Source organism: Pezoporus flaviventris, unplaced genomic scaffold (genome assembly GCF_033815535.1).
Source record: "Pezoporus flaviventris isolate CSIRO_AGI_PZ_B2104156 unplaced genomic scaffold, CSIRO_AGI_Pfla_v1 ptg000002l, whole genome shotgun sequence".
Classification (NCBI taxonomy): Eukaryota; Metazoa; Chordata; class Aves; order Psittaciformes; family Psittacidae; genus Pezoporus; species Pezoporus flaviventris.
The window spans coordinates 59,160,044-59,448,401 of NW_026892550.1; the positions used below are offsets into that span (position 1 = coordinate 59,160,044).

General features: G+C 42.4%; 1 protein-coding gene and 3 long non-coding RNA genes across 5 annotated transcripts; 2 read left to right on the forward strand and 2 right to left on the reverse strand.

Annotated features, from left to right (window-relative positions):
- Window positions 1–2,375: 2,375 nt before the first annotated feature.
- Window positions 2,376–234,020, forward strand: LOC133275556 (uncharacterized). 2 transcript variants are annotated; one of them, XR_009745597.1, is made up of 3 exons: window positions 2,376–2,440; window positions 101,944–101,997; window positions 233,898–234,020. It is a non-coding gene; the product is annotated as an uncharacterized LOC133275556 (long non-coding RNA). The 2 variants fall into 2 exon arrangements; XR_009745596.1 differs by lacking the exon at window positions 233,898–234,020 and adding an exon at window positions 207,259–207,965.
- Window positions 234,021–234,428: 408 nt separating this feature from the next.
- LOC133275566 (uncharacterized) lies at window positions 234,429–238,796 on the forward strand. The gene is made up of 2 exons (XR_009745598.1): window positions 234,429–234,583; window positions 238,474–238,796. It is a non-coding gene; the product is annotated as an uncharacterized LOC133275566 (long non-coding RNA).
- Window positions 238,797–274,751: 35,955 nt separating this feature from the next.
- On the reverse strand, window positions 274,752–277,737 carry NKX6-1 (NK6 homeobox 1). The gene is made up of 3 exons (XM_061465602.1): window positions 277,131–277,737; window positions 276,305–276,477; window positions 274,752–275,333 (listed from the first exon to the last, which is right to left on the reverse strand). Exons 1-3 carry the CDS (start codon window positions 277,735–277,737, stop codon window positions 275,082–275,084), a joined length of 1,032 nt encoding a protein of 343 aa, XP_061321586.1. The 3' UTR covers window positions 274,752–275,081.
- Window positions 277,738–281,796: 4,059 nt separating this feature from the next.
- Window positions 281,797–282,531, reverse strand: LOC133275573 (uncharacterized). The gene is made up of 2 exons (XR_009745599.1): window positions 282,365–282,531; window positions 281,797–282,011 (listed from the first exon to the last, which is right to left on the reverse strand). It is a non-coding gene; the product is annotated as an uncharacterized LOC133275573 (long non-coding RNA).
- Between the last annotated feature and the right edge of the window lie 5,827 nt (window positions 282,532–288,358).

Below are 288,358 nucleotides of genomic sequence, written 5' to 3' on the forward strand. Positions count from 1 at the left end.
ACTACAGAAAACTGCTGTAATTATTTATGAGGAATTCTGCATTTAGCCCCAGAATTCAGGGTGGTATTCTCTGTGTATTAGGAGGTGACACATCTTCCTTCACCATAGTAAGCAGTGTCTGAGATGTAATTCCTATTTTCCCAGTATTTTCATACAGACTTATGAGGAGAGTCACTGGAAGTCTTTCCCTGCCTCACTGCAGCCGTCTAAACTCTACAAAGACGTGATTCAGGCACAACTAAAGCCTTTCTAGGTAAGTGATGAAACAAGCCAGAAACCATTCACACAACAACCATGCATGTTTTCCATATGTTCAGTAATCTGTGCCATAATCTGTACCTTGTTTTCACAAATCTAAGCAATGCCCTGCAACAGGAATAGTACACATAGAAACACAGGTTATTGCAATTTGAGACACATGAGTACATGTACAAATGAGATCAAACAGGTGTGATCTGAGCTGCTCTGAAGCCTGAAAAATCCTCAGGGTCAGAGGACCTGAAAAATATCTTGAAATCTTATCTCCCTACTCCCTGTTTATAACAGTGGGTCTATATGTGGCTCTTCCTACATGCCTTGTATTGCTTGTTCCATTAGAGCAGCACAGTTGCAGTAACATTATAAACCAGATATTGTTCAGGTATATGAAAAGAGCTAGTTGGTACATGACGAGGTGAGCTGTCAGCTTACAACTGATGTGGCTATGAGATAGATACAGCACAAGTATATATATGCGTGGGGTAAATATAGCTGACTGCTTTCAGTGATTGTGGTGGAACAATTTTAAACACATTGGAGAGGTAAAAAATATTTTTTTTTCTGATAATAAGAAAAGCAGGTTCAAAAAGGAACTGGAGACTGTGGCTTCAACTGGATGAGGGCTTTCAAACTCGGGTGGCCACTGTCAGTGCCAGTTACTGTATCAAAATATCTTTGTTCGGCTTGTTTTAAAGAAGTCCTCCTTGATACACAAGACTAATAAGTCTAGAGAACAGGAGAGTGAACACCAAAACGCTGGCTTTTTGGTCCAGCAGGCTCCAAATATCTCCTTCCATTCTGCAACACACACTTTAGTGTGCTGAATGATCTTGCTGTAAAGCCATAGCCTTTTGGTCTCAGCGCCAAACTTCAAGCTCAAGGCTTCTGGGAGCCCTGCCTTAGCTATATAAGCCTAACAGCTGTTCACATTAGCAAAGCAGGTTTAAATTTATGCTTGAAAAAAATAGCTGTTCATAAAAAAGAATATGGAACAATGACAACCATGGGAAAAAGGTAATAATTTAAGTCATGAAAAATTAATCAGGCAGTGATACATTATTTTTTTAAGCAAAATGTGTTGCAGTAAGAAGAAAAAAAAAAAGGCTGTGGCTTTAATTAATTCTGCTTAGCATTAATAGAATAAGGTCAGGCACACCAAAAACTGTTGAATAAAGCAAAAACGTATGAAAGATATATTCTCTGATGTTACTCAAAATGAAGAAGGGTTATCTTGTGGTCAATACAGCACCATTATTTTTAAGTTAGAGGTACGACTGCTGAAAATATACAGTGGCCATAACAATTTACCTAACTGGTTAGTGAAAAAGGGTTCACATAAAAAGCATGGTATGAAATAATACTCCCATTTAGATGATCACAGTTTACAGCAATTTCTAGCTCTGAAACAATCCCAATTTTGTTCAGCCCAAACTAGGGAGCCTCCCCAGCATGAATGAACCACACCGTGATTTGAAGTCACAACAAAATGACTAGAATATATGTTTTGGAATAATTTCTTGCTAAAAGCCCATATACCAAGAAATGGCTCTTGGCCCAGCCATTTTGTGGGTCCACAAAAGCAGAAGCTCTTTGGCAACAACCGTAAACATGTTATAGTCAGAAACAACCTTACACAGTTTTTCTTATGGCACTGTATGGGGCCTATGGAAACAGCAGCTTCCTGAAAAAGGAAAATGCTTTTAAAAACATGCAAAATCCATGTAAGAAACAAATGGGTTCCCAGACGCTTCAAGTTCCGACTATCTTCCGTGTTTGCTCCTGAGCCTGGACTCTCCATAGCATACTTGTAATTGGAAAGGATTCGTCTCCACAAAATTTAGATGCCTGCACGTCTCATAGATGTCCAGGTATCTTTTGAATCAATGAAGAAACGCTTCTAAAGGGTGATTTGTCTAACACCTTTTAAGTGACTGACTTTAATGTCTCCCCTCCCCCCTCCTCAGCCAGTCACTAGTAGCAGGGAACTCACTCAAAGGCCAACTGAGAATAATTTGATCATTAGTGTCTGAGCAGAGCTCTTTCAGGCCCTGAGGACACCTGGAGCTTTAATTGCCCTGAGCCAGCTAACCTGCCCTTTCTCTCACGCCCATGGTCTTGGGACTTCTATATAAGCTCAAGATAATAGGTTTAACTCTTTTCTGATGCATCTTGTGTTCTTTAGGTGAGTGTCTTTTTAGTGAAGGCTTTTTTTTAGGATTTCTGGACTGTGGCTGGTCTTAGTTGCTGTTACCAGCCTGCTCTGCTCTCTTCTTTTGAGTGCTGTCGTCTTCTCTGGCCTCCTGAATTGCCTGACCCTGTGGTGTGTGCAGCTTTGCTCCGGCTGCCCTAACAGATATTGCAAAATATGTTGCTAATGTAATTTTATGTTGTGTTTGTTACGTTAATAAGAGTTTAAGATATTTAGAATCTCATAGGCCATATTTGGCTTTGCTGAATTTCTAGAGCTTTTATGGTTTATTTAGGCTTGAGAAGAAGACAAGTGTAAATAGTGTTCAAAACATCTGTTTGAAGAATTCTTATACAAAGATCATGCAGCTACAGCTTTAGTTCAAGTGTCTCTGATAGTTAATATATAACTAGATTGCACTTTTTCAGTCATGCAGAGCAATGCTGGGACACTCATCCTATTGTGAAGTTGCTGTACGTTCCTTAGACCTGTCAGTGCAATACCTTTTCTTTACTGAAACTAACAGAGCTTCAGGTGGAGATACAGATTGCATTTATTTGTCGGTGAAGCAGACTAATGTTTTTGCTCATGTGATACTTTTAAACAGTTTCTAAATGGCATTATCATGCTCTGTGTGGTAATTGAAAAGCTTCTTATTGCCTCAATTCAGTTTGACCCAGGAAAGCCCATATATTTCATCACACCAGCACAGAGTCTTCAGGCTCCATGAGAGCCATGAGGATGATCCCCTTTGTTTGTACAGTGTGTCATCTCCCAAGGAAGCTCCACTTCTTGGGAAGGCTAGCTAGAAAATGTCATTGATTGTCTTCATTAGGTTTAATTTCCAGCTGTTTGTGACTGTCGTAAGGGTCTGTTGCTTCGTCTAACTTTGGTTAATAAAATGTGAGGAAGGCCCTAACACAGCACAAAGGTTATGTCTTTGGCAAAATTAACTGAAAACAGGAGCACCTGAATGTACACAGGGACATGCAGCCTGGGAAATGTGCTGGCCACAAGCTCTGTGTGCCCTCACCCCCCCAGAATCTACCTAGTTTCTCTGTATTTAAGGCTTTGTCCTTAGATGTGCCAGTGTTTATGTTACCTGCTGCTCAGCCAGTGAGGGCAATGACCAAGGTTTCCTTAGACTGAAATACTTGGTGAAAGCTGTGTGCTAATAAGCACTACTCATTCTGAAGGCGTTTATCTTAAAGCATCCTGCACAGATTGCTTGCCTATTTCATAAAGGAAACATTTTCAGTGTTTTTCTATGATCTTACCTGTTTGATCAGGTTATGGTTATTTACCTTGTAAATAAAATATAATAGCAATGGTCTGCTTATTGATTTGTAGGTGCACCTTTATATTTTGTGTATTTGAATATCATAAGAGGCATTTCTAAGAACGGATGCATGCACCTATGATGCAAATGGGTAAATAGGCCTGTGCATCAACTGCCTTGGCCATGAAGGCCATTCAAGCTACTGAAAGGGCAGTCAGTTTTGGTATTACAAGAAAGTGAAAGCCACCCACTCCGTTAAGTAAATAATCTTCCTGATGGGAGAATGCCTGGGTGTTATTTTGTTTGTGTGCTTTGGGTAGGGTGATGTTGTTTTTGTTTGTTTGGGTTTTTTTACTCCTTTGACCTTTTCCTCCTGCTTAGAAAGATCATAAATAGTTATGCAGAGAAATTATATCTCTGATTTTGTTGGTTACACTTCTGGCTATTTTGGATGAGTTTAGTACAGTATAAGGTGGGAGCTCTTCATAGTTCAGCTACAATTTCAAATTTGGTTTTGAAGTAATTTTTATTTTTATTTTTTTTTAAGTCCAGATGTTGCCAAGTGTTGGTGTCCCATTGCAGATTTTCTAATGCTAGGTGTTTCCTTGATGCTGGAGTAAAAAAGTGGATTTGAAGAGCAATGGTAAACTCAGATTTCACTTTTCAGAAAATAAGCGTGCGATTTTTAAGGAAAGCTTCCAAGTTAAGTAATTGCTGGGTTTTGGTTGTTATGTTTGATTTTGGTTTGATATTTGGGTTTTTGTGGGTTTTTTTGTGTGGTTTTTTTTTTTTTTTGTTTGGGTTGGGGTTTTTTGTTTTCTCTAGGGCTTGAAAAATAAGAGCAAGGACATAAACTGTTTTTCTACTATTTTAACCCCTCATGCTTCTTTTTGTATAGACATTTGGGTTTGAATATTGCAGTTGAGCAATATTGAGAGCAATTTGAGACTAAATTATTAACATTCATCTTTGAGTGACTCACTGGGAATCAAGTGGCTTAACTCCTGTGGAATGGCTTGTGAACCATTTTTACAGCACAGCTCACCTCCTCTTCAAATTCACTGCTTGGGTTTTTTTTATTAACTTATGCTTGTGTAGAGTCTTTGATTAGGGAATGGACCTGAAGTGTCTGAGTATTGACTGGAGCATCTTAAACCCATATTGTTTTGCTCTTTAAGTGGGGGCTGTATTAAACCAGTTTCTTGGGTAGCTGAGTTAGTGTTTAATACTGCCATGACCCTTCTTCTAACATAGATGTACAGAAAGATAGCTACCTGTGGAGGTGCTGACCCCTCTAATAATCTATTGTGAAAACAGGTATTATCCTCCCTTCTAAGAAGCAGAGGAGATAAGGAGGTAGTGGAACTCAGTGCAATCCCTTTGCTCCAAAGGAAGGTGGAAAGGCCAAGGAAGCTTTAAGTAAGTTGTATAAATTGACTAAACCCAGCAGAGTAAGAAGCTGCTTTGATTTACAGATTAATTTCTTCTAAGAGTTTTGGGGGTTATCTCAAACTTACAATGGGTTTTCACTTCCCTGTGTTTGTTGCATATTTCTGCCCATTTTTGAGGCTTACGCATCTGTATTATCTTCTGGCTCACAGACGTCCTGGCTCTTTCTCCTTTTTTCCTTTGCTTTATCAGTATGCTTTTCCATTGCCACTGCCTCAGGTAGATGAAAGCTACATGAACTTTGCTTCTAATATTTCTGCCTTTGAAAATCCATTAATCCTGGCATACCTTTCCAAAGCAGGTGTTTCTCTCCCAGCCTTCTCTCAGTAAGAAGCTGATAAGTGAGATGACAAATTGAGGACTAACCAACTTATTTTTTTATTTCAGACAGCTGGAAATGAGCCTGGTGCTCATCAATATTTTTATTTACAATATCAGCTGCATCATCTTTGAATATATTTATATTCAAAAAGCAGAAGACTGTTTCCTGGACAGTGCTTATAGGTTTTGATTCTATAATGCTACAGGTGAACTCAACAAAACCTAATAGCTCCTCCCACTGGTGAGGAGATCCTACCCTATGAACATTTACACAATGAACAGAAAGCAGCACTGTGTTTGTAACTATGCTCTGCTTCTGCTTCTTAAAGCAATAGTGAAAAAACTTGTCCCAAATGCTAAAATTAATTTTAATGAGCTCTACCTAGTGAGGCCCTTATCTCATTCCATAGTAAATAGGTTGCCGTTGGCTATGTGATTAGGTGTGCTCTCAATGATATTCAGTGTGATTTCCCACCCCCCACCCATCAATTTAATTCATTCACTGAATCCACAATTCAGTATTTCTGATGTCAGACTTAATTCCCATAGAGGCCATTGTGGCCTCAAAAGCATTGAACTGTGGCCTTCCTGAATGAATCAGGCAGGAGAAATGGGGATAATAATCAAGAAGGAAAGTGTGTATTTATACTCAAATCATCGTAATTGATAATAGCTGAAAGGCAAATGCAGAAAAAATATGTAAGGGTTTTAATGAGGATTTGGAGTAGCAGTTCTCTAACCACGCTGCAGGAGTATTTTAATGAGGATTTGGAGTAGCAGTTCTCTAACCATGCTGCAGGAGTAATTACTCATCAGAGCTAGAACTTGGGGATTATGGTAACATGGTTTTGTGAAAATGAACAGAGCTCTCTAAAAAAACCCAACCCACCTCTCTAATCAGTGTTTCCCTTTGACAGCAGGTGCTTTAGCCCTGCCAGGGCATTTTTACTATGAAGTCAGTTCAGCATCAATGATCTAAATGATGCATAGTATTTCATGGCTAGCTCTGTGGTTTAAATGTTATGACTGATCGGGGCAGAAGAAATGCCTTTTCATTCCACTGTGATAGTACAGGAAAGTCTCATGTTGTGTGGAAAGAAACGACCTTCTTTTTATACCCTTTCCTCTTCACCACACATCTAAAGTTTTTCCCCCTACTGTTAACACAGTTTAGTCTAAACAATAAGCACCATAGGCAGGCTGTACAAAGATCAGTCCAGTTCCCATGTTTATTAGCCTGAGAGATCTGGGCTTTCCTTGGAGAGAAAGGGAGGCATCAGCAGCCTTCAACCTTCAGGAGTCTGCCTACTCTAACAAATATCCCAGTGATGGTATCGAGCTGTGTGGTTTCAAAAACTTTGTCTTTCTTCTCGGACTAGCTGAAAGGAGCAGACGGCAGAAATTCTTCTTTTTGTATAAACTAGGTCTCAAACCAGGCTAAAGCTTGGGCTTTAGACTGTGGGTTATTGTGCCCTGGGGGCATGCAGAAGGAATGTGGCCAAACATTTAAGTATACAAGAAGTGTTATGAACATCCATGATAAGTGAGAACTGGTCTGTGTGCTCTTGAGGAACACTGAGTCTAAATAGAAGGGAAAAATTTGAGTTGCTTATTTGGCACAAATATTCCTGTATGATATGTTAATTGAGAACCTGTCTATTGGTGATGTAGCACATCACTTCCTTGACTGTGTAGATACGCTGATCTGGCTGGTGTAGGGTCAGTCTATGATAAAGGCCAGTAGAGCAATTGGATTACCATGGGATTGATATATTTATTTTTTTTTCATCTTTTATTTCTATAACTTCTCATAGGAATGCACATGGTAGAACATTTTTTATGTGTGGGGCCTACAGTAAGAGGGGTGTTTGTTTGAATTAGTCAAAGCAGGAAAGATTCATGTTTAAAATCAAACATCTGGGTATGACCAAGATGACATTTCCTAACAGAAGATTCAGTGTTAAAGGTATATATTTATAAATACTGAGGAGAATGGGACATGTGTAGATCTAGCTCTATTGGATATTTATGAAGTGTCATGGTTTTATTTGGACAGAGGTTTGGTGATTATCAACACTAGAGCCATTTATTAAGTTTGAAAGTAAATCAATAACAAATTGGAATTCTATTTATTTTGTGATCACTTTCCTGCACCTAACATGCCAATAAGGTGTAGCAGAACACCTGCAGGACTATCACAGATACCAGATATGAGACACACATGCACACTTTCCACAGTTGCTTTCATGAAATAGACTGCTAAAATAAGGAATTTTCAGGGGAGAATGAGCAGGAGACTCCCAACAGAAAGGAAAATATCAGTGCAAGACGCAGGGCTCAGCTGATGGATGCCAGTGGAAATGGAAGCTCTGTGGTAAGGTACTTGTGTGGTCTGCTTAATAATCCTGTTTTAAATGCCTTGAAGCTTTTGCAAGTGCTGGGAATGACATTTGCTTCTTATTGTTTTGTTATTTTTGAAAGCTGCTAAATATGCAGAGTGCTACCCCAAACCAAGAACAGCATTCTGCTCTTGAATTGCTGTCAATGATCATCATAGTACTAAAGAGACCACATCAGAAAATAATGACACCAAAAATTGAAACCTGTCTGTTCTTACTGGCAAGTTATGCCAGTTACGCTTTTGGTGTACAGGCGGAACAAGGAAAGTGATTTGAGAAGATGGGCCTCTGAAGGCAGCTCTTGCTTGGGTATGTTGTGCTTCTTTGAGGATGGCTTGTCCCCAGGTAGTATGTGTAAATTTTGTGGGAGATTAATACTGTTGTGCTCGGTATAGATATATCTTTCCATTCTTTTAATTTTGCACAGTATCACCATGATGCTGTGGCAGGCAAGACTTGACATTGTGATTCCCCTGGAGATGGGAGTAGAGAAGAAAACTCAGTACTGTAACTTGATGCTACAGCAGGCAGTGAGAACTGCCTTTAGGGCTAATGCCATGGTGTTTACTTACTTTTCTCGGTGCTCAGGGAGGCAGAATCTTTACCTGAATGGAAAAAATGGCTGGGGGGAGAGTTTGTTAGGAAAGCAAACTAACAACCTATTACCAGTGGATTTGTCTTTTGTGGTTGAGGTGCTGGTAAACTCTCTCATGCCCAAGAACTGATCTGATGGTTATATACGTCTTAAGCTGTGAAGTTTGTTTGGCAAGAGGATGGTGTCAGTCATGTAAGCAGTGTGCTCAGGTAGCCTTAGTCTTGCCTGGTGAGGACTCTGTAGTTAGGCATTGTATGAAAGCACACTTCCGTCTGTAACTGTGTCGCCTTAATAAGCGTTGGCTGGTGGGCAGCAGGGTGACAGGCTCTGACTTTACTTGAAGAATGAGTTGATGCTTCTCAGCCAACAATTGCAAAGGCTTTAATGGGAACGTTGGCTCATTGGGAAATACGTGACTAAGTGCACTGCCATAAGAGCTGTGATGAGGTGCTCTGTTAGGCCCACCTTTTTGCAAACCAGAGTTGTATTTGTTAAAGGAGGAATGGGTAAAGGGTTTCCTTCTCTGCCAAAGTTCCCATGTTGGAAGAGTACAGCACGTAGTGAAATATGAAAATACAAATAGCTCAGAGCCAACAAAGCATTTAGTTGAAAAGGAATTAAAAATAAATATTCTCCTGTAGAGCAAGCAGGATATGTCCTGGACCTGTCTTTCCTGTGACCTACAGGATTTTAAGAGAAGAGCTTCAGAATTTTATTGGCATTGCCACTATTAGACGAACTTTTCTTTCCCTTCTCCCCAGACTGGGGTCAGCTTTAAAGAGAGCATTAAGTGAATGGCTAATGGAATTAAGGGTATAATAATAGAAGGATATAGTGAGACAATTGTATTAACAAGAAATAAATCATGTTGAGTGTAAGGTAAGTGTTTTTTAATTGATTGATGGGAAGGATGCTCCATAGGTTTTTTCGAGGACTAACAGCCGCTTGCCTTCCCATCTTCAGTAAAAAGCCAAAAGGGAAAAAGAGATAAGAAAATTATGCAGTGGGGAGATAAATTATTCAGAGAAGATGGCCATTTTGTGCTGACATCACTAATGTGAAAAAGCATTAAATCTTTGACACTAGCTGCATTCCTCAGAGGTTGTGGTGGCTGGAAGGAGGTATTAGAGATTACAGCTAGAACACTACTTCAACTTCCCTGGATGCTTTAAGTGGCTTTCCAAGGTGATCTAGCAAGTAAAGACTCAGCAAGGACTGTAGGTACTCTGACTTTTTATTTATTTATTTACATTTTTCCAGCCACTTCATCTCTAGTGAGCACAGCCTTGGTGTTCTATGTAATATGGTCTGGAGATACAGGTGGTTTACTCAGTGGTTTATAGAATTGCAAAATGGAGAGGACCTTAAGATCATCTAGTTCCAACCCCTGCCATGGGCAGGGACACCTCACACTAAACCACCTCACCCAAGGCTTTGTCCAGCCTGACCTTGAATACTGCCAGGGAGGGAGCATTCACCACTTCTCTGGGCAACCTGTTCCAGTGTCTCACCACCCTCACAGTAAAGAGCTTTTTCCTTGTATCTAACCTAAACTTCTCCTGTTTCAGTTTTAACCCGTTACCCCTTGTCCTATCACTACAGTCCCTAATGAAGAGTCCCTCCCCAGCATCCCTATAGGCCCCCTTCAGATGCTGGAAGGCTGCTATGAGGTCTCCATGCAGCCTTCTCTTCTCCAGGCTGAACAGCCCCAACTTTCTCAGCCTATCTTCATACAGGAGGTGCTCCAGTCCCCTGATCATCCTTGTGGCCCTCCCCTGGACTTGTTCCAACAGTTCCATGTCCTTTTTATATTGAGGACACCAGAAAAATGAAAGCATATGAAAGCTGTTGGCAATTTTAAGTGTGGAGCTTAAATCTTGTGTGTACATAACTGCACTGAAAAAAGGGAAATGGGCATGTTAAGTGTAAAGTGAAGCTTTTGGGGCCAAATCTTCACACTCTGTAAATCATCTGATTTTACAAATGGAAGCATGGTGCCAAGTTTGCACTTTTTCAGGAACTGCTTTTTTTTCAGTCAGGAGGAACAAGAATTAGGTCCTAAGCTGATGTGATACAACTGAAATAAAAACTTTGTGAAAAGGCAGTTAAGGGTGGCTACCAGATGTCTATAGGGTATGTGAGGGAAAGGAGAGAGGTTGAGAGCTAATTTCATAGGCTTTTTTCTTTCTTTTTTTTTTTTTTTTTTAGTTGAGAACTTTTAAGCACTGCAATTAAAGGGCCTTACATTGTCAGTAATTCAGTAGGACCTTCTTTGTGATGCAGGACCTTAAATCTGACCCTATTTGGTTCCTCAGGACTTTAATCAGCTCTCTCCCCAACAATTCCCCCACCTATCCTGCCTCTGTGTTGCAGCTGGCAGTCTGCACTAGCAGAGATGTCTGTGTGAAAGCCTGTCTCTGCTGGTGGGCAGCATGGAGAGACCACTTCAGCAGCCTCATTGCTTCTGTGTTGTGCTCTCATACTTTTCCATCAGAGAGGCTGTAGTGGCAGAGAAGGCTACTGCATACAGCAGTACTCACTTCATTAGAAAGAAAGAATTTCATAGACTTTGAGAAAGATTTTTGAAGTCTTAATGCTGTGGAAACCATAGGAAACTTCAGTGCATATGTCAGTGAATTTAGGTTCACTGTATTTTTCACACAGAAGTTTAAGAAGGTGTGGTGATGCACTGAACTGCTCAGAGATGGTCACCATCAAATAGAGTAACTCCTGGCTTCTTTCACCACTTAGAACACAGGTCTCAAGTACAACCCCTTAGTGAGTGTCAGTAATTTGAGTAAATGTGTCCCTTAGAGTTCAAAACTCTGGATCAGTCTCACTGGGCAACTTGAATGTAGCTGTGGTGTTGCTGTTTGGAACTGACCTGAATTACATGTGAACACACACTGTTTTCAAGTGAAGCAACAAACTTGTGTAGACTGTTGTTTGTACAGCTCTCTAATAAAGCAAATAAAAAATGTTACCAAACACCTTGATAAAATGCAATCAAAATCAAACTGAGAACTCTAAATATCTTTTTAATTTTTTTTTGGAAGGCAGTATCTTGTTCTACAGGTAATTTTCCAGCAATAGACACAAAACTTGCTAAGTAAGCAGCTTTGGATATTGCTGTTGTCCCTGAAAAGAAGGATCAGCTGTGCTGTTGCTGTCCTGCAGCGTTGGAACTCCCTAAATGCTTGTCTTTGCATTAGTGGTGTTCTGTGGTCAGCCTGTCATTGACTTGTCAGTAGCCAATCACACCAATTTTGGACCATACTGTGGTGTCATTTGCTGTAAATTAACTTACTTTTGCCATTAACTACAGACAGTATGCGGTCAATTCAATTTTGTCCATTAAAGACAATAACCTTATCCAAGCTCTTTGATGCTATTCTTAGTTCACCCCTTGGGACTACTCTACTTACATCTCCAGAGGTACTGGTAAATTTACATTATCATTCCTTGTCTAATATTCATGATTTGTTGGCTTTGCTTTAATACATGGGCAGTTAAGTCTATATGCAATGATTCTTGCACAAAGTAATCTCAGAGATGTGAAAGTTCTGGGTGGAGAAAGCAAAATGCAGTGGAAATGAAATTGCGGGGATATATTCTCTTGCCTAAGAGAAGACTTAAGCTGTATGTACAGAGTAGCAAATGTGTGAAGATAGCCTGGGACATCTGTCTACCAATGTGCTGCGGAGTATTTTCTATCCATCTGAAGGATAAATGCCCCAAAGCCTAGCCTGCTATAGAAAGAGGATATGATTGCGTATAGAAATTTGTCTAGTTTGGAAAGAGTCATCTTTGTTTCCTTGCTTGCAGGCTGGCAAAGATGACTACTTTTATCACAAAATATTGTGGGGCTTCCTGGGTTGTTTGACACATTCTTAGAATATCCCACAAGCTGTATATGTATTTAGGTGCTCTACTAATGGGGATTATACTGCAAATAACTTTGTAAACACCTTGTTTAAAGGATACTTATTATAACAATAAAAAATCAAGATTCATGTGGTTTGTGACTCTTCTATGGTTTCATCAGATATGGGAGAATCTTCCAACCTGTTTACTTTGGTTTCTTTTATATGCAAAGATGGCTGACAGGAAGAAGGAAATGAGGAAACTGAAATTTTTTTGTGTCCTGTCCATCTTTACTCATCTAGACTCAGGTTCTCCTATAAATCATCATACCCAAGTTCCCTACAAGATGTTTCCTCTCTCTCCTCTGACATGATGAAAAAAGGCGTGTTATTGCTTGGGTAGAACTAGAGATTGAGTGTTACTATCTTTGTGATTGTCCATGATTTACCTTGAATAGCCAAGTGTTTGGTTTTGGTTTTACGAAGCAATGTCAGTGCCTTTTGTATATTAGCTGTTGATAGCATGTATACATAGTAGGTACTTTCAGAAGTCATGTTTTCCACTAGTGATTTAGAGAAGTAGAAACTGTATTGAATAGTACATAACTTCTTGTGGTAATATGTTCACTTTTTCTTCTGCTTGTCCAGTTCAATGAAGAAATGGGTTTGGCTCAGACCTCTTTGTAACAGTATCACAGTATGCTAGAGATTGGAAGGGACCTCAAAAGATCATCTAGTCCAATCCCCCTGCCGGAGCAGGAACACCTAGATAATGTTACACAGGAATGTGTCCAGGTGGGTTTTGAATGTCTCCAGGGAAGGAGACTCCACAACCTCCCTGGGCAGCCTGTTCCAGTGTTCCGTCACCCTCACCGAGAAGAAGTTTCTTCTCAAGTTTAAGTGGAACCTCTTGTGTTCCAGTTTGTACCCATTACCCCTTGTCCTATCATTGTTTGCCACTGAGTAGAGCCTGGCTCCATCCTCGTGACACTCCCCCTTTATATATTTATATACACTAATAAGGTCACCCCTCAGTCTCCTCTTCTCTAAACTATAGAGACCCAGCTCCCTCAGTGTTTCGTCATAAGGGAGATGCTCCACTCCCTTAATTATCTTCGTTGCCCTGCGCTGGACTCTCTCCAGCAGCTCCCTGTCCTTCTTGAACTGAGGGGCCCAGAACTGGACGCAATATTCCAGATGCAGTCTCACCACGGCAGAGTAGAGGGGAAGGAGGACCTCTCTCGACCTACTAACCACCCCCCTTCTAATACACCCCAGGATGCCATTGGCCTTCTTGTCCACAAGGGCACAGTGTTGGCTCATGGTCATCCTGTCGTCCACTAGGACCCCCAGGTCCCTCTCCCCTACACTGCTCTCTAACAAGTCGTTCCCCAACCTATGCTGGAACCTGGAGTTGTTCCTGCCCAGATGCAGGACTCTACACTTTCCCTTGTTATATTTCATCAAGTTATTCCCTGCCCAACTCTCCAGCCTGTCCAGGTCTCGCTGAATGGCAGCACAGCCTTCTGGCGTGTCAGCCACTCCTCCCAGCTTAGCGTCATCAGCAAACTTGCTGATAGTACACTCAATTCCCTCATCTAAATCATTGATGAATATATTAAATAATACTGGTCCCAGTACTGACCCTTGAGGCACTCTGCTAGTTACAGGCCTACAACTAGACTCGGCCCCATAGTCTACAACTCTCTGGCTTCTCTCCTTCAGCCAGTTCGCAGTCCACCTCACTACCTGATCATCCAGACCACACTTCCTCAATTTAGCTGTGAGGATGCTGTGGGAGACTGTGTCAAATGCTTTGCTGAAGTCAAGGTAGACCACATCCACCGCTCTGCCATCATCCATCCACCGTGTTATTTCCTCATAAAAGGCTAAGAGATTGGTCAAGCATGATTTCCCCTTGGTGAAGCCATGTTGACTGCCCCTCATAACCCTCTTATCCTTGATATGCCTTAAGATGGCACCAAGGATAAGGTGTTCCATCACTTTCCCAGGGATGGAGGTGAGGCTGACCGGTCTATAGTTACCTGGGTCCTCCTTCTTGCCCTTTTTGAAGACTGGAGTGACATTTGCTTTCCTCCAGTCCTCAGGCACCTCTCCCGTTTCCCAAGACTTGGTAAAGATGATGGAGAGTGGTCTAGCAATGACTTCCGCCAGTTCCCTCAGCACCCGCGGGTGCATCCCATCTGGACCCATGGATTTATGGATGTCCAGATTGCTCAACTGGTCTCTAACCCATTCCTCATCGACTAAGGCAAACCGCTCCGTCGACCTGACTTCATCTAAGGTCTCAGGGGTACAGGGCTCTTCAGGACTGCCTGCAGCAGAGTAGACAGAGACAAAGAAGGCATTCAGTAACTCTGCCATCTCTGTAGCTTCTGTCACCAGGGCACCCATCCCATTCATCAGTGGGCCTACATTGCCTCTGGTGTTAGTTTTATCTGCCATGTATTTGAAAAAGCTCTTTTTGCTGTCCTTGACCCTTCTCGCCAGGTTTAATTCTAAGGAGGCCTTAGTCATCCTAGCTGCCTTCCTACATCCTCTAGCAACAGCCTTATATTCCTCCCAAGTGGCCAGCCCCTCCTTCCATGACCTGTAAACTCTCCTCTTCCACTTGAGCATACCCAGCAATTCCCAATTTAGCCACGCAGGTCTCCTGGCCCTCTTCCTTGACTTCCTACGTGTTGGGATGCTCCGATCTTGAGCTCGGAAAAAGCAATCCTTGAATGTCAACCAACTATCTTGGGCCCCTTTACCTTCAAACAGCCTTGCCCATGGGATTTCCCCTAGCAATTGCTTGAAAAGGCCAAAGTTTGCCCTGCCAAAGTCCAGGGTTGCAATTCTACTTACTATTCTACTGGTCCTACCATACAAGATCCTGAACTCCACCATCTCGTGGTCGCTGCAACCAAGGCAGCCCTCAACCCTTACTGCTTCAACCAGATCCTCCTTGTTAGTGAGGATGAGATCCAGCAGCGCTCCTCTCCTGGTTGGCTCATCCACCATTTGCAGGGGGAAGTTATCATCCATACGCTGGAGGAACCTCCTGGACTGCGGCTGGGTTGCCGAGTGGTCCTTCCAGCAAACATCAGGGAAGTTAAAATCCCCCACGACGACCACAGCCTGTGACTGTGAGGCCGCTCTCAGCTTCCTGTAGAAGGCCTCGTCAACTTTCTCACCCTGATCTGGTGGTCTGTAACAGACACCTACAACAGTATCCCCCCTGCCAGCCTGCCCCTTAATTCTTACCCATAGACTCTCAACTCACGCGTCTTCTGTCCCTGGACAGAACTCGGTGCATTGTAGTTGCTCCCGCACATAAAGAGCAACCCCACCACCCCTCCTGGCTGGCCTGTCTTTCCTGAAAAGGACATAGCCCTCCATGACTATATTCCAGTCAGGTGAGCTGTCCCACCATGTCTCTGTAATTGCCACCAGATCATAGTCTCCTGACTTAACACAGATTTCCAACTCCTCCTGCTTATTTCCCATGCTGCGCGCATTGGTGTACAGACATTCCAGGGAGCGAGCTGAGCACACCGATTTCACCCTAGATGTGAAAAACAATGTTAGTTTTTCCTTTATAAGACCTTATTATTTAAAAGCTGGATCAAACACTGGCTTGCTTAACGAAAAAAAACAATTAAATGGAAGGCACTTGTGATTTTGTAGTCTGGCCTCTAAAAGGGAGGAAGATGCATGCAAGTTAATATGGAAGTAGCATCTGTGCAGGATGCTATTCTGTTCCTCCAAGAGCACACGTGTGCTGCTCTGTATGTGGTGTAGAAACACTGTGGAATACTTGCTGGTTTTTGGTTGTTTGTGTAGAATTAAAAAATGACATGAAGTATTATGCATTGGTAGTGCTGTACAGTTTTGGACAGACTGAACAGAAAGATCCTGTTTTCCAGTTGGGAGGTCTCAGCACACAGGGGAGTGGAGGAAAGCACCATAGTGCTGGAGAATATGGTAGAGTCTGAGCTATCAATCTCTGAAAAACAGGAAAGCAAAACTGATTTATGTGACGCCTTGGCCAACACAAGGAACAGAGGCTGCATGTTAATCGAGAAACTTAAACAGGCAAGAGACGATTGGAAAAATATCTCCATTTCTTTGGGTTAATGCAGTATGTTAGCCTTTCACCCCTTGAGACAGTAGGATCAATTCAGGTTTGGGTCACAAGTGGAAATGAGGTTAGTGAGCTCAGGCTAATCTCCAGTGGACATTTGTCTACATTATGAAGTCATTGTGTGATATGGTAGGAACGGCCAGCAGTGATTTCAGGGAGGCTGGGGCAGTTGAGACAGCCTCAGCAGTTGTACTTGGAAATAGACATTATCTTTGTTCTGTTCAAAGCTGATTCTTCCCAGGTATTTTGTCTTATTGCTTATTTATTGTCAAAAAAACCCTGAACAAACACATGAACTTGCAGTAAGGTCCACTGTAGTGCTGCCCAAAACAAAGCTTCTCTTGAAATTATGCTGTGGCTGAAATCTGACCAGTATGCACTCTAAATGCTTAAGCAAGTACTGGTGGAAAGTAATACTGGCTTTCAAAATACTATGACTTCTACCACTAATAGTAACTTCAAAGCATGGGGCTTGTGACAAATAGAAATGTGAATGCTATCTCCAGGGAACCAGTACCTAAGGTATAAAACTGTCGTGCCGATAGAGAAGTCATAATGTTGGGGCTTGGCCATGTCATGGTGGTTAAAGGGCATTGTCCTGAAGTGCATCAGCCTCTGAGACCACTGTTACCATTTGTGGAGCTGAAGAAGAAGAGTGGACGGGGCAAAATTATGATGTGAGATCAAGTTTTCATGAAGTGTTGTGGTGTATGTGTGAGATCATTTGAATGGGTGACACTTTTGAGTGATTAGGATGGACAAAAGAAGAGGCTGTGGGAGATAAGAGGGTAAATAATAACTTTGAATTTTTAAGCAGAGGAAGTAGAGATGTAAATGTTGCACAAATGAGCAAGGGGTGGATCATAAGATTAGTAGATGACAATCTTTGATAGGCTCCAAAGGGGTTTGTTGTTCATGTTGATGGGTCTGAGATGGAAAATAAATACCTCAATTTTGCATTCTAGCAATTGCCAATTTTGGGTGGAAGTTGTGGGCACCTAAATTACAGTGATGAGTTATTAGCTTGCTCAGTCTCCTGGCATGGCTTTTTCATACTTAAATGTTTAAAGCAAAGTGATCTCAATGTTGTTGGCTCTCTTGCTCTTGGTTTGAAAGTGAACAAGTGCAAAGTCAAAACAAAAGGGGGAGGGAAGAAAAAGAATGTCAACGTTGTGCAGAGCTGAAGCTGTTTAAATGTCTGTGGCTGTAATCTGCTCAATTACTAAGCTTAAAATTCACTCATTCCTTCAATTAGCTACAGGAATTGCTTCTTGCATCTTGCTTCAAAACCCACCTGCTGCTATTGCATCTTTCCTGGGGTCTTTTTGTTTGTTAACGACTTTGCAAAACTTTAGAAATAAGTTGTCCTCCCAGCCTGAAGAGCCATGGTGTCTTGAAAATGTGTTTGCTGCTGTGTTAAATTGTGTACTTCCTGCCCTTTTAATTTCTGCTGTGCTAAATTGTGTAGTTCCTGCCCTTTTAATTCCTCCTGCATGAGGACTGAAGTGGGAGTGCAGTGGGCAGCCCAGCAGCAGGACAGGATTGGACAGTGCGTGGCTGTTTTTGTGCTAATGGCCTAAAGATTGTAGACCGTACCACCAGCCCACAGTTGGGTCTCGTAGTCACGTAGCTCGCTCACCGTGGGCTGACTTTGTAGGCATAATTGCCATATGCAGCTGGCCAGCAGCTGCCTGGCCCCTAGGTGGGACATAAAAATTAGTCTCAAAGTAGTTTCCCTGCAGTCTTTTCCACACAATTTGCAATGGTTTTAGGTTTTCTTTTCCCCTTAATTTGAGAAACTTCCATTTTCTTTCAGATTGGTAACAGTGATTACCTCTGAGTGTAGAGCAAAGACTGGATCCCCTGTGCTAAACACTTAAGTGCCTGGAGCTTATTTGCAGAGTATTACCCCACTGGGGGCATGTGGCTCTTCTTGCTGGCAGGAGCCATGTATTTGGTCAGTGTTTCGGAGCCCTGGCTTTGCAACTTGACAGTGCTTGGGATTATTAGCGTAATTGCAGAGTGTGGTCTGCATCAGGATTTATTTGCTTGATATCTGGGCATCCTGATGAGGAAGATATGCAGATTGCAGGTTTAGGAGGAAGAGCTACAATTCATCACACTCTTTTCAAATAGTGAGTGGGATAGAAGTAATGGAGATCTTGGAACTGGGGCATGCTGTTGGCTCCTGTAGGGTGTTCAAAGCCCCTCTGTTTTGGGAAAATACAGAAAGCCACTGCTTATTTCCACCATCCTTTGCTGTCTTCTCAGTGTGATATCAGCATATATTCAATCAGCTGACACTCACAAGCCTTAATTCAGGCATTAGTGAGACAAGTGTCTATAAACACCGGTTTAAAAGTGGTTATGGAGATTCGCTTAGCTTAATCCAGTACCTAGAATGAGTGTGAATGACAAGGCTCATGTGTCGAAACTGGTGAGGCTATCTGACAGAAAACAATTAGTGGAGAGGATTGATGTAATTTAAATAAATTGTTGTTACTGATGTGCATATACAGGCTTTTGAGTGGATAAAATGAGATAAAAGCGACTGATCTTGGGGAGAAAACTCTGCTTCTCAAGAATTCTATATACTGCAATAATGGTAACTAATTTTCTAAATGATAGGTCATGGAGGTCATGAAAATTGTTGGTTGGTGAATGACTTCCAGTGAGTGCTTGTGCAAGATGTTTACTTGAAGGCTCTAAATCTTATTCCCTGGTTGCTCGTTCAACTAAATACAGAGTAACCACTCCTGGTCCAGGAAATGACTAATCCAAGTACTAACAGAAGTTGAGAGACTATTCCAGGGAGAAGCTCCAGTATACTTTTGATTTTTTCATGCTATTCCCCAAACATCATCTATGGACTACTATGGAGACAGGGTCCTGGGCTTGGCAGACCTGGATTGGATGCAATAAGGCTGTTCTTACAGTCCCAGCGTATGTGCTACTTATATACTGCTCAGAGAAGGCTTCATTGAGCAAAGCCTGCCAGGTAGCTCCCATGAGGTCTTCTGTAATTCACTGTGGCTTTCGGTGATGTGGGCTGTCGTCTGCTGGCTGGAGTTCTTGCAGGCCATTTTCCCATAGTCATTCTGTATACCCACACCAAAAGGATCAGGGGAACATCAAGAGCTTTGAATTCTGCCTTGGAAAGACAGGAGGCATTGTCTCCTGTGGTCTGGGGTGTCCAGCTAGAGCAAGTTTGGGGTGGGGTATGAATTGAAGATTGCCATTGAGTACCCCTGTTACCCTTCCACATGCAAAGGCAGCAATGACAGTGTGATCCCTAAATCTTAAAAGTAAATGCTAGGGTCAGACACTCCCTGCTTAAAACAGTAGTGTTTGGAAACTGAGCATGTGTCCAGGATATTCAATTATGCTGCAAGTCTTAGGGTTATTTTGTGTGCCTTCTTCCCGATGTAACATTCAGAAATTTGCACTGAAGATGTTGAGACTACAAAATAGCTTGAGTTTGTACATTACAAATAGCATGAGTTGGATCATAATGACATGTCTAACGGCCCTTTTGGTTTTCTCAGAGAAGGAAGGTTTTGCATTGGAAAGGAGCAGTGCTATTAATTGCATGGTTTGCTGCTCAAACTTAGAGCAAGCTTTCATCTAGACAGCTGAGATAGATAAGTCTACCACACATTTATCTCTTTTTCACATATATAGAGCCAAGAGCAAGAAACAAAAAACACTTTTAAAAGTGTTTTAACTGTGAAGGGCTATATTATCAGTGAATCATACGTTATGAAAAAATATGGATTGGAAAGTAACATCGCTGAGCTGAAAGGAAAGGGCACCCTGCTGGGAGGGAGCTAGCAATGGTACATCACAGGTGTAATAACCAAATGGAAACATTTAAATGGTCTCTTAAATGGTATGTGGTCTCTCAAGCTGTCAGCAGAACTTTGTCCTTGCTGCCTTCTTCCCTTGAGTCACGTTGTGTTGTGGACTTGTGTGAAGGTGCTATTCTTTGTCCAAAGAGTTTCAGGTGCCATTTCCTGTAGTGGGAGGTAAGCTATCCATGCATGAAAGACTGCCCTCCAAGTGATGGCTGCAATTAAATGCCCTGGAGTCTGCAGCTGGATGCTAGGTCAGTGAGTGCTGCTGCATTACTGGGGACCCATGGGCATGTTCTGGGCTGTGTGTGTCAGTTCTGACATCCGGGAGTTGTCTGCTTTTTGCTGCAGCTCTTGCATGCCCTTGGATGACTCCATTTACTGCTTGGTTTACTTTCTCTGCCTATAAAGTGGAAGTGATAATGTGTATTTGATCCTGTTTTCTTACAGAAACATATATTTCAGAATCCGCTTGTGTAGGTGAGGGCTGTGTAATTAAAAGATGAGATGAAAAAAAGATCTGTATAAAGTTACTGAACTGCCAAGCTAAAATTCCCGAGGAGAACTTTTGTCTTTACACTTGGATGCTCACCCAAAGCAAACCTTTACAGCTTTACCTGTAATTTAATGGAAGTTCAATTCAGACTTTGTCCTAATAGTATTTGGATACCAGAAAGAAAATGAGAAACTCCTAGTCTAGTTATACAATTATTGCAGCCTGGGTTCTGCTGATATTCTTTCATAGGTTGGTGATGTTTTACCTGAAATACTGGGATGATGGTCACAGACTCGCTGGTAATACAAATTTTCTACGTTGGAGGCCAGCAGATGAAAATCCAGGTACCAAGTTTTCAGTGTATTGAGGGAGCTTCTAGTAGACTTTCAGTAAAACTGATGCACTGCAGAAAGTGGGAACAATAATTTTGGGGTTCTGTTTTTTTTTCTTAAATTTTTACAGGGCCCTGTGGAGCCTGGCCTCCTTGAAGCAAAACAAATAACAATCAACCTGTTGAGACTCTAGAGCTAAAATGACCACAAATTTTGTTGCTGTGAAAGCTGCCAACTTAAAGCTTTAAAATACTTCAGAGAAAACAAGATAATCAAAACTTGTTTAAAGAGTCATTCAAACCCAATGGGAAAGGCTTGACCAGATCAGCTGAAAGTTGATAATTGTCTCCATTGCATTGCTGAGTTAGGAAAGGGCCAATACAAAGCTTAAGTCTTGTCTTTGCCTCCTGTTGCAGTCGTATTCTGGAGCTGCTGGGGAGAAGTACGTCTGTTTTTCCCTACTGTAGTCTTTACTTTTATGTAGACTGATCTACTTTTGGGAAAATAATACACTCGGCTCCCTGCTGATGCCATTGAAAGCTGCTTTGTGCAAATGGTTGTGGGCTTTTGCCTGTCTGATCCTCCCACGTGAGTAGCTGCTGCACAGCGCCAAGAGATAAGGCACTTGGTTCAGCGGAAGGGGACGTTATGAATTGCTTTCCCAAGTCAAGCAGATCAGGCAAGTGGGCACTGTGGCTTCTCTCCCAAGCAGTGGCTGGCTTGACTTGTGCATGTTTATGCCATAAAAGTCAGATGCTTTCATATCACCTGCTTCTATGTCATTACCTCGGCATTTGTTTGAATATGTAAATAAGTTTTCTGGTAATTATTGTAAGGGATTCCTGAGTTAGAAGAACTGGGTGCTGCTAATATGAAGTAGTCATAAGTGAGCAAGAAACATGAGTTGCCCCAGCATTGTTTTTTGAGTTTCTCTGTGAACCAGTGTAGATGTCCTGAATGAAAACAGGAGGAAAACAGATCTCTGTGTTATAGAGATGCAACACCTAAATTTGCGGTATCTTGAGTAAACTTTTTTTGGTCAGTGCCTCTCCCCAACAGGCTTCACTCTTCCCCTTGCACTCGTGGCAGCCCCATGCTCCCGTGACAATCATCCACCCCCAGCTATTATAAGCAGTACAAACAAATGACAAACCTCTGGGTGCAGGAAAGTAACAAGAGGCTGATCAGTAGCTTTAGTTATCTTTCCTTCGTGTTTATTGCAGTCTGCTGCAGTTATTTTAAAGGCACCGACATTGATCGACAGCTTCTATTAAGGTCTATCCAAGGCAGCTGGATTGAACAGATACATTAAATAAAGTAGTTATTGCTTTTCATTGCCTTTCCGTAAAATATCACTGCTAAATAGCTTCTGCCATCAGATGCAGTTAGGTACATGGTTTTAATTTGAGGGACTGCTTTATAACACTGCACAATTGACACTGGTCTTTGTTTCCACTACAATAATGATTGTGTACATCCTGGAGAATTGATGAGCTGTCTTCTGAGGGGGGGAGAGAGAAGCCATGGCAGGGGGGCAGCTGCCTTTGTTGCTCTTGCTCTTGCTCTTTTTTATACTTGCCATGCTTGTCAGTTGTTTGCAGCACAGACAGAAATAATGTCAAGCAGGGCCCCTTATCTCAGGATGTTGTAATGTAGCTGCTGTAAGCCCTTGCCTGGAGACGAGATAAGAGCAACCTTACAAGCTTGTGGGGGAGTGAGGAGGGGGGACAGCAGTACCATCACTGGGACAACAATGGCAGAGCTGTCACTTGCATATTATGACTCTTTCTGGTGCCAAGGAAAGATATGTATGCTGAGTGGTGAATAACAAGCACGAAAATAAAAGTCCAGAATGTTCATCTAATAATGATGTATTTGTAACAGGATTATACTGCCCAATGATATTCTTTCTTTATCTCCTCACTAAATGGTGGGGCAGCTGTGTGCTTTGGCAAGGCATGATGTCCTTTCTTTTGTGTGCTGCATATTAATCCTGTATTGAAGTAATTAAATGTGTGCTTAATGGCAATGAGCTGGCAGAATGAACGTACAATTGAATTAGCAGTTATGATGGGGACCATGCTACAAGATGAACTAAATGCAATTACTGTAGGCATTTTTCTCCAAGTCGAATCTGGCTACATGACATGACTTAATTACAGGTTGTTAGACACACTGTCTGATCTCATAAGGGTGCATGTGGAGGCACAGCTTCGGCTCTGTCATGTAACACATGCACGGGCACCCATGTACTAAGAGATTTAGCCTGGCAAAAACATCAGTGTGGATTCTTGACATTGCTGCAGGCAGCTCTCAGTTGTGGTGGGAAACACAGGTTTAAAACCAGGCAAAAACAAAAAAGGAAGGCCGGTGCTCTGCTGCTGGGGATCTGGTGGGGTCTTTGACCGGTTCTGTGTTATCTGGTGAACACTACCCTTTTTAGGGGATAGCCACTCTTCCTAGAGGAGAAGGTGGACAAAGAGCGGGTAGTAGAGTCTTCTGTGGCATCAAATATGTGTCTCTTCTCTCAGCATATGTGTCCCTAGTCAAACTCTGCTCTCAGCAGGATTCCAGATCAACTTGTCTGACCCCAGCTGGACATCTCTAGCAGGATCAGAGTTGGAGAGTTGGTTTTTGAAAACATTTTGGAAACAAAAAGGAAAAAAGCAAAAACATGTGGAGTTTTTAATTTGCAATACGAAGTTCTACAGCATGACCTACAGTTGCATCAGAACAAAGGTAGTGCTGTAATTTAGGATGTAGTAAATCACTGAGATTTCTGACACTAGGGGGACTGCAACTACAGTATTGCAAGTATGGATTTGACAGCTCTTTAGGGATCTAAAATGTCAAATCCTGGGTTCCCAGAGGTGTTTTGTCACTGATTCAAAATTGAATTAAGCTTTAGCTGTCATCAAGAAAAGATCTGGTCTGTTTTGAGAACTACTGAGTTGGGATCATTGTTAGCAGCACATAGACATCTCCACTGTCAGGGTCTGTCATATGTTACTGACACACAAGAGACAAAAAGACTCCTTGGGCCATGCTCCTCTGTGCTCTCAAGTGCAATGTGGCTGTTGTAGTCAGTGTTTGAGGAAAGCAGGATCTGAGGTATGGACTTTCAGTGAAGGTCCTGGGACTGAAATGTATTGTGGCCACTCAGGCCTCAGTCTGGAGACAGCACAAACCTTGCCTTACATCAGCAAGAGCTCTGCTGTCAGGTCAGTGCATCCCAGAGCTTACCAAGTCTCACCTGTCAGTCTTGTGGCCCTTCTAGGTGGCTGCAAGCCCTTCAGGGTGTCTCTGAGTTCCTGTGGAAAGGTGCAGGTGATCAGCGCTGCATTTGCGTGCTCCACTCTTTCGTATTGCTTGTGCCTTGTATTAATTTCTAAATCTGACACAGCACTACAGGGTCTGTATGGTGACAATTGGTGCTGGGCTCCCAAGTTGTATTTTATAGCCTTCATTCTCTTTGGGGCCATAAATGAAACCCTTTCAGCCCTAATGACCACAATGACTTTCCTCGATCATGTTATTGCTACTTTGGCACATTTATTGCTTTCACACGCACTAATGGATGAGTTTGGATATGTTAACAATTTATATATCATTTGATCCTAAAAAAGAGCCCCCTCCCACCAACCAAACTAACTTAGCCCTGAGGATTGAGTAGCTTTTAAGGAGTATAAATGAATTTAATGCTTTAGAAAGAGCTTCTGTAAATTATGAACATGACACCTATTACATTAAGCTGCATTAAGCATTAATACATCTTCATTACTGGCAGGTTGCCCAAACCTCCAAGGTTGAAAAAGCTGCCTGAAATGCCCAATGTGGTAGTCACCTAAACTGAGATTAATGACCTCTTTTTGGGAAGGTGGAACACCCTGAATCTCAGCCTGCTGCATTTGCCCATGAAGAAACATCTCCAAAATACCTGTTGCAAGGTGCCTTTTTTTGTACTTTCATTGGCCTATCTGCATTGAAGTATCAGGCTCTTAGGTAAAAAGGTGTGGTAAATCTTGTCGAAGTTGCTGCGGATAGAGAAACTAGTTTTGCTAACCTTTCTAAGCCACTGGTAGTGGATTGCTTGGCAGACTTTTCTCACCACTGGCCAAAAATTAATTCACTGAACATGTAATAGTAATTTTTTATTGTAAAACCTTTTTGAGCTGTAGGCATCAAAGGCTGGAATTGCTGAATTGTTGTTTCCAATGGTTGTGGAGGAAGAAAGTCTAAAAAATAATCACAGTACATTAATGAAAGCCTGCTCTACATGGTCAAAGAAAGAAATAAAAGTGATTTTACTGTCTTAAAAAGCAATATCCATTAGACTCAGATTTGGCTAAAAGTGGACTGAAAGGCTCTTATTTCAACAAGATGTACAGGCTCAGGGGAAAAAACAAGCTAAATGCTTCTGACATTGTAATTGATTTTATGTGGTACATTTATGAGACTTTCAACTCATGTTCCATATGGGATTTATCACTGAGGTGTTATTGCAACTTCTGAGACAGTTATGTTGTCATTCTTGAAGGAACAATTTGGTGGTTCCTCTGTTCCCAGAACAAGCACTGACTTGTCTCAAAGTTTACACCTTGTGAGGGAAGAATACTTAAACTAGAGACTGTTTTGGCTTTGGTTTTGTTTTGCTTTTCCACAGCTGGGAATACGTAGCCTTTGTCGGGAATCTGGGTTCCACAGGATGCTGTAATGAGTCTCATGTTGGCAGAGAGAAGGGTAATCCACTGTCTCGGAGAGGCTGTAATATCCTGCAATCCAAGCATAAAGCAATGTGGTCACTATATGAGATGGAGTTTTAATGTATATTGTTCATGGTGTTGAAATATATGAAGCAATAAATTGCTTTTCTGGATGATATAGTGCTGAAGCAAGGTTGAAGACTTAGGTAACTGCACATGGTTTACTGCAAATACACTACCTTTACAGTGGTAAATGTATAACGTATTAAAAAGCAGAGGAGGAAAAACAAGCAAACCTGAAAGATTTTTAATCAAAGCAATATTCCCAAGGTTTAAAGTCAAGATCTCGGTAGTTGAGAAATACCATATTTAAGGTAACCCAGCCTTCTAAATCATGTACTCTGTGAATGTGTGTGTGTATCTGTGTGCTCCCATTTTGTTACGGGTTTCAATTATATCAAAGCATGTTTGCTTCTTCCAGATACTACCAGCTTCAGTGCACAGCATGAGCCGCACACAAAGTGTGAAACAACTCTACAATATTTCTTCCTGTAGTGATGGCTCATTGCCAGGGGTTATGTAAACTCTGCAATAAATACGCATTCAATAATTTCCTGAAGTTGTTCTTTGTGGCAACTGTCACTGCTGTAGACAAATATTAATGAATTTATCTTTATTGGTTTCCTGTGAATGGCCAACTAACATGCTTACATCACTGAGTATAATTCACCAGAAGTCAGTGAGAAAGTTCGAGTGCTTCAAGTTAAGCATGTGCTTAAATCTCTATGGGATCAGGGCCTCAAATGATTTTACTGGATTAGTGGCAATGTGAAAATGAAAATAAATACAAATTACATCAGTGTGACTTCTTTGAAACTGTGAAGCTTACTAGTGTGTCCTGAAAAGCACATTAAGACGAAATAATTAGACATGCAGAATTTAGACATGCACTTAAGTCTAACTGGAGCTGTGCTTTGCTAATCTGTGGCTTGCTTGTTTGGGATTTTGTTGTTTGCAAGCAAATACAACAGGTGGTAATGTTGTCTGTTGTCTTAACTGAAAGTTAATTTGAAAGGGCATTGGGTTTTAGGGAGATTATCTTGGTTCTGTTGGTGTCCGTGGCAAAACTCTTCTATTGAGAAGTATGTCCAGGAGGATGACCCGAAAATGATATACTGTAAAAAGCTCTCTTCCTGCTGTAAGGTGACTTCAGGAATGCTCTGTGCCTTTTGTCACCCTCTAAGAAGCTTGGTGCTTCTCAAGAATGTACATGCTCACTCCAGTATCTCATCTTGTGCAGATTGTCCAACTTCTTTTGTGTTTTTCAATAGAACAAATGACATCTTTCAAATTCTTACAGAAGCTTCTTTCATAAACAGTTAATTATTTGCCTTACCCTTCTCATAAGTTAAACATCATCTAGTAGAACTCACGTTTGTTTTATTGATCACTTTAAGATGTACAAGGAATGAATATGGTCTTGAGCCTTTTTGGCTGTTGTAAAATCCTGTCCAAATGCTGGCTCTAACTATAGGTCACTACTGAAATTATGCAAAAAAAAAAAAAATTCAACTACTAACTTCAAAGGAATTGAAGAAAAATAAAGATGTTATGGTTTGTTACAGGAGTTAATGCTTCCTATTAGGCATAGGGAGAGAAAACATGAATGTACTTTAAAGCATGTGAGCTGCTCATTTCTAGGTATTCCAGGCTATTGTAAAGAGCACAGCCAATTACTCTGCTTCGCAGGAAAACCTGGTGAATGTACAATTAGCTCCCTACCTTAGTAGGTGTACACAGAAGGTTTTGCAGGTTTCAAGGCCTGAAATCCTTTCTTGGGGAGCAGGTATGAAATGGATATCTGCTTGTAATACTTTAAGCATGTAGCAAAATGTGTGTGTATTATATTTCTATATATACATACACTCTGAGAGTAGCATGGATTGGGATGCTAAACTGAGTGACACTGTACCTTCTGTATAAACACGCAAGTGCTATAGTTAGCTTAAGTTTCTACTTGTCAGAGATTCAAAGTGGTGTTGCATAAAAGAATTTCATATATGTGAATGTACATATTTTCGAAACTATATAATTATCACATACTTACCAAACAAACTATTGCATTTCATTGACATAAAGTGCAAAAGGTGCATAGTAGTTGGGAATTCTAAAACCAGGAAGTTATCCATGTTTAAGGAATTCTGTTTTCTCTCTCAACTAAGTAACAGAGAAGAAATTAATTATGCATCTTAGCTGTTGTCTATAAGCCAAACACCTGAATGCATTTTACTGTGTATCTAGAATAAATGAAGAGTGACCTTGGGCCCTTTGAGTGAGCTTACATTCTTAACCAAGCGTAGATGAAGACATCTGAAAATGTTGGCTCGTGTTGTTGCAGCTTCAGCCTTAACCACTGGGATACCAAATAGATTGAAACCAAGTCATAGTTAAAACTGTATTATCTGGTTATTTTAATGCTACTAGAGCACATGTTTGCTGGGGCAGGGGCCAGCTTGGTGTCTCTTTCACAGCTTGAACTGGATATTGTTTTTCTGTTGAGTGAGTAAAGTAGTGAAATGCTCTGAGATTATAAGTAACAAGTGTTTAACCCCAGTGTGGTCTGTGTTTCATGTACCTGGTTGCTCCTTCATTATGCAAAGGTAACATAAACATCAGATGTGAGATTAGTTTAATGCAGAGAGCTGCTTGTAAGTCACAGGGGACTCTGCTGATTACAGTGCATTTCTTAATGACCTGCTCAGTGTGTGCCCTATTCAAAGCACAGGGCAGGAACTAATCTGATTGTCAATTTGAGTGCTGTTTGGTTGGAAATAGACTGAGAATTGGATGGAAGGTGCAGGAATGAACATTTTGCGTAACTGTTTGGGGATTTTTTTGCTGATAATGCCCAAGACACCTCTTCTTCAAGGTGACACTTGCTCAAAATGAACTAGCAAAGAAAGGAGTACTCTTCAGGACCAGTTGACTTTAAATTTACATGTTATAAATGTTCTTACAATACAAAAGATTGCTGGGTACATGTATCTGTCTGTGGTCAGCTAGAGAAATACAGACATTCTATAGGTGAATGTGCTTCAAGTGAGACCTCCATCTGAGGGCATTTACTCCATCAGTTCCCTTTCCCTTCCAGGTTTGGGGAGTGGGATAAGTCTGGTGCAGAGCTGTGTGTGTAGGATGATTCTGCAGGTGTGAGCCCTGAGAGAATGTATTAGGGAATATGAAATGGTTATAGGCAGTGCTCCACTGTGCTATGCGGATGTTTTAAAAAGTCTGTTGTGTTTAATCATTTCCAGTGCTTTCCAACAGGAAGGAAGATTTGAAGTAAGGAAGTTCTGCAAAGTCAGCTTCTAGATTTATAGCTGCATTTTAATGGTTTATCAGACTCTAGGGACAGAGACACATGTTCTCTCAAATCCCAGTAGATACTGGAGGCTTTTGTGTTTGTGCCTGACTGATCTTACCTAGAATCACCCAGCTCAGGTACGTGCGATCTTCTTGCTGTTCTCATTAGACAATTTGTTGTCATGATTGCTGTGAGCTTTCTGGAAGATACATCTGCTGAAAGTTTTTAATGAGACTAAAATTGCTTTTACAAATGAGCACTCAATATGCCATTAAAATTTTTCTCTCACTGAAAGATGTCATACTTGAGAGGCTGCTGTAACCACAGGGAAAAATGGCTCAAGCACCAGCCAATGAAGTCAGTAAATCAAAATAAATAAATGGAAATGCCAGGGCCTATGAGCATGTACTTGCTGCAGTTTAGAGCAATTACTGTTACCTGAAGGAGGGAAATCCATCGTGTAGAAGCAGCCCTACCTGTGGTGGAAAACCTACTCAGATCAGCACGGTTCCAGTGACGGCCCCTTGGGAGGAGGCATTGCCTTGAAGTGCACAACTTGAAAGCTGAGCTTGACTGTTTTTCCAAGGACTCTGGCCACTTCTTGGCTTGCTGTTTTTGCACAGGCAACTCTCTCCCTCTAGAAAGTGATGATTCCAACTTCAGTTTAGGAGGGATGTAGTTTTCTTTTGGATCATTCAGAGCAGATATCTTGTGATACTGCTCATTTGCAGTGGGTGTTTGCATATAGACATAATCAGTATATGCATGTGTACTTGGTGTAGGGTACCCATACTCTGTGATGGTGGAGATTTTAAACACTGTTGTGAATTAAAGTAGGATTCCTCCATGCACTTCCTTGTTTGGAATAATTGGTAGTATGTAATTCAGCCCAATTTCCCCAGAAAAAAAATCAGTTGACCCTCACATTCCTAAAAGCTGAACTAAAAATTTGGAGGCTCACATCAAAGCTCTGTAAATAAAGTGAGTAACACTTTGGACGCTTCTGCTGACGAGTGGGGGAGGGGGAAATTCCCTCTATGAAGAACACCCAAGTATTTAAAAAGAAATGGTTGGGTTTAAATATCTCACTGTTTTTCTTCTCTGGGACACCATGCTGAGGATTTTATTTTCCTTTGCAATGCTTATGCTGCTGAGCCCTTTTCTCAGAGGTAGGCTGACGTTAGCACACTGAAGCAGCTAGCAGGTTCACCAGAGCAAGTTTATTTGTAGTGTGGCCTGAGTTACGTTTGAGGGTGCCATTACGATTCAGAAGGCTCCACGAGGTTTGAATATCAATGGGCACTTCAAAGGACTATAGCTGTGAATGAGCAGACATGCTCCCTTGCAAGCCCCAGAATGGAAAGGGAGAGGGATGGGTTCAAAGGTAGGAAATGGGTAGCATTTGTCCAAGGACACTGACAGAAAAGTAGGCACCCCAGGTCTTCATAAACGTGATGGAGTCTCTCTGAGGTCTGTAGACTGTGATGACTGTACAGAAACTACTCATGACAGCAGCCAGCCTGCTCTCCCTCCTTCACTGTCCTTTGTGTTCCTTTAGTGCTTTAGATAGGAATTGAGGTGAAAGAAACGCATTTTCTTTTCCCCTGCAGAGATATTTTTTTTTTCCTGAGAGAACTATAAATGGAAACCATGTAATTTACCTCAGATTTTCTCAGGTATCATTTTAGATTTTGGGATTCTTTCCTAAGCCACTCAAAGCTCCTTCTTTTGCTTGGTCTAGGCAAAACTTAAACTTGAGGTATCTCTTTTTTCTTAATATTATATTTTAGCTATGAGTAGAATCATAGAATCATAGAATAGTTAGGGTTGGAAAGGACCTTAAGTTCATCTAGTTCCAACCCCCCTGCCATGGACAGGGACACCTCACACTAAACCATATCACCCAAGGCTTCGTCTAACCTGGTCTTGAGCACTGCCAGGGATGGAGCATTCACAACCTCCCTGGGCAACCTATTCCAGTGCCTCACCACCCTAACAGGAAAGAATTTCCTCCTTATATCCAATCTAAACTTCCCCTTTTAAGTTTTAACCCATTACCTTTTGTCCTGTCACTACAGTCTCTAATGAAGAGTCCCTCCCCAGCATCCCTATAGCCCCCCTTCAGATACTGGAAGGCTGCTCTGAGGTCTCCACGCAGCCTTCTCTTCTCCAGGCTGAACAGCCCCAACTTTCTCAGCCTGTCTTCATACGGGAGGTGCTCCAGTCCCCTGATCATCCTCGTGGCCCTTCTCTGGACTTCTTCCAACAGTTCCACGTCCTTTTTTTGTTGAGGACACCAGAACTGCACACAATACTCCAAGTGAGGTCTCACAAGAGCAGAGTAGAGGGGCAGGATCACCTCCTTTGACCTGCTGGTCACGCTCCTTTTGATGCAGCCCAGCATACGGTTGGCTTTCTGGGCTGTGAGCGCACACTGAAGCCGGCTCAAGTTCAGTTTCTCATCGACCAACACCCCCAAGTCCTTCTCCGCAGGGCTGCTCTGAATCTCTTCTCTGCCCAACCTGTAGCTGTGCCTGGGATTGCTCTGACCCAGGTGAAGGACCTTGCACTTGGCATGGTTAAACTTCATGAGGTTGGCATCAGCCCACCTCACAAGTGTGTCGAGGTCCCTCTGGATGGCATTCCTTCCCTCCAGGGTATCAACCGAACCACACAGCTTGGTGTCATCAGCAAACTTGCTGAGGGCGCACTCAATCCCACTGTCCATGTCACCGACAAAGATGTTGAACAAGACTGGTCCCAGCACTGATCCCTGAGGGACGCCACTCGTTACTGGTCCCCAGCCGGACATTTTGCCATTGACCACAACTCTTTGTGTGTGGTCACCCTAAGTGACTTAACCAAGGCCATTCAAGCAAATGGTGGCAGGAGCAGGAAACTGATGGCAAAGCAACATGATTTCATGCAGTGGTAATGATCTAGATCAAACATGACGTTGATACCTTTTAACTAAACTAATTCTGCTCAGGCAGCTTGTTTTGATGTGGTTTTGTTTGTTTTTTTTTAATCTTTTTTTAGTGGGATTTTATGCCTCACCTTTTGCTCTGGAAATAATGCTGTATTTGAATTCATATTATAAACTTTATGATGTAAGAGAAATCACTTTGTATGTCCATATGGCAAGACATTGGCAAAACTTACTTATGAATTGGGTTCAGACCAGAACAGTCTTTCTGGGTATGTCTGTTCTGTGTTGTGAGGTAGGCAGAATACTGTAACATCCACTGCTACGACCATTTAGGAAATGGTCATGTTTTGCATGAGTGGTTAAAAAAATGATTGCCTCTTTTTCTTGTCATGATGTAGACATTTTTTGTGTAGAAGTGACATGGTAGACACTATCACAGACTTTCTGGCCTAACAAGCACCTGAGTTAAATATGCTTAGGCTTTGGAGAACCTCAGCAGTATAAGCACATAGCAGTGTTTTAACGATAACCCTTGCAACTTCCAGACCTTGACTGCATGGATGGAATGTGCTGTCAGTTTGGACTGGCTGCATCACTCGGAAGTGCAGGGCTCTGGATGCATTACCCATGCAGATCTTGCCAAATGAGTTCTAATAATAGCATCATATATGCTAAGTTTGAAGATCTTTCAATGATTTCATGCAAGGTAGGCAGTGCGCTGATTTAGTTCGTTGGTAAAGCACCTTCCACCAGGGAAGCTTTCTTCCCTTCATCTTTATAAATATAATTAAATTGAACTTGAACATTTAAGCAGTTGGTTTACAGAAATCAGCACATAGTTTTGAGCACTGCTAGTCCATCTGCTTATGAAATGTTAGATTAAGTATGATACTAGACTATGTGTACAGAATAGTATTTAGAGTATGTGTACAGAATAATATTCAGTGAAGCTTTTAACTTATGTTCAAAGATCTATCAATAAAATACACCACGCATCTGTATTTCCTGCTTTGTGAAGTCAGTAGCTGAGGGATTCTTTCTTTGACCAAACAAACCATAAAGCTGGTTAAGATGATCCAAATGGCTGTTTAAGATTCAGTGTTAAACTTTGAAAACTGGTTTTGCATTAACCACAGTAGAAAAGGGTCTTAAAGGTGCCTGATCAAAAGGTATTTACAGGCTGTGTTTGCTTCCAAATCCTTGTCATAATTTTTTCTAAACTCTTCCAAGGTGGAGGTGACTATATGCTTTACATCTGAACCTGAACTGCTGGGGACAGGTTCCGAGTTCACCGACCTGTTATAGGCCTTTTCAGTAGCCAGGAATGACATCCTAATAAACCATGTTAACTAGGCTGATTTGAGGAGGGAAAGCATAATTTGATTTCAGCTAGACAAATGTGTTCTAATTTTAGCTTGGTTTATGCTAGTGGAAGGCTGCCTAGTATGTTTATTTCTGTATGTAATCGTTTTGGGGACCTTTTATTTCTAATCATTCAGATCTAGCCTGAGACTTTTCTCCTTTAGGGCTAGCGTATTGCACTTGTTTTATTCACAGAGAAGCTCTTCCTTTAGACCAAAGGCCCTATTTCATGTTGATATTCTTAATCAGTTTACCTTCAAAATTGTTGGAGCATACTTTTGTGTTCTAACCTTTGAATATTTAATCTGACCTTATTTGATTTGGAGGAAATATCTTTGTTAGCCATTGTTTGCTCAAGACGATGGTAATATAGGCACTTTGCTAGTGCTAAGTATTTGCTTTGCTAGTATTTGTTTTTTATTACATCAGATTAAGGTGCAAAGCACATTACTCCTGGATAGCAGCCTATGTAATACACATTGCTTTGGTTCCAGTGATTCTGTGTGGGAATCATGGCTAGTTTGAGAAGCTCAGGAACAGTTGCTTGTCCTGGTCATGTTCACACTGCTCAGCAGGTTGCATAAGAGGCTGAAAACATGAGCAGCACTTGGGGTTTGGACTTGCTCTGTTCCAAAATCTGAGGAACACCCAGGGGAGGCTGTGCCCTGCATCAAACCTGGTGGGGAAATAAATATTCAGAGGACAGAGAAGTAGATACCAGTGATGGGTAGGAGAAAGCTGGTGGTAAAAGCAGTTATCATGGCTGTTGAAAAGAGGCTACAGACATGGAGTGTTCCTCCAGTCTCCAAGGTCAGTACAGGTTTTTTGCCCCCCCCCCCCCCCCAGTTTACAGGGAACTGCCAAAAATCTGTGCAGAATCTGTCCATTTCTTTGCAGTGGAGGTACAGGAAAGATCTTAACATGGAGCGGATATCTGCAGCCCATTTGGTGGTGCCAAGACATGTGAGTCAGTCTGAACAGGTGCTTTGTCACCTACAAGTTTGATCCTGTCTAGCACGGCTGTCCCTGGCCTGTGTGAGGGCTGAGACCCTCTCAGCATGCCTAAGCATGAAGCAGGAGTCCTTGACTTCAAAGACTTCACTCTGCACATGGTTTGCTGATGGTATATTAGTGATTCAGCTCTTGTACCAGCCTAATGACATAGTATTGCCATTTTGTGAACTCCACTGTGCAGACAGGAGCTTATTAGTTTCTGCAAGGATTTACTTTTTTCCCAGACCCATCACTTGTTTTATAAAGCTATCACGTACCATTTAAATACTTATTGCTGTTCTACACTAGTCTTATAGTACTTTTTGCTGTGATATATTGCAAAATGGGCTGTGTTAAATCCAGGGCAATAGTGATTCAATATCAATCATTATTATAATTTTTTGGTTCAATGATATTTTGGTGAGGTCTGACTAAGATAAAAGGAATGAGTCTTTTAGGGATAGACTGTCATTTTTCATTATTTACTTTATTCTTAGAATATTCTCACAGGGTTTTTTTCAATCACTTGCATTAATTAGAATGGGAAAGCAAATCAAGTCATAAAATTTTTCTGTTACGGTGTATTTTCTATGGCATGGTTTTACTGCTCTCAGGTGGTTCAGGTTTCTCCTTTTGCTCTAAATACACTTTTTGCTCACATGCATTATGAGTATGCATCCTAGATTTGCTTGTAACATATATAGTGACAAGCGATTGGGGTTTTTTGAGGTCCAAAAGCATTCTCAACCTGTAGAATGGCACTCATGTTGTATATGTGGCTAAAGCAAGCAAACAATGAAACCCAAAGTCCTTCTGGAGCTGGTATTCCATTGTGGCACTTATGTTGTCTGACTGATTTTTGGGGGGGGGGGGGGCAGGGGTGAGGCTGGATGTGGAAGGTAAGGGTGGATTTTCATAGTTCACTGTGATGCAGGTAGGATCAAAATTGGGTTCCCCTTGTCTTGAAATGCTGCTGTGGGCACTGGTGGAAGTTGGATCATGTGTGTGATAAAAAGGGGGACCTCCTCTCCCTCATACTAATTTCCTTCAGCTGCTTTGGTTGGGGGCAGCAGCAGGACCAGACCCAAGTGGTCAGTGTTAGCCCTGGAAGTTATTGCTCTGTGGTACTAACAGTGTGAGAGTGAACAGCAGGCACACTGTGAGCTTAGAGGAGCTTGCTGGACTGAATGTGAAGCTTAAGTGAATACGTCACTGCCACATTTTGGTTTGGACATACAGTCTACATATCCTTATGTCTCAGAGAAGCAAGTCCAGCAGAAAACAAGGCTTGTGAATATCCAATGGGGCAAGACATGTTTAGTGCTAGTGGCTAAGCAGCCATTCCAGCATTTTGTGCCAGAAATTACTGGAAAGTCCTTTCCCTCAAGCCATGTCAGCAGAGGGGCTGCATAGTGTGCACAAGCCATGTAAGTAACTGCTATCCCAGAAATACTGGGGGGGAGGAAAAAAGGAGGAGAACACTGCAAAGTGATCATTATTCAATATTATCAGTGAACACTTCTTTAACTTAGTTATAACTTTTGCATAATTAAGTCACTGAGAATTAAATGCCAATTTTTTATTAGAGAAGCGTGTACAAGTTTGGCAGACACGTTTTTTGCCAAAGTAGTGATTAGAGAGTGAGCCCTTCCAAACAAGAATAAGGTATTGTGTAAGGGTGTGCAAAAAGAGGCAGCTCAAGGTCTGAGGAGCTCATCTGCAGTAATAGAGGGGAATAAGTGAGCAGATGTAGAATAGAAAATCAGGTTATAAGAACTTGCTTGAATTGTATAATTAGGTGGCAAATAATAACACAACTGTGTGACACTGTCACACGTGACAGCTGCTGATGTTCAGCTGGAGATGTTCTGAGAGTTTTGAAAGCTTTGCCTTTTCTCTTGAGTCATGTGATAAAAAGAAACAAAATCCTCTTTCAAATGAAGCTGGTAAAATTCCTTTTGACTTGAATAAAGTCAGGAATCAATTCTGGGAGCTGAATATACAATAGAGCTAAAAGTAGGAAAGATGCCTATTCTAAAATACATTGAGGTACTTATTATTTTTTTTCTAAGTCTTTTATTAAAAAAATCTTTGAGAATTCCTTCACAAACAACAAACCAGTTGATGAGGTATTTTTCTTACCATAAGCTTACCTTTCTAGTTTCAAAAAATGGCTGAAACATCTATATGGGTTCAATGCCAAGAATAGTAATAGGGAAAAAAACCTTACAGTGTATTTATATGTTCACGTCATTCATTTGCGTAAACGGTTGTAGAAGCTGCTTTGATTTATATGGCCAGCAGATGTTGGAACTTAAAGCACCTGCTAAGAAAAGTAGATTCTTTACAGCCATGGCCTAGCCTGTCTCCATAAGCTTTTATTTTTCCCCTGGCCTCCTTGCTGTGGCTCAGCGGTATCTGTGCTATTAGTTCATCTGTGCAGGCAGCGTCTGTGGTGGGTCTTGGATGCTCTGTTCTCTGTATCTGCCAGGCCTGCTTTGATAATGCAGCCAAGCCACTGCTGGTTGAAATGTGAAAAATGCCAGAAGCTTCTTTTTCTGTGTGTACAAAATCAGCCCAGGAGGCCTGTGACATGAAGAAAGCATAACTCGTTCTACTATACTGCTTAAGAAAAACAGCAAAAACCAAAATAAATAAAGGAGGCTTACTAGCAACACCTAGGCGCAGCGCTGCAGCTTAAAAGCAGGAGCTGGTATTGTGAGAACTTGATATCATTGCCCTAGCTGGACAAAAAAAAAAGTCCTATTAAGAAACTATGGAAGAACTAAGTTAATCCTAATCAAACTATTTGCCCTACTGTTTTTCTTGCATCCACCAGTGTTCCTGGAAATGTATTGCCTGCTATTTCTGGGGGCTGATGTTCCAGCAGCACTGCCCAGAATTTCAGTCAAATTGCACTGTTTCAGCTCCTATGTATTTGGACACAGTGCAGTAAAGTTAATCTATTCTTTATAGCTGGTTTTCTCCCATCATCTATTGATCTTGCCTGTGCCATCCCTGACTTTCAAAATAGTTGTACAGCAGATGTGGAGCAAGCAGGCCAGAATTTCAAGTCTGATGTTAGGCATCAGTGAGCTCAGTGTTTCTGCAGATGATGGGAAATCTGCCTGTAGTGGACTTTGTCTCTTTTTTAGTTTAACTCTGCTGTATATGAATGGGCAATTTGTGCCTAGTCAATAGATGACCTGCTGTTGGGGAATTCACAGGATAGGATAGAGGGTGAGGCCGGTGTGGAAAATACCCTCTGATGCTGGAAACAGTTGAAAATCTCAGATATCTGCTCCAAGGCTCACACAGAAGGGAGATGTCCTCTTCCTTAAGTGAAGAACAGACTGTACTCCTTGAAAGGAAAAGGCAAACACTACAGGCATGGCACTCCTGCAGACAGGCTGATGGAGCTGGCCATCATGGCTGTGAGATGAGATTAGTTGGTTTAGGTGCATTAGGGTAGTTGAGTAACAGGTGATTCTTGGACCAACAGTGAAATGTTTGCAATGACTGTTGCAAATCCTTCCTTGGATAACTCAATGAAGAAGCATGTGCTTACTGATCTTCGGTGTGCAGTGAAAAGCTGTGCCTCACTGGGGTCCTTAGACTGTATAAAATACTATAACTTAAGTGTGTGTAGAGGATGTACCTGAAATATGAAAATGAGGCTTGCTTACCTCAAAATCACATCACAGTTCACAAATCCACCAATGAAGGTTTTTAATTCCATTATAAATCTCTAAATAATCTTTAGTTCAAAGTTATTCCTGCTATAACAGTTTTCATAATGCTATGAATATTCTGCCAAGCGCAGAAGCTTGAGTGTTAAAGGAATACATCATACCAATTAGTTAATGATATAGTTTTGTCTAGCCAAGTACTGTTAAAAAAAACTTGGCAAGCACTAAAGGAAGTGACATAGTTTGGCATCTTCACTGATACTGCATGATCCTTGATCTCATTTAATTGAAGTAGTAACTGATCTTAACTACAGTATTTCTTTTAGCTCCCAATGACTTTTGTGATACCTGCCTGCAGAGTCAGTCCTCTGCCATGACTGTTTATTGCTTGCTCTTCATTTCTCAGTCTTGACTTCTACCTGAACCTGTGTTACTGAAGTCAATACCTTGGCCTTTACCTCAACAGGTACAGAACTAGCCCCTAGCATAGTAGATACCCTCTGTAAATCTTACTCTGCCCTGCTGTTACAAAAGAGAGGATGAGTCTAAGACATACACCAGGGATGGAGCAGTTAGAGATTACTCAGCCAACACAGCTCTCCAGCTATTTGTATCAACAGTAGCTCTTTCACCTAGTCTGAAACAAAGTCCCTTCCAGTTGAGAGGACAGGTTCCTCTTAGCCTTCGCCTTGATCTGACATGCTTTACTATTGTTACCTCTCATCTTCTCTAGACAGCCTGCAAGTTAGGACTGAGGATTGCTGGTGTAAGTTTGTCAGAACATAACTTTGTCATTTCTCCTGCTGTCTGGACTGCCAGACAGGTAGAAGCAATAAAGACAGGTTGTATGCTACAGGGTGGAAATTACAACAGGGTATTTTTATTGTTCAATAGGCAGGCACTATATTCTGGCAGTAGCCAGCTCTTCAGAAGGTGTTCATTGGCTTTGTTGCATCTCATGCACTAAAGCACTCTCCTTTGAACACTGACCAAACCTGATTCTTAGAGCTAGAGCATTCAATCTTGTGTTTGGCATTAAATTGCAGCTTTATTCTGATAAATGTCAGAGGATAGTCTGATATGTTATAACAAACTCTTACCAATGAGTTGGGATAGACTGTCTGCAGAGAGTTTCCAAGCGTGCTGAACGATTTTAAAGCAAATGGAAGAAGTTAGATCTGTGGTGTGTAAATTAAGTTAAATGAAAAGTCGTCTTAATCAGATGTGACAGTCATTTATGCTGCTATGGTTTATTAGCAATAAACTAATATAAGCTATCCATAGCTGATGAGATTGGCATATCATTCCTCATTGAAGTCACTCCTAATTTAAAGCAAAAGTCTCTACTCCTTGAATGAAAGTCTTTCTAACACAAAGTGAGGAAGTTTCTGGGTTTAGGATTGCATATAGAAATAGGCCTGTTTGTGAATGACAAACTTGGCTTGAAAAGATAGCCTCAGGAATGTGAAAAAAAGCAGCAGTGACTTCTGCATCAGCACAGCTCAAAACTGGTGTTCTGATCTATTGTCTCAGTTGGCAGAGGGAACTAACATACAGAGAGCATCTGAGTCACCTTGTCTGGCACAGAATGCATACCCACGGCTGAGGACAGAAGTTCAGAAGACTGAAATGTATGGGATCCAATGAAGATAACGGAAAAGAGTTGTGTCCCCTCTGTGGAGAGATGGCCCTATTGACAAGCCCTGTTTTGTTTTGCCCAGATGGCTACTAAAACAGAACACAAAAGTAACCAGGGAAACTTAACTCAGAGAGGCTCTGGCATCCTGGTGGAGTCTTAGAAATATCCTATGGCCTCTTTCTGCTTGAAAGGAAGAGAAGACACAGTGCTTGATGAATACAGGACAACTTATCTTTAGGAGAAATGATTAGTTATACTTAAAATTATAAGGTTGGAAATTCAAATCTTATCCCTTAGAAAAAAATGAGGAAAGGTGAGGGGTGATCAGACTTGAAACAGTAAGATGATTTTAATCATGTATATACAATACAGCTCTAGGACAAAATGCTGAGGAAGAAGGTTTAAGATATTATTTAACTTCTTTAATGATCTTGAAAGGTAGTAGGCAGTACATTAATGAACTGATAATAAATTAGGAGGATCTTTGGATAGACAAATGAAAAAAAAGGGGCATTGATTTCTTAATACAGAAAGAATAGCAAAATGATTTTCAAGCAATTGCCACTGAAGACAGCTGTAAATGCCAGAAATCTCTAATGTTAAAGAAGTACTTGTGTAAAACAGTGGGTGTTCTGGCTATGTGATTTTTGAAGCTAAAAGTTTTGCTCGGGCTTGTTCTTCTAGCAAGTGACAGAAGCAGCTCTTTAATAAATATTTAAATTTTGGTAGTTTATCCTCAATAATAGATTTTCCAAAGCTATTTAAATTTAAAACAATGGAATTCTAGTATGATATGTAAGTATGTTTCAAAAATGTTATTAAAAAGTTAGCTGTCCTTTTTTCCCATTCACACGTATATTTTCCCCTACAGCTGGGCCATCAAACTAAGGGAAAAAATATCAATGACTGCTCAGAATTGTGCCCACTCTCCTCTGGTGGCAACTGAATAATATTGGGGCACCATTACACAAGGTAGTCTATAATTCCCCTTTTCCCCCCAAACAATAACAAAAAATATACCTTGAAATTAGATGGTTAGCAGCATAACCCTCTTGGCCAGACTAGTCACAAGAGATGGTCCTTGAACTAGGGTAGTTTGTGTAAAGTTGAATCATAGAAGAAGAACGTGAACAGAATCACCCCAGCTTCTGAGTGCATGCTGTGCCTTGGAGAAATTGCATGGTTTGTTTCTGGCTGCTTAGGTTGAGAGTGGTGTTATTCTGGATCGTGTTTCATATTAGAATAAAACTGTCCAAGCAGGGTAAATAGGAGAGGCTTCCAGTGTGAAGCTCTTGATGATCCTGGAGAGCCAAATGTTGCTTAATGCTGGTCCTTCTCCCTCACCCTGCAGACTCTGGCTTTCCACTCACTGAGATGCCAGGTACAAAACCAAACTGTTGGCCCATAACCTAGGCAAATATTCTGATGTTCTTACTGAAGCATGGGCAAAAGGTTCCCAGGAGAAGCTGTGTGTCTTAGAGGCCTCAGCTGCAGCTGTGATTTCTGGAGATAACATTTGACTAGATGAAAGCTGCTGCTCAGCATGGCTTGTGCAGCCACAGTACCATCCTCAGCTCTCTATGTTCATAGCTCCCCTTTATTGAGCTGGAGTAAGGAGTCTTTCATAGCAAGATGCAGTGTGCAAGCCTTGCTCAACCTGAGCAACCTCCCTGGCCCCCAGGGGCTCCCTGGTCCTACTTTGTCCCCTTATGCTGTTCAGGGGCCTGAGGGCACTCACTTATGCCTCCCAGCAGTGCTGCACCGACAGCTCCCTGCAAGTGCTGCTGCTTGTGTAGAAACCCCTGTGGTGCTGCTGATAGACATGTATAAGGGACTTTCTCAAGAAACAAAGCTATTGTTGGTAATGTGGCCCTCTTTGGGAGCACTCAGATGCCAAAATACTGGAGCTGCCTCTTGGGCTTGTGCTGGGAGTTCACAGGCAGATACTGGAAAATATTATTCCTGTTAAGCCAAGACATATCTTTACTATGGAGCACATAGAACCTTCCTGTTTTATGCTGCAAAAATACATACTACTGAAATTAAGGTGACTAGATGAGCCTGCTTTCAGGGGGAAAAGAGAAGGCAAAGACCTGCTCCAGGTGCTGGTCAGAGGCCCTGTTGGAGATATTCTCTACATCCTTGCTGAGTATTGCTGGGATACAATAAGGAAAAAATGTTGTGGGGAGCTCCTTGGGTAAAAACTATTGTTATTGCTTTGGACTAACTTACTAGTTAAGTGTTTAGTTTTGATTTTTTTTTAACCTAGGACTGTGTGCTTGTTTAGGTGATTTAGATGCAGTAACTTTAGTTTAGTGAAATATTTGATGTCCTGAAAAAGGGACGTTTTTTTAGAATGAAAACAAAACTTTGTCCTTTATTTGCTGGTAACTAAGTATCAAGCTTTTTTCTTGTTGTACAACATAAATTGCTTTATACAGAATTAATATTATCTGCTGGGATTTTAGGTATGTGCATGTAAACTTACTGTAAAAGTATATTTATGAAGATAAGAAACTTTGTCAGTTAAACACCAAATACAAGACAGTGGGTATATATGCTGATATCTGTGATGAGTGAGTGTTTAGAAGACTGAACCAGGACTGGTAGCCAGGAGTTGGTGCATCTAAATCTCATCTTCCATGTTCATTTCCACTAGGGCAAATAAATATAAGGCAAAGAATGGCAGTGTTACACTCACTTTTCCCAAGTTGCCCAGCAGTGAAAGAGGATTGCTTCTCACTGGTGTTTGTTAGTTGGTCCCAGGGAAGTTATGACCCTGTAATTGTTCTGTAAGTCTTTCACAGTGGAGACTTCAGATTTTGTATCATGTCCTGTTGATATCCCTTGAGCATAAACATATACCCGTTAACAACATATATATATACATAGTAGCTGTAATGCAGGATACTTAGTCCATTGATATTGATGCTGAAAGCTGCAAATGTCAAGAGAAAACATAGCTCAAGACCACTGCTACCGGCGTCTAATTAGACACTGCTGGCATCCTCACCTACTAGGTCAGGTCTTCAGTGAAAGATTTGGTTCTGAGTGCTTGTGCCTATGAAACTCATTTTTTTTTTTTTTTTTAAACCAGGCTTAATACTCTCCATTCTGAATAAATAGGTTAAATGTGCTGTGTTAATTTGAGAGAGAATGTAGCAGTAAGAAGCAATCATGTACAATTGGAAAGAAATATTTACGGTCAGTTTAGCAGGATCAGCTATCAGATGACCTCTGACACCCACCATCATCTACTAAAGAGCTAATTAGCTGTAAAAGTAGATGACAAGTCAATTGCATCAGCACAAAGGATGAATTTGTCTTTTTGGGTTTTGCTGATAATAGTCTGCTGGATAAAGATAGGCAGAGAGCCACCTGTGTGTGCAAAGCAAACTTTCCTAAAGGAAGGTTTAAAGAAGATGCAGCTGTAAACAGCAGCATAAAGGCAAGGTAAAGATACAGGATGAAGGGGTGCTTGTGGTGAAATTGATGGAAGGGATCATAGCTACAATGACTTAACGAAGCAAAGGAGAAAATTCAGCCTACGCACACTAGATTTAGCCCTGTGCCAATTCAGATTGTCCTGATTTTTAAAAAGCTGCACTCTTCATTGCAGCTCCTGAGGATGCTGTTGGCTATGTTCAGTGGCATGTTTACCAGGGAATGAAGTAAAGGCAGCTTTCTCAGATGCTTGAACACCTGCTTCTCAGCACACAGTCTTGTGCTTTCAAATGCCTGCTTATTTTTGTGCACCAATTTCCAGTGGAACTGGTTCCAGGTTCATGCCTCAACATTAACTTTTCAATTTCTGTGTTTTGTAGCCTTGACCATTTAAGGTTTCCTTTACATTGGCATAAATTGGGATTAATTGTTTGTTCTATAGCTTTGAAACTTGCTCCAGATAACTGGAGAGAATGCTTGCAAACTGAAACCCTGTTTTGCCTTCTCAGCTTTGTCTGTTCTTTGACATGTTTCTAACTGCTGCAAGCATATGCAGGGTAGTGGTGATGCAATATAGCAGCAACTTGTCTGTCATGGGAGTTTTGGTGGAGCTAAAGCTAGAGGAGTTGAGACCTTTCCAGCAGCTTTGAGCAAATCTTATGTGAAGGGTGCTGCAGGGAGCTGTTTGGTCCACTTTCTGGACCATACTCGTCCTTTTTTTTTACTTTTGTGTTCCTCTATTTCCTACAAAAATTCTGTGATTTAGTCAGTTCTCTTTGGTCAGTCCTGTACCATGCTGTTCTCTGCATAGCTGCATAACACAACACACTGGTGCCTTTAACCAGTAACAAGTCAGGGTTACCCCTTCCCTCTTGCTGCTTCTCAAATGCTGGGTGTCACTGTGAACATGGTTTATGGCATAAAGCCATTTTATGACTGCCTCCACTAAAAGTGTACTCTAGGGGCTTAAAAAAAATAGCAGTTACTTTAAAAAAAAATACACGGAGGGGAAAAATGGGAGCAACTGCACTTTCTGGAATATAAAATGGGCTCTGTGGAGTATAGTAAAACTAGCTAACAAACCTGATTCCCATTTTTTGAGTAGCAGAATTAACTGTATTGACTATAAGACCAATTAATTTGTAGAAATAAAAAAGATAGTGTTTACTTAGTCTCTTTTGAAGGGAACCTGCAGGGAGTTATGCTCACATGCAGAATACAGTTGGTGGGTTATCCCATTCTGGACCTGGCAAATGCTGTATCCCTGTTAGCCAGTACATAAGGGATGGCTGCCACTATAATTTTTGCAGAGAAGACAACCGTGTAAGTGGCAGGCAGTCACTGAGTGTCTGGGGCACCAGCCCTAACCCAGGCCAGGTTGTTCTCAATTGTCCTCTGTTGTTGAAACACTCTGACAGCTGTTACTATTGCGGCAGCTCTTTTGTCTTCATTACATGAGTAAAAAGACAATTTGGACCAATTTCTAAGATTCATAACTGAGCACAAATCCCCACCAAAGCTGAGGGGAATTTATCTGATTGTTCCACAAAACTAGCTCAATTTGCACACTGTGGCTCTAGGGGAAGTCCCAAAACCCCTGAAAGCCCATATGCTAGGATGCGTTAGCTCCACTGAACTTGGCAACTTCTACCGCACTGCAGACTCCAGTTAACTAGAGTACCTTTCAAAAGACTTCCCGCCTAGCCTTTGTGTCCCTGTTCTCTCATAGCTGAGCTACTTTGGGCATGACATTAGCCTGTTGTAATTGCACACCCACAACATACTTATAAGCAGTGAGGATGGCAAGAAGGCCTACTTGGTAAAGGAGCAGTTTAAAATGTAAAGCTCCAAGTCTGGTTTCCATTGGTACTGCTTATTTGCTGTGGGACCTTCTCTGATCCTCAATTCCACAACCTGCAGAAGGAAGATAATTACACTTGGAATTTATTGGGGCAACCAGTTAACAAGCTAGTTACTAGATAGCTACTTCCATTCGTGATGTTGAGATTTATTTTGGTTGAAGTAATGTCCTCATCACTTTCTGCTTCCCTTATTCATTCCCTGCCTTCTCCTGTTTTCTCTTCACCAGATGCACGTTAATACATTTGTTGGAAAGGGAGTCTCTCCTCCAAATGAAAAGCCAAGTGGTTCTGGCTGAGGGACAGATCAGTTTTGGACAAAATGAGATGCTGTTGCAAAATAACTGCATTGCTTTCTGGTAAAGCAATCCTAAGCTTTTCATATAGGCTTTGACAAGTAACTGTTGTCAGCAGCATGTTGTGTGTTGACAGTACTATACTGATAAGTAGTGCATAGCTTGAGGGCTCAAAAAACCATACAAAATTTCTGTTTCTACCTATTTGCACTGTGATGAAGGGTGTAAGCTGTTTCTGAGATTTTTCCTCTACCATGTGTCCTAATGATCCAGGTGATAAATTCAAGGTGTCAATTTGAAAAGGGAGGATGAATCTCCTACCTATGCACATGCTGAATGGCAGAATCCCTGAGGCATTCAGCCAGAGGCTCACAGGGAAGGAGTGGTGTGGCAGAAAGTAGTATTCTGATACTGTGCTATGTACGTTTAATTTTTTGGCAAAAATGCTTCAACAATAATAAGAAATGCATATGAAATCAAACTGCAGTCCAGAGCAGAGTGCATTTTTATGAATATGAATAATGCAAGTTTAGAGTTTTTTAGTTTTAAGTCATTTAAGAGTGTGGGGCACAATAAAGATCGTCTATTGAAGTCTGCAGTACTCAAACATTTGTGTTGCTTTTCATACTTTTAATAGAAATCTTTAAAAAAAAACCTTTTAAAATTATTTGTAAAAAAGGAAAACATTTTCTTTTGCTGTTGTCCCCTTATATTTTATTCAGACTCTATCATGCCCACCTTTGTTGTGCATGAACACTTGGCTACTGCTGCGCTACAGCAAACCAGCATGAAATGATATAAAAGGCTATCACATTAGTGAGAAAGCATGATTGGAGATTTTGAAGGGCTGTATAGGTCAGGGAGAGCACCTTGAAGGTAATGTGAAATTTGACCGGCAACTGGTGGATGGTGGAGACAGAAGGGGAATTACTTGCTCACTCCATTTGGTGCCAGTCAGAATCCCAGCAGCACCATTTGGTACCAGCTGCAGTCTGTTAATTGTGTGTTCAGGGATACTGGCAAAAAGAGCATTACAGTGGTTCAGATTGAATGAAACAAAAGCAAGATCAAACACCTCTGTTTCTGAAAGGGCAGTTACTGGCACAGTTGGGTAGTGTTTCTGAAGTAAAACATGATGCATTGCTCAATGGAGAGAGTCAGCTGCATGTGTTCAATTCCAGGTGCAAGGAAAAGGCTGTCTCCTAAATTACTAAGGGAATAAATTGCAGTGATGCTTTCAAAATGCATAAATGAAAGAGATCAAAGGTGAGCTATGCAGATGACTTTTGCAATATTTATTTTTTAATTTTAATTAAAGAACACTTTAGATACTTAGCCCAGGCTTTGGCATGGCAAGAAGGCAGCCTAGTTGGATAAGGGTGTAATTTGGTTATAAGTCAATGGTATGAACATAATGTAACAGGTGATCGTTCAGTTTTATTTGGGAATTGAAGTAAAAACAGGTACCTAGGAAAAGTGACAAGAGTTTATCTACATCTCAGTAGTGGCCAAATGGAGAACAAATAAGTAGAACAGATCTGGACCTTTCTTATACAGGATAATGTGTTAGAGAAGTGCAAGAGGCCCAGTTCAGCTGCTTTAAGCGTCTTACCTTCCCATGTAAGGTATTCATGCACTGGGAACATGGAGTTTGAGTCTAAGGTTCTCTAAAGTAAGTGAGTTTCAGGAAGCAGTGTGTGAAGAAGGCACACAGATCTTAAATGACTTAAGTACAGCATATAATATCAAAATAACAGGAGGATGATAAGCGATGAGTTATATCTGCACCTTCCCATCCTGCTCATCGGAAAGGATGCAAGATAGTTGGATGCATTGTATATCATACATCGACAAAGCTCATGCACTTGGCTGAACACTCTGTGCCTTCCTGGAATGCTTTGCCTTTCAAATCTGCAAGCAAATAGCTGACTCTGCATTGCAGTGTTTGCTCTACCTGTCCTCATCAGGTCTGTACAAGCTGAAGGAAAGATGTTGACGGAAGTAATCGATGGAGTAAAGAATGATGAACCAACAAAAAGAATCTGGCTGAAAGGCCATGATGGAGATCACAACAGTCATGACAGTATCATAATTATCATTTTTGGGGATGGTAAATTAAAGTGTTAGCACAAAAATAGCAGGATCAATAATTTAAACCTTGGCAAGTGTAAGGTTATAGGAGAAAAGGCCAAGAGCAGTAACACTTGTGCAAAAAGAACACTTTTCCTAGTCTAGTTTACCAGCATAGTAAGTTGTGTTACAGTCCAAGGCTTGTTTGCAGACTCCTTCAAATAATGATAACATCCTAAAGAATATGAGGGCATGGGGGAGAGAATGCTTTTATATGTAGTGATTAGAGAGTCAGGTTTCTCCTGGGCTGTGTGTATTAGCTGCTTGTGTGACCTCAAGCACGAGACAGTTTACTTCCTAATAACTCCTTTTTCAACAACAACAACAACAACGAAATTGTGCCTTTGCATTTGTATTTTGAGAGTGCTTTGCTATACTTTCATGGAAGGCAACTGCAGATGTTTATGCACAGCTTTCAGCCTTGCATTAGAATGATGAGAGTTAGTGCTAACTGTAGCTTCAGATCTTGATTCACAAGTTTTCCTAATGCTAATATTTGCAATGCCTGGAGTTTAGAGCAAGTATATGACTGAAGGTTTACAAGACTTGTGTAACCATGCAGGACAGTGCCATCATGGATAAGCAAATTAGCTCTATTTAAATCTCTGACAATAGTCCTGTGCACAGAGGCTGAGTTTTAATTTGCATGAGTTGAAAGCTCTGCTTCCATTTGTGAGAAAGTGAAAGACTGAAAAAGAAGAGTGGGGGAAAGAAGCCCAGAATTGAACAGGAAGGGAGGAAAAGAAATACAAGTACTGGAGGTGAAAGAGGAGTATAAAGAAAAAGATGGGAAAGGACATGCATTAACTTTCTTAGGTGCTTTGAGGAGCTGTATTTGTTAGCATAAAATCGGAGTGGTTGAGGCTGGCAGGCACCTCCAGAAATAGCCACTCCAATGTCTGCTTGAGCAGAGTCAGAGCGAACAGCTTGTCCAAGAACATGTCCAGTTGGGTTTTCAGCTAGTGGGGTCTTTACAACTTCTCTGGACAAGGTGTTGCACTGTTCAGCCACCCCTGTGCTTACAAAGAGTTTAGTTCTCTTAAAAAGAAGTTTGCTTCTATTTCATTAGTATCAGTTGCCTCTTTTCCTGTCAATGGGTACCACTCAGAGCAGCCTGGTTCCCTCTGCTTTACACCCTTTCCTGATGCTGAACAGTCCCAGCTCTCAGAATCTCTGTGTGAGCAGTTCCTTCGTCACCCTTGTGAGACTTTGCTGGACTCACTGCAGTAAGTCAATGTTTGTCTTGTACTGAGAGCCCAGCACTGGACCTGACATTCAAGAGACCTCTCACAGGGTCATGTCTCTTGACCTGTTGGCAGCTATCTTCCTGATGCAGCGGTTTTCAGTGACTAATCTTTGTAAAAGATCACCTCTTTAAAAGAAATTTTAAAACTGAAAGAAATATTTGTGAGCATGCCAACAGAGATTCCCAAGAGCACTGTTTGATCTTGAAAATGCAGTCACCAATATCTTGGTTCCTTAGGGGGTACAGGCCCACTGCCCATATTATTTGATGTCTGTATGATTTAAATGGGATTTCTGAAGGAAGTGTTTATATTGTATCTAAATGTTAAGTTGCACTTTTAAATATTTTTCTCATATTTAGGTTTTTTTCCAGTTTGTGTATTACATTGTTCAGAGCAATTGTACTACCGCAGCTCCCTGCACATTCGAAGCTCTGTAGGTGCTCTGACAGTGGAAAGAGAAATGCTGCTTAGTCCTAAACCTAAAATTTTAGTAGTTGGGCATGTTTTGGCCACAGCCTTAATTTGTCATCATTCATAATCAGGAAAGCTAATTTTTAAGAGCAGTTATTTCATGGCTGCCTGTGATCAAATCTTACAGTTGTTCTGTCCCTGCGGCAGACTTCACATGATCATTGTTACTGACTCTTCTTCTGAAAAGATTATAGTTGAATCTTATACAAAAATAGTAGTGTTCTGAGTGAGTAAATCAAAACTGATTTCTGTTGTTGCTAGTTTGTTGTGTCTGAGGTCATCTTTCCCTAACATTTCTGTGACCAAATAACTTGCGAAGAGCTGGGGAGAATGAACTTCAAAAATATCTCATTGGTTTTACAGAAGGATTGGATTTGAAGTCCTTCATGTTCATGTATGTATGAGAAAAAACATTGGATAAACTAACACAAAGACTAATTATAAATATATTAAAGGAGAAATCATTATAATAATAAAAAAATAAAAGCCTAAACTTGTTCTGAGGAATTACAGTTGTTAGTAAGCCTGTATTTGCTATGAAAGGAACATGAACTTTCTTACCTGATTCTGTATTTTAACTGCCTCTTACTTTAGGATCTTATATAACTTAGATTTTTCTGTACTCTTCTGCTGTGCCTGAGTTAAATTCGCCATACCCAATGCTGAGTAGTGCCATGTGACATGCACCAATAGCTTTTTCAGATGCATTTTGCTTTAATTACCATGTGTCAAGTATTTCCAACCAGCTTTTAGTCTTCAGGAAAAATTAAACATCTCCATAAAGTGGTTTAAAAATTATCCCAAACTGGACTAAATGTAAACCATGAATATATTAATGAAAGCCTCAATCTGTTCATGAATACTTCGTGAGCAACAAAAAGCAGAATTAATCAAGTCAATTACCTGCTTTGTGGTTTTTCACTTCACAGTAGGGAATGTAACAGCATTTGGCCCTCTAAATTCTGGTAGTAACACAAACTTGATTTTCAGTTCTCTTCAATATGTCAATTTCTTACAACTTTTACTTGAGCACAGGGTTTTCTACCTCAGCGGGTTATACAGTACAAACAATCGGGCAGTGTTTGTGTTGGAAAAGGCAGCCTGACCAGTCAGTCAGAAGTTGTATTTGCCTGCTCCTTCTGAATGCAAAGCCTGACTCTGTAGCATGTGTCCTGCCCATAATTCATGCTGAGGTTGTCAATCAGTAAGCTAAAATGTCTACAGGTATCCGTGTCGATGTGTATAAGATAATACTGCTTTTCATATTCTAGCAAAGGAATTACTCCAGTAATGGCACCATTCCCAGTGTCCCCGTGAGCTTGCCTAGGAGTAAAGTGTAGCTCCTGAATATGGGTCAGCAAAGGACATTGCTGTAACTAGTGTCCTTGATGGAATCTGGTATGTGCTGAATTTGCAAAAACTGTGAGTTCAGTGTCATCCGTTTTCAGTATTTCCCGAACAATTGATTTATTTCACATTATTAATGAACTTTGCAGCAGTTCCACTTGTCAGGCCTACTCTGCAGGGGTCAATAATGAGAGGAAACCTGATGTTAGTGGATCCAGCTTAAGTGATTCTGTCATGCTAACGATTCAATATATCAGGACAAATGTCAGCTCTTTCCAATATGTTAATTCCTCTGATCCTATTTGCATAAACTACAGTCAATGAAATACAAGTTCCCCCTCTAGGATAGTTAATGGAGATGTGTAAAGGATTTTTTATTTTTCTTTTTCTGGCTTTCTAAAAAGGCTGAGGAGAATGGGACCTCATTCCTGAGCTCCATGTGTAACCTGGATGCAAAGATCTGGCTTGACTTGAACACAGGTTCTTCAAGGAGTAGGTTTATCTGCCTGATGAGGTGATAGTAGAGATTAGGACTGGACATCTACTGTATCTGAATTTTTTTAGTTCTTGTAAGGGATTGCTTGTGAACCAAGCAAGCAGAGTGCTTGATTTCTGACTTCCTGGAATAGGGGATTAATTCTTCAGGTCAGTGCGCATGTGAGACTCTTTTCCCGACCTTTCTGGTGAAAATGTTGCCAAATTCTGTATCTTCAGAAAATGAAACTTCTCAACAGAGTACCCTAGGTAGCTCTGCACTAACAAGCTTTCAGAGAGTGCACTTCTGGCTCTCCAGTGTCTTGTCTGAGTTCTCAGTTGCTTAAGCTGAAAGTTTTTCTGCATTTAGTAAAATGAAATGCTTACCTGTGGCTTGTACCGAGTTCCTCAACATAGCTGTAGTGGGGGTCCTGTGGATTACATTTGAGTTTACCACAGTGATGACCTTGTTTTCTCCTTATAGTGCTGGGTTTTGGACACCAACTTGTCTTTAGGATTAATAAAAGCATAATTTATGAACAGTAGTAGTACAAAAAAAATATCCCTAGATGTTTGTGGAATAGGTGTTACTTGTTGCCATGTATTTCTTATGGCCCACGTACAGCCTTCCTCTGTATCTGAAGATAAAACAGCAGTTTAGTAACTTAAACACTTGTTTCCATAAGCAACTTCAAGGCCTGTATTTGAAACAAGTTTTTGCTGAGGTTCTCTGTGACAACTTTCCTTCTACCAAGATTAAATTAAGAATGAGGGATTTTGTATGGTACTTCCTCTCTTCCCTGAATTTTTGAGATGATGCTTCAGTGTTTAGCAACAGCAATAAAAGCCTGGAATACTAATGGTTGTAAACACCATGAGAGGAAACAGTCTTTCCCACAGTGTTAAAGTTTCTCAGGGCAAAAAAAAAAAGATAAGTAGCTACTGCTTTGTTTTCTTCTACTTCCTCTGTGTATGAAATCACTTTGATAGATCTGCAGGAAGAGATTTAGTTGCAGATGGCAGAGGTCAGTGTATTGTGTATTCAATGTAGTCAATAATAAAGTCAGGACTTATGCTAACTGAATGTTAATAAGGAATCACAAGGACCTTGGAAAGTCATTATGTCTGGTCATTTGCTTCACAATATTCCTCCAAACAGGCCCTGGAGGCCAATGCAAGGGGATTTAAAATAAAAAATAATAATTAAAAAAAAATAAATCTGGAGGAATAAGGGAAAGCAGAATGGCTAAATACAGAACTCTTGTGTAATGTGCAGCAGACCATTGTAAAGACAATTTCAGGGTACGGTTCTTACACAGTGAAGGAAACCATATTAATTCATGAAATGACTTCAGCACTGAGCCTCCTCCTACTCCCCCTTTCCCCCTCAAAGGCTGCTGTTCTATTGGCCTAGGGGAGCACGATGAAGGTATGAATTTTTCCTGTAAGAGCAGACAGCTATGGTTGTAAAGTAGAAATAACATAAACTATATTCATTCATCAAGATTACACATGAAATGGACACAAACCAGAAATGGGTTAATTCATGTAGCTCTAAATATATGGGGGAAAATTTTTGTTTGTTGGGATTTTCGTGTCTGAATAATTCAGGATTTGTCCTAGGACCTCTATTTTTGTGTTGGGCTCAAGGAAAAACCTTTAGGCTAGGGCATGACTCAAGCCCAAGGAAGTCTTTCCTTCCTACAAACCAAATATTTATTATCCCTTACATTAAGTCATCATTACTTTGCTCCCCCACCTTGAAATGACCAAAAGTGGAACAAAGACTTCAAGTCCTAAATTAAATCATTTAATCTTACCTAGACAAAGCTATTTTTGGAGGAGTAATGTCACTGTACTTAATATAGCATTTTAGTGTTGCTCCTTGCCTATATTTCCTGAGGCTGCTAATGAAGGAATTACCTTTCATGGCATTATCAATGTAGTCTGTGAGCACTCGGTGTGTGTTTCTGCCCTGTGACATGTGGTTGCCCCAGTTCTTGCTAGTTGTGCAGTTGAAGCTCCGGCCTTTATCACTTTAGTGAGCAATGACCAGTTCTGCTACTTGGCTATGCGTGATACTGTCTCTGTGCCCCTGAGCTGGCCTCCACTACTTAATTTATTGCAAATGCCCATAAAATGCATGTAGAAGGCAGATAGGTCTGTCATAAATCTCAAGGAATTAGCTTCATGCTCTTATTGTTTGCAGGCTGGATCTGACGGATTAACGCCTGTGTGTTCATTATAATTTGGTCCAAGGGTAGGAGTTCAGTAGACAAAATTGCTGGGTTTGCAGCAGCTTTCCAGTATATTTACAGTGGAAAGGACCAGTGAGAATGTTAATACTGGATTGAATTCCATTACTGGACAAGTTTCAAACTGTTGGCATAAGGCAGTCTAATTTCCAGCAATTTTGCAGTAACAAGGAAGCTCAGCTTTTGTACAGACAGTCAGTGTAGGACCTAAAGCTTCAGTTGACATGGGGTTAGGAAAATTAATAGTCTCATTTATAAATACACTCTAGTCAATGAAGCAATATCCACAGTTTAGATGATGAAGCTTGAATACCAGAGAAATGCAGGCTGGTGAGTGACAGGGACTCTGTTGGGATTCATTCATTTTCCTTGTCACGTACAGTCAAGATTTGGGTAGAAGTCTTTGCTGCCACCTTGTCCTCCTGAGCCATGTGTGACTTGCATGCTTTAAAAATATTGCTTGTCACTGAAAATATTAGGATCTGCAAATCATAGTATTTCATTTATTTGAGGCACGTAACTTCCTTATTTAGTTCAATTTTGCATAGAAGCTGAGTATGATTCAGGCTAATTTTGCCAAACCCATCCTCTTGTAGATGTGAAACCAGGTAGTGATTTAACTCATTATCCTGAAGACAGTGTGAATGTTCAGCCTTTCCTCTTAATAAACTGGGTGGTTTTAGAATTTGAATAAGAAAAGAATTGTAAAACATCTCCCGAGGACTCATCTTGTCAGTGCTCATCAGAGCAGACATTAAGTATAATATATGGAGCAGTTTTTATTTAATCTATACCGCCTGCCTTAATCTTCACTGGAGCAATGCCGGTGCATCGCAACTTAGTCTCAAATGATATTCTTGTTATACTGAAAAATCCTTTAGGACCTGGCCTACATGTGATCTAGAGACAACACTGAGTTGACATTGAATCCTTTGCCACCACTTGCTAGATCTTTGAGGACCGTGTCCAAAGTATCCAAACAAAATGAGCTTAGTATTTTGGTGTGCTCTGGAGCCTTGATCCAGCAAAATGCTTAGTGCCCTCAGCTTGCATACAATTTCCTTGGAGGAGAGAGCATGGAGGCTCTGGGTTGAAAAAAACTTATGTTTTCAATGACACAGTCTTCATTAAGCTCTTGCACACAAATCGTGGATTGCATTGTGTGTGAAGGGCTGTGAGGGATGGAAGCTTTCATGAGCATTCCCATCCTTTTCTTGCTTTTTGCTCAGTGATCCTTCATTTGTTAAGGAATTATGAGGTTTCAGAGTTCCAATATGTAAAACTATGTGCATTTTTAACAAATTCAGAAGCATAGAGATTAACAGCCTTTTGCAGCTTAACGTCAGGCTAAATGATATATACATATTGATAAAATAAGAATGAAGTACAGGCTTCTACTCTACAATCAAGGTATGAAAAGGATATTTAGCATTTGCCACATGCTAATACTTATAATGAAAGTATGATGATTCTGTTTCAGATACCTTCTATCTTGGAATAATATATTGGTATACTGGAAAACTTTTCTGGATGCTTTTCCTCTTTGTATCTGTTTCCCCATAAGATTTTGGATGACAACATATTTCAGCTTTGGAGATGGACTTAAATCAGTGTAATTTCATTGATTGCTTTGATTTTTTGAAAGGATCAGATTTTGAAGCAAATATCTAGCTTTGCATCTACCCTAACTTAACACAGAGAGCCTTATGGCACTTGGTAAAGGAGAACTCAAATAGCCCTGTAAACATTTTGAAAACATAGCTGATGAAAACTGAGCCATCACCATCTCTTAAGTAAACTCCGGTTGTCAAAGAATTCTTTTACACTGGGAATTTTCCCCTTCCATGCAAATTGAACCAATTGTGTAACCTTTGTTCTATTCCATCAAGAAAACCACTGGACTGAAACACTGCAGGACTGTAGTGATAGGACAAGAGGTAACGGGTTAAAACTTAAACAGGGGAAGTTTAGATTGGATATAAGGAAGAAATTCTTTCCTGTTAGGGTGGTGAGGCACTGGAATAGGTTGCCCAGGGAGGTTGTGAATGCTCCATCCCTGGCAGTGTTCAAGACCAGGTTGGACGAGGCCTTTGGTGATATGATTTAGCGTAAGGTGTCCCTGCCCACGGCAAGGGGGTTGAAACTAGATGATCTTAAGGTCCTTTCCACCCCTAATTATTCTATGATTCTATGTGAGAGGCCGCTACTGGACATCTCACTTCTAAATTGTGAGCGGACTGAACTGTCTATGACTGTGGGCCTATGCAACCTTGGGCAGTCTTCCTTCCACATCTCACATGTGGGAACTCAGTCTTCTCTTCCTAAAATGTGGATTTTATCTAGTACACTGACTATATGTATGTCAGTGACACATTTTCATGCCATCCTGGTTAAAATAAATTTGTTTCAAATATTAATGCTCTTCCTCTACCAGTTAATAGTCAGTGGGAATTAAATAGGCCTTCCTCACAGGATGCAGCTTCTTACCAAATGGAGGCATGAATTGTGGTAGACTTCATGAGGAGGCAAATGGAGCCCCAAAAGCTGCACAAGTGTCCCAATGTGGCATGATATTCATAAGCAACAATTTGTGTATCAACACTCCCTGCACAAGGTTGAAGAGCAAGTTTCAGTAATAGTCCTTTTAAAAACATTTGGAAAATGCTGCTACCTCATGCCTATTGATTTCCTTATTGAAATCAATATTCATATAATGAGGTCTGACGCATTTCTGACCTGTGTAAATGCAGTGAATTCTCGAGGTGGGGAGTGAGGGAGAGAGAAAATTCTAGTGATGGAAACTTAAGGATCTTTCTTAAACCTGCATAAGAGGCAGGCACTTGAAGGATGCCTCTCATAAGGCAGAGCATGCTTCTGTATACTTAATTTTGACCTTGATTACTTAGGCATTTTTAGATATGAGATAGGGTCTTTGTTTATGCAATCACCTAGCAATAAAATATGTCAAGGTCATATTTACTTTGCAATTCCTGAATGGTACAGAACTGAATAAACCCTTGAATGATACAGTTGGTCACCGTCTCCTCTGCTGAAAAAGTCAAAATGAGGACAGTGAACCTAAGAGCCCAAGTCCACCTTGCCCTAGAGGTATGAAGAGAACCTGGATATAGGGTGCAAAGCTGCACCAGGTAAACTTGCTAAATGTCTAGTTCAGAATATAGCAGCCTGGCTCATTTAAGAATGTGTCATTAACCCAATCTCCTGTTTTGAAGGAGGTGGTGTTAGTAGTCCTTGGCCTCATTGCTAAGAATGTTAAGTTCAATAGTAGTGTGAGTTTGTCATGCTTCAGTTTCTAGCAACTATTTTTTTGTTTTGATTAAAAGGTGAAAATTCACCCAGAAACTATGTTCTCTTGTCATGGTTTAAGTCCAGTCAGTAACTCAAAGCCATGTAGCCGCTCGCTCAGTCTTCCCCCTTAATTCACCCCCTGCTCCCGGAGATATGGGGAAGGAGAATCGAAAGAATGTAACTCCCACAGGCTGAGATAGGAACAGTCCAGTAACTAAGGTATAACACAAACCACTACTGCTACCACCAATAATAATAATGATAAGGGAAATAACAAGGGAAGAGAATACAACCACTCACCACCAGCTGACTGATACCCAGCCTGACCCAAGCAGTGATCTAACCCTTCCAGGTAACTGCCCCCAGTTTATATAGTGGGCATGATGTGCTGTGGTATGGAATATCTCTTTGGTTAGTTTGGGTCAGGTGTCCTGTCTCTGCTTCCTTCCGACTTCCACTCCTCCCTGGCAGAACATGAGACTCAGAAAGTCCTTGGTCAGAGTAAACATTACTGAGCAGCAACTAAAAACATCAGTGTTGTCAGTGCTGTTCCCAGGCTGAAAGTCAAAACCACAGCACTGCACCAGCTACTAAGGAGAAAAATGACTGCTACTGCTGAACCCAGGACATTCAGATTACTCCTTGTCCCATCCTACAGTGTTGCTAATTCCTCTTAGTCTGAAATCACTTGTATATGTTGAAAAGCATAATTCTTAAAATAGTTTAGGGAGTATCTGTTTTGAACTCAAATGGCTGAATGTATCTGCAAAGAATAGGAAGATAAGTGTTTGCATTATGCATCTGTAGATTCCTTCTGTCCTGCTTCTGGGAATGTTTGCACTACTAAGTTCTCCAATAGACAAATATTCCAGGAGTGCATCTAAAATGTAGCATTTAGTTAGGGAGTGGATGATGCAAAAACCTTGATCTGTAGGGTTGTTGTGGTTTAAACCCAGTCAGGCAACTTGTTCACTCACTCCCAGTGAGTGGTGCCGAGCTGACAGCAATCGAGGGCCCCCCCCCCCCCCCCCCCCCCCCGTGCTCTCCCCTTCCCCGCTCATGGAGGAACGGGGGAGGAGGATCGAAACGGTGCAACTCCTGCGGGTTGAGACAAGAACAGTCCAACAACCAATGTACAACACAAATCACCACCACTACTATCAACTACAACAATGATAAGAAAAAATAACAAGGGAAGAGAATACAATACCACTGGCCAAGAAACGAGTCAGACCCAGAAGCCCGTGTCCTTCCAGGTAACTCCCCAGTTACCCCCCACCCCGGGCATGACGTGCTGTGGTATGGGAATACCTCCTTGGCTAGCCTGGGTCAGGCGCCCCGTCTCTGCTCCTCACAGCTTCCCCTCCTCCCTGGCAGACCCATGAGCCTCACAAAGTCCTTGGTCAGGGTAAACATCAGTTAGCAACAACCAAAAACATCGGTACCACCAACACTGTTCCCAGCTGGAAGTCAAAACACAGCACTGCACCAGCTACCATGAAGGAGAAACATGACTGCTACTGCTGAACCCAGGACAAGGGCACATATGGATAGTCAGGAGACCCGAGCATCACACAAATGAACGAAATCAATAGCTCCTTTAAAGCCTCATTCTTATGGGAAGTTACAATAGGATAGAAGTACAAGGTGGCCAACCACGCAGTTGCATGTCACTGGTGAAAGGCAGCATGGCTACAAAGCTCAGAGGAAGGTTGCTAATGTTTTTTTCTATTTGGCATTGGTCTTTGGTGGCTTGCTCAATTTTTCATCAGTGACTTTGTCAGAACAGAATCAACATGAGAGCTGGGGTATCACAAGGCAGAAGGAGGTCCTGAAGATTGGAATGAAAATAAAATAATTAAAAAATATAGCTTTACAACAGCACTACATGCACATAGTGCCTTGTATATAAATTACATCTAAAATAAGGTGAGTAAAATATGATTTGTGGTGGCTGAAGAAAAGGGGAATGAATGATAGAATGTCTTTGGGCTAACAAAACTGAGATGGCTGTAGGAACGGTAAATGTTGTTCTAGCCGAGATAGATGTCAATTTGTGGAGGGATGAGGTGATGCTGTTGTACTAGGCATTGGGAGGAGCATGGTACTGTTCAAATGTAGTGCAAAAAAGATGAACTCTCAGTAAATTAAATGCAGAAAAAGAGACAAGGGAATAATTAAAGGACTGATCTGACTATCATCCTGGAACTGGAAGAGCATGGCTTGCTTAGCCTAGCAGTATTCTGAGGTGATATCATTATTTCCTGTAAATCTATCAGGAGAGTAAATTTCTGAAAGAGAGTCAGCACAAACTCATGGATATAAGCTGTGAACCAATTTCAGCTGGAAACCACGAGACTTTTTCTTTCTGCTATTGCCCATTGGGATAATGAAGGCATTTCTCCTTTCAGCTCCTTATGGCTCTTATCTAGAGGTAGGATGGAGCTTGACTGATGTATGAAAGATATGTGTGGCAGGGTTAGCTGAACTGCTGGATCTAAACTCCATGGCCCAATTGCAATCTCAAAGGCATGTGCAGAAAATACTTTAAACTATTAAACTGTTTAAGGGCCATTTACTGTGTGGTCAGCTCTCGTCTTCAGCTCTTTTGATGAGGAAGAGCTCTGTCCTAATTGAAAAACTAGTCTGGCTCAGAAAAGGGCTTTGAAAGCAGTTAGAGAAACATGGTCATCACATGGAAGACAGTTAAAACTAGTGGTAATGTAAATTGGAAGATAAGAACGGTAGAAAGTTGGCATGGAAGCAAAAAGGTGAAAAGAGTATGTGTGGCTCACATGGTTAAGATTAGTAAACATGTCTTTTTAATTGCCTTAGGAATAAAAGATATCTCAGAAATAGTATTACTCTGTTGGTGAACAGAGCATAAAACTGGAGATTAGAAAGCAGAGCTTATCAAGGAAAGTATCTATTCTGCATTTGCAGTGAAGTTCAGATGGTCATCTTGTAATGTTGATCTGGCTTTCTGTTCCAGCAGTGTAAGGGCTGTCAAGCAGCAAAATTAAGGTGGATGGCTTCTTCAGTGGATGGAGTGAAGGGTGTCAAAGCTCTACTAATTTGCTTTTCAAGAAATGTACAAGAATTGACTGAGGATTTGTTTTGATAATTATCTCAAAATATATACTTAAATTGTGCTTGGTATTTGCCAGAGAATCTGAATGGAGAAACTGTGATGATGTAAAACTAACACAGCACTCGTATTGCTTGGAGCACTGTTAAGATTAGGTCTTGGAGTGTATTTCTGAGCAGCTGCTAAATAATGAGTGAGTTGCTATTGGGATCCTCTGGGAGCTGATTCTTGTCTACAAGACGTTGGTAACACTGCTAGTGCCTTGGCAGAAAAGAACAAAGCCATTGTAGGTAAAATTTTCAGCAGTGGACAGAAACAAATACTTGGATCACAGGGGAGGAAGCTGCTATGTGTAACTGAACAGATGGGACTATGGGAGAAAATAGCTGTAATAGCAATTTACCAAAATGGTGTTGGAAACTTTTTTCACTCGTATTGCTTAAAATCAACAGTTTTCCTCCAGTTAAGCATGCTTCAGTCAGCACTTATGTCTGTTGCCTTTGGGAAACATATAAATAGTGTCTCAGAAATCATCTAATGTGGGTTCAGCTTTTCTGTCATGTGCATGTTCTCCAAATGCTTGAATATCCTATGGTGTGAGGAACAAATCTAAGGGTTGATGTTGACCTGCTGTTAAGAATTAGTTATTTGGCTTCCTAGAGGAGTGGAAGAGATGTTCAGGCTTTTGACTTGCATAACTATGATGCTATAGATTTGTAAAGAAAAAAGGCTTCGAAACTCTTTCATAATGATTCTAGCTAAAGGCAAAGTTTCCTGCACTGACAAAGACAAGGCAATTTCTGTTCTATTAATGTCACTGTGTGAGTAGCATTGAAAATAATGAATTCTTTCTATGTTATTGCGATGTTTGTCTGACCTGGCCCTGTATGGTACTACAAAGGCACTTTTTGGTGTCATAGAAGGCAACTGAAGTAATGCATCTCAGTCCGAAACCTGGCTGAGACTAAGCTAGTTGGTTTCCAGACAGTTTCTGCAGAGCTTTGGGAATCAAAAACAATTCCAAAAGCTAGGGTTTACTAAGTTTAAATTCCACAACTTAAGCAGGGAGGAAAATAATCCAAGCTTTGGTAAAGGGAAAAGAAATTCAAATCAACAGAGGACTAGTGACATGGTGGGGATCGGTATCTTTTAAACAAAAGGCAGCCAACAGCCACCTGGTATGGCCTTTCTTTTATTTCCTATACAATTATATTTCCTTTAATATAAAGAATTCTCTTGCATAAAGTTTGGAGTTGTGGTTTTGATTTTCTGCCTTTTGGTTTGTTCTCCGTGAACAGGGTTGGTTGCAGAGCAAAATATTTTTTGCTCTCCTCAGAGCGAGGTTGGGTGCAGCTTGCAGGGACCTGTTCCCTGCAGTTACCTCGGAAACGGGGCCATACAGTTGGACTAATACTGTTGCATGAGCATTAATTAAAAAGCCAGCAAAATACGTCTTGTTTTCAAAAAGCTGCAAATGCTAAACATGGGGTCAATCATTTCATTTCAGAAATTAGTGACAGAATTCACCACAATGCCCTTAGGTATTTTTTAACAGCTTGTGAACGTAGGTATAGGTGTTTAATCCCAGAATCCATTTAAAAGGGCTTAAATCCATACATATGTACAAATGATGAATTAAGTGGATCAATTTTGCCTTATGTGTATTCATCACCATACTGTTCATTAGCTGAACAAAGAAAATAGCTTCAAGATTTCAGATCAAGAGTCTATCAAGGTTTGGCAAGCTGAACAACTTATGCAGAAGCTTGGCCTCCTGGGACATGAATGCTCCGGAGTGACCTTGAAAGTGTGATTTTTGCAGGATAGAATGGGTAGGAGCATCATGGCTGTAGGGCTGTGCAAGTAAGTAGAGGGACCTAGTTTTGTTAGCTGAACTGTGAAATCAGAAATCTCTGAGGCTGACCCTAGGGTAAAAATGCCCTTACTGAAACAGTCAACTGTGGGAAATGTTAAATATTGCCTATGGCCCTCAAATATTTAATTTTAGTTAACTTCTTTAAATATTAATGATTTTGAAGCAAAGCATCATTTCGGCATGGAAAACAAACTATCCAAGAGTCTAGTTGTTTTCAAGGAGAGAAAATGCATCAAAACTATATACCCTTTCCAACACATTTTGCCAATATTAAGTTTTACTTAGCTGTGACACATGATAGGAAATTTTAAACGTATTTCTACACATAAGTTGCAACCTGCTTGTCATGGTTTAAACCCGGTTGGGCAACTCGTTCACTCACTCCCCCCCTTTCTTTCTCTCCCCCTACTCCCAGAGGGATGGAGAGGAGAACAGAAAAGAATGCAACTGCCACGGGTTGAGATAAGAACAGTTTAGTAACTAAGGTATAACACAAATCACTACTGCTACCACCAATAATAACAAAGGAAGAGAATACAAAACTTCACCACCAGCTGTCTGATAACTCGCCCCCCCCCCCCCCCCCCCCAGCCCGACCAAGCACTGACCAATACCTCCTCCAGCCCTGCAGTCCACCAGCCCTTTCAGGTAACTCGCAGTTACATCCCTGGGCATGACATGCTGTGGTATGGAATACCTCTTTGGCTAGCTTGGGTCAGGTGTCCTGTTTCTGCTTCCTCCCGGCTTCCCCTCCTCCCTGGCAGAGCACGAGGCTCACAAAGTCCTTGGCCAAACCAAAACATCATTGTTATCAGCTCTGTTCCCAGGCTGGAAGTCAAAAACACAGCACTGCACCAGCTACCAAGAAGGAGAAAAATGACTGCTACTGCTGAACCCAGGACACCGCTTCAGGAAAATAAGGTGAAAACTACATTATACTTGAATGTTTGAGTGAAGGACCAGTGACCAGCTCTTGCAGAGAATCCCTAACTTTCTCATGTGCACCTACCTACAGCTGTAGTATAGCAGGTTTGGCTTATGAATAGGCAACAAGGGATGATTTTCCTGAATGCTGAGTTTAGCAGAGTGTGCAGATGAAATAAGAATTACATTACCATATAAAGCTTCATTCAAGTACAACTAAATTTCAGCGTTGTTCAGTGCTCGCCAAGGAACTTGGTTAATATGCCACATACCATTGCCTTTCATTTCTGGTTGACTATAAATTGCTCTGTGGCTTTGTCTAGTACCATTCAATATAGACTACACTAAAAGTCTTATGAGAAATCATTCAGCTGGCACCATGAATTAGAATACAGCTGAATGACCAATTATTTTTATTAGAGGAGTAATAATGCCCACAAAGTTCTTGAATCCAGATTTTTCTGGTACTACAGTAACAGCAAAATTCCTGCTTTCAGACTGGGTTGTGTAAGCTTGCTGAGGGCAGCATGGTGAGGGGAAACAACAGAAAAAGGCATTGAAAGGAAAAATTACTGTTGCTCTTGTGTTGATGGGAGTGGTACCTAAGGGTGCCACAGTGTAGGATGGACTTTCATCCTGATCACGCTTAGCTCTTGCCTTGCTTCTTGACCTTTCTCTTCAACTCTGTATTGTGTTTTATACAGATGTGAAATGTGGAAAGGCTGTAGGGGAACTTTTAATGATCTGTAGCTGAAAAAGGCTGCTTAACTGGAAATCCTTGTACTCATTAAAACTCATCTGATGTTTCCTAGGCAGCAAGACAGAGTGGAAACCCTTTGACTGTGTCTGAGAAATTTAACTTGAATATGCATTGATGTGAAGTTTGGAAAACTTCTTACTGGTATTTTCAGGATTGTTTTCAGAACTAAATGATAGAAGTAGACTGTTTCAGTTATCTACACCTATTAAGCTAACAGAAGGTTTTTCTGTGAAGCTGGTAAAAACCACCAGCACTATTGCTCCAAAGAGTGCTGCTACCAGGAGGCATTTGACTTGACACACCAACGTCTATACTCGGTAACTCTACTGCAACACAACCAATGTCTCTCCATTTCATTGTGTAATTCATCCCACCATCATCGTAAGTCTGAACTACACTTGTAACCTCAGCTCCCAATATGCTGAATTGGCGATAAAATCAAAGTGGGGGGAGAAATATTTTTTACAAAGAACAGACATTACTCCCTTTTGACAAGAGACAAATGTTTCATTCAAATGCTGCATTTCGCATATTGGAAACAGTAATGAATTCTTGTGCACCTTTCTCCCTAGTTCACAATGTCAGCCCCAGGCGTAGAGGCACTTCAGGCTTTCCTTACAAAATTAAATCTAATGTTACACCCTCCAGTGGAATGATGCATAAATCAAGTGTTTGATTTGCATGGACTCTAGTGAACAGCCCCATTCTGTGCAAATATAAACCCGGTGTTGAATATTATGTCAGGGACAGAAACAAAGCAATCTAGGGTTTCCAATGAGAGTCTGGTACCAAGTGTAATTCAGGCTGGTATTATGTTGCTCTCATGTCAAGGCTGTTATTAAAATTCTTAGGTTTTCTCTCCTTTTTTTTCATCTTGAAAGAAAATGTTTTTCCTGACCTTCTTGTATTTTGGCAAACCAGTATACACCAGTGTTATTTATACACTGAGGGAGCTGAGTGGGAGTCAGTGGAGGCTTTCGGTTTTCTGTCACATAAGCAGTGAGGCTAGCAGGAGAGAGAAAGGTAGTGAAACAAGGTGAAGCAAATATGATAATGGAATAAAAATGCAAATGGAAAGAAAAAGATTAGGTAGCTTTGTACCCTATTTGAAAATAGGCTGCCTTCGTGAGCATTCAGAGCCTGGACCAGGTCAGCAAAATTAAGGGACTAGAACACAATAAATATATTCTGTTTAGCCATGCAAATGCTTTTGTGTTCAACACAATACAAATGCCCCTGCAGGGCTTTCTTGTGGAGCAAGGCTGTTAGGTACTGTGCTGAAAGATGCGTTACATCATATAGATGATGTTCTTAAGTCTTTCAGAGTGGTGGTTGTTTTAGTCCAGTGAATTGTGAATACTATTCCTCACAAACACTGCTGAAACATTGATCCCTCTGTGAGCCTGAAGTTTGCTGGTGAGATGTTGAGTTTCTGTCTAACCAATAAAGTCTCTCCAGAGTACTTGTGCATCAACTTTATTGGGATGGAACTTGTTTCTGCTTAAATAAGTCAGGGTCTCATGCATTCACTTTGCCCTCTTGCCCCCAGCTTCAGCTGATTTTCTCAGCAGATGCAGCCTGGGATACCCTACAGAAATTCATTGCATGGGTACTGGTTTGTTCTTAGCAAGGATCTGCCTTCTAGACTTGCAGAACTCTAGTGTTATGATAATGAAAGTGCAACCATAATACCAGGTTACTAATATAATTTCAGTTTTAACAGTAGACATATAGTTCTTAGGAACTTAATCTTTAATTTAATTTTGCTTTAATTTCCAGTCAGCACACAGTTTTCTTGGATCAATCACAAACTACCAAGAAAGCAAACATGAATTTTTCAAATTCCTTTTCACTTAAGGAGGTAATCTGCTGAATCTGCTTCTTAACAATAACCAGGACCTGCTTGGGGCTGTGGTGGTCAATGGCAGTGTTGGCAGCAGTGACATGAATTGGTAGAGTTTAAGATCCAAAGGGGAGTGAGTTAGGCTAACAGTAGGATGAAGCTCTGGTTACAAGAGTGTAAGCTTTGGCTTGCCAAGGATCTGCTTGACAGAATCCCAGTGGAGGCTGCTCTGTAGAACACATGAGTCTTGGAAAAAGCTGTATGACTTTCAAGGACAGTATTCTCAAAGCACAGTCAACTTTGATCCTGGTGTGCAAGCAAGTCAGCAGCCAAGAAGGGAGATCCAGCAGGCTGATATGAGGTCTGTATGCTAAACTCTGTGGTCAGAACTGGCTCTGGAAACCTTGGGCACTTGAACTCCTCCCCAGCCTTATCTATCTTATGTGATACATCTCATGTATTTAGAACCCCCTTTTCTTGTGTCATTATGGTGCTAAATGACAATCTTCACTTACAGCACCCAAGCTCATATTCTGTGGCTGTTATCAGCTTGTTCTTCATAGAATCCTTCACACACACACACACACACAAATCTAGTTTGTCTATTCATATGGATCATACCTTTTGATCTGAAAATTGTGTTGTATGAAATGCACTTTATTGAGAGTTTGTCTGCTGGAAAGAATTGGTACAGAAGAGCATGAGTAGCACGAAGTATTGAGAAGGGGCATGTAAGGTCAGATTTCACTAGCCGGCCTGAAATCTCCTATCAATTATCACTGATGAAATCCCTTGTAAAGACAAAGAGTTCTGTTGGCGAAGGGGACTTAGACTCACTAGTGAAAAAGCGTATTTATGGCTAGCTGAGTGTTTTAGAAGATACTGGGTTCCTAAGGGATTTTAGAGGGCTGTTGGAAACTATGCCATCATGCTGATCATCTGTGAGCATACCTTCTTTCAGTGCTTAAATAATATTTGCTTTTATGGTAAAATGCACAGGACATTTGTGAGGATAGTCTTTCACCCCCATACAACTGCAACTGACTTTGAAGTCTGATTGCTTTGAAATAAAGACTGTCAAACTGAGTTACGCTAACCTAAGACATTAACATTAGAGTAAGAAGAGAACAAGATCCACCCCAGAATATGGCACATACCTAGCATTATAAAATGACAACAGGCTATTCAGACTTGATAACACACTAAAGAGTGAATTTCCAATTTGCTTGAAGCTTTTTGCCTTATTTTTCCCAGTTTGTACAATGGATAACATTTCTATAATGTGCATGACGTTTTCATACTCCCACATGGTGCATTCAATTCACTGTCTCCAAAGCCCTTCATTGGGCTGTTACTATACAGGTGTAAAGTACTGCTACTGTTAGCTACCTACGCTTTCCTTTGGTTAGCATTTTCACTGTGAAATGTACTGAAAACATTCTAAAAGGTCAGGGCTTCCACAGTATGACCTTGATGCAGCAACTCACTGATTTAATTATGCTCTGCTGTTGTTTATGGAAGTCAATAGGACTTACTCATTTTCCTGTATTAAGTACAAGTTAAGTGTTTTGATGGATTGGAATGTTTTTAATTGTGTATTTTCAGTTACCTACCAAAGTGCTTTGCTGAGTTGGAGCCTAGGCAATTTACTGTTTTGCATGTCATTATCTATGATGGAACTTGGAAAGCTAACTAGATGTTCTCGAGCAGGTGGGTGATATCAGCTGCTTATTCTCTTCCTCTTCAGATTTTTTTACAAGCATTTTAACTGCAAGTTCTTAGCTTACTGAAGTAGTTTCTGTAGTTCACAGAGATTGCATCTGCAAAAAGGATGTGATCTGAGCAATGAGGAATAAGATGAGGGCATAGGTTAATCTTTGGATAAATAGATGATTCATGATATGAAAAGGTTTAAGATCTCAAGTGCCAGAACTTACGGAAAATAAGAGCTGTTCTGTTGCTTTATGTTGGTGAGAATGTTACATTGCAATGGGGTTTTGTTTTGATTAAGGGGATGTTTTTCTTGCTACCACTGTACAAACAATGCTAGGCAAAGTAGAGCTCGATAACTGACTGTCATCTTGTTTTATTTTACAATTGAGAGTGGCATTGGTATGATAATATATGTAGTGAACTGTCTTCATGTCTCTTGCCTGTCAGAAAGAGTTGTACTATACTGGCTTCCTTGAACTCCAAGTTGATGATTGGGTTAGACTGATGAAAATCTGTGCTTTTTTGGCCCAGCTATCATGGCTCCAAGGTGAGGATGGGGGAATATTTCAGGCAAGGCGTTTTCATGCTTTAACATGCAAGGGAAGTGAGTTTTTAGCTCTTGGCACCTTCCTACATAATCATGTCCATAGACTCTTCATCTGTGAAATACACAGATAACTGTCACATTTAATCCGTTACCCCACTACCCCCAGTGGGATGGGGAGGTGATTAGGATAAGGATAAGAAGAGCTTAATAACTGAAATAAAGTAAAATATAATAATACTACTAGTAGTAATAATTGTAATGAAAACAGAGTGAACAGAGAGAAATAAAATCCAAGCAACACAATTGCTCACCACCCTCTAACCAATGCCCAGGTTGTCCTCAAGCAGCAATGAGCCCCTCCTGGCCAGCTCCCCTCAGTTTAATACTGAACATGATGCTCTGTGGTATGGAATACCCCTTTGACTAGTTTGGGTTAAATATATCATCTAGTTAATAACTGTGATACCTGAACATAACTAGCTCTGTAATGTGCTCTCAGAGACTGACAAATTTACCTGTTTTGGTAGTCTTGTATGCAGTCATGAGCACTGTGCTTATTTTGAGTTGTATGAAGTACTTCTGTTGTGGCTATTGAGGGTGTATCGCCACAGCAATGGTCATACTGGAAAATCATTATCAAACGCTTAGAAATTCTTCCAGAAGCTGGCCATGTGTATACTTTTCCAGTTTCCTCTTATAGCTCACATCTCTCTCCTGTGCTGGGTTTTTGCTACTGTTTCAGAAGGTAAGAGTTTGGCATCTGAACTTTGACAGAAGATCATCTGTGGCACCCTTTTGTAAGGGCCAACAAGAGAACTCTTCCTTAACAGATTAAACATTTTTGTTTTGAGGAAATCAAGGCTTTGATATGGGATTTTGCGCTTAGAAATCAGGACCATGTCAGATTTCTGTTGTCACTATTGATGAAAGGAAGATGTGAAAGGTGACCTGTGTCTGGATTGAACCCTAAATAAATAACGGGGATGTGGAAATCTGTTCAAAGTGGGGGAAAATTTCAGCTTAAAATAATGTAGAAAAAACTCTGGGTTTATCCACTCTACTTAGTAATGTAATATCATAAAGTAGCAAAAGATCTCATTCTTAATCCAAATGGGAGAATTCAGTTTACTTCAAAAAAAAATCTTGAAAGGCCTGGCTTGCTTTCGAATTTTCTCATATGAATGATGTTGTAGTTTAGGGATGTCATCTTCAGTAGTTTGGAGTTGGGAGTCACAGAATACCAGTTTGGAAGGTACCTCAAGGATCACCTGGTCCAACCTTTCTAGGCAAAGCATGACCTAGACAAGATGTCCCAGCACTCTGCCCAGACAGATCTTTAATGTGTCAAACACTGAGGAATCCACCACTTCCCTGGGGAAACTATTCCAAGGGCTGACTGGTCTCATAATGAAAATACTTGTACCTAGTTGGAATCTCCCCAGGAGTAATTTGTAACCTTGGTCTTTTCCACATGATTCCTTGTAAAAAGGGAGTCTCCATCTTCTTTGTAGACAGCCTATTAATACTGGAGATCTAAAAACCTCAAAAATTTAAAAATCCCCCCCCATCAGCTTTAGCACACAGGATCTAAGAGATCTATGAAAGTGTACGTGCTGGCGCAGCTGCCTGAATTGTGACCCTGTAACCAAGCTTCTTCTTGCAGAGTATAATCCCTCCAGTTTTTTGAAGTGGTCTTTAACATGCTGAATTAGTCCTGCTTTTTAGAGCTTAGAAAGAACATGGCTTAGCCTAAGTAATGATTTTTGCCTCAGCAGTTTTGTTACTAAATTCTTAAGTAAAACAACTGTAAGCTTATTCAATGAAACAAGCACAAAATGTAACTACCCAGCTAGCTCTATGCTTTTTGTATTCAGTCATGAAGACTAATGAATTGGAGACAATTGCTGTGGTAAAATTCTAATGTAGATATTGCTGTCCTTGCTAATGGGAGAAAAATATGGTGTACCACTGGCCTAAAGGCTCCAGCTGTGATTCTTTTGTAACTTGGAGTGCATTAAAAAAGCTTCAGTCAGCAAGATAATTTTTTATGACCTTTATAAACTGTTTTAGCCTGGAACAGGGGAACATCTCTTTAAGATTAAACGTTTAAATTCTTTTGGCTCAGGATTACTAAGCATCTTGAGGTCTCCTTTGTTTTAGAAGAAATCTCCAAAATCTATAAGGAAATCCTGTTTGTTACAATTATTGTCAAAGGAATGATAGCCTAACATGGAACTCTAAGCTTTTTAAAAGTTCTCATCACTACAGTACTAGTCTCACAGAGGAGAGCTACTTTCTCTTAATGTAGGACTTCTCAGAGTGTGTGTGGTCACCAGGTGCTGTTCCTTACACTTGCAGACACTTGGAGGAGCAAATTGACTTGTCACCAGAGTCATTATTTTGTCCTGCCACAGCTGCTGCCTTGGCCACAGAAATTGAAGAAAAGGACATACTTCTGTAAAAGTGCACAAGTGTAAATCACTCTGCTGCTTTGAGAAATTGCACTGGAACCAAAGTCATAGCACATCAAATTAAGCAGGTGAAAAAATGTGGCTAAGATTTTAGGTGTGCTACCTGGCTGTTACAGCTCAGATCACTTCTATCGCTTTATGTTCACAGTTGGTTTTATGCATATCTGCATTTCCTTAGTTGTATCAGAGGATGGATTATGTCTCTAACTGTATTCCTGGAACAGCCTACTACATTTTGGTGAAGCTAGTTGCCTAGGTATAAGAAGCTGTTCGCTCCTTGGTGTGTGGGTTAGTTGGGGTTTTTAAACTCAGCTATTTCCATCTTGTTTTGGTATTTCATGCTCAAAATTACAAAAATAAAATGATAGTAGTAGAATATTAGTGAATTAGGTACCAAGTATTCTGTGTTGTCCCTATTTAGGGGATAAATTCAGCTGAAGATTCTCTGTCCAGAGCTGGATGCTGCAATCCTCCAAGTACTTCTCCAGATCTGACAGAATGAGTTTTGTAACTTGAAGTAGTATCTTTAATCAATCAACGGCTACAAGTGGGGAAAAGTAACAGTGATGGGGAGAAGGTGCCTTTTCCTTGTCTGATCAGAATCTGAGATACAGATGAGTACATTAAAGTCTAATATATTTTCTCCCAACTAGATAAGTTAGTCTAATGAGATGTTATTCCACCTGCAAACCTTGTCTTGCCTTATTCCTTACACTGACGATTAAAGTGGGCTTGTTTAAACAAAAATGTTCCTGTTTTTTTTGCTGTCAGGCTAGGTAAGATGAATTCACTTGTTCTTCCTGGTGGCTAGAATGATGAGCAGCTATCCTGGATAGTATTCAATGGGATCGTAGACAAATAGTTCAGGATTTTTCTTTTAACTTACCTGTATTAACTTGTAGGTGTCTAAGGTTGACATTTTGTTATCAATTGCTACAAAGTCAAAATTTGTGTATTTAATCATCTATTAGAAAGTGTTGTGGTTAAAATACTGACTTCAAGGTCAGTAATATAAATATATAAATAGTAACCCATGGTTGCTATATAATTAATTCATTCATAGTTTAAAATTGATATCCTCATTTGATCATGTACCAAAATGAAAAACCTATTTCAGAATGCAGAAAAGAGCACACAGGTTTTGCACAGCACTATCAACAAATAATCACACTTTTTTTGTGGGAATAAGGTTGGGTAGGGAAGCTTCTTCTGCTTTTAATTTACATACAAGAAGTATCTCTAAATATAATTGATCTAACCAGGCATTACTGCTGCTTATAGTTTCCAGGAGTGTTCTTTCTTTAGAAAACTGAAGACTGACTAGAAATGTATGGCTGCATCATTTTGTGCACAAATCTGTACCTTCTGCATGCTGCTGAACAATACAAAACGTGTTATTGATCATATACATGATTAGATGGAGGTTAGTGAAGGGGATACCCTCTGTAAATTTCCTTTGATCCTGCTAAATGTTGTTACCAGTGTGCTACAGGAAATAAGTGAGTGTAATGATTTTAGAGTGGTGATATTGTTGGCTATATCAAAGATGAAACACTGCCTGTGTTCCCTTAGCAGACTTTACAGTAGTGCCACCATGAAAGATCTGAAGATCATTATTTACTGGAAATAAAAGAACAAGGCAGAAATCGATTACTACGACACTAGATATATGTCTCCATTGCACTCTATATACATCTCCTATTTGTTCTAACTTCATGGAAGGGTATTTAATACATAATGGAAAGAGGCTTTTGCTTTTGATTTATTTTTCGTTTATTATTTTTGGCATTCCTTGGAGAAATTCTGGAAATCAATACTTGGATGTAAGTGTGCCTGGATGTAGGTAGTGGGAGGCAGTGGCTATTGATGTATTTGTGCATTTTTGCACTGACATGTATGGGGCATATGCAGTGCTCTGTTCTTGCAGTAGAATGTGCTCAGCCTATGAGGGAAGGAAAGTCATATTTTTTCCATTATATGTTTATATACAATGATCCAAGAGCATGGGAAAATTTGGACAGCTAACTTAAAGCTTGGAAATCAGTCCCACCAAACTATTCAGTTGAATCTGTAAATGTTTGTTGCATAGGATCAACTAGCTGGTGCATGGGAAGGCACAGATCAACGGCAGTGATGTGAGATGTCACAACTCAGAGGGGCACAAGAAATACTCAAAAAGCACAACACGAAATGAGCTTTGGAAGCTTGTTACTCCTTTTCTTTTTCTTTTTCTTCTTGATGGTCTCATTTATAGAAGGGCTTGTTAGAACCCCGCTTGCCTGTGTATAGTCTGCACAACCTATGATCTTGAATAGCGTTCAAGACTCTTGGGGGAGCTATTGCTTCCCTCCTGCCGAGAAGACTCGCTGTTGTGTACCTGCAAAACCAGTGACTAGACTAGTGTGTCAAGAGCTAGTCTGATAATAGTGCCGTGCCTGCTCACGGTGTGGCAAGGTGGAAAGAAGGGAAAGCTTTCTTGATGTCTTCCCTCTCCCCCAGTTTAAAAGAAAAAGGAATTTGAATATTGTTAGCTCATATTATGATAACTGAATATAATCTGTGGATGACTTGTAACTGTTCAAGTTGTCAAGGATGGCTAGTTATATGAAACAGCAGTGGGCTTCACTCAAGAAATATCTACTTTTCCAATTTAAGGGAAACTTGGAAACTCTGGGCTTGAATGGCAATGTAAAGCATTAAAATTCTTTCCCTGCTACACAGACTGGTTTGTGTCATGGGGGGTGGAAAATAATGCTGCTTCCCAGGCTGAAATGTTTATTCCTTTTTGGTTTTATTTATTAATATGAGCCAGGAGATTGCTAACAGCAGTAGTTTGGTGTTTTTCCTGTTAAGCCCTGACCAGTGATAGCTCAGATTCTTGGTATTCTCTGTGGTTGTGCAGTTCTGAAAACACCACTTCCTAAAACATCTATCAATAACAATTTCTGGCTGATGTATACAGCTTTATGTAAAAGAGTCAGCATCAGCTGAAGTCTAACAGTGTGTCTCCACCAGGGCTTTCTGGAGCAGCAAGGTCAATATCCTCAGTTAAGTTTATGAGGATGCCACGAAACCCTCTAAATGCAGTGGCATTCTCTCCAACCTTTCTTGTAGCCCATCAATTACAGACTAAAAGGTCAGTCTTGCTGTAGGAAAAGTCTGTCTTCAGTAAAGACTTTTTTTCTATTTTTCCTGTTGGAGGGGTGGGGGAAGGTGTTTATTTTGGCAGGATCTGTCCTTTTATAGTAAACCTTGCCAAAAAAGCCTAAAGAGAATCCTTCTTGCTATTCTGCACTTCTTGCTATTCTATTTCTGAATCCTCAGTGGTAATTTGGGGTATTTGGAAGCTTGCGATTGTCTGCTTCAAGTAGCGAAACAGCCAGTGCTGATGCACAATCTGTACTGAGCTGGCAAGGAATAAATGGAGCTCTAAAAGTAGATGCCACATTACATTGTTAACAACTTTCTGCTTTGCTATCAGCCCTTCTAAAATAGTTCTAACCTTCCCTGAACAACTACATGAGATTATGAAGCCAACTGTGAAGGGAATACCTGTCATATATCTGCTTTGATGTTCTCCATGCTCCTCGAGTATGGAAAGCTTCTCATATTTGGTTGTTTGAACACAAGCAAAGGAATAACCCTTGTTGGCTTGACATTTCTCTACTCCAACCTTAGCTAGGCAAGAGGTTTCAGCAGTACTGCATGTTTTAACCTCTTTGCAGCAGGGCTTTTAGGAAATCATTTCATTAATGGTCCATTATTTCAGAAGTTGTCAGCACTGGTGTAACTCCATTCGCCCCAGTGTTCTGACTGCAGGTAGGAACAGTTTGGCCATCACTGAGCAGTTCTGAATGCAGCTCTCTGATGTTTTATTGAAAAACTGTTGCGAAATGCATATGCCTTCATGTTTATTCATAAAGTACTTGCAAAGTTCAGCAAATTATAAAGGAAGTGGAAGAAGAAGAATAAATACAAATAAATTTGAAAAATACAGTGGAAGTGAGTAAATACCTTTACCAAAAATGTGGGTAATGGAAAGCTAGCAACTCTGGTATCCCCTTTTAAAAAAAAAGGCAATTTCTAACCATGTGTATTCTAAGTGGAAGCTTTCTGGCCACAGTCAGGTCTTACCCTGGGGAAAAACTGGAGTAATCCTCTATATTAGGCTGGATGTGAGTGCAAGCAATGTTCCTTGCGAACTAAATGTTTTTATCCTGTACAACAGCTGTGACTGTACTGTGACAATTTACCTCCCATACATAGAGAATTCTGAGCCCAGTCTTCCATCCTGTGCTCAAGGTAGTTGTGAGATAGTGATGTGAGTAATGAGAAGGTCAAGATGGATCAAGTGCATATTTTTATCTTGGTTTTGAGGCTGTACCTTTATAGTCCACCAGCTGCCAGTGGGTTGCTGATGTTGGGCTATAGCTAAGGATTTCATTTGAGTAGCTTAAAAGGACAAGGGAAATGCACTGAAGGAAGGGTTTTATACAAACGGAATGTATCTTGATGGTAATTTTGTATGAGATCTTGTTCTGTGTTAGGTTAAGTGGAAGCTGCTGCTTCTTAATGGCTTGCCAGCCTCGTGATTCCACGAATGGATATATTACAACTTACTACTCTGAGAACAACTGCCCCATTAGCTTTGCTTCACAGTTCCTCTACTCAGGGAAACCTGGCATCAAACATGATGCCAAAAGCAATCAGAGCTATTTCCAGGGAAGGCATAAGACTGCAGTCTCCTCCATCTGTGCCTTCCAGGAAACCTGCCGGAGCACAGCCAGACCTCTGCCCTTGGCACTTGTGCTGTTGCAGCAGCCTTCCTGTCTCAAGTAGTTTGCTTTTTTGCAGAAATAAGACACAGGTAATTGGATTCCAAACAATCCCATTCTTGAGGTGTCAGTAAGGACCAGATTTTAGCAGTTAATTATCAAATAGTTAGGAGGTGTTGGTAAAGATGTTGGATTAGGAGGTGTAGGATGGAGCTGTTGGCCCAGCCAGCAGATGGGAAGTGGAAGAACTGGGAGAGAAGCTCCCATTTTCTTTCAGAGGGATCTCTGAAAAGAGGCTTGTGAATTACTATACACTACCTGTCAGCTGTACTAACTACTACTAATCTAAATAATTGATATATCCAATTTTTCAGAAGTCAGAATTCATTTTCTAATCACATGAGGCAGTAAATGAGCATTGCATGTATTTCTCAATATTTTCCATTTGCAAGCTGCAGGCAAAAATAGTTGCTTATGCCTAAGCTTGTTTACTTTTGTAGACTTGGAGAGGACTACATCAATCTATTGCTGTAAGTTAAGGCAGTGGGTCTTCTATGGTGAAACTCCAGCCCTTAATTTCCATTCATACATCCACCTGAGGTTCTGTCAGTGTACTCTCAGGAAGTGGCACCCCTTGAGGGGGTTATGTAGCCCATCCAAGAACTTTGTCACTGACTAAGTCATCATAGAATGGTTTGGGTTGGAAAGGACCTTAAAGCTCACCCAGTTCCAATCCACTGCCATGGGTAGGGATGCCTTGCACTAGACCAGGTCGCTCAAAGACCCCTCCAGCCTGGCCTTGAAAACTGTCAGGGATAGGGCAGCCACAGCTTCAAGTCCTCCTTTGTGTTGAACTTTTACCTGTAATGAATGACTTGACTGAGATGAGCAATGCTAAATCCTGCATCTTGGATCAAAAAACAGTGGACTGTGACAGCATGGAACCCAGTGGCTTCAGCAGGTCCTTTACTAGTATCACTCTACTTCTGCACAGACCTCAGTGCGCACAGATGTCTTTAAGCACACTTGTTAAATTATAGTGAGGATGTAGTTTTAAAACACAATAGGAAAAATGGGCAGTAAGCCCCACAATTTGAGGTGTAGACAAGTGGCGACCCATTTTCAGTATAGGGATGTTTGTGAGAGGCGTGAATAGCAATTTGCTTCCTCTGATATGGTCTCAAACTGAGCCAAGACATCTGCTTTGAAGAGCAACTAAGGTACAATTTTCCCCCAGTAGCTCTGGCAAGCAAGAAAAAGTGCTGCAGTAGCAGCCCCTTAATCCTGTCACTGCTTAAAGATGGCAGGATTTGCTTGAGGACAATTTGTTGAGAAAGGATTCCTGACCTGGAAACACAGTATAAATGAAGGTACCTCTTTTCTGGTGCTTTCTGCTCACAGGCATCCAGTTACTGTGATACTATGATCATAATTCAAAGCCTTTTCTAAATAAATTATAAATAAATCCAGGGAAGAGTTAAATGTGGTATATATTAGATTTCAGTGATGAAGCCTCTGATTAATATAATGAAAAGCTTGGTTTAATTGCATTACCTTCCATTAGCTCCCCTCTTTCTTTTTTATAATTGTTTCTAAGGCTCTGTGTACCTCATGCCTGCTGGGACTTTCATCCCACATTTATTCAAATGAGATTTCTGCTTTCAAAACTGCACCTTTCATCAATCTCCTATTAATTAGCCAAATGCTGCATCATATTATACATTGATGCATTCAGTCGAGTGTGTGCCATAATGAGAGGTGAGCCCATGGTCTGTCCAGACTTCTCTCAGGAGCTGGTCATTGGTATTCCAGGATAAGTCATTTTACTGTAATTTGAAATTGGTCTGCCGTCCCATTAGGAATCTGCCCGATCAATACCAAGTGAATTAGAGTTTCAGTGATCTGATTAACTCCCCATTATTTTCTACCCTGGCTGATTTAGAATGCATGATGAGACAATATTCCAGTTTCTTTGCTTTATCCCAGTTTAAATGAAATATAGACATCTGAGGAAGCAGTGGCTGTGCATTTGATTTGGCTGTGCTGTAATAAAGTCAAACACTGTAAGTGTCTGCCTTGCCGTGACAGCCAGGAGAAAGGGCTACCATGCCCCACAGAGGGGAGTCTGGAGGGAAAAGCGCTGCTTCTCTGCACTGCTTATCCGTTCTGTGCCTTGGTTGAGCAGAGTTGACTAAGTGCTGCTTAGCCCAGTGCACATTAAGTTAGTAGATGGCCATGTTCGGTTGATACGCTGGAGGGAAGGAATGCCATCCAGAGGGACCTTGACACACTTGTGAGGGGGGCTGATGCCAACCTTATGAAGTTTAACCATGCCAAGTGTAAGGTCCTTCACCTGGGTCAAAGCAATCCCAGGCACAGCTACAGGCTGGGCAGAGAAGAGATTCAGAGCAGCCATGTGGAGAAGGACTTGGGGGTGCTGGTTGATGAGGAAATGAACATGAGCCGGCTTCAGTGTGCGCTCGCAGCCCAGAGAGCCAACCGTATGCTGGGCTGCATCAAAAGGAGCGTGACCAGCAGGTCAAAGGAAGTGATCCTGCCCCTCTACTCTGCTCTCGTGAGACCTCACCTGGAGTATTGTGTGCAGTTCTGGTGTCCTCAGCATCAAAAGGACATGGAACTGTTGGAACAAGTCCAGAGGAGGGCCACGAGGATGATCAGGGGACTGGAGCCCCTCCTGTATGAAGAAAGGCTGAGAAAGTTGGGGCTGTTCAGCCTGGAGAAGAGAAGGCTGCGTGGAGACCTCATAGCAGCCTTCCAGTATCTGAAGGGGGCCTATAAGCATGCTGGGGAGGGACTCTTCATTAGGGACTGTAGTGACAGGACAAGTGGTAATGGGTTAAAACTATACAGGGGAAGTTTAGACTGGATATAAGGAAGAAGTTCTTTCCTGTTAGGGTCATGAGGCACTGGAATGGGTTGCCCAGGGAGGTTGTGAATGCAGCCTTCCAGTATCTGAAGGGGGCCTATAAGCATGCTGGGGAGGGACTCTTCATTAGGGACTGTAGTGACAGGACAAGTGGTAATGGGTTAAAACTATACAGGGGAAGTTTAGACTGGATATAAGGAAGAAGTTCTTTCCTGTTAGGGTCATAAGGCACTGGAATGGGTTGCCCAGGGAGGCTGTGAATGCTCCATCCCTGGCAGTGTTCAAGGCCAGGTTGGACAGAGCCTTGGGTGACATGGTTTAGTGTGAGGTGTCCCTGCCCATGGCAGGGGGGTTGGAACTAGATGATCTTAAGATCCTTTCCAGCCCTAACTGTTCTATGATTCTGTATCATTGGTCCTGTGCAAGCAATGAGCTGTATGCAGGCTTGTGCTTCTCTGATTAAGTAACCCAAGGTTCAGAGCGGGAAAACACTTGTGCAGACCCCATTTGGTTTCAGTCTGAAACAGAGCCAAGGCTTAGGTGTGCAACAGAAATGGGAGGTATGCTCTGAATTAATCTACATTAAGGGATTTCTGCCATCATGAAAGAGGGAAGATAGGAAATCTCATCAAATCTTGTTAGGTCATAAGTACTTCATCTCTGGGACATGGATGATTGTTTTGTATTGGCAGCTTGTAGATACTATCCCTGAATGGAGCTTCCATTTGCTATTTTATTGCAAGTATAAAACAACAGGAAATGGGACCAGAAAAAATGGCTGTGAGTCATGTGAGTCTGGAAGGTAGTTTTTAAGGAAAAAGATTGCTGGCTTTAATTCATCTGCTAATTTTGAAGTGATGTCAATAGGTCCTACTTATAATCTCTTTTCTTTATTCTTAAATTTACACTTCCAAGATAAAAAGGCTTACTGTTTTTACTGCCAAATTCCTTGGCAGTGCATAGTAATATTAGCCTGGGGAAATGATGGGAAAAGAGCAATCCCGGTTTGCTGCAAATAGCCGTACATCCTGATAACCCTAATGCCAACTCTGCCTCAGTGTTCGCTGGTTGTGGAAAAGAAATAAGATAGAACAGATTGCCTGTGTGATAGCCAGAGATGTTTCAACAAGGTATTCCTATGTTAAGACCTTGCTCCTAAAAAAATCAAGCCTCGCCAGCTTACATGCATGAAAGACAAAAATGGCGAGGTTTCTAATCATGGCTAGATACTCAAAAAAAGGAATTGGACCTAAAGCAGAAGTTGCTCTATTTTAAAATCTATGGTCTTACTGTACCAGTAGACCAGAATTACAAAAATAATTAAAAAATCGGCAAATGATTTAGAGAAAGCTGCAGATACATTTATTCTAGGAGACAAAATCATGTTTGTATTCCCCTTCAAGCTGTTATAGAGTCCTAGCCCGTTTAATGCATTTCAGGACATAAAATGAGCAGCACTGCATGTTTTCTGTGCTAATAGGCAAAAAATGGGTCATAATCTGCTTAATATGTGCAATGAGTATATTAATATTAATTTTATCTTTTACAAATTGATATAGATTTGCTGAGTAGTACAGGTGTAATACATAAATGCATACATAAAAGTTTAATGCGGGCATACTCTTGTGCCTCCTGCCAGTATACATATTGACATAATTTTAGTGTTTCTTCATTGCTGCTTCATAGACAGCTTATAGTTGATGGGTTTTTTTGAGGGGTTGAGTAGTTGTGTGGGTATGTGTTTTTTTCCCAAATGAGAAAATAAAATAGGAGAGTTGCAAACGCCCACAGTTTGAGTCATCTCTGGGCATGGAACCTGGAAACTCAAGGTTAGGCCTCTGTTAACGCTCTTCAGAGGTCCTGGGGCAGAACACCACTGATGGGATGATAAATCTTTGTACACAACCCACTAGAGGGTGACAAAGCCTAATGTTAGGAACATGGAGGTGACATGCTCCCCTGGGCATTGGGGGTCCAGAGCTTTTGGCATCCTTCTTGCCCGCCTGGGGTGCACCTCCTTGTCCACCTGCCAGGCTTAAAATGCCCATGTCTAATGGTATAAACTATCCCTGCCTGAGAAAAAAGAGCTGGGTCTTCAGATCATGGGTAATAGTCATCTCATGAGTCTCCTCATAGCATCGTGAGATGGAAGAAACAATTCACACTTTATTTGTGCTAAAAGTCATGCGAAAAGTACTGTAGCAGGTGTAGGACAGCTGACCCCATCCCAGTACTGTGTGCAAGGGCTGAGAGCTGTGCATTCTGTAGTGAGTTTGCCAGCAGATGACGCAAGGAGGTGTGGAGAGGTGGTCATATGCTAACTTGGAGAGCCAGTGGCCAACTGGTCTATTCCAAACCCTCTAAAGCTGGTGGAAAGGTGAGCTGTTGACTTGGATAAGAATTTGGTCATGACCACAGCAGAAAGCCATATCACAGTGAGGCCCAGAAAACCTAGCTGGCCTTTGGGCTGGAAAGAGGCCCTACAATGAGCGTTGGTTGTAGCACTCTCAAGCATGTTGCCTTTGCAGAAAATGCTGTTTAAAAGCATACGTGACAGCTCCATGGGAGACATCTTGCCATGCAAAATGCCTCTTAAATTAGAAAACTACCTATTTAGTTAATCATTACCATTTCTGTGCAAGTACTGAGACTAAATCCATGATTTCCAGCCTGTGCCTGGTGCTTAGATTTGGAAATGCTAAAGTCTGCTGAACTGGTCCCATTCAGACACCTCATGTGGGCTTCCACATGTGAATGGAAGGATACTGTTTTTCTGGTGGTGAAACTGGGAACGTGAGGTCTTATCAAGATCTGAGGTGGAAGGAAGCACCATGGAAACCTGGTAACTACCCAGGAACAAGGGGCTGAAATAAAGCCTCACCTGACTTACATTGAAAGCACCAGTAGGCTGTTAGGTGCCTTCCTCAGACATCCTTTGTTGCTTGCTTATGCACTAGGTTTGCAGAGAGCAGCTGTGCCCACCCTATAGCTGTTCACTGAATACATACTTGGTTGAATATTTTGCATCTCACTTTTGTGCTGAGGTTTTTTTAGTGCTTTCAATGTCATTTAGTGGGATTGGGGTGGTTGATGCAGATAAAAATAAGAAATTTCCGGAAAAAAATGTCGCACGCTCTCGGCTCTGCGCTCCTTAATGTTCAAGTGCTATAGACCAATTCAGTATCTCTTGGAGACTGAGGAAAGAACAAGAGAAGAAAAGAAGTGTTGGTGAGGACTCATATAAAATGCGCTACACTAACAATAAAATAATATTATAATCTGAAAGGAAAGTGTTTCGTGAAATTACATCTCAATAGGACTAATCATCTTTGGAACCATGCAAATTGTGAAATCCTAAATGAAAACTTTGTAGGATTTGAAATAAGTTTGTGATGGATTTCAGGCATAATTTACTGTGTCAATGTTTTATTATTATTTCTGAGAAACCCATATAGAACTCTATTAATTAAAACTCAGGCTGACACTTTGGCTCCATAAGATTTAGGAATTAGTGTGATTTTATCTCATTAGTGCATTTATTGCAGTGTTCGTCCTTTTAATTAAGCATTAAGTCCCTCCAAGGTGAGTTTTATCATCCCATAATGCATCTGGGCTTTCACTACTTGTCTAAATACGCATTAGGAGATGACAGCCACTTTGGAGAAACCTTAATTGTGTTACCACTGAAGTCTGATTCTTTCATTTCTCTGTTTTGGATGATAGATTTTAATTTCTTTACAGCCTGCTGCAAGTATGCAGGAAACATACTATGATGGCAATTGTGGTTAATGCTAATTTTGCCCTATGTGGTTCATGGCCAGGTTGGACAGGGCGTTGAGCAACCTGGTCTAGTTGAAGGTTTCCCTGCCCATGTCAGCGGGTTTCGAAATAGATGATCTTAAGGGTCTTTCCATCCCAAACTGTTTTATGATCCTATATAGAATACAGAAATGCTGAATTCAAAGGACTTGAGAAGGACCTGAGCCAAAGCCCAAAGAGGTCTTTCCACTGGTCGTAGTGGCCTTTGGAAGTGATCCAGGGTGTGGAGCTGCCCTGAGCACTGCTGGTCCTGCTTGGTAACTGTCTCAGGGACAAGGTACACACAGTAGAACGGTGCTGTCATACCTTGTATCTCACTTGGGCTTTGTAGCAGCAAGTGTGACCGGTTGTGGACTCCATCTGACAGAGTCAGCTTAGCTTGAAAATGGCTACTGTGCCTCTACTTGGGTGTGGGTCAAGAAGACCATAATGTTCAGATGTACTGAGATCTCCAGACCTCTGCTTCTTATGTAATATATCGAGGGCTGGAGCCCAGGCTTCTGTGGCGCCAGTCAGTCACCATTTTCATGGAAATGAGGGTGTGTCTTGTATGTATATACATACATATGTGTCATATATGCATACATATGTGTGTATATAATCTATGTATATAAAAGACCATTTTTTGTCCCAAAGAATTTGCAATGTTAGGATTTGAATGACACCGACTGAATACACGGAAGTGGTGTGTAGTGACTTGAAGTGTACTATAATGAAACTATCCCTGCAGATATTCTCAGCTGTGAATACAATCCTGTTTAAATAGTAGGTTTTGCAGCGTATTTGTGGCAGGAGCAGAAGTGGTATCACCAGCCTATTTCAATAGTCCTTTTTGTTGTCAGATGGCAATTTAACAATATGTTGTGATTATTTTGCCTTGATACTGACAACTTGGTGATTCTCTAGAAACGCTCATTAAAGGAGTCATGTTATTAAAAATAATAATAAAAAATATCCCATTTCTTGTTTCCATTGTACTTCATTATTGCAACTTCTTAATTCCTGCACTCCTTTATTTCTTGAAATAAAAAAAAATACATTTTGCATGGATGTCAGCCTTACAGATCCAAACCCTCCAGGTCAAATAGAGATCCTTGTGATTTATTGTCATGACTGTTGTTGCTATTAGTATTAAGATGTGAATTATTTGGGGTTTTTTGGTAAATGCATCATGACTGTAAGATTTTTTGCAGTAAACAGAAAAGGCTGAAAAGGGGCAATTTGTTGATACAAGTCAGACTAACCACTCAAAAATGAGGCAAAATTATTACTATTTTCCTGAGCTCTATTACTTCTGACTTAGAGACAATTGTGTGTGATTTAATAAAACTGAACATGTGGAAAATTCTCAGCAAAAAGAGCTTCAGGCTTCTTAACTATTACTAATGAAGCTTGGATATTCCTTTGTACTTCAATCTAAAAATAACCAAAACCACAACCTACAAACCATCGCTAATTTGCATTTTTCTTAACCCTTTAGCCAACACCAGTGAAAACTGAACTTGGGCATTCAAGTGTTAACAGTGTCAAAGTAGTGTGTCTTCTATGTGCAGAGTTAAATTAAGTGTATATAATTTTCATATAAAACCCCCTTACTTTCCTTTTGTGGCTGTCTGACCCTGAAGAACTTAACACCCTTATCTGCTTTCCATTGGATTTTATGTAATAATTCTGCCATTGCTTTGAAGGAGTTTTTGACTGTTTGGTCTAGAAACATCCCTTCAAATCTGAAGATGTAAAAAGAAGAAAACTAAAATCACAGTTAGTTATGATGTGTAAAATTTCCTTATAAGAAAAGTACTTTTTCCACGGTCAGGTAAATTGCACAAAAAAGGATTGTGCCTCTTGGAACTGTTCTCTCCGAGCAGGTTCATGTTTTACTAAAGCCTTCTCAGGCCGGTCAACATGTGTGCTGCTGAAGACCAACAATGACCCATCCAAGAGTTGAACCTGTTATGCATCTCCAGACTCCCCTTAGGAGTCCAGGAGGCAGTGCACAGGCATCCATGCAAAGGTCCTTATCTTGAGGAAGACCTTTCAGCTGAGCTTCAGTAACCAAGGCCAGGTGCTGAGAAGAAACATGGCTGGCCCAAGGAACAGATTTTTTTTTTTTTTTTTTCCCATTCCTGAAATTCTGAAAACACAAGAGTGAGCTACGGAAAACATCTGAAAGGAGGGACCATGGTGTCAGGTTTGTATATCAGCCAGGATGGACAAGCAGGAAGTCTGTGGAGCAGCCTGTTCTCATATCTGTACCACTCCGCTTGATGTGAACAAATATCACCTTCACTATTCTGCATAGCTTGTGCCTGGTTTCTGTTCAAAAAACTGAATTAAAAAATCACCAGTGTGATCCTGACACTCTTCTCATTTTCTTCTGAACATCTACAACCTGTACTTCCAGCACAGTTGGAAAGGCTTGAACTGGTGTTGGTGAGCCAAATCTGGGAACCATGGTTAGTTGTAGATGAGCAGTTTTAGTGGCATGAAGTTATAAGTGACTCAGTTGAAGAACTTCAGTGGTATTTGGGTGCCTGGTGTTGCAAACTGAAAGACACAGCCGGATGTGTTGACTTATTGATTTGGAGAAAACTCCATGAACAAACTTGCCAACAAAGTTTTCCAGTTGACAAGCAGGTATTCTTTATTGCAGTGTCAGGAGACATGGGGGATAGCTCCTCCTAACGTGTGTCCCTGTGTTGCTACACAAGCCATCCTTATAAAGCCACTGGGCATACATATATATTCATGAGGCTACGTATGGATTACATCATTTTCCAGAAAGTTCCCCACATGCGTACAAAAATGTAGTGGTGGTCTCTGAGAGTCGTTTACTTCTTCTAACAATCTTCATCACTTCTGGCAGCCTTTGAAGCACGCGCAGTAGATGTATATACCAGCTTAATTGGTTCGTTAACACCACAGACGTAACAATCCTCCTGTCCTTCTACTTTTCAGTTAGTATAACTGCACCCCATTCTGGACACCTGCTATTCCCAGATACTCCTTATCCTTGCGTCCTGTTCTTCTAGCCTGTTTTTCTTATGCTCATTTTGTAATAAAGTCATAAGGGCCTAAAACTATGTCAACTACAATGGTTTATCTTGTACAAGAATTCTCAGTATGTTCTCTAGCTGTACTCATTTTTTTTTTTCTGTGAATCAGGCACCTCAGTAATTTTCTATTGGTACTGTTACAAAGTCATCAAACTTAACATTACTTAAAACTGATTCTAAAGGTTTATATATTTCATTTTGTGATTTTGTGCCGCCCTTGTCTCATTATATCTTAAATTACTACTCTTGATTTACATGTCATCTGAGTTTTGGGTTCAATTTTGCCTTTTTTTGACTGCTGTACTGTATGTGAGGGTGCTGATTCCCATTGCCTGGTTCTTTTACTGGTCCTGACACTTTGACCCAATTTAGCCAGGAATTCTGCTGCTCTTCTATGCAGGTGTAAATCAAAACACACTCTCCTGAAGTAAGTTGAACTGTGCTTGCATAAAAGTGCCCTGAGAAGACACTGAGGTGTGTATTGCAATGCATGTTAAGCAATACGGGGCATTTGGGATTTAGTGCTACCAAATCCATTTCCCTAAATTTCAGTTTTCTCCTGTGTAGGCAATCCTAGTGCTGTCCTCTGCAAGAGTGATAGGATTACTCTGTACGATTTCAGTGAAGCTGTAGTGGAGGTCCAGGTATAGGGACTTGCCCCTTCCTATATAAAGAGATTATCAATTCTGAATATAATCTGAGGAAAAGTTATCTTGCCCTGCTTCAGTAATGAAATGTCACCTATTTTTCCAACAAATTACAAGAAAAGGTTTTTTATTGTATGAAAAATCCAGCCTACCACTCTGCAGCAGGGGGCAGGAATCACCTTTTGATCCCAAATATGGATGCTCAAGTTTGTAAATTTAATAATAAAAAAAAAAAGATAAAAAAACCCTGTGGCAGTACTTATACCTGAAGCAATAAACTCTGATTAGATCTCACTATTTTTTGTGTTGGAATCTCTTTGGCTTTCACAGAGGTGAGAGCTTTGGACGAGATAATAGCTTCAGACAAATGCTAGAGCTTATGAAGTTTAAAGACCCATTCAAATCTCACATTGTTTAGGAAATTAAAATAATCAAGTAAGTTTTCTGTCACTGTCACCTTTGTACCTAACTGTCTATGCCCCTCTATCTTTCATTCTCTCATAATGGAGGATATATCTATACTTGTTCCGTTGTGCTGCCTGAATGTCTGCATGCCACAAATATCTTCCTCAGCACATCTTTATTAACCTATAAAATAGCCAAGAGTCCAAACCAAATAATTGAACACCATCAAAACATCTTCGATGTTTCTGGCATTTGTGTCTTATTGTTGTCACAATTGAGTAAAATGAATGTTTAAGTGCATCAACATTCTCCCCTCATGTATGCTTGCCATGCACTTTATCTTAGTGCAAGTAATTAAACAAGGAGGCAAGATTAAGGTGAAATGGGGAGGATTGTGTGCCACTTAACCTAGCTGTTACCTGTATTTCCAGGTAGGCTTCATGAGCTTTACTTGATACTAAAACGCAAATAATTGAGAAAAGATGGCTAATTGAACCTCGAAGCCAAAACTTGGGTTAGCAGCTTTTACCCAGTCATTGCCATTGGTGAAGGATCACCTGTAGAGCTCACACATCATCTTCTCCATAAGAAGCTCCTCAATATAAATAAGGGTGAAAGAAACAGAGCTTAAAAATTCTGTGGCTTTTTTTTTTTTTTTTTAAGGCAGTGAATGGTTCCCTGTTTGGTTTGAAATTTGAGAGAAGATGCATCATAGCTAATACTTTTGCAGTGAATTTTCTTGGATTTTAGTTGGGATTTGGAAAACAAGAAACATTCCTCCTGCTTGCATCTTCTTGCTGTGCCTCTTAGGTGAAGTTGATGAATTTGTGGAATACCAGTGAAATTTTTCTTATTTCTGTGCTATTAAAAAGAAGAATCGGCAGGTGTGGGAATCCCTTAAGTCATGGGCTCATGTATAGCAAAGCCTCTTCCTGGATGAAAGACTTCCTTATGTTGAGCTGAATGTTTAAAGCTTTGGGTTCTTCTGTAGAGCATTGCTTCCAAGCACTTATTTCCACTGCAGCTGGGGAAGCTGCTTGTGCAGAAGAGTGAGTTCTTTATTTTGCCTGAGAAAAATCAAAATATGTATTTTTACCTAGTACATTTCCTCTGATATTCCCCTATCTCTCTATATCTGTTAAACATAACTTGCTGTATCTCCCTTCTCTTTCAAGACAACAAACTTTGTGTCCATTTAAATGATAGGATGAAGGTGTTCAAAATCAAGCCTGTGAAAGGCTGTGCCCTGCCAAACACTGTGCAAAACTTCTAGATATTTAAAGATGTGCATTTTATGTCCTTGCAGAATTTTTACAGTGTGAAGGTCTGCCTTCAGTAAACTTGTATGTTCCAAATCATAGATGTAACCTGAATGCTAGGCCATGTCATGTTGAGTTGCTGGTAGCAGTGGGGTGCTGAAAAGGCTGTACATGACTGTAATAGCAATTCACTGAGCCTTAAAACTGGTGCAATTGGAAACAACTCTAAAGCTTACATTTTTCCTAACTCACAAATATCTACTTTTTTTTTAACAGAAGTAGAAATCTAACTTGGCAAACTGATGTTCTGGATTTTAATTTCTTTTTATTCCTTAAAAATGGAATACATAAATCTTAGTTATTGTGCTGGCCACTGCTTGGGCAAGGTATAGTCTTGCAACAGCTCTGAGTATTGTTTGTCCAGCTGGAGCTAGGTAGCATTAAGTCATACAGCTGTAAGTGGCAAATCCCCTCATCTACAGTGCTTGAAGTAGAAGTTTCAGAGATATAAAGGGGATATATGCGTGAGAGAGGATTGTCCTCATGCAGCTTTAGAAGAGGTCTATTTACAGCAGGAAGGGTGGTGCCTTAAAAGGGAGGTGAGCATTACACGATCTTGTTTTACAGACAGCATCAACTCAGTAGGGGGGAAAGTGTATTACTGTATAAGTGCAAAAAATAATCACAGAACAAGAAATGCTTGCCTGGGAGGATAACATAATATAAAGCGAGTCTGGAAGTCACTCATAAAGGACAGGATATTAAAGCTGGGGTAGGGGAGGGGCAGGCTATTAATCTATGTGTCTGTGATGTCAAAGACACATGCCAAATGGTTCTTCTGCAATTTGGACAACTTCCAGCAGAGGTGTTCACCAGTCAAAGTGCAGAGCCTGGCCCATCTTCTACCCAATTCTCTGGTTTCTGGGGAAGGAGCAGTAAATATTTCACAAGAGAGTGTGACTGGAGTAAAGAGTTGAACTGGAGCAGTTCAGGAACCGTAGGGGTGACAAATCCTCCTGTTCATGAGACAACTGTGCTCTAAAAGACTGATTATAGGAGAAGCCCGTATCTAAGACACAATTGCATGACAGTCTTCACGCAAATTCTTTTTCTCCAAACCTGATGCTGTCAGTCTCTGAGTGGGAGAGGCAGAGTCCTTCATTGCTTTGTGCCATCAGGCTGGCTGGCTGAGCAGAGGTGTCAGCTTCTGCTTGCATTTTATCATGCTTGAAAAGAGAAGCAAGTAAAGAAACAGCCTTTGCCAGTGATTACCTTCTACCTCCCCACCCCCCCTCTTTGCACACACTGCTTGGTACCACAGAGCGTATCACAGTGTGGAGGCTGAATGCAATTCCTGAACTATTTTCTCTTCCCTCCTGACAAGTTTCTTTAATGTTTTTGTGGGTGTAAGAACAGCTTGGTATTTGTATTAGGGCAGCAAACAGTTCATCAGTGGGGTGGAAATTTACTGTGCCAGTTGTTAAACATACATATGAAGTAAGATGGATTCCTGCTTACAGCTTACAGGGGCAGGCAGGGCTATGATTACAGTAGAATTGCTGTTGGCCTTTAAGGACACCTGTGAATGATTTGGACCAGTCACCGTGGAGATCTGTGCTGGAATCAAAGGGTGTTTTTAGCTTTGCTGACTCCTTGTCTATCTCAGATGACAGGAGGCTGAGATGTCAGGCAGACAAAATTCCTGTCCCCATGAATGGGCACTTTGCAAGTAGTGAGAGACGGCAAGGATCTTGCTCATTGCTGTTACCCATCTTTCCTATTTTATTTGCTTTTTTCCTTGGATTGTTAGTTCTCAGACATTTTGCATTTGTCTTTAAACTTGACAGAGACAGAGAAAACTCTACAAACATTTACTATCAAAATGTTAAGTATAACAGTTTATCTCAGAAATCAGCAAAGATGCATCTCATTACAGGTGTTACAAATAATCATGGTCCTGTTAAGTGTATAGTGTAACCAAGTTGCTATTGTCTTCATCTACATCTTTCTAAAGCTATATAGAATTACCTCATCCTGAATATCTCAGAGATTGTTTGTAGGCAGAATTCATGGCAAACATTGGTTATTCTCTCATAAACCTGAGGGAAATCTTTCCAGATTCTCAGGTCATGTCAATCAACTTTGCTTGCTTGAAGTTAATGATGCAACAACACTGGGAGTCAGGTGAGAATCTGAATTATTGTGCTGGAACCTGATCTATGCTCTGTGCCTGCCTCTGGGTTAGATGAGAGTGAGAGCTTTCATTTCACCTCTGAAGAAGCATAAGAGATGTCTTTGTCCTTCCAGAGACAGAGACTGCCAAATTTGCTTTTGCAAGTTCTGAATGAAAAGGTATCAGAAAGGGGGAGGATGGGCTCCTGCACAAAGTGGCTTTTTGTTGTATTTTTGCTTGTTCAGACTCCTGTTAGATGGAGAAAGTGAAGCCCATGTGAATTCGCTTAAGTTAACTGATGTGGCCTGGAGACAGCAAGGATGTAGCTGCAGCATCTTACTGCTCACCCTAGTGTATCTGGTCTCCAAATAAGCTGAAGGATGTGTCTATGGCATACTGCTGTTTAGATACTTGCACAGCTGGGACTTGTGCTTCGCTTCCCTCCCCTTCCTATTAGGGATCATATAAAAAGATCCTTTGTAAAGCAAGTTTGTAAATAATTTAATAGCAGATATAAAAAGCTCTTTTTTTCTTTTTAAACTGTAAATCTGTCTGTATGAAAAATATTCCTAGCAAAGTTCACACAGAGAAGGCTTAAAGTTGTTACTAGGCGTATAAATTGACTGCTTTCTCATTTATATGCAGGCGAATTTCTTTAATTTATTAATCTGATTAGCATAGAAAATTACGGCACTTATTGTCACCGAGAAGTCTCACTGAAGGAAGGTTTTATAAAGCTATAACTGAGTGGAAATATAAAAAAAAAAATACATGAGTGGTTTTAATTCTTTTCCCTTTCAAAAATATTTTACTTTAGAAGCAAAAAGATTTCAAAAAATACACTGATTGCAAGAATCTAACTTTCTTAGATTGCTTCACCCATACGTATTTTGTTTTCTTCTATTTAATTCAGGGCAGAGGAAAGAGATTATTGAACTGAAGTTTTAAAGTTCACAAGGGGAAAAAATAGCTTAGAGAAACTGTTCTGTGGTAACGTAGGAAGACACTTAATTAACTGGGGCTTCATTTAAAACTGTAGTGTAAATCTTTTAAAAATTAATCAAAGTCTCTGCTGAATTATCTCTTAGCCAAGTTTTACAGTCAAAAGGATCTTAAATCAGTAAGACCTGTCACTGGGAGAGCTGTGGTAGGTTTTTTCACATTCTCTGCAAGCTCATCTGGTCTTGGACTTGAAAGTCTTCCTTGGGTCCATTTGCTCTAGCAACAGCTGGCTTTTTGAAGCAGCACATTCGCAGTTCACAATTAAACAGTATTCCAGCGAATTTGAGCTCAGGCAGATGAAGAACATCAATGACAGTGAGTTTCCTCCCTCCCACCCTTTGCTTGTTCAGTTTTAAAAAACCTTTATTTTACTTTAATCGCTCTTTAGAGACACGGTTGCTGGAATTCTCTCTTCATCGTGGTTTCCAGCTGAGAAATTGTTCTCCCTTCTTGCTGAGGCAAAAGGAGAGAGTGTCAGCCCACACACGCTGCAGATGTGAAAGGGGGTAAACAGGGGGAAGCAATGACAGTTAAAGAGCATATGGTCAAAAATAAATCTGTACAGTAGTGCCAATCCATATTAATCACAGCATTAAGAATAATAGCATATCTGTATAAGTAGCATGCTAAATGTCCTATTACATTTACTAGTCTTCATATATCTGTATCTGTGTGTTTATCAGGGTGTCTTATATGATATACTATATGAAGTGAGGGAGGATTTATAGTACATTTTGTGTAAAGAATCTGATAAAAAACTGCAGAAAAAGGCACGATGAAACATTAACATCTGGAAAGACGTATGCCACTGGAATAACACACACCAAATATGTGGATGAATGTATGAAAGAGCAATAGAACTGAAGCATTATCTTAGCAGAACTGCAATGTGCCAAGCTTTTTACATATGGTTAAAAAATGTAGTCTCTAAGTTTTCATCTGAAGTTTAGCACTGTGAGGAGGCTTCACGCTGTATCACTGTTAACGTGTTACTTTGAGATCTTGGGGGGTTGTTAGTAGAAATAACTTCATATGTTTTTGAGATAGGTCTGTTTTGCTCTGAACATGTGTGTGACTTAGAGGGATGGAGGAACAGGCTGAACTAAACTAGGAAAATTTTTCAGTGTGCATGAGGTTTTATCAACCAAACCAACACTTTTAATAGGTCTGCTTATAATACTTGTATTCTGCTAGGAGCATGTAGGAAGGGGACAGGTGACCAGCCCTACCTTTGTGGCTGCGTCTATATTGAGTACATAGTCTGGATAGTGAACTTGTACTCTGTGTGCAGGCACGAAGGTAAACTGGGGGTATGTATTTTTTATAGCACTGTCCAAGCCTTAGGCTTGAAAAAGCCTTTCTAGAATGGCTGCTCTCCCATAATCTGTAATGGTGCAGATCTAAATCAATTATCTGTTACAAAAAATAATCCATTGTGATTCTCTGCTGTAAAAATTAAGCACTTGAGTTCTTCAACTGTGGTAAAATATAAGGGATTTTTCTGTCGGTACTTCCTTGAAGCTGTGAAGTTGCTGTTACCTGGGTTTCACTGCAAGGACATGGAAATGGATGACTTCCCCTAGGGAAGGATAGTGACCCGTGGTGAGCATGGGTATGAGGGATACTGGGTTGGGAGCAGCAGAACACCAGGCAGAGCTCTGTGTTGCAGCTATCATATGCTGTTGGATGTTACTGAGCCTCAGGTCTGAACCCAAGGAAAACACTGCTTTAGAGGAGTTCTGTCAGGCTATCAGCTTTTCTCTGCAATTCGAAGGATTTTTTTGAAGGATGCAAAGGTTTCCATCACTCCATTAATAGTGGTTTCAGAGGAAGGACCATCACAAGTCTTCGGCTAAGCCATAAAAGCAGGTGCTCTGCATTAACTCTGGAACCCACTGGTGCACACCTAAGTCAGATACCTGCCCTTATTAATACATTGCTGAATTACATCTGTATACTTGTCTCTGCCAGCAAAGCACTGGAGCACGTGTTTAAATCATTGTTGAAAGTACTTAACCATAGTTAACTAGAAAATTATAATATTTCTTCCCTTGTACAGTGTTTTACGATGAGTTAATTTTCCCAAAGAATATGAATATATCTTTAATAAGTGTCAGAGACACTGTTCCATATAGTGGTATTGGGGGTTCCTGTTATTTTGTTTTCTGTTCTTAATGTAAGAATGACAGAGGTGAGCATTAGAGCCATTTGAAGGGGGAAATATGAATGTACACCATGAATAATAGGCTGGGTTTTCTTCATCTGGGACTTATTTTCTGTCTTCATCACCTGGTGCTCAGAGTTCCCAAGCATGCCTCTGAATTTCTTATTTGCAGAAATAACATTATCTGGAAAGAAATATGATGCATATGCAAAATATTATCCGAAGTGCAGTGTGTCCTTGTGACTGTCACAGGCAATAGTAGCACCCCGTTAATAAGCTTGTATCCATGTAGCAGTACATGCCAGAGCTCCTTTGCACAGAATAGGAATGGGACTGCTTCAGAAGCAGTGAGGACACTAGTAAGGTGCCTGCTGGAGACACACTTCATCCAACAGAAAGGATAATAGAATTGCTTTTTTAAAATCAGCTCCTAAAATAGAGAACTTTATGACTTGATATTTCAATAGATATGGAATTATTTACCAGCCTTGCATGCAATTCACTCAATCTCACAAATCCATCACACAAAGAATGCTATGCCTCTGCCTGTGTTTGTCTCAGCCCCATCACCAATTGCTGTGTTTTCCCTCTACCCTTATTAAGTAGCTACAGCAAGCGAGGATAAGAAATGAAAATCTCTCCTGCTCAAAGCATGTTCAGTTGAGTGTCTTAGGTGGTGTGTGGTCTTGTGCCAGATTTTTGAGTACAAAGAGGATGCAAGTTTCTTTGAACTGAAAACCTTATCTTTCAAACTTTTTCAGGTAAAAGCACTTACAGGAAACTTTTTAGATAGTCTGACAGCCACTTCTGTTGTTCTTGTCAGTGTCAAAATGCTCCTGTAAACCTAGTAACTGAGAATGAATGTGCTGCATGGCTGGAGCTGTGTTGTGATTGTTGACAGGTTTGAGTACAAACAGAATGGCTAACATGGACTGAGCTGCTCAAGCATTACAAAGCTCCTCAAAATGGAAAGCAGTCATTAACACCACTGAAGCTTTCTTAGGTGGTCAGTAACTTTCTGCTGGTCAGCATCTCATTATTCACACCAAGTCTTCTGTTCTTTCTGATTTCCTCCCAAGCACATGATATATTTGCAGCAGCCCTCCTAGATTTACTGTTTTGCATCTGAACGAGGCAGCAGCTGCTGATGCTGTGATGATGCATGCAATCTAAGGCTGCCAGGTTTTTATTCTTGTCTATGGAGGTTTTCTTTGGCTGCTACTGGGAAGCTTATTGGGCATGGTCAGTGTTTTAGGATGGGCTAGAGACATGGTTAAAATACAGTTAACGGACTGCCTAGGTACTCAAAGACATGCAAATGATTTAAATGTCCTAAACAAGAGCATGATGTGAATAGGAGGAATTTTTTCCAGATGACAGACCTCATAAAAGTGTTTTTGATAAGTTGCTTTTTTTGTGTGCATGATAGTTTTTGAACAAGTGTTCTTTTAAGATTAGAGTGCCAGTTTATGCATTTGAACAGTATAGACGCCACAGCCAAAAAGATGGCTTTGGTGGATGCCTTGATTTTTGTGTCAGACTGCATAGAATTTGGCCCTGGGGAAGAATATATTATTTTGTTAGAGCGGATTGAATTAAAACCTGGTTTTTCTTTCATGTTCTCTTCTTGTTACACCTTTATGTACTGAATTTTGCTGCTGAGTGTGCAGTTCAGCTTGGTTATGCTCTCTCTGTCCAAGCTGGGCAATAGCTGCCTTGCTATGAAGGCAGTCCTTCTTGTTGCAGCTCCTATCCCCAGGCTGAACTCTGCCTCAGCAGGGAGGAAATGACACCAAGAGTATCCCTTCCTTCAGTGTTTGTGAGACTGGGAGATTCCTGCAGTGGAGAGCATTAGCTAGAGCTGAACAAATGAATCTGGGGCTTCATCTCCAAGGGTCCCTCAAATAGAGTTTATTTGTGGTGATGGTTGGGTTCTTTTAATGAAGCTGGAAAAGGACTTTAAATGCTGGAGAGGCTAACAGGATAAGAGAGAAAGATGCAAAAGTTCTGTGATAATTTTCACTTAAATTACAAATATTTTTCTTCTACAAAAACAGTTGATACACAAATGGTAATGGAAGTACATGTTTAAATCACTAAAAAGGTCACTTGTAGCCGGAGCATTGATCTGTCTGCTTGTTTCTGTAGACACAGGTGGAATAACCTCCAAGTTTTATTTAGCTGCTGTTCTGTGTTCCTGTCTACAGCCTTAAGCAATATCCAGAGCTGTTTTGACTGCTTGGTATCCTTTGTTTGTTCACATCAGCTGATAGTCTTTGTTTGTCTTCATTTCTGATAGTCTTCATTTCTTCATTTTTGATAGTCTTCATTTCTCATCAGTCTTTCTCATGCTGAATGTAGCTCTTGAACTATCCTACCCCTGGTAGGATAACTAACCCAGCTGGTTAGTTTGCAGCTCATGCTGCATGTCATCATGGACAGAGAGTCAAAAAAGGTTGTAAATGCACAGATTGTGAACAGTGAAATTAAAAAAAAAAAGTAAAAAAAATTTGACCCCATGTTTGTGTATTGACTCCACTACAGGAGAGGAGGAAGCTGGTCCTGGTTGCTTTTCACTCTGCTGTATGCTTTAGCATACGTGTCAAGATGCTCATTAAGAATTCTGGGCCACTTCAGAATGTTAACGCATTAACATGCAAAGGTGCAGATATCTGCCTTGTTTTTATAATGCTATTCTATTTATATAGTGCTAGCACTTGAAGGGTATGAGAGACTCCATTACCAGCTACAGCAACATCCTAAGTAAAACTGCCAAGTTACTGTGGAAGTAATCTGGCAGCTTGCATGAGTTCAGGTTCGGATCTCTCTCCTAACCAGCTGTTGAGTCCACCTCAAATGTCTCTATGTGTGCTGCAGCATCTCATGTATCCTCGTGCTCTCATTGACAGTTCACCATTGAAACCTCCTCCTCCTCCCATTGCAGTGGAGTCCCCCAAGGCCCTGCAACTGTTTTGAGATAGCAAATGGGCTTCCTCTCATCTCCCCAGCTTTATCTCCAGTAGCATCACTTGCTTTGTGTGAGATTTGGGTGCTTTTACTTAACACGTGCCTATACAAGAGTAAAGGCATCTTTAAGCCTGATGTACCAATACGGGTAATGGGGAAAAAGTTTTCCTTCACCTCTTGGGTTGACTGAATTGATGGGTGGATATGGGGACTTAAAATTTGCATATTGCTGCTCAAAGGTGCCTTATGAGTGTCTCATGGGTGTCTCATGGGCCCATAAGGATCTCTATTAGCCATGCAGAAGAGGTGAAAACTCTGCCTGCCCAATTCCTACTAAAATCAATGGGAAGGCACATAGTGCTTTTAAATGGCTCAGTCTTCAGCTGAAGAAAGTGCCTCTGAAGGTGAATGGCTTGTTAACCTGTATGAATCCTGTGTTTCTTCCTCAGAAAGCCCCAAATGCCTATGTTATTTGAGGAGTCATGTCCAATGAACAGGATACATACTAATGTGGCCTCTTCCTTAGGATTGGAGTAGAAATCTCTATTTCTGATACTGGCACTTTGAAATAAAAAGTTCATGTTCAGCATGAACAGCTGAAGTAGAAGGACTGAACAGGATCTTGACTTACAAGATCCTGTTTCAAGAAGAGATGGTACTTGTTTGTGTGGGTAGATCCAGTAGCAGTGCTTTGACCATTCATACTTTCCACCCATGATTCTATTGTCAGTTAAAGGTTTGGAAATTACAAGACAGTCCTCTGCAATTGCACTAGACAGTAGTGCAGAGGGATTTAGAGGACATGGATGTCACAGACCCCCGCAGTTTTAATTTTGAGCTTAGACATGTAAGCACTAGTTTTGAATTTTAGTGTGGAAGTCTGGAATAAAATAATTCTGTAAAATAATAATGCTAACAGACACAGTACCTCACTGTGATCAGTGTAACGAGATATCACTTTGCCGCTTAAAATACTTCTTGTGTTGTGTGGTTTCTTAGAGATGCAATTAAGGGGAGGAACTTTTAAGCTATGCCAAGTCAGTCATCAGGCAGATTTGCTGCAAAGGAAAATGTACTGCTTGAATGTAGTATAAGCATGAGAAATACGAGACCTTGTCTTTGTACCTAAGCACATCCCAAGGTAGTGGAGGAGAAAATAAAAATGGAATAATACGCTAACATTGTTCTGTACAACACACCCTGTGCTTAGAAAGGCTTCATCAGCTTATCTGTTCATTAGCATGCATTTAAATCTGTCTTGCTTCATTTTTTGAGGGGTGTTGCTTTGCAAATACAAGGGTCTTGTAATGAGGACAAGTATTATTTGTTTCCTAGGGTCTACAGGTGATTCAGACTCTTCTGAGGTGCAGCAAAATACTTCTTCTGAAACAGCTGGCCTTCACATTAAATGGTCCACTCCCCTGTACTGTAAAGAAGCTAGGTGTCAGCCTCACTTGAGGCAGGAGTAACCTTTTGTTGCATAAATCCCTGCTTGAAGTTAATCCCGTATTTGAATGCATTGCTGTAATGCTTGCTGAAGTTGGTGATGCCTGGATAAGACCAACAAAGAATTGTCAGTACAGAAGGAAAATGAAATGATGGTTCTGGTTGTAGTGTTAGAAGTGGTGTATTAGTTCCAGTGCTAATTGTGGGGAAGAAAAATAAATCAAATGCTCTATAATGGGCTATATTAAAAAATAAAATAAAAAAAAAAGAAAAAAACCACATACAAACCCCAAAAACATCACCAACCCCAACAAAAAAAAAAAAAACAACAAATCATGGCAGGGTTCATGGGTATCTATATTTCAGAAGGACTAATTGAAGCACAGAAAAGGTAAACAATCTACCATTACCTTGTGAATCAAAACAATTTGACATGCAACCCAGAAGCCTGCCTTTAAGCTCTTTTACTAGAGGGGTAAGACAGCTTTCTCTGAAGGAAGGTGTCTGGCTTCTTGCTTGGAATGAAATTAAATTAGCATGGCAGTATGTGCTTTGTACATCTGCTGTGTAATATGCTTTGCAAAATGCAGACATTCAGAGCAGGGATGCAGATGCTCCACTACTTGCAGAAGTTAATGACAATTATCCTAGTCTTTGATAGCAAACGAAGTTGTGAGGCTCTCATTTCCACAATTCATCATGCCACCGAAGGCTTGCTGAGTGATCCTTCATGACAGGCTGGTGAGAAAAATATACAAACTCATATGCTGGTGTTGCAAATCAATTCTGCAGCAAAGTGGAAATAACTCTTGTGCCAATAAGCAGAGAGGCCTATGAAAAAATACCCGTTTTCTGAATTTTCAACTTGCAGATAGCAAGAGAAGCCATCAATCATGTTAGAGAGCTTCTATTCCAGCAATGTTGCTCTTAAAGACACACCAGATGAAGTCAGACAAGACCAGAATATGCAAAGCCCCCTTCCTTTTTTTTTCCTTCATTCCTTTCTAGAGGGTTGAGAATGAGAAAGGACCTTTTTTTCTTTTTCTACTTGTTTTAAAGCAAACCTGTAGCATTGTAAAAGCATGTATATTGGTGAAGTTTACTGTCAACTTGACTAATTAATTGCTTCACAAATGGCTATTAATCATACATTAATGAGATACTTTTTGCTTTGGCAAATAGAGATTCTGTGGCAATTCGCTCTCCTTGGTACCCCAAGCAGGCTAAAAGCATGCAAAACTCATCTTACTGCGCCATGGTGTGTTTGAAACTGCTCAGCAGCTGAACAGAAGCAAATAGCTGGGACATTTTAACTGTCCATATTTCACTGTGTAAATTCAGAAGCACTTAATCATTCCTTCAAGGCTTCTTTTGTTCCTTTTCATTCTGCCTTGTTACATGTGTTTGAAGCATACTCTGGGCCGCAAGAAAAAGGCTGCCGTGCCTCCTGTTACGAATGTGCTCAGATAAACATGTGCTGCCTGTTGTCTTGCAAAAATGATCATCATCTTGTGTGTAGGAAATAAAAATTGAAACCTAGTAGGTGTGCTTTCAGTATCCCTTGAAATCCACCTGTGTTGTTAATGCCCACAGTGAACAAAAGGAAAAGGGCATCATGCATTGGGATGCTGTTTCATTTTCTCATTGGCAGACTGTTTGCAAGATTGACATCTTGGATAAATTTACCTTTTCCTCTTTAATATGAAATAAGTCAGTTTGCACCACTGAAAGCAATCAATTTGTTATTTTCTGAAAAAAAAACTGAGCAGTAGTGACTTGATCAAGATATCATGAGGCCCAAACCTGAAGTTATTCACAAACAGGCAGTGGAAAACTCCACTCTACTCCTTCACATGCCTTGATGTGTGGCACTGCAAGCATAATATCTACTAGTTACTCAGGTTTAACTAGAGTAGGAACTGATGGGTGGCTTCTTCAATTACTCCTACTTAGAGACAGAAAGGTTTGGCGGGCTGAAAGCACACACTGTAATACGCCTACACTTCCGAGCTCTTAACAAGATTCAAAACTATCTGCAATCTGGCCAAATGATCACAAACTGATAGCTGTGGAATTGCATTTTTAGAAGCCACTGATAGTCGATGAACAATGTGAAAGCCAAAGAGGAGCTCTGTATTTCCAGTGGCTTTTACTGCTGGCACTTCATACGTCCTTCTCTGGTTAGTTCAACAGGCAAGTTCAAATACGTCAGGAAATAGACTAATATCAAATACAGCTGTCAGATGAAACTCACTGTCCAATTGATGAAATTTTAATTTACTTTGCTCTTGTCCTTTCCAAATGGTTACCTTTCAGTTTCCCTCATGCCAGGTTTCTGTAGATGTTCATTTTCTGAGAAAAATGTATTTGTTCTCTAAAGGGTACCGCAGTGTGTTTTCTTTTGGCAACAGGCTGATGAAAACAATAAATTATTCAACCTAAGAATATCTAAAATGATGACTCACTGCTGGTTCCTATTTTTTAGACCTTGTTTTCATTAGCTTCTACATTAATAGTCCAAATGTGCAGTTGTATTGAAATGTCCTATGAAATTGCCCTTCTCTCCTCAAATTGGGAAGCCCCAAGCCTCTAGTAACTGTTGTGAGGTGGTGTTCCTCATTCTGTGAAATAAAATATGGTCTGGATTTGACAAGAAAGATTAATCTGTAACCACTGGTTGCCACCCCGCCCCCTCCCCACTCCAAAACAAAAAAGCACTGCTGCTATACAGCCACAGCAAGGGTAGGAGTTGTTATTAAAGAAAGCATCAAAATGACCTTCCCCCAACTATTGAGCTTTCTCTGCTTCACCTCTTTCATAATGAAAGCAAAGAAATAAGTTCAGAGGACACATGCACCAAGTACACTCTTGAGTAATTTTAGCTTTCTCATTCATAGGGGAAAACTAACATTTCAGGTTATCACCATCAAAATAAATCTGTTTTCACCTTGCATAAACTAGGCAGCGTAAAATATTGCTTCTTTGTGTGCTGAAATCGAATACTGTGGTAGATGAAAACAGATTCTTTGTACTGATGAAAGTCTTCTGAGCTGTGCAGGTGAGTTAAAGCCTCTGAGCACTATTGACAGGAGAAACCTTCATGCCTTTGAGTAAACCCATTTATTTCAAAATGACCTTTGAAAAAGAGATGGTAAATATGGTAAATGCCCATTTGATATGCAAATTCTGGGTTTGTTACTGCATGGGATATGGCCAACAAGTAAACTCATAGTATGTGGCCAGCATGTTAAAAATATTTTGGCTGCATGCGCTTTAATTCATTTTGGGGTGTCTAACACAGGACAGCTCCTGAACCAGACAGCCACATGGTGGGGACCATTGCCAGGGCCAATAGGATCCTGGTGGTAGAAGGCTCCCATCTACTCTTAGGTCTTCGTGTATATTTTAACTTATAGAATGGTTTGGGTTGGAAGGGACCTTAGATCATCTACTTCCAACTCCCTGCCATGGGCAGGGACACCTCCCACTAGACCAGGTTGCTCAAAGCTCCATCCATCCTGGCCTTGAACACTGCCAGGGATGGGGCAGCCACAGCTTCTCTGGGCAACCTGTTCCAGCTCCTCACCACCCTCAAGGGAATCACAGAAGGTTACCCGAACATGAAAGCACGTGGTCGTTTTGCCGTTTTTATTTTTTAAGTCATTCTGACTGACTTATCACTTTCAAAACTTGTTTCATGCAGCTCCTCTACTGTAGCAGAGAAGCAATACACCTTACGTTTTTCTGAGCAGTGCTTTGCTTAAATATTTTTTTCATCTACTTAGCAATATTTCTAATGCTTAAAAAAACAGCTAATGTTTATGTTATGTCTTAATAATTACTTTATCTCAGACTATGATAAACGCAATTTGGGTTCATCTGTTCTGCCTTAAAGAGATCTGGAATATTCTGTGGTGCGCCCCCCTGAAGATCTGTATTTGCTAAAGGTATGCTACAAGCTAATGCAGACATCCATTTCATATGTTCAGGAGAGTACTTAAAGTGGTTAGCTATTCCTTCATGGAGAGCAGCGAAGAGGGCTAAACATCCATGAGCTTTCATGTTTGGGTTGTCTTCTCTGCTTGTTAACAGAAAATACGTAGGTGATGTTTCCCAAATTCATCCTTAGCATCTCCCACGGTTGCGGAGTTTACACAAAGACAGCAGATTCTCCCATGTTTATTCTTTTTTGTGCTGCAGATTATTCCTAGGAGTCCTGTTATACACTCTTTTTATCTGGGCCGTGTGTTTCTTATTTCTCCTCAGCAACAATTGTGTTCTTTTCTAACACAGCTAAACATGGAAACATTTCCATATTTTTGGTGGGTCCTGGGAATTTTCCTTTCAGGTTTGAGAAAACAACAAGCTGACAAGCTGCTTCTTGGCATGACACAGCATGTGTTAATCTGTGTCGTTTCCAGGCTGCTTTGTTCATAGTTAATTTGTTAAATTCTTTTCGAGAACAGACATGTTCCCCACTGAGCAATCGGCACAGCTGCAGGGAGAGCCAGTGGCCAAACAGAGCCCACTGTGCGCTGTGTATTCAGAGCTGGAATGTGAAGTCAGACTCAGGGCAGCGTCCTCAGAAGAACACACAACTACTTTGGGGTCGCTTTTGTACCCAGGACTGACGGTAACACCAGCCACTGCCCCCAGAGTTATGTGCTGCCTCAATCATTACCCTGTAAAAGGGAGGAAACAACAGTGCTTTTAATCACCTTTTTTCTTCTCATGCTTTTTAACAGTTTGGCTCATGCTGCATATGGCACTGTGCGGTTTCTCTGATATACTAGATTAGCAATGTACTCCCTAAAAAAATAAGTAAAAAATTGCTGGTGAAGAGAGATCAAATAGTGTTACTTAGCCAAAAAAAAAAAGGGGGGGGGGGGGTTGGAAGGAGAGAAATTGAGTCATAGCTCTAACTTAACCTTGGTGTTCACAAAAAAAACCATATTCCTATAGGGTATCCCTTAGTATCCTAAGATCCCTCAAAATATTAAGAAAAACCCTGCAGATCCTAGTTGTTATTCCTAGAAGCTTCAGTTGATCTTTCTCAATTTTGTGAGGCTCTGAATTTTAACTCTTCTGTCCCTGAAAATCAGGTCCCAGAATACCCAGGCTGCATATCAGCCACTTGTGTAAATGCTGGGGGAAGCAAAAGAGATTAAACCTTTTGTGTTTATCCCTGGTTTTATGGGAGGCCTTTCAAAGGCCATTGATACGAAAATGCCACTTGACAAAGAACACTTCACAATTTGTGCATCCCCACACATTTCTGTGAAAGATTAGAAGGAGCATGCTGCTGAAAATTCCTTTACAAGTAAAGTATGTCATCCAATCTACTTCTGTGACTCTCATTAATCTTGTGTTGTATTCAGATGTCTATTTATGCATAAGAAATTGCAATTTTTTTTCTTTGTTCTCTGTTTCAGAAGTCCTGTTGCAAGAATCTGAAGCATCTTTTGGTCCAGCTGTTGAAGCTCTAAGTTAGTCTGCAAGGTAAGGAGTTGCCCTCTTTACCCTGGTGGGTGCTCTTTAGTGTGATCACTATCCAATGCAGTGCTGGAGTTTAGGGAAGAACCTTTTCCTAAACTTCTATTGATTGTGTTAGTAGTAGTCTCTGTGATTCAGAGCTAAATGTGGACTGTGCTGTTTCAGCGTTGTTATGGGTAAGATTCATAGCATGTTCAGGAAGATCATGGGCTGACCTGCAGGACACTTTTTTGTTTAAACTTTATCACACTGCATGAACACATTGCCTGCAAGTTGTGAAGAGGGTTCTGCCAATAGAAAAAGGTTGACAAAGTCCAAAGCGTGTAGAGATGGGTTTGCTTCATGGAAGTAAATAAATGGTTGAATGAGTAAGGAAGGAGGTGCAGGTCAAGTTGTCTGGAGGGTTTGGTTCCTACTTTTCTCCATCATGAGGCAGAATTTTGGAAGCACTCAGCTCCCAACAGTTCACATGGAGGGTAAGGATTGCCCTTGAGAGCAAAACTTTCTTTTAAAGCTCCATGTCCTCTTAAGTTAGACGTGGGAGAGTTTTTGATATTAGTACTGTCTTGTCTCCTTTGGGTAGACAATGCAAAGAAGAATGACTGCCTCGGACACATACATGCCCCTTTCTCTACCCTTCTGCAATTTGCTTGAGTGCTGTATGGGCAGCTGGGTTTTTACTGCATGGTGATAAGAACCTGATTCACTGCTGCCTTCCTGAAGTTATTTCATACAGGCAGTGCTTGTTAACCAAGAATCATTTCAGGACCCAGGGTTGAGAGTGTGAACAGATCTCTTGGATTGCCCATTCCATGCTTGGTTCCCACAAACCCTGTGTGGTAGCCCTTCATAACTGGGTGCCTGTCAGTGATGGGGACTCATTGCTGCTTGCAGGCAGTCAAAAACTGTGAGATGACTTTTGAAGTGCAAGTGATGTACCAGCCTAAAACACCATTGTAATTGAATGGTCGGTGTTTGCTTTAATTTATCACATGAGGCATTGTCTTCTCTGTAAGTAGAAATGAGATTGTCAGCTACATGCTAAACACTGATCTGAACTACAACTTGATGTTTCCTCGAACCAGATTGCCATGATTTTTATTTGGCTTATCAACGCTAGAATTGTAGCTCAGTGTACTTATTAATTTCAACAGCAACCATTTTAAGGCACTTTATCTCACCTTCTCCTTTTGGGAAAAAACAGCCAACTTGTGCTATACTGTGTCCCACTCAGCCTCAGTGGGCCTCCAAGTCTTCCTTTTGAGTAGGAAAGGCTTTCTGGAAGATGGCATTTAAAGATCAGAATGACAAAGCTCATTTGTCATTTAGCTCCCAGTGTGGCCACAAGGAGCTTGATGGGCGGAAAAGCAGGTAGCAGGTTTGTACTCCTCTTTAAGGGTAGTGTGTTCATCTTCACAGTCCGTGTCCATTGAGAACCCATATTTGTATGGAGTATGGTGAATGTTAGAGCAGCTACTGACTTGGAGGAGGAAGGGATGCAGCCTGCCTGTCTTACAGCAGGTCCTCCAGCATGAAATCATTCAATCTTATTGCAGAATTTTGCTATTTAAAGCCTGCCCAGTGATGCTAGTAACTTAGAGACACATGTTTCTTGGCTCAAGCATTTCTGGTAAGCTATTTGCATCTTCTGCAAGCTAAAAATAAAAGCCCGTCTCCCTTAGTGGAGACAGAATTGAGCAAACAGCTGTCAGCCTGTACTGTAGCCACACCTGTGTTCCTGAGAAAACCAGAGAGAAATAAGTCTACACTCATTCAATAATAACTACAATAATGCACTGAGATTACCTGGGCAATTTTTTCTTTTTCTTTTTTTTTTTTACCCTTGCTCCTGGCTGGGGGGAGAAGGGGGAGTTTGTTATAAAAGGTCAAACACATAACTTTGCAGCCTTCAGCCATCTCTATTCTTTTCTTTCGCAATTCTTCTCTCTGATTAAACTTCCAGATAAGTCTAGGCACTGTTGCCCAGCCCTTCACATTTAATGATTTTATGCATCACTTGCTCTTGGCACTGCTCACAGGCCTGCCATCTCCACTGCAGCCTGTGATCTTCTCCTCTAAATGTTTGACATCCACCAGCATTTCTCTTTTGTTCCAAGATGCATTTTTTTCTCTATAGGGAAAATGATGGCAGACAACCCTGAGACAAATTACCTAATACCCAAGGATTTTCTTTCTCAGCTCTGCTAATGGAAAGAAATTCTTCCCATCCTATTCAACTTTTTCTTATAAAAAGGCAGAGGAAAAAAAAACCCTACAATTTGTCCTAGATCCAGATCCCTTCCCTGCCCTACAGCTGAATCTGTTTCAAAGGATAGAAAAATGAACGTGCAGCCTTCATTAGAGATACTACATGGGGTGCAAGCTAGTTAGGCCAAAGAGAATTTCTGTTTTGGTGGTGGCTGTTGTTGTTTGGGTTTGATGGTGGTTGTTCGGTTGTTTTTCCTCCTTGTAAATCAGAATATGCACTTTCTATCCAGTTTTTCAGTGGGTTTTATCAGAGATGAGTAGACTCAAGAGTGGAGTGAGGATGGCAAAGAACGAATAACTGTTTATGATGTCACCTGAGGAAAATGATCCAACACTAAGATAACCAAGGTGGATGTGGCTTATAAAAGGAAGAAAAAAAATTACATTTACCTTCTGAATACATCTCTGTTGAATTCTGTGGATGTAAAATGATAAATGTATCAAAGTGTTTAGGCAAAGTAAGTCAAGGACCACTGGCAGCTTTTAAATACAATATAGTAGACCCCAGCTGAGGAAGCTGTTAAGACATGGTTGGTTGATGCCCATGTGTGTAAAATAATTCAATACTTCTGTTTTCTTTGCTCCTTCCTTAACATTGTGCTGTTGGCTGCTGTGGAAGACAGGGTACTGGACTAAACGAGACTTGGGGTCTGATGCAGTATGTCTACTCTTATAATCTAACTAGAAGAAATTGTCTTTTGTGTGCCCAGAAGCAGAAATGAGGATTTGCTATATAAAATTGCAATTCCAATATGCAGTGGAGATGATGAAATGTTTGCTTACTGAATTTGACCTGTAAGAAATTCAAATGGCATTTGGCAACAAGGCAGTTTATAAGAAGTGCAGCAAGTCTAACAGATGTTGTCTCATGTCTTCTGAAAATGTTTAAGATGGACCATAGTTCTGCTTGGACATGCTAAAGCACTAGATATAGTAAAGGATTCAGCAGGTTAAATGGAGCAAAGTGAATTATGTCAAATGATGGCTTTGCATGTTTGATACAAAAGCCATCACCTGGGTACTCCTTGAGGACTTTAATCGAAGGATCAGATGCTCACAAGACATCTTCCTTGTCCCTCATCCACAGTAGTTGGACTTTAGGGTTCCAGTTAACTTATTCCATGTGCTTTTGAGTCAGCAATGGGGTGGACACATCTGACTTATGCACAAAGGTACTGTTACTGCTAATGCCACAATAACCAAAAATGCATGCTGGACAAGGAGGAATCCACAATGTGTGTAAGATGCTTTCAAACTCATCCAGTTTCTTCGACCTGTCATACGTGTGTGCGTATATATATGTATGTATATGAATAACATAGAAGGAAATGCAGACAGGTATTTGTACATCACATGAGGAGCCTTTTAAATCACTGAGGGTCATAATTTACCTATCATGCTTTGTGTTTACCTCTCTTTGTGATGTTTATGTCACCTGTACTACTCGTGTGACCTTAGGCATGTAAATTAAAAAGAATACACTGCAGTAATACTTTATTGTTAAAGAAGACTTTCTAGGGTCGATTATGTGCCGTAGGCCTTCCCTAGGCACGTTCTGGTGGCTGCTGGAGAGACAGAATATGAATGAATGCTGAGTTACCTTTGGGGAATGTGCTGTAATGAGTAAAGACAAACAAACTGTGTATTGCCTGGGTAATGAAATGTTGGTTTCTCCATTGAAGAGATTATATTTGAAAACCACTATCACCTTAATTGCCTGCATACCAGAACTTGCCTTCAGGGTCACACTTAGGGCTTCTAACAGCCAATGATATCATGAACATGCAAATCTCATATTCGCTGTTTTGGATAGCTGTGATGTCTTTTACTGCAGCAACAGCAGTTGAACCATGGCAAATAAAGAAAGAGAGAACTGACCTTGAAGTTTTTAAAATAGTGTTTAAAGTGCATGGAAATGTGCTTTATGGAATAAAGGCTAGGGATTCTACAGTTGAGGTCTTAAATAATTGCTATGGTGATGTGATGTGATATGATATGATATGCATTGAAAGAGATTTCTGTGACTTGGAAATAATTAACATTTACTAAATAATATTGGAATGAAGAGTGTGACTTTCAGAGGGCACCAGTTCAACAACATTGTGCACTCTGTCTTCTCTATGGAGTTTGTACTAGCAATTGCTATAGTAGTTCATTGTCCTTTGTAATATAATCTCTTTCTGGCTCTGTGGGGATTACAGCAGCTATGAGTATAGAAGTATCCCATTCATAGATGCTGTGAACTCGACTGGTTGCTTTCTGAAATTTACAACAGCAAAGAGCATAGAAATAGCTTCTTCAGTACCACCCCCAACTCATTTTGTCTATGTTAAAAAACAAGAAAACTTTGTTCTGATCTCTGAAATGTGATATTTTTTATGGGGCTATAAACTTTGTGAGGGCCAGCAGCCTGAGTTTCTGGTATCATAACTTCCACATTAGTGTTGTAAGCAATAAGGGGAATGTTGAGCTACCTAAAGACTGAATGGGGTCTCCAGAATTAAGCTGGATGGTGAGAAAATAATGAGTGTTAAAAACTTCCTCTCCAGGGCTGTTATGAAGTTTCTAGCTATTGCATGTCAGATCGTTAGCCCCTCTGCCTCACTAGTAACCTTCTATTTAATTTGCATTGCCAGGTTTATACATGCAAGCTATTATTAGCAGCACAGAAAGTAAGCCCAGGCATTAAAAGTATGTTACATGAAGTCACTTTAACTAAATGAACATTCAAAGTTTTATTCCATCGCTCGTCATGCAAGGTTGTTTAAGTCAACTTAGTTCGTATGTTTATGTTTCATTTGACAAAATTTACATAGCTTGACTTCTTTATTTTATTTTTTTTTCCTAGAATGGAGATTTTAATCTAAGGACTTCCTTAATACAGCCTTAACCAGGGGTTTGTTGTTTTTTTTCTACTGTAAAAAAAAAAAACCCTCAGTTTTATTTATTGTGCAAGGGCTACTGAGAACCATCTGCTTTGGAGACCCCAACTTCTAGGCCATGGATAGTATTTAAAATGGTTTCAAAGAGTTTCCAAATCTTGCTGTGGCACCTTTAGAAATACATGTTTAACTTCTGCCAAGGCTTGGGGATTCATTTTTCTTTTTCCTCCCTAAGAGAGGGTCACTTTTTCTTGGAACAGATCCCATCTCCCAGATGTGTATTGAAGGCATATTTAAACATTCAGCTTTGGGCTGTGGACCAGCTTTTTGTAATTCCCCATTGTGCTTGGATAAGGGTCCATGTAACCAGAATTGTGGAATTTCTACATACAGATTTTGCCTTTGTGATTATAGATCAGATTATCAAATTCAAAAGGATTAAAGTCGTTTTACTTGGCCCTTTGCCAAGTAAGTTAATTAGCTGATTTTCTTGAGACCATGAACTGTTGCAGAACTATACTACCCAGTTGTTAAGTTTCCAGTCTGGTAAATTAATCTCTCCATTTTAATTTCCCATTGCATTTTCACTAATGATATATGTGAATCTTTTTTCCATCATAGGAAAAAAGAAAAGTAATAATTTTGTTTTCCAGTCACTGGGATCTATACCGTTTACTGTAGCTGTAAAATTTCAAATCAATTTTGTGTAAACAGGACATGGTCTTTGAACAGGTCAGGCCTTCTGACAAAAAGAAACATATTGTGACTTTTTGCAAAACTTACCTGTACAGTCATGCATCGCTATTTAAGAAATAGAGAGTTTTAAACCTTGCCTTGAACTCAAGTTTCATGTCTCTTACTCCCTGAAGAGCTTTATTCTAATAAATGGGAATTCTAGTACAGTGATGATTCATTGAAAAGTGGGTAAAAGATGGATTTGACGTATGGGAGAAGGTAAAAACTGTTCTGTTTAATATTGGAATTTTTAGCCTGGCTAAATTGCAGGTAACACTGACAAAATTTACTGACCAGTATTCACTAAAATTGGCGTAGTGTTTTCTGCAATGGCCCTTGCAATATTTGTAGGCAGGATTTTTTATTTTTAAATACGTGACAGCGGTTCACCTATACTTTGAAGATATTTTCGCCCGTGATAACTGTATCATAGACATTATTTTGTTGAGGGTAAGTCTCACTGTTGTGCTCAATCTTCTGACCTCTCATGTACTATGAAGAACAGCAGAAACTGTAATTAGCCTTTTAGCCTAGCTAGAAATACCACTCGTTAAAAGAAGGCGCGTTTCTTCATTCACTGGACTTTTGACTAGTTTTCATTGACACAGAAGACTTAAAGAGTATCATGTGTATACTTTCCAGTATGTAATCTTAACTTGCACTTAAACATGTTGCTGCTTAAATAAAGTACAGTATGGCTGATAAAAGGGCTCTGTACTGTACTTCCTTCTACTGCTCTTAAAGGTAGTTACACCAAATGCCTTGTAAAAAGTGATTTGTAATGCTTTCTACTCAGGTGGCAAACTACCAGACTCAGAAAAGGCATCATTTTTACAGTCCAGGCTGCAGGAAATAAGTCTCCATTGATTATTTTTTTGTTATTTTATTTTTTTTTTCTCTTTGGAGTTTGGGAATACTTTAAGCAATGTGTGAAATGCTCACACTACTGAAGTGAAAAATTTTACTGAAGTTAGGACTAATACCGTCTGGTTTTAGCAGAAGCACAGTGCAACATGGTATCTCATACTGAAAACCTAACTCAATCTGACCTTCCTTTTATTGGTTTTGTAAGCCACATGATACTGTTCATCTTTTGTAAATGGAGAAACTGAAGTCCTAAAATTCAGTTTCTCAATTAAATTCTCAGTGAAAATAGATTTTAAGTTAATATTTCATTTTGAGAGAAGGTGTAAAACCTGGTAAAACAGAGTAAATCCTTGTACTTTGCAACAACATTTCATAAGAAACATCAAAAGCAGATATTTACCCCACTAAAAATAAGTCTGCCCCAAAAATATCAGAGCTGATTATTTCACTTGCTGAGGTGCACAGTTGTGTGGCATTCACTATTTCGGTTACTTTGCATCCTGACTCGTGCAAAGATGGCCCAGAATGAAATGAGCAGAGAAGCTCTTCTCTTTTTCTTCTTCATTGTTCCCCACTGAATGAAGCTTGAGCAAGAAATAAAGTTTTTTCCCAGAGGTGGTAAGAATGGTGATTTTTTTCAATGTGCTCTGCAATGTAGAAGAAATTATGCAGGAAAACAGAGGCTTTTGTCTTCAGTAGATCATGTGAAAATATTTACTGGAGACAATAATGTTACCCAGGGGAAGCTGACAACAACTTGAACATGAAAGTAGCAATCAGGAGATCCCGGACTATCACGTTATGCTGACAACATGAAAGCCTCACTCATGCTCTTTGAGAGAACTAGATTTTTGAACTGAACGCAGTCATTAGAAGGCTTCCTCTGACCTTGTCCATTTCTAACCAGACTGAACTGCTTGCTAACACTGGTAATTTAATTGCCAGTGGCAAATGAGCATGCCTCTTTAAACAGGCCAGTGTGTATATCTAAATATCAAAGCAAGACTGGCAGAGAGGGATTATCAGTTATTAGTTGGGGTAATAGAGTTAATTACGTGTACTTGGATCCTTATGGCCACAGCAACTGTGTCAGTAAGTATGGTAAAAGATGCTACTTCTCTCCAGAAGCATTTCCTTTCTGGGTCGGTCATCCACTTCAGTTTGCCTGTCTTACCTGCTTCTTGGTCCTAGCAGGTGGTGGTTAGTGCAGCAGCAGCCACTACTTACTGGTCTTTTCTGAAGCAAGATCAGCAGCATAGTCTTCAGGTCTGGACAATACACATAGGCTGAGCTAGTCCGTTACAGTTTCTGTAACTCTCGAATGTGGGATTCTGTGGCTGAGCATAATCCCTCTTTACATTTATCTGAAGGACACCTTATATCTTGTTTTCATTGGTTTTGTCAGGAGACCTAATGCTGAATGGATTGTCAATTCAGATTAGGAAACTAGGCTAGATGCTAGATTATTATATTAACCCATTTTTCTTGTGATAACCTCATGATTAGTGCTAAAAACTTGAGCTGGGCAGATAGTTTTGGGTAATAAAATAATTTTCTTTTGTGAAGAACAGACTTTATTTTCTTCTGACATGAATGTAAAAAATGGTCTGAGGCTTAAGTTTCAGAATTTGCTTAGAGTTATTAAAAAAACAAAAACCAAAAACTATCACCACAACAGCCTCCAAAACACACACACACACACTTCCACAAGCACACACACAAACCAACAAAAACAAACAAACAAACAAAAAAAATCACCAAATAAACAAAAACTGAATTTTATTCTCTTTGTCCTGAAAACACTTTTTGGAGCCAAATCCAGTTTTCAAGCTTTGCAAATCTTACAGCATGTAAATCAGAGCACACATAAAAGTCAAGCAGGACTTAAAAATTTGGTGTGGGTTTGGATTTTAAAACTGCCTAGATTGGGATTAACTAAATCTGGGGGCTGGATTAGAACCTTCTCTGCCTATTCACACATGAATTGTAAATTTAATCAAAAGCATTTCCTCACTTGAGGAAAAAGGCCTCATTATCCAACATGTGTTAAAAATGCCTTTTGATAGATAGCCCTTTGCCTTTAGCAGCTTCCATCCAACAACTGTTATTCCTCCTTCACTACTGCTACAGCAGATTGGAGGTAAACTGCTGTCTCCACTGCCTTTCCCAGTACAAACACTGCAAAGAGCAAGTAGAAACCAGCATCATAAAAACATGTTCCTCGTCCATGAGCTAAAATCATGTGAGCAAGATTGCATGATGGTTTTACTCAAGTATGGACAAAGATGAGAGGTGGGGGGACTTCTCATGGTCACTTTGTCACTTAAAATGGAAAATGATTACCACAAAAATAGTATTTTCACTGACAGTATGGGCTAATTAGTTTCCCATGGAGAAGATGTTGGTAGCAAGGGGCTTTACACAGGGAGCTTTTGTCATTTTATGGGTGCTCATCTGTCAACTGTCAGGTTGTTTCAAAAGAACTCTGGTCATAATGTTTTCCCTTTGCACCTTTCCCATCATGGTGGCCCAGATTTGCCTGAATAACCATTAGTCGTCTTGTTTGCCCAGTCTGGGCATTTACAATTAGTCAGGAGGTAGCAATGTTGCTGTGGCTGCACAGCATGGGGGATTTGTCGGGAGAGCGTCTAGCATGTTATCATGACTTTGATGCAGAAGATGGACTTACAGGACACATGTTTTACTTTTTCAGACAAGGTAGGTTTAGCAAATTTAATGGGATTTCCCTAGGTGGTAAAAGTAGGGGAAGGTCTGAACTTGGTTCTTGTGTTGGAGAATGTCCTTTGAATATGTTGAATAAAGATGTACCACATTTTTATTAGTCTTTCCCACATCACACGTTGTGGCATCTTTCCTAAGGCACAATTATTCTTTAGCTGTGACATTGAAATTAATACAAAGAAACATTAAATTTCCAAAGCTGGATGCCTCGAAGGATGCAGGTGCCTAGACGGTGACAGGTATAAAACCGCTTATTTATTCTCCTAGAGATGGCCTCACTTATAAAGTGGTGAAGAAAAGGATTTAGGCTAAAATCTGAGGAAGTTTGATGTCTTGGAAGTAACAGCTGATGGTTTGCCATACCCCCTGCTTTTCCTTCCAGCTGCTGGCGCTGTGGCAGCTGCTGAGTGCAAAATGTTGTTACAGTGCAGAGAAGGGAGAGTTTTACAATGGAGTATTTACCCATTTTCAAGATTGTACCATGGTTGCTTGCCGGAGCCTCACTTCCTGGCAAGACTGGTTTTGTTTGCTTTTAGAACAAAAGAGTTTTACTATTTTTCTGCTTTTTCATGTGTAGTGTCATTTTAAATGTAGTAGATGGGGCAAGAACTGCACTAGAAATAATTTGGTTGTACTCAATACCTGATGCATGAGACTGTCATGATGAACCTTTTGAACTTTAACCTTTTCTGGAAAAGAAGCAGGGAAGTGATTGAGATGAGTCTTGGATAAGGAATCTGGGCTTCAAGTATTTCTATGAGTATTCACTGACAATTGCAACAAAAATGGTAAAAATGTAACTTGAAAATCTATGTGGAGGAACGGGGGGAAACCTAAACCAAGATTGTTTGTCCTAAACAGCAGTAATATTAATGGCTTTCTTTAGCAAGGCAAGTAGTTTTATAGTTTGGACTACTCACTTATATAGCCCTCTAGTATTTTGTTTTGGTTCAGTAAATGTGTTGGCTGTACAGAGATCCCAAATTGGCAAACACGAGTTTGTAAGCCTTTTCTGGGTGTGACTAAAGAAATGTAAAAACTGAAGGCCAGAGATCTCTAGCTCTTTTCAATTTCTACTTGTGTTGCTCAGTGACACTTAAGAGTAGCTGCAAATGCTCCCTTGATGGAGTCGGATTGCTTCTTTATTAATTCCATTCATAAATACACACTGGGTGTCCAGTGGAGCACTTAAAACCCTGATAATCAAAAGCTTATTGTGTGTTTGAGAAGCTTGAAAGGGAAACTGAAGTAAATACCAAGGGAGAATAGAATAAAGTTAGAGTTTTTATTTAGAAGCCAGCAGGAGATTGTCTAAAGTATAATGTTATGCACAAGTTTTACCATCAAGGCTGTGATGGGGGGGGTAAAATATATGTGCAATTACAGTAGTGAAATTAGTGTGCCATGCATAATTAATCCTGCACTCTGCAGATGGCAGAATCCCAGTGCAGCATTAAAAGCTATGTGATGGCCTCTGTGCATGATTCATAAAGGAATTGTACCTTTATATCAAGTCCATATTTAGCTTTGACCCACGCAAGTAGCACAAGGAAAATTCATGTGAAAGTAATAAAAATGAAGAGTATTTCTTTCTTCAGTTGTGCCTTTCTCTAAAGCAAAGTATTGACTTTGAAAAACATTTTCTGTAAGAATTTAGCTACTAGTGTGCTATATTATTACATTTGTCGGTGAGTGTGTATGGAAAATGGCAAGGTAGGGTTTGCACTCCGCTAAAATTGGATTGGTTGAATTAATCTGATTATGTCTATCCAAGCTGTGCTGCTGCCTCTTGCTATAGGGCAGAGTTATGAGGATATAAAGAGCAGAGGCTGTTCCTTCCAGAGTTGCTAATTGACCGGATTCCCTGTGCCTTCTGTTAAGCATCTTCAGTTCTCATCAGCTGAAGATTTGTGATAACTTTCAGCCTATAGCTTTGAAGCAGTAAATTTGCTCTTGAATTCCTATTACTTCTACTTAACTGTGTGTGGACTTTTACCTAGGTGAAGGGTGTATCCTGAGGCTTGGGACCAGTGCAGTGCTTTTTGAGTCTTCTCTTAAATCTTAGACCTAGCAAGCAGAAAGGAAATAGTTGTGAGATGGTAGGCATGATGGAACATTGTAGTCCATGCATTTGTGGTATAGATGAGTGCATCCTGTAAAGAAAATGGTCTGATTTTTCAGCACCTCCTGTTATTTTATGGAACCATTTCCACGATGGCATGGCAGCAGAGGATCTCACATGAGGAGCCATGAGAATTGCGGAGAACTGGAAATAAATACTTCTCAGAGATAAACAATAACATTGATCTTGGCAGAGCATAACACAGAATTTCTCCTAAGGCCCCCTGTCAGGTCCTTTGAAACCTTGAGGCCTAAGCAGGTCCCTTTCTGGGCAGAACTGCTTGGTAGCTTTTCTTCGGAGAAATACAAAACTATACTTGCCTTTTTTTTGATAACTGTGAATGATGGCAACGTGAGTGCTTTCTATTCTCCTCTCATTAAAATCACAAAGAAATACAAAGAACTGAAACTCCCAGGACACTAGTGTAATAATAATAAGTTTGACTTTTCAGAGGGATTGCATGTAGGAATAAAGCAAGGAGGATGCTACTCCTAGCATATCCATAAGAGATTCAGAGGTTGTCTGTGTCATGTAAGAAGTCTCAGTAACAGGAAAAACAAACCACCACCACAACATAAGCAAACTAAATTATGTGTGAGGGAGGAGGTAGTAGGGTAGCAAAATCAATGGTTTAACCATGAAATCTTATTGCAGGTAATGTAGGACTGTGTTAAAGGGTAAAGTTTCCTATTTTATTCTGCAGTTAATTTTTGGAACACTGAAGAATGTTTTCACTTTTTGGAACACTGAAGAATGTTTTCACCTTTGTAGTTCATGAAAGGTGTGTGATCTCACTCTGTCTTCTGCATACAGAGAAATAGTTCTTAAAAACTGCTCCTGGCCAGAGCAGGAGAAATGGGCACAGCAGCTGTCCTCGCTTGTGTAAACAGTGTTTCCGTCCCAGTTTTCACTGCAATGCAGTGTTGGGATACACTAGCACTAGGCAAATATTCTGCCCCCCCCCCCCCCAATTGAAGAACGTGGCTTTTGAACTGCTGGTGACAAGCAGAAAAGATCCAGAGGCTACTAGCAGGATAGAAACAAAACTTGGTTTTGATGCTGTTCTAGGAGGGGTCCACAAAATACAAGTTAAATGAAACCAGTGGAATTCTAGTGTGGATGAACAGACTTAGAAAAAGAGACCTAAAGAGTTGCTTTCTTCCTGATGCTTTCTCTACCAAGATGAATGCAAACTCCTTGATGTGGTGCTCTGTGAAACCACCAGTCTCGACAAGGGTTGCCTGGGCTGTAGCGCACTAAGCACATCTGGAGCCCCCATTCATTACAGCACCAACAGATGGTGATTGTGGCTCATGTCTGATGCACCAAAGCAGAAAGACATGGATGTGTGCCGAGATATAGGCAGCTTTTACTGGATGCTTCCTTTCTGCTACTAATCTTGTCTTGTGTGTATTGAGGGTTGTTGTTTTACATGTTGGTTAGTTTTAAAATGATCTTCAGTATTTTTCAGTATCTGCAGACAAGTGCATAGCAGCTGAACTGTTTGGCTGGGGCTCCCCTTTGCAGAATATGGCAGAACTTTTTCATGACATACGAGTTTTTAAATAAGAAACAGGGAGAGGCAGCAAATCACTTGGGTTCAGACAACGGAAGGGGGAAAAAAATCCCACCTAAACAATAGATATTTAAGTAGAAAGTGTTCCAGCTCCTTCTGACAAAGAGCCTCCAGAGGATTACAATGCAGTCAATGTTGCTTTAATTAAATTTAATGCTGTGTGAAATGCACTCTGAGAAACTTTGATGAATGACTGGGGCAATTCATGTGGCTCACTAAAGGGCATCCAGCCCTTGCAGGGGTGTCAAGCCACGATGAATTGGTTAGTACAGGCATGTTTATAGACTGCCTAAGGAACCTTGTATCTGTGTGGTAATGTCAGAGATAATGTTATGATTCTCTGGACCTTGGGGGGCTTTGGTGACATGGTTAATGAGATAGCCCAGGGAGTGTCCCAGTAGGTTACTTGCAGACCTCCCACATCAAAAGGAGCAGCTTTGCCCCTTCAGAGCCTGCCGTCCTCTAGATCTCTCAGCTGGCCCTTGCTTTCCATAGGTCCACTTTTTTTCTACCTCCCCCTCCTTTTCTGGTTCTTAGTCAACATTAACTTTGGCTGCTGAAATTCAAAAGTTGTTAGTTTTTAATTTGGTTTCTCTTTGACCTGCCTACACAATGGCTTTCAAAGATTTTTATAGGAACAGCAACCACCACGGTTACCTTCTTCCCAGAGCCTCAAAACAACAACAGCAAAGCTTAAGTTGAGGAGGCAAATGAGGGGTGGGAAAAACTTTACACTCTCTCTGTTCCCTCTCTCCCCATCCCAAAAAAAAAAGGGGAATGTTTCTCTCATGCAGAGTTTGGTTACAAAGCAAGGGGCTATGATAGTACAAGTGGGTCTTTTATCTGCTACACCCAAAGAAGTGAAGGGGGAGTAAAAAAGGCACCCCAAAAAACAGTGGGTCAATTGATAAATGAAAGTTTGTTGTTCAAGTTTGATTTAAAGGGTTGATTATAGGCCTGTGAATAAAGTTGTTTAACAATTTCTCTTTGTAGGGGGAAAAACTAACTGCACATTCGGTTTAAAGAGAGGTTAGATGGCAAGTAAACATTCTTGTAATAATACAGCAAACTTTGCAAAATTCCTGGGTCAGGAAGTAGATGTTCAGTATATTACATCACTGAAGGAGGCATGCATCAAAGTTAATACAAGACTACCTGAAATGATGCTTTTAAAATATAAAACCCCTGAAGTTTTTGCTGTACTTCTGAAATGCTATAAGAAAGAAAAAGGAGGAGGGCTGATGATGGATCACAGATTGATAAACTCTGTATTTCAGATCTGATGACTCTTGCAAGTGTTCTTCTTTGGATAACTCTATATGGTTAAGGCTTGTGATCTTGGGCAGAAAAATAAATACTTCTGAGAAACCAAGATGGGATCTTCTGAAATGGCATAAGTAGCACGCTAAATGATCTTGCCTGTGAATGTTCTAAACCTCATTGTCCCTAAAAGGGTCTGAACCCGATAGTTTTTAAGATTTGCGTCATGAACTTTGAGCATTCATCTTATTCCATTCAATGTCAGAATTAAAGTATTTCTTCGTTACAAATGATACTGAAGAAATGATAAACATAAATGTGAGGTTTTTTTCAATGTATACATACACTTATGCTGAGTCAAATATTCTTGGTCCCACTAGTATTTTATTTCGAATCCCTTTGTGAAGCATATCTCCCACTCAGAGCTTAAAAAGAACTTAAACCAAAATAAAAACCCAATCCTATCGAGCTGAATCATCTCTGGCCATGACACTGAAATAACCAGGAGCATTCATCTGCTTTCTGCAAACCTTATTTGTGTTCAACAGTTTTGCTGGTTGTAGCTTCCCATAAGGATGGGGGGGGGGGGGGGGGGGGGGAAGGTGGTGGTGATGATTTGTGTAGTTAACAATCATCATAGCAGGTACTAAGCCTCTTGATGGTTTGTGTGTTTAGGGTCCTAATCATTCATTATGTTCATTAAATATTTAGCTGTTTCTTAAATGCTGTTGAAGCCACAGCAAGAGGTGATATCACCAGCAGGCCATCCCCAGAAGCCTGTAGTATTGTGGTTATGACTGGCCTTGTTTGTTTTAAGCACCTGAGATGGAAAATTTATTCCAGAAGGTTGGGTATTTTTCTTCTGGTGAGTAAAAGAAACATCTATTTTCCTAAGCACCAAGCCAGCGCCACCCTTCTGATGACATGCTGTAATGGTCAAACTGTCTATACTGAGTCTTTTGCCCTCTTTCTTCTGCAAGCAGGGCAGCTCTCTGGGTGTTGCTGTCACATTGGAGGGGGGATTAAAATAATTTTAGGGGTTGAAAGCTGGTTATATTGAGAAAGTAAAAATAAATTAATCTTCTACAAAGCTGTTTCTGTCTAAAGCGCACAGGACCAAGACTGAATAATTAGAATGAAGATTTTTTTGTGATTGTTGTAAAGAGCTGGTGTAGCCTAGAAAGGGCTGTATCAGGTTTCCTCTTGTTATAGCACTGGGAGATGCTGCTCACCCTTGCCTGGCTAGCTGGAACGGCCTGCTGCCCCAAGGGAAGGCAGACAGTGGACAGAGCCAGGCCAGCCCCTTCCTTCTTTCTATCTCTGTTATCTGAATTGGTTATCCAGGTAGAAGCACTTAAATGGCATTTATTTAATAAGTTACTTGCTGCTGGCTTATATTGCTATAATGAAGTTGTAACTAGATCAGGGAGGAAGCAAATGCCAGGTTTGGTTTGGTAACTTGTCTTGCAGGGAAGAGGGGAAAAAAAGGCAGAATAAGCTGAGTGGTTTCCAAAACTCTAATCTATTTTTAAATAGGTCTCTCTGAAACTGTAGCAGCAACAACAATCTTTGCTGTAGTTAATGGGCTGTCAGTGTATCCTTTATTTGAATGACTGTTTTCTGAATCAGAAGTTAAAGACATCGTGCCATTGTCACTGAGTCAATGGCAGTAAGTTTAACAAAGGACCTTGAAGCCACTGTGCACAGCAGCCTGTGATGTCTTCAAAGTAACAGCAAGGTCAGGGAAAGGCAAACACAGCTAACAGTGTCTCAGTCTCACTGATGTGGCCCTGCAGGGTGTTTATGGCAACCAAGTCTTGAGCATAAATCTCGACTCCCCAGTGCGTCATGCATGACCCCAGAGCAGAGTTTTTCTGTTGCTTATTACCTTCAAAGGGTAGAATAGTGCAACAATTCATAAATGTGGTTGTAGGACAGAGTTGTTGCAGGAGTGTGACTTGAAGAGACAAGACTACATACGGTTCTAGTGGTGTACTGTTGTGAAGTTCTGACTGCTGCCACCAGTGTGCGATGTGGTCAACAGAATGTTCGGAGGAAAGTTCCAGTGCAGGAAGGATTCCTCCTTGGGCAGTCAGAGCCCAGATCTCTCACCAGCTCCTATGGATATTCCACAGGGCCTTGAGGCCCAACTGCCTTTGTTGGCTGTAGGAGAGCAGCATGGCTTTTGACTCCTTGATGACATTGAACTGAGTTGAAATAGGGAGGTGCCACGAGATTACAGGAAAGCTTCTGTGATGAGCTACCAACCTGATTGAGAACTTGGAATCTGCTTGCCCTCTCTGGTATATCATGTCCTTTTCCAGTGATCCTTACAAAGAAACGAAGGTGTCCCTCTTTGAGATCTTGAGGTCTGGGGGAGTTAACTGGATGAAATGAGATTCGACTGAGTGGTGCTTAGCTGGCAATTGTACATGTGGCAGTGGAGACAGGCAGTTAATAGAAATTTAAGAATGCAGAGGGAAACACATGGTAGATGCAATATACACTTTAAGCACTGCTAAAGGGACACAGTGTCTATTTTTCTAGAGGCAATATTACCTCCAATGGGGAAGCTGACCCATTCCTGCTGGGCCTGTGGGTCATCCCTTACCAAGAAACAATTTAACTTCACCATGTGCGTTGCAGTGGCTGGGTCTGACAAGGTGGGCTGGAGCTAAAGTTCTTTCTTTCAGCTGAGCTCTCGTTGCTTTGGCATGTTATAATCGGACATTTAACATGATTTTAACATAGGGTTTTTTTGTATTCTGTCTCTTTGCGTGGTTTAAAATTCATTTCCAGGCTGTGATCTAATGGCAGTAATTACCTCAGAAGTGTATACAGTACAGAGTATGTTTATTTTTGTTTCAGCTAAGGCAAATGATTACAGGTCTTGGCTTCACTTCAGGGCTTAGTTCTGTTGAAAGAGCCAAAACCAACATCTACCTTTGCAATCTGGCAAGCAGGTCCTAAATACCTTATGTGAATGTTTGACTTAACGATATGAAGGGTATTAAGAGCAGGAGAGCAAAGCCCTTTGAGTCTTGGTATTGCAGTGGATTGCTGAAGTGCAAATTACTTACTGTACATTGTGAAGTGACCCAGCTTTGTCATGTGATGACTACCACTCCCTATTATCAAATAGTAATTTGCTGTCTAATTCTCCTGAATTTCTGCAATGCCTTGTGAGCCATTTAACCAACACTGGTGATAACATGAAAGGCATGAGTAGCAAAATACTTGTAAGCTTTGCCTGCAGGTTTCAGTAGCTATAGGAATAATTCAGTCTGTTACATGCAAAAATGATTCTGTGTAATTGCATGCTTAAAGGTCATTTCATGTGTGCAAGCAAAGCTGTTCCTCCTTTAAGTATTTCCTGGTAGAAACATCTGATGAGAGAGAGGCGCATGAGCAGGGAGAACAACCTACTTTATTCCTGTTGAACAGCATGTGGTGATAAAGTCCACCCTGCATACTCTCTCTAAACTAAGACGTTTATGCTTTGGTGCTGCTGCCAATGTGTAGAGGGTTTTATTGAATTCTACTACTCAAAGAATTGCAGCATAAAAGTCAAGTCATTAGCTATGTCCCTGAAGAGCAGAGGGGAAGTCTGCATCCTTCCTTCAGTTTAAATTCTTTGTGATGTGTACCAAAATGCAGTTGGGTATTTTGGGTCAGCAGTTGGCTGCACATGGAAAACGCATGGAAGAATTGACGCAATGTAGAAATGAAATGCACTCTTTGATCAGACAGCTTTAGGGGAGTTCTTTGTAAGTGCAACCAATGCAAAGTCCTGATTTCATATGTCCTTTTTTATTTTGTAATTCTTGGAAACAACAAGAAGTTGCAGAAGAAAGTGGACAACACCCTTCCTAATAGGTGCCGTAATACAGAAGTGAGATGATAATTACCTTGGAGCCACCTCAGGTTTCTACAGAAACCAGGAGTACTCAGCACATCTCAAGTTCATGACAGGTGGATTTAGCCTACTTTAAACATGTTTTTCCTGATACTTGTGATTATTAAGCTTTGACAGTCCATCTGAATTCAAGAGACCTATGAATGCTCAGAACCACTGAAAAGAGAGAATTGTGCTTTAATATGTTGATTCTTGCTTTCTAGGAAGAAGAGGCATGTTACCCTGGCTGTTCCATGTTTTAAAACTGCTTAAGCTTCATCAGCTTAAGTACAGTTGCTCTGAGTTTATAGCAAAAAAGAGAAGAGCAAACTCTGCCCCCCTTGAATAGAAAATGCTATTTTAATGTTTTTATATTTTTTGGATTTCTTACTTGACTTCACAATCTAATTTCTCTGCTACAAGAGACCGCCTCAGTCACATCTATGTTAGAGTTTAGAAGCAATATGTATTCAAATGTAAAACAATACAGATGAACCTGTACTCACATGCAAAAGGACATTTGAGGGGGTGTACACATATACATACAGTTTTAGTAAGTGAAAAGATGAGATGATACAGTGGTGATGAGTGATTTCATTAATTATATTTTAAAGATTTTTTAATTGTTTCATGTATGGCAAAACTGTAAGAATGATGTTAGAACATACAGAACTACTGAAATTATGCCAAGAGCATAATTCCTTTTGAAATTGACTGTGTATAGCCCTTTGCCAGGGGTCTCCTGCTCTTCGTTGTTCATCATTTCAGATGAAAGTGAGAAGCTAATAATCCTTGTGTATAATACCTGTTTATTCTGACCTTTTGAGAAGACTGATGTGCTAAGGGATAGCATCTAGCCTATAGAAAAAGAAAAAAGAGAGGCATCTTTATTAAAAGTGAGAAATGAAGCTTCTCCAAAGCTGAGATGCTGTTTTGCTTTGGAATAAGTGCTTGTAGGAAAGTTAAAATCCAAACCCAACTGGTTCTCATCCCAGATCTTGAGGTCATCTGTATTTCTGTGGAAACACTCATATTGCTTCCACTTCATTGATTAACTTTATATTTTCTAGAAACTTAAAAAAGAAATAATCCTATCTTCCATCCTTTTTCTCTTCTCTAATGCAACTGCAGAAGTACAAAAGCTCATTTACTGAAGTTTTTGTGTATCTATATAATTTATTGAAGGTTGTAAAAATTCAGGAAGAGCTTTGCATTTGTTATTGGAAACAGTGCAGACTAGAATTATTTTGTAGGGGATGGAGGAGGATAAATTATTTTAGTTAGATCCTTTTTTTGAGATAATTTCTCCAATCCTATCTCAAATGCTGGCAAAGTTCAATTTATTTGTTAGCAGCATGATGACTCTAGTATGAAGTGCCTGTCAAACACTGGTCAGTGAGACAGGACCACCTGCATGATGACTGCAGAATTAGGAATGTGGACATTAAAACTGGGCTCTGTATGGGGTTGCACTGAGAAGCCAGTGCAAAGAACTGAGATCTCGGCTGTTGTACTCATAACAAGTTGAATTACCGTTGCTTTACATTCTATAGGTTGTACTCTTTCCAGATTGTGTTGCTGGAGTCTCAGATATTATTAATTTCAAATAGTGCTAGCTGTGGTTATATTAATGCTGGATGCTTCTGGGCAATAGTCAAACACACCTACAGGCACTCAAATGAAATCTCTGCTTGATTTGAACAGGAACAGGGAGGTTTAAAAAATTGACTTTTTCATGCTTTCAAGAACAGAAGTAATAACTTTAAAACAGTAGTATAGGAAGTATGTTAAACCATGTGCAGTGCTTGTAAAACTCTGAACTATTTTGTGGGCTTCAAAAACTGAGGAGCTGCGGAAGCTCTGAGAGCTTCTGAAAGAGGAAGCCCCACTGGACCATACTGGAGCTTCATGCGTTCCATTTCACCTTGGAGGCAATGCTCCGAAACAGTTCACAAATCTTGCACATGTTTCTCCCAAATGTTTTGAAGCCACAGAACATGCGAAGCTGCTGCACTCTTCTAGAAAGAAATTGCTGTATTTGCTTCGCTGTCTTTAACTGCTGGAGTAAGCAGCAGATAGTATAAAAAAAATGAAAGTAAACCAGAATGCTAGTGGATCTGTAGAGGTGTCTCAAAATTACTCCAACCCTGACAAAAATCTAAAAGCTTGCACAAACATCATATGTATGTAGCTATACCACCATTTCCAAGACATTAAGGAACTGGATTATACTCATCACTCAAGGAAAACAAAAACGAAATGGCCAAAAAAAGCACTCCTATTCCCATACACATTACAAAAGTACAGCAAAACTCTGAATGACCTTCAGATATTAGAGATTGAGGCTAAGGGTCTTTTGTATCTGTCTATACTATTTTATACATAGGTTTATCTATAATATATGTAAATATACTTATCTATATTAATTTATAATATCTGATAAGAAAAAAAAAGCAAGTCTGAAACTGCTTCAGCAAAATCATGAATAGAAAAAATAAGGCTTTGAAAAAGAAAATCTGTGTTGCAGTGATCCTCTGGCTTATCCTGTTACCGCTTTTAGTAGGAGTAACTTTAAAAATTGCCACTGGCATACCTATGAAAAACTTACTCCTTTCAAGGCTAAAAGACTTTGCAATTTTGCAAAAGTTACTGTTAGAACTTTTTCAGGCACCCTGAGAATGTTACTGCTTGTTCTTAAAATGAATATATAGAAAGAGGAGATATTGCAAAATGCTTTTCCCTGGGGAAAGGGAGGTTAGCACTGATGGGGGAGCAGTAACTTTTCTTAGATGTGAAGTTTTGTTGGTTTTGTTTGAACTAGCTCATTTGGAGGAACAAGCAAGCTTTTGAAGGCTCGCATACACTGTCAGCATGAAATTGAAGCAGTAAACTTCACTTTGAGAGCAGAATAGTTGCTCATAACTTAATTATGTTGATCAGTGAGATGACTTAGGAGGGATGTGTGCAGGAAAGGTCAGAATCAGGGAAGAGCTCAAGGCCAATTTAATGTGCTCATTTCCCCAGCTCTCACTTCCCAAAAGCTTCCACAGAGATCATTAAAGTCAGTGAATGCTGAGGTCTTCAAAACATTATGGACATCTGCAAACTTCTTTACCTAGAAAAAAACTGCATGTTTTTTCTTTGCATCCACCAGTAGCTGAGCCAAGCTTGTTTCAAGCAAGGAAGGCTTGTAATTTCAAAGATTTACTTAATTTTCATTGCTGCACATGAAACATCTGACAGCATTTGCCTAGAAAACCAAAATGCCTCTCTTTGTTTGTACAAGCCAAAGAAAAAGTACAGTGTATCCGTCTACAAACGAACATCAAAGCACTTTTGCAAAATCAGGGATGGTGATATATATTTGGAGAAACAGTATGAGAGTCGCCTGTTACAGAGGCATGGGGGTCTCTGCACTTACCAGGCATAATCCTGATTGGAGCCACGTCTTTTCTTTTTGCTCTTTATTATCACTTTGTGGTTAACTTTTGTTGATGAGCAGGATTAACAGCACATTTTCAGTGACATTTAGCTCTTTTAACAAGCTTTTTCCAGTCAAAGGTAGCTGGCCTGAAGAAAAAAAAAAAGTCATTAAGCAAACAAATCTTTGCCAAGAGTTGATGCTAAACATGCCATCTACCCGGTGTGAGTTTTTGACTGTATATGAAATTTATTCCACAAGACTATGACCTTGATGTTGATTAACCAGAAATCCCTTCTCTTGTCATTATTAACAGCTTTAGGTGCCTCAAGTGGCCCCTCTCCTTTTTCTTATTTTTTTTCTAAGTGTCCATTAAGGAAGGTTTTCTCAATTTATCATTTGTTTTGTATTGCTGCTCATTGGCATAACCTCTTGAAGCCCAACCCCTTGTTTCCATGAGGCTGCCAGGACAGTGGGCTGGTCTACCCCTCTCCACTTGGCACAATCGTGTGAGCAATATTACTGACAAAAGGCATAACAAAAGGCAAACACGCAGCCCGAGGAATCAGGGTATTCCTTTAGCATGGTGATGAATCTGAGCAGTCTTATAGATGTCTCCAAGTCCTAGAGGCCTCAGGGGACGCTTTCATTTTTCAGGCAGTTCAGCTCATTATCCAAAAAGCGTGGAAGGGGAAATGGGATTTTCCCTCTGCGCATTCGTATTTCCTGGGTTTGTCAGTCATGGTAAGGCTGCTTTGTGGCTCTCTGTGCAGGCGTAGGGCAGAGATCCTGTCTGTACACAGGACAGAGTTTCTGGAGTAATTCTTGCAGGGCAGAGAGAGAGTGTATTATGGCTGTTCTTTACTTGATCAGGGCTCAAAAGGGCCTCTCTGTAGAAGTAGGAGATGGAGCATCAGTAGATTGCCCTTAGGTCACTCAGCTTTGAGTAGAACCCAAATATGGAAGATGGCTTAAAACCACCTCCAGCTCAGTATAAACACAGGATCAGAGCAAGAACTGAACCTTTTTGGTGCCTGCTGCTAAGCGTGAAACCGTTTATGGAACAGAAACACTGCAAGTATTCACTTAGCTCACAATTTCTGGAAGGGGAAAAAAAAAATCAAGCGACAAGAGCTACACCAAAAACAAATGCTGGATGTGTGCTTTTGGATTCTTTTTGGATGAGGTCACATGGTGATAAATGGACTAGACTGGGAGAACTTAAAACTGAGCTTTCTGTAAAGCCTGATTAGAGCAGATTGCATCACAAAGTATAGCTGGCACCTCTTGCTATGAAGAAAGCCTGGCTGCCATAGACTTTGTGGCCATTGGCATAGATTCATCCAGTACTTTGTGATTTTTGCTGCATAATACGTACCTTTGGCAGCCTCTTGGCACACTCTCTTGCAGTGGAATATGACGTTCATCACTGCAGCTGTATGAGATTATACTCGGTCTGAAAGCTTTCAGCATAAGTTATTGATAGTCCGTATCTCCCTTTTCTACTGACTATATCACAAGTACATCATTCATTCTTTGCTGTTTCTTCCACAGCTTATAAGCAATCCTGTAAAACCAAACATGCAGAAAGACACAACATCATTAGGGTAACTTACATAACTTTAACTCTGCTCTTTCATGCAAATATATACGCAGCTTTGGCACAGTCATTGCATAGGCTATATCTGACCTCGGTGACTGCTGCTGCACTCCCAAGCCTGAGTGAGTCCTTAGCCACATTTTGTTCCCACAGTGGGATGGATTGTGCAAAGCAACTAACCCTTCTTTGTACCTCGGTTACAAAGGGGAAGAAAGCTGGCTGCACAGGATGATGAGGAGCTGGGACATGCTGTGCAGACCCCTAGCCTAGTTGCTAGGTGAGAACCATAGCTGTGGGACATGCCCTTGGGCACACTTGTAAGCCAGTATAGGTGCAGCATCATCTGCTCTTTGTGGAATCATCAGTTCTATACCATTCACAAGTAAACAAGGTGTATGAACTGTGGAGTGATTGTTATCTTGAGCCCTAAGAAACAACTTCTTGCTATATGTCCTGTAAAGACTGATATGGAGTTATTAATTCCTTAAGGGCATTACCGTATCCTGGGCTGCATCAAGAAGAGCATGACCAGCAGGTCAAAGGAGGTGATCTGCTCTTGTGAGACCTCACTTGGAGTATTGTGGTTCTGGTGTCCTCAACATAAAAAGGACATGGAACTGTTGGAGCAAGTCCAGAGGAGGGCCAGGAGGATGATCAGGGGACTGGAGCACCTCCAGTATGAAGACAGGCTGAGGAAGTTGGGGCTGTTCAGCCTGGAGAAGAGAAGGCTGCGTGGAGACCTCAGAGCAGCCTTCCAGTATCTGAAGGGGGCCTATAGGGATGCTGGGGATGGACTATTCATTAGGGAATGTAGTGACAGGACAAGGGGTAACGGGTCAAAACTAAACAGGGGAAGTTTAGATTGGATATAATGAAGAAATTCTTTACTGTGAGGGTGTTGAGGCACTGGAATGGGCTGCCCAGGGAGGTTGTGAATGCTCCATCCCTGGAGGTGTTCACGGCCAGGTTGGACAGAGCCTTGGGTGACATGGTTTAGTGTGAGGTGTCCCTGCCCATGGCAGGGGGGTTGGAACTAGATGATCTTAAGGTCCTTTCCAACCCTAACTATTCTATGATTCTATGATTAGTAGGATGCCCTTAAGGAATTAATTAAGGGATTGCAGTGGTATTGCTATGATATGTGTAACATTGTTAGAGATATGAGATGTATTAGACCTAGCAAACTGCTGCATTTCTAGAGAGTGTTGATGGTCAGATGAGGATGGTGGGACAGCGAAATGAAGAAAGTGAGTGGATACAGCTGAAAACCATTGTACAGCAAGTGTAAGCAAAACAGCATACCTAGCAGGGAATGTGGACAGCTATTATAGCAACATCCACAGGAGAACTCGGCAAGCCAAACACAAAATTATGAGATCAGAAGAGAAATATATAAAAAAAAAAACAAAAAAAAACAACCCTAAAATGATGTTTGAGACTTAAAACCTAAATATTCTCAAAGCACTGGGTTTTGTTAGAATCTGTAGGTTTATCAAATGCTTTGCTTTTGACAAAATTACAATTACCCATGACAATAAGTGAAAAAAACTTCTGATCAGCTTTGATCCAAACAAATACAGTTAATGTTTAAAAAAAATCAGTGTGTACACTAAACTTTACTATAAGTTTTCAGGTTAGTATATCAACTCCGGTTTTCAGTTGGGGCTCTGGTTTGTTTCAGGCTTTGTTTTTCATTGGCTTGTCACACAGAAGCTAGTCTATACAATGTTATTATTTCTTTTGCTTTGAAAAGCTCTATTTATCCCCTTTTCTATGATTTCCTGTGTTACATATGATGTCAGTTTGCTATTTGTAGTATTCAGTAATCATACCAATGTGACAGAACTATTTAAAGGCGGGAGAGAAGTTGTTTCACTGCAAAATGTACTGCAGCGGCTCCAGCCGACACAAGTTGGTCACCTCAGTTTCTCACTTTCAGTTGTTAAACAGGAGTACAACATTTCTGCTGATGTTTTCCCCTGCATGTCCACAGGTCAAACTTAAAAGCAACTAAGCAACTGTTGTTTTCTCTGTAGTGCTCTGGGCATTGCAGAGCGTGACCTGCTACTCCATTAAGAAATCTGCAAAAACTGAGCTGATTCTCTTCTTGCATTGAACGGTTTCTTTGTTGGTTTTTAAGAATACAGGCAGCTTCTTCTTTTTTTTTTTTCTTTTTTACAGATTTTCTGTACCTCCTGAGAGACCCTGTGTTGCTTTTGTTTTCCTTTAAGGATAATGTGTAAAACTTTAAACTGAAATGCAAGCCTTGAATTTAGCGCTGTGCTGCTTGCCTGGCAATTGATACTGCAGGCTTTGAGCTCCGCTGACCCAGGCTATAGTGCCATGTCATTGAATGGTAGCAGCATATTCAGTACTAGTTTTTTTGGTATCTTCCCCTAAATCATCTTTCGTGTGTGCTCTCCCACATTCTATTTGATCTCCTTGTTAACTGTAGAGGAAAAAGGGGTTGATAGAATATCAACCTTTTTACAAGTGTCTTTGTTTCACAGTTTTCTCCAGACACCTGAAAGACCAGCTGTCAATAATATGATGTAACAGGCTTGAATGTACTGGTTACCTCTTACCACCACTATTTCCACCATAGCCAAGGTTTCTGTTAGGACAATTCCAAAAGGCAGACTTGCTCATGGCCAGCTCTTCCAGGTGACCTTGATATTGGCACTGAGATTTCTAAAATGCTTGAGACTCTGGTAGCAATAGGATGTCACAGTTCATTGTTAAATGACTAACTTGGTATGGGTACTGTCTGGTACAATCCCCTCCAACCATTATTTTGCAATAGATAGTGAGAATATAGCAAACTTGGAGCAGTATAAAAAGGCAGATTGAAAGCAAAGCAGAACTTTCTTTAATGAAGTTAAGGAATTTCTTGATGAAATTCAACAAGGGCAAGTGTAGAGTCTTGCATCTGGGGAAGAGCCACCCCATGTACCAGTACAGGCTGGGGGTTGACCTGCTGGAGAGTAGTGAAGGGGAAAGGGACCTGCGGGTCCTGGTGGATAGGAGGATGACCATGAGCCAGCAACGTGCCGTTGTGGCCAAGAAGGCCAATGGCATCCTAGGGTGCATTAGAAAGGGTGTGGTTAGTAGGTCAAGTGAGGTTCTCCTCCCCCTCTACTCTGCCTTGGTGAGGCCACATCTGGAATATTGTGTCCAGTTCTGGGCCCCTCGGTTCAAGAAGGACAGGGAATTGCTTGAAAGAGTCCAGCGCAGAGCCATAAAGATGATTAAGGGAGTGGAACATCTCCCTTATGAGGAGAGGCTGAGGGAGCTGCGTCTCTTTAGCTTGGAGGAGACTGAGGGGTGACCTCATCAATGTTTACAAATATGTAAAGGGTGAGTGTCAGGATGATGGAGCTAGGTTTTTTTCAGTGATGTCCAGTGATAGGACAAGGGGCAATGGGTGTAAACTGGAGCATAGGAGGTTCCATGTGAACATCAGGAAAAATTTCTTTACTGTGAGAGTGACAGAGCACTGGAACAGGTTGCCCAGGGGGTTGTGGAGTCTCCTCAGCTGGAGGTATTCAAGGCCTGCCTGGACAAGTTCCTGTGTGATGTACTCTAGGTTACCCTCCTCTTGCAGGAGGGTTGGACTAGATGATCTTTTGAGGTCCCTTCCAACCCTTGGGATTCTGTGATTCTGTGAATGATGCGTATCTCAGTGGAGTCGCAAAAGCAAATTAAAACTGCTGGTACTAAAAGCTTAAGAGTTTGCCTCCCCCCAGAACATGCCTGAAGTGTCCTGCCTGGCTCCAGGTGCCATACTCAAAGCACAAGGTTCTCCAGTTGCTACAGTGTCATTTCTGCCAGCCAAGTGTGGGTATCTTTACTATCTTAAATGGTGCTATATGACCTTCTTTTAGGCAACTGAAGCATGGCCAGATAAACTTAGGATCTCCCACCAGTCTGCCTTATGGGAACTTAAAAGATACATGGAGTTCTAGTCTAAAAATTAAGCACCGTGGCTTGTACAAGAGTTTTTTAGCACTATTTTCTCTGTCTTTACTCTAGTGAGGCCTGCAGTGTAAACGTGCAATGCTGAGAAGTTCCTTGCTGTGTCACCTAAGGCTAGAAATACTATACTAATGTTAGTATTTTGGATTTAATGTCTAGGTTTATTATACTGCTGAAGACGGTCTGGATTGCTGATTGTCCTGGGTTCAGCAGTAGCAGTCATTTTTCTCCTTAGTAGCTGGTGCAGTGCTGTGTTTTTAACTCTCGGACTGAGAACAATGCTGATAACACTGATGTTTTTAGTTGTTGCTCAGTAATGTTTAGTCTGACCAAGGACTTTCTGAGTCTCATGCTCTGCCAAGGAGGAGGGGCATCTGGGAGGAAGCAGAGACAGGACACCTGACCCAAACTAGCCAAAGAGGTATTCCATACCACCGCACATCATGCCAAGTATATAAACGGGGGCAGTTACCCGGAAAGCCCAGGTCACTGCTCGGGTCAGGCTGGGTATCGATCGGCTGGTGGTGTGCGGTTGTTTTCCCTTCCCTTGTTATTTCCCTTATCATTATTATTATTGGTGACAGCAGTAGTGGTTTGTGTTATACCTTAGTTACTGGACTGTTCTTATCTCAACCCATGGGAGTTGCATTCTTTCGATTCTCCTACCCATCCCTTCAGGAGCTGGGGGAGGAGCGAGCAGCTGCATGGTTCTGGGTTGCCGAATGGGTTTAAACCACGACACTGATACAGAAAGAGATTCAGGACTGCACCTCATACCTGATTTTGGAGTCCTTTGAATGCATATCATAAACCAGATCTTCTAGCAGCAACTCCACAGCAGAGATGGTCCTCACAGATACTTCCAAACCTGCAGATTTCCATGCACAAAGGTAAGGGCTGGGAAAAGGAGCATGTTAGTTGAACTGTCTTCCAGTTTCTGCATTGTGAGTAAAGATAATATAAGAAAAATATTGACCAAATTATTTTAACATAATACAAAGCTGAGAAACTAAACATGTGAACTAGAGCAAGATGAGACAATTGTAGAAGTCCTTGTAACTTTCTAACAGGAACGGTTGCCCCCATGTTTAGAGATAAGTTTTTTATGACTGGGCATTACTGGTTTTAAAAAAGCAAAGTGGAATTTGCATGTCCAGTATATTTGATTTAATATGGTTCCCAGTATTTTGGTTTATGTTCTTAAACCAATAATACTACAGATACAGTACAGATGTGCAGATCCTGTGCTGAGTCTCCTCCTTCCCTGGTTCTATAAGGAAAGAGGGAAGAAGGAGAGGTGCAAGATGGCTGTAAAACAATATATCAAAAAGTCTTGCTCCTACTTGAATAATTTCGTAACAGGTTGCTTTTCAATATATGCAGTTTCAAACCAGGAATGACCATCGTAGCTGTAGCTGTGATGAGAAAATTAATTGGGAATCTCTGCACTCGAAGTTGCACTGTGTGCTGCTGTGATAACGGTGCAGAAGGCCTGTAATAAGGTGTCACTGCATTAAAAAATCCATCTAAGCTCTACTTAGCTTTTATTGTGAATTAAACTGGGCAAACTCGAAGTGGATCTGTGTGGCAGCTTTCTGTATTGGAGGACACAGTGCCTGGCAGTGAAAGCAGTAGAGCACGATCTATGGCTTGGTCTACAGATGGCCTCAGGTTTGCTGTTTGACTTTGGAAAAATTCCTTGGGCTGTGTCTGTGGTGTTAGACCAAGGAGAAATGTACTGTTGGAATGGGCTCATAAGGAGAACTTGGACATGTGAATCAGAAGAGAGCTGGAGCATGGTCTAGCATGTCTCTTGGTTTGTGTGTGCAAAGGTGGAGGAGTTCTGATGTCTGCTGTTCAACCTGGACAGGCTTCTCTCTTTTCCAGCAATATCACAAAATCAATAGGGGTTGCATTTGCCAATCTCATTAGGGAGCTGGGATGAACTCTGCAGCACCTGAATATTTCACTAGAGTGGGTTGTTATAGTATTAGAGGCTCTATTATATGCAAGGTATAGTTATAGGACATATCTATAAAAATCAAGCTTGGAAATATCAGAGAGGAGTATTTTGCTGTTAATTTATGGCTCAATCACCAGCCTTCAGATGTTTTCCTCTTTCTGAGGGGAAGGGTGGTGGACATCCAAAGTTCAGTTGTGAACGCCTGCTGACAGCAACAGGATTGCACAAATGTTGCTAGAGAAGACGTGGTCATTTCTCAGGCTTTCTTTTTATTAACTATGAAAGACTGAGCTGTGCTATATCTAATTCAGAATTAGCAGTGCTGCTGATATGCTTGATGTTTTTAATGCCCTGCTGTGGCTTGGTATAATTGGCTTTTTTGCTGTGTATGGGTGAGGAGCCTTGCAGGCTGCACAGAACACAGCCTGTGTGGCATCGGCTCCCCTGTTGATTTAGTTTCATTTTTTGTTTTTCTGCCTTGCTCAACTGGCTGTAACGGCATTAAAGTATTCTTCTGATCTTTGTTTCCATGTGTTCACAGAATGCAGGTTTTGAAAGCTTTTATGCCAAAGGGACATTAAGCGTGAGAGGCAGCTCTCAGATTTGTTTCAAAAGCCATTGACAAATTACATACCTGATTAAGGCTTGTTTATAATAACTTCTACTGAGAGAGCCTTTGCCTTGGTATTAGATTAAACAGGGAATGGTTGAATTAAAGCTCCCAGAAATTATTTACATGTGCTATTGACATGCTGCTTTGAAGCAGGAAGTAATGAAAGTTTCATTAGAGAGTCTGTGGTCCCAAGAAGTGTAGCTACATTTTCCCCTCTTTCACCATCTACACTGCATTAGAAGAGTTTTAATTCAGTGGTTTGGATTATGACATATAACAAATTGGTAACTCATAGCATAAATATGATATTTCATGGAAACTCACTTTTAAACTTTTTCCTTGGACTTCAAGTTTCCTGGGTAGCTTTCCCCTCCTCATCCCTACCCCATCTAACTTTTCTAGTAATACTAGGTGTTAACATTTGCCTTCTGCTGTTGCTGAATTGGATGATCAGACATCCAGGAAACTGTGGATGCATTTATGTCCTGATTCTCAGCAACTTCATATGTACCTGTTAGGAACCTAATACAGAAACCCTCATCAGGCAAATCCATTCAGTAGAAGCATTCAAGTCCTACCTTGGACCTGTTGTTACCATTCATACTGTGCTACCAGAGTCCAAGCTCTTTTCTGAAAAATTCTTGTCCAGAATTGTGTTCAGAGATAGACAGTCACCACTTGGTAGAAACTTCAAAGCGCTTGTGGGGATTCATAGACCCTGGCAACTAGAGAGAGTAGATGGCTGTGCTTTCCTTTAAGTACTGAAGAGCCAAATCATAGAAAAAGGCATTAGGCTGGAACAGGTTGATGTCTCTACAGGAGCAGTCTCAAAAACTTCAGATGAATATATTCTCTGACCTCCTACTCATCCACTGTTAAACTGTGTCCATGCCAAGATCTTTCCCACCAGACTAAAATAATATACCTCCACAGCTTATCACATTGTCCCCTGCCATCTACCAAAACACACTTGCCAAAATAGACTTCCTTTTCCACAGCTCAAGATAATTGACTTCCCATGCCCTTATCCTTCTCCTGGCTTCATGAGCCTTACCAAAATTTTATCATCGCTTTCCAAATCAGAAATAATCTTACCACTTCAACTGCTTTCACTTAATTCCTCCTCTTATTTCCTTACTGTTCTTGCTTCTTGCCGTTTCCTATTTGTATGCATGTTTACATGGCTCAAGCTGAATAAGAGTGAGAGTTGGTCATTTTATATGTAGAAAGGAGTGGAGAAATGGAGAAGATGATCTGGAATAAGAAGCCAGCTCTTAAAGAATTTGATTTTTCTGCATTAGAACTCACCCAAGTTAGAGGACTGTACTTTGTCATTGAGGAAAAAAAATCAGTGCCAGTGACAAGCAGTAAAAGCAGATTTGTTCCTCCTCAGAGTGCAAACAGATTGCATCAGTGAAGCCTTCTGAGAGTTGACTTCCCCAGTGAGTGATTTTTGGGGGAGAAGAAATCAACTGAGTTAGATTTCTTCAGGCTGTATTGGGTAGTAAGGATTGGCCGCATGTACTGACTGATGTCTCCCAGTCTGCCAACTGTTACTTAATTCAAGCTACAAATTTCATTTAACTGGATATTGCAAGCTTCCATGAGTTTGGAGTTGAGTGCCACTTTTTAAATCATGCTGTCTTGGGCACCTGAAGTGTAACTGGTGACCAGCTTTTTGAAGACTTGTTTAAAAGGACATTTCAGCCCCTTCCCCTACCCCTCTCATTGTTCTATTCTCCTGCTCAGAAAAGTCTGTGAGTGTTTTACAGCTATAAATGGCCATTTAACCCTTCATTTCTCTTCAGAAGTGTCATTCTGTATGCCTGCCAGCAATGACAAAGCAAGGTTATAAAACATTAACTTTTCCTATTTCAGTAAGACCAAATTCTTTCCAAAGTCAACAGAAGCACTTGAAGCCAGAAATGCCTGTGATGGTATTGTATACTGAACACGAACTGAAGATGAACAGCTTACAGTGCAGACAGACCTTTAAGCACAGGATTGGCAAACATCATGTACAAAGCAGTCAGCAAAATGATGGGCTTAATGCTCAGAAAGTGGCTTTCCATAGTCTGTCTTCTCCTTCCAAGTGTAAGAAGGGAGCATCATGCAGCCCGCTTCATTATTTCAGCCTCTCACAGAAATTGGAGGGACTTTCTGAACTTCTGCTATTTCTCAGCCTGAAGCACAGCAGTTTGGTCACTTCAGTTCTCTGTGTTTGGTTTAATGCTTTGCTAGAAAGAAGCAATTTGCCATGCAGAGTGTGACTGGTTTGTATTGGAAGGGAACTGCAAGACAACAAGGCTGCCATAGGGTTTCTCCTTCCCCTCTCAGTTCTTGTTGCCTTTTCTACTCTGTCTTATAAGTGTTTGAAAAAACTATGGAGTTGAATGCAATGAACAGAGTCTATGGCAAATACTGCTACTTCCCAGCAGCCTGGAAGACAGGAAGAGCTTTGGATTTTTGAGACAGAAAGACAAGTGAATTTATCTTATGCTGTGAACTATGTCAGTGATTAATTTCTTTCAAAATCAGGAGGCCAACAAACATAGCTTGAAGTTATTTTTATGCCTTATTTATAGCCATTGGTGAATATTATAGGCAGCTCAGAGATGGCAACTGCTTGGTTCTAACCTTGTGAGATTCATCCTCCTTTGATCCTGAGCCAATCCATACTGACTATGTGAAAAGGAAAAGACAGCAGTCTACAGAAGCTGTCGTATACAAGCTAGAGGGCACCTTTTTTAAACCTCCTTACAAATTGCCTCAGATTTCCTGAGGGAAGAGGACCAGGAAGGGCAGTTCCACATCTGTCATCACTGTTTTACTCTCAGATCCTCTGGCTTGACAGCATCTCAGAAACAAATTGCCTGCACTTGCCATGCAAGTTGCAAAATGTAAAATCATTTTGCCTTGGTAATACATCTGGAGGAAAATTTCCTACCTCCAGTGAGTATTCACCTTTGAAATGCTTTTGCTTTTATTTTCTGTTTGGGTAAAGTCTCTAAGAAGTAACAGGTCTACTTGTCACTTAGTGACGCCTACAAACCTGTTGCTATCCTGGAAGTTCAACGCCATGCTGAATTTGTGAATTCGGTTTTTCCATCAGCCCTGTAAAAGTTGTGACTTTTTTCTGTTATTTGCATATTGTTGATAGATAGCACTGCACCTCTGCAAACACCTCAGCTGAAATCATGTCTTTCAGAGACAGTAGCACATTCCTTGCCTGTTTAACAGTTTATGCAGCCCTGGACCAAATTCTTTCAATCAATAGTGTTGTGCTATGGTGCAGAATTTCAGCAACTCTGTTTAGCAGGCACACACAGTTACTTGATCTTAGTTCTTTCAGTGGCAATGAATCTCCCACTTTCTTCATAAATTAAATTCAATTATTACTTCTTTACCCTGTTTCACAAGCAAGCTTAGACATCTTGCTTTTCATCTTGCATTTTAAATAGAAGAAGCAATAATAGCAATGACTTCTGCATTTTTATGGCATGAGAGATGGCCTAATGAATTAATAAAATTTGCAGCTGCAAAGGAATTTTGGTTTAGTTTGTCTAACATGCTTTTACAAACTCCTCTTAAGTCCCATGAGATCCCCTGAATAACCTGGTGAAAGCTGTCTTAGACTGACAAATGAGTTACACAAAGACTGAGACCTGGCAAAAGTGGCATAAAAATCAGTGCTAGGAAGAGGGCATCAATATAAATATTCCTCTTGCTGCTACCAAAGTACATAGCGTTAGATGTTTCAGCTGACAGTGAGTGGCTAAACAAAGTACTGTGTTATATCAAGGAAAGATTCTACAGCTAACAAAAAAACTGGTTAAATTTTTGCTCTTGTTACTCTGAATATAACAAAGACTTCTTTCCTTCCATTGAGGAAATCTGAGCAGTTTGAGCCCATACATTATTCCACCTTGATAGGAGTGTAACTGTCCTGGAGATTGCACAAGCTTCCTTTATGCTGGCGGCATAAACTGCCACATTCACTTCATCAAGCCTAAGTGTTAACTACTTCCCATTAACTCAAATGTTCCCAGGTTCAGGATCAAGAGAACCTGCTTAAGCAAAGCATCTGTCTGAGTTCCTCTCAAGTTAATGTACCATACAGTATGCTTCAAAAAGGCTGGCAAGGGAAGAGGGAAAAGCCTTGGCAATTCTGTTTCTTCCACTGTTTAGGGGGGTGGGAGAAAAAAAAAGAAATGAAAAAAAGGAAAGAAAGAAAAAAATTCATGTGTTCTTTCTCCGTATACCTCCTGTAAGTTTGAATCTCTGTTAAGACCTCTGATACTTTGAAGGGTGGGAGAAAGAGAAATTTATAATCCAGTCACAGTCGGGAATTTGCAAGCCTGAGGCCCTTGGCCCTAATATATGAATCCCCCAAGTGCAGGGCAGAACTTGAAGAGGTATGGTGGCTCTTGTCCAAAGGAATAATGCTACTACAGTATAGGTGATGCGATATTTCAGATGTCCATTTCACAGTACGCACAACAGCAGAAAAAATATCCAGATGACCTCTCTGTGAAGAGGACTAAGTGGGGCTAGGTGCAGACACACAGTCACAAACGAATATTACATCTGCACAGTGAGCTCACCTTTTACTGACCACAGGATGTTTGAATCAGAGGAACACATCGGTTCATGAAAACCTAATAACTTCATTTCATTAGACATGCTGGCTTCTACTCTAGAAACATGAATGATCTGTAGTTTTCTTTATGCAACTCTGCTATGGAGGGCAGCCTTGTTCCACTCTTGGTTATGTTTATCTAAAGATAAGTCATGTGCCAGAGGAGAGCTCAAGCTGGAAAGCCGTAACCATATGCTTTCAAACAGACACTTTAGAGTTAAAATAAGTAAAAGGGAAAAGCACAGATGTGATAGCACCCTTAACTAGTCTCCCATCCTTTGCTCAGTAAAGAGATTTCATGAACCCTGTCTTGTTTGCCTATTGACAAACTTCCAGTAAATACTTCTTAGCTGCCTAACTGGCATCTTATGCAGAGTTCTTGCATCACATTGTCCTTTGTCCACAAGTTCCTAAGGTTTCCAACTGTGTAGAGAGCCATTTCTTTCTGTCTGATTTGAACTTGTCTCCTGCCTTCATTCTTCAGCCCTAAGTTCTTGTATTGGAAGAAACAGTTGATTCCTATATACCTTCTGCAGTCTGCCTTCTCATATTTGTTAACCTTGTCATACACCACAGTCATCTCTTTTCCAGGCTGAAGGGTTTCAGTCTGTTCAGTTCTTTGTTGTACATTTGCTTTCTAGCTTCCACAGATCTAACTCCTTTGAGTAAAATCACTACCTTGATTACAAGGTGATTGCACAAAAATTAAGGCAAACAAAAACAAAAAACTTCTCAATTGATGAAGGATTTCTGCTCTGGAGCCTTGATATGGGGAGGATATGCAAGTGCAGCTAATATGAAAGAGTTATTGAAGAGAAAGTCAGTGCCAATATTTAAAATGTAAGGACAACTCACATAAAGAAGTCATCTTTTTTCAGGGATTTCTAGAAGCCTTGGGAATTTTAGAGGATTTGTTTATAAAACATGGCAAAATTGTTCTTAGTTATGGGAAGAAATCTAAGAACTTGGAGTAATTAAAAACAACCAAACCAAATGAAACCCCACCTGGTGTGCTTTATTCAGCTCGAGTCCTCAGCACAGGAAAGACGTTGACCTGTGGGAGCAGCTCCAGAGGAGGGCCACAAAAAAAGATGGAGCACCTTTTCTATGTGGACAGGCTGAGAGATTTGGGGTGGTTAGCCTAGAGAAGGGAAGGCTATGGGGAGGCTTTGTTGTGGCCGTTCCATACTTAAAGGGGGACAGACTTTCTCATAGGGTCTGTACAATAGAACATTTTAAACTAAAAGAGGGTAGATTTGGACTAGATATAAGGTATATTTTTTATACAATGAGGATGGCAAAACTCTGGAACAGGTTGTCTGGAGAGGTGTTTTGTGCCCCATCCCTGGAAAAAACTAAGGCCAGATTGTACAGGGCTCTGAGCAACATGTTATAGTGGAAGGTGTCCCTGCTCATTGCAAGGGACTGCACCAGATGACCTTTAGAGGTCCCTTCCAACCTAAGCTATTCAATGATTCTAATTAAAAATAGTAATAGCATAGAACAGATTGTCATTGCCAAAACAATCTCATTGTACTGAAGGGGATTTTTCAGTTTGCACCGATTCCTCCATCATGCGCACTTTCTGGTAAGGGCACTGGCATGTCGGTGTTTTCCTTGCATGCACTCCCTCCTATGTGCCCATCGCGCATTTTCAGGAAAACCTCAAGGCCTCCAGTGTTGTGGAATTGTTTCCTCCTCTCTCTGAACTTTTCTATTGCTGCAGTTCCCTTCTCGTGTCACCTGGTGGCTGCTGAGCCCTTCTGCAGCTCGAAAGGTGCCGCTTGCTCCTGGAGCAAGAAGGAGCTCGGTAGTAGTTCTAGATGTGTGGTAAGGGTGCATTGGTCATTATTTTTTTATTCCTAGTTATGGAATCTGACACCATAATCTTTCTGCAAGCAAAACAGCCAGTGCTTTTCATGGAAAAGGGGAAAGAACAGGTATAAATATTCTAATTTTGGGTTAACTCTTGCTGTTTACACATAATTCCTCTTGATAGTTTGAAGTGAGAATCAGGCACGGGAAAACACTTAATTCTTTATTAACATCCGCTTCTTCAGAGTTGCATCCATATGTAAATTGCCTGGGTCCAGGATGAGCAAGGTAATTATTTTTAATAGTGCTCATCCTGTTCTTCACCCCACGCTGGAAACAGTTCAAAACAGAATATCAAGCAAAAGACCACTAAACCCAGTGTCAGCAGTTGCTTAGTTTCTTTTCAAAGTGTCAAGCGGGATCACTATCCCTTGTGCATAACTAAGGGATTTTTTATTTTTTGCCAATACGGGTTGAATTTGCTGGGGAATTGTGAGCGATCATTTTTATTAATCTTGGAATTTTTTTAAGGTGGTGTTTTTGCTTTGTGTTTAGATTTTGATATGGGGTCTTTATTCCAATAAATACATCCATACAGTGCTTATTTCCTATTTGCCCAGCAGGCTTGTTAGAAGGGGGTGTCCGGGTGGTACATCTTGTTGAATAAAAGCAGGTGGTTTTCACTGTTGTCTGTCATCAGCCCCAGTTGCCTGGTTTACAATGAGAGGTGTGAAAAAGGCACACTTTTCTCACAGGGCAAACACACGTTTGGGTGAGGGCTTGTGTTTAAAAGGCAGATAATTAATAGCTGTAAAGGGTCCGTTCCTCTAAACATAGCAAGGTGGTGATTTTTGCTTGAACAAGTACTACCGGGGAGAAGTTTTTACCTCCCCAAAAATAAATCTGTTCAGGAATTTAAGGCCAGCAGTCCTAATCAGAGCCAGTAAGGTTTGTTCTCTTACCTTTTTCATGTAATTCTATCAATCTGATTTTGAGTATCTTTGGAGGGATGTCTGAGATGTCTTATATGGGGGGTTGTGGAGGATGAGAGTGGGGTGTGCAAGCACTCAGCTCCTCCTGATGAAAGCCTGCCAGTCACAGCTGGCACAAGAAGGGTTTCTGATCTGTTTTCCTGAGACAAAAGACCCTGCAGAAGTGGTAGCCGGGACATGGGCCTGTAGACCTGAGGACAGGGGAGAACGAATGGCCACTAGAGCCAGTGGAGCACATACAGCAGTCTTCATACATCCTGAAGCACACATGGATATGGTGCTTCAGGACACCCTTGAGACATCCAGAAGTAGAGCCTCCCGAGGGCAGACCTTGTATGTCTCTTTCTGCTGGATGCTTCTGACCGGAAGCCTTGGCATGAGAATCCCAGCAAAGAGCACAAAGGTCTGTAGGGGAGAAAGGGGTACTCTTTGTGAAACATGGCTCATTGCTAAAAAGGTACAGAGAAAAGGAGATAGAAATAAAAGCCTGGCCACTTTTTAATGGTACTCCTGAATCTCTGTGAGATCCATACCCTCCCTGCACAGGGTCTGCCTCCTGGCAGCAGAGCCAGCAGAAATCCCTCTGATTTCAGAGAAAAGGGTGATGCATTCCTGTTACTCAAGAGGGAATATTTCCTTTCTAGTTGTCCTTAGATCATGTCAGATTTGATGACTTGCTGTCAGTCCCCCTGCCTTTCCAGTACTGAAAAATGGGAGCAGCTGCCCTGTGTTTACAGGTGCTCATGCAGTAAGCTATGCTACGACAGAGAGTACTTGTCTCTCTGGTCTGCTAAAACAGAGCAGTACTGCCCAGAAAAGTTGCCAAGAGGTATGAGATGCTCCCACCGGTTTTTTCCCTTGCTCTTGCCTCCTTGCTTAGTGGTGAGGCCAGTAAGGGCTCTAGTTTCTCTTTCAGCCAGCTTTCTGCAGCATATGGGAGGTTGGAGGGGAAGAGGTGGTCTGCCCTTGCCTGCAACAGGCCAAGGTGAAGTCTGGTAGGGCTGCAGCTTTCAGTGATGGCTCATCTGAGGCAGATCTGCAGGACAGGGCTATTGCCTGGGTCCTCTGGGAGACCACAGGTGGTCTTAGGTGTGTTCCCAGTTCTGCTCAGACCTCTAGTGACCCGCTTCTTAAGTCTTTCTTTCCTACTGTTTCTGTTTCACTTAAGACATTCGGCTTCCACACAGCTCTTAGAATCGTTAAGGCTCGTTCCGCAATGATGAGGATGGTGTTCCTCTTCCTTCCATCTTTCCTTTTACATGAGTGTAGTTTCCTAAGTAGCATTTGTACTGCCTTCCACCCCAACCCTCTTCATTCCTTCGCAAAATAACACTTCATTTTCTGTGTTGCCAACTGCTCTGCCTGAGGTTGTACAATGGTGGGAATGGAGGTAAAAATAGAGGCGAGACCTCAGTCAAGATGCGCATGTAGGAGGGAGGAGGTGTGAGGGGACAGGAAGTATTCATGGAGCCTTGCGTGGAGGGACAGCAGTCTGTGTGGCACAAAAACATTTTAAACTTGCAACAGGGGAACTCTGTGTGGATTGAACAAAGGGGGAGTCTGCCAGCTACAAAACCCAAATCTTTAAATAACAAGAAGAGCAATGAGGAAAAAGTCTGAGCTGCTCACTCACAGGAAGAGAGCAGGCTTCACTCAGCCTCCGTGTAAAGCAGTGTAATCCTACTGGCTTCAGGGACGGTGCAAGGGCTTGTGTCATGGAAGAATTCAGCCTGCTGGGTCTAACAGTCTTACTTAGGCTGAAAAATTCTTTTGTCCTGTCTCTGCATTGTGATTGCAGCGATAGGCACTAAAATGCGTGTAGATTTTGGTTCCAGTGGGGCGGGTTTTACCAGGTTTTGCATGAGGGACCCTTGTTAAAACTCCACAACTCAACTGAATGAAAAGTTTCTTCAGCTTTCCAAAAAGTTCTCTTTTTGGGCAGACTCCAAGCTTGGAAAATGGCAAGCCTGAGAGCTGAAACTTAAGGAAAATTACAAGCAATAGAGGTTAAGCAGTTGTAATGGAAATCCCTTGCTGGGGTTGACAATAGCCAGCAACAGTACCTGCCAGCTATTTTACACAGTTTAAAGGAAATTCTCTTTTAAAAAGATTATAAAATGTACTTTGCAATTAATTGAAGGAGCTCACTGCTCCAGAATACTTGAGAAAACCCTGCCTTGCAAAATGTGCATTACTTAAATGCAGAATAGCCCTAGCCCCTATGTCTGTATGACTATGAATGCTTGCTGGTTTTAAAAGAAAACTTTAATATTCATGTTTGCCTTACTGCTTACCTGAGTGTAAGGGAGCTTGGCATTACTGATTTATGAGGGAGTGGGTAGGTGATGGGGATGGCCTATCTGAGGGGCTTTTGTGCATGAGGGACTCGGCAGCATTGGTGGACTCACTGCTGGGGACTAACCTCCCCTGGGATAAGCATCTGCCTGAGCTGCAGGACTTCAAACAAGTCAGACTGCTCACAAGGAGCAATTTGATTTGGGACCCAGATCTTAGCCAGTCGGTCTCTGAAGAGCTGAGATGGTAATGCCAAAACCAGCATAGAGAGAGGTGAGGGAAAATGAGTCAAGGGGCTGAGTTTTTTGTAATCCTTCTCTCCTCTTGAGGTGTATGGAGATTGTTACTTTAGGTGAGCTGGATCCTCTGTGCTGGTACTTTTGCTATAGTTCCTCTGGCCTCACGTTGCACCCCACACCTTCCTGGCACAGGAACGGATGGCATCTTGTCAATCCTTACCATTTCTACAGAGGGTACTGCATACTTCTGCTTCTCCAATTGACCTTTAAAATGGTGTCCCTTGAGCCTCTGATATGAAACAGATAATGGAAAAATATACAACTGTTACACAGCCCAGTAACTCTGTAGGGACCAAGATTTTCCTGATCTCTGGGTTGATTTTTTTCCAGTAAGTTTTATAATGCCTCCTTCCAGGAAGGCATTACTTGGGTTTGGTTTTTTACTTTCAGTGCATGCGTGTAATTTCAAATACCTTCCTCAGACTCCAATACGTAGTTCTTCAGAAATGTAATGGGCAGGTAGGGATGGAAAGAAATTTGATTATACTCGAAAAGAAAGACAAAATAGACCTGAATGGTAAAGCTATCCAGCATGTTTTAGGTTTCTCTGTGTAGTTTAGGTAGAAAGGATTGTTCCTTTGCCAGTGTAAATATATAAATTTTAAAAGAGATGTCAAGGACTGCTTAACATACAGACAAAAAAAAGTTTCACATGTCTGCCCTTATAACGGCCTTATGTGTTTGCATTCTACTTATTTATGCATTCGCATTTGGTTTATTTATGAGATCTTTGCCCAGAAATGTTCCCCTATTAGCTCTATATGGTTCTATATGGTAATTAATATATCGCTGTGATACTCCATCTGTTATTATTTCTCCAGCATTTGCACCTAAGAGCCCCAACCAAGATCAGAGTCTTATTTGGATCAAAGGATCAAAGCCTCTTTTGTAGTAGGGGCTCCACATATGCATAGAGAGTATCTGAGGCTTTTTAGTCTAAACACAGAAACTGGGCAAGTGTCAGTGAATGGACGGATGCTGGCCCTTGGCATCACACTGACCAACCTGCCAAGCATTATTGAGGAAATTGCAGTAGTTGTGGAAGTCAGGCTCAGATCCCCTACAGTCCACTTCACCATCTTGCCTTACCTCAGTACTGTGACACTTACATAGTATTTCCTTTCCAAAATGAAAGCATGATATGATTGTGATTTACTTTCTGTATTTGAGCTGTATGGAGCACCTGCCCAAGGCCACAGAAAGAGGAGCAATAATTGCACCCAAGGCTGTAGTCTTCTTGCTCATAAAATGGAATAATAGAGCAATATTTAGCAGGCCTAACACCAAGGGCAACTTGTGTCATGGTTCTCTGTGATTTTGGGCACCATCAAGTGCCTGCTGGGAGCAGAGAGAACTGAAGCCAATAGTCTCCTCTATAGTAGGCTGGCAAATGCAGGAGACAGCTGCTCTCCTGCCCTATAGCAATGATAACACAAAAGATGCTTAAAGATTAGTTGTGGTTTGGGTAGGAAGCTAGTAATCATGGTTCTTGCACAGAGAAGTGTAAGAAGAAGGGAAGAAAGGAAGGGATAGTGTCAGTATAGTTACGATTTATGAACCCAAAGGTAAATTAAACATAAATAACCTGTAAATATGTGATAATAGAAGGAACATTTTAATTCAGCATTGAAGATTGTGAGCAAGCGATTCTGGCAGGCTACGATAATATTTTAACTATTATGGTGATAGTGTTATTGTTACTGTGGAAGTAGAAAGAAAACTATCTTTTGTTAGAATGCTAATGTGTTAATAATGATAAAATATGTGGCTCCAAACCCCTATCCAGTGAAAGCAGTCTTCATAAGCAGTGTGGTGCTCATGCTGTCTGGCACTCATTATTTTTGTTCAGTGGTGGCAGGAAGGCACCAGCTTAACTGTAAGCAGGTAAGCTGAAAAATCTTTGTTAGAGGAGGAAAAAAAATTAATCACAAGTGATTTCTACCAGTTTCCTGATGGTAGAAACAGAGACAATGGCAATTATGACATCCAGAAAATGCTAAAGGAAACATTGAATTCAAAGAATTGAATTCAAGCAGTTACCTCAGAGGCCATTTTTCTACCTCTTTTTTTGTCTCAAAGAACCCAAAACACACCTTATTTCCAAAAGAAACATCCAAAGGAATACACTTTCAACTTATCTGCATGCAGTTGTGTTGTTCAAAGTTTTCTGGCTGCAGACACACTCCACGCTGTGCAGAGGTCCAGCCTCAGGGTTGAGTACTGCTGGTACTGTGGGTACAGAAGCAGGTTTGCTTTTCGTGCATTGTGGCCTGGCTTGGAGTCAGCCAACACCAATGGCTCTTCTAGGTTATTGTTCATTTTACCTTTCTTCTTTTTCTTTTTGTGACTTTACATACGGCTGTAATCTGGTGCCTAGACATCATACTTGTGTTATGCCTTTAAATCACCATACAAGTGCAACGTGCAAGGTCTGGGAACACAGAATTTTGGCTTGAAGTTACTCAGGTTATCTTAAAAGACATTTTCTGTTGTGTGTTTCTTTTTCTTAGTAGTTTTTTGCATAAACTACAACTTCAAATATGGTCAGACAAAATTTTCTTATTTAAAGTTTGAAAACTATCATTACGAAAATAGGGGAAAAACGCAGTTTTGTTGACAGATGTGCCTATTTTTCAGTTTACTGGTATCTATAAACATCTGAAGTTATTCTTCAGATTTCTAGCTGGGGATTTCTTATATTCATATGTAAATAAACCACAATGCCACAAATAAGCACTTGCCACTTTGAATGTTGTTTTTTTTTGAAAGCTAACTGCAGTTGAACTTCAGAAAGCGTACTCACATGCAAGGCTTTGCAAAGACATACTGCAAGATAAAATCCAACATGCTTGGTAAGGCATGACTGTAACCTCAGCCAATATAGTTATAAAGGACTCTTATGCTGATGCCTTAAACATATCACCTTATTACTGCCTGTATCCAGCAGTCTGAGAACTGCCATTCACATATCTTTTATGAGAAGCATGGGCCTCCAGGAGGGAATGCCAGTGTGCATGTTAGTAAGCTGTACCAGTGGGTTTAGTGCGCCATATGTAGCGGCCCCCCCAAAGAACAGAGACTGTTTCTAAGTGATACAATGAGAAGAAATAGGCTACTCTAGCTTGCAACAGATCTTAGCACTAATAAAAATAGACTGCATGCAGTATCAGAGATAAATCTATTCTTTCTTTATGAAAGATCTGATTTGGAGATAAGCAGGTGAAGTGCAGTGCTAGATAATAATTACAGGGCACTGAGACAGGATCATCGCCTGACTTCACAACCAGGTTGGAAATGTGGAATAAACCCAGAATGCTAACTCCAGCACACTTACAATGGCATAAACCACGTGTGGGTTAGATCTGGATCTTTCCGAAGTTATTACGCTGTGATCACTGATGAGCATTATAACCGTGTTATTGCAGTCCTAGATCTCTTCTCTAGCCACTCTGCAGTGATATATAATTTTACCAGCCAGCTAGACTTCACCCCATGCTATTTATAACAGGGTAATGTGTTTGTGGGTATAGTCTGTCCCTAGCTGTGTGTGTCTGGTAGGGTCAGGAAGAAGACAGGGTTTTAGGAAAGACAGTGGTTTTACATATATATGTATGATATACAGTAATGGACTAGGATGTACGTTTCAGTTGGCCAAAGCGTTATAGGCATTACTCAGAAAAAGCTATACAGCTATGAGCATGCTTGTGTTTTGCTTTATGGGGAGGGGCAGAAAAGGCATAAAGCAAAAATACTTCTGCCAATATTGTTCTTGTCTTGCCAAAAGAATTTGGACCTAATTTTTCTTAAATGCTATGCATATACTCAGGGTAAACATTGTGCTTAAACTTTCATGGCTGCTCCACCAGGCAAGATATAATAATCCCCATTACTACTTAGAATGGTCTTTCAGTCCAGATGCAACTTTATTTCTTTATCACTGTGATGAAGTATGTTTTACTAAACTTTATTTTATTGCAGCTTCCCAGAAATGCATGTTTTAATATACCAGACAAGCATAAGCAATGAGCTCATATGCAGAAAAGGGTCTGGTTTATAGTTATTGAATATACATGCTCTGTGTTTGCTATGAGTTTAATATGTATGTCATGCATTCTACTAAACAATTCAAGCATAAATGGAAAAGTTGGGTAATAATGGAAAGAATCTAAAGCCTTCGAATGCCAAAGCGCTTGATGGAAAGGCAGGTAGGAAGTAAAAGCTTTGATTCTGCTGTTTATACTTGGTTTTAATGGCAAAATCCGCAACAGCCATGATGATGAAGGGGGATTTTTTTTGGAGCTTAATGATAATAGTACAAGTATGTCAATTATTTGGTGCACTTAACGCAAGAAAAGATGCTCACCTTATTGGAAGGTAAAAACAGAAAAGCTATAGGTTTTGTAGCTGTAATATACACACAGGAAAGCAAAATTCTGCATGTTTATCAACGCCGGTCTAACTCCAAAAAGCGACTTCAAAATAGTACTATGGCATTTTGTGGCCTTTATCTCCCAGCAATTTCATATCAAAGGTGCTTACCTACAAGCAATCCAATGGTTTTTCTATCGGTAGCGCACAGTCTTCCTGGAAGCTGAAGTCAGACTGTGTTGCTTTTGACCTGCACATCAGCAACAATAAGGATTCAGCCATCAGAAGTTACAGTCTGTTAGTCTGTCCATAGACTTCAGTGGGTGTTGTTCCAATCTCCTCGCATTTAAGAGCTTGGGCTTTTTTTAGTAGTTGTTATTGTTTTAGTGTGTTTCATCTTTGGACCTGTTAGCATCCTTTTGAGCTTGGGCATGTCAAGTCCTTTTCTTTAGGGTGGCTTAACGCAGAAGACAGAGGACTTTCTGGTTTTATCCCTTCTCAAGGAAGAACAATTAGCCCCAGTGGCAGAAAAGCAGCACAGGTAAGATGGCTGTTCTCAGCACTAAAACCCAGCAGTGGCCTGAGGTTCCCAGAACTGCATAATCCCTCCTAAAGGAAATCTGGAATAGCTTGTTTCATCCAAACTGAAAGGTCCAAAAATGATTTAAACAAAATATTTTACTGGTAAATAGTTAAAAAGGGTGTTGAAATTAGGCCACATTTGGACTTTTTTATCAACAGTGCATTGTATGAATGGAAATGGACAGGCTTTTGGACACTTGGATTCAGGCATAGAAAACACAAAGGCCTTGCACTGTTGCACTAGCCAGTGGGGTGTACCCAGTCCTCCTTACTGATAAGAGGGAGAGCAAATCTGCAAATGCAAGAAGGAAATAGTTCCCGCCAGACTGGGCTACTCTGTACACATCAGCTGTGCAGCTGTGGAAAAGCTCTGATGCCAGGTAATGAGCTGGCATAGTTCAATTGCCTGTACTTCACCCTCTTGATTAAAGGCAGGCATTTGCCCGTGTTCTCTAAATTACTTGGGATCATTTACAGTTGTAAAAATGTGCTGTTACAAAAGCTTTGTCATTCACCTTTAGGGATGAACATGTTCAGCTCTGACAATGTTATCTAGAGAGAACAGCAGCTCCAATCATCTCAAGCATGCTTGCAATATAACACAGCTTCAGGCAAAGCTCACTGACACCAGTGATGCAAAAGAAAGGAATGGAAATGAAGTGACCATTACGGTGAGAAATGTGAGGCAAATGACACACAATTTTGCTTGAACAACCAAATTTAAATAACAGAAAATTGCACTGCCTGTCTTTTTTAATGTTTTTCTTTTTTTCCCTTTTCTAGTTCTCTGAAGGTCTTCTTTCTGTAGCAGTGAATTATTCCTGGGCTTTAACATAAACCAGCATGTATTGCTGAAAGCTGTAGCACTGACCAGGCAGAGCAAAAAACTTCCAAAACACTGCCGTCTCGGGGCAGCCTCTTTGCACCACTGTATCTGCTGCGTAGCACGTACAGCCTTGCCAGAGGTCACAGGCAGATGTCACAGACAGTTAGTGGTAGGCAGGATACATAGCGGAAACTTCCTTAAATTTCACAGATGAAGATGGAGAGTTGGTTTTGTGCAAAACAAGAAAATGAATCAGATGAAACAGGTGCCCAGTTGGCTGGTGACAAAGTAACTGAACTGCAGCCAAGTGAAAGGCAGCCCTGGATTCCCTTGATGGGTTTCTGTGCTTTCATGAGCCTTATAGCAGCCCTGAATTCAGTCACCTTGCTGGAGCAGTTCAGAGTCTACATTGACAGTCAGGAAGGTTTACAGCTTGGGGAGGCAGATGACCTGGGATGGCTTTCTCAGAAAGGGAGCTCTCCTCCAAGCCAAACTTGCTGTGCTGTCTCCAGCACATCCTGTTAAACACACTTGGTACAAAGTGTCACAGTAATTTTGCAGTAAACACCAGATGAAAGTATCCTAAATCATGTGAATTAATGTGATTTCCACTACCACCACCAGTATTAAGTCAGGGAGGTTTTCTGCCATGGCTTGCTTTAGCACTTATCACTTAAACCATCATTATCTCTATGTCTAAATTATCACCATTCAGGGTATTTCAGCATGTATTCTACAGGGTGCTTTTAAAATCAAACCAATGTCCTAATTTTTGACATATTAATTATTTCCTAGAATTACAGTCTTTAACATTAGGCAAACGAGGGTCAGCTTTTCCATTCTGTGGCTTTTAAACGCTGGTTGTTTTTTTTCAGAAGAGTTATTTTGTGCAGGGTGGAAGACCTGCTTGGATGCAAGTCTGACCTGTACATGTGGCAGTCTATATGGGGCTTTATCCAGATCTCATTAAAGTCACTAGGTGGATTTTCACTGACCTGTAATGAAGAATCTTTTTATTCTATGCCAAATGTGTTGACCTCTTGTCCTGTAGTATGCTCCAGAGTTTGTGTGAATCTTCTGTATATTGCGGTCTGCTCAGAGGTATTGTGAGAAAGAAATTTTTGCCAGACTGCAAGCTCCAGCTCTCTAGGCATCTTCATGGCCCTCCTCTGGACCTGCTAGTGCGGGTCCACATCTCTCTTGTGTTGGGGACTCCAGAGCTGCATGCACTACTGCAAGTGGGGTCTCACAAGAGTGGAGCAGAGGGAGAGGATCACCTCCCTTGACCTGCTGGCCATGCTCCTTTTGATGTAGCCCAGGATATGGTTGGCAGTAGTAGAGCCCTGCTGGGGCCAGAATGCTTGCTGCCTTTTGAGACCAAGACCCTTGATGCAAAATATCACTTTATCTAACATTAGTGGCTTTAGCAGTAACACTAGGAGCATGTGGGTAGTCCCAACAGCCTATGATAAAAGTCCGGAAGAGATGGAAAGTACTGAGTGCAAATATAGCTGTGATAATACTACCTTCATAACAGATTGATATAGCTGCTGGCACCAGTACAGATTTGCAAGGCTAGGTACTGTTGTAATTTGATGCCTTTCTTGCCTTATTCACTTAAATGTATATAATTTTCTTTTATGTACCCACACCTTATAACCCTTGGCTTCACATGTCTGCTGCTGTAAAATACAAGCTTGTCATTTTCTCAAATTTCCAACCTTTTCCTCTTCTGTTTCTAACTGACATTCCCCCCCACCTTAACATTCCCCCCCCCCCCCCTTAAATGGACTTAATTTTCATTAATGATGGTGATGGAGTTGCAGAGATGCTTTATGTAAAGCAGGGAGGCCTGTTGTCTTTCTGTTGCAGAAAAATATTTGCTTCTCATGGTTCAAGTTTGCTGAATTTTTTAATCAGCTTGTGTTTTCCTAACTCCTCCCCCTGTTGTGTCTTCAGGTAAACCCGATGACTATCTGCAAACACTCTCTTTAATCTTGATATAATCTGCAGCTCACTAAAACTGGACTTCATATTTGTTTTTGATATTTAATCTGTTTGGACATCCCTAAAAATGGAATGACTTTGGGGCAGCAATAAGGTGCCAATCAGTGTATTAACTCATCCTTGTATAGAAGTGACAAGCTTCATCTGCTCTTGGAGCCTTGACTAAATACAGCCAAGAAGAAACATGGAGAAAGCCATTTACCTCCTTTTTATTTTTAACTTTGATGTCAACAGGTATCTAGCTTGCACTGCCTAAAACAGCATACTTTCCATACAGGCACACAGGGTGAAAAGGGAGGTTTGTTCTTTGAGAGCTGGGCCCTTGGTGTCTACATTGGTATCCCCTTCACCCAAGTTCAGGTCCAGTTATTGTTTTCATTTGGTCATGGGACCTCCCAGAAATCAGAGAGATGTTAGGGATAGAGGCTTCATGGACCTACAGTGACAAGACAGCCCTGATTATAGCTCTACATTGGACTTAACCTGTTGTGGATTGTAAAGCAAATGTTGCAACTTGCAACACCAAGTGAGGCTGGGGGCCCATCAGCGAGGCGCTCAAATCTCCACTAACAAAGAAAACTGTGTTACAGAATGGTGATTGGCATTTTGCCTCTGAGTTATCTCTCTTAAACTGCTGAAAATACTATAAAAAAAATCACTCTCATAAAAGACCTGTGGGAACAAAACAAAGGAGCACAGCTTTGCTCAGGAGTATAAAATGTGCCAAAGTTGTTCCAGTTACGAAGGTTATGGTAATTTCTAAGGGCTTCTTTCTTGGTGCCAGCATTCTCTACACAGCAGAGTAGTCAGGTCTCCAGATTTGTTTGTTGTACAGTCTAACACCAGTGGAGTCTCAGTAGGGCATCACCATGTCTGCAGAGGATTGCAGTGGCACCCACGATGACTTGCTCTAACCTCTTTGGATAAATCAGCGTCCTGCTAGCATCTCTGCACACTGGAGCCCCCCGCATTAGAGCAGAAACTTGCATAAACATGAAGAACTTCTTCATTCAGCTCAGTAATTTCTAATGAAGGACAAATTAGTGTTCACTGATGATCTTCTATTTGCTTGTTCTTGCTCCTTTCCGTCGAAAAGCCTTGCCTCCTTATCTCTCCCACTTGAGTTCATGTAGCCAGTCCCTAACTGATCTCTAAAAACACACCAAAAAAACAGCTATGCCAGAGCTGCTAGTGCAATGACAAAATAATTTGTGTAGCTGTGACCTGTCCCTCTTTCATGCTCTCACTCAATAGCCCCTGGGGCTTGGAGACACAAGGGCTGGGTACAATTCCCTTCTCTGCCACTGATTTGATGAACCTGAAAGAATTGTTTCATTTCTTTGGGCCTCAGTTTCCCCATCTGTGAGAGCATACGATCTTTTGTAACGTACTGCAAGATCTTTGTCTGGAAAATGTTCTTACAGTATCCAAGTACTGCTGTGTATTACAGCAAAACAAGGATATTTTGGATATTTTTGTTGTCTTTTTATTTGATTGAGGGATTCCTTGGACCTTTTTCCATATTTGCCTGGATGTATGCTTATATGCCTGTTACTTGTCTGTCTCCCTAACTGATTACTTAATCTCAAATTGAATTAACTTGATTTTAGTTGACATCAATGAAGTACACTGCAGGCGTAGAAAACCAAGGTAAAGCAATGCTGACAGCCTGTTTTAAAGTTGGATTTTCTTTCTCTTCTAATATTTTGTGTAATAACATATAAAAGTATAAAATGCTTGAAAGAAGAAAAAAAGCCTTTTTTTCTGCTGCTAAGACAATGAAAATGAAGTGTGAATGATAATGGATGACTATGTTACTGCAGATCAATTGTGTTAAATCCTTCTGGTAATGAAAATAACTATTTGATAGAGCAGAGTGAATACTGCACAAGAATTAATGGATGATCAGAGTCATTGGATACATCTACTTAAAACTGCTTCCTTGTGAACAAGCATGTAACCTTTCATGCTCCATTGATATGAAAATGCTAACATAAGGGTTTAGAGACAGGACTGCTTGTACACAATTTGCAGAAATACTCATAAAAAACATATTTTGTCTTTGTTGCATATTTTGCATGGGCAGCCCAGTTCTGGCTCTGCTTCAGAGAAGCACTTATGGTTTTGTCTAGTTTTAAGCCTACCTTTAAGTCACATCAACTTTTGTTCCATGTCAAGAAAATGAAATCTTTGCCACTCATCTTGATGACAGCAGGTATGGGCATATCATCTATGCAATCCAGATGGCATTTCCATCCCTAATTTATCAGCTTCTGAACAGAAATAAAATACTGTGTGCCACGGAGCCATCAGTAGGCGGAGGGAGTCTCCAACGCGTGTGTTTGACCTATCAGTGCTCCTAAGCTCACCAAACAACAGCGCTGGAAAGGAAAAAAACATGTTTCTCAGAGGGGATACCTTGTTCCTCCTCCGGTGCATCGTTTGGAGGGTACACCCTGGCAGTGAAATCTCATTGCTGAGCATGATTGCACAGCCCAGCTTTATGGTCAGGAAGGGCCAGAGGTAAGGACCTCAGTCAATGTGCCATGAAATCAGGTACTTCACTAGGCAGCATGCAGCCCTCTTTCCTCTTCAGGCTTTTGCTGCTTCCATTTTCTGAGTATTGAAGCTGACCACAGTTAATGCTTTCTTCTTCCAGTGAGTCCACTTTGCAGTGATGTACAGATGCCCCTTTTACTAAAGAACTGCCTGGGCTGGGCTGGGGCAACAGGCACTTGGGCAGTGCTTCACATGGCCATGCCTCCTCGGGGACCTGCTGGAATGAGACCAAATGGCTGTGGTGCTGCACAGCAAGGCTAGTGAATTAATGAGCCTGTAAAGAGATCTGGAGGCTTCTTAGGAAGTGCATTGTTAACGCTATTAAATATTACTTAGGCCTACAGCAAGCTGCATGTTCAACAGTTTAAACTGTAATTGCTAGCTGAAGCAGAAATAAGACTGAATGTACATGAATCCTGTTGAAAGCTAATATCATTTTGGCTTCTCAGATTAGCAGCCTCTACAATTAGCAGTGTGTGCAGCTGATAACGTTAGTGGAGAATCTATCATACAGTGCTGTCGGATGTGTTCAAATTTGAATACAGTAGATGTGCCACATTTTCTCAACCTTACAAGTATTGCCAGATAACGAGATAACGCAGAGCCCATGCTGCCTTCCTTGTGGGGAGAGGAGGCTAGGAGCCACAGGAATGTGTGACTGACTTCCAGTAACCTTACTTTCTCTCCCTTTTCTCAATACATTCATGGTTTATGGTTCCAGCACAGAAGCCAATGCCTCATCCATTTTTTGCCTGCCCTGATCTTTTCCTGTGACATGGCAACGTTTAGGGACAGGGGGAAGAGGGAGGAAGAGAAATCTCTCTTCTGGGGCCAAAGCAGGCATCTCCAGCTCATATCATCCAAAGTCCTTGTACTGGCGCATACTTTCATGGACTTTTTTCATGTGCATACCACTCTGTGTCTGTGTATCTATTTAGAACAAAAGTTAGACACACACACGAAGCCCAACAAATGTTTTTCCCACCATCTGTAAAGTCTAATTTTTGTATCAAGTATTTGAAGAGTGGGTAAATTTGGTCCTGGAACCCATGCTGGGTGAAAGAGAAGTGCAGATGCACCACAACTGCCTAAAATATGACCAGTCTGATTTATTTATTTATTTTAATGCATTTGGAGCAAAGGTGCAACTGTCCCACCTCCCTGTTGTTTTGAAGTGCTAAGATTCGCCTTAGCACTTCAGGTTCATCAGTAGCGGTCATTTTTCTCCTCCTTGGTAGCTGCTGCAGTGCAGTGTTTTGACTTTCGGCCTGGGAACAGAGCTGACAACAATGATGTTTTGGTTTGGCCAAGGACTTTGTGAGCCTCATGATCTGCCAGGGAGGAGGGGAAGCCGGGAGGAAGCAGAGACAGGACACCTGACCCAAGCTAGCCAAAGAGATATTCCATACCACAGCACGTCATGCCCAGGATGTAACTGGGAGTTACCCGGAAGGGCTGGGGCACCGCGGGGCTGGAGGAGGTATGGGTCGGTGCTTGGTCGGGCTGGGGGCGGGCAAGTTATCGGTCAGCTGGTGGTGAGGTGATGTATTCTCTTCCCTTGTTATTTCCTTTATCATTATTATTATTGGTGGTAGCAGTAGTGATTTGTGTTATACCTTAGCTACTAAACTGTTCTTAGCCTGTGGGAGTTGCATTCTTTTCGATTCTCCTCTCCATCCCTCCAGGAGTAGGGGAAGGGCAAGAAGAGGGGGAAGTGAGTGAACAAGTTGCCTGACTGGGTTTAAACCGCGACAGTTCTTTACTCTGTCCTTCAAATGAGCAATCAGCATGCACTTTTTCATGGCTTAGCATATATGGTTTCTAGCACCTAAGGACCTCTGGCAGTCATATCAAACCTGACTGGGGATTCTGTACATCCCATTACAGTCCTCTTGTTTTAAATTTTTCTTGCAGAAATTTAGAGAAGAAATGCACTGTTGATGATTTTCCCCTTAAATCTGGAAACATTAAAAAAACATTTCCTAGATGTGCTCAACATAAGTAAATTCTCTTTGCATCTATAAATCTGAGAACATCTCAGTCTGTGTATAGAGGTATAGAGGATACTAGTGTATGATAGCCTCTGGGCTTAAACTGTTGTAAGGTCTATTCTGCTATGAGCCATTTGGCAGGGAAGGTTTCTCTGTGGTGGGTGTTGGGCACTAGGCAGTACAAAGAATAAATAATAGTGATAGTACTGGAGACCTCAAAAGCCTCTGAGAAGTCTTAGTTATGACACAGTAATTTTGGATGATCTCATCCCTGCAGGCAGGTGAGTGATGGAGGGTTCACTTTACAGGATCCTCCATGTATTTTGTGGGGACACAATCACTACAATTCAGCAGTCTCTTCTGAAAACTTTTGTATTGCAGGAAACACTCTTTTCTTGCATCCTGTCCAGTTCAGCTTTTATCTTAGTTTTCTGTCATTTAAATGTTTTTTTCTTGAGGGGAGGATGAGACTGTGATAACAATACTATCTGCATATTTTCTAAGATCATGACACATAATCTTAAATTTCCCTTCTCTTCAGAACTTCAGGCAACACATTGTCATTGACAGAGCTGGAGTAGCTTGGGAGGGCTGCCGTGGTCATTTGCTAGGAGTGTATATAAAATCCTCATCACAGAGAAGCTAGCAAAATCTTTGTCACTGTTATTAGCCAAGTCTTCACTCTGTTTCTAAATGGTGCTCAGGGTGAGTTGAATACAGTGAAAGAAACCTTCCTGCTTGGCTTGATGCGGGATGAAAATAACCACCTAAAACCTTCTTTTCTGCAATTTCTGCCTAAGTAAAGTGATTATGCCCCGCTATAGTCCACCATCGCTCTTGATCAAGTCTTGAACATTGAATATGTTATTCGCAGGTAAATGTCTCTGCCTACAGCACCATTTTTATTTGTGGTTTGTTTTTTTTTCCCACCAGCTGCTCTGAGAAGATCAATTTTCAAAACAGCTTGTGGAAATACGCAGCTGAATGCTCACTGCTTGGAAAATCCCAAAGAAGTTTAAATCCACAAGCAGCATCGTGTACACAGGGTTTTCAAAAGTGACCCTCGACGCAAGGCTGTGCCAGCAGCTCCATCTCAGATGACACAGCAGCTTGGCTGTGTGTGGCCTCCTACACAAACAGGACAAACACTGGGAAGAATCAAGCTCTGGAGATCATCTGTGGAAAGGAGAGTTTCTATTCTTTCATGGTGGAAAGACAATTTTAGACTCTCAGTGGGGGGATATTACTGCCCCATAGTTTCAAAGTTGTTTAAAGGACTTATCTGGTTCTGCTCACACACACACTCTTTAGAAATGTTAATCTCACCATTGTTCTTAATTGTTTCAGGAAAGTGGGAGGTATTGTCCCCAAAGGATTTTAAGTTACTAAGAAGCATTCGCTAAGAAATTTGATGATGTACTTATTTTTTTTCTGCTGCTGAGAGTGTTATCAAAAGTGAGGTAAAGAGGGAGGGCTTTACTGTAAAAGTTCTTTAAATAACGTTGCTATGCTTCTTGGCTATCCTCATTAAAGTAATTTTAATAGCAAGCCCACTCAAGTGGTCTGACAGCTCACATCATTGTGTATGTAGCTACAACACAAATGTGCAGGGGTGGCAGGGGAAGGACTTTGTTTCTTGGATCTGGCTGTGCCCGAGCTGGGAGCTCTCCAGGCAAACACCTTCTTTTCTTTAGGGACAGGAATTACATGGGTCATCCTTGCACAAATTGACAGAGTTTCTCTGAGTTTGAAGGCCACTTCAGGAGTCCTTCCTGCTGCTCTGGGAGCTGCCCAGCAAAGCCACCGTGAAAACTTCTGTGAACCAAGTTGCTTTTTTGGTGGTTTGAGTTACAAAACTTTGTTCCCTGTTTGCATAGCTCAGATGTGGTTGAGCCAAATGCGAAGGAACTTTCAGATGGCAGCAGAGGCTGCTGCTATTTTTGTCCTTTTGATTTGTTTATGCTCAACTTCTAAAGCAAACCTCCTCTCCAAGAACAAAGACCTCAGCAAAACCCAGTGACTCAAGTCTCTCCAGCATGTCGCCAAAGGAGTCAGAAGCAGAATTTAGCTCAGGAGATTTTATCTGCCCAGACTCCACATGTACAATGACAAACCGTCCTGGTGTGTTTCAGGGAGGAGGCACAGATTATTGTGTGTGTCTATCACATGTGCAATGTTGGTTCCACCATGGAAACTGAGAAACAGCCTATTCCAGAACCAAACAGCTCAGCAAACAACCCTGATTTGCATCTGTACTTTTGAAGAATGGCAGGCACTTCAGTCTATTTCCTCATGGTCCTGTGTGGTTGCTGTCATGCCCACCTTCACTTGTAAGTCAGAAGAAGGGCTGTGACCTCTGTGAAAGGAGAAGAGAGTTGCTGGAAGAAACTCCTCTTCAAGCCCTTGCCATTTGTCCTTCCTTCCTTCTTCAAGTAACTAAGACAGTGATATATCCTCTGGCTCTGTCATATGTTTTAAATCACTCAGTCCCCTGAATTAGGCTAGGAAGACAACCATGGGTTTTTTTCCTGGATACTTCTTTAAATTAACTCTTCAGGATTCAATAGCAATGTTATGATACTGATATCTGACAGTGAAAGGACTTTCATTCCCTGCAAGTGAATTAGGCCTTATGGCTGAGAATGAGGAGAAGAAAATTAATGCTGTTTGAAAGTATCCTGTGATTGCCCTGAAGAGGTGTCGTGGTTTAAACCCAGTCAGGTAATTCGTTCACTCACCCCCCCCCCCCCCTTCTTTCCCTCCCCCTACTCCCGGAGGGACGGAGAGGAGAATCGAAAAGAATGCAACTCCCACAGGTTGAGATAAGAACAGTTTAGTAACTAAGGTATAACACAGATCACTACTGCTACCACCAATGATAATAATGATAAAGGAAATAACAAGGGAAGAGAATACAACACCTCAGCACCAGCTGACCGATAACTCGCCCCCCAAGCCCGACCAAGCTCCAACCGATACCTCCTCCAACCCCGCAGTCTCCCAGCCCTCCCGGCTAACTCCCAGTTACCTCCTGGGCATGACGTGCTGTGGTATGGAATACCTCTTTGGTCAGTTTGGGTCAGGTGTCCTGTCTCTGCTTCCTCCTGGCTTCCCTTCCTCCCTGGCAGAGCATGAGGCTCACAAAGTCCTTGGACAAACCAAAACATCGCTATCAGCTCTGTTCCCAGGCCGAAAGTCAAAACACTGCACTGCACCAGTTACCAAGAAGGGGAAAAAAGACTGCTACTGCTGAACCCAGGACATTATCCACCCCTTATTCCATACCATTCACGTCATGCTCAGATCCCACATTTTCAATATACCATCACTCTTATCTAAGTGCATGGACCAGTAGCTATAAAGCTGCTGAGTCCATCTGGTCCATGATGTCAGGCTCCATCTCTTGTAACAGTCTTCCAGAGCAGGAGAGACTGTGTGCAGTGTTCACACTCTTGAATAACTAGGGCAATAGTGTCCATTGCTAAGTCCACCCCTTGATCATGAGTCCATCTCTATGTTGCATCTCTGCTCTGATGGCCTGAAGTTCCATGGGCCCACCAGGCTTAAAATAATTCACTCTCCCCTTAAGCAGTTTCTGCAGCTTGCTGCTGGGGACTCCATGCATCTGCCTTCCACCTCCGACGCTTCCAAAGCACTGGAGGGGCCCAGTGGACTAGATACTTGCCCATACTGTCCCACACACCCTGCCACTCATGACTGTCCAGCCTTGGGGAAAACCTCTTGGTCCCCCTATATTGTCGTCTAACCCCAGACAAGACCCAAACCCGACTCTGCTTAACTTTTGAGATCAGACAAAATGGTTGTGGGTAGCACACAGTCTGTATGTGTGCCAACATGCTGACCCCCATGACAATCAGCAGGCAGGTCCCAAGGATACCCAAGGGCCATTCAAAACCTTCAGAACTCTCAGTTGATGCTGCTGTACTTGTCACTGGGGCTGGTGTAGCTCTGTGCCTCCCGGCTCTCCCACCGCCAGCTTCTCTTTTCCTGAGTCCAGCTCTTCCTCCTCTGCCTTGCTGGGAAATGCTGCGTGGTCTCCTGCATCCTCCTGGGGCTCGGCAGGCGGCATCCGGGGAATGCTCTCGGCCGTCGCAGGGCTGGGCTCGACCGCGGGGCTCGGCTGGGCCGCGGGGTTCGGCTCCTCCGCCGCCTTCTCCCTCTGCTCGTCAGCCGCCTCCTTCTGTTCCTCGACCGCCCCGACCTCCTCCACCCGCAGCCGTCCCCTTGCGGCCTCCGGCCCCGCTCCCGCCGCTGCTTGGTCCCCGGGGCCGCTCTCCTGAGCCGCTTCGGCTGCCGCCGGCTCCCGGGGCCGCTCCCCCTCGGCTCCCCGCAGCCTCACCAAGACGGAGGCGAGGGCGAGGGCCAAGACGGTGAAGAGCAGCCGGACGGGCAGGTACAAGTCCACGGCCACGTCCGTCCCGCCCTGCTGCTGGAGCCCGCCCGTATTACAAGCCATTGCCATGAAGCACCACTAGTGAGACAAGAACCTTAGCCCAAGCCCCACACTTGATAAACACTAACACAGCAAATACCGGCTCTAAGTAAGTTACAACATTCTGAAACTGTGATATCAACAGGAACAACTCTGAGAGCCAATAAATCGGCATTGTGACGAGTGACTATTAATCCAGTCAAATCTGTCGTTATCTCAACCCCTCGTGCCCCACGTTGGGCGCCAAAAGAACTGTTGTGGTTTAAACCCAGTCAGGTAATTCGTTCACTCACCACCCCCCCCCCCCCCCCCCCTTCTTTCCCTCCCCCTACTCCCGGAGGGACGGAGAGGAGAATCGAAAAGAATGCAACTCCCACGGGTTGAGATAAGAACAGTTCAGTAACTAAGGTATAACACAAATCACTACTGCTACCACCAATGATAATAATGATAAAGGAAATAACAAGGGAAGAGAATACAACACCTCAGCACCAGCTGACCGATAACTCGCCCCCCAAGCCCGACCAAGCTCCGACCGATACCTCCTCCAACCCCGCAGTCTCCCAGCCCTCCCGGCTAACTCCCAGTTACCTCCTGGGCATGATGTGCTGTGGTATGGAATACCTCTTTGGCCAGTTTGGGTCAGGTGTCCTGTCTCTGCTTCCTCCTGGCTTCCCTTCCTCCCTGGCAGAGCATGAGGCTCACAAAGTCCTTGGACAAACCAAAACATCGCTATCAGCTCTGTTCCCAGGCCGAAAGTCAAAACACTGCACCGCACCAGTTACCAAGAAGGGGAAAAAAGACTGCTACTGCTGAACCCAGGACAAGAGGATAAGTCTACATGCATATGTCAGCCTGGACAGTTTTCTTCACATTTCAAGTTACCAAGCAAATTCAAGGAGTATCACAAGGCAAACGTGAAACATTTCAGCACTTCTTAAAGATGTGAATTAATAAGCAGAAGCCTGATGATAGACAAAAATTTATTATCTTCAGAGGGAAGAGCTAAGGCATGTAGAAGTTATATGCTAAAATACAACTTCACCAAGAGCTCACAGCAGCATCCTGCAGCACCTCGGATGGAAGAGTCCTGCCATATGGAAATTCTGTCCTGTATGTATCTGAGTGGGTAGAGACAGAAAAAAATATATTGCAATAATGATTATACCTGGGAATGCACAGAAAGGAGAGCAAGGTAAGAAAAACATACCGGGAGAAGACTGTCTCATTGCATAACCAAACTAAATATGGGGCAACATGTTTCTTTCTTCTTACTGGGTGATAGTTATGGTATATCAGGAGGCTGTACATTTGTGTTCACCTCTGTTCCCAGGCTGTAAGAACAGGCTGGCTGCATCCACAAGGTTGGGTTTATGCAGTGTTTGCATGCAAGAGCTATGGCCGTCCTGCAGGAGGAGGCACCTGCCCTCATCTGGTTTCCAGCTGCTCATCCCTGCCCTCCTCTCAGTGGGTACTGCATCCTCCAGTCCACTTCTCCCTCATGCAAAAGCTAATTGGTTTCCCTCTAAATAGCAATGAACTATTATTTAAATGGCTTCACAGCAGCCAGTACAGGGCAGAGAGCTGTTGTAGTCACAGCTCAGTGGGATGTGGTGGAGGAGCAGTAACTTCTTTGGAAAGCACAACCACAACTAAGAAAGGACTTGTGGCCAGTGCTGCTGCCGTCCATATGGTCTCACCTGCTGTTGTAGTGGCACCCCCAACTCCACGCTGGACTAAAGAAGGGGTTTAGAGTTAACAGCAATGACTGTCCTGTATTTCTGCTAGTCTGTGCCTGAGGTCTTTTGCAAGCCCTACTGGTTAATACCCATATAAGTCCAGGGCTTATGTGCCCTCTCACTTCACTTGGAGTTTTGAGAAAGAGAACGCTATTGCTGACACCAACTGACTACTATTGCGCCCATATGTGACACATGATAAAACAGAGCCACCTATGCTGTTTTGTTTAATTTTTTTGTAGGTAACTCAGACCATAATATGTCCTCATTGTTTTGCGGTGAGGTTGTAGATGGTGATGATGATTTAATGAGCTAATACATTCATTACTCACTGCTCCAACATGTAAGCCAATTAATTCTGTTCATTCAGAAACTAAAGGAAGGTTGTTGGGTTTTTTTTTAGGACAGGTTGGCAAACATCCCCTAGCCGAATATCCAAGGGCATAATCCTCTCTCAGCTGCACAGCTTCTTGTTAATATTTGAAAAGGTTTACTGCAAAATTTAGGATCGGAGTGTAGTATTTTATGCAGTTATTTCAAAATTCATAGATTATTAGATTTTTCAGGCCAGAAGGGACTATTACGCACACCTTCTGTGACCCCTTATATAACATAGGCTACATTTGTTTAAAGTTTCAATTTGTTTTCTTGAGCAAACTTGTATTTATTATATGTAGTTTGGTACAGAAGAGTAGCTAGTGAAAAGGTTGAAACCCATAAATATTATATCAGACCACCTGGTGCTCTGAAACTTGCTTCTGAATGATGGCCACTCAAAACGAAGAGCAACTTGAAAGACAGGGGAATATAATGATGTGACTATTGCAAAGAGCTAGTGAATGGCTTCGTGTTAGGCAGAGTTGTTTCTGGAAGCCCAGTTTCAGTTCAAGTGTTGTTTTTATCCTTGGCAAACAAATGCTGTTTCAGTCAGCATAACCTTTATTTCAGAAATACGGAAGCAAGAAGGGAGAGGGATATTTCTGTACGAGATCAAATTATACCTGAACAACTCAGTAATAAAGAGCCATCTCAAGCTGACAGGGGAATGCCCATTACCAAAGGACAAAATTTACACTTATGGGTGCAGCATGCAGAAAATAGCCTGGTACCTACATAACTGTAGTCACTGCAGAGTAATGATTCATCTGAATACTGCAGAAATATATTTTGTATTTACTGACATCCCGTTGTGTGATTAAAGATGTGTTGAATGGCTCAGGAGAGATGTTTCTCTCTTAGCATCTCTGTTTTAAACAAAGATGAAAAGAAAGGGCCATAGGAGTCTCTGACCAAGCAGCCATCTCTGTGACACTGCCCTGGGCTTTGATGATCTTGCTTTCACTCAGCCTATTGCTCACACTAGAAGCCTGCAGAAGTGCTTCACAGCTCAGCACAGGCCCACCATGTAAAAACTACAGGTTCTGTCTTGATGAGTAATGTTAGCTGTTTGAAATAATCCAAATGCTGCTCTCTGATCTGATAAAAAGAATATGTACATTGGGTGTGAATGATGGGAGTGAGCACGAGGACAGGAGGTTTTTGCCAAGCTCAGTTTTCTGAGAATGAAACAGCATTTGGGAAGGGGGGGGGGGGGGGGGGGGGGGGGGGGTGCAGGGGATATGATTTTATTTATTTCTCTTTTTTTCTCCTCCAGATGTTGCTGTGCCAGAGGCTTACCCCGATCAGGACACTGTATTTTACTGGAGTGTCTGTGGGTTGCCTGAGATGGGAGAGCAGAGATTCTCCTAGGAAGCGGAAGAACAAATGCTCTGGTGGTACAGGAGGAGTTCGTCTCGCAGTACATCCACAAGTGAGTTAACAAGGGGAAGTGTTTCAGGACCCTGCAGTTACAAAATCCAGCAGCAGAGTTCAACAAATCATGATGTATTGACTGGCAGCTTTTCTCAAATTTTGTCCAGCTCATTTAGTCTTCTGTATGTCTTGCTAGGCTTTATTTGGTCTCTTCACACCTCATTTTATTCTAGTGAAAGCTGGATATCTAAAAATGAGAGTATGAGCAGTATGAACACATACTTGCCTGTGTGCAAAGACACTACTGCCTCTGCAGAAGCAGATCAGTCCCCAGAAAATGAGTGAACCATTCTGCATCAATGTCCATTGAATGCAAGAATCTAGAAAGAGGCATGGTGTGCAGTAATAAAATAAATTGTATCTCTGCAATGTTCAAAAGTATTCTACACAAAGTTAGAGATTTTCATTTGATCCACCATTTCACTGTTTCAATTTATAGTGGTGTAACTTAATTTTTTTTTCAAGACCAGTCTTTTGCTACTCCTGCTCTTAAAACACTCATTGTTAGGGCTTTTTCTAAAGATACTTTAGGATACGTTATAATTGTCATGTAACTGTGTTCTAACGATTAGTTCTGTTTACATCAGCTCCTTTCATCTGGCTTCAAGAATCATAGAATCATAGAATCGTTAGGGTTGGAAAGGACCTTAAGATCATCTAGTTCCAACCCCCCTGCTGTGGGCAGGGACACCTCACACTAAACCATCTCACCCAAGGCTCTGTCCAACCTGGCCTTGAGCACTGCCAGGGATGGAGCATTCATAACTTCCCTGGGCAACCCATTCCATTGCCTCACCACCCTAACAGTAAAGAACTTCCTCCTTATACCCAATGTAAACTTCCCTGTTCAAGTTTTAACCCCTTACCCCTTGTCCTATCACTACAGTCCCTAATGAAAAGTCCCTCCCCAGCATCCCTATAGGCCCCCTTCAGATATTGGTCCTACTCTTTTTCTTCATGCCTTCTAATATACTTTAATAATCTTTCTATTAAAACTGCTGTTTCCTAGATGTGACACAAGTATAATATTAGACCTATGTATTGTTATTACATTTGTTGTTTTTATTAGTGTATTGATGAAGAGCAAAACTGCTGACTCTGTGGAAGAGATTTGGTGACACAAGGACTGTTTAAAGCAAAACACAATTAATACAACACCCAAACTGTACAAAAAAAAAACCCTAAAGGAACAAAAATTAGGAGCTGCTCATAAGGTTTTGCCATTTTCTGCACATGCTTGTTTGACAGACTCTGGTTATGTGAGCATGAAGGAGTGGTGAATGCTGTAAATTCTTGTTTTTCTATTAAGTCCTCTGAGCATTCTTTCTGGATGTAATGAAAGGTCTTTGTACATTGAGTCATGAGAAATTCAAGGGTTCACTCGTGAGCTTCTTGACGAGTGGGAGATTTTGCATTGGTATTATTTTCCAAGGAAGGTTTTGCAGCGTGGTGTTCTGATGGCCAATAAGTTGATGGCAGGTCCATGGGTTAAAAAGTACAGTCTCAGGCATGGTTCCTAGTCTGGAGAACCAGAGTAGGAGTGCTGTGTGCATGGGTTGGACTAGGCACAGAGCTCCACTTCTCATTCTAGAAATGTGTGTATGTAAAGGGTAAGTTCTTCAGGGAGGAACTGTGTTGCATGGCCATATAGTTGGGAAGCTTTCTAACATCTGCCACAGAGGTGTTTGCACCTGAGGTGGCTGTTTGGGGCCTGTTTATAAGCAGTGCACAGAATGAATTGGTCTTTCCCAAGGTAAAATTCATCTGACCTATTTTTGATGTCTGATTTTCTGATGAAGTAAATAATGCTTCCTAGAAATTCCTGTACTGAATAGAAAGGCAAGCTACCCTAATTACCTCCTGTTTGGATATCAAATTTAATCACCTTAAATTTGGGTGAGAGAATGCAACCTCACTTGTCACTGCAGGGCTCCAATTTCTTAAAGAGCTGCTAGGAGCTGTTCAGGTATATAAAATAATTTAAATTTCTAATGTTAAAACAAATTAATTCATGCTTTTGTCTGTTTACAAATACAGATCATGCTTTGTATAAGTAGTTGCTTACAGCATGCAAGAAGTTTGTGTGTCTGACACAGCAGCCTTTGTTTTTAGCAGTGCTGTAACGGAGATTGATTACTGAAGGAGAAGAAAACATAACAATTGGCAGAAAAAAGCTTGGATACCAACTGCTAGCAAGAAGCTGTATCAGCTCTTCTGCTCTGCCATTTCCTTTTTAAACAGTTCTTTGCTGTCCAGGCAAGAGATTTTCACACCAGTATACGAAGAGGGCCTCTATTCAGACACAGCCAGGATGTAATAGTCCAAGTCTTGGCAACATTCAGCCTCTGGAAGTGTTCAGTCCCAAACCTTATTTTTTGTGTTTGTGTGTTGGTTCTTTATTTCCCTGCCCCCAGCAGACACTTAGACATAGGGACAGAGCACAGCCCACCCATGCAGTTCAGCCAGCAACAGGAGTAACTTGTCACTGCTTCCGGGTGCAAACTTTCTGATCAGTGATGTGGGATTGAATGACAGGCTGGTGTCAGTCATCCAGGGGCTGTCTCCAATGTTAAAGGGAACCGGTGTTCCCCTTATTCACTGAAAGATAACTTTCAGCCAGTAAAAGCACATCATGACCTTTAGGAAAATCCCAAGGATATGGAGCCAGTATGATTCATATGGCTAAATTACTCAGAGCCTTGATAATAATTTTGATTATCTCTCTATATATTATGTGAAGTAGCTGGACACATATAAAAGAATAAGACTTTTCTCTCTCTGGAATTACTGGCTTCCAGACCTGGAAATAAGAAAACAAGAAAGAACAGCACTTAACTAAATTATATTGTTGCGAGCTTTATCAAATAGCTCTCAATATCCAGGACTACATCTCCCACATGCTGTGTGACCTGTCTCTTTGTGCTTTGCCCCGGCCAGAGCTGTACAGAGTTTTCTGCAAAGTCCTTGCACAAAAAGTGCATGTACAAAAACTAGGGAAGGAGCTCAAGGCGCTCACCCAGACCTGTTCAGTCCTGCAGTATGGATGCTTTCAAAGCAGGTTTCAGGAAGAAGTTTTCTGTGAGTGTGGTCCAGGTGCAGTAAGTTTTGATACACAGGAAAACAGATCCACTAGTTATGAAACAGTGGGAAAGGGCACAAAAGAAAGTGCAGCTTCTCCAGGTACTCCTGTTTCAAAGTCTGAGTTTGCCTTAGCAGAAAAACATGGAATGTCAGATGAACTTGACACCTCCTCAGCCTGCAGCCATCTTTGCTGGGTAAGATGCATTAGTAACATCCAGGTAGCACTTGTCAGCCATCTAGGATTCTTCTTTTCCTTCCTTTTCAAATCACATTAGCTCAGAGAGTTGTTTTGTTAGTGTTTTGTTGTTTGAGTTCTTGCTTCTGGTCTTTCGTCCCACCTGACTTAAGCCACTGGTCTGTCTATGAATGTGTTACTGTTTTCCTGATGGAGTACCATGGAATGATAATTTGTTACTGTGAAGCCCATAACAACTTTTAATTGTGGCTCCTAATGCCACATGCTGTCATTTAAATCTCAATGGCTGTCACTTCCTCATTCTCTCCCAGAGAAAATATGACTCTTTTCCCCTTCAAACATCTGTAGTAGTGCACAGTTTATGCCTGCCTTGGTTGGGTTAAGTGAGTCACAGAATGCCAGCTCCTCACATTATTAGCTTCTCTGACTTAGCCCTGGTGGAAAAAAAACCCTAACTTTATCTATTTCTTACTTTCAGTGAACACCCTCGATATAAAAGAAACACTGCAGATTCAAACAGATACGTCCTCGCAGATATGCTCTTGTGGTTTTGTTTGTTTGAAGATGACCAGCCTGGTGGCTCCTGCTGTCTTTTTAGAAAGAAATAAAATCATCCATGCAATTATTTTTTTGCGGATGCTTCCCTGAGCAGAGTGAGATGGCTTACTTCACTGTGAAGTCATTGGAGTTCTTCCTTCTCATTGCAGTGGCACTGAACTTCATGCTCAGAACTTAGCACTAAGCAGTTTTTACCATCTTGTATACATAGGGTGGAGAGGAGGTGGAAAGTTTTCTGGGCAAGTCACAGCGGCAGTGCAGTATATAACTGCAATAAAGTTCTCACTCAAGTAATGTGCTACATTTGAAACGGAACGAATGTGATTGTATTTTAAAAGATCTGGGGGGACAGCATATGGGGGGTCTGCAATGCATAGGTCAGCCAGATCTGGAGGTAAACACATGGTTTTCCTTGAAGAAGCATACCAGCAAGGTGCGAGGATGGGCAGGAAGACAAGCACTTGTAAGCTGCTCAGTCTCACCCTGGAAGGAGTGCACAAGATGCCACAAAGCAATAGCTGTGGAAGTTGTGCAGGTACAGTAGAGGGAAGCATTGAGTCTTTATCTTTCTTTTGGGACCCAGTACAAAAGGAAGCATTCTTGCTGAGTGCTGACTCTTCTACCTGGCTGTATGCCCAAAGGTTGCTTCGTCTAATGCCAGTCAGGACTCTAATGTGGTTTCGTAAGGGTGGTCATCCTTGGAAAATAACTCTGGGACTTCTGCATGGGAAATGTAAGTGTCACAGTTTAAGCTACCCCTTTGCTTCTTTTAGTTTGTCAACAGCTGTAGACTTGTATGCTCTTACATGAACCAGACAGAAAGGAACAAAACCACAAATGGCTGGCATAGTTGCATGTGATCAGTCATCTCGGCAGCAAAAATGCCCCTAAAGGAACACCCAGAGGAACTTGCTCTGGCAGAAGATACTAAACTATTTGTTTAGTGTCCTGTGCTGAAAAGAGACTATAACTTTCCATTTATTCTACTCTTTTTTTCTAAAGCTTACGCTGAAACCTAAAACGTGATATCATTACTAACTGTGGTTGAATAGAACAATGACCCAGCACATGCCTAAATAGAAGCTGATATTTTCAGAGAAGCCTGAGGGGGCTGAACACTCATCTCTGAGTGGAAGGGAATTGCAGTTAGCTCTCGGTGTTTTCCAGGACTGACTCCCAATGCTTTCTTTCATGAGCTCATTCACAATGCATAGCGGGAATAAATATGCAGATTTATAAGTCTATACAAATATTAAAATGTGTGGAATTCTATCTCACTCTTTGATTTTATTTTCAGTTGTTTCTGCATCTTGATTGATTTTATCCTTCTTAAGTTGCACACTTATTGTTAGCCAGCATCATCAGCCAGAGAACAGTGTCAGGGCAACAATTTGTACAAGCTATGGTCTGCTATCAGATTTTTCTTATGTCTCTATTATAGAAGAATGAAACCTTTTCCTTCACTGAGCTGTCAAAGACATGTTGTCTGTATGTGCGCTATGGAGCAAAGTGACAGTGTTGTTCTTATCTCATGGCTTAAAAAGCTGTTTAATATTGAGGGACATCATCAGCCTGTATAGTTGTTGCATTTCCATTGCAAGCTCCATGCTTACTGATACTAAATATGGGCTCTTGCTTTCAATAGGCTACTTGCCCTTGGGTTTGTTTGAAAATATTTTTGCTTTTATTAATAGGAATGAAGGTAGGAGTGATGGAGCACAGAAAAATGACCTTTCATCCTTAAGAGTCTCTTCAGAGTGAAAAAATCATAAGATCTCTAAATTGAAGGATTCCTAGCAACGTTTTAGAGCAAACTTCTGACCACCAGCACTCAGGACCAACCAGCACATACCAACCAGGTAGGAAGGGTAAGTCTCCGTTGCGACAATCAGAAGTGCTAGTAAGAAACTATTTTACTGATAACTGTAGTGAGTTCTCGTTTTGACAGTAATGCAGTCTGCTTTTACAGGGAGTTGGGTAATATATTTAGAAGCTGACAAGATATGAGCTTAATGTTCTGTAGCCAGCAACCTTCATTCTTCTCCAGCTGCATCTTCCCTGGCACTAACAAGCTGAGGAGCAATTCCTCCCTGCCAGCACAAGAGTGCAGGTCCCTTCTGAGCTGCCCTGGCCACTGGGTGGCTGGGCCAGTGAGAGAGCTTCTTTGAAGTGGGGTGAGATTTGGGGTCATGTCCTGCCTCGGCCAGCATGGAAGGCTGACAGCTCTTCCCTACCAGAAAAACAGCATGGGAAATGCTTTGGCTGTTTCCAAAATCTTACTGACATGGTGGGCAGAGAAATGTGAGAATGGCAGCGAGTACAAGTCTTGCAGTTGTAGCTCACAAATTTAGAAGGTTTTGACACCTTGTGATTCTTCTGCACTCTGTATGTTGAATTAACTGGTAAACTCGGCGTAGGTCAGGAGAGGTACCTGGCTTAGTAGTGGCCACTTCATTTGAGAGACTCTGGGCTAAATGAACATCACTGGTGCTGGAGGTGGAGGATGCTCAGGTGATGGCTATAGTAGGCTGGTGAAATAGAGATGTGCTTGCACAGATACACGAAAAGCCACAGTGATAGGCCTTGTCAACACAGCTGACTCCTTAAGCTCAAGCTGTTCAGTATTGCAGCAGGGGAGAGCTCTGCATTTTCAAGGGGAGGAGGGATGCTTAAATTGGCAGCTGGAAGACATGCCATAGGTTAGCTTCTGTGATCTAAGATGCCCCAGGAGAGATCAGTGCAACATCTGCTTTGCTTGTCTTGCGCATACCTACATATTCATGCACAGCTTTCTGAACTCTCAGGAGATGACTGAGCATATAGGAAGAAGAGTTCTAGTGAGCTGTAAACATCCTGCTTTAGCTGATGGGAGATGAAACATCTCTTCTGTCATATTTTCATCTCCAAAGAGTTTTTTGGGTTTACAGGAAAAGACAGGTCTTTTAGAGGGTGCCCACCTCCTCACCTGTTTCCTGATAAATACAAAGAATAGGAGATTAACAAAAATAAGTATGTACTAAGAACCAGGCTATCTGGGGAATAATGCATCTTTGTACATGCCCCATGAGCTAATTCCATGTGAGTAAACTAAGCGCAAGGGAGTGACACAGAGTCCTGGCAGGACATGGGTGGCCCTGCCACGAAGAAAGGCTCCCAACACATCCAGCAAGGAGTGTGGAATGCGCTCTTCGCTGGAGCCAGGCCCTTCTCTCTAACGCCAACTGAATGAAAGGAAATCAATGGATGGTATGTTAGAACTGCCAGAGAAATGGATCCCATGAGACTAACAACTTCCCAATGCAAGGACAAAGGACAACTCCTCAGACCTGACAGGGTTCTTGGCATTCATGACTTACAAGCTGCATATGTTGCAAAAGCCTGATTTTTGATGCATACTGCACAACATGCTGCAGAGCTTGCTCTTACATGGCAGATGATGGTGAAGGAAGCTCACTGCACATTCTTTCCTCCAGACTAGTTTTAACTAAGCCTGGTCTAGATGGGAGTGGAACTTGCTCAGATTTGCTCAGTAATATGAGTGCACCAACCTTACAAACATCTGGGCTATCCTCAGTTAAATCCATCTTAAAAGAAGTTGTTGTTTCAGTGTGGAAGATCACACTTTTCTACTCCATTTCTCAAGAAAAATCACAAAAGTACATGACAAGTCTCCCACTTTGGACACATCCCAGATTTACTCTGCACCTGGGAAAGGATTTTTTTTTTTCTGTTTTCCACCTCTCCTTTTCTTCCAACAGGTGGCTTAAAATCATCATCTGCGTTTGTAATCTCATTCATTATTTGACCACTGATTTCTGTCTTACCACCAGTGTTAGTGTGGTGATCATGTGCTGTTCTTAGGTGGTCCTTCACTTTCTTAAATCTCACTTTGCTCCATGGATGGAGCTGTGTTAAGGCTGACCACCCGGAAAAATGCTTGTATGTTTGACACGCGTGCTGCTGAGAGGGAGTTTTGTCTTTCTGTGTTCTCTGCTACCCTGCTTCTCTAAGGAGAGTCAATATGTGGTTTCAAAGCAGTCTTCAGCTCGCTGCTTTCTCAACTCTGAAATCTCCTGGGTACAGGAGTTGTTCTGAGCTTTGGTGTTTGTGTTCTGGTAAAATAAAGCAGAGTGGTTTTTAAAAAGGCTCCGAGCACTGAATAACTTGGAAGAAATTAAAGGGGCAGTCTTCAGTTGTAATGATCTGGCAGGACAGAATTTCATGGTCTTCTCTTTTTCAGTGCTCACTTGCACAGAATCTGGTGTACATACTGTTTTACAACAACACCTAGACACTGTAATGTGCAGCTGATGCAGAGAAGAACAAACTGTTGTTTGAAAAGGCTGCACTTAAAGTGGTCCGAAAGTTGTGAACAGGCATAAACAGATGTAAAAGAGCTTGTTTGTTAACTGAAACACATGTTTTTCAGATTCCTTTGTTTGGATTGCAAGGGTTGTTTCTCTTTTCTTCATGTTTAGAGTAACCGAATAAATTCTTTCATTTTGTTGTCCTTTTTTCCCCCCACATTTCCATGGGGAGAGACCAGTGGAGCATTTTCATAGCAGTTAGTATTAACTGGAAATATCAGGCTTCAACTTTTCACAACAGTCATCCCTTTTTGATAAGGTCACTCTCACTCTAACTTGCTTGCATTTCAGTGGTTTGTATGATGTGTTTGATGCTAAAGCAGGTGTGCACTGAAAAATGACCTTTCTTCCTTAAGAGTCTCTTCAGAGTAAAACAGTCATAAGTTCTTCAATTGAAGGATTCATAACAACATTTTAGAGCAACCTTCTGGCCACCACCACTCAGGGTAAAGCACATACCAACCAGGTAGGGAGGGTAAATCTCCATTACAACAACCAGAGGTGCTCAGCACTGTACTCAGGAAGCGCAAGCAGGTGAGCAAACCACTTGATCCAGGCCTCTAACTGAAATCATGACAACGCAAGAGTTTGTGTCAGTCTGTGTTACCCGTTTGTAATCTATTCTGCCTGTTCTTCACTGCTGAAGAAACTGGAACTTCAATACTAACAAGAGGATAGGTGGGTATGCAGCAAAGAGAGCCATGGAGAAGAAAAGGCATTTCTGCTTTAGGGATGAGAACAGCTCAGCACCATATGGGAGAGCTGGAACGTACAGCCATGGGGAGCCTGTAAACGCTGCTGGGAGAGCTGACGCCAGACCTGCACCACCACACACAGGCCTCCCTGTGACCCTTTACTCTGCAGGGAATTTCACTGTGAGGGAGAGCTCTACAAAAACTGAGCACTCATTTAATCACCAAATTAAGCTCTTGATCGGTTTCCAATTGAAATCCAAGGCATAACTTGCACCAGTTTCTGTAGCACTGGACAGCCCCACTGTCTGGGGCTGCCCCACTTTGAAACTCCACTAACAAATACATGGGAATTGCAGAGGAGCAAGCACCCAGAGCTGTGTTTGCAAGGACTAATATTTAACACTGGGAACATAAATACTTTTTAAATGTTTAACACAAATTATTGTCGCCATAAAGCTGGAGTGGCGCACGGGCTTCATGCATCTTAGAGATGTTTTGACATATGGCCTAAATGAGGATTTAGTAAAACTCTTGTGCTCTAAAAAGTACTCATAATTTTTGCCCAATTTCTACATGTTTTCTCCCCCTTTAATTGTAGTTCAACAAATCAGAGGGACTAATCTCAGATAAAAGTAGAAACACCAAGATTAAAGTGCACTTCTGTTTATTTTTAAGGGCAGTGGGTTAATATGAGCACTCTATTGTTGATGTCAGCGTCACAAGCCAAAGATAAACACCACTTTTCTGCACTTACATCACATTTTCAGGGCATTTTTCTTCATTAACAAGTATTTTGTTCTGCCATGGAAAAGAGTTACTTTGTCATAAGCTTATTGGCTACCAATCATAACCATTTTGTGGCTGTTCTGTAAAACATTTGCTCCTTTTTATTGTGATCTTTGCATTTATTCAGCATTGCTTTACTTTAATTTCCTTAAGTTCTGACTCTTTTTTTACACTGGAGTTATTCCAGGTTTTTTAACAAAATAATATTATTCTTTAAATGAGTGGATTTTCTTATTGTGCCTTTATCATCACCTAAAATAAGATATTAGAAACATGATGCTCTTGCTATCATAAAGGTTCCAAATGTCCTGTGGGGAAGAGTTGATAATGTGTGTTTACAGCACTGTTCCCTGTTTCTGTTTTCTTTCTCTTGCTCAATCCACTGTTGGAGCCTTCAGCTCTTTTGGGAGGAAAGTGTAATAATTTGCTTTAGAAAGACTGGGAGATAATATCTACCTAAGTAGTTACAAAGGCAGTAATCATTGCAATCTTTCTTCTTGCCCATCTTTTAAAGTGTTCCTTTAAGAAATCTGTTACCTGCACCTAAGTACTCGGGTCCTCCCATAAAACATTCAGTGAATAGCATGATTTTCTAAAAGAGATGAAGAGGTTTCAAAGCTGTGGAGAGGCATCTTTGTACTACATTTGAAAGGCCTTTCTGCAAACCACCAGGAAGCACATCCTACAGCTGCCAGCAGTTACATGCTTCTGATGCTGGTATGTAGAAGGTCATGCAACATAAAGCTTTACCATGTGAAATAACATGGGCAGCTTGTAATTTAAAATAATTTTTTACTGTCATCTGATTTTGACCTGTATCTCTTGCAGGACAGTCTCTGAAATGTATCTGCCCTTGCTTATCTATGTCAAAATCGTATCTCCTATCTATACTCATCTACAGGGGTACACACAGCTTATAGAAAATACCCTTACTCTTTTACTCCTATTGAACTTCAGGTGAGGAGAAGTCAGAAGGAAAGTTTAGTTTTTCCACACTTAGAAAGTAAATTTAGGTGGTATAACTTATTGAGGCAAAACCTTACTGGACAACCCTGAATGAATTCTCAATTACTATTTTCCTATGAGGAAGCTTAAAAATATTCTTTTTCCAGTTCAGAACAATAAAATTGAAAAAATCTTGAAATCTTTCTGAAACATTTTCCTTTCTTTATGTGGTTCAGAGCAGAAGAACTGACTCAAAAGAGCTACCATGGTTCAAAAAGAGACTAGAAACAAGATGGTGTGATTTAAAGTACCAACTGCATTTTACCAATGCTGCTTGCATACCATGTTATATTCACTGATGTTCCAGGAATAATTTCATGTTACATCATTCTAATTTTGAACAAGTAGGAAACCTCACCATGCAATCAAAAGAAGAAGAAAAAAACAGTTATTAGAAGACATTATTTATTGTGAAATAATTGTTGTCATTTAAGTATAATCCGGTATATTCTTCCTGGCACAAATATGGTCACTGTGAAAGAATCTGAAGAAAGCTCATTGCTATACTGTGACCATTAAACGGCAGGTGATCCCACTGAAGCAACCACTACTGAATAGTTCCTGGTTGGTGGGACAAAAGGTACTAAAAATACCCATATATAGTCCTGAGATCATTTATTCGGACTATATTTAAAATACTTAGCCACATGTGTTGTATTTTTGTGAACACCATGTAGGAAATAAAAGCATTAGAAATCAGCTTGCTATAATTGAGTGTGGTAAACTACACGCTGTTATACAGTATGGTTTATATACTCATGTAACCATCTTTATACGTGAAAATCCTGTATTTGCATGCATATAAACAGCTTGCAGATTAGGGTACCGAAGAGACTGTTGTGATCATCTAGTCTGACCGTCAGCCGGAAGTGCTTGTTTGCATCGAGTTATTTGTTCTTGTCAATCTATTTTTATGTCCATCTCTCCAGCCATCCCTCAGTTGTGAAATTTTCTGAGCAAAAGTTCATGCTTCCTCAAATTTTTCTATCCACCCACTTAACTTTGAACATCTCCCTCTTCCTGGGAAAAACTGATCTGAATTCTTTGATCTTCCAAATTCTTCTTGTAGGACAGCAGGCATCCAACTTGATCTCTGTATGGCTGCATCTGCATGAGAATAATTTCTTCTTCCTACATATGTTTGGGAAGGAAAGCAGTGGAATGACATAGTTCTCAGTAATGTTTTCCTATTGCACAGACTCTGTAGTAACAAGGGTTCAAAAGGTATTTGACTATAATTTCTACAAGCTGATGCCTGAAATACTCTCAAAATTTCTTGTGTCAGAAGCAAAACTTGCAGCCTAACAAAACTTATACTGTTAGTCTGTACTAACAGGTTTGCCTGTTTTCATTTATGTCTGTCATGAAAGTGCACCTAATAATCTCACTCTTATCTCAAGGTCAGCTAGTAGGGTAATTTGTAAATCACCTCTCCTTGTTGAGCCCTTTGGCCACGCTTGTCTCTCTTTTTATAACATTATTATTTTGTCATATGTCCTTCAGTAGTGAGGACTGAAGCATCATGCTGTACGAGCCCTAACATGCCATTGCATCCAATTGATGGGTGCTACAGGTTACGCGTCCAGTAGTCATAGTCATACTTTCATCAAACTCTCATATAAAATATATTTGGTAATTAGCTGCTAGTCTGCCTCATGGCAGAACCATGCTCTTCTGATAGTTAGAATCTTTCTCCTGTGTTTCCATCCTGAATGACAGCCTGCCTTGAGTGTACAAACGGGCATTATTGTACCAAATGCCAGCTTCAAATGAAATGTTGCTCCACCCTTTCTGTGATTGAACCTGTTCTCTACTGTCATATTGCTGGGCCATACAAGAAGTGAGCCCCTTTTTTTTTCCTTCTCCAATATCCTCTTCTCTTTGATCTCTAGACTATCTACCTTCTTTACAGTTGACCCAGTTGGCAGAGAGTGGAGTTACTTTTTAGCATCAACAATGCATGTTAAGAAAAATGTTTACAGCTTTGCTAAGGTGAAAGAGATGTCTCAGTGTAAATAGGTTGGAACACTAGACATCAAAGCAAATTAAAGAGAGTTTTTTCTTGCCTCATTTATGCTTCTTGAGAAAGCTGATATAGGAGGCGTATGCTCTAGACTGATCAGAATATAATATAATTAAATTAGGTAGCTCATCTTCAGCACCAACCTCACATTTATAAAAAGCAAAGCTTAAAGTTGAGCAAAGTCAGATTGCTTTACTCTGGCTTAATTTGCAATTATTCAAATAGCAATACTACAGATAATGAATTCCAAGTTAATCAAATTGTTGTACCAATGAGCTTGATAGTTCATCTTCAGTTTCAAGTTCATAAGTTAATTTATGGCCAGCTGCTTAAAAAAGAAAGCCTTATCTTCATCAAAATTGTAGTCTACTTATGTTGCTATTTGTGTCAAGATGAGGTTTAGAGGAGAAAAACCCACAGACATTAAAGCTGAATGATGAAATTAGCTCAGTGAAGAAACAGATCAGTGTAAAGGAGCCCGTGTGCTTTCTGAATGCCTTTAAGAAATATATGAAACGTTTTATTTTTGTGAAATATAATTTTACCTGTTATTCTTTCCAGACTTAATGTATTAACCAGCTGTTTCACCAACAGGTAAATAAGGCAATATGGTCATACACGCTTTGAATTTTTGTGAGAATGCATAAAGTACAATATGAAATCATCTGTTTAACTGGAAGGAAAAGTCATCATAAATATGCCTTCATGTGTTTGTGCAAAATATTATTAACAGTCTTCACAGAAGCCCAGAACATTTTCTTTTCACCTACAGTGCAGGACTGTGGTAAGTATCGATGAGAGCTTTATTCATTCCTGCCTCTTTCCTCTTGGTACTTTGAGTTCCTATCAAGGTGGCTACATGCTTTGAAGGATTTTCAGTGAAGCCCCCACAGTGAAATATTTCTGGTCAGTAGAAACTTTGTTACCAAACATTATGTAGGAGATCAAAATCTGGATGAGTGACAGATTTTATCTAAGTATATTGAACTCTAGAAGACACCATAGGCTGATAAAGGTCCAGAGCTTGGTCTCCTCCGCAGTGCCAATGTGAGGGACAGGATCCAGTCACGTACTTTCCATCTAGTAGAGAAAATTTCCTCCTCTCTGATGGATGAGGGATCGGCCCCAGTGTGACTGAGGTTCATGGCAAATGACAGCATTCGTAGTGTGTATACACACTAGGGCAAAGTACTGGTGCCACACCAGGAACACAAACATATGGGCTGGAGTTGAAGAAGTTGGGTTTTTGCAATCAGCTTTTCTAGTGCCTGAACTAAGAGCTTGTACCCGCCGCATCAAATCATTCACAGGGGTGGGGAAGGGGGGTAGAAAATTGACCTGGGTGATGGATCTATGGCCTGCTGGTGTGTATGCTCATGTGCTGGAACCATCTGAGTGTTAACACATGGTCTCTCTATCAAAGGTCTGTATATGAAACTCAGCTGCTGGAGTGACAGAAGATTTTGTGCTGTTAGCGCACACTTCATTAAAATACCAGCTGAAATCCAAGTCTGAAATCCCACAGTTTGTGTTAGTTGATAAAACTCAATTGCCTCCAATTACTGTTAGTATGGTTTTAAAATAATATTATGTCGTAGTAAAGGTCCCCTTGTGATGAGGAATAGCTGGTATTCACAACTGGAAATTTGGGAAAGAGCATAATTATGTGGCAGGGTGGAGAATATGATTAAGACTGGTTTTACCACTGTACTTTACATCTTCCAGCAACAGCACTGTAAAAAAACAAAATACAAAACAGGGATGCAATACTGAGCAAGAGAAAGATTAATATTTTTGCCTTCAGTAGTTAAATGAACTTGCTAAGAAATAAAGCAAACAACTGCAAGTCTTCTCTGAATCCAAGAGATGTTTTCACAATCTAGAGAGCAGAACCTGTCACTGCTTTATATCATTTGAGTAGACCTTAATCCTGCAAAGCACTTGTGTGAAGACAAGACCTTTTCCCATTTTAGTCCCCAGAACTCATCTGTGCCTTCAACTTTCAGCTTGCGTTCAAGCATTTTGCAGGAGCAGGACCTTGCTAGCCGAAACATCTGCTATTGGACGGTGCTGTAGGTGCTTCCTTTGCCTGCATGCAGGTATGCTCTCAGTTAAAATGAGCTTACTGCCTCAAACCACAATTGTAGTGGAGACAGGCACAGTTGTGTGCTGTTGGGGTTTTTTTCTGAGCAGCTGAGCTATTGAGTAGGCAACCTCATGCCTGGGATTGATCTTCATACAGGGGTAAAAACCTTGCTGCCTCTAGGTTTTTAAAACAGGATAAGTATGCTGACTCTCCTATGCAGTATGTAGTCTTGGTTTTATTCGAAGATAGAAAGAAATGTGATCAAGGTTCTCAAAGTTGTATTTCAAAGCCAAATAGTAGTATTGTTACAAATATTCATATAAGGTGTTCACAAAAAAATCACATCAATGCATTTGTATATTGCTTTAGCTACAGGCTTCTATTCATGACAAACCATTTTAAAAACATCATTGGATACCTTATGAAAGTTTAATAAGACTTTTTATTGACACAGTAGGAAATCTTTTCAGAAGATTTTCTTTAAATCAAAACTCTTTGGACTTCTTGCTGAGAAGTGCAAATGACCCCACAGTCCTAACTGATCTCCACTAGCTGTGGATGCAGTTGCAGAAAAAAATGGAAAATCCAATGATGGACAAAAATCTATTTGAACAGAAGGAGGCAAGAAAACAGTCAGTGAGTGCTTAGGCATTCATCATTTTGTTTTTATTCTGTTGATTCTGGTTGCAGCTTTATACTTCAGCAGGGCCAAGACTGCATGCCAGAGCATGAAAGTGCCAGCAACCACCAGAATTACTTGCTCCTAAATAATGGCCCTATTATGGAGCCAGTTGGATTCAGAAAGGGTGCTGAACTGCCTTTTGCCTTTCAGTATCTACAGCCCTCCACAAGGCACCTTCTCTTTTGCCATGATGCCTGGGGAAGGTGTTGAGCCTGAGAACAGGTCCCGTAGAAGACAGCTGGCTGAGCAGTCACCACTGTGCTAACTGGGAGGAGTGCCAAGGTCTGTGGTGCCTTTAGGCCCTTCACTTTTCTGAGGGTGACTCTGAGTTGAAAAAGAATGTTTCTTCCTGCTCTTGTTTCACTGGCAGTCAATTTAAGTGACGCAAGTGGTGGGTTTTATGGCTTGCTCCACACTCTCCCCCCTAAACACAAGTAGAAGTCTTTGTGCAGTTTGCAAAACCAGCAAAAATTTACTTTCTGCTTGTAGGTCAGCCATGGGAATCTCAGGCTGGTATATATTTTTGTCTGATTTAATACAGGGACATGTAGTGCTCTGCACTAGATGTGTAGGACATTCTAAATAATTTCAGGTGCCCATGAGTTTGTTAGAAATGCTTCCCAGGACTTTGGGATTTTCTGATGCTGTTGATCTGGAAACATTACAAGCACAGTCTTTGTTGCAGTATTTGAATATTTCCCCTTGCTGAACCCAGACGTGCACAGCAACAAAAAACAAGCGGAACTTTTCACACCTCAAAATAGATTTAATTTGGGTTCAGTCAGAGTTTGGGGCAAAGGTTTGTGATCTTTCTCGTTTTAATCAAAGAAGTTGGCTTGTGCCCTTAAAACTTTCATTGTCAGAGTAAGATCAGCAGAATTCACTTGCAGGTCCGTTAAGCAAACAAAACCACATTCCCTGCTGTCACCTCAGTTCATGCTTTGGCAATTTTTAGAAGCTCTTTTTAAAAATAACTTTCTCTGAGTTCCAAGACTGCTATTACTACAGCCTGAGTGGTTATATGTGTTTATATAAACACAAAACACAACCTAGTGAAGTGCATACGTCTACCTTTTACCACCACAATCCCTACTCTGAAACAAAACAAAAAAAGAGATAAAACTGCATTTTTATATCCTTGATATCCTTTAAATCAGTATTGAAACCCTTCCAGAATGTGAAAGTTATTCTGGCGTCTTGCTGAAGGTTAACTTTAGCATTCTGGAAGGATTTCAATAGTAATGAAAAGGACAGTAAAGAGAGTAAAGCTATTTCAGAAGCATTCCTGAAGGATAATGCTGGCATGCTAGAAAGATTTCAACAGTAGGCTAGAGGGCAGCAAAATTATTTCTGAAGTATTCCTGAAGGAGAACTTTAATAATCTAGTAGTATTTAAAATAGTTCTGTTGTGGTGGTAAAACTGTATGGCAAATGTCCCTGACGGGTAATTTCATTCTTTGAAATAACAAGGCAAAGCCTCAAAAATACAAAGGCTGCTACTCGGAAACTACATCTGTAAGAAATGGAGAGGCAAAGCAGTTGTCTGGAGGCTGGAAAGTGTCCCTGACAGAATTCACAGGGGGTGGAAGGTGACACTCAGCCCTGTGCAGAGGTCTTTGTGCAAGACCTGTGCACAATGTCAGTCAGAAGAGGTCTCACATGGGACTGTGGGGCAACAAAGGAGCCAACCTCTCCCTTACGTGCAGGGTTATGTCCAGTTCCATCAGGGACCCAGACCTGCAGCATCCCTGGCAGGTCCCTACCTGTGCATTTCTCTTCTGAGAAAGCAGACACGTAACATGGGGTCACCTCCACTGTCTCCCTTTGGCTCAGATGTCAAGTTCTTGTTTTCATTTAAACTAAGGACCTACAAATCTGGTCTGGATGGAAAGCGAGTGGGAAATCTCAGCCAGTGGATTTTTCTGAAGGTCTGAATGCTACCTACTTTTGACTCGGCTGGGAATATCACAAACTTTCTTATAATGTCTCACTTCTTAATCCAGCTGACTCAGAGAAACATACAGACACGTGCAAATTAAATACAGATATAATTTAGCTGACTAAATATACAGCCCTGCATTAAATTTTTGGGGTTGGAGCAAATTTTGGCTAGTAGTTGTAGCTCCTTTTTATATATTGTACCCTAACTGGTGTTGTATTAAGCTATATATTAGAGGTAACAATGATCCAGTCAATGAGGAACAATTAACTTGTGCCCCCATCTTTTCCACATTACCCCTTTTTCTTTGTTGAGAGAAACAAAGGCAAAGGGCATTTTATGCCCTGTCTGTTTAAGGATCAGTCTCATCCGCAAGCAAGTCGTAATCTGTGGCTGGGAAGCTATCTTTATTTTTTATACTTTCCTAAGAGCCACTATCACATTTGGAAAAACTATGACAAATTTCAGTTATACTTGGAAAGGATATTACATTTTGCTACTCTCAAGTCATTTATATGCTTGGACCGTCATGGTGACAGTAATACTGCTACTTAGCCTTTAGCACATGCTGCTGTTTACCAGAGATTACTGTCTGCTTTTGTAGGTTATACTGAACTTCTTCATTTGAAAAAGCCTTCTCAACACAAAAATGACAGCACGCTGTAGCTAAATTTTCATCTTGAGCACATCTGTGTGTGCGTGTATAGAAAACAAGAATTAAGTGAATACAACTACTTAAAATGCAATCCAGTGAACTTACTGAGAGAAAAATTATGACTTTGCATATGGATATTTGATAAAGATCTGGGTGGTTTTGCAGCTGTCATTGATTTTGCGTAAGTACCAGTAAAGGTAGAGAGTATCCCATGGGAAACCTCAGACATGTTCTCCACAAATGCTTCAATCCAGTAATGTAAAGTCTAGCTTTAACTGAGCTTCTGAGAGCCTTTGTAGAGACCAGGGATTGTTCACAGGATCTACGTGGTGAATCATTCTAAATGATGAACACTGTCCAAGAAAATCATAATCTGCATGAGAATTGGGGGTGGGGGAAGGAAATGGAGAAATCTGCCTCATTTGTTTTAACATGTAATAATCTTCTAGATCTTACAGTAACATCTATCAAAATTGAAGGTGCTGCCTTCAATTTTGTAAAATGTGTGGATTTGCTGGTGTTCTGCAGAAATACTCCCCAGCTCATCCTCATCTAAAAGGCAATGTCCTGAAACTTCTGAGTTCTCACTTGTGTTTTACTTCTCTATTAGCTGTACTTAACTGTGCTGTATCATTCTTCAAAGGTGTAGTGTTTAAATCACTGCTAACAGCTATAGAAACCTTTTTACTTTTTTTTTTTTATAAGGGTTATTGGTGTTTCCATTGAAGTCTCTAGGTCTCTTTCAGTGGCTTTTCACACTTATGAAGTAGGTGTTCACAGGTTCCAATAAAGTCATCATTTGCATAGCCTGACAAGGAGAGATTAGGTTTATCAGCATTTTCTTTAAATGGATGTCCTTCAAGGACAGCCCCCAGAAAGCAGAGGTGAATGCAGTAAAGGTAGTGGCATTAATCATCTTCACCATTTGAAATAAGGAAGAATAAATAAATAAACAACTTAGCATCATGATCATCTATCAGGAGTTTACTTCAGGTCACATACACATTACATGTAATCCCAAGGATGTCAGGACCAATGTTACGAATGTTTTTGTTAACGCAGTTTCATGAATGGCAAGGTAGAGCTTTGCATTAGGCTGTGTAATCATGTTATCAATAATAATAGGGTGTATATTGTGGCAGCGCAATCAGTTTGTTCTGTGTGTGAACCTTTCTGTAAGTACAAATGTTAGGGCTTTTGTGCTTTGGTTTGGAGCATGTGATGGGGAATGATGACAAAATGACATCCATGGGTTGTCTCTCTTGTCCTGTGGGCTACTCTGTGGGCAGCTCATACTGAGTGAGAGAAGAACTGGCATCAATACAAGAAGGAATATCATTAAAAGAACATGCTAAGGGGTATAATAACCTCACTAAATACTAGAGAAGAAAAATCTATCTCCCACAAAGGAGGATGAGGTGGTGAGGTGTGCAGCTGAGGAAAAGGGAGAAGATTATCATTAGCACCATTAGCCAAAGGTGCCTGGGGTGAAAAAACTGGCACCTCAAGAAGCAGTTATTATTATCAGGGCCAAACTCTTCCACCAGTTTTAAATCTGAGTACCTAGGGTGCTGTTATTTTGTGGGTGTTCTGGCATATGGTTGCATATGGGGTTCTGGCAAAGATCTTTCTGTACATTGAGACTTGGCAATTTCAGTACTTGGGATTTGTAGTTATTGCTTACAGGAAAAGGAATAGACAAATTTTTCAAAAGCCTGTTCAAGTGCATAACTTCACACACGAAAGTAGCCTCAATTTAATACGATTGAAAATGTGGTTACACACACATTGCCCAAGTAGAAACATACAACAATTTATAGTGACTGATAATTATAATTTTTAAATATTTGCAAGAGTGTCAATATCTTTCAAATAAAGCAATAGTTTGTAAATATTGAGAAAGGCTTTTTTAAGGCATTAGAATCTTTATAAAGATATTCAGTTCACTGAAATTCTATAATGGTAAATCAGCATCTAACAGAAAAACGATGAAAAATATAGAAATTATCTGAAGTTCAAAATAAGAGTCCATTTCTGTCCTTAACATAGGAAAACAACTTCAAAGTGATAAAATTGTCCATGAAATAATTCCCACTTTTGACCTTATTCTGATACATATTTAGAAAAATATTAACAGCTTCTCAATGAACATTTTATGTATTTATCAGTATGAAAGCATCCTGAAGGCTTTCTGGTACAGTTTGTTACTAGTGTCTCTTTGTTCTTTCCAACATCTTTTTAAATAGTCAGAATTTTAAAAAGCATTTTAACTTGTAAAAAGCTAATTTGATTTATTGGGATTATTTTTATTTATTAACCAATTTGCTTCTGGGTTGATTTTCTTAAGTGCTAAGCTTCATAATGGAAATGCTGACACAACTTTAAGTATAGGAGCAAATGCTATTCTAATAATTCAGCTGAATAAATACCAGCCAGCATTTAGTTATTTTCCCAGGAACTGGATAAACAGCCACTTCCTTTTTAGTCTCTCTTTGTAAAGTAGAAGTTCCACAGCCTGCTAATCATCACTATGAAATTTTCTATTAAAAAATCTCCAACCTTTCTTTTGTTTATTCTGCAAGATCTTTGTGGTTCCATATTAGTCATGTTAAAATAAAAAAATAAAAAATAATCAAAACAAATACAGTGACTCGGCAATGAACAACATTTTGACCTATTTCAAAAAGCACTGTTTCTGAACACTGTGGCTCTTATAGATGAGAACAAGAGAATGAGCTCAGTTGAATAATTCAGATGCTGATCTGTGTTTCAAATGTTCAGGACTATTTGGGTATGGAGATTTTATTTTTACTATTGTTTTGGAATTTGCAGTGAAGTTGAGAATGAGTTTACATTACAGCAGCCACTCACCTGTGGTGCGTAAGAAAGGCTGAATTGGGTGCTCCCCAAGATATCACCCCACTTTGACAAGGCAGTCTGTCGTTTCAAGTTTATTGTGGTCTCAGAACTGATGCGGGTTTGGTTTGTAAACTGAATGGATGGACTAAATTAGTGTGGCACTCTGATTAAATTAATACAACACCATCTGGTTTCATGAACTAAAATTCCTCACAAGGGGTGATAGATAACCTGCTCCTAGTGTGATGCAGCATAACAGTCTGTCTGCAGTTTTATCCGATATATCAAACTATAAGTGGTGTGGTTATTGCATTATGTCATGTCAAGGCTCATAGGAATGGGTTTACTCTACAAGTTCCTGTTTTTTCTGGTCTTTTGGGGTTTTTTTACAAGGTGGGGGAGGGAGTTGCTTTCCCCAAAAGTTCTGCTAGTGAAAGGACAATTTCTCATGGAAATCTTCAAGCCTGAACCTTAGGAGATATGATGGCTGATCCTGATATAAGCACCAGCACTCCTGTATAGATCCACAGATTACTGACAGGTGCTTTTAACACAGTTTTGTCTGGAAATAAAGAGAACAGTCAAGAAAAAAAGGTTAACTGTATAAATCTTCAGTGACATAGAGCTTAAGCCTCAAACAGCATAATTTTCCCAAGCTGTGGAAAATGATGATCCCCCTGCCAGTGCCTCTGGATTGCCCCATCAGCAACTGAGAAAAGTGAGCTCTGTGTGGAGCCAAACCTGATGCAAAAATGTAGTGGAAGTGTAGCAGGGACAAGGCTGGGTCCCTTGCTAATAGAAATATCCATCAGGCTCTATTCTATGCCACCACTCACAAATTATTCCGATCACGCAGCCCCTGTTTTGCATGCTGGGCTTTCCCTGTTTCCATTTTGCTAATAGCTACCCCACTGTGTGGATGGCATGACAGCTCCTGAGTTTATACATCCTTAAACTGTACTAATTACTGGCTTTTAAGTAGCTAAGAGTTTTTATGGCATCTTCATTAGGGTAATAGTAAGTGGGTGGATACGCACGTCAATCAAGTGAAATGGTAGATGAATGGCACATGATATTTCAGTTAATTTGTCCTGTTAATTTCCTTGTGATATTTGCAGCTGTTGAAGGCATCCTTCTCTGTGGGAAAGAAAACAGCTCAGTGCCCCCTGCTTCCTCCCCCCACCCGAGCAGTTATGTGCCTTTTGTAGTACGTGTGGAGCTGTCGGAGAAATATACCCTGAATGTTGGCTTGTGGGTATAAAAAAGGGAGGTGCTGGCGAAAGAGGTGGCTGATAAGGGCTGGAAAGCTGGTCAGACATCTGTGTTCTCATTACTTTTGTATCTGAGCACTGATATTTTGAAATAAAAACAAAACATGTTGTCTGTGAGCTCTCAAGAGGGACCTCTTAACATGTGCCAAGGAGATAAACCTCAGAGGAGGACATGCTATAAAGGGGCAGTTACAGACTGGCTTTGTCAGAGGTATCTGATCTGATCCTGTTGTGGGTGCTAGCAATTTAAGCAGCTGTTTCAGCTTCTTTCTGAAGAGTTTTGATCTGATAATGTGGGCTCTGAGTTGGAATAAGCGAAAATCGTGCAAAGCAGTCAAGCCCTCTTTTGGTGTGCTTCCAGGACTTTTTTAAAGTGGGTGTAATGACCTGTTTGGAAACTTAAAGCAATAGAGGAAAAGTTGAAAATGGGGCCAAATATATGCTGCCCTGTTCACCTGTATGTGTTTTTCTGCCTTCTCCTGATAACAACTCTGAAAACTAAGAAAAGTGGGGAAGCCCTTGGGAAAGGCTGGGGGGGGCTGGTGAGGGCTCCGTCAGCCTCCTGCCAAAAGAAGTAGTGAAAGTCCTGGAGAAAGAGGAGAAGAGGAGGAATGATCTCTGGGACTGGACATAGACCCAAGATAAAAATAGCAAACTGAAAGAATTTATTTATTCAGCTGAGCAATAGTAACATTGGTTGAGAAAGGAAGACTGCATTCTGTGGAGCGGCCCATTGTCACAATAAGGAGTATTGCCCAGGTGATGAAGCAAAAGTGATGAAGCATTTACTTGGCTTGCGGGTTTTGTTTGATTTGACGTGGGTATTTTATTGTCATGGATATTCATGCAGGCACTTTTTTAAAACAAGTGGGAAAAGTATGAACTTCTAAACTTGCTGAAGCCAGCAAGACCATTGCTGTCTAAAAGCAGTTACAAAAAGTGCAACTTGCAGGCTGTCCCAACCTATGCTTCAAAACGTTTGAGCTTATTGTACAGTTCAGCTGCCCTAAAGGAAAACACCAACATTTGCAATGCACTCTAAAATAAGGGAGTTTCTGACAATAAAGTTGCACTGAGCTTTGTTTGCCTTTCTGCTGTTTAGTTCATGAGCTCAGCAGTTTGATGCTGCACAGTACCCTGTGTCTGCCCTCCTGGGCATCTTCCAGGATGCAACCAGGAGTGTGAGCACCTTTGCTTGCTTGCCTGGGGAGAGCCAAGCTGACACATGCTCAGCCCCACTGCCTATAATAACAAACTTTCAGACACCTCAAATGGATGGGTGAAGAGTAAGTCCCACTAGCAAAGAGAGATATTTTTTAGGAATGGTTATGTCAGTTGTGGGCATGATTTGTGCTTCTAACAGACGTGGTTATATCAGCAAGATACTTAAATAGAGCACACTGCTAATTAGTTGTGATTCTCAGCTTTTCCATGATGTGGAGATCACAGGAGGATCATTGATAATGCTGAGAAAACTATAAGAAGAGCATCTTACTATTCCTGTGAGTGTTTTATCACAATGTCAGTAATGTTATATACTCTGCTTTATGGACTGTGTTTTAAAGTTGTATTTCTCACAGGAATGTGTCACTTTGATTACTCTCGGTAAGAAATTTTACAGTGCAACCAGATAAGCCTCTTCTGATTAAACTTGAAAATTTGCTTTTGAAAACTTTCAACAGATTGGGCTTTGTTTTTTTCCCTTTTGCCTCCCTTTTAACACTGCATACGAATGAATGGAAAAAGGCTTCTCCGTGTAATGTTTCATTTTAGCTAATTTAACTCATAGCATGTATCATTTTCATAACTGCTTCAACTTTCAGAAGTTGTCTATAGAATAATTGCAGTTTAGTTTCTTTTTTTTTACTTTTTAAATATCAGTACAGTTTTGACAAACAAAAAGTTTTCCAGAAAGAGAGAGAAAAGAGGAAACCAAAACTGGGTGCATACAGGGAGAAGAGACCCAGGACAGCTTTTTCCCTTTCAAGTCAGCAAAAGCAAATGCTCAGGAACAATTTATTGTTATTAAACAAGATATTAAAATAAAAAAAAAAAATAATAGAAAACCCCAGTGGAGCATAAGTAAATGTATAATTTTAAAATCATTGAGACAGTTGGGTATCCATTTTCCAGAAGGATATGTTGTGGGCACATCGTGTAAATGTTCAGCCTTAGCTCTCTAGGGCATTGATGTTTCTTGAAGGTGTCAAGATATTTGCTGATATATTGATAAATGCAAGAAATTCCTACAAACCATAGATAGGTGGTAGGATTCTTTTACATTTGGTCCAAGTGGCCAGTGCTTCCCATCAAACTTCTTAAGCTAAAATCCTTTAATCTGAGAATCTAGAAGCAATGACCCGCTATTTTTGAGCAGAAGGACAGCATCCAGATCTAAAAGTACAGGCCAAGGAGCCAAATGACCTCAATTCTGTCATTGACAGAGCAGAGACGAGAGCCCAGCTCCCCATGCTTTGGGGACTGCAACTGCTTCCCTACACAGCACGGCATCTGTTTAGCGGTGCAGAGAGGCGCTGCTCAGCAGGTTGCAAGACAAAGAGAAGCAACATCTTTCTGCTCCGCAAACAAGACAGGGAAATTTAGGTAGGCCAAAGGTAATTTTCCAACTCAGTTTTGAGGTGAAATGCTGCCGTCCTCATTTTTTATTTAAAACCAATCTCTTTAAAGCCAGAAGGGAGAAAACCCACTGTGTAAGCGTGATTCCATTCCAGCTTTATATTGCGGTCTCCTCTGCACTCTGGTTACTGCTTTGATATTATAATTGTGTTATTTCTTGTAACATGGGGCTACTATGGGACTCATTAGTCATAAACCTTACCCTTGGAAAATGTAAAAGTCAACATCAACCATCACTAATAATGTATTTCACCTACTGTTATTGTAAGTATGTGAACACAGTCAGAATCTGCTCAGTGCCTGCTCATGTTGTCCTTTGGAAATATCCTTTTGCATAGTCCCTTCCTCTGCTAAGTGCAGGGTCCATTGAACATATTTATTTCACATTTCAAATATTTTTCTACTTATAAAATGAACCAATTGAACCTAGGTCACTGCTTTAGGGTTTTTTTTCCTTAGGAGGAAATAAAATTTGGGTGTGGACCTGAGGGGAGATACCCATTCCACACTTCATCTCATCCCATCCCACTGCTCCTTCTTAAAAAATTTAAAAATTCCATGTGTTTTGAAGTGCAGGATCTGTTAAATGCAGCATATCCTTTTCAGAGATTTGTATAACTAACAGATCAGCTGGAAAGTAGCCACAACCCTGTATCAGTACTGTTTGTGATGTGTAGCTTCCCAGCTTCTTCGGAAAAAACACAGCTCTCCCCTCATCACCAAGGTTGTCTAATTCAACTGCAGATGATGCCTTCCCTTATTCCCCACCTCCAAGATAGCTCATTAAAAAACAATTACAACATTACACTGAATGACCAAGTAAAGCAGCAGTGAGAGACCACATGCTTCTGTATGGGCGGCTTATTGGCTTTCAGAGAGATGTAAGAGAAATATAAAAGAATACTGTGTTACACCTCTGATCTTACCCAGAAAAAGAATCTGACAGGAACAAAAAAAAATCCCAACCTTATCCAACCCTGTTACCAGAAGCACTCAGGGCTTGGTTTAGCACTGCCTGCAGTTTGGCCATGCTTGTAATCCCGTGTGTGATGAAGCAGCTGGCATCAACTCTTGAGAAGGAGCAAGGCAGAAGTCTAGACCTGGCCATGATTAACGTAGCCATGGGAAGAGATGATGATAAAATCCAGGGATTTTGATATCCAGTTGCTCATGCTCACCTTACAGTTTCTTTTAGTTAGTGCAGTAATTGCTGTGGCTAGGGTTGTCCAAATATTTTCACCATGTTGTTGGTGTAATTAAGTAACACAAAAAACATCAGCCAATGACTTTCCATGCCAAATTCAATTAATATGAAAATAATCTATAGCACCTACGTGCTGCATAACACCAAGAGGGAAATACATCTTTCATTCACATGTCCTTTTGTTATTAGTCATTTAACTTTGGTTTTCCATGTATAGATATATACTTTTAAATCCTCTAGATTGAAATAGTTGTGGATAGATTGATTGTGAACTGATTTATGGTCCGTATTGCACCAGAGAAGTAATTTTATGCATATAACTTCTTTTACAATTGCCTCCACAATGATTTCAAAGGATTTCACTGCTTGTGGGAGGCCATCAATAAGTGGCACTTGCATATTCATCCATTTCAATCTGAGATTTTTAAAGATGTGAGGGAATAGAACAGAGCCACTGGAAATTAATTTTTTCAGCAAGTTTTCTTTTTCATTTTTTTAGGAATAACCATGCTTCAGTGAAAGCTTTTTTAAAGTGATAGTATTCCTAAATTCACAAATGCTGAAAGATGAAGATTGGCACAGAAATGTAGCAATTCTTTTCAGTATCCTTTGTCATTCAGTTGAATGTGAATCTTGCATCTGGGCGTTTGTAGATATTTCTTCTCTATGAAATACATGCTATTCCCAAGTGAATTAAACTACTCAGAAATTAGTTTGGTTTTTTAATAGAAGATCAGCTTTCCCAGTTTCTTGGGTTATTTAACAGAACTGTGCTTTTAAATTTGCCAGTTTAAAGCTTTCACTCCTATAGCAATGGAGTATCTGTGGGTCAGTTTCCCACCATCTTTATTTCTCTCCTCTGCACTCAAGAGGCAATTCTGCTCCCATCTGACAACAATCAAGCAGAGAAACAAATCTGCTCTCATTCCTGGGTTAGGTGATAACACCAGTGCCTGCTGCTAGATTGGTTAGATTAGTATCACTGTGATGCAGGAAACAAGCGTATTTCCAGCAAGTTGTTGTAGGAAACAAATGTTGTGGGAGCATCACACAAAGGATGTCTATGCTACACGGCCATGTGCGCTGTTGAGCCCCCCAAAGAGTCTGGTACATCACCATGTGGAGTTACTTGCTCAGGTCTCATTAGCAGAGCAATTGCATGAATGCTCATGGTGCTCAGGCTAATAATTCCTGCCTTTAAGCCAACTGTGCTAAGTTCATCACTACCCAGCCATCACACACATATGATACACTGCTCCCAGTTCTGCAGTTGCTTTGCCTAGTGGCAAATCAGATGTACCTCCGCTGCAGTACATTGTACAATGGCATCTTAGCTGTGGGGAGTGATAGTGCGGTATTTCACCCAGTCACATGTGATAGAAGCTAGTTAAGGCAAACTGCCAAGTTTTTTGAGTTCGGATGGGTCCTGCTAACTTCTTCCATAGGTACTTCTAATTCCCACTCAAACACAGCAAATACTACCCAGACATAAATTATCTCACATTTGTTTTAATGTGAGAACACTGTCTTTGAAAAGCCATGATATCCACTCCTCTACATCATTACCCCAGTCCTTAAGGTTAATCACTAAGACTGAAGAAAGATTTGGGGGGGACACAGATTTGTTCAAATATTGACTGCACATCACCACAGTTTTGCAGTCTCAATCTATATGTAAACACTAGAAAAAGCTGAAAAAAGTGTACTTCCAAAATCCCTTTTTAATTTGTAATAAATCTATTTTGGAATTTACTAAGGCCAGTGCCAGATGGCCCAGAGCATGTTCTTATTCATATTTCAAAACAGAAAAACCTTTCTCAGAATCTGCAAGCTATGTCTTTTTCATGGGGATGATTTCTGTTGAGCAAGGAAAACTCAGGTTAATTAGGCCAAATAAGCTGATGTAGTCAGAGGAAGAGACGCAGAGGTTGCAAGTTCGAAATCCATCAAGACGCCGTGTCAAGCTCTTGTTTGTTATTTGGTAGGGGGGGTGGCCACATAATTGTATAGAAATATATTGCTTCTGTTACAATAAATGCACCAATGTAGGCGGTCTTCATTCAGCAGAGCTACGAAGTGCAGACAAGAAAAACAGCACCTCGTGAAGGCCACAAGGAAATTATACTATGGTGATGGGGATATTGAAAAGTTCCATCTCAGTAGCTGTAGAATACCCTTGACTGTATGAAAATGAACACTATAAGTGGTTTGGAGGAACTAGAAGGGAGGTCCGAAACAGAGAAGTCTCTGATGTTCCTACCCACTTACCCTCCTACCTATATTTCTGTGATTTGAACTCTGAGAGTCATGGAGAGCTGGACACCAAACTGGGAAGAAGTACTATAGGAGGTGATATGGAGCAACATGTAACAAGAAGTGGGACCATAGGCTGAGACTGATCATCTGAGAGAAAGAAGTGGTGAACACTAGTATCTGGCACACATGGGCACATCTGAAGTGTGGGTTTAGAGATGCTCCCCATAGGTGCAGTGGAGGTCTACCTGATGCCAACCAAATCCCTGTGTCTGGGCAGGGTGGGTGTCATGAAGCAGCTCACATGTGACCCCCATGAGCAGGATCTGTAGGGACATCTCTGATGAGCTGAGAATTAGTGTCAGTCTGCTGGTCATCTCTTTCAAGGCAATTAGGTAGGTTAAGGATACGTTTCCGAAACGTTTTTCCAGTCCTGGATGTGTGAAGTGTTCTTTCCTAACGGATCACCCATTTTTTACTTCATTCAGACAGGAAGACCTCTTATGAAGACCGCAGAATACATAGTCCCCCAAACTGATTATGGCACCTGGCCTTTGCCCCATGTGATTTGTGCCTGCGGTTTGTAAGGAACAGAAAAGTCTCTAAGAGTGGACACATTGTGTTTTGTTCTTTGCCTGTGAGCTGCAGAGCCAGTGCCCACCCCTAACATGAGCATCTTGGAAAAGAGAATGCTGGAGCCTGCTCTGTCTGGTTTTAAGATATTTAACTGCTAATGGAGAGCAAGTATTCACCTGAAGAATAGGCAGATTCCAGTATCTGCAGGGAAAGAGGAAGACTTAAACCTAACTTCTTCAGGTTGTTGAGGTCCAGCTACTTAGAACTTAAATCAGTTCTCCTCACTGCCTGCACCTTGAGGAGTCTCCAGCTCTAGGGCTGTCTTCCTTGAGCCCTTGATATTTTATAGCCTCTGAAAGTAAACAGAGAGATAGACAGCTTAAAAGATTTAGAATTGCCTTAAATCTGCTCAGCAATTCATCTTTACTAGCAGTCAGCACCAGATATTTTTAAGGAAGAAGATGTTCAGCAAGCTCTATAGAGCGTCATTATTCTGCAAATAGGAATTTTCCCCTAATTTTTGTAACTATGGGGAAACAGACACATCATTCACAGCTATCTTCAGGGGCCAAGTTCAGACACAGATTTTGATGAACATCATCTTATACAGCCTGGAGGCAGAAGGAGATATTTTCTTTGTCCAGGTTGTTTCTCTCATTGTGGAGCACAGCGCTATGGTGTTGTTTTGCTGCCCACCAGCAGTCTATCTGTGTTAGTGTGCACACAGGCACCCATCCCAGGCCTTTTCATAAGCATTTGTCAGGAGAGGTTGCAGTCAGAGCAAGAATGGGTGCCTGCCTCCCACAGCTCGTTGAGTCCTCTCTGCCACCCCCAGTCAGCCTAAGAGCGTGCTGGCTCCATTGACAAATTCCATCACTGACAACGTGTGTCAAATTAAGATCTTCCCCATTTCTGATTGAGTTATCAATCTGCCTTTAGAGAGCATGACCTGGATTTATCCTTACACACTGTGCAGGTATCTGGACCAGAGAAAATGAAAGTTAATCAGAGAAGGATCCTAGCCAGCTTCAAGGAATAAACACCATCTAACGCAGGTTTATGACAGGGCTGGGTAGTTCTTGGAAAAAAAAACATCTTCCACCATGGTGCTCTTAAACTACATTAAGTGCAGTAGTTCCCTTTGTCTGCCTTCGTGCATATCCAAAATGGAGTGCTGGTTCTTTAAAATAAGCCCAAAATTATGCCTTCCATTTTGACAGCCAAATGATTGCTCCTTGCTCCTGTCTGCAAGAAGCAGGAGGGTGCTGAGTTGAAGCCTTTGGGATGGGACTCAGGAAAGACTCTGGCCACAGACTGCTTTCATAACTTTGAATAAGTCAGCAATTTCTTTGTGCCTCTGTTTAGATACATGTGGACATGCCTCATGTTTCTGCACATCGGGATCTTCTTTTCCATGATGCTCAGCCTTCACCATTTGGAAGGGAAGTGCCTATGTGCTGTGGAGCACAGCGGACTCCCAACCTCTGGGGAATACTGTTGTACCTAGGTAATGTTCCTGTTCACAAAGCTGAGTATTGTACAAAATATTAATAACTTCTCTGTTTTGCCTAGTCTTTTAGCAACCAGCAGCCTAGCCTCATTAGAAAGCACCTAACACAATCAGGTTCATTGAGTATCTTGATGTGTCTGTGCTGAACATACTTTTTGGGTCCTAACAAAAATACCTTTACCTTCCTTTGTTTGGTATTTCAGAGGGAATGTGGCCGGGACACTGGAAATTCTAGGTTTTATATTCAGCCTGACCAAAGGCTTGCCAAGTGAGGAGGTGGCTTCATCATGCTGCACTGCTTTCCTGTATTTCTCCACTTGTGTTTGATTAGGTGGTTGCTCCTTGGGGCAGCAACAGATGCTGGAGCCCCATGCACATTCAGTTCTCACACCTGGCTGGGTGGCCTGGGGCTGCATTAGTTGCTGCTAAAAATAATAGAAGTATCAAGTGAAGGATACTCCTCCACTCCAGGCTCACTGCTAGACCTCCCTTCCATAATCAGTAGTACACAAGGGGACACTCATGGACAGCGTGGTTCACACACATGTGTGCCCACACACTCATGTGCATGTACTCTCTCTGTCTCTCTCCATATTTAATGTCTCTTCAGTGCTGATGGAGTCTCTTTTGAAGAAGTGCTCATACTGTGCTTTTGTAATGGGGCAGAAAGGCTAGAATGCGAGAGGGACTGATCTCTGTTTATTTTTCTTTGGCAATTTTGTGGTGAGTGCTGTGGTTGGCATGCAGACTGAGAAGTTACAGGGAGGGAGAAGTTTAAATATAATTACAAGTCAGTGCTTTCTGCAGCCAGCTCTGTAGCTTATATAAGAGATGGAGAGAGCATTTTTTCCCATGGTGTTAGGGGGCACAGAGGACACCCCAGTTGCTGAAGATTTGTACTGTTCTGAGAGGCAGGGCGTTCTGTTTGGGAACTGGAAATAGCCTTTGGGAAGCAGGAAGAAAGCAGAAAACTCTACTAGCTGCAGAGCTCCTCATACATTAACAAAGCTAATAGGAAATTACTGTCATCTGCAAGAGAGGGATGTTAGGAGAAGGCCACTCAAACTTCATAATCCAAAGTGCATCTATTTTCAGTAGGCCTGGGGTAGATAACTTTTAGTTCTGGGAGGAGTGAAAATACTGTGGAAATCTTTTCCCTATTCCTAGTAAAATCTTTCCCAATTTGTTTAAGATCATTCATCTCTTGATATCTTGATAACTCATCAAGTTATCTGTCTTCTCAGCTAGGGTAGCAGAGAGGTGTTCAGAGGCACGAACCTCCTTTCTGGCTGCTCTGTGTTGACAGTTTCTTTTAGTTTTGCTATTTACACCCCAACGCACATTACAGCACCTTGTGGATATTTCCATCTCCACCTCACTGCAGAGACCACTTTTGGTGCCTACTGAGGTTGAAGAATTAGTTAATTTGTAATTTTTTTTAAACAAATTTGGTAGATTTTGAAAGCTCCATGAGTGCATAAAGAGCAATAGTGAAGGCATTTATTCATAATTAGGGTTGAGGATGCATTGGAAAGGAAGGTAGAAAGTGCACAGTAAAGAAAGGACTAACAAATTCCAGTATGTTAAAGAAAATGCTTGAATTTGGTAGTAGTTTGGTAATGCTGGCCAACTTGGTGTGTTCAGCCTTCCAGGCGTGTAAGCCTCTTCCCAGGAAGTCTGTTATGTTTTAGAGAATGCAGGCAAACTCTCAGGCACAAAAGTTGTTCTTCAGCTTATCCTCTAATCTTTTGTGAGCAAAAGCTTTTCTTCTGTTTTATTTGTTTCCCTCAAGTGCATCAGTTTGATTTCCTACAAAACTTGCCTTCTGTCTATTCAAGTAAGCCAGCACCATGTCCTAAGATACTCTTATGGCTCCCCTGTCATTTACTTAATGGTCTTACACACATATGAGGACAAGATATTCTCTACCTGCAGATAATTTTGTTTTACAAATGTGCTACGGTCAATATGTTTTAAATTCTGGCTATGATCTGGCTCCTGAAGCACAGAGTTGCAAACACTCTAGTGTTAGATAGTTCCAATGTGTATTACTACAGTTGCATTTATGTTTTTTAAAACAACCACAAAATCACATCCAAGTACTAAACTTAGAAGCTGTTTTTCCACTCAGCTGAATTCTTGAAACTCCTGACAACCAACACTTATTTAGATTAAATTATAGTGAATGGGGGTGCTTTCCTTTAGGGGCTTGAACCTGCTTAGAGTGTCAATTTGGTTATTTGTGTAAGAAAACGCTGGCCTGAGGTTTTATTTCTGTTCAGGCTTCTCTGTTTCACGAGGGAAAAAATGAAGATAAATTAGAAGGGGTCAAAACTCTCTTTTCATATATGCCTGGTAAATCTGAAATAATTTCACACTACTTTCAGTTCAGCTGAGGTAAATCTGGGATCACAACAATGAAGCTAGCAGGCTGGCTGCATTCATACTGCTGAAACAAAGTGCTGAGTCCTACAGAAAAAGCTTCAGGGTTTTGATGGTTGGTTATTTTTGGTTTTTTTTTTTTTAAATGAAAACGTGTATCGTGTGATTTAAAACTCTGATATGTTCATCTCTAGAAACAGCAGGAGAGAGAAGCAGTACTTCCAGATGGGAAGCTGCATTAGAAGTGTGGCGTGTCAATCTGAAAAGAGACACCTGGGTAAGTGAAGATGCTAATAAATAAGCATTCTGGGCTTTGAGCCTTGTGAGTGCTTGTAAGAGAACAGTTGGAAAGCCTTAAGTGAGGGTGTCTTTCTTGTGTGCAGCTGACCAAGTGTGTTGCTTACAGTTACCATGTGTCAAGATGTTTCTTGCTCATTAGTTTTACACTGATGGAAAGCAACTTTAAATCACTCTTTAGAGGAATCCACCGTGAGGCATGCCAGCTGTGTGCCAGATGAAGGAGTTGTAAAGTCATGTTGGACAGGCAAGAATATACCAGAGAAAGAGATTTAAAGTCATGAGAAAGATAATTACTTTGCACTCAGAGATTAACCAGAGGAAAGAAAAGGGAAGAATTACACTCTGCATTTGTTAGAAGGTTTCCTGCTCTCTCTCCATCCCACTCACACATGCACACACATGCACACAGCTCAATTTACTGTCACAGTGTCAGGTTAGCCAGGACTGCCAGCATGTGAGAAATCCTTATGGGAAGATTTCTCAGCAAGCACAGACTCACTCCTTTCTGTCTTGTTGTATTTGCTTTTACAATACAAACTGCAGAAGTTGCCCCAGACACGATGCTCTGCTTGTTATGAGGGTTTGAAAACATTAATATTCATGACTATTGCTAAAAGGTAGGACTGGAGCTGAGGCAGGCAGTGGGCAGCATGTTTCTGGAGGCGGTGAGTAAGGCAGTGGTGTCTTGTGGCTATTGTCAGAATGGCTCTGGCTCCTTCAGGCCAGAGCCCAGTGTCTTCTGCCTTCCTGGTCCTTCCCGCTATTTTGGGTTCTCCTTATCCTCCCATTTAAGTGCTGTTATTCTTTCTTCCAGGCAGAATAATTAATCTCTTAAGGCACTAGCGTTGTGCTTGCAAGGGCTTGGGGGCATGTTGGTGATATGGGGAGTTATGAACTGGTGAGCTCAAGAGATCCTCTAGCTCCCAGGGAAGATCTGATGTGCTGCAAGCCCAGGCCTTGCTGAGCACGTCCCGCAGCTTGCATAGGTGGAAGTTTTGGAATTGATCAGATGTTGTCCAGTAAACAGAGAGCCAACTTGGAGGGCTCTCAGGCTTGGTCACTTGGTCACTGTTTGTATTACGGTGGCACCTTTAGGCACTGTCTCAGATGAAAGCTTGACATGAACGCTGTCAAAAGAAACAAAATTGCTTTTAATATCCCAAAGATCTGTTATATGTAAAATCTAATTTTCTTTAAAGTGGCACAGCTACCCCAAGTATGTTCACTAGATTTATTAGGAAGATGCTATCAAGTAAATTTTTCTGTTTAAAGTAATAGGGCTCTTTTTTTCTAATGGAAATCTTTTGAACCCCTTCTAAAAGGCCACCAGCAGATGCCCTGACGTTGACACCCTGCTCCTAGAAAGGCAGCAGATGAGATGTAGAGTTTGCACTGAATGTAATCACCCTTGGTGTAATGAAACTCTCCTTTTTGTCATTGATTTGGGTTTGCTTTTTTTAAATCATTCTATCTAAATGGAAGTATCTTTACAGGAATTTTTTTTCTGCCCATTTTTCAGGGCCTTAACCACTGCAGCTGCAAACATCACTGCTGCCTGCAGAGAGGAATTACAGCCCTATGAAATCTCTATAACATGACTCTACTACCTGCCCCCCTTCCTCCCTTTTATCTCTCTTTGTGCATGGATGGACCTTTTGGAAAGTTATAATTTGGATGTGAAACAATTATCCTAAAACAGTTAGCCAGAGCAGAGTGGACACACAAATTTATCTTCTCTCTCTCTCTTTTGGTGAAGAACATCTATCTTCCATGACCTCTTGATTACTGAAGCCTTCAAAATATATTCTTTGGTCTGTGACACTGTGCTCGGTGCAGGGCTGAGCATTAAATATCACCCTCTGTGATTAATTGGAAGTTAATTAAATCTATCACTGAAACAATGAGAAGGCAATGATCTATGTAATCATTGAAATAGTAAATGAAATGGTGTAAAGGCCCTTCATTTCACTTATTGACAGTGATGGAGGGGTGCCTGAGCCCTGCTGCTCAGCTGTGGCTTTTTTGCCTGACCACACAGGTCTGCTTAGGCAGACACAAACTTTCCAATGAACCAAGTGGCAAAGCAGAGCTAATGGTTGTCTACTAGATGCTGCTTTTCCTTTGCCACCTTCAGATGCTGTTCAAAAGGGCTCTACTGTAACTCTGGTATTTTGGGTGTGCCATGCAAGCAGTATATCTGAAATAGTAATCCCAAGGGACAAAGCCTTTCAGTACAGTGCATGGATTATCTTGCTGCGTTCAGCATGAATCAAAATGTTGCTGCTGTGATTGTTTGGTAAGCAATAACATTATGTTTATTATTTTACATTTTAAAAGTACTTCTTACGTGAATCTATAATTTTTCCATAGCTCTGATGCTGTTCATCCCATCCTGGCAAGAAATGTTGAGTACATGATGTTTTTCTTCTTGTTTCTTACTGATTGTTAAAACAGTTCAAGCAATGAAGTATCCTAGAATACATGAAAATACAGCTGGAAAGGATGCTATATATTGTAGCCAGTACCCAAGCAATTTTTCTAGGTGTATTTTTGGGAAAAATGCAGATATTATTGACTTCTCTCTTAGATGATGTTGCGATTGATTTTCCTTTTGTGTGCTGCTCCATAGCATGAAAATATTACTTGTTTTATAATAGGAGATTCTTTTATATTAATTTCAAGTTTCAGATGTGTGATGATAACATCAAGTATTGACCTCAAATGCCACTCTTTGTAAACCCTTTCTCACTCTGGAAACAAAAGAACAGCAACCCTGAAGGAAAGGTCAGGAACTTGTCCACTCTCTTTCTCTCTTCCCACCTTCCATTTTTGCTCAGGCTGTCCCTGGACACATGTACACCTCTGAAAGGACACAAGTCTCTGTGTTCCTCTTTGACAGGATGGGGTCAGTTCTTTGCCTTGGCTCCATGGGCCCTCAAAGTGCACCCAAAAGCTCCAAAGACTTGCAAAATTAAAGAGGTTTCCCTTATCTTGCCATTGGTTCTGTTGTAGTTCACTTTTTAGCCAGGAGACATTATTGCTTCTCAGTGTACTAGTCACTCTTTCATGCCTGCCTTTCTGATCCAGATGTCTACTTCCACCATTCTGGTAGCAGACATGCTTCTCATGACGGCTCTAAGCAGAGTAAGCCTTGACTTTACAATGACAGGATTAGTCTTCCAAAACAGAAAGTAGCTCCCCACAGAGGACCAGTTCCATGAAGCCATGTATGAAAACATGCATGTATGTAAAACAGCACCGAGAAACCATCTGCTAGCCAGAGAGCTTGCAAGCAAAGTAGTGTAAGCGTCTCATCTCCCCAGGAGTAGCTTAAGTCTCATGTCTTTCAGAAGCAGAATATTTTACTCTCTCCAGCAATGTTTTACACAGAAAAAAAAAAAAAAAAAGAAACAAAACAAAACAAACCAGTGGCAATGCATGAGGGGTGAAAAGACTTTTCCAAAGACCCATGATTCCTTCAGGAAGGAAAATATACCACCATAATTTTTTTTTTTCTCACCCTCCTGACTCTGCATCTTCCAGTTTCTGTGTTCTTTTCTTTCAGATAACCAGAGGTGATGTCCAATTTGTTTAAGTCAATGAAAACTAAACCTGCTACTAAGTAATAGTTACTAAGCAGGAGTGAACCATTATTTATCATGAGAGCTGTAAGAAAGCCCTTTCTATGTGGCCTCCTAGCTAACAGCAATAAATTAGTAACCTCACAGTATCCTGATAACTGAATGAGGTTCCAGGCACCTGCTCAAGCCACTGGGGTCAGGAGATAGTTCTTCTGTGTTTTGCCTCTGTCTTTGTTTAGGCAACAGAGAAATTATTTCTGAGATGGTCAAAGGAGATTGTTCCAGGAATATTTGAAATACTTGGTCCTCACTTGAGAAGCTGATGTCCTTCTTTTTCCTCTGTAACTGATTAAGGAGTGTGAGATCTGAGTTTTACACTGTGAATTAGCTTTGCTAAGAACCTGTCAGCTTGTTTGGTGTAGGGATCTGAAAGACATCATCTTGTGGGAAGCTGCATTTCATGTCCCAGGTGAGCTCACCTGTGAGGCACCTGCCATCCAAAGAGGCAGCTGGAGACTCTGTGGGTGAGAGGGGCACCAGTGGACTGTCTGAGCTGGCATGCTGTCCTGGGTTCAGCCGGACACTGGAACAGGCAGTGACTCAAAATCAGACCCAGCCCAGCCAGAAGACACTGCTAGCTTTGCTTTTCTGCCACAGCTGCATCTCGATCTCCAATTTAAAGCTTCTGGGGAAAACAAACCCAAATTCCTGGGTGAAGAATGGTTCCGATCGCATTTAATATTCAAGGTCAAGTTCCTACCATTTATTATTTATTGAGCTCTGTGAGCTTGCTCAGCAGCGCACAATACATAAAGACACAGACTATCATAATGGATTTGCAGTCTAAATTTCACAGTGTAAGATAGATATTGGTACATATTATACCTGGTAGTTAGGTCACAGTCCGGTCTCAGAACAACGCAGAGATTTTTTTAAAAGCTTCTTCCATTAGTAGTCCATTAGAGTCGCATAAACTTTTTAGATTTGAACAATTAATCCCCCTAAAAATATTCAAACAGATACATTGAATATTTTAAATACATTTAGTACATGTGGAAAATGCTGACCTGACATAACTATGTATCTATGTCGTAGCCACCGAACGGTAACAGCAGAGTCTGAAGAAGTGGTTTCACATTCTCTGTAGTAGTGCAATCAGTTTAAAACCATTGCCACACACCATTCCCAGCGCCAGCTTCAGTATGATGTCAGAGCCAGAGTAAGTGGTTAGGACAAGAGGCTCATGCTGCAGGGCACATAGGTTTTGCAGGGCTCTCTTCTGTGCTTGCCTCACAGGCATGTGTTTCCAGAAAAAATCCATGATGTCACAGGTTAATCACTGCTTTCATGGGGGGACCCCAAAGGTAACATCCTCCCAGTCTCTAAATCTGACTACATCCATGGAAAGCAATGGAAATACAGCAATGTGGTACAGTGAAGGATGCTGCGCTTGTAGCTCTCTGGAGCCACTCTCTTGATAGGATGAGGAAGCAAAGAGAAGCACATTTTAGCAAAGCAGCTGCCATCATCTAGTCCAGGAGGCTACAAACAGGAAAAGGTCCTGGAGAGCATTGTCTTATGGCAGCTCTTACAAGAGAAACCTGCCATAAGACTTTATTTAAGAGTAAAATGAAGAAACCCAGGTGGGCATGGAAAAGTAATAATCATCTGCAAAATGAGAAAACAGGGTGAAAATGCTTTTGAAAACATAGTGTAAGTGGTTATGCTACCAGATGTGATCTATCTGTATGGGAAGCGGTCAGAATAGCCCTTGTCATCATGGGGCTCTTCCTAACGGTAACAAGCATACGTGCAGCCTCAGGGAGCTCCCTCCATGTATCCTTTCACAGGGTAGCAGACATGAATGCTTTGTTGTATGGTTATTTCTCTTGGTAAACAGACTATTATTTGATTTTTGGTTCTGAGAGCAAACTTTTGACTATTTCTTTTGCCATTGGAGTTTGTTAGAGCTGTGTGCAAGGGAAGCAAGAGCTCTGTGCAAGTCTGCGTCTGAGGGATAGGTATGTGCTAGTGAAGCTGTGGTCTATTCTACCTTTTTCACCTCCTACAGTGACCTGAAGATTGCCTATAGAAGCTGTTCCTACTAAGACAGAACCCAAATCACAATGGGGATGCTTGGCTTTTCCTAATTTGCACTTTGCACTTTTTGAACAGCAGATTACTTCTTAATTTCTCCCCGGTCCTTCTGCTCGCAGAATTCCCTCTGTGCTGATTCAACAAACCAGTGCAATTAGGGACATGGATGGTAAGCTCGCGGAATAGACGCATGGAGGCTGGGGACAGAATAAATGCTGAAGTTGTCACTTCTACCCTACAGGGAGCTTGGACATAATTTCTCAGCACTGTTTTTTGCCAGTGGGTTAGCTTCCTAACAACTTTATAGTGGAACATTGAGTACATACCCTTCGTATTTACTTTGACTCGAGGTACAGTTTTGGTGGGACCTGTGTTTTCCTTTTCGATCAGAACCATATTCTGTTCTCCACATTATTCAGCTGCATTTTTTGTCCCTGCAAAGGAATAGAGGCTTCAGTGGGGCTTGAGTTTATGGTTAAAAACAAATCTCTCAGAGCCTTTCATAAATATGAGTGACATTTAGGGAATCCTAGAAGTGTCTCCTGGGATACTACCAGAACATCACATGGAAATTTGGAACTCCTCTACTAAAACTGGGAGAGAGCTGATTACTTTAACACAGCAACAGCCACAGGCAGATATTTCTTAACACATAGGATAAATAGGACAAAACACTAAAATCCAGTTGTGCGTTCAGTGGCATTTCTGTCCAAAGCTGTGTGCCCACAGCTCATCTTCTCAGTTATATACCACATGGGAGAATGACTTTTTCTTCTCTAGGTTTTTCTGTGTGTTTGAAGGGCTTTTTGTGTAGACAGCAACTCCATGGGGATGTTTCCCACCTCGCTAGCAGTGGGAGCAGCCACAACTGCTGGGGAACATCTTAGCAGCAGTACTGTTCCCTTGACAACAAAACACTATGGCAAGCATTTACCACAATTAAGCTGGTTCAAGCAGAAGAAACTTGAAACATTTACAGAAGAGACAAGAAAGCAGAACATAATTTTGCCTTTTACTCCTCCTCTGCTGCCTGGAAATGTTTTGTCAATTTTTCTGATGATATATCCATCACCAGCCAGTGGATCTGCTGAATACTTTATGGGCTTAAAAAAAAAAAAGACCTCATGATTCCCATAGGCACTCCAACCTTTTCTTGTTCTAATTTCAAAGGCCCTTTTGAGTGGGAAACAAAAGGTTAATTTTCTCCAGCTTGCCCAGGCTGACTTAATGTAACAGAAGGCAGCAAATTGTATTGATTTAGTGACATGCAACTGTCCAGAAAGAGCTATTTATACATTATTCAGGACAAACACTGTCATAATGGACAAACAGCAGCAGCATCTGGGATGTTAATGTCTACAAATAAGATTATTCTTTGAAAGGATTAGGACGAAGCATTTTGTGTAATTAGATTTCTCAGTTTCAGGAATGAATTGCCTTTTACCAGTAAAAGCTGTCACTGGGGGAGCCATTAGCTCCTTATAACTGAATTAAATGCATAATTAGTGACATGATCGCATTAGGATTTGTTTCATTTTTAACTAATCCGGGGCGCAGGGGGGTGGTCTTTCCAGGTCGACACGGCCCACCTCAGCGGGGACCGGCCTCAGCTGGTGTGCTGGAGCCGGTAAAAGTCAGGCGCGTGTGAACGGGAGCTGGGGCCTCGCCACGGTGCTCGTGGGGCTATTCATCACTGGGTGGTGGGTGACAGTGACTGATGGGCTCGGCCCGGGCCTGGCACTTTACCAGTGCAAGAATCATACGAGCCAGGGAGCAGAATGACAGCTGGAGCGCCGTGTCAAGTGGTGTAGAGACCAGAGCTATTAATAATCTGTGCCACATGATCTGTGCCGCCAGAAAACAATGATTTAGACATTGGTTAGAATAAAGATTTCACATTTAGTATGGGGGGACTAGCCTAGCACCAGCAGAATAAATCGCTATTCAATCAGCATGTATGAAAATAAGGCAATGAATACATTAAGGGTTAGCAAAAAGGAGGGGAGTGGCTAAGCCCCAGTCCAGGATGAATACTGTTAATCAGTATTTCCTCAGGCTTCAGTTAAGCTTGCAAGTGATGGCATTAAGTGGTACTGGAAGAGCCACTCCTGAATTCTCTGGCTGATTGCAAGTAGAAACAGTAAGGAAATCCCATAGGTCCCAAAATTTAGCATCCTCCTGGTCCTGCAGCTGTGCCCAGTCGTACTCTTCCAATTTCAAAAAACACAGCAGACACCTTTTGCCAAGGAAGCCCTTCCTGCATCCATTCTGGAGAAACTGGCTGAGGGAACTTGGGCTGTTCAGCCTGGGGAAAAAGTGTCTCGGAGCGGGGAGACCTTATTGCTCTCTAGAACTACCTGAACGGAGGTTGTAATGAGGTGGATACTGGTCTCTTCTCCCAGTAACAAGTGATAAGACAAGAGGAAATGACATCAAGCTGCACCAAAGATTTAGATTAGAGATTAGCAAAAAATTCTTCATGGAAAGGGTTGTGAAGCATTGGAACAGGCTGCCCAGGGAAGTGGCTGAGTCACCATTCCAGGAGTTATTTAAAAGAAGTGTACATGCGGTTAGAGCTAGGTTAACAGTTGGACTTGATGATCTTAAAGGTCTTTTCCAACCTAAATGATTCCATGACTGTAGACTTTCCTGGTACAACTCTATTTTTTTCCAGCCTCTACTATGTCAAAGGGAAAAAAATGTGGACCAGCACATTCTAGCCCCAACAACCATGTGGACCTGGGAGGGCCTGTGATTCACTCTCCAGAAATGGTGCACAGGGCAAATTTGTTCTTAGCCTCTCCCCAGCATTTAGCGTAAGGGTCAGCCATGAAAGTGGGGAGGCTTGGCAGGTTTGCAGCCACCAGATGTTTGTTTCTGTAGCTCTGCTTCAGTGGCTTTTGTAATAGTTCAAGCTGTGGTATAAATCAATCTCTGAATGGCATTTCTGGTGGTTTTGTCCTCAGTTCTGCCTCTCTGTCAATTAAATACCAGTAGCAAGGCTGTCTTACCCATTGTGCATTTTAACTGGGCTCCTTGATGTTTACATGCTTCCTCCAAATGCTAGGTTTTGCCAGGATAATTCAGATATTCCTCGTTACTAGATGGTCATCTTATGGACAGCTTAGATTAACAGAGGGGGGATCGGAGCCAAATTCCTGGAGAAGTTCTGGTGCAGATACCATCTGAAATATTGGTGCTCCTTTCAGAGAGATGTGTTTTCACAATCTAACTTTACTTGTATGTGGAGTCATTCTGATTCAGCGCAGCTAATCAGCATCTGAATGCCTGTGTCACATTGTGAGTTGTGTTACCACTAGTGTCTGATAAGACCTGACTGAGGACCAGGTTTCATCTGTCCCAGGTGCTGAAAAAAGATGGTCCCTGCTGCAAGGAACACAATATCTTATTCCTGGACATACCTTATTGTTTGTCAGGGAGTGTCATTTTAGGGGTGTAAGGTACATATGAAAATGATGGGTTGTAGCCAAGACTCGGTTTCTCAATATGAAAATGGGAAGTCAGAGTAAGTCTCAGAGCGCAAAGCATGGAGGAGCAGCAGAGGAGCGCTTGGGAAGGCCATCAGGTGAAGGGAGACCTCAGATGCGCCTGCTCTCCACTTTCGGCTGTCACCAAGGGCCTTTCAGTGTCCCAGGTACTTCGGCTTTTCCTTCTGTTTCCTTTTTCTTTTTAATTTTCTTGCGACTGCTTTCTCCAGCCCTGAATCAACGCTTAAGTGAGTGATAATAACTCATCCTTTGTGGGGTAATTTTTTGCTGTTTGTGTTTTGTACAATTATAAATTGTATAATCTCAGCTCTCACAGCCAGAGCTTAATATATTTGACGTTATTGCTTTTCGTTTTATGGAAATAAATTACTGCTCACATTCTGACATTTAAATTAAAGGATCTGCACTAAATCTTGTGTGCCACAATAAGAAATTAAGAGAGCATTCCTTGCTAAACAAGCAGAGCTGGAAGCTCCAGTCTGTCAAGCATTCTGTCCATTCAAACCAGTTTACAAAGAGAACAACATGTTCAGTTCATTCTGTGCTTCAACACCAGTTAGCAGACATTGCTACCCAAGGCAGACTGGGCCCTGGATGTCTAAGGATGGCTTTCGCAACACAGAGGAGGTCAGCTGGGGAGGTTTGTTGTGTCCTAGGATGTGCATGTGCCACACTCATCTCTGGAGGGCATTATTTCCCACTTGCTTGTGGACAGGCTCATGATCAGGTATACTCTCAAAAATCATATGCAGAATGACCTGACAGGGGGTCCCTGCTTGGCTCTGCGCCTCTAAGCCTTGCACAAGCAGGGACCAAAGTAACACAAAGCTGGTTTAGAAATGGTAAGCTTTTCAGAAATCACAAACTGGGAAATGCAGGGGGGGCCTTTTGGTTTCTAAGCTCTTCTTATGCGTTGGGGTGGTGATTTCAAGCTTCTCAGTGCTGCATGAAGAACTGAGATGTTCTTCCATGGAAAACCTGATGCATTTGTGCAGCCCAGCCTCTGCTGGAGTATTTCATTAACTATTTTATGAAACTCGCAGTAAATGTTGAGGGCTGGCAGGACTGCAGCTCCAGTGACATTAAATGGCACTTTTTTTTTTTTTTTTTTTTTTTTTTTTTTACTCCCATTATCCATTTTAACCGTTTGCACCAGCCAGGGCCTTCTTTACCTAAACAAGAACAGTAATTTTAGCCAGTTTGTTCCCAAAAGCGAGCTTCACTGACTACAGACCACTGTAGTGGTACTTCACCACTACAGACCAGCTGTTGCAGGGAAATATTGGAAAGAGTAGTGCCAACAGAAAAGCTCTCAGGACCAGCTTTTTCTCTGGACCCACCTACCCTACAGCACCTTTTCTATGTTAGATGCCTGAATACTGTGTGAAGTTTCAATCCAAGAAGATTATACATTTCTAGGAGAAAGGTGAATGGAAAATACATTTTATGCAGTTACTAGAAAATCAGATTTCATTGTGATATCTGTCCTTCCTGGGCTTGAGGCCAAGACTAAATGCAAAATAAACGAAGAGCACAGCAACCTGGATACAATTGCCCTTCAGTTAGTTCAGTAGCTGAAATCAACAGGGAACTGTACTTCGAATGTATATAGGGCTAAAACTGGACCATTTTAACAGCTGGAAAAAGCAAGCAGAAATATTTCAAAAAATTAAAAAGTGAGTTTTCTTCATCTGAATCTCCCAGTGCCCATTTCCCATGTAGGAAATGAGTGCACAAAAAGTATTGCTTTTCATGAGGACTTTACAGAAGTGAATTCAGTAATGTTTGTGAAGGGCTGAGGTAGTGATGATGGTTAAAGGTTGTATCAGAATTCATCTGTGCAGCTTTAAAAGCAAGATTTCCTGTCTCAGGAATGACAGACTTTGCAGCCCCTATTTTTGTCTGCATTATGTAATAAATTGTACTGCTACTTGATATAAAACAAGCAGTGCAATGTCCTTAGGGTTTGATGCCAAGCAACCGCTATAATTTCAGAATCCCAGGGGAAAGCAGACCTTTGGGTTACAAAAGACAACACAATTAAACATGCTCTGAAGTGTTCCCAGGCACAGAGGCCATTGGCTTGCAGCTTTGCTTGTAAATCCTCTTAGCTTCTGGGGCAGGGTGAAGCACATACATTGCTTTTTGTGAGTGATGCCAGGTGCAGATGTGCACTCTTTGGAATTGTACCTGGGCATCTTTTAAGAAGGTGCAGGTTGGCATGAACCAAAACAGTGTCAGGGAAAGTTGTTGCTGTTTGCTGGGGCAGATAACTGCATTTACATGCCCAGAACTGTGCTCATCTAGATGTAACCTTGATGTCTAATTGACCCAGGTCCTGGTGGTCTGGCCAGGCAGTCATCCTTTAGCTTCATTTCTTTGGTTGACTTGGTTAGAAGAATGTTATTGTCTGAAAAGTCCTTTTGTGTGCTTATGTGGCTTCTATTGATGCAAATTAGTGGCATAATTAGGACAAAATGCAAAACAGCCATTAAAAGCATTAAAAGTTATACCTGGACCTGAGATACAGTGTCAGGTAATGAGCAGCACCAAATGGCTTTGATATACTCTCACAAGCATACAAGTAGTTTATGTTTACACATTTCAAGTAACAGTATGTAGCTATGGATACTCAGCTGACCTCGTTGTTTTTACCCCACAGTGAATTCTGACCTCTTGAAATTATTTGACCTCTTCCTTTCTCAGGGGGAAAGAAAAATGCAATATACCTTAATAGTGAATACCTGTCCCTGGAACAAAAGTTGGCCTGGAATGACACCTTTCCCTCCCTAGTACAGAGATCTGAAGATCTTGCAGAACTGCTTGCCTTTCCTGCCCCATCCACCCCAGCTGCTTGAGCACGCCCTTGGTCAACCGCAGCCCATTGGACTGCCTTGGCCGCTGGAGGGCACCAAAAAGAAACGTAGCATCCAAGCTAACAGTAACCCTAGGCTGCCTGTGTCTGTGCAGGGCTGAAGGCAGGAGGGCCTGCGGGGTGCGGGGGGTCTGCAGGAGGGCTTGGGCCCTGCTTCCCTATAGCTGCCCAAGAGGGAAACAAGGCATTGTTTCACATCCCTCTAACTGCATTATCATCTCATGGAGGTTTACATATTCAAAATCGAATTCGCAACATAAATGGAATTTAGGGGGGTAATTGTCGTGTTTCCAAACCAAAAATACACGAAAAAGTGATGAAAATTTGTGTTTGCTTTCAAATGTCAATGTACTTAACAGTAATGATGTTTAAAATCTGAGTTATAACAGAATCAAAAGGGCAGTGTGTTTTCTCTCCAACCATATGCTTTTGAAGGTTTAGAAAAAGCTTTTGTTAAGAGTTTCTCCTTCAACCATATCTGTAAGTGGAAGCAAATTTCTATGCCTGTGAAAGCTAGGCAAGGGACATTCTGACCTTACAGTGTTCTCCCCTCCATGAACAAGGGTGATTCCCCAAGTGCTAACTGTCTGAGGCAGACACAAACCACTTTCCTCCCATTGCAATGGCTAACAATCAACAGCCAGAACACAGCCCTTGCATCTGGCATCTCTGTGGTCAGTGGCCAGCCCACCTTCCCAAGCAGCAGTGGCTATTGCCAGCCCCGCATCAAGGGCTTGGAGTGCACCCAGGGCCTCCACAACAGTGCGAAGCCAGTGCACTGAGAGTGGCATTAGGGATCAGTGGTGATAATCCCTCATCCTTGTGAAAAGGAGAGGGTGGAGGGAGGGGCTGGGGACTTTGTGTTTTTCTTACGCTCGCATACAATAATTTTTCTTTCCAAGACTGAAGCAGTTACTTTTTTTTATTAGGAATAAAAAGTCTATTTTTAGTAATTGGTGCTGTGTTGAAAAGAGCAGAAAGTTGGAGCATGTTACAACTTTTCTTCAGAGCAAGTGATCTAGATCTAATCCCCTCTGTTTCATCTGAAAACCCCCACTTACGTACCCGAACATAAGAGTAAATTAGGCAGTGCCTATGAATACTAATGCCGCATAAACCCTACTTTAAGCCTCTAAAAATGAATAGTACCAAGATAACTAAATGGGAAGAGGCAAATTCAGAAAGCATTAGCATTGTCTTTAGGTGCTTTGAAGAAAAATATTCAACTTTGTACCAAAAATATTGAGGCTTTGCAAACTGGAAAGTAACTAGAAAAACCTTTGTATCTGTTGCTAGTTCAAGACTGAAGTTTTTTATGACAGAAAGTAGGTATCAAAGATGCAACTGCATGTGCAGCTGTGTGTGGAGGTTACTATTTTGTGCTGTTTAACCCAATCCAACCAGCGAAAGATTGGGGTTTTTTTTAAAGAAAAGTAGAAAGGGTGAGAGTAAACTTGCGATATACTGAGTTCTGCTTTTGTGGGGTTTTTTGCAGATCTCCTGTGGGTGGGCTCAGTAGTCACTAGTCACACAGCAATCCAGTATATATGGGAAACAAGATTTGGCCTCCCTCTTTTCAAAACAGATCTGGAGGTAGAAGAGAGACTGGGAGAGGAGCCTAAGGCAGAAAGGCACTGATTTAGTCATGGAAACATTGTGCTGCCTCCAGCCCTTGAAAGTAACGATCCTTGTTTATCCTCTCGTGGGCTTCTTAAGTAGAAATAAGGTGACGTTTTTGTTCCCAATGTGAATCATGACTACAGGGAGGTTTCAGAGCAAACGAGGTGAAACGGCATAGGAAATTCTGCTGACCCACACTCCTGAGAGGAAGAATAGCTAGAAATAGTCTTTCTTAGAATATATGCTAAGAATATATGAGCATATAGAATCCATACGCTTACCAAGAATGACTCTCAGTGTATTTTAAGAAGAGAAAGGATATAGAAGGCAGAGGGGAGGGTGAGCACAGAGAAGTCATGTTCCTTTCTGAAACCACTTAGCAAGTCAATAGCACAGGTAGGAGTTAAAGGTGGATATTGCATTTGATGTTGCATGCCTGCCTTGCGCAGCTCTGCAACTGCACCAGGTACACCACAACATGGGCCAAGAACTGGGTCTGTCCAGAACACAGCTGCACTGCTTTGAGACCAAATGAGACTATATCCAACCCATGTGGGTGTCTCTTTATCTTTTCATTGAGTTGTTTGAGATTCAGGGCTATCATGATTGCCATGATCTAGCATGAGGGGAGGTGACACTCCCATTGCCACTCAGACCTGGTGTAGTGTATATTTCCCTTCCATTTCCTTCTCTTACCTTCTCCCCATGCTTTGTGTTCCTTGCATGATCCACATTGTGATAAGCTTGCCATTTTGAATAGGGCCATGCAAAAACCTTTCCCAGATTGGATGCTGGTGAGTGTATCACCAAACACTTTATGGTTCAACAGAGGGCAGTTTCTTCTGTGAAAGACAGGGGGGCTGACATTATCAGAGGCTGTTTATGGGCAGGGAGAAAGGCATGTTGGTTGTTCAAGCAGCCAGCTCGCTGCGCTGTCAGCTCACACCAGGCACAGGTCAAGATTTTACAACTAGTGCCATTTCTCACATTGCAAGGAGAAGCTGTACCTGCTGCCACTTGCTGGTTTGCTTAGGGCTGTAATCCTGCTCTGGAGACGTCCTCAGAGAAGCATCCTCTGGCACTGGCCTTCTCACAGTGAGCATTTTCTTGCCCAGTCTGGAAGCAAGTATCCAGTGAGTAGTGAGGCTTTCACCTCCTCCGGACTAGTCCAGCACACACCCACCGCGCTTACTTTCTGGGGTCTCCCAATCCTGTATGTGGCATTTGGTGTCTATGTGCTTATGTGACTAGGGAAAAATCAACCCCACCAGTCTTCTTAGCTGGATGTCATCCTTAACTGAGGAGAATGGCAGCATCTCTGTTACTGCAGAGGAGAATTGCACATCACTGAGGTCAGGAGCCATGTGAGTCGAATTTCAATGATCTCTAGTAAATGCCAAAACAGATGAAGAAGCCCATCCAGAAAACTGTAGTGTAAGCAGCTGGGTTTTCAAATGTACTGTAGGAAAGGAGGAAAAGAACAAATGTGTGTAGGAGCACAGAATTGTGACAATGTAAGCTGTGATGTTTCATGCTCTGTTCGTACCTATGACATGAAGCATCCCTACTGGTAGAGTTTATTACCAGGGCCTGATTGCCCAGACTGAGAAAATCTGTCCTTAGAAGGAAAGGAGAAGAGGTCTCTTTTTCTCTCTCCTTCCCCAGGGCTTCACAAATAACTCTAACAAGATCAGTCCCCTGCCAATAAAACCAGCCATCGTAGATATGCTGGCTTGCCTGTCTTAAACCGCCCCTGAGACACTTAACCTGCTGGATTGCCTTTCTGCAGACACCTGCCTGAGCAGCAGACTAAACAAACAGGGATTCTCAACTGCACAAAACTTGGCCCCTTTCAGCAGGGCTCCCATCTGTTAAAAAGCCATTGTCTGAGCAAGTGTTCAGCTAGCTGGGGAGGCAACGCTCTTGCATATTGAGCTGCCCCTGTCCCCCATAAAAGTCCTCTTTAGCATTTTCTTTTCTCCCCTGCTTCCATCGCCTGATTTATTCATTGGTTTCACCTCTTCTCCCCTCCCCCTGTGGTTCATAAGGAGGGCCTCGTTGTCTTCTGTACCTCAGGGGTCATGTCTTTTCAGTCACTGGGACAATACCCGCTGCTGGCATCTGCTTCCAGATCCAATCAGCCATATTGTGATCACATCCTGCCAGAGAATTGTTCCTTCTTTTGCTCGGCTTTGTTGCCAATTTCATGCCATGTATTGCTCCATGTTTTGTGCTTCATGAAGCTGTCACTGGCATAAAAGTGGCCTAACCAGGGTCGTAGTAAAAGGGGTGGGAATGAAACATCCACCAAAATGTTGAGCAGGCCACCCACCAGCCACACGCACACACACACACTCAGGCAGGCATGCAAGCATGCAGACATACAGACATACAGGAACACACACGGCATCCCACAGCGCTTAATTGGCGTCCCGCTGGGCTGCTTTATGGTGTGCTGAAGAGGCACAAACTTTGACAGGGAGCTGTGGCATTTTTATCCCTAGTAAAGATCAAAAGCAGAAAATTTTCTTGGCATTTCTGAAGGATCTTCACTCCCTTGTATCAGAGAAGCATTACTTAGCCCTAAGCGTGAGAGGTAAAACTGGTTACTCGGACAATTGCACATGAGTCTGAGTTGCTAGTGGGTGTCAGAGGGGAAAAAGTACCCATTAAAAAGAAACCTCATAGGAAAATTGCATCAGTGACACCTGTCACTCCAGCCTCTTGGTTCCCATTCTGAAATCCTTTCCAGAAGTTACACCAAGGTCTACTGTGAATCCTGACCATCATCTTCGATCTGAGCTTGGGTATAGTTTACTGGAGACTGAGCTTTATGCTACTTTTAATGTCCATAAGGCAGGGGGACAAGCCCAAATCACTGCGCAGAAGAAGCTGGACCACCTCTGTGAAAACAGAAGTATGGTTGGCTGATGGCAGAGAATCTGGCCCAATATTACCTATAGCAGAATTAGTGCTTCCCTTGCAAAATACCTTGAAGTCAAATAGGAGTGAATTACATGTTTGTTTAGACATAAGAAAATGGAGAGAAAAACATCTTTGGTTTGGTTTTGGGTTTTGAGTTTTTTTTATGTTCATTTTTTGTGTTTTTTGTGATGTGACAGACTCATCTGGTGCTCTCCTGTGTCACCCCAGCCTCCATTTGCTGAGCGCTGGGAAGGTTTCTCATGGTTTATTTCCTGCCTGTTAGAACAGCCTGTAAACCTTCGGGAAAGGGCTCATCCCTCACAGAATACAAAGTAAGTCCAAGCAGGGTCAGGGGACTTCTTGCCTCTCCTTCTGAGGGGAACTGATTCCCTGTTTCCTTTCTTTTGGCTGGCTGCTGTCACTTGCATTCACACTGGGTACCACCTTCCCATGCTAATAACCCGACGGCAATCAATAGAGCTGTTCATGGAAGGAAGATAAAGGAGAGGGATACACTCACTCCCCTCTCGCTTTATGCCACCATGCTTGACAAGCGGGCTGGGGAGCAGGGACAGACCCACGTACCCCCGGACCCTGGCATCCCAGGAGGGGATGCCAGGCACCAGGCAGCTCCTGCATGAAGCCAGTATGAATTCCTCTCTCTATGCCCAAAACTTAGTTCTTCTCAGAGAGTTTGGTTCTCTTGGCCCAGTTTATACGGGCAGTAATTCCACTGAGGCCACCCTCTATTCTCCTCAGAGGAGGAACACCTCGTGAAGATTTTGTAGACAATTCGGTGCAAGGTGCAGTGGCGGGAAGATTGTGCCTTGTGAGTCTCCCCTGTGGAAGTGGGGCTCCTTAGGTAAAACCCTGGTGGTTTTGAAAACCCAGCAAGAACCTCAACATCTTGGGGTACCTCACCCCCGAGCTTCCCATCTGCAGGATATCTGCGAGGAGAGAGTGTGTGGGAGAGGAGAAGGAAATAAGAAGGAGAAGAGAGGACTCGTCCCCCTCCCAATACACTCAGAGGAGCTGGCTTCATTATTCTCACAACCTCTCTGCAAAGTCTGCTGGCAGAACACGATTCCTGCAGCAACCTGGGGTCCTCACCATGCACTCACAGTTTCTTCTGCAGTACCCAGGTTTTATTTATATTTAAAAGCGACATTGACTGCGCAGTGACAGACGCATGAGAGAGTAGGAGGGCAAGAGACAGCTTTGTGAGAGTGTGTGTGTGTGTGGTGTGTGCATGCGTGCGTGTGTTAAACAATTTCATGGACATCTGTCATGCACAGTTAACTTTGCATTGCTGCATTTTAAGTTGTAGGCCTAGGCTTGGCCGTCAGTGATAAAGTAGTTGGCAGTTTTCAAAAAGCCACTGGATAACAGAGCATGAATCATAAAACACACTACTGTGTAGCAATATCCAAGTTCATTCAATGCAATGAAACCATGCAGAGGACCTTTATTCCCAGCTAATTATGTGGAAACGCCTAAGACAATAAAGCATCTGGTGGTCTTTCTTCCCCATTTCAATTTTTCTCAATATTGTGACAGGGGAAAGCATTGTGCCTTTCCCAGGGTAGTTGCTGTGAAGAGGAGTAAAAGCAAGGGTCAGGGAAGAGCAAATAGATGAATTTATAACTTTCTTTTTATTTATTCCTTTGCCATTGTTTCTCTGGAGACTCTTCCTTCAGGGCTGTATTTTCAAACCACTATTCTCACTACACTCTGCCTGAATACTTTTTTTTAATACCACCCAAACTGCCAGGCCCCTCTGTGTTCTGTGTTCTTTTTCTCTTCTCTTCCCCAGATGCATCCAAAAGTTGAAATCTAAGTCTGTGCTCTAAAATCTAGGTATTTAAATAAACACAATGTAGAAGCCTAGAAATAAGTAGTGTTTCACTGAACAGGGAGAGGAAGGGTTTGGTTAGGAGAGCGTTCCCAGTCAGTTTGGGGATGTTCTTGTGACAGAGGCTTCACGGTTCTGTCAGGCTTATTTTCTGTATATGAAATGTGGATAAATCTGCTAATTCAACAGTGAACACTCAGCAAATTTCAAATAACCTCAGAGCAAATGATTTCTCTGTCACAGATTATTTCTAGGCCATTGAATGACAACTATTTCTCCCTTGGCTCCCAGGCTAGGGTTCTCATAAATGAATATATAACAAACTCTGCTGATTCTGTATTTCAGAACAAAACACATGAGCTTGATTTTCACTGGAACACCCTACTTGATCAGATTATAGAATATTTTTTTCCTTTCTGGCCAAAGGCTGTAAGAACAAAAGGGAACAAATGAACCATGTTCAGAGTATGGTAGGCAGTGGAAAGGAGGAGTGTAGATTTTGGAATAGAATGAAATAATTATTTCCCTGGTTGCTGATGAAGTGTCTGGCTAAAAGTAGTATCTTATAAGTGATAAAATAGGGCTTGCTTGGTTTAAATGCTGCTAATTACTGTCCTACTGGGACAAAAGCTGCAAGAGTGTGATTTGCATATCAACTCTGCTCTGCTAAGATTTCACCTGCCTTGGCAGACATGGTGAGGCTGCTTGGAGCTCCCTATATCTGGTCTAAAATGCTTAGTAAATGCTAACAAGCAGCTGCTCCAGGAAGCAGATTGTCCCATACCAAGACAAGATCAAGAGTGAAGAAGCCTGAAAACTCAGCTTAGACTCATCAGGTTGGTTTGGGTTTGCTTTATTTTTTGCATTGCCGTATGCAGAGAAATGAGAATCCAATATTAAACAAGTGCAAATGAAAGAAACAGTGAAATTGGAAAGAAAGAAAGGTAAACTGTTCCCCAAATTGGTTAATACCCGTGACCTTTCCTCAAGAGCAAATATTTCACATGTTTTTAGACTGTATCCTCTGTTTTGGGCATTCTCAGCTGCCGCCATGACATCTGAGGACTCTGCAGCAATCAGCAGTTTAGCCTCAGAATATACATAGAAGTATTACTCATCCTCATGCTTTAAGTAGTTGCAACTTGTACAGCACAGAATGAGGCTCAGCTTCACTGTGAGGAAATCGACACTAGGGAAGGAATTGTGTTAGCAGAGACTAATGCAGACAAGCAGAATATTTAGACTAGGAAAATTTGTGGGTACCATGGATTTGGGAGATGTAGCGGTGGAAGCATCAAAGAGAAACTCCTGATAGACCAAATGCATGTCAACATGTGGAGTTAAGTAGGAGGAAGCAGGATCAAGGAAGAGGACTTGTTTCTGATGGGAGAAGCTCAAAGCTGAATTTCAGTCACTGACACCATAAGGAAAAAATCCTGTAGTGGTAGTGTATTCTTACCTCCTGAAAGGACCTGACTACATCAAAACTCATACCTCTGGGAAATATTTTAAGCAGTATGTAAATTTTAAATAGGAACCTTGGGTCAGGGAGGGGCTGCAGTATAGCTAAAATTGCCAATTGATTGAGCATGGCATTCGAATTTCTACCACTTGATCCTCTGCATGAAGTGTAGGTCACATCTGTCCTTTCCTACTTTTTAGGTTTTTGGTAAATGAAATAATAATTATGGCCACAGCTTTGACATCTAACAGTGAATGTTATCATTAATTTGCTTCTAATATTTCAGTTGCTTTGTTCAGTGAAAGGGTTTGCGATTGACAAATATGCAGTCCTGTTATTAGCCTGGCTTTCCTTAACACATAGCACCCAAACAAAACAAGACTTGAAACGTGTAGCAGAGACAAACATACAAAATAAAAAGAGGCAAGGGAAACAAAAAGCAGAAGCAGGAGGAAATACGCAGAAATCATCAGGTGAAATCCAGCTCTGCAGGCAAGTCAGGCTTATTTTCTTCCTCTTGGGAGGCCACAAAAACATCAACCATTTCATCTGCTCCCCTTAGCTCTTCAGAGTGACACCAGAGGGTTCCTGATAAGGCCACAGGTTCACGTGACATCTGTCTTTTATTTATTAGTGAGGGCAAGCACTTGTATGGAAAAAAAGTTCTTTAGTTTAGCAAAAGGCAAAAATCGAATATGCAGTCTTCAGTAAGATATTCATTATTGCCTTTCACCCTAAGGTTTACAGGCACCTGAAGGTGTGGTGAATGTTTTACAGCCTAGAGTGCATGTAAAGCTGTACCAGTAGTAATCTAGAATTGTCTGGAAAAAGAAGGTTGGAAAAAGAAAAGCAAAAAAAAACGTGTGTTGATAGCTGAGTATATGCACGTAAGAATGGAAAAGAAGGGAAAGGAAAAATAGCTACCTACACAAATATTCAGTTTTAAATGAATATGGTAATATCCTGGAATTGCTAGAATTTCTCGGCCGGCTGCAGCATGGTGGAATGTGTCTCTCTGAAAAGGTCACATTTCCCAGTTGTGCTGCGGAAAAATATTCACAAATACCTATGTTACATTACAGGGATTTCAGCATTTCGAGAGTGTGCAACAGATGCATGCTCAGAAATGCCAGTGTAGGGCTTGAAATGTTTTTTCCAGCATGGTAGAATTAGGAATATCATATCAGGAGGCTGTGACTGGGAGAGACAACTGTACACTGAAAAATGCAGGTGCACCAGTTTTTGTATGGTTTCAGCAGCATGCCGAGTGGGAGTGCATTTCTGCTAACAAACCCGTTACAGCCTCCCTTGAGAACTGAATCCTAAATGTGTTTCTGTTTCTGCTCTTATCCTCCCACTGCCCTCTCTGAACGGCTAAAGGATCCAATTCATTCACCCTCTCCCTTTGTCTCCCGATCCACATCCTTCTCAGTGAGCAATTAGTATTCATTACTATATCAATTTTTGTCACACAGATTGTTATCCTAATTACAGTCCCTGCCTGGGAGACACGGATGTAAGAATCAGTTTGTTTGCTGGAGTTATCCTCAGGTGATTGCTTCAGTGTGATGTATTTATAAGGTTTTTTGAAGCCACACCAAAGGGAAATGAAAACTCCCTAAACCTGAGCCAAATGACATTATCTTCTTTCAGTGGGCTGAAGAAGGCAGGTTAGTCTTAATTATTTATGACTGAATGTGTAGAATACCTCTCTGGTGATTATACATGTCTCATTTCCTCAGTCAACCCAGTGACAGGCAGTATCATGTGGAGCCTTATTTACAGTTACATGGCACTACATTCACTTACACCATGTTACATGGCAGATATTCATGTTAGAGTTAATTCCTCCATAACACTGGGCAAATAAATTGCAAAAGAGTGGTGGGAATCTTGATCTGAACCTTTTGAGACAAAACAGGCTGAGATTTTCTGCAGATGGTGTGGTCCTGCTCTCAGTAGCACTTGCGTTCTCTTGCATCATTGCATTGGAGCAACATTCAGGACAGCCGCTACGCTAAGAATCTGCTTCAAAGCTCATTGCAGCCCCTGGAAAGCCTCCAGACCGAAACCACTTTGCCTTCCCTTTTGTTATGAACATTTTTGAATGCTGGATGGCACTGAAAGGTAACTGACCCTGTATCTTTTGTAGAAGTGGAAAGGGCCATACGGCAAAACTATTATTCTTAATCAATGAAACATGTACAACACCGTGACCCACCATGAAGCCACAGAGAAGGTATGCTAAAAATGCAAGTGCCTCTTTGTGATCCAGATCTGCTGCCTGAGGTGGAGGTGTCATGAGTGACTGCAGAATGAGTGCAGGGCCTGGCAGGCCCTGAAGGAGTAATAGTCCTTGCCTACGCTGCTTGTGGCAATACAGTGCAGAGAGCCGATCTGCTCTCCAAATGAGGTCTTAATCCATTGGTTATAAAGCACTCAGAAGACAATAAATCTTCCACAAATTCAGTGGGGGAAAAAAGGGGGATCTCCAGGGGTGACTGAGAGCCAAAGAGTTTAGACTATCACTCCCAAGTATACAATACTAAGATGCTGAAAAGATAGGTTACTTAGCAGACACCACGCTCTGACCTTTGGCACTATTTTGCTTCCAGTTTCCAGGCTAGAGTTCTTCACAGAACTGGTTTGAGTGTCAGTAGAACATGGTAAATGCTATCAGTGGACTTTCCATCTGCTCCCTGATTGGGAAATGCTTGAATTATGCCTGATGTTATGAAGTCTACAAACGTTCAATTTTATTGATCACTGATTTTGGCACAATGCACAGCCTGAAGAGCCTTCCGGTAATCTGCAGAAACCCATCCTGCTCCTGAGGCCACTGAAACAGCACTGTCAGGTTACTGAAATGGTGTTTCAAGTATTCTGTTAACCTCAGGTCACAAGCTAAATTTATAGGAAGGGTTTCAGATCTGCAAAGTCTATAATGGCAGTACTGGAGGTGAGCAGCTCTTGCAGTCTTACAGGCCACGGGGAGTGGACATTTTTAAAAACAAAGTATTTTTGAAGTAAATTTCTCTAATTGATCATGTTAGATAACTCACATACTTTGTTCTTCCAGAAGTTTTCCAAAAGGAAACTAAGGCATCAGGAATGTCTTGTTCGTGGTCCTCTGGTATACTAGTGCATTTTGGTAAAAATAAGTCTAAACTGATATAAACTGGACACAGTGGTTTTGAGACAGAGGAATTAGAACCACAACAGGGTCTTATGCCTTCAGAAAGCTTCCTGGTATGCTGGAAGGGCACTCTTATGTTGATATAACATCCAGATGCTTTGCAAATGCACTGTGGAAAATAGCACCATGACATATTAGGTGTTTGAAGTTATTTGATGAAGATTTCTTTTGACTTTTTTTGAGGCTACGAAACTCCAATAGTTCCTTCTCCCTTTTGGGAGACTTCTGTTGAAGTTCCTATGCAAAACCAGCACAGCTGTAGGAGTCTTTGAAGGGAGCTTGCTATCACCTCAGCAGACAGGCTGCTGGCATGGATGAATTAGCACAGCTGCTGTCTACAATGTGATCTAGTTCACATGGCCATCAAAAAAAAAGAACGGTTTGAGTTTGTTAACATATTATGTGAACAAGTGAGTAAAAGGCATGCTTAAACAGTGAACAGTTTCCCAGATTCTGACTTTTTATAAGCAATCCATTATTTTCATTACTGCTTTTGTATTCTTGCTCTTGTGTTAACTTGCTTGATTCCACCTTAATGGTTTGGGGTTTATCTGGGCTTCAACAGCGTTGTTGGATGCTACTCTTCTATTTAGAAATGGGATTCCATACTACATCAGCCCTATGATCCTGCTGCTCATGTGCTACTTGTGAGTGGAGACACAAACATGCTTTCAATCCAGCATTTTGTTTACTAGGAAATTGGGCCAAATTCCTCTGCTGTGAACTGAAAAAAAATCCCCCTCCAAACTGTCTGGAGAAAATAGAGTGAAAAAAGGCTCCATGTTTTTTACATTGTTGTATCTTGTGCTCCCATTTTTGGGAAAAAAAAGGAATCCCAAATTAATGGGGGGGGGAGGGGGGAGAAGCCACTCTAGTATCTTTGCTTTCCAGCAATATTAAATCTCCAGTCTCCACCCACATGCAGCACATTGTATGCACAGATGGATGGTGGCATGGCCGAGTAGCATGGTCCTTTGTAAAGCAGAAACTCTGCCAACTCCTGGGCCAAAAATTCCCCACAAGGTACCCAAAAAGGCAAGTTTCCAATGGCAAGCAATAAGAACACAGTCAACAAAGACCTTGGCAGGGCTGGGTCCTAGCCACTCCTCGTGGCTCTTCCAGGGCTGCTCAGTTGGTCAGTATGGTGCCAGCAGGGGCAATTGATACCACACAGATTCTGTGCTGAAGGGTGCTGGCAGACTCTAAGCGCTCACCCGTGGCATGCAACAGTAGTCTGCCTCCAGGTCACAGAATAGCAGTGACAGTGACACTTACTGGCAGTGATGCTTAGCCCTGTTTTACATCCCAGCTGTGAGAAATGAGGACCTGAGATGAGTACCTTTGCTGCTGCAGTCTGCATCACTGGTTGCTCCAGAGGTCAGACAGGAGCATTTTTATGGGGTGACTGAGAAGGGTTCATTTGCAGTGCTGTCAGGCCAGGCAGCCCAAACCCAGATACTCCCTTCCAGTACCGACAGAGGGAGGATGCCTGGGCATAGTAAAGCAGAAACACCCTAAGAAAAAGGGTAACTGCAGCACCAGGTCTCAGTTTCATTTGGATTATCCACATACATTGTATCCATGTCACATGTCTTCTGGTTTTTATAACAACTCGGCAAGCAGGGGAATCTTATTACCTGTTGTGGTCCCTCTTGTATTAGTAACACAGCAGAAACAATGCCAATGTCAACAAACCAGGGGAGGGTTTGAATGACCCTCACTCTAGAACTGTGCTTACAATAAGCTCTTGGAAACAAGAACCAACTCCTCCATTCTAATTTACAAAAGCAACACCAGAAGCACATGAACCAAATCCTGATTTGCTAGGGAAGCATTTAAGCATAAGGTCTTGTCTGTAGCGGCAGACCCGTGTCACTTGAGTCTGCCTTCAGTCAAGAGGATAATCCAAATTGAAACATCACAACATTGAATTTGAAGGGGAGATGACTGTATGTTGGAGAGAAAAACATCAGGGGAAAGGTGTATAATTTAGTAGGAAAGTTTCTGGCAGTCGTCTGTACCGTTAATATATTTGTTCATATTGCTATTGCTGCTAAAATATAGCTCCCCAAAGTATCTCAGCTGACATAACAATCTTTGTGTAACTGTGAGGCATTGCTCTCGCATTTCTCTCATGTCTTCATTCTCTGCCGCTTAACCTCTTCACCCTCACCCTCATCCTCGCCTTCTTCAGGCTCATCTCCTGCTGCGCGGCTGCTAGAAATCACTCTGCTCTCACTCTGTCAGCTACTTACTTATTTCTAAATCACTTCCTTTATTTTACTTCTCAGATTCCTCCACTTGTACAGTAATGCATCTGTCTGTGTGTGCTCTTTTACATTTTCCCTCCTGCTGGTTCTTTTACAATAGTCCTGTCAGAGGCACAGGGATTATTTTATGATACATTCTGTATTATCTCCTGTAACAGATTTCACATGGTCCTTTTCCATTCTACACACACGGCCTTTGCTGCCCCTCTTTGTCGCATTTTGCAGTCTTGATAAGGCTTTCAGAGAACAGTTCTTGATTCGAAGAAAATTTCACATAAGCCTTCTCTAAGAAACTGTTTTATATGAAACTGCTTCACACTTTTAGTTAAGGAGGTATTCGAGTATTTAATTCTTGCTGACCTTCACCCCAGCACAGAGGCTGCTTCCATCTCACTTCTTTTTGGTGGCTGTGTTTCTGCATTAGCTACTCTTGTGCTTACACTGACACTGAGGTGCTGAATGTGATGACACAGATACAAGTTGGATCCCACGTCTCCCGTTGTGCTTCACTGTGGGAGGCATGAGCTAGCTTCCCTGCAGCAGTAGGAGAAGCAAGGGAGATGTTCCCAGAGCAGGGGCTTGGACCTCGGGGAAGTCCCTGTGCCACTGGATTGAGCACACGGGGTTGCTCAGAGGGGAGGCATGGGAACTTGCCAGCTCCCACAAATAGGGGCTGATTTGAAGGAGTGCCTGATGAGCTGCTGAGGGGAGGGATGAACAGCTAAGCATCTTACAGGCAAATCCAACTGGTGCTTCACCACTTCACCTTGGTTTCAGAAAAGAAGGCTCAGAAGGAGATCTGAGTTCTCTGCCACTCAAAGGTATAGCAGGACAGGAGTATAGCAGCAGAAAATTGCAGGTATACATGTACTGAATCGATCTTTAATCACTGTAACCTATCCTCTGTTCCCTTTTCTGAGTGATGCCTGGATGAGCAGTGCTTTGGTAGCACATGGAGCCTGAGCTCCAGTTGGAGTCTGGTTTTGTTGAACGATAGGAAAACCTGTAGCCTCTGCCCCCAGAAACTCAGGTCTGTATCTGTGCATATGTTTGGATGCCCTTGAGGAGACAAAACTTAGCTAGAAAGGGCTGCTTGCAACCATTTTGAGCATGCAAGTGTATGGCCTTGAATGTGTGGAAGTACAGTGTCGACTGGATGCATATTCCATGCAAGTTTGTGCAGGGTGGGGCCTGGAACTCAGTTGGCCCCTGAGACCAGAGCTTCCCAGCTGTAGGAGGTGCACCCCCACCTCCTCGACCCTCTGGTCTCGGGGTGTTGCACGACCCAGTTCTCTTGGACTTGGTGTCGGTGGTTTTAGGGCAGGAAGGGAAGGAAGCTGAGAAATGAAAGGCAGGAAGGCTGCACCGAGAGTCTTTTATCAGGTACATCTTCGTTTTTCAAGTGCCTATCATATCACACAAACTGCTCTTGAAGAGCCCTCCATTTACCCTCTCCCCTAATTAAATGTGCACTTCATTAATGTAAATTGGGGGTTTAATGCTCTTGTTGAAATTCTGAAGAAAGTGCTATGGCCTTGCGAAATGCTTAAGCATCATTGCAAATTAGATTAGGGACCAAGAAAGGCAGTAAAATTAGAATGATAATGGTTGATGTGGCTTCCTGACAGGCGTGACTATTCAGGGATCAATGGGATGGAGAACAGTTTCCCCCAGCCTAAAGCGAAAGGCAGGGACAGACGTCAGCCTACAGATGTGGCTTTTGGAAGCTCTTTCAATTAGTTTAATTTGGTAAATGGTGGGGATTTAGAGGCTCTTAGCCAGTCATACAAGACAAGAATACATTGAAATGTTTCTTCGCTTTTTAACATAAAATAGGATTGGCCACATTTGCATTTCTTAACGCCGGGGTGGGGAGGCGGAGAGGGAGGAGTGGGCTGGGGGTGTTTAACCAACTTGGGGTTTTAAAATGGAAATGCTAGAGCTGGACCTCGTTCGGGAGCCGTCCTGGCCGCAGCCCTAGCGCTGCCTTGGGCGGGGGTCTCGCCCCGCCGCCCCTCCCCGCGGCCCGAGGAGGATGGGGGGGGGGGGGGCTACGGACCACCGGGGAGGCACAGCCTGGGAAGCGCTGCGGCGAGGAACGGGGGGAAGGAAAACAGACCCTTAAACACGAGGGGTGATGATCCCCCGGCTCAATGCAGCCCAGTGACCCCCACTTCTGGAGGGGGTCTGAATGCAAATAGCATTAGCAGTTGCACTTTCCTCCTCACGCTCCTTCAACTGCGCTCTCTGGCTCTGCAAAGTCGGTATCAAAAAGGCAGCGGGAATATGCAAATAGCGCTGTTTTTTGTGTCTCTGCCGGAGCCAGAAGTTGGAGCTTGGTTTTTAATCCCCTTGCTGGATAGGTAATTGTAGTTAATGAGGTGGAAAACAAGTTCAACAGATATCAAGTGGCGCTGAGACTTGGCTGAGTTTGTGTGGGGAAGAGGTAAGAGGAGGGTACTCCTGATGATTGAGGATTTCTTTACTATAAATGTGCAAATAAAGAATCGGGAACATAAGCTTTTATGGAAAGCTAATGCCTTAGAAACAAATCGAATCATGCAAAGATGTGCGGTGGTGCGTAGGGTGACTCTAACAGCCCAGTGCTGACTGCATGCAAGAGCGCCCCGAAGTAAGGGGGACCTGACCAGCAAAGTTGAGCTTTCACTGGGAGTCTGGCCAGTTAATTGGTCTCAAATAATATTCCCTAATCCTCTCTTGACAGAAAATAATTCATGTGCCATGAGGCTGTTTGCCAGAGGGAGAGACTGCTCACCAGGAGGGGTGAGTTTTGTTTGGGATCTGTAGGGTTTGGCTTGGAGGTGTTGCCTGCTGAAACTGGGCAGTTCCTGGGTAAGGTTGGCCTTGAGCAGGACCACAGGAGGAGGAGGAGAGCAGCACTGTAAATGGGGTGGCTTCATGTACTTGCTTAGCCTCAGAAAAGCACCCCTATGGAACCTTAGCAGTTCCTAAGTCAGTTTTTGGATGTTGACTGAACCCTTGCCAATGGACTTTGTCTCCATCCCGTTTCAGAGAGTATTGCAAAATGCTGTACCGGATGGCAAGAGCTCCAGCTGTCAAACCCCCAAGTGCCAGGTTAAAGAATGACATATTTGGTAACTCCTTTTCCACTGTGACTCTAAATAACTTATTATGTAGGTTTGCTCAGTGCTGGGAAGCTTGCCTTAAGTAGCCTGTTAGATGACTGGGTTTCTCTTGCTGTGTGTTCAAAAAACAAACCCAATCGACTGAGGGGTGAGGCCTGGGACTTGAGCAACCAATTTTATACACCTCAGGAGCTAGATGCCCTGTCAGCAGCAGAAGGGAAGCTCCTGCAGAGCCTGGCAGGCCGGTACCTTGTGCGAGCTATTGCTACCAGTCTTTCAATTTCATTAGCACTAAATTCACCTTTACAAAAATTTAATTTTTGAAAACTGCTTGACTTGGCAAGGGCACCAGCTGAAAGATCAAGTTACTGTTTGCAAATGCCAGACATGAATTAATTTAGCAGTGCACTTGTCCTGACTTTATGAAAACATATCCCAAATATTGACTTTTTCTTTCTTCTGTAAAACCTCTTTTCTTTTGACAGGTGAGGCCTCTGTCTGGTGGAGTGAGCTGGTATTGAGCCACTCTGAAGCTTTTTCAGTGTGCTGCTCACTTGGAAATGTGGACACGAAGCTGCTAGGTCTCTGCTGCTGCCTGGAGAGTTAGGTGAGAGGATTTAATAGCTGGTTTTGGGAGCTAGGTAATTCTGGTTCACTTAGGGCAGGCCTGCAAAAGTGAGACCGGTGTTACCTTATAAATAGAGAGAAGAAAGTGTCATTAACTTTGACAGAAAACTGGGAATCAGGTCTGAATGCCAGTTAGCTCAAAACCTTTTGCTGTAGAAGAGAGGAATGGACAATTGTGCCTTGTTAACCATCAGTGGAAAAAAAAAAGGTGGTTAAAAGGAGGTGTGTCATTTAAAACAAAACAAAACCAACCAATCAAACAAACAAAACACACAAGAAAACCCAACCAGCCAAACAAGAAAGGCAGATTAAATCCTTGCAAGTCAGAAGTGGGAAGTATCTGAGGGTGCTTTTTCTGTATACCAACCAGTTCACGTCCTGAAAGCCACAGCTACAGAGCCAGAAGGAAGCCCGACAAGCCAAACAAGCACAAAAGAGGTGAAGGTAAAAGAGCAGTCAGCAGGCAGAGCAGATGGAAGAATAACAAGGAAGGGACTAGTTAACCTCAAGTCTTCTTTAGGCAATCAGTAAGTAATTTGCTCTGGTAGGGCTCCCTGTGCCCCCGTGGACAGCCAGTGCTGGGAAGCAGAGGTCTTCCCTGCTGTAAGGGCATGATTAGGTGTGGCCCTGTGGATCACTCTCACTTATTCAGCTGTTAAAGCAGCTTAAACCCTTATAAGAACATTAACATTTGGGTGCCAATACCAGCTTGACCTTTATTCATAAAGTGCAAAGAGTTGGAAGTAGAACAGATTGGTTGCCAGCGATTGCCTTTTATGTGCAGTTTAGAGGCTTTGATTTCTCTCCCCTTTCTTCCTTTAATCTGACATCGCTGGCTTGAATATGTTTGTGCTCTAAGTAAACAGGGCCAGTGCAGGCCTCCCTTTTTGAAGAACTCTGTGTGTGTGTGAGGTGGGGGGTGAGGTGACCTTAAAAGAAAAAAAAAGTTTGCTTTTGGAATTAGAGGGCTTAAGAATAGATGGAGGACGCTAGGGCTGAATGGAGCTGTGCACAGATCTCCAAGCTGAGCTCCTCATCAGTCCTTGGGAGCCCCAGCTATTTATTCCAAATAGTCGTGTACATGGGGAATGAGAATGTAAGGATTTATATTAACTCTCCTGGACTTTTGACTTCATGACATACGCGAGAGAAAAAATTGGAGTGAAGCACAACAAAGATGAAGTGTTTGAAATAGTCACATTGCCTTGTCAGCTGGCCATCTGTGAGCCCCTGTGTTCTTGTGTTAACCCTGAGGTAGAAGAGATGCCCAAGACTGGGAATGGGTTGGTTGTTATTTTTTTTTACTTCTGGTGGCATAATTTTCCTGTAATTTAAGATTTTCTGGTTTTTACACATTCTGCATAATGATAGAGTGAAATTATGTCTGACCCTTTTCCAGAAGCATGGAGGATAATGCAAGAGGAGGAGGGTAATTGCAGAATAGAGGGAAATTATATCTAAGGTCTCAGCACGACCAACCAACAGCATTGTTGACTGACAGTCAAAGCCATCATACAAGTGGGACACCCTGGCTCTGACTTCTCAGAGGTATCAGCTTTGGCAATGGTAGGCCTCAGTGCCTACAGGTTTCAGTGTTGCTTGGCCATTTGGCTATATCTTAACACTCCTTTTAAGCCTCTAATACTGATTAAAATAGCTTTTGGGTGGGTTTGTTTGTAGGACACTTGTCTTCCATAGATCCTGCAGCCCTTTGTCAAAGTATGCTTGGTCACGACAGCAGTTTTCCAGCCGCTCTGCTTATGCATAATAAATGGTACAGAAACACTGGCTATTAAAGGTCATCCAGCTACATCTACAGTGAGCCTGATAGCTTGTCTTTGGAAATATCTTCTAAATCCAGGTTTCCCTTTCATCTTCTTGTGGAAGCATGGAGACTGCCTTGGCTTATTACTTAGATTGATGCTGCAGCAAAGCAATTCTTTCTCTTCTAGTTTCCTCAGAAATGGTGTTAGTCTTGATTTCTTCAGGTGTTTGTGACCCCATTACTGTGTAACTGTCATCAAACCTTATTCCTCACTTAATCCAGGAGTCCTGCCCAGTCCCCTTGTCCTGTACATTGGCCTACTCCAAGCCTTCTCGCTTTCTGCAGAATTTCAACCAAACCAACTGCCCAAAGCATTCATTTCACTAAAAGTGCCTTTTTTCGTGCTGACAAAATATGTCTATATAGTAGAAGGAAGGCTTGAATGAACATTTCAAGTCTTACCTGTCACAAGCCATTAGCTGAATTGCTTAAAGAAATCCCCTGACAAGTGTAATTGCTGGTTTTGTGTTATAGAGCTTCATGATATTGCCCACAAGAAGAAATTCTTTTACAAAAGCCCTTTCTGTTTAATAAAGTAATTTGTTCCAGGAACAGTGATAATAAAATTGCTGAAATGAAACAGGATTGTTCAATGAGGACCTGAATCCAATTTGCTGTATTAGTACGATTACATTTTTATCTTGGTGTTTACTCATTTGTAGAATCACTACCAGACTTTTTATATGCAATTAAGAGGATTAATGGCTCCCAGGACAGGCAAGACAGCACCCAGGAGCACAGCACCTTATTTTGCATGTCAATGACACATCAGCCTTATCAGGCTGATGCCTTAGGGTGCAATCAGGTGTTTCCTTAGGGCGCAATGCAGAGTAACAAGCTGGTTTCCTCTCTGTTCTTTGCAACAGGTAGGGGGATCTCATGATATTTGGTGCGTTGACCTAAAGCAAGGTAAATTACTACATCCCTACTGCTATGAGGTCAGAAGAGTTGCTTCTGGCTAGCTGCTAAGAACAGAAGCTTACCTGTGTTTTCCATGGGGCATGGGGGACTTCGCTGTCCTTTGAGTTGAGAACAGCTATAAAACTATTGTTCATTGCTGCTTTTTTCTTCTTTGCATGTCTGGAAATTACTTGTGAGCCACAGAAAAGCATAATCTTTGCTTCATGGTGACTGAGGAGGTGCCCATACAGACAGATCTATACTAAGTTTTCTCTTTTAGAGATCCACAGAGAGGAAGATGAAGGAGAAGCTTCATAGTGTGATGAGTGACCAAGGGCTTATTACAGTGGTGCCTCCGAACACAGTGTTGTATGATCTCTTTAACTTCAGCTAAGAAAGATCAAATCTCCCCAATTCGAGGCTTGTAAGCTAGTTAACTTCACAACTTACAAATGCAAATAAAATGTGCCAGCTTCTGTCCTCTATTTTCTGGCACTCTTTAGCAATTCCAAAGCTATAGGGCTGATATTTGAGCTTCTAAAAAGGGCAATATCTGGGGCTTGAGCAGTGAAAGTGACCAATGATAGATTAAGTGAGCAGAGAAATGGTAGTTTGCTTGCTCCTTAAAGCTTGCCATGAGATGACGTTAGGTGCAAGACTCAAATGCTCCATCAGTCACTTCATGCAAAGACATATTTAGCTCCTAATGAGGGAATGCAGGCATACTCCATGTAGTTATTAATATTCACTTGAGTCCTAGTGGCACCAGTGCTGTGCTCGCTGCTGCCCACACACACAGCCAGAACAAGCACTGCTCCAAAGAGTTGAGAGTGTAAGCAAAAGCACATATAGCCTAAGGATTTGCAATCCTGGAGACAAACTGAAAGCCCTTCTGATATATTATTAACTCAGGGATATAAGCATATTTCACTAAAAGCTTGACATATTAACTTTCTAGTTTTGTTAAATGCCTGCACTGGGGGAAGTACTTACCATCTTCCTTTTGGGAACCCCAGTTAGGGGAGACTTTTTTGGGCGCCAGTAGGCAGTTCCCATCTCTGGGGCTGTGAGGCTGGTTTCAGTACTCGGAGCTCACAGCCGATAGTAGCCAAATGAGTTTGGTGCATGTGTCGGCTATTTGGAAGAATTGTTTTTTCAGAAGGTAGGTGCACCTCGCTCCAATTAGATGCTTCTGCAGTTATTAAGGGGGCTGGACCTCAAACAATGGCATGTATTTTATACTGATTTTAAAAATGTTATTATAATTAGGCAACTTCTAAACCACTTGTATCTTAACACAAACAACAAATGTAGAAATGGTCTGGTGCTGTAGTAGAGGAAAACACTAGGAAAACAGGGAAATCATTTACATGGTGCCTATTTTATTGCAAATTTAATCAGATGAGCTTTTAGAGCCTAAGTTGCCAACATTTTCACTTGATGGAGATTTGAGGCCCTTTAAAACCGGTAAGACCCTATGGCTGCAGGGGCTGTCTGGAACGCCGGCTGATGCCAAGGTAGTATTACAAGGGTGTTCTAAGGAGAAAGATGTTTATGTTTAGTTCAAGGGTGAGTAAAAAGATCAGAAGTAGTATTAACCAAATGAGGTTGGGGAAAATTCAGCAAGTCATTAGCGGACAGACAGAGGATAAAAGAAGGGAGGGAAAGAAACAGAAAATCATTCTTTCCATTTCAGCTCACAAGTACTGCGTTCTCAAAGACATTCCCTTCTTCCCTTCCAGCTTCAGGTTGACCACTCTGGCTCAACTGGTATAAACAGACTTTTATCATTTGGTCAAACAGTAAAATATTAAAGTTGTACTTACATAAAAGCTAAAAAAATGAAAAAGACACTCTGAGGTGGTTGACGTAATGTTCCAAAACAGCCAAAACGTGACATGTGCTGGTAAACAAAATATGTAAGTTGTTACTCTACCACTAAGAAAAATAATTTCCTCCATAAACTTTCCTTTTAAATATGAGAAGAAAATGCGTAAGCTTGTGAATTTAAGTGAATGTCTGGAGGTGTAATATGCTGCATATGAAGGTGTATGTCCGGTACACTAGTTGTGGTTTTTTTTAGTGTAGAGGTACTATATGCATAAGGGTGGGACTATATTTAGTGCACAGAACTGCAACTCAGAATGTCTGTATTAAGTTTTCACATCTCTCATGCTCCTGTGTGACACTGGGCAATATTCTCTGGAGCTCATTTCTCTGTGTAGAAATTAAAATCTGTCAATGCCAGATGGGTTTTCCCTCTACTTTTCATCTGCAAAGACCTTCACTCAGTCTCTTGTAGGATCTGTGATTGTTAAAAGTGCCAGTGCTCTGAGTTCTGTGGTTAAGCCCTAGGGTATGGGGAGAATTATCTTGCCAGTACAGTAACCCAGATTGCAGTCTGCTAATCATGGCTCTGGACTGGGAGCTGTTTGAGCTAGCATTCAGTTAGAGCACCACTGGTATTTACTGGGGTAAAAGAGGAACCTCATCCTGAAGCTTCAGGTGGCAGGTAGAAGAACTAGGTGTGCTGTTGGTTATGGTAGAGGCTTTGGCCTGTGGATAAGGTATCTGGAGCAGAAAGGCCAACTTTTCTTGTTGGTTCTGTTGCATTGTATCTCCAGTGTTCAGAGCTGGCTTGTGGCAGGAGGTCATCTGCTGGAGGGCATGACTCTGCCAGACAGGGAGCCTGAGATATCTGTAGATAGCTTAATTAACATCTGCTGCAGTCCCAGAGTTTTCCCCTCTGGAGTCACTCTATGTGTGGAGTTATGAGGGACAGTCCTGGGACACTTTCGAGTGGACTGCTTAGAGACGTTTGTCAGTTACCAGATCTGTCAATACACTGCTCTAACCATTTGGCAGCAGTCATCAAACACACCACCACCACCCCTTGCTGTCAAGGAGCCTTCTAGCATATTATGAAGCTTGTCATGAGCGCAAACATCTACTTTCTCTTCATAAAACCTCAAGCTGCCTTATCTCCTGGGGACAAGCTAAGGAGGGTGAGCAGTCACAGCAACTGACTGTGGCTTCTGCTTTCTACCTCCTCCTGTACCACAAGGATGCTCCCCTGATGTGTGGAACAGTTTTCCAGTACAGAGTGTAGGTACCTCCTCTGCACCCAGGGGATTTCTGGTTTCCACAGCATTGTGCTATTCTGATCTTTACAAGAGTTCTCAATCCCCCCAGAAGTCCCTACCATCTTGCAAAGACCTTTGGGAACTGATTAAGTGATAATAGAATAAATAATAAGTGCCAGCCTTCTTGACAGTCTTTGTTCGACTGCAGTTAACTTACAAACCTTAGAGCAATAGATTATTCAATGTAAACTGTAATGTCTTCCGTACCTTGGCACTTTGTAGGAACTCTTGCACAGCCTGTCTCAATCACTTTCAATGTCCCTATCAGAGAAGATTTCTAACTTATTGGAGCTAACTACCAATATTTTTCCTTTAGTGCTGCAGCAGTGTCAGCTTTGAGTGTTGATACAATGCTGGTCTGTTTGCCAATGTGCTCATATATCATGCAGCTTCACCATTGAAAATAAGGTGAATTTAGTCTTAACAGGACTGTTGAATTTTATGTATGGCCTAATCCAGAATGCACCAACGCTTTAAAAGAGGGAGGGTCAAGGGGAGGAGAGGTTTTGTGGACTTCTACATCCTTTGAATTCAGCTGTCTAAAAGGTCGGGCTTGTTAGTGATACTGCTGATAATTCTCTTGCAGTTTCCAGACCTCTGTGCCCTATGCTGACAGCTCAAAACATACCACACCACCATCCCCCTCCCCTACATTGAGACATTTCTGGCAGTGGAGCAAGACTGAGTAGAAAGCAGGCTGGCAGAAAACAGCCGCCACCTCCAGGAGGACCACACAAGGTTGGGGTTTAGACCCATCCTTATCAGTCTTGGTCTCCATAGGTAACATCTTCAGCAGAAGTTTGTGTCTTTTCATGGTAACATGGGTATGTAAGAGGTGCTGGCTGTCTCTTCAGCCATCCTACGGATACCTTTATACTTCAGATAGCTTCCTACCCATGGTTTCCGTACTTATAGGAAAGACTACATACTAAGTATCCCTAAAGAAAGGGAGGTGGGTTTGCTCCTGGTATTGGGTGAGGGTGCCAAGGTTGGGAAGGATATCAGTCCTGCTCTTTGGAGAAGAGTGTGGTTAGGCCATAGGGCACCAGGCTGGGCACTCGCTAACTAGTTTATTCTCTGCATTATCACAACAAAATAAGGTTAAGCCATACTAGTTGCTGTTTGTATCAGTCATCCAGGGGCTGTAACAGATACCAAGGCTCTGCTGTGCTCAGAGCTCTGTTAAAATATAGTAATATAGGTTTGGAGGTTTTTGAGGAAATTTGTGCTCTTTTTAAATAAGATCAGACAACTGGTGAGATTGAGAAACAGAGCTGGGGAAGGTACATCACCTGTCAGGAAACAATGCTCAGTGGCAGAAATGTGTATAGCTGTGAACTCTCTTGATCCCAGCCCTAGTTTTATATACACTACACCACGCCTCCTTCATGGTGAATGGGCTAAACTGGTATAACACCCATTTTCAGTGATATCTTTTCTTCACTGGTGTATTTACACTGTCAGAACGACTTTGGGGTTAAAAAGAGATGAAAGCTAGAAGTGACTGGACCTTTACATATCAGATCAGGAGGACTTTTCCTCTGCTGTTAAGCAAGCAAACTCTGGTTGCGCACTGAGCTTCAGCAAGCATGTGCGTTTATACTCAAGGCTAAAATCCCACTGTCAGGAGTCCCTCCTGATGCACAAAACCTGGGCCTTCTCTTTGTTGCCTCATGCGAAATCCTCAGTTGTCCTCAAGCACTTTGAAGAGCAAGACACAAAAGCACTCCCAAAGCCCAGGTATGGGAGTGGCATGATCAGGCTATAGTGCTGAAGCTACATTATGGGGCTGGAGCATGTTGCCATGAATTAAGAGGATTTATTTTGAATATTTATGTTGCCTCACTCATTTTTATTCCTTCCCACCCCCAAACTGTTGGGAGTCTTCCTCGGCCCCTTTAAGACCCCCCTCACTGTGGAGCTCCTGGTCCCTTTGGCGAGACATGGCAGGAATGGATGGGCTGTGCACAGTGGGATCAATTGTAAAAAGTGGAATTAGTCATTCTAAATCATGCAGCTGTGGTCGAAGGGAGCTCTTCTAAAAATCATTAAACAATCATGTATTCCTATTGATTTATTCAAAATACCTTGAGGGAAAGCAGATTAAACACAAGGTAAAAGTAAACTAATGCAGATTAAATGGATGAAGGATGGGCCGATAGTTCCCTAGGTAGTTTTTGTACTAATGAGAGGAAAATTATATGTACACTATAACCAGTATAAAAGGGTCTATTAGAGGTCTTTTGCTTGACATATTTATGTATTTCAAATACTAAGTAGCACAGTGAATTAGGTTTACTCTGGACATTTGTTATTTTCATTGCATCTCCAAGTGATAAACAGGGCTTTCTGTTGAGGGCAGCATGCTACTTTGCTCAGAAAGCACGACCCTATCTGCATAGAAAAATGCTGAGATGACGGTTGCATTTTGGATGCCATTTATTAGCAATCCAAGTGCAGTTTTACACCCACTTCTGAGAATTGCAGCCAGTCTTCAAAATGAGGGGTGCCGGTATATATCCGTATTTGAAGCCACCATCACCCCATCTCTTTCCACTTCATCTTCCTGTGCTGCTCATCTTGGGTGGCGTTCATCCAAAAGCCATGTGATGACTCGGGTGATACGTTCACTATGCCATTCACCCCCATCTGTCATGTGCTTGCGGCAGTGCCCTGAACACAGTACACTGCAGGGAAGATGTCATTGTTGTCATCTCACATGTGCTTGCTCTAACTACTGTTTGTGTTCAAGACAGGTGGGTTCAGATCTTGGAAACAGCCATATTAAACACAATTGGAAACAGAGCAATCATATTTGATGCAGTCAAATTCCATCTTAAATGTAGGCAAGAACCCCCTTTTTTGGTTTATAAAAGCATCTGGATGTGGTAGAATCAACCACATGGGTAATTGGCAAGGATATTAAATGGCAGGAGTCACTTTATAATTATGCAGGGACTCTGAGTGGGAAGCCCTAACACTGGTTCCTGCTGCAGGTAAGGACAGGGCTGCTGATCACAGCCTCATCAAGTTACAGTCTGCTTGTGGGTTTTCCACAGACTGCAGTAAGTACCACTGCAACAGTTTGAAAAAGATGTATCTCAGAGGAAATTAACATTTTGAAGAAAACAATGGTGCCATGTAGAGAGATTTGTCTGCAAAGCCAAATTGCCACTATTAGAAACAAAATGAAAATACATAACCTTTATTAAAGTGTATAGTACAGCAAGTATTTGCCTATATATATGCAGAATGGTATATGAAGCAATCATAGCTCGAAAGTGGACTAACTGTATACCTCATCTACTCTTGCAATTATTATTTTTGTTGATTAATGTGTCTAAACCAATTTAAAAAACAAAAATTTGCGACAGCTGGGTAAGATGCTCAAAACCACGCTGACGGGTAATTTCATTATATGTTGCACTTGACTAAAATATAGCTAATAAGCTGCAGAAACTAACTACAGAACTTAAGGCTTAATATGTAATTTGTAACATGTGCATAAACCATTAATTATAGGCCCTGTTGTGGTCTTGTCAGTCAGTGCAAAAATATTTGCCCAATGGTTGCTGAAAGAAGAGTACAATACAATGTGGCCTGAAGATTCATCCACACAAAGGCTGACTCACTCAAGGAGTGGAAAGGTCTTAGACAACAAAGATTTCATTAAGTATTAATTACCAGCACTATTCGGTAGATGTGGTGGTACAGACAGTTATATTTGCATGTCTGGGAAGGGTCTCTGCCTTGCTGAGCTGCCTAGCCTGGGTATGGTGTGCAGGAAAACTGTGGCTAAAGTTGTTGGGTGTCCTTCAAGTATTTCTCTGCTCATGGCAAGTGTTGTCTTGTGTAGTCAGACATCTGGTCTTGTAAGAAATGAGCTTGTGAATCTTAGTGAGAGACCTTGTGGAAAGCTTTCACAGTTTGTGCTATGTTTACACATATTGTTTCTAGGATTTGGTTTTGTGTTGAAAAATGATGTTGTAAGCTAGTCGTCAAAGCAGGTATCTTTGAACACCAAGTGTCTGCTTCATAGTAAATATTGTTTTCCTAAATCAAATATAGATATTGGAGTCAAGCATTGCTAAAGGTAGGTATGTAGTAAGCAGTGGGTTCCTAGGAGTGAGCAGTAATGGAGAAACAAGACGACACTGATGCCCAACCCACCAGCAAGAGAGGAGTCATCTCTCCTCAGCCATACTGGAAGCTGCTGCTTCTGTCAACAGGTACCTCTGCACACACAGCAGTGCAGTGAGAGCAGGGTACAGAAGCTCTTGCTGGTTTCCTTGCTTATATTACATTCTTTCTGCCTCTGAATGTGTAGGTCCACAGATATTTGGACTATCGCTGCCAGGTCCCCATTCCAGTACAGGAGTGTCAGCCAAGGTGCTGATGCTTCCAATGCTCAAGTGACATGGGGGTGATACCCAGGCGTGTGAGCAGAGGGGACGGTTCCTTGCAGATCTAGCTGGTTGCACCAGCTGGGTTTAGCTCTGCGGCTAAGCTGCAACTTCTCCATGCCCACCAAGGAGTAAAAGGAGTGACCTTTCAGAGACATCAACAGCAAGTAAGGTAAAGTGGCAGGCAGAAACAGAAAGGAGGAGTTCACTCAACAGCCTCATCAAGCATGAAAAAACTGGCTTTCCCAACAGAGAAGGAGGGGGTTCCTTGTGTTGCAACTCGCTGCCAGACAAAAAGCAGTTGCATGAGTCTGTTTGTGAGCCAAAGTGAACAACAGGATATTTTAAATAATTGACCTAATTATCCCTTGACATATATTAATATAGTCTGGATTTTTTTAATAATTTATTGGTGTGTCAATAACTGGAGAGTTGTGTCCCTCGGCAGTTTCAGGGAGCTGTCTTGAATGCCAGTTTCAGTTCAGTCTGGGTTTCTGTTCTGCAAGAAGATAAAACTGTAGAAATTGTCAGACTTGATCAGAGCAGGCAGTCCATCTGATCAACAGTCCTGTCACCAGCTTACTTGAAAAATAAAGGAAGGATTTTTTTTCTCTTGCTGCTGTTTAGCAGCAAAAGAAAAAAAAAGCCTCTCTGCTCTATATCTCTTACCTTGCTGTTCAGCCTGCCTCTAACCAGAGCAAAGGGAGAGAAGTGACTCCAGAAAACCAGTTCGTTCCATCTTTGTTAGCTGTCTGTTCTTGGATTCTTGATCTCTGTCCTTGAATGCAGTCCCAAAACCTGACTTCAGATGTATAGCTTCAAATGACGATAGTTGCACTAGAGGAATCCAGGAGTAAATGTCAATAAGAGCTTGCCAAGTAACACTAAACGGAAGATTAATGTCAGTTTGAGGGAGAGGAGGGAAATATCTTCTACAGTCAAAGTTTTGCAGCTTCTGGAATGTTCTGTCTTCAGTAATTTCTCTGTAGGTAGTGTATAAATATGACAAAATATAACCTGTCCCAGTGTCTGACCCATGAACTATCTTTCCATTCACTCACCCACTGGGGGGAGAAAGACCTACATTTTTTCCCTCTCCCTATGTATGTGGGGCAACATTTCTTTCTTTGTTGGCATTGTGGCAATGAAGCTTGTAATGAAAGCCATCTGTCAGCTGGTGAGGAGATGGAAGTCCCATCTATAAGTGAAGCTGTTGTGAGGCAGTTCCCAACTGGTACTTACTGAGAGTACAGAAGAGCTTGAGGAATCATAAGCAATACAAACATTTCCCTGCTTCACAACTGAGGAAGAAACAGAAGAGTAGGATGGCTTTTTTGATGAGTTGATAGTAATCCACTGGGTTTACATATGTGCACACTTCCACAACGCACCACCAGAAGCACCAACAAAAAACTGAACCCAGCAATCATCTGCTGCCTGGAGAGCACTTATTGCTAATCCTGTGCTCACTGCATGTGCCCAGAGCATCTTTTTGAACTTCAGAAGGCCTCAGAGCCCTGCACTTTTTTAAGCGTAAGTTAGTGCCTTTTGCATTGTAACAAGCTGTGATGCCATGCTTCATCATACTGAAGTTCTCAGCTTTTGGCTCAGTGGTAGGAAAATAGCAAGCAAAATTAGTTGGAGATTCAGTGTTCAAGAGCTCCTTTGGACCATTCTTTGTCTGCTTGCAAGGTCTGCTATGAATCAAGGTCTTAATTGCTGGGTATCCACATAAGAAACAAAAAGAAACATTTAATATGATCAGTATCAGATGTGCTTTTATGCCAAGCACTTTCAAGCACTACTGCTGGCTTCTCTGGCTTAGCATACAGTCATTGGAAGAAAGTCACTACATAGTGAATTATTAGGGTACCTGGAAATTGAGACTTGATTTGTGAGGGCTTATGTTATTCAACATTAGGCAAGCAGTAATTCTGTATGCCCATAAACTGTCAGCCCTGGTCCTTCCCTGGAAAAGTGCCAAGCAAAGCTCAGATTCATGTTTTGATGACATGAAATGTTTTGTGCCTTTTTGCCTGAGGCCCAATGTTTGTCACAGCCTAGACAGCAGTGACAAAAAAACATGAGGCATGGGATTTTTATAGACTGGTGGTATTTGTCAGTCCCTTGGATCCAGGACATTTTTAATGCATTTAACCCTGCTCCATTGATGACATTGATGATATTTTCCCTATTGGATAAAACTGGAATTACTGCTTTTTTAAATTTTGTTATGGCCAAGCCATGACTGCTTGGTTTTCATGAGAAACAAGGAGACTTGAGTAAAATAACCATTGTCAGTGGACTATATCATCTGGCAACACTGAACATACTCAGTGGATTAAAACTGAAAGGCTGTCACGATCTATGTGACTGTGACAATGTCTCACTTCCTTCTCTTGGCTCCTCTTGATATGTAAGAAATCCCAGTACTACTCCTGGATCACTCTTCCAGGTGGGAAACTGTCCCACAACATCTGTGCCGAAGAGCTTTGTTTGGCAGACACTGTTCAGCACTACACCTTCCTTGGGGGCAAAAAACACCCAAAACAGTGCAAGATTTGTTTAGCCACAGAATTTGTAAAATAAGACTCTTTGACACAAATCATGACCCAGAACCCTTGAATGTGTGAAGATGTTCTCAACTGATTTCTATGAGTTCTGGATAAAGCAATAATGAGCTGTGCAATTTTGATTGTGCTGCCAGTTATCATATATACTTGTGTTAATGTAAGTTTATCCCTCTATGCAGTCTGTCTTTCCATCCTGCTTGGACTTGGTAGTCTCTGTTTCAGTATCAACTTCTGAGGTTCCTGTTCAATGTATAGTTTAAGTACTATGCCACGTGTGCACAGTTAAGGATATCACTTGAGTTGTAAGCCATGAAACCAAGTATGACCTGCGTGAAAAACAACACTCATATGCAGACAAAAACACCTTCAACAATGACAAAAGAAATACTGAAAAATTACTGGTGAAGCAAATTGCTTCTTGAATGAAGTGCTCTTACCTGAGAATTTGTCCTGGCGTGAAAGTACTTTTCCAAATTCATCTTATGCCTCATGTCTGAAGCAAGGACAAGCACGGAAGAGGTCTTCCTATTTGACAAAGACAAAATAAGTAGCAACAAATGGTTGCAAGGGCAGCCAGAAGCTGGAGCTGTTTTCTCTGTGAGCAGGCAGAACAAGAGAAAGAGCAGAGCAAGGCTGGATATTTCCTGCATTGAAGCAGATGGTACCAGTCTTTTTACCACATACTTCTGCAGGGCTGCTCTCCAGCCTCTCATCTGCCAGTTTGTATGTATAAGTAGGATTACCCCTTCCAAGGTGGAGAAACCATATATTGCTTAGTAAAATACTGTTTGTTGCAGCAGTTGCTTCTGAAGTTCCAAATGGTTGCTTTGCCTGACGCTTTGAAGGTCAATACCTATGCAGAGATGTTTAAAGAATCTCAGTGCCTTTCTCAGTTTCTCTTTTCTTACAGTGGAAAAGAATAAAAACTCAGCCTACGCTAAGAGCAGACTTATTTATTCCTCCTGCTACCACTTTATAGTATGGATTTCCTGATTGATGCAGTGGAGCTAGTGGAGATAAAGTTCTGCTCATTCCCCCTTGTCCTCTGCCCACATGCAAGCTGTTTCCTTGAGCACAGAGACAAAGGATATTTGTAGGTCATTTAAAGAGAGGGGCACCTCACATTCCTTTATTCTCTTCCAGGTTGCTTTGCTGGCCAATTCTTCTCCTTAAAAGTCAAGACAAGTAATTGCTATAAGCTGTCACAGGCTGTTCTCCTCACCTACATATCGTATTTGAACTGAGGAACAACTTTCATCATCTTACCAGCACAGGAAAAATAATACGGATGCTTCCAAATGATTAAAAATCAGAAGAGGGAATGCTGAGGACTGTAGCCAGCTCAAGAAAATTCAGCTCTGTTTAAGCAAGGCTATATATTTTTATGTTCAAGAAGTTTTAACACTTCCCAGTCTCACCTCAGCAGATTTCATTTTCTTGGAATAAATTGTTAGCATTTGTATAAATTTGACACAATTATTTTGGAGGCTCTTTGAGAGGGAGTTTTGCTTCAGAGCTCAAACAAGAGTGTTTAACTGAATTTTTGGCTTCAAGCATGGATGTTTTTTTAATTGAATGTGCCTGTCAAGACCTCTGGCTTCCTGTACAAACACAAAATTATGAGACAGACTAGCTTTCCAAATCCATCATCCAACTGATCCTCCTGAGGAGCATCTGATCATTGCATATTCACATGCAGAAAAACAGTGAAGAAGAAAAATAGACAAAGCTCAGGCAGTTCTTCACTAAAAAATGTTGTCTTATTGTTCCTCTCTGTCTCTTGCCTTTACCCACCCTTCTGTGCTAGTTGTGGATGTTAGCTTAAAATGCTTCATCTGAATGCTCTACTAATGATATTTGGTGACAGGACATGGAAAGTGCTTGGCTTTGGAAAAGCCTATGTGCTGCACCAGTTAGAGGTTGTCCAAGTAAAATCCACAATCTTTTGGCTACAGAAGTGACATGGGAGACAGAGGATGGAGTACAGGGATAATTTTTTGCTCTGAGAGAAAGAGCAGCCATGTTCTTTGCTACCTGTGAACTTAATTCCTTGAGTCACTGAAAAAAAACCAAAAGTGGTGCTCTGAAGAGGGTACTGATTAATAGTAGTGACCTAATTGACTTAAATTGTTTGTGTTTCTGACACTGGTACATTAAAAATCATTTAAGTGCAGTGTGGTGGTTTTATTAGTAATATGTTTTTTATTATATAGCACTAGACAATTCTCTAGCATTTTTAGACATCTAGCCAAAATCTAGCTGTGCTTTCAATGGAATCAAGGGTTCCCCAGCACTTACCATGAAGTCAGTTTTCAGTGTGGTGGTCCCAGCAGGGACATCAGCCATTTTAAATTTTGAAAGTCAGCGGCAGGTGGAAGTTAGACATCTCTTTGTGAACTGGTAGTCCTAACCCTTTGTGTGTGTGTGTGACTTTAATGGCCTCAACCACACGCAGCAAGTAACTCACTTTGCCTCACCAGCTGAAAAGCCAGGAAATCCCACTTGAAGAGTAGCAAAAGTAGCATGAAGTAGCAGAATGTGCTTTTGGATGTCATTTGATGGCTTTTCTAAGTGGCAGCTCTATTGTCCTTGTCTGTGTGTGTAGCTGGAACTGTATGGCTAGCAGACAGATGTAACATGAGGTGAAGCAAGTCTCTGTGTGCACTCTGACTGCATGCATAGAAGAAGAGCAAAAGAGCTGCATGACAAAAATCTGAGTTACTAATACTCTCATAATTTCCTATTGGAAAACATATTCTTTAAATTATTTTCATAGATAAAAATTGAAAATGCTGTGCTAATTTCCACAGGGGTTAGAAACACGAATGTTTGTTGGAGTAAAAGAAGCTTGTCAAGCTACAGAATTACTGCTCATGCATTCAGTACAGTTACGGTGCTAGCACACACACTCACACAATATCTGCAAGCAGAAAAGATGCGATATGTCAGAGAAGCTCTTGCTGTTTGCCAGAGGTCTTAAGAGGATCTTCTATTTCATTCGGTAGTAATGCCCTTTTTGTTGACAAAAGTAAATTGATGACAGGCAAGAGGGAAGCATTTGGTGGAAAATTCTGTTGACCCTTCTCAGATTGAATTTGACCACAGAACAGGATACCAGCAGTTGCAGAAATGATAGATTTTTGTAATGACCGGCAAAATGGCCTTTTGGCATGTTTAAATGGCAATAAATTTCACTAGGAAGAGGGCAATTTAACTACCTTAGGGCAGTGAGGATATTCGTTGTTTGAGGTGTAAATAAATTGCGGTTCATTAACAGTGCACATATTACTTTCACGGTACAAGTCCAAAGCAGATGTTAATATTTAATTTAATTTAAACAGGTGTGCTTTGCCTGTGTGAGGCTTGGGTTTAGCTTGGGCTTTTTTTTACTCCAGACTTTGGTAACTTTGGGAGACAATTTTTCAGGGGTCCTTTAGCCTCTGAAGAACCATGCTTACACAGCTCCGGTAATCGCAATTAAATCAGGGTGCACAACAGAGGGCAACCGCTTGGGTTGACTTTCCAGACAGTATAAATAACTGTGCCAGTTGGTATCACTTTACACCAGAAAAGCCTCCAGCTTTTGGAATGTGGTGTTATGTACTGATTGAGTAGTCATGAGAAGTGAGTGGAGTAAAAGCCTTCTTGGTTAACACCAGTGCAAAACCGAAGGAAAAGCACTGAATTGAATTAAGCAGGTGGCGGCAGAACCACCGCGATGTTAATTCTGGCAGAATTGACTTCTCATCTTTTACCTTGACTCTGAAATTCCCCTGTCCCTTGCTCATTATTTTGGCACAGTTCCTTGCTGAACTCTGCTGTTCAGGGAGGAGAAGGGGGGCAGGGAGGACACGTACCCAATGCAGTTTGACATTTCCTCAAAAAGATTGTATTAAAATCCACTTACATTTAGAGCGTACTCTCATTTTGGAATGCTAATAAGGCATCATTTCATCAAGGTAAAGGGAGCAAAATCTAATCAAGACAAAGACCAGTTCGCCTTGCTGTTGACTGTGTTCCTGAGACATCATTTTAAAAGGTTGCTTTTAAGCACAGCTAAAAATGACAGACTTAACAAAAGTTTATAAATAACTGCATCACTTGGCTACTTACATCTGTCTGTAATAAGTGAGCCTTATTTCTTTATTAAAGATTTTGGGGCTGGCTATGAGCTCATATCCATGTTGCTGTTTACACCAGCGAGCAACCATTCCCCCAGGATCAAGTTCAAGTGACAGGAAGGCAGGAAGATTTCTCCACAACTCTTGGCCACTAACTCCAATAGCAGGAGCTTGGCCATGACTTCTCTTCTGGCTTTGAAAAAACAAACCTTGATGGAGGAGTAATTTAAAAATCTAGTTGTTGTAAAGCTAAACAAATCAAGGATAAATGGTCCCTAATAAATGTCATTCCAGAGCCAGGTTTATAAAGAAATTACTAAGGATTTCTTTGTGGGGGAAAAGTCTCAAGGTAGTGTGGACAATCCTTTCAACAACACAAGTAAAATAAAAAGTACTCCCAAAATCAAATAATAAAAGTCAAGTATTCAACTCCAGGCAGCTCAGGATCACCATGGAAGAAATCAGGGGTATGACAGCAGGTGCGTGTGGCCAGCAGATGGATAGGCACACTGTAATCTTGAGATGGCAGCTTAGTGGGGAAATAGGGCAGGGCTGTGCACAGGGATTGGAAAGCAGAGGTAAGTGCTTTAAACCTAACAAAATACATAACAAAAAAAAGGAATGCAAGAAGGGAAGTGCCAAAAAAAAGAAGAGTAGGTCTCATACAATTCATTAAAATTGGTGTGATTGTAATTCCTGTTCTGCAGAGAATATTATTTTCAAACACCATCAGAGTGCCTTGTAAGTGCTACATGAAAAGGTGTGACTGATGTGCTGCTGGCTGCTTGATCTGCTCCTGGCATGGGAAAGCCTGTTAGTGAGAAGGGGTGGGGGTGCCGTAGCAGAATTTGCTTCTAAAGAGTGATGTTTTCATCTGAATTCAGTCATGGCTGTCATTACTAGGCTTTGAGCAGCCACTTTAGACAAGGCATCTCTCTGAGAAAGTCTCCATCTGCGCTGCAGCCTCTCAACAACCATCTACTGTTCACAAATATACCCAGGTTGGTAGGGGGACCAGAAGATTGACCAAGATAACAAATGAGTTCAAAGGCCCAGGTGTAATGGAGTAATTAATTTATGGCCTGTGAGTGTGACACAGCTGGATAGTTAGATAAGATAGATCCAGAAGGCTAGGAAACCATGTAAACAAATGTGAATTCCTTGATGGGAATATTTCCTGCATGCAGGAACCTGCACAGTCTTAGGGCAATCATTCAAACTTTCCAATTTGTTGTGAGCTTCCACCAGGGTCCTGTAGGTTGCTCATCAAGATGTCAAGGTGCCCCGTTTATACTGAGCACCAGTTTAAGGAGAGAGCACCTCCAGAAAGTTTCCCAAGGTTGATGCTGATATCTGTGCACACTAGGGGTGAGAGAGTTTTCTGGGGGAGGTTGTTAGGTCAGTCCCATCAGGTTATAGCGGTGAAGCTGATTTTTGCCACTGTGATCCGGCATTGTGCGACTACTGCTGTGTGCAACATTTCTGATGGGTTTTGCTGTATTCATTGGTGCTAAATTGTTTCTTATTAGAGCTTATATAACACAGGCAGGCATCAAGAATTTTCTGTTCCTATTATACTGTTGGAAAAAATTGGAGTGTTGGTTGACTTGGTTCCCTCTTCTCCTGTGAGACCTGTACCAAACACAGGGACTGCACCTTTTATGTCCCCATCCAGCTCAGACTGTTAGCCACAGGAATGTTTTTATCTCTTGTTTTCTTTGTTTGCTTTCTCTCTGGAATATTTCTCCCTCATCTCTGGAGTGAATGTTTTACATGTACAACTAGGAAAACTCTTTTAGGATTTTTTCCTAACGATTAAAGTCTGAGGCTGAAGGTTACATTTAAGCAGACTGTGATTACATATGGCTCACACAAGTTCCTTCCTTTCAGTTCCAGGGAAGAAAATAACATTATTGGCAATATATTCTTCTGCTTCATTCCTTTTGTGTTCATGGCCCATTTAAGGTTTGTACTGTCTAGAAGGTCAAGATTGCAATTTTTTATTACAATAGCATATTGTTGAAATGCTATTGGTGGCATGTTGTAAGAGAAGGAAGCACAGCATACTGCGTTGTTCTGGTTTTGCTAGCAGCGAATAGCTATATTGGCTCTGAAAGCTTTTAGAGATCAAGGGGTAAGAGGGGAAAACCACTCAGTAGCTGATGCCTGTCCTGATTCTACCACATCACCCTCTTGAGCTCATATTTTATTATTTATTGTTTATATTAATGGTTACTTATATTCAATATCATTTATACTTATTGTTTATTTATGGTTATAACACACTCATCATACAATATTAACAAAGCTATAACACTGTCATTGATGGCTGTTTTTTCATTATCCTTCATGAATATTTCAGTGTAGTCTGCCCAATTCTGCTATTTCAGAAAAGCATTCTAAAGTGCTGTGTTGTTAGGTCGGTCCTATGAATACTAAGCTGTACATCCAAATGCCATTCATTACATCTTCTCAGACAGATTTAGATTTGTGCTATGACAAACATGTACTGTTAGGAAGAATCATCCGTACGTGTATAATGGTGGGGTTACTGAGTAGCCTGTGATACAATCACCTCCTACTTGGAAATTAAAATCTGAGATTGGAAGTTTCCCCCCACCCACCCACCCTTTTTTTTTTTTAATTTTATGAGAAGAATAGAGACTTTGATTTTACAATAAAATGTCCTAGACAGTTCCATATCTTAAATTATCTGGTGTTCACTACTGCATTTCCTTCCTTCTCAGCAACAGAAGAGCTTTGCTGGATCAAATGTAGTTGGTGCAACATCCTGACAATGCAAGAAGGCAGGAAAAAACAATGTAGTGGGCAGTTTAGAGAAGTGCTAACTCCTTTCTGTTAAAAGATGGATAGTGTCTGAGGCAGGAGAGTATGTCTGTCCTTCTCTGAGCTGTTAAACCCTCATCCAGCGTCGGGTGCAGAGTAATTTCTGTCCCCAGTGCACAGCAATACAATAAAATCCCTGTAGCAGCTGCAGATATCTGCAGTGCAATCCTGCTTTATCAAGCTACAGGTTATCAAAATAGCTCATTAACAGAAAGTCTGTTTGTCTAGTCAATAGTTGAAAGAGGTTAAGTTGATAAAAAGTTTCTTCTCCCTCCCCAAAACCACTCCTGTGCCTGCTGCAACATAAAGAAGCTCCTAAATTACCTGTTTTTCACAGCTAGAAATCCTTTTCCCTACTGCTCTCCCACGGAGCTGTCATCCCCCAAGGTGTGAATTTTCAAGCAGGGACCGGCGTCAAGACAGGCCCAACTCCTCCTTGGAGGATTTGCAGCCTTGAACCCGGGGTATCTTTTTCTGATGCTACTTATCCTGCATGAGGAATTCTCCCTTCTTCTACTCCTCTGAGGTTACCTACTGAGAGCCGCAGCAGCCCTTGTAATGATCAGGCTTCTATCTCCAATGAAATACTGCGCTTCCCCTATCATGGCACCTTAAGTTAACCACTGGGGACAGGGTCCTTTGGGGAGCTGGGGCTCTGCCCTCCTGCTGTTCACATCAATGCTCGGATGGACTTTGCTGGGAGGAGGGTTTCAGCTGCTGTGGAAATGAGGGGGAGGAGCACAGCACCATTCTCAAGGCCCTTTGAAAACATGCCATGGTCGAAGCGTGCCAGGCGGATCAGCACGGTAGACCAGATGTGTGTTTTGCAAATTAATGAAATGCCTTTTGAAATGCTTTTAAGTAAATGAGAGTTAAATTCACCCTAATTGCATTAGTCTCTATGGAAAGCAGTGTCTATTCAGGGTCATATCAGTCTGGTTTTCAGATGCACTAGGCACCTCACAAACCAGGTTCCTCTGTACAGAGGGGAGAAAGGGTGGATGTAAGGGTGCCCAAGCAGAGTCTCACTCTTGCAAGGTGTGGAGGGACAGTGCAGGCACCCACTGGAGTAAATGGGAAGTCATCTTTTGCCTGCAGGGAGATTTGAGTCATGTGGGGACTTGAGTCATGGGAGTCAAGCAAGGGCTGGGGCCAGCCCCATGGGGTGCTCAGTGTGCTTTAGGGTCCCAGTAGGGCTCCCCAGCACTGAATGGGGGCAGGAGGTGGGGGGGGGCTGATTGGGCAGTACTGAGTATCCTCTGACACCTACCACCTGCGGACCTCACAGAGACAGAGAGGCAAGCAGGGAGACGGGGAGAGTGAAGGCAAAGTGCTAGACAGCTTCTCCATTACCAGGGCCACTGCCTTCGTCTTTGTCGTGGTCCGCTCTCTTTTTTCAGATGGCACTTTGACAGAAGATTAATTCAAGTCAGCTGCTGAAAATAATTATTGCATTATGGGAGCAGTAATCATTATTTAGAACATGATTAAATATGTCTACGTCTATTGACTCTGCCTATGATTTATGTATTTGTTTAGTCAATAGTCTAATGTAAATGATGTAATTAATTATAGATGGTGGTGTCAGGTCATTGGTAAAAACAATCTGATGAGAACAAGGGCTCTGTTTTTTCCTGACAGATGCAGAGGGAGGGCGGGAGGGATGGGCAGAGTTGAGGGAATTCCAGGGGAACTTTTTCATGTGTGAATGGCGGCTGGGATCTCAATTTGCATGTTGTCTTTCTCTTGTTCAGCATTCGTTTAGAAATTGAAATAACTTGTTAAGCAAAGGGGAAGGGAACACATGATTGCAAAGAGGACACCTGGGAGTAGTGACGGCGAACAGCTAAAGAGCCAGCTGCTCCCTAACACGAGAGAGCGTGCCACTATCATTTACCGCTTCATAAAATTAAGTGTTTTCCAAATTAAATCAGTAGGCAGCATGCAGGAAGACCTACTATCTCTAATAACAATTTTTCAATCAATATCGGGGGCCCGGCTGATCTGGAATCAGCGCAGAGGAGTCTGGGATTTGCTGGGGGGGAGCGGGGAGACAGGGAGAGGAGGAGGTGGAGGGGGGATGCTTGAGTACCACAGCTTTCAATCAAAGCAAAAGTTAAAAAAAATATATATGCATGGTGGGTTCTCCATCACTGTGAGTCTATTCCCCATAGATTTTTCTCTTAACTGATAATTCGGTCAGTCACATTCCTCAGAGGGAGGTCATGGGTCACCCCAGCCCCTGTCAGGCCTCAGAGAAACCATTTCCATTTTAATGCCACAGCCATAATCTATCAAAGATGTGATGTACAAGATACAATGAATTTAAGTGGTCTTCATATATCACTGAGCTTTCATGCCTTCACCTGGGTAATAGTCTGAATTACTCTCCCTACCTCACAATCTGTCACCCCCGGTAAAATAACTGCCACACGGGTGTTAATGGCAGGTTTGTCCAAATTGGGGCCGCGGTAGCCCAAGGCATTACACATCATAAACTTTAGCATTCAGTGCTTAGCCTGGCAGTGTCAACAATTGAAAATTATTCTGTAAATACTTCCGTGGCACTGCTCTGCTCATGTTTTTATTTATGGCAGCTAAAATAAGCGTAGTGAGGCAGCACAGCGAGCAGCTGCTGGTGCAATTGCACATCTCCCTGCATGGTTCACCATGCCTGCACACACACACGCACATGCAGCCTGTGACAAAGCCACTTTCCCAACACTATTGAAATTTTGCAGCTGCACCCACTGAGTCCCAGTGGGTCTAGGGATAGGTGGGCAGTTAGATCGCTAGTGCTTCTACTAACAGCAAAGTTGAGTTATTTATTGGTGCCCAGTGACAGAGCTGCCTGCGTCTATAACAGCTAATGTCTGCAGGTTAAATGGAGCATATCCGATTGCCCTTCCATAAGGAAATACTTTGATTGTAACCCTGGAGCTCCTGCGTTGCCCAGTCTCCTCCACAACTGTGCGCAAAGTCACGAGCCCCAGATCCATTCTTGTGTTCCCAGGTCTCAGAGAGGACTTCCAAGCCAGAACAGTGGTAGTGCCTGTAACTGCTGGTGTAATTAAGTCTGTAGGAATATGGATTTCTTGCTTTGCTTTAAATGAGCTCTTGTACTAAAGCATGGCTTCAGCTTAGCAAGCTTATTTCACCAGCCCAGGGTGCACATGGGCTGTTGAAGGTCAGGAGACACCTCCTCACTGACAATAAATTAAAAAAAGAAAAATCCATCCCATTAAATCATGTGAGGCCAAACTAGGTCTATAAATCAGAGCAGTCATGGGGAAGGAGTGGGAAAAGAGGTTTGAAGAAGCACAGTCCTACAGGTCTCCTGAAGTTGTTCGGCTGCTAAAGCCATCCTGTGGTGAAGGTTATGATGGCACTGTATTTGCAGGGAATGGTTAGAGGAAGAGGCCCACTGAGCACCTGTTACTGGGCAGGAGACGGTGCAGATCCCTAGGGGCAGCTGGGGAAATGCCTTTGCTGTGTTTCTGTGCAAACAACTTGCTTGATTCACCTCTCTAGTAAAGCCTTGTCCAAGTCCCATCACATGAGAGCAACCACTTTGGCGGAGCCAGGTATGAATTTTTTTGTCTCACTTTGTAGATATCTATGGTATAAAGCTCAGAAACTAGTGTAGAGAATATATCTGCATGTTAGATACGTGAATTACTGCAGTGGTGCTCTCATCTGGTCTGTACTGTGAACACAGGTTGCTCTCTAACATGCTGCAAAGAAAAAATGCAGTCATGTGTGACTCTTTCTTGCCAATCTAAGCCTGGTGCAGATATTGCCTCTCCCATCCTGTTCAGCTCCATGGTTGTAAAGCAGTGTTAAAGGGAGAGGGTATATATATTATTTGGAGATCTTGCTGTGATAAGGAGATGGTAGCAAATGGCTATATATTGGTCCAACTTAGCTGAAAAATTAGTGCATGTGAATCACAGCCTTTGCTGGTACCAAAGAGGTGGTTGAGAAGATTTGTAGATTTTAATTCACGTGTGTGCACCGTGGGAAGCTGCTGTAAGTCAGTCATTTCCATCTATTCACCTTCATCCACTGATCATGTCTTCCTGGAAAACACAAGTCCACACAGCTCAGAGTCTTGCCTGACAAGAGAAAGTTGCCTGCAACTTTTGTTTCTTGAAATCCAGTGTCAAATGATGTTCTCCATCCTGGTTGTGGGTACTGTGTAGGGCTAGAAGAATTATTTCCTACTTCAGTTATCTTCTTATTGTACAATAAAATAATGTTGCTGTTTGCTGATAAACTGTTAGGAATTCCCTCGTTTGATGCAGTTATATCAAACCCTATTTATTTCTAAGGCAGATGTAGCTGATTTAGTATATGCAGTTAGTGAGCCGCTCCCTTTAAATTACAGCTGCTCTCCCTAGATTTATCATTGTATTTGTTTACAAACAGCAGGTTAAAAGTTACTGTGTGCTCTCAGTAGCTGTTGTCTTTAGGTGGAGGCTTTCAGTCCCCCAGCAGATACGAAAAAACCCCAAAGTGATACACACAGTCTGTGGAGTTTGTGCTCTGCATTTACTGCAGTAAATACTCAGGTTGACAAAGAGGACATGTGCAGTGATAAAGTGTGAAACTTCCAGGCAAAAAAATTTCCTGTGGGAAAAACCCCTTACCTTGTGAAAACTAACACAATGACCACGGTTCTTCTGTGATCCCGGTGTTTGCTCACTTCAGAAGGCACAAAGCTCTTCTCAACCTTTCAGGGTCAAATCAGGCAATAAAAGCCTGACTACGCACGGGGCTTTCAGCCCTACTCCCTGTGCATGTTGCAGCCCTACAACCCATCTCCTTGTAGCCTAATGTTAATGCAGCCCAGAAATTATTTGTGAAGTTTCATTTTGTCAGAGATGTTTCCAGAATACTTTACGAGGGGGTTAAAATACCACATTTCTCTATTAACATAATGTTAACAGAGTGCAACACTAAAGAAGTGTCTAAATAAAAGATATTTTTGTAATCTTTTTAATGGAAGAAAACAATTATATCCTTTAGCTTCAGTAGGACTTAAGTGTATGGTTGATCTTTAAGCACATCTTGGAGTACTTTCCTAAATCAGGATCTTGATTTCTAGCACTGTGGGTTTTTTCCAACTTGGATATCATTTATAATAAATCGAACTCTTTTCTCTTTTGACATATTATGCTGATCTATGGCTTGGCTTCCATTTTGTCCTGTTAGCTAGAAACCCACTTCATCATGAAATATGTCCCTCATACTTTCTCCTACATAGTGAGAGAAAAACATTGATACAAATCAAGTGCCAGCCGTTTCTCAAAAGCTTCCTACAGATCTCAGAGAAGGAAAATAAATACTAAGCAAGCACTACTTGTTAAACTATAAGCTGACTATAGGAATGAGTAGATGGAAGTGAACATTAGAGGGGACAGACTGCAGCAAAACATGCCTCTGCCTGTCTTACATGCAGCATGCAGGAGGCTGTGGAAAAAATCATTTAACTTCAGTTTAGGTGGAGATGAAACAAAGCACTGATGTCTCTCATGAGAAACCATATGATGTTGTTTAAAGTATGGTGCTTCCAGTGAAATGCTACAGGCGGTAGTGAACTTTCCCCAGCGCTCCTCCTGACTTGTTAGAGTAAATAGTCTCTTGTTGCACTAATATCAAACTTAAAATTTCCCCCCAGATTTCAGGTGAAACTTGTTTCCTCGGAGGCTTTTAGGAAATAAAGCTAATTCAGCTTTGGTCAAGTTGTAAGGCAGCACCTGGTAACATGGGTTAACGGTCATAATAGTACAGCAAACCAGATCTGTCTGTTTGTGTAACTTCCAAGTCTGCTGCAGTTGGCCCCTGCCTAATCTTTTAGCGTCCCAAGCACTGGATTCAGAGACACTGAAATTTGCTGCCTGTTGCACAGCGGAGAAGAGCTGTTTGAGCTAAAGAACAACATTGGCAGAGGAGCAAATGGCTTTGAACTGACTGTGAATAAATTTAAGCAATTACATTATTTCTAGCCAGCACAGGAATGAGACTCTGGAAGAGCCTTCTAATAGGAAAAGAAGGAACTGAGCCCTGGCCAGCTTTAAGATGAAGCTTGATGGGTTTATGAAGATAATTATGTGACAGAGTCCTCCATAGCCCTCTCTAACTGCAGGCTGCATTCATGGGCCTGGCTGCCTCCTCCATCCTGAAGCATGCCCACAAGGAAAGTTGGCTTTGATGGGGTCTATAGGTGAGGTGTGAAATTCCTGTTGGTGCTCCCAGGGGATCTCATAGAGGGGCTGCAAGAAAGTTTCGCAGTTGTCCCCATTTCTTTCAGCCCTGCTTTTCTTTTCCCCTTCCTTGTTCAGGACATGAACCTCTTGGATTCCTTGGTGACATTTTGCACAGAGCCCCAGGCATCAGTGAACAAACACACAGGACCCCCGGCTTGTGGGTGTGGTCCTGTTAATCCAGGACCCTCATCTCTGTCATCCTCAGCAGGTGGGGAGATATCTACCACTCTGGTCATGCAAAGTGACCCTTACATTGTGATTTCTGACAAAGGTGGCAAAAGCCTCTGGGATCCTTCTCACAGCAACTGGAAAATCATGCTGCAGGAGGAGGCAGGAGGGATGCTGGAGATCCTTGGCCAGGCTCCTGCCCAAGCCAGAGCCAGCTGAGGCTCCTCTGAAGGGGTTTGTACCACTGTGAGAGGTGTGGTTTCCTACTCCATGACTCAAACTTTAAGCCAAGGTAGCACTATTCTCTCTGGTTTTCTTCATCCCAGCCTTTTTGGTTGGGCAAGCAGGGTGTGCTTTTTGTAAGAATGACAGCTTCACTGAAACCTGGAGTTTGTGGTTTGGGCTTGCACTTGCAGTTCTGTGCCTGGAGACTGATGGGCCCCTGCTGCCATTGCTGTGAGCCATTGTGAAGCAATGCCTTCATTTTTATCCCTAATTATAGGAAGTTTGGTAATTTGGGAGAGATCCGTGAACCATCATCATTACAGGGGGTGTACTATGACTCGCCGTGAGGTATTAAGCCTCCTGCATTCTGGGTTCCAGCATTAAATCTGTGCTTGGAAGGACACTGTATGCTTATTTACCTTACAGGTGCTACAATTCCCACCCCCCATCACAGCACATGTTTTACAGTGTGTGCACACAACTGTGAGGCTCCGAGGCCCAGTGCTTTAGAAAAGCTCAGTGCATGCTGCAAGCAGAAGAAGTCACGGTTGCCTTTCTCCTAGCCCTGTTCTGCCGAGATGCATGTCAGCACAACGGAGAAAGCCAAGGAGAGATCAGAAGTGATGAGGCAGCAGAAATGCAAGTATGGAAAAATAACTGATAAAGAGCTACTTATAAAGAAACAAATTTAGTTTTCTCCAAGTCAAAAACATTTTTATTAGTTTAGTACTTTGGTATGGTGCAGATATACAGCAAATACGCTCTTTCCCAGAATTGCACCCTCAGTTCAGATGAGAATTCGCCCATAAAGCTCCAGTAATGTTTTTCTTTTAGTCGTGACACTTAACAAAATAATTAGGCAATTAATTGCCTAACTCCACAAGGAGCAGCCATTATTTCTTTTACTTAAAACATGTAAAAAGCTGTGTCATTTATTGATAGAGAGTCACATAATATTCCATGGCAGAACAGCCCTCTGGAGACATTACTCTATATGCTGTGAATGCATTTTGAGAATAATAAACGAAACTCCACTAAATCTTAAATGGGCTCATTCCTGTATTTAAAAAAATACTGCCATTCATTACAATTATTTATTGTTTATCAGTGCACAGATGACTACAGCCCAGCAAGAATGACCTGGCTTGTACCCCCAGGAATTTACAGCCACAAACTCCATTCTCATACCAATACCTGAGAAGCTGCACTCACATGAGCTCTGATTCACCAACGGGCATGAGCACGTGCCTGGCTTTTGGGAGGGCAGCATGCTCCCAGAAGTCCAGATTTAGAGAAAGCATGCATTTCAAGAAGCTTGCTTACTCTGACCCTCCCATGGGTACAGGTGAGACAATATGTGGACAACAGTCCTCACAGCCAGTAAAGGTGGTCAAAGGTGTCTAACTGTTTTAATACAGAGCTTTAATTATAGTATTAATAGAGTTTGGCAAAGGTGGAAGTGTAGTGTTGTCAGTGCCATTGGTTTGCTTATCTTCCTTCAAGTACTGTCTCTCACTTCTAAATAGAGTCAGGTGTGAAGTTTTCAATTATACAGCATGTATTATCTTGGTTTTGTTGTTGCAAGCAGATGGATATAAATTACTTGTAAACTATATATACCAATCTAAAGCCCCTGTAAGACTTAAAGTTATATCTCAATGGTACATTCTCTGTTTTTTGCTGCTTAATTTGGTCTATGTGGTCTTCCCCCTAGCAGTAGCCGAGCATCAAATCTTTTGGGTTAAGGTAGTGCTATAATCAGTATATTCAAGATACTGTATTGATGGGCAAACTCATCCAAGATCAAACTAAAACAATCGATGATCTGAGAAAGGTTTGGACTTACCACTTCCCAGAAAGGGAGAAATGCCATCACTGTGGGTATGCCCGTGGTCCTGAGGTGCCAGATGCACATGTAAAAGAAAGATAAAATCCAAAGTTTCCAGCTGGTGGCAAATCTGAAAATTGGAACTGGGTGGAAGAGGCAGTGCAGTGGAAGTTTTGCTGCTGTGCAGCTAGCAGGCTTGGAGGCAATTTAATTATTGGCTGTTTTTTGCTTTACAAGAAAACCACCACAAAGCGCAGTGTTGTAACGTGCCACTGCAATGTTCTTCACATGCTGCATTTTCATATTTCATTTTGAAATGAAACTCTTGGGATTTTTATTTTATTTTAACATGCTTTATAATGCGATACTGAGCTTTTAAAATGCAAGTTAGAACATTATTCAGTGTGCTGATCGAAACATCAGTTTGTCAGAAATGAAACATTTTGATTAGATCATCCTTAAATTAATTTATCTGGAGCTTTATTTTGCAAAGAATTTGGCAGCTCTTCCTCCTACGTGAAGCAAAACCAAATATTGAAACACCAGAGCCTTTGCAAACTGTACATGTGTCTCTGCACAACCCCGATGGACACACAGCTTTTCTTTTTCTTTTCTCCCCAGATAAAGAGGAATTTTATTTTAAATGCGAGTTTTTTAATGCCTGAGAAAATAGGGCAGTCACAGAGCCATGGCTTTAAACAAACTTTATTTGGGCGCTTCACTGACTGGCAATTGTGGGCAATCATTTTAGCTGTCACAAGGCCCAGAGAAATGTGGGAGAGCTCTTCCATGAAATGTTTATATTTCATAAACAAAATGATGTGCTTAACAGTCAGAGTGATGGGAGGGTTCCGGCTAATGCATTTTCCAATGTGTGAGGCAGATTATTAATGCGCTCCAGTAGCTGTTAATTTCAGTTTGCCGGAATGATTTATGGGGAGGTAAAGGAGAGAGACATAATCTAATTGAGATCAGAATCACTGTTCTAGTAGAGGAGCACCAGCATGGACCCCAGCCGCAGCAGAATGATTAATATACAATAAGCAAATTATCCGTTAAATTATTATAAACATTACTTTTGACAACTCTTTTGTTGGCAGGGGCTGGGGGGAAGAAAACAAAACAAGCAAACAAGATTAACAAAACCCTGGGTAATTTTTTGTGGTAATTCTCTTCCATTACACAAAGATAAAGGTTGGATGTTCAGGAAAAGAAAAAACATGGTTAGGAGGGAGCGTACACCCTGATCAATTGTAAGTCAGCAGGGGAAGCACTGATGCTGTAATATGAACAACAATTGAACAATCAGAAGAAAATCAATCTTGAAAAAGAAGAGGGAGGCAGGGAAAACTCCCGTGTTGCTGGCATGATCCACGGCTCAGTTCACAGCCGGTGGCTCCCTGGTCATTACTGCCCTCGTTAGTATGTCCTGCCTGTGCTGCCCTTTGTCTTAGCAACTGGGATGTGAGCACTCAGCATCTCTTTATGGCACCCTCCCAAAAGGGGTTGAGCCATGCTAATCTTGCTTCTCTCCAATGCTTTGTTGTAATTTTTGTGTTTTTCAATCTTTTCGTATTTAGTTTTCCTTACCTAGCAGGTGACATGGATTTAGTCCTTTACCAGCTGCACACAGGGAGACAGCATTAATTATTCTGGTTGTGTGAAGTCTGTTGGTGGTGTGTATGTGGGTATGTGCAGGTACACTTGCAAGCAATTCTAATTCATGTTAAAAAATAATTGAAGGAAGCCAAATGAATCTGACATACTGCAACACAAAGCTTTGGCCAAATACTTCTCTCTGCATTTTCTCTTCCAGAAGGGCTGTTTGCAGGAGTTATTATTGTAGGTAAACTACGCACCTACCCTTCCTTCAATTCCCCTTTGATGTAGATTATTGAAAGGGTATTTTGGATTAGTCAGAAACAAGGGTACTCTAATTTTCAGCAAATGAGAAAAGATCCATTGAAAAGTCTTGTAGGATCGAACAGAATGGATTTTTTTGACCAAAAATTAAATATTTCATTCATTATCAAGTTTGTCGTAATGAAACAAAATATGTTCTAACGAACAAAGTATTTCCAATTAGAAAAGGAAAGAGAAAAAAGAAATGTGAACATGTTGAAAAATATTAACCAAATGTTAACCAAAATTTTTCTATGAGCTTGACGTGGATTCAGAAAATATTTGGCTGGAATCAGAGAACAGTTTAGCCAAATGAATCTTTGGGGGCTATCCAGTTGAGCCCTGTGCTCACAGCAGGGCTACCATCAAAGTCAGGCTCAGGGCTTCATTCTGTCCATTAGCCTGTCCATGGGTGGAGATCCTGCAACCTCTCTGGGCCCCTCTTTCTAGGTTTGACCTTGGCCGTCTTGAAGAATTTTCTGCTTATACCTAATAGGGATTGCCCTTGCTGTTTTTTGTGTCTGTCACCTCTCATCTGTTCACAGGGGCTCCCCAGAATCTGCTTTGGTCTAGTGAAGGAAATTCGTCTCTGGTATCTGTCTGACACCAGTTTAGGAAATGCCATGTCTGTGGGAGCCCTTGCTGGGTCACCTATCGTTCTCCCTCTTCCTGGGGTTAGCTTCCCAGTCCCTGTCCTAGGCCAGGTTCGCCACTGGTGTGTTGAGTCAGTATTGCCTGGTTCCATTCCCTAACACTGCACCACCTTGTACTAGGGAGGGTCCAGCTCTCTGTTTTCACACTTACAGAATGCTTCCGATTCCTGTAATTCAAGATGCACATTGATTTCAATAGAGTTTGTCTTTATTTGTATATCTTTGCCTGTTCTGCTTCATCTTGCCCTGCCTTCTCATGGCTTACTACCATAGTTTACTACCCCATGACGTGTTGGAGATTGGACTTGATGATCTTAAAGGTCTTTTTCAGCTTAGTTAATTCTATGATTCTATGGGGTGGTTTTGAAAAATCAGATATCGCACCTGTCTAGTGCGTTCTGTGGAGTTCTTAGAAGTCCTCGTGTAACTCTGCTGGTCATGTCCAGGAGAAATAACACAATTTCCATGAGGATTAGCAAGCCCAATATAGAAGCAAATAATGTTTGTGCCTAATGTGGCTGGAAAAACTATCTAAGAACCATTTGTCTATTGAAAGCATGGTCCTTGCAGTACTGCCAAGATCAGGGATTGCTAGGAGGTGATCACACAACTAGTGATGGCCACAGAAATCAAAATTTCTTTCAAACTGGTAGAATTTATCCACTGGAATCAAATAACTACCAGTGAAACAGCAGTGTACCTCTCCTCAGTACAGGTAAGGAGGTGACTAGAGCAATTTTAATTTATACCCTAACACTGTGCACCTTGGAGACTTTTGGTAATGAGCCTTGTGCTACTGTGAATTGTCATTGCTTCTCTACAGAAGTATGGCAGTTGATTATTGCAGAACTTGTCTGATACAGCCATGCATCCTACCCTAGGTTGGACTTCTGAGAGGAAGCAGTCATACATTAGTTCTTTGTTTGCTTAAATTCTGCAAAAGCCCCAAAATAGGATCTGGAGTAAGATCAGTAAAGAACGTAAAACAATCAGCAAAAGAGCAAGTAGCATGATTCCAGCGCCAGAAAAAAGACCTAATCCCAAATAAAGGATAAGAACACAGACACCAAAACTTTGGCTTTTGTCTCACACTTTTCTAAACAAAAGTCTGTTTTACATTAGCCGGATGAATACATCCAAAGAATGAGCCACAGGCTTTGAGCTGGAGTGCAGAAATTCTTAGTTTGAGTTATTAATCTCGTTTGCAAGGAACTTCCTTTCCTTTGCCAATCCCCCCATTCTCACTGTTAATGATTATAAAATAACTATTATTGTAATGATTATTAATGATTATAGAATAACCATTATGATTACGCAAAGTCTTTCAGCTGGCTTGGAGACACGAAACCACAGCATGTCTCATTGTCTTGCTCAAAGGGAAGCCTTTCTGAGATTAAACCCAAAACCAGAAGTTGGTTCAGCACCCACTGGACACAGCAAGAAATCTTCTGTTGATGCAGCACCACTGCTGTGTCTTCCCTGTGCCCCAAATCAAGCACCTCTGAAGAGGCTGACAGAAGGACTGAAAAGGATTCTTTCCAGACCCAGCTGCTCTTCTGTCCAGCTTCCTTCTAAGAAAACTTTCATGGCAGTGAAAGATAATTTCTTCTCATGTTCTCAATATCTGGCAAGCAGAACTATGCTTGATTTTTTTAGGGCTGTAGGTCAAAGCAGAAGATCCAGCTGTGTCCCTCCCCATTTCCCAGCCAGACCCTGCAACAGGTAATCCTGTAATGGTGCTCTTTGCTGGAGGCTGACACCATAAGCATAGGGCTAGTGAACAAACATCACCTTTTGTCATCAAACTGGGCTGATACAAAGTCCACCAAAGTCAATAAAGAGACTGGCTCTTCCTGTTGCCTGGAAAGGTTTAAATTCATTAATGAGCAACACTGTTAAACATGCAAAAATAATAACATGAATGACAAAAACATACATCTTTTTCCCCGAATTGCAGGAGCATTTGGCCATAGTCAGGCACTGGAAAAGTTATTTAAAATCCTACCCAGTTCTTTCTTGGTTAATTCAGCCTGTGACCCAGTGTTCTGCTCATCCTAATATTAACTCTGAGAAACTTTTCTTTTAATCATGTGGAATCTGTGTTTGTTATTCTGACTGTTGCACTTGGCTCCATTGGCTGGCCCACTGTCTGGCAGGATCCTGGCAGTTAGCAGTGGAGAGCACCCATGTAAACACCCACTCACCCCTCCCTAGAGCCAAAAGGGTTTTGCTGATGCTAAGTGCAGACAAAAGGGAGTAGACATAGATTCGTAGAATCATTCAGGTTGGAAAAGACCTTTAAGATCATCAAGCCCAACCATTAACCCAGCACCATCAAACCCACCACTAAACCATGTATGTGAGTGCCACATTTACACGCCTTTTAAATACCTCCAGGGATGGTGACTTACACCACTTCCCTGGGCAGCCTGTTCCAATGCTTGACATCCCTTTCAGGGAAGACTTTTACCTAATATCCATTCCTCCCAACACTGCTAACTGATGCTGCCCTTGGAGGCAGCCTGCCAGCAGACAAGGTAGACAATGTCCCCTGGGTTCAGACGTAGCTGAGGTGTGCCACAAAACACAAACACTTAACCCAACCTCCTGCAAGATTTCTAGCACTTTTGAGTCTGCCACATAAGGCTAAAAATCTTCAGGTGCTCCTCAGTACTTCTTGGCAGAACTTCATCTTCTTCCAAACTCTTCTCCAGAAATAGCCACACAAAGAAGTTGTTTAGACAATCAGCTGATTCAGGGAACAGCAAAGCCTGGGCTCAATCCACTGCTGTGCATGACAGGTCCTTTGGGAGGACACAGGCATCTTGTCTTTCATGTTAAAAATCATGGGATGAAAAGTTGTGTAGGACAGGCTTGTCTGTTAGGTAACTTGGGATCATTGGGCTTTCTTTGCCAACCCCTGAAACTCTCCCAGGTTTCATTTCCTTTGTGTAGAGTACTGGCTTTCGGTCCTGCAAAAGTTGCGTTCTTCTCTTATCTTCTTTTCTATAATCCCCGTGGTTTATGTGGTACCAGGAAGAAGAATGTGTGAAGTAATGGCACCTGTTAGGTTATCAGACCTGGGAACAGAGGCCAGTTTATTTGCAGTGCAGGGCATTTAACTTTCTAATGCTTACTTTTACAGAAGCTGAGGAAAGTGTGTTCGAAACATGCACAAAGTATTAACATGTGACCCTCTTGGATGAATTCCTGATATGACCACACATGGAAATAATGTTTTAGCTTCAAGGGCATCAGCTAATTAAATGATGTTTAATATTTGACCTGATATATTGAGGAAGGATCTGTCAATAAATTAATCTGTTGGTTGCAAAGCTAAGCTGTGTTGCTTGGCTTTATTTCAGCAGATACACACAAACAATATTCAAACAGAAGCAATACAAAGTATGCATTGTTTTAGCTTAGTAGCCTAAAATGAGCCACTCAACACAGCTTAGTTTAATAGTTGGGAAATGAGTATTTGTTTATGTTGTGCAGACAACAGAGGAATACCCAGTATTTCCAGCAAGACCTCCAACTTGTCCACTCCTGTAAGCAGGGCTTGAAGAGAGGGTTTGAAGGGCATACCCTTACATGCACACATTTGAAAACATTGCAATCAATTTCACTTCATCTACCTACATCTACCAAAACTTTAATATAATACCACTTACCTATTGCATTAGAATACAGATTATAGCTGATATTTGCAAAGTGCTTTGGAATCTGAGTCTGACCTTGTGTCTCTTTTTGGGATCAGCATGGTGACATTACACTGTGTTCAACCAGCTTTTCCTAGAGTACTTGCTAATAATTTCCTGAAATGTCCTCCTTTTGCTTCTTGTTCATGTATACATGTAGGTATGTGTATGTAAATGTAAATATCTTTGTTAGCATACAAACACTCGTGTGTGAGCACACACATAAAACTGCTGTACATAAAATACATTTCATTATTTCATTGCATATATGGGAAAACACATGTAAGAATAATGAAATGCAGTAATTAGTGCTTATGTTTCTTCACAAAAATACAGTACCTATATCCTATATGGGCAGAATTTCAGTTATACCCAAGGATGATTAACTGGCCACTGTGATGCTTTTACAGGGGGCACCTGGGCGATGCTGGGCAATGTGAGCCACTTTTTGGCCCATGTGTCCTGTTCCTTCCTGTGAAAATGATGGTGCAGGGAGCAATGCTGCATCCTGGACTCTCATACCCTGGCCTGGAGTCCAGAGCTGGGCAGAGGGTCTTCAACTGTGCTGAAGAATTGAGAGGACCTGGATGTTCTTGTAAATATTTCCCTTGGCTCCTTAAATCCTGTAAGAGTTAAAAGAAGGCTTGCTTGTTTGCAGTTGCTCATTGTCCCTGCACAGAAGGGCGCTTATTTAAGTCTCTACGAGTTTGTTCCTGCATAAAGTTGTGTTTGAAACTCAGGTTGGCTAGAAGTTGGCACTGCTGAGTTTCCATTTCTGGTGTGCCCCTGAATGCCCTCTTTGCAGGAAAGCAGAAGCAGCTAAGCAGATGCTCCGCTCCAGTAGGATTTAGACATAGGCATTGGTGTTTTTCTGAAAGAAAACTTTGTTGGATTAGTGCCAAGGAAATTCAAACCTATCTCAGAAGTAAAGCTGGAGACAGATGCGCAGATTTAACAGCACCATTTCATATTTGGCCTCGGAAAATACCTGTTCCTATGCTAAATATCATGTGTCCCATAAAAGTCGTTCATGGGAGACGTGAAACTTGTGTTGGTATGCACCAGCACGTATCATCATTTTCAAACCATTAGGGTCCCTAAGAACCTTAGTGGAAGCTGGGTTTGACCTTTAAAACCCAGAAATACAGTTTCTACAAGTATAATTCTTATTCTTAAACTGTTCCCCTTGTAAATTATGGGGCTAACATCTGGCTTCCAATGAAGTCAACTATTAATTGTATGTTCACTACCCTGCCTTGTGTAAATCAATATGAGAAATGAGCAGTCTCCTACTATACAGAGCAGACACTCTACATGGTGAGGTAATTTAAGGGTGGATGTCAGCTCACTTGGAAAGGCTTCTTTACTGCAAGCAAGACAAGGAAAAAAACTTACTCTAGGGAAAGCTCCCCTTGGTTCCTGTAGGTGCCAACAGGAAAATCATACAGCTCTGGCAGTGAAACACAACTGGTGCTGTCATTCTTGCACAAATATAAGTATCAAGATACATTATTGTCTAAATGAGCTGACTTTGCCAGCAGTGACACTACAAATGGTGTGTTATATGACCAAATTATACCTTTGAAGCAAGAGTGTGAGTTTTCAAGGGTTTTACATCTTGGCTTTTCCTCGTTTGGACTCACTTCACTATTCATATTATGCTAGTGAAGTTAGTAAGATTATTTCACGCTTCACCCTATGTTCCTCAAATAGGGAAGTAACACGTTTTGTGCCTGAATATGCACTAGAAAATAGAGAGAATTGCCTTGGTTGTCTCACAGGGCTTGCGAGTCAAAATCACTAGTCCTGCTGCCAGCTGTCTTACTGCAGAGCTGAGCACCCATTCCTGGGTTGCTGGTGTGTTGTAGTTGTTTCCCATCTGCAGCAGCTATGAATGACATAATCTTAGAATCAACCAGGTTGGAAAAGACCTTTAAGATCATCAAGTCCAATCTTTACCCTAGGACTGCCAAGTCCACCACTAAACCATGTCACTAAGGACCTCATCTACACAGAGCTATCTGTTAATTGAATAGCAAGAGCTATATTTCAGGCTTTTTTCTTGAATGAGCAAAAACCAGATGTCATAATTCTGGCTGTGTTCATTTGGCTTTTCGGTGGAGGTGTTGCCTGGAGGGAGCAGACCCTGATCATCAGACCTGTGACCCCTTCCTGTCCTGCTCTGGAGCCCAGCAGTGGGACTTGCTGCCCTGCCCTCAGGGATGTGTGGTGATCTCACAAGCCAGCCCCCTGTTTTCTCTCAATTGACTCACAGCTCCCACATAAAACCTCAGAGAGCTAATGCTCAGGAGTCAACAGTTATTTCTGTCAGCTACGACCTGCCCAATCCACTTTGTCAGTTCAAGGAGAAAGAAAATATGAGAAAACTATCGAGTTTTAAGTAAAGCATTGTGAAGTAGCAGAGCATAACTGCACAAACCTTGTTTCCAGCAGTAGATTGGATTATCTGTATATTGTACCATAAATGGGTTAGGAGTACAAGCAGGAGATGCCCTGGTCATTATTTATTTTTTATTTTTTTATCTTCATTTCTCTGCCTTTTTTTTTTTTTTTTTTAAGTGGAATTCATGTGTCAGGAAATCTTTGACAAACATTATTTCCATACTTAAATTGAGCAATGAATTGAAGCTGGCAAAGGAAAAATGGAAGAGAATATGTTCTATAGCTGTGTCTTTCAAATTGCTTTATCTATTGATAGTTTTGTCCCATGCTAAATGCAATTTCAACAATATAGAAAGCACAGACTGAAAAACTGAGCTCTAATTAAATCAGTAATGTTTCATTATTTCATGTGAACAATGCGAGTCTAAAGTGATCTTTCCACAGAAAAATTAAATCAAGTTCCATGTGAAAGACTGCCATTTCAAATGTATTTCACATCCAGTGTTCATAACAGGTTTGGCTTGCACAGAAGACAACTGTTATCTGTGAGAAGCCCCCCCAGAAACAGCATTCCCACCTCCTCTTCTCACTGGTGCCTTCCATGGAGCTCAGGAGCTCCTCCAAAAGCCAGGATAACATCTTACGGATACAAGAGCAATTTCCCTGTAGGAGATGCAATTACAGCCTCTGCTAAGTTAACAAATAGGTCTCTTTGGATGTTACTTGGAGTAGAACATATTTAAAAGTTGCTGGCTTATTGTGAAATTCAGCTGCAGGTGTGTGTGCTCGAGGAGTGGGTACTGTACACCAACGTGCCTTAATGACTGTACTGCTGGAGCAACTTGGCATGGTGTTGTTAATGTAACGTTGCATTTAGCAACCTCATCTGACGTAACCTCTCTGTGTGCTCTTACAGTGGTGGGTTTTTTCGTTACTGTTTTATACAGTCCTAGAGAGAAGTGGCATGACATTTCCCATTCCTTCAGGTAACTTTCATCTCAGTTCATGTCCCCTGCATGGCATTCTACCTACTATCAATGGCGCCAGTACAGACATCTACCTGCCAAGGGTACCTGGTGGCTGTGCCAAGCAATCCTTACAAGGAGGCTGGCAATGGCTCTGTAAAGGCGGCTGTCTTTTCCACAACAGCTACCATGTTTCCAAGCAGCCTGTACCCACCTACCTGTCAGCTTTGAGGGGGATATTTCCCAGTAAGCTGACTCCATTTTTGACGACAGCTTCAGAGATTTGTATTAGCTGACAGGAGAAGGAAGGGATACGTTGCTCTGGGAGGGTTCTGCCAATTCTACCGCACTCTTACACAGGACACATTTGCTTTTAAACTACATAAGAACCTTTTGTGTTCCTTAGTATCTTTCATCTGAAAATTGGAACCACCTACCCCTGTTGCATTTCGTCCTTTTTGCTAGTAGTGTGGTTATGACTGTTATTGATGAGGAAACGGAGCTGTGGTAGTGAAGTCGCTTCGCCAGGTTAATAGAGCCAGGAGCCCTACAGCTACCCTGCTTCTCAGTCCTCCATTAACAGAGCACAGGCACACAAATGCCAGGCAAAGAGGAAAACTACAGTGAGAACCAGAGAGGCACATTAACAAACTTGAGTGGTCAGGTCCAAAAGTCACCCAAACACACTTGCCTTGCTAATCCACAATTTGTGATTCCGAAGAAAAAGATGACGATGATGGCAAAGAAGGGGGAGTTCACAATTCACAAACCAATTTGTGTTGTTTCTGCAACACTGCAAAAGTGCGACTCATGAATATGCTAATGAAATTGCAATGAGAGTTTTGGCACCATTTCATCACCTCAACTAGATTAGGAAGCAATCACACTATGGGTTTATATGTCTTTGGGAACTGCTGGGGAGGGGGAGGAAAAAATAGATCTGCAATATTTATAATTCAACAAAAATTGCACTGCCTCTACCATAAAAAAACAATAATGACTGTGAATTGATAAGGAATAGCTTCTGGGTTAGCCAGCAGGCTCAATGTTAAGACCACTTTCCATGCCACTGCATTGGCACAATGGTCCCTTCCCACAGAGGAGCAGTCTGTGCCCAGATGTGCATGGTGCTGTACTCCCATGTTGAGTCCCATCCTAGAGCAAGCAAGCAAGCAAGAAGCACACACAAGAGTCCAGAGAGAGCAGGACCATGGGATGGTCCAGCTCTGCTCATCTGTCTCTTGGATGAGAGAGCGGGAAAACAACAATGGAGGGAAGGTTTCCAACCCCTTCAGCTGAGGCAGGAGAGAAGCAGCCAGGCAAGGGTGAAGAAGGAGGTCTGGTGGTGTGTTTTGGGCATTGCCTCCTCAAGAAGTTTTTAGGTTAGACTTCTGCTGCCCCTGATTTACATAGGGCAGTACAAAATCTCTGGACTGGGAGACATCTGGGAAGTTGGCCATCATGCTTGTTTTGGGATACAAAATATAGCTATAAACAAAAATTACTAATTTCACAGTTCAGTTTTCTACATGGTGTGTCCCAAAAGAGAAGCACACACACACGTTTTAAGTCCTTTTCATAGGTTAGAGCTGTGAATTTCAACGAATTAATCACCTCTTGGTAGATGGTCTACATGGAAGAGCACAACTTCAGCCCTGTTACCGTTTGACCTTTTTTGGATACTGTATGATGCACATGTTAAAAAAAAAAATGCAACAAACATAAACAAAAAATAGGCTTCCGGTTTTGTGTTTTAGTTCCACAATTAAATCCAGAAATAAATACTGTAGATAGCTCTGACACATTATACCTACACATAATGTCTGTTTAAGCAACTGAATTAGTAATAATCCTACAGTTGACTGCAGCAGGAGCAAGAGGAGTGTCAGAAGGAAACATGGCATAGAAATAAACCCACAGATCAGATCCTCCTTGCTTCCTCCCATAAATAGTCACACTGTGCTAAAATCTTTCCTTGGCCATTTCAAGTGAAATGGGAAATGCAAAAGTCTCGTTTTCCACAGCAACCTTCTGGAGTTTTATGCTAGCTTCTACTCAGCCCCTCTTCTTGCTTTTTTTATGGGCAGTCATAAACTCTCAGTGGAGTTGATCCCCTAATTAGTTTATCTCTTATTTCTGTGACATGAACAATACAGGTAAGAAAGACTTGGACTCTTGGCCACCTTTTTTACTCTTGGTGGCTGTGGCTGTTGCCATAATTAGAGAATTTGCAGAGTGGGATGACACTGATTTATATCAAGTGAGGATTTTGTCCAGAAACTTCTGTAATGACACTTTCAGAACTGATGGCTCATTTACAAGAAATATCAGAAATGGGGACGCACAGGAGCCATGGACAGTCATGGAAATTTGCATCTAGTTTATAAGGTTATCTGTGCGCTGATTTGTTCAGGGTTTTACATGTACAGCCTAGTGCTATCAAAACAAATGGCATTGCATTGAACACACTGATGTAATAAAGGAAGAGGGGATATAAATTCCTCAGAACTGATATAGAAGAAGATATCAATGACTGTAAAGGGATGTAAGGTAGCAAAATTCATTCCAAGAGCCATTTACCTGTTTGATACCTGGTAGGTATCTGGGACATCCAATAGTATCACCCTTGCTGGTTTATTTACTAACCATCATAGTTATTCTTTTCATTACCTCCACAGCGTAACAGTTATTTTATGAAGGCTCATTAAATTTAATGAGACACCACCAGATTTTATTGCCTTCTAATAAAACGGGTAGGGGGAGCTGTTTTCCTTCTGATTCATGCAGCTCCAGAGTACCTTAAATAGTCAGGTATTCAGCTGGGTTGTGAGCAGGGCCCCTGACATCCTTTCTGGTGGCCTCCTTGGGGAATGTCAGCGATTAACAGCTATTCAAATAAAGATGCGTACAGGGATATGCCTAGATAGGTAAAAGTTTATTTTACAAACATGTCTATTTATTTTTTATATATGTATATATATTAGACCTGGGCATTTTTTTTTTTCCAATAGAAGACACATTGCTGCCAGAATTAGAAAGGTATTCTCAGTCAGGAGCTTGAGAATACACTTATAAATGTCCTCAGTGGGTCACGGGGCAAATCAAGGGTAGTTTCTCCTAGCAAAGAATCAGGTTCTTGGCTTCTTCATTTATTTATTGCCCAATTTTCCATTACAATTATTAATTTTATCAGTTGTTTGTTTTTTCAGTATGGCAGTTAGGGATATCCTGGAAAACCTTGTACTGTAAAAAAAAATGCTTAAAACAAGAGAGAAATCAAGCAACAATCTTCTAGACATGCCTCCTCAGGATGTGAGGAAGAGGGTAGTACGCTTTGCCCCTCTTCCAGAGGGCCATTGTCACTAAAAAAATACTGAAGTGTGTTTCTTCACAAGCTAAGGCAATTGGGGAAGGAAAGTTCAGTGAAGGTGCAATCTGTGGCGTGTGTCTGAGTCACCTGCACTAGCAGGAAAGTAGAAGGTGGGGCAAGTGCTTGTTTGAATTAGTCCTGTTTGAAGTATTGATGAAGAAGGAGGCTGGCACAGCCAAGAGCTAACCCTACCCTGCAATGGGTCTGTATACAAATAGTTACAGGCTGTGTGGGCAGTCTCAGGGTGAGATCCAATGTGTGGTTGTTGGAGGAGAGAATAAGGGACCAGTGATGTAGCATGCAGTGGCAGCAGGAGGCCAGCAGCCTTCGCTAAGGATAATACTGTTTTAATAAAGCAATACATTTAAAAACACAGGGCAAAATAAAAAAATCTTACAAGAGGAATTCTTTCTCCCACTGATATTTTATTCTGTGGTCTGGAAGCTGTGAGTGCCTGAAATCACTGTATCAGTATAAAGAAAAGAGAAAAATAGCTTTGAACTTGATGATTGTGTTATAACTTCAGTAGCAGAACAACCAAACTTAGGAAGTGAAGACTCTGAAAAATGTGTGGTGATGCAGCCTCACTGACTCCCAAGTGAGCAGCCCAAGCAAATGCAACAGAATAATCTATTATAAATAAATTATCCAATCAATGTAGCCCTTTTGCCGATCATAAATGGCCAAAAACACAATCCTGAATTAAGTAGATTTCTTAGGTTCCCGAAAGTATATGAGGAAGGGGCTGTTTAGGCTGTTGCTTTAGTGCGTGCCTCACTAGGTACTGTGCCGTTCACGCTCCCTGCTGTTAAGCTGAAAACAACATTAGGGACCAGTTGCTGTGAACCGAGTATTCACATTTTCCATTGTTCTGTATGGCAAATAATTCCTCCAGCTCCCTCTTCTTCACTTATTTCCCTCGGGTGACTTGCCTGGTTCACCGACTCCTTGCTGTGTCTCCATCTCTCTCTCTCCTTATCACCGTGGGATGTCTCGCCTTTCCCAGTGACTCTCTCCAGTCAGAGTGGGAGATTTAGAGCATGTCCAGCCCTGGTGGTCTTGGGCAATTGATCTGGCAGACTGATAGTATTGGGAATGTAAGTCAGACCGTTATACCTGCATGGCAGGGATTCATCCAATACCTGTATTTTAATGATCAGTATGAACCCTTATTTCTAGTCAGATGTTATGGCTGGATTTTAAATGTTCAGCTGATTACAGTTCAATATTACAAAGCAGACTTTTGGTTGCAAAATGCCTATCTGTCAAGCCACATCTTTCCCCTAGAAACTGTAATTTGGGTTAAGTTCTCCCCTAGAAAGTTTCTCCAGAGGAGATTGGAATTACACATCCAATTCGGGAAGAGATGGGGGATAAGAGTCATGTTTAGCTAGAGGCCCAGCAGCGAGGGTATTTACCTAAAAAGAAGGGTCATCTGGCCTCTCTGCTCAGCTCTGATGCAGTTACAGACTCAAAGCTGAACAGCTCCATCCAGAGAGAAGTCCACACTAGAGCAATCTGCAGCCCAGCTGCAAAGGGTTTGATTGCAAGGAAGAGGATCCGTGTAGAAGTCCTTGGTTTTCCTCAGAAGAGATAATCAGTCTTGAAACGGGATTTCTCATTTCCATTGGTCTCTTCTATCCAGATTTGTAGTTGTTGTTTTAATAAACTCTTCAGAAAAAAAAAGTAGGATTTGCCTTGGTGCAGAGTGCAAAGTATTATGAAAGCTCAGTAACACTTTGCAGATTGGAAACGACTTTCCCATTTGGTTCAGTGCTTGTAGGTACAATATTGTGGTATTTTACAAATGAGGCTTGTTGGCTCTGTGAGTTGACATTCCTGGGCAAGTGCCTCGCCATCCATGAATTCTGCTGGCTCTGACGATCACATCTCCACCGTGTATGTTTGGACATGCTCCTTAAAGCAGAGCAGAGCAACCTCGGGCTTTCTGGGGGGAGACAGGGAAAAAAGTAACGGGAACCCCGGCTGCCCAACCTCACAAATGAAAAAAAAAGAAAAGGAATTAAAATGGACCAAGTGCTGCATTTATGCTGTACCGGTGTAAAGCCAGAGGACCTCCTGTAACTCGATTTGTGAAACTGACAGCAAGATTTCTTCCCTGATATATACCCTATATCCTTATCATAAAGGGAGCAGTTAAGAGGTATATAAAAAAAACTGTCCGTCCTCATTAGAGTAAAGTTGAGTATAGTCTATTCTTGCTTTAATGCAGTGATCTAATTAACCTTTAGCCAGAATTAAAATGACCTTGAATTGGCCTTGTGACCTCCAACGCTTAATATTGTTAACTTTAAACAAGCTTTTTTTGGGGGTGGCAGAGAGCAGCATCTGTTAAAATGGGCAAAAGGTCGAATCCATTTACTTAAATACACCTACTGCATACAGTGCTGGTGGATGTGCTGGCTACGTTTTTAAAAAGGATAAAAGGTGTAGCTTTGAAGATAAAGGGCAGGCTGTATTTTAAGAAACCGGCTGAGGAGGATGGAAACCCGCTCTTAAGATGTGTTTTCACCATCTCGTTATACTTTCTCCGCAATAATCCTCCTCGGGTTTTCATTTCAATTTCTGCTGTGTGTAACATACCGCAGTGTGCAGCATCAAGCCGCTCGGTGGACTCTGTGCCTGGTGGTGTCCTTCCCAGAGGAAGGCGTGGGGCCGGGCGCTGCTCTCCTAGGGGCAGGAGGTGTCCCTCATAGCGGCACCGTCACGACTTGGGCTGAGCTTTATGTTCCACCGGGGTGAGGGGAATGCATTCTCATGTGTAAAAAGAAGCGGATGCCCAGTTGAATTCCTGGATCGCAAGGTCACTGATGAAAATTGCTTAAAAATATACACTGTCAGAACAAAGAATTTCAAAGGCAACATATGAGTTTAGACGAAAACAATCTGTTCAGACGTCTCCTCTGATTGATACTAAGGCGCCCGCTTGTTCCGTGCAGAAGTCGTTTTCGCTCTCAACGCCGGGCTGCCGCCTGCGGGTGTCACGCGTGGACGCACCGGCCCCTCTCCTGGGGGGTTTCCGGTCCCTGCGGTGTCCGCGGCCCCTCTGCACCCCTGCACAAGCCGCTCTGGCTGGCTTCCGCCTCTGCCAGCCTGCCCGTGGGTGCCCCGCGGCCCCAGGGCGTGTTACCATCACCGCTACAGCGATGCTGCTGTCGTTAACGGTGCGGGTAGTGCTGTTGTCGCCCCGGTTCCCAAAGCGTTTGTCGAGGCTGCTCCGTCCTTCTTCAGCGCAAAGTCAGACCTTAAATGCCGGCTATTTGCAGTACATTAACATAGTACATTAACATTTGTAACGTGGAGATTATTTTACATAATCGATACCATCAAGTTCCTTTTCTTTGGGACCCTCGTGTTTATTTACACTTATTCCGCACACGCCAGTTTCCATCAGGAGCAAGCCCGATTTTTCTTGTCCTACACCTGCTCTCGGGACAAAATTCACCGCCCCGGCCACTGTGATCCCGGTGTGGTGATCCCGGTGTGCTGATTCCGGCGTGCTGATGCCGCCCGGACTCCTCCGCCGCCACACTGGCCTCGAGCGCAGCGAGATGGGGAGAGGACAGGGCGGCTGAGATATTAATTGTTGTTATTATTTATTAGTATTTCTTTTTGCGGCAGTTTCTGTTTATGGCGTGATGCATTTGAGCCCAAACACATTAGGTGCATTATTCATTGGGTACATTTGTCAGAACATGCATGTGTATAAAGAACTAATGATCCATATTAAATTAATGACGCTATAAAAAAGAAAAATACCCCATACATGCGGTTTATGACGGCAACTCCCGACTTTGATAAACCATAGAAAAGACCTAATCAGATGAAGCATTGAACTGTTCCGTCTCAGAAATTACATTTCTCGAAATGTGCTTGTACACAATGTTGGTTTTATTAAAACAAATTAATTCAGTCATTAAGGAATCATACGGCAAGTGTCTCATAAGTCAGGACCTCCAGTGTAACAAATTGATTAAATGACTGTGTAATAGTCTCTTTAAACAAATCTAGTGTAACAAGTTAATAGATCTGCTCAATTACCATGCTGGGGTGATGAGGATGTGGGCAACTCTCATTAAATCCGGGATAGAGGGGGGGTGGGCTGGTAGCGCGGAGGTGCCTGGCGGTGGGGCAGGGCTGCACTCCCGCAGCCCCCGCTGGGAAGGGACCGGGACCAGCTGGAGATGGCTCAAGGCTCAGGCCAGGGCCGCCCCACTATCTAACCGACGGGCTCCTCCTGACACCCCAGAGCCGGGGGCGAGGGAGGAAAATCTATTACCCCGCTACCATTTTGTTAAGTGTTTGCTCCCCGTTGTGACCCTGCCACTTTATCTGTTGATTTTTATTTTCTGAGTGCATGTTGCCCATATGTTACTCTAATAGTTGCTATAATTCTTGAGCAATAGGGCTCGTATTTTACCGAGCTGAATTAAAAAGAATGCACTTTAATAAAAAACCCGAGCAATACACTAATGGCTTGACATTGATGTATTTGCATAAAGATGAATTATATGGGATCGCTTGACACGACTTTTAATAAATGATCGAGGACGTTATTGCAGGGATGCACTTGGGTGTGCGACAGTGGGCTATGGCCGCCGGGCAAGCGCCGGGAGCTTCCCGCAGCCCTCCGCCCCGCAGGGCACCCACCGCCTCCGCTACAGCCGGGCCGATGGGCAGGGGTTAAACCCCCGGGGGCGCGGAGCGGTGCGGTGCTGCCTGGCCGTGTCGTTGGCATAAAAATAACTTTTTTCTCATAAATTATGTCTGCTGGAAAGCGGAGACGCGGGTGCGGTGTTGGTGCGGTGCGGGATGCCCGCAGCTACCTGCGGCATCCCCGCCGCCTGCCTCCCGCTCCCTGGCAGATGTTTGGTCTCTCCCGGAGACTTGTAACCGCTGTTCGAGACAGCTGGTACACGCTGCCAGAAACATGTATCTGGAAAATACCTATCGGTGCAGAAGGTAAAGGCGGAGCTGCAATTAGGAGGGAGCAGTTCATCTTATTTTTGAATCTGCGAGCAGCCACGGGGGCTCCGGGCGCGGGATCGCTTTGCAGATGCCTATCCCTTCCCCAGTGGACTCAATGCGGGACGGGGAGCTCTGGGAGGGCGGGCCGGGGGTGAGAGCCCACCACCCGCGTTTTAACCCCTGGTTTCTCCGGGGTGCGGGATGACTCGTGTCCCGAGGGAGGGGGTGCCTAAAGCAAAGCCCCGGGGCTGCTGACACGGGTATAACGAAAGTCTTGCACGCAACGACATCACGGCTTCAGAGAGCGGCAGAGTGTGTGCTTGCTATGGAAAGAGTTACAAATTAGTATCACTGAGAGAGAAGTGATGAACGATAACGGGATTTCAGGAGTTCATGAAAGGCGAATACGCGTGAGGGGAAGGGTGGGAGACGTCATCCGTTGAAGTGGTCTGGCTGTCCCGAGTGGCTGTCAGTCTGGACATCTCTCTGGCAGGGGCACAGGCATTATTTCTTCCCCTGCTGCATACGCTGCGGGCTCTGGGTGGGAGTGTTGCCGCGATGAAAGAGCCCGAAGGCCTCAGGGTTGTGACAGCGCTGGTGTAGGGCCTGTCGGGGTCTGGGTGACAGCGGCGTAGGGAACGGGACACCCCCCGACACTCCGCACATGCCCTGAAGCGAGTGACCGCTTCTTTTCCCCGCGAGGACGGAGCTTTTCCTTCCTCCCCTGCCGCCTCTCCTGCTAGCCGGTCCCTTCCCCTTGTCCCTCACGTCTCCCGGGGCGAAGCCCGGGCTGCTGCCTCGGGGACCTGCGGCACTGCGGTGTGAATCCTGCCCGCGCCCATATGTCCCGCATCCATATGCATGTCTCCCGCGGGAAGAAGCTGCCGTCCGGGAGCGGTAAAGGGGCAGCGAGGCTGGCCTTCGGCCCCGTCTACCTTCCCGTGCCTCCCTTCGCTCTCTCTCTTCCCTATGCCTCCAAGCGCCGACGGCTGTTGCAGGCCGTTGGAGCGGAACCTACCCCCCCCCCCCCTCCCCCGACCCCGGGCCCTGCCTGAGGGCAAAAGAAGTTTCCTCCTCCTCCCGGCGTGCTGCTCCTTGGGCTGGAGAGGGACAGCGAAGTTGCTCGGCAAGGCAGCAGCATTTGGAAAAGCAGGGAGGATGCTTTCGGCACCCTGTGGCTGAACAGCCAGGAATTTCTCCCGCACTATCTCCTGCGCCCCAAGGAAGGCACATGGCAGGGACTGAGGCAGAGCAAACCCAGAAACAGTCCCTTTATTTCCTCTGAGCGGGGAAATCCCGCATATGTATGCGGTTTAAAACCAAGGGCTCTGTTACAGAGAGAAAGGAAAACCAAGAGCTGTTTGCTAAGGGAGATGTGGGGACCAGCCTGCGGTGGTCTCTCGCCACTCAGCCAAGGACCACTTGAGCCGCTGCTTACTCCCCTCGGAGCTTTCGACCTGGCCCACGGTGCGGGGTGTTCCGGGAGAGGCCGGGCTGGCCAGCCTGCCTCTAGAGATGGGGTCGTGCCGCACTTTTTTAACGTCGTTATCCCTGAGTTCATATCATCACGCAACAAACTCCTGAGTGTTTGAAAGAATGAGCTGAAACTGTGGCTGATCTCTGCCAGGCCCCACGCACGGGGGGGCTTCACTCCCCGTGAAGCCCGCTGACATTTTGTCTCCTAATTGTTCACCGCGATGTCCATGGCAGCGATCCCGAGGCTAGTTATTGGATCGCCTCCTGGAAAGTCCTCTCCTGGAGGAGAGGGAGGCTGCGCCTCTCCGCCAAACCCGTTTTGACTTCCAAAACCTGCCCCGAAGGGGGAAAGAGGGGGTGAGCTCGTGTGAATAACCTGCTCTTTTCTCCAGCGCCCCAGACAAAAAACAGCCCAACCAAGCGAGCAGAGCTGGGCTTCCCCCTCCCCCCTCGATTCCACTTTGCCGGTACCAATTCAACTGGTGGCCAGCTGGGTCTCCGTGCAGAAGTAAATTAACTGGAAAGCCTCAGTCCCTGCTCCAGCCAGCTGAAAGGGGACGGTGCTCACGGCAGCCCGGGACACGCGGGAGGGCGCTAGTACCGGAGGGAAACCGGTGCTCGCCCTGCAGGGAGCCGGGAGTGGTTGAGCGGCCGCCGGGGAAAGTCGCTGCGGGAGCACTGACGGCCCCAGCCCGGCGGAAACCCCAGGCCGCAGAGGCTTCGGGCTGGGCTCCGCTGCCACGGGCCGGAATCAAGCCGTCAGCGGCCGGACCCCGCCCCGGCGGAGCGGGCCCCGCTGTATTTTCATTTCTTTCCCATAGCTCCGCAAAACTGGCGTGGAAATCGCAACGGCGAGAGCCGGCAGGGTCCAGTCGGCACTCTGGACACCGCCCGGCCTTTCCCTTCCTGCCTTTACTACGCATCGGGAAAGACTTGGAGCGGTCGGTGTGCGATTGGCATGCCCCGGCATTCAGGCCCGGCAGAGCCCGAGCGGCCGCGCCTAGGCGCCGGCACCGGGCAGGGCCTCGGTCCTCCCTCCCGGCTCCTGCACTACGCCGAAAGCGGAATAAAACCCCGCTCCGCTTTTTTTATATTTTTTAATATATTGTCATTCCCCCCCCCCCTTTTTTTTTTTCTTTTGCCCATGTATAAAACGATTCACAATTTTAAGGAACAATACAAATTTATTTTTTTCCTTCAGAAGAGCTGTCCCTTTTCTCTCTCATGTCAGCGCTTCTGTTTGCTCTGCTGCTGCCGTGGATAAAGGCGATTGTTTGTGGTCTGCTTAGATATGGAAATGATCGCTTCGAGATAATGAGTTTCAGTTTAAACCAGCCCCTTAGCCGGGCTCTTACTTTATTCACCGTTTTCTTCTCGGAAAGCAGTTTCTTTCCCATAATAACGGTAGCGCTTCTGCCCTAATACTTTGCGTCGCCCGCCTCTTAAAAAGTTAATCCAGCCTAATTTGGGTTGAGACCAACCCTCCGGGCGCCGGATGGAAGCTCTGCTTGGACGCTCAGGGAGGGAATAGACCGGGCCGCCAGCACCGGCCCCAGACAATCCGCTGTTTATTTTTATTTGCATCCTTCTTCAACTCCCACAACAAAGTGGACAACTTCCATCGCTAGAAAAAAACAAAACAACAACCCCCCCAACACACAAAAACCCCAACTCCAAAACCCTACTACTGAGATTGAACAAGAGAGCCTGAAAATTCTCTCTTCCTTTTTTTTCTCCTTCAGTACCGTAGTGTCATTTAATCTCTGATGAGATCAGATTATCTGTATCCTTTAGTGAAGGCAGCAGAAGTCTTTAAACTGGTTTAATTGATTTATCGGTTTGTTTTGTTTTTTGTTTTTTTTTTTTTAACAGAAAGTGCATTACATTTAACTGGTCTTGCAAAGGGCTTTTCTTCTCTTTACAAACCGAATTATTTTTAATATAAATTAATAAATGTTAAGATGCTATATCACGATATACCATCGTTATTAGTTTAAAAAGGGGGGGGGGGAGAAACCAATTTACATTCTATAGTATTCAGTATGATACAAAAGAAAACACACTTTAAATTCAATTACAGCAACTAAACGAATTTTATATTTTGACTGAAAGTGGTTGTGATAATTCCCACCAGCTACTTTTTCAACACGCGGTTGGTTGGAAACGGTGAAAGCAAAACTCTGTCCCCTCCTTTCACTTACTTTCTGCAAGTGAAAGCAAACTGTCCCCTCGACCTCTCCCCGCCCTCACCCCCCGCCCCTGCACGACGACCGCAACAGAAAGTGTTTCAAAAATACTAATAAATAGCACTCGGGGCCGCTGCAGTTCCGGCTCGAGGGAGGGGCCCGCTGCAGCCACAGCGCGGTTTTGCTCGGCGGCCCCACTGCCGCCCGCATCGGGGCTCCGGGGATTGTCCCCTGTGCCGCCCGGCGGCGGGGAGCGCGGGACGGGCAATGCTGGGGGGGGGGGGGGGGGGGGGAACGGGAGGAGAGGAGGCGCCCCGGGCCCCCGCTGTACAAAAAAAAAAGAAGGTATTTTACATTTTAAATATTCACAGTAAGGAACGCCTATGGTCGCGGAGACTCACAGTTTATTTACAAAGAGCCGCAACAGGCGGCCGCCGCACTGCCGTCACCGGGAGCGGGAGTGGGACTGGGAGCGGGGCAACCCCGCAGCTCCCCGAGACCCTACAACACTCGGTGCCGGGGTCCTGCTCCGCCGCAGTCCTCTCTGCTCCCCCTCCGGCTTCTCTTCCTCCTCCTCCTCCTCCCGGGCGCGTAGAGTCTATAAAAATAGATCTGTACATTTCCGAAAGCGGCGGCGGGAGGAGCGGGCTAGGCGGAGGCCTCCCCTTCGGGGGGGTGCAGCAGCAGCCCGCCGCCCCCCGGCTTGTGTTTCTTCAGCAGCTGCGTGATCTTCTCGTCGTCCGAGTTGGGGTCCAGGGGCTTGTTGTAGTCGTCGTCCTCTTCCTCGTTCTCCGAGGCTCCTTTCAGCCTCTCCGTCTCCGAGTCCTGCTTCTTCTTCGCTGTCGCCATCTCCGCCGCGTGCTTCTTCCGCCACTTGGTCCGCCGGTTCTGGAACCAGACCTGACCCAGCCGCCACCATCACCATCAGCGGCTGCATCACCGACCCCTCCGACCCGCGCTTTCCCGGCCCCAGCCTGCTGTTGTGACTCCCGCTTCGCCAGCGATCGCACCATTTCCCCCTCAACGAAAAGCAGTCCCGTCGCACAGCGCTTCCCGCAGCCGGGGACACCCGGTCCGTGTCCCTCCCAGGGCGGACGAACCGCAGCCCCCAGACCCCCCCTAGTTTGCGGCAGGCTTGGGGCCCTCACTGCCCTCCTGCCCCGAGGGCAGGGGTATTGTAGTAACATGTAGTAAGACACACTTCGGGCTGAATCCTTCTCCAGCCGCCCCTGCTCCTCCAGATGTATTTATCCTCCGTCAGGGCGCTTCCAGCGGAGGAGATCTTTTCACTGTAGAGGCTGCAGTAATTTATTCGCAGCCATCGGGACATATTTGCAGTGACAAAGGAGGGTCTCTACATCAGCCTGAAAGCGTGAGCACCGCCGAGAGGCCGTCTCCGTCGGAGCCCGCCTCGTGTCCCTCGGAGGGCTCAGTGCAGTCCCACAACTCATGGCACCTCCGCTTTGCCACAACTGCGGTTTTCACTAAACCGGAGAGTTTTGGGCGGGACAGTGCGAGCGGGGTGAGAAGTCCCTGTCCGACAGCCGAGGCCGCTGTGAGGGGCCCAGGCGGTTTTGTGTGGGATATGGGCCAGAACTCCTGCTCCCTTACATCCCAACCCCAACTCGCGCATTCCCAGCAGGGCGGCCAGCCCCATGGCGTTCAGGCTGAACGCACCAGTCTTGCTTGGGGTTTGTTCTTTTTCTAGATAAGATACGCTTTAAAATACCCTTCTCAGTCCCGCCAGTAAGGTAACGAAGCCCTTCAGCCTGCAGCAGCTCCTGCCGCCCGGGGAGACCCGGTTCCGCGGTCGGGCCTGTCTGTTCCCCTGGTTACCGCGCCCCCAGCCCTGCTCCGCTGCGAGCCCTCACCTTGACTTGACTCTCCGTCATCCCCAGTGAATAGGCCAACCGGGCTCGCTCCGGGCCAGCCAGGTATTTCGTCTGCTCAAAAGTCTTTTCCAGGGCGAAAATCTGCTGGCCAGAAAAAGTGGGTCTGGTATGTTTTCTCTTCCCGTCCTTATCCAGCAAAATTGAGCCTTGATCTGGCGGTGGGGGGAGAGAAAGGGAAGGCACGGACAGACACATTAATCTGCGGGTTTGGGAATGCGTTTCGTTATCGAGCGGCCCCGGGGGACAGCGGTTCCTCTCCCCGGGGGGGAGGGGGGGGGGGGGGGGGGGTTGGGGACGACGACGACGGTGACAAAGCTCCGGTTTCCCTGCTCCCCTTATTTTTCCTTCAAGGATCGAAACTCTGAGCGGACAAACGATATTGTTTTCTAGGAAAGCTGCAGCCAGTGCAAACCGGCTGTAACGGGAAGTCCTGCTTGGGAAAGTTTGTGCATGCCCCTGAAATCAGCCCCCGGATCCCCACGAGCCCCCGGCGGGAAAGGTGAAAGCGGCGGCAGAGCGGCCGCCCTCCCCTGAAGAGGGCTTCTCTGTTGGCCGCGATAACAGACGTTTTACGGGGCTTCGTGCTGACCGAGAGGGAGGGAGAAAGGAAAGCAAACTTCAGAAACAAAAGCAAAAGAGTGAGGCAAAGCCAGCCTCTCCAGACACGGCCGGGCCCGGGGATGTGGGACAAGGGATGGTCTAGCCGTGATGCAGGAGCGTCCGGGCTCCCCAGTACCGGCAGTGAACTCCCGGCGGTACTACCCGTGGCCGCTCCCCTCACTACCCCGCGGCGCTGAGTACTCACGGGGAGCGCAGGCGAGGCGGGCGTCCCTCCAGGGCGGGCTCTGCATCACCCCCGGCCAGAAGATGGGCGTCCGGCCGGGCAGCTCGGCCAGCGGTTTGGGGTAGCGCCCGGCGGCCACGGCGGCGGCTGCGGCAGCGGCCCCGGGGCTGAAGTAGAGGGCGGGCGGCGGAGGCGGCGGGGGACTGAGGCTGCCGAAGCGGGGCAGCCCGGCCAGAAGCCCGGCGGGGGCCGCCGAGGAGGCGGAGGGTGAGGCGGAGGCGAGCGCGGAGGCCGGCAGGGGCATGGAGGGCCTGCTGAGGATGTCGTTGATGCCGTGCGGAGTGGCGGCCGAGAGCTGCGGCGGGGCCGAGCCCAGCGCCGAGAGTCCGCCCGCGGCGGCGGAGGCGGCCGGCGCCTTGAGGCCGGGGGAGCCGAGCGGCGGCGAGGGCGAGGCAGAGGCGGGCGAGGCGGAGGCAGAGGAGGAGGAGGCGGGCCCGGCGGGCAGGGGGTACGCGGGGTACAGCGGCGCCTTCATCTCGGCCATGCTGTGCAGGGCGGCCAGCGGCGGGCTGCCTAGCAGGAAGGCGCCCTGCCGGGGCGCGCCGTCCATCTGCCCCAGCGCCAGCATCCCCGCGCCGCCGGGCCGGGCCGGGCCCCTAGAGCCTCGGGGCCCCGGCGGCGGGCCCGGGGGTGCCTCCCGCACCGGCGCCTCGCATTCGGCCCGCGGGGGCCGCCGCCTTTAGCGGGGAGCTGCGCGCCCGAGCGGCGGCCCCGCCGACCCGCCGGGCATCGGGGCGGCCGCTCCCGAATTGAAGAAGAGCGGAGCTGCTGCCGGCGGGTGTGTGTATGCGTGTATGTGCGCAGCGCCCGCGCTTACACACGTATACACCGCCTCTCTGCGCGCCCGCGAGGAACCGGGGCTCACAGCGGCGCGGGGCCCGCACTCGCAGCTCTTGCCGCCGCCCCGGCGCTCTGCATCCCTCCCGGCGTGTTCCCGCTGGCTGGCTGCCGGCGCGGCTCTCGGGGCTGCGGGCGAGGCTCGGGGCGCACTGCCGCGCCGCCCCGCTCCCTGCCTCCTTTAGCGGGGGCACGGCCGGCAGCGGGCGCGGCGGCGGCAGCGGCGGGCGGGGGCGGGGCGGCGGCCGGCCCTGCCCACCCGCACCGCGCCCGCCTCGTCGCCAACTTAGGGTTCCCGGCCCGCTCCCCTCTTCTCTCCATGGCACTTCTTCTATTTACCCCTCTGCTCCGCTGCTTTTTTCTATTTCCTTTCCTTTTCCTCTAATTTTCCCTCTCCTTTTCCCCTTAACTTCCCTTTTTCCTTTCTCTTTTTTTTCTCCTGTTTCTTTCTCTTTTTTTTTCTCTCCCTTTTCCTTTCCCTTTTTCTTCTCCCTTTTCCTCTCCTTTTTCTTTTCATTTTTTTCCCGTTACACCCCCTTTTTCCTTCTTTTGCCTTTTCCCTTGCTATTGGATTTTCCTTTCCCTTTCCCCCTTGTTTTCAGGTGCTCTTTTTCGTTTTCTTTTTTTTTTTTTTTAATATTTCTTAATTTTATTTTCTTTTTTCTCTCTAGGTTCCTTTTTATTTTCCCTTTCCCATTCGCTATCTCTTATATTTTTTTTCACTCTCCTTTCCTCTTTTTTTCCTGTTACTCCCCCTTCTTTCTCTCACTGTCTATTTACATCATTCCCTCCATTTACTCTTTCTTTCCCTCCTCCTCTCTTTCTTTCTTTCTCTCCTTACCGTTTTCTTTCTTTTTTATTATTTTTTTTTTTTTCTCTCCTTTTTGCTTTCTCACTCTCCCTCCCTCTGTCTCTGTGCCCGGGAAGAAAGACTCCAAGAAGCAAAGCTACTCCAGTCCCGGCCTGGCCGACCCTCCCGCACGACCCTGGACCTCCGTGGGTGCTTGCTGCACCCGCTGCACGTTAGAAGAGCGTGTTCGTCCCAGCAGGTCCCTGCTCCCTCCTGCCCTGTCCCGGCCGGTGCTACACACCCGAGGCAGCCCCTCGACCCTTGTCCCCAGCACCCGCGGCTGCTCGGGGTTCTTCCTGTCGCCCGGTGTTGGAAGAGACAAAATCCCGTGTGGTCCCTACAGACTGTCCCACGGGGAGACGAGCGGTGCAGAATCACTCTGAGCACTTTTCCCCCGTGCTGTCTGTGCCCAAGAGTGTGTGCCTATGAGGAACTCTATTTCCTCGAGCGTGGAAAAGGGGCTGATGTGGAATTTCAATTTTTTTTTAGTTACAGATCTCATTTAAAGCGGAAACATGTTGATCCTCACCCTGCGGCGGTGTTCCCTTCCATTCCATCTATTTCTAAATACAGCTTGTTGCTCGGAATTGTTTTAGTTTAATTTACAACGCCGCATAAAAACTCTTGGAGTAAGGGCGCACAGAGCAGGACCTTTCCTCGCCTGAACTTCTGCACAGCCACGCAAACTGCCTCTCGCGTACAATTCTTGAGTTTATGATTATTTTCTTTTTCGTCCTTAGGTCACTTTTCAGCTATTCGGAAAACAAAACAACAAAAAGAAAGTCCTTTCCAGGTCGGTGTCAGCGGAGCCAGCGGGCGCTCGCCCCCGCAGCTCCGGGGCTCGGCTGGGTCTCAGGCATCCAGAGTGTGGACCTTGCCTCTCAGGGAGACCGATTTGCATTTTAATTGAGGGGAGAAAGATTAAACCGGGTTTGGCAGCCTAGAGGCAGGCGCGGGACGGCCCCGCTGTATGGCCCGCAACCGGGGGAGCTGCTTTGCCCCGCCTGCAGAGGACACGGTGCGGGGCCCGGGATGGACAAAGGCTCCCCAGCCCCGCCGCCTCCCTGCTCCTCGGAGCGCCCCGGGGGAGCTTTCCAGGGCCGGCCACAGCCAGAGGCTGTAGCTTCTGGTCCGCGGGGGAAGAAGAGGCCTTAGCCTGCAGGGACTGCTTCTGCAGTGCGGCCCTGCGGGGCCAGCGCAGGGCTCGGGCCGCCCCGCCGGCCGGTGACAGGCGACCGCACCGTGTACTCGTTGGCCCCGCGCCTCCCTCCCGGCCGAAGAAGGCATGAAGCACCCAATGCCTACGGGCTTGTTTACAAAGCAAAACCCAGCCATCCCTCTCGCGCGAACCGCTTCTCCTTCCCTCCCCCTGCAATGAGCCTGTGGCACCCTGAAAACGAGCGTTTCTTTGGGGGCCGCCTCGAGCGACTTCTTTCCTAAAAACAGCATCACAGGTGACACGGCGCCAAAAGGGCCGACCCGTGCTTGAGAAACAGTTCGGATTCAAAAGCAGGCGTCAACATTACCCCATTTCTGCATCTTTAATACCTATCACACAGAAATACTTGACGGTATTGATACTCAGTTCTCTTTCCAGTCTCTGTTTTTGTTTCCCTGAAACACAGCCGCAGGCGGGAAGCAGACTGAGCTGCGCGGTGCCACTCAGCAGCGGATGGGGGGGCACCGTGAGCACGCCTCGCCTCGGTACTGCGGGGGTAACTGCAGTGAACGAACCGCAACCCGAAAACGCCGCAGCCAAACTACTTCTTGAGGGGAGTGGACGGGTCCGCAGCTGGTTTCCCCAACTAGGGAAACCCAACCGTCTGCGTTTCCCCAACTTCCCTAGGTCTCGTCACAAACGCTTCACCGCCCTGGTGCGGATAAGTCAACGACCACGTTAAATAAGAGAAGCAGCGGAACGGGGTTGGGGGGGGGGAAAGAGTGGAGCGGAGGGAGAGCAGCGGGCTGCTGGGAGGGGGAAGACGACGCCGACGACGCCGAAGGACGGGGGCGAGCAGTTACCCGGAGGAGGCAAAGCCGCCCCACAAGCTCCAGCGGAAACCTCGCAGGGCCCCGGAAGGAGCTCGAGAAGTCCTCGAAGGCGCTGGGGCAGCCGGTGCGGGGCGGGGGGGGAAGAGCGCGGTGAGAATTGGGGGGTGGGCAGCGGGGCACAAAGGCTGAAGGAGGTGCGACGGAGACCCCGGTCACACAGACCGAAGATGAAGGAGAGATTGAAATTAAGAGGCACACAGAAGGAGTGTTGTCAGAAAATGCTGTAGTTTGCTCGTTCGAGGGGGTAAGAAGTACGAGCGCTGGAGCAGCTGCACCTCCGAAATTCGTGTTTCTGCTGGAATGGTCCCAGCACATCTGAAAGGAAAAAAACAAACTAAACCAAAACCCAGACACATAAGAAGAACTAAAATTAGAAGGCCCAAAGTGCTTTGGCATAGCAGAGTCAGATATTCTTCAAGCTGACGAGGTGGGGACCCGAGCTGCAGCTTGCTTCACCGCGCCAGCTGCGGTGTCCAGCTGTGTCCAGGTTGCTGCTCCCAAGGGAGCTTTGGCCGGGCCCTGCCCAGAGCTTCGCCTGCCCCCAGCAGAGGGGACAGGCGCCAGGGACCCCAGCTTTTGCGCCGGGAAGGCATTGTGACCGGGAGAGGGGTCTGTCTGAACTAGATCGAGTGATCGCTTTATTTAGCAAATGAACTGCTTTGCCATCACCGTATGTTTTTCATTGCAAACAAGCAGTCGGTTACTTTCCTAAAGTGATGGATAGGTATTTAGACACCTTTTCGTTGTAACAGCAATGTAAAGCCACTGAATCATTTGTTGCCTGCCCTACATGGTGGAAAGGAACTGAGCCAGGGAAGCCTAATGTGCTTCTGGGTGCTAATTCCAACTCTTAATCAAGATCTGATTACCAAAAAGGAAGACAGAGCATAAAAATGCTATAAAGATTTACATTTTGTCTATCTTGCCCATAATTCACGCCGCGAATGTGTCCGTTATGGAATCCACTCCAGTAGGAAAATTGTGATGTTGCTGCAAGATTCCCTGCAGCAGAGCTCCTGCCAATGATGATGAAAAATCTCGGTCCATATGCTAGCTCTATACAGCTCTATAGTACCAGTGTGCTCTCATTCTCTTTCTGCTTCCTCAAAAAAAGTGGAATATCTGAAGAACAGTAAAGGCTAATTAAAAATAGTTAATAGGTTAATCACACCCGGTCTTATATTTATCTAATGCAGAGCACTGATTCTTTAGTGATGTAGCTTTGAGGCATTACCACGAGCCAAGAAAATGAATCAGACATTTAATGGAGATGTGGAAACGGAAATTTCTTGTAAGACTACAAAATCGCAAGCCAATAATGCACGAAAATATAATAAATTTATTATTAAAATTCCACGCATGGAATCCCGTCCTCTGTGTCCTCTCACTAGGCGACAAATCGAGGCCAAGCCGGCGAGAGAATTTCTCAGGAGCCAGGCCTTTGGGTGCACCTCACCTGCTTTTTAGCATTCTTGTCCCAGAGCGTCTGCCTGCAGATCTCGGCTGACAACCAAAGGCAAGAGGCATCACTTCGTAGGGCACCCCACTGCTGAGCCCCTGGTTTGCTCCTCAGAGTGCCAAGGGCTATGAAACGCTGCCAGAACTAGCTGGAGATGTCAACTTCGGATATTGCTGTGTAGTACTTATCTGGGCTGACAACAGCATGGTTTCTGTAACAGGTTCACTTCCCGGGCAGCAGTTGATGCTGGGAGCTATGCCTTCCCCGGGGGCTGCCAGCCACTTGTGAGGACAAACTCATGTCACTTTGCTGCTCTAACTCTGTGGTCCCCACATCCTGGCCGGATTTCTGTTTCTGTTTACACCGAAGTGTATCTGGAATAACCGGTAATGGAGGCTGAGACTGTATGGAAACAGGACCTGTTTATTGCCTTTTTAAAACAGCTGCAAGGAAAACGAGGGTGTTGCAGGCTGCTTACAGTTAACTCCCTTGCCATTTCAGCATTTCTCTTGCTTGTCTTAAATGAGATGATCAAGTATTTTCTGTATCTTCAAGTAAGGCAAAATGTTTTTCGCCTTTCTGGAGTATCGAAAACATTTGATGCTGGAGCTGAGTAATTGCTTTTAGTTTTGATTTGTGATCGTTGGTCCAGCCTGACCCCTGCTGGGGAAAAGCCAGAGGAGAGGATTACAAGCGCAGAGGGAGTGTCCGTCTGTCCGGGATCCAGAGGCTCATCAGGGAGCATTCCTGGCTCAGTCCTGCTCCCAACTCTTCCCCGGCCCTGCTCTTGCTACACGCTCCCCTCTCACAGTACAAGCTTTACCTGAAGTTTGCCCAGCTTCCATTTCCAAAGGCTCCCACCACTCTGCTACACTGCAGTGTGAAAGCAGCATATATCTATTTAATGTGGCTGCAGGGTCTGCTGTAGGTGCATCCAGCACTCTGCTGGCATCCTGACTCCGAAGCCCTGCTAGCTATAGCCGTGCAGCAGTTCTGTTTACCAGCACTCCATTTATCCTAACTAATTAGTGCACAACAGATTTCTTAACATTGCCATGAATGTCTATTCTTGTGTGGTGTTACTGAGAGCTGTAGCGAGTACAGATGTGCCCATGATGCAATGTGGAATTCATAAAAGGTTGCATGCTGGGGAAGGACTGCCATCCTTGCAGTAGGAATGGCTCTTCTTTCCAGTGGCCATGGGAGCAGCAGTGCCAGAGACTGCTGCTGCCTCTGCCCACCTCTGTCTGCAGCATAATTGGCTCTGGGATGGCCTGCTCCATTTCCCAGGTGGGCTTGAGGAAGGAACCCTGTGAGGGCTGTGCATGTGTGGCTGATCAGACATTGTCAAGGAAACTATTTTAACCTGCTATTAACAGTCATGCTGAGATGTACATGTAACAGGCTGGATGTGTAACAGCAGGGAAAAGGGGCACTGGTGTTCCATCTCCCTCATTTAGCTTTTCTGAAGGGCTGTGAAGGTGTCACCCTTCCAAAGTTACCTTCCTTTTCCTTTCCACTGTGGATTGCTGCACATGTGTATGTGCACATGAAGTGTGGACAAAGATACCAATTTAGACCTAGCAGTCTCCTAGTGGAGCCTCCTAAGCAAGGCAGTGAGTGTCCCCATGGCTGTAGTTGGTGGGTGCAGGTCCAGGCAGTACCTGGCTTTCATGTGAGCACTTTTTTAATGTGGATAACCAGGCTAAAAGTAATGGCTGGCTTTACTTTGGTTTTACATTAACAGCAAAAATGTATGGAAATTTAACTGCCATAGCTGGAGCTTTTATATAGTTTCTTTCACTCTGTGAGACAAATATATATATGGCAGGCCGTCGCTGGTGATCGATCTTTAAGCAGCCCCCTGTGGAAATCAGCAGAGAGAGCTTTGCTTAGAAATTGTTGGCACAGGGTGGTCCAGCGTCAGGGAACTGGAAATCGTTAAATTGATGATCTAAATGGGGATGGGAGGGAGAAAACGGCGGCAGTAGCTAACACGTCCATATTTTTATGATTTTTAGAAAATCGTATTTCAGCATTTTCCATCACATCAAAAGATGACATGGCTGCATTGATTAGCGAAGTGGTAGAGAAGATTACTGACAGCGGTACACTTTGTAACACGACTTGGTTTAAAAAAAGATCTTGCTGGTTCCGTTTCAGTTGCCGTGTGACCGCAGGCCGAGGGGCAGCGGCGGTGTCCAGGCGCAGGGCTGGAACGCGGCGCGCATCCCTAGGTAAGCTCCAGGTGCTTCGGCAGGAGCCGGCAGGTTCCCATTCAGCTGCCGGTCGCTGGTGCTCGCTCCGGCAGCTCCACCTAGCGAGGAGCTATCTCCCCAGCTGCCGGTCCCGGCTCTCCGCCGGCTGTCCAGGGCTGGAAACCAGAAGGGAAAGGCAGGTACCCCCCTTTCTTCCCCATCCTCCCCAGCTCTGGTCCCACGAGCGACGAGGAACGCCTCAAACACCTACCCTGCTCTCCTGTTTGAGCCATCAGAATAGCAAGGCTGGAAAAGAGAAGCCCTACTCAGGGAAGGGCATAAGGAATGAAGTGGAAGCTTAATGCTTTCAACCTCTTACAACCTGCTGAAAAAACACACCTTACGTTGTCTACAGGGGGTTTATCTCAATAACGAACTTCATCTGAGCTGCCACCCCTAAGCTCTTTGCTTGTTAATCACTGTAACTCAGGTCACACTGAGCTTCCCTTGTTCCAAGCCCTTTGCTTTGCCTCTTCTCTGATCCTGGGCAGGCTCAGCAAGGTCCTGCTGTCTTGGCCATGCTGGTCCTGGCCTGTCATAAACCAGTGACAGCAGGACAAGCAAACAGTTAATCTCAGTGTGTGGCCAAATACTGAGAGGAGCCATTACGCATTGCCTGGGCCAGTTGCCCTGCCCCAGCAGAACAGCAGAGCAGACCTCAGGCTCTCCTTCCCACAGCTGTAAAACCTTACCACGTCATGTCCTGTGCAGAGGCTGGCTGCTTGCTTTCTAACTTTATTAGAATATAATAAGGAAAGATATAAATCACTATTTGAATAATTGTGAATGACATGGTGCTTCTGTCTGCCCTGTGTCAGCAGAGACTGCTGTCCCATAACAGCAGGGGCAAGAGTATCTCTGTCTGTCTGCGGTCAGGGCCGTAAGCCTGCACCATTGCTTTAAGTGTCCACCATTGCCTTCCTTGGGATTTGCTGGAGCAGAGCAGCCTGGCAGCAGGTTGAACAGCAAGAGGGAGTTACTTCCCTCCCTCCCATCTATGTGCAGTACCATCCAGCCCTGCAAACTCTATGTCACTTTACTGGCCCCAACAACAGCGTGGGGGTTTGTTAAAGGTGCTATGAGTGCTATGCCATGAACAGCTGAGCAGCACCTTCAGAGACCTTAGGGGATGTGGTGGCTTCTGCCAGGCTCAAACTCATTCCCTAGGTGAGAAGACAAAGTGCCTTGCACAAAAGAGGCAGGGCTTCTGGGCTGGCCTTGTGGCCATAGGGAAGCAGAGCATGGGTGGACCTGCTCTCCAGAGGTGTAATGGAGAAGGCAGAGAGATTGCTGTGGAGTCTGGGAGCTGACAAGGAAAGCAGGAAGTCTGGTGATCAGATTTTTCTGTAATAAGCTGAACCCATAGGAGAGGAGAGTTGTTTGCTGTTTCGTTTTTTTTTTCCTTGTGCTTTCCTCTTTCCAGAGAAGGATAAGATTCCAGATGCAGAGCACTAAAAAGCTTGCAGCCAGAAGGCGCAATTTCCTACTGTGAGGGTTTGAATTCAACTTCGCACCTGATTTTGCAGTGGCATTGCCAGGGATTCATGCAGTAAAGCATGCTGCCATTTCTTTCCCCACAGATGAAACTATCTGTTTTCTGTAAGTTTCTCAGTCATCTCTACCAGTTCCTGCTCATGCTTTCCTTCTCTTCTGTCATAATCACTGATGCCAACAGGAGTCATATTCTGCAGCTTGCATGAACTTCTTTCTAGCGGCACTGGGGACAGGGTAGCAGGGAATGCTTGGCTGCAGTAAGAATCCCAGGTGTTTTGTCTCTTCTACCTCCAGGCATATTCCTGATGGTTTGTTACACTGAAATAATTTATCCCAGTACTATCTTTGGTTAGCTGTTATGGTGGCAGAAAGGATGCTATTCACAAAGCACCTTCTGAGTGTGTTGATATGGTAGCTGGCTGGCAGTGAGTCTTCTTGCATTGGGAAACAGGGAATTCCTTTAGTTTGTAACTGCATTAAAAAAGATGGATCAAAGGGTGAGACTGAAGATATGGTTCTGGGCTTTTTTCTTTTGTTTTGGCTTTGCAGTACAGGGTTCAGGTAAACAGGCAGCTGTCTGGCACAACAGTAGGAAGAGTAGAAAGCCACTTGCTGTGGTTGCTCTCCATTCCCATTTCAGCTCTGGCTCTTCTGGCAGTACCTGACTGAGGAACAGCCAGCCTGGTCACAGCCCAGAGGGAGCTAAAATGCTAAAAGCAGAACTGGTGCCTCTTTCGAGTAATAAATACACAGTCCTCCTGTTGCTACAGGTCCTCCTTCCTTCACTGTGATCTCAGCATGAGGCAGGCAGCCAGGCTTGGGGGATAGGTATTAGGCTGATTGATCACAGATTCCTTGGCCCATTTAGCACAGAGAGTATGATTCCAGATAAAGCTGTCAGGTAAGCAAAAGAAGTTGAAGAACTTGCCAACAGCTGCCTGTGTGTGTGCTGGCAACTTAGGGAGGAGAAAAGTGAGATCAGGAACAGGAGTGCCATGAGATGCATCCAGAAGTCACTAGTCAAGATTTGCAATGGGGCTTTCAACCACAACCATGAAAACTTATGAAAGGGAAAGGCCTAGAGTCTCTGTCTTTTGTAGCTCATGTTTTCTTGGCTCTTTTTAAGAGAAAGGAAGATGCTTATCTCAACTTGTATCCTCCTAGTAGAGAGCTCAGGGTCTGATGTAACCCATATCCAGTCCACAGAGTTTGGAGAAGGAAGGCAAAGATATCAAAGGTATGACCAGTTAGTAATTTCTAGAGTACTTTTATGGCTATACCACTAGAAGATAACTCTCAGAGAATTCACTTAAGTGAATACATAGGAATATGTAAAGCACAAGATGTACTTCAATCTGAAGACTATCACAATAAAATGGCAGCAAACCAGGACTTTACAGGGCAATCTTTCCAGATCATGACTATAATACTTGGCTTAATTGCATCCTGCCGACTGCTCTCCACTTATAAAATACACTCTGAGCATGCCATAATGCTCCGCCTGTCCCTTGAGATAAGACAGTAAGATGGTATTGCTGGCAAAACAGAGTGATATTTCATAAACTGCTAAAAATCAATGGCGATATGCCTGCTCATACCTTAGGTGAACTTTTCTTATGAACTGGAAAGTAATAGGGTGAGTAATACTAGAGTTCGATTAGATGAAATGACATGAAACTTATTGAAAGCAGTGCTAAAAGGAGAGGAGCAAATCCAGTGACAGAAGTGCAGCCACAACTCAAGTAAACACTTGTAAACTTCACATGGAAGCACTACTCTGAGCTGAGGATGGTAGAAAATGTTGATGGTAGAAAATGTTGCTGTAACTGCAGAACAACATTTGCCTCAGCATAAGATGGCAAAATACCCACTCATGGGATTTGGGCTTGGCCTTGTATTTGGCATGTGGGGGGAGCATAAGTTTGTTGCAACAGGTTGAAATGGTGACTGCTCACAGTGCAGTAGAGAAGCCCCCTTTCTGAGAACCCACTGATCAGAGAGCTTTGTGGTCTCCTCAGTTACATAGAAAGAACCAGAATGACCAGAGACTGAAGAAGGAAAATAAAGTATGGGCACAAGCACAGTCCCTTGGAGATCATGCAGAAGGGATTAGCTTTGCAGAGAAAGGCAGCTAGCTCTTAGATGCAGGCACTTCCAGTGTTAAGGCTGCTAATATATATGTATGCTAACATAAATGATTTCCACCTCTACTGAAACTGCTGGGAAGTTCACTTGGCAC

Bases quoted from the DNA above. Each gene is read 5' to 3' on its own strand.
- NKX6-1 (XM_061465602.1), bottom strand. From the start codon at position 277,737: ATGCTGGCGCTGGGGCAGATGGACGGCGCGCCCCGGCAGGGCGCCTTC. The intron at 276,478-277,130 runs GTGAGTACTCAG...CCCCACCGCCAG, and splicing joins CCGCCTCGCCTGCGCTCCCC to ATCAAGGCTCAATTTTGCTG. The intron at 275,334-276,304 runs GTGAGGGCTCGC...CGGCTGGGTCAG, and splicing joins TGACGGAGAGTCAAGTCAAG to GTCTGGTTCCAGAACCGGCG.